This window comes from Sinohyriopsis cumingii, chromosome 19 (genome assembly GCF_028554795.1).
Source record: "Sinohyriopsis cumingii isolate HCF-2022 chromosome 19, ASM2855479v2, whole genome shotgun sequence".
Classification (NCBI taxonomy): Eukaryota; Metazoa; Mollusca; class Bivalvia; order Unionida; family Unionidae; genus Sinohyriopsis; species Sinohyriopsis cumingii.
The window spans coordinates 56020811-56265359 of NC_142979.1; the positions used below are offsets into that span (position 1 = coordinate 56020811).

The window sequence follows — 244549 nt, forward strand, 5'->3', positions numbered from 1 at the left end:
CAGATGTGATAATCAGTGACCTTAACCTTTTACCTTTTAACATAAAAACAACTGGGTTCTTCCTTACCCCAAATGCAAGTCATCCACAAAGTTTGATAACTGTAGATGGTACAGAACTTGAGTTATTGTGCAGAATGAAGTTAGAAATAGAGGGATGGATGGTCACAGAGATATACTGATTTCATCATAATAGTATCATATGCCCAGACTTATGGTAGAAGTACACAATTTACAGACTGAAATAACATATATTAATGATGGACAACACAAATATTTGAACAGTTATTGAAGCAGCAAATGCATTTGGGAATATATTTTACACAACCAAAAATATAAGAGATGTGGTTACCTGACTAGATCAACAAGCTAAAAAATATGCATCCAATAAATGATAAAATTTTAAGTAAAGAAATTTCAGTATGTATAAGCAGTTTGCTGGATTCTGAAAGTCTCACATGGTGTGCAGAAATGCCAAACACAGACCTATTTACCCTGACAAATGTCCATCAGTAGTGGTATGCTGAGATGCCAAACACAGACCAATTTACCCTGACAGATGTCCATCGGTAGTTACCCAAGATCCAATCCATGATTTTAGTCATTCTTCTGCAGCTTGCCATACCAACAGTGACATCTGGTATGACTTTGACAGTTTTACAAAAATTTATAAAAGTATGCATATGGCCACTTCTCGTGGCAATGATATTCTAAATAGCTGACACCCCAACCCTTTTTTATACCAATCTGCATGAATGGACTCTTGCAAGGCCAATATTTTTTGTACATACCTTCATTTCTAATAAGACAATCATGTCTTTGTGCACACCTTCATTTCTATTAAGACAATCATGTATTTGAGAACGCCATCATTTCTATTAGGGCCATCTTGTCTTTGTGCACACCTTGATTTCTATTAAAGCTTCTTTTCACAGATATTACATACTTTTGACAGAGTGATGGCTGAAGTTGCTTGTATTTGCAACTTGTATAATGGGGAGAATGTTGACATACCTCTAAACTAGTTTCAGGTACTGTGGCAGAAATTTTATCACATGTTGTAGTTGTTTTATTCATGCACAATCCTAACACAGAGCTGATTAGGTTGGCTGCTCTAAAGTGCTGGAAAAATCAGTCTGAACTAGTCCAAAGGCTATTAAGTTTAGCAGATATTAAAAAATGCATTTTTCTAGAACAGGCAATACTAGCTTTTGAATGAATTACAAAATATATAAAAAGTAAAAAAAGGTATCGGCTCATTTTTTACAATTTACCTTTGAAATCCAGTAAGTGAAATGACCATGAGGAGCTAGCAGACTTTCAGTCTTTTATAGCCATCTTGTGTTTGTGCAAACCTTCATTTTTAATAAGACCATTGTGTCTTTGCACAAACATTCATTTTTTATTAAGAGTATTGTTTCTTTATTCATGTTTATTTCTATTAAGGCCATCTTGTCTTTGTATATACCTTTATTTCTACTGAGACCATCTTCTCTTTCCGCATATATTCCTTTTTATTAAGACCATCTTGTCACAGTGGGGACCTTCAGCTCCATTAAGACATCATGTCTTGTATTGAGAGTAATAATAAAATCCATTAAGACATCATGTCTTGTATTGAGAGTAATAATAAATCCCATTTTTGCATTTTAACTGTCAACTGTTTAGCATCAAATTTGCAGCATTCATATGTACTGGCCTCACTCATAGCAATAAACTGGTTTCAGGGCAGTATAGCATCAAGCACTGCATTAACAGAGCTGCAGAGCTTAATAAATGAATAGAACTCTGACATGCAAAAGAAACTGCACATAAAATCATTACTTTGAACTGTAGCCCATGCTATTGTGAAATATTGTATAGAAATTAAGGTGAAATCAAAGTAATACACAGATTTACACATATCTCTAAAATCTCTTTGGAAAAAGTCTCATTCATGTGATTCTACAGGTGGTAGGTCAAGAATGCCATTTTATAGCTGAAATCTACCACTGTTTAAAATTATGGGATTTCTTTCACCAAATTAATTATAAAAACGCAAGCACAAGTATTTTTATCTGTTCTATCAACAAATTAGAGAAAGCAGTTTACTGGGGACCAGACATGTTCCACAAGTACAGCAATTGGTATGATGATATGTGGCAAATCATCTGTCCAAAAACACCTGATGCATTCGCAACAAGCTGTTATTTGACTACCTCATTGTTAGAATATAGTGAGTTTAAGGTGGTCATGATGTTTAAGGTGGTCGTGATGTCTTCTGAGCTTTTGATGAAAACTGCCAGAACTGAGATAAGATGGAAGGATGGATCAAATAAACTATTTCAGCAGACACATAAGAGTATGTTTTTTTATTATTTGTACATATGTTTAATTGCTACTGTATTGTTCAAGATGTTTTAAGAGAAATATTTAAGGGTAGTTCTTGCATTATCTGTTCAATTAATGCCAAGGGGGCCCCGAGTGACCAAGTGGTCTAAAGCACTCTCCATTATGCATCACTGCCATCTCACCTCTGTCTGCGTAGGTTAGAGTCTCGGATTCAGCCAATGTGGGTATGTGAGAAGGCTTACCAGTAGCTTCTCAAGGGTTGGAGGTTCTTTCTGGGGATTTCCCGGGTTCTTCCTCCACCATTAATACCGGCCGCCACGCATAGCCTATCGTGTGCTGAAAAATGGTGTTAAACCCTACAACAACAACAACATTAATGCCAAAATGTTGAAAAGTGGTCTTTCTCCCAGTGATAAGAAACCACAGACTAAGAGTTTTAGTGTGTGCAGGTGAGTAGCAACGGTCACGAGTTTGCATCGTTTGTTTTAAAGGTATGCATCTTTAGTATTTCAAATTCATAAATAAAGTTCAATCCCTAAATAAAATATATCAGTTAACAGTATTATGCAAGATAATTAATTTTAAATCAGGAATACATCATAAGTCCAAATCAGGAACTTTCTCCGAGGAGAGAACATTACTAGGAGGACTATTCAAGACCAGTCAGCAACTTCCCAAATCCAATGACAGGAAACTGAAGCTGGAAGTTCTTGGCAGGCTAACCATAGCTGTCCTGTCATTACAACATTCTAATGCTGATACAGAGAAGACATTATCCATTCATGGTGAAATACAATCTGATTCAGGAGAAAATCTTGATCAGAGAACTATTGAGGGCCTTTTAAGTGTAAAGCTTAATAATCACAGAAAATGTCTTCAGTGATCCCCAGACAGAAATCTTGTGAAGGAAACTAAAAATGCTAAAGGATGTTATTAAAAAATCTTTGCAGTGACCTATATTTTTTTCAACTCTTCTTTTTTCATTAATTGACAATATGCTGACTCATGTTAATTATTATTATAACATTAGAATTTAAATTCAATTTATGTTCAAAACTTGCTATTTTATTACCCTATAAAGAGAATATATATTATGGCTAAAAAATGCACTTGTTTTCAATCTCCTTGAAGAATTTATGTTGATAAAAAGATCTACTGGTTTAGTAGCCAATTTACAGATCAAAATTTGAAAATCTACTGGTCTGAGATCCTGGTTCTGTCAGATGTATGAGGTCTGTATCCACACAGTGTGATCTTATACCCATGAAATATATGCCTCATAGTATAAAATATATGTACAATATGTGGTATTATTATTTCTCTATAGTATAAAACTTATGCACACTAAGAAATATTAATGTATTTAGTAGAAATATATGCACAGTATATTTTATCAGTGTTTCTCTATATTAGAAATATATATATATATATATATATATATATATATATATATATATATATATATATATATATATATATATATATATATATATATATATATATATATATACACATATAGTATTTGGTATCAGTATTTCTCTATAATATCTGTACAGTATGTGGTATTATCATTTCTCTATCATACAAAATATATATACAGTACAGTAAAACCTGTTATGAGAGACTGCCCCTTTTGCCAACGAAAACGGTCCCTCAAGACATGTGGTCTCTCAACACAGGTTGGTACAAAATGACCAGTTTTGAAGGTCCAGTGTCAGAACAATTTTAAGAAAAATAACCACAATCACTGTACATATATTCTATTCTTTATTAATTGTTCTTGCTAAAATATTGAATGCATTCATCTGAAAACAAAATTATATAGCAATAAATATATACTTCTATCATTAAATATGAAATCACATTTACATTTGAAGATTGCAGGTTCATGTATTAGCATATGTAATCCTTTTCCTTTAAAACGCCCTAAATTTGTTTTGTTTAAACCGCTATTGTGTGAGTTGTCTGCTCTTTTTCACGTCTTTCTGTTACAATAATTATTTTCTCTAGTGTTAAAATTTGTCTCTTTTTAGTTGGAGGTTTGTCCATTGTTTTTAATGTTCTAGGTGTTAACATTATTAGTGTTCAGTTGTTATATTGACTGTAAAGATAGTTTTGACTGAGCTTTGGGAAAAAATATGAAAAATCTATACATGTGCATTGCATATGAAACAATTAATGATCTTAAAAGAAACAATTATCTTATCAAGAAACAGAATCATTTACACAGAGACAAAAGTAAATGGCTTAATTCAAAGAAGACATACAGGGATTAACTCTATAAACAAAGTATGTAACCTGGTCACACCAACTTGAATAGACAACAGCTTTGTGATTGGGATGTAATCACCATAACATTGGGGGAAAAAACAACAAACATCACAGTCTTTAACATCATCAATCGAATCCCACAAATGATTCTCTCTTGCTGATTTAATAGACAATGACCTTAATGACCCCAGGCAGTATGGATTAACTCTATAGACAAACAATATAAGTGACCACTACAACAATTTCGGCACTACAATGGCAAATCGCGGCATGTTCATCAGCCTTGTTTACGGACTGTAGCATCTATCACTGGTAGCCAGAATCCTTTTTTTTATAAAATTTTTTTTGTTAGTTTTTTATCAGAACATATGTTAGTAATCAAGAGTTCATGGTTACAAATGATTACATATCAGTCAGTGGGGTCTTTGTTCCCATGATATGGATGTTCATAGGGATACTGGGTGTCTATGTTCCCATGATCAGGTTGTTCATAGGGATACTGGGTGTCTATGGTCCCGTGATATGTTCATAGGGATACTGGATGTCCATGTTCCCATGATACGGTTGTTCATAGAGATACTGGGTGTCTATGTTCCCATGATATGGATGTTCAGAGGGATACTGGGTGTCTATGTTCCCGTGATACAGTTGTTCATAGGGATACTGGGTGTCTGTGTTCCCATGATACGGTTGTTCATAGGGATACTGGGTGTCTATGTTCCCATGATATGGTTGTTCATAGGGATACTGGGTGTCTATGTTCCCGTGATATGGATGTTCATAGGGATACTGGGTCCTACTCATAACAGGTTTTACTGTATATGGTACCAATACTTCTCTATTAAAGCAAACAACTTAGCACAGCTGATCTGCTTCCTTTTTAATTTGCCGGTAGTTGGGTTGAATTTTAGCAGAACTTTTCTAAACTTATCCTAGATCCATGATGATCATCATTAAAACATGAAAGTAAAACTGAACATGGGATAAATAAATAAATAAATAAATCAGGCATCATTCTGGCATTCCTTGCATCTGCATCTTTGCAGGTCTGGACCTGTATTGCTCTGGATCATTCAGAAGTATGGAAGTGACACTTCCTGGTCGAGAGGATGTTTCATGCACTGATGGTGCACGTCCCTTGTATTCAACACTAGGAATGGGGCTACTGGCAGGTTTATCTTCATTTGGGTAGTCAAGCACCATTTTTGGAGTTCTTTGAGGTGATGAATGATATTGTACTTGAACTTCCTTAAATATACTTTTAGCATCAGCCGCAGTAGTGTCCCTGAAGTACTGCATCATGCTTTTCATTTCCTCAAGACAAAACATACTCTGAAAGAGATAAAGTGCTAAATACTGTGCATCAAAATAAAAGCATTTTGAAACATAATTATCTTTGTTTCTTATTTTACTGTTTATTATTATTTTTCATTTTTGTGTTAACAGAAATTTCCAAATTATTAGTTAGCCATAATAACTCAGTTTGAAGAGGGTCAGACTCATAATCCGAGGGTCAGCTGCCTCGGTGTGACCTCGGGAAAGGCACTTAAATTCCATTTCCTTGGCCCTGTATTAAAAGTGCCATTAAAACCAAGAGAACAAAACAAATCCAAATGAATGTGTTAAAAGTGTCATTAAAACCAAGAAAACAAAACAAATCCAAATGAATGTGTTAAAAGTGTCATTAAAACCAAGAAAACAAAACAAATCCAAATGAATGTTTAGAAATACCATTAAAACCAACAAAATCAAAAATAAATCCGATGACTGGCTTGTAATCAGTCTTATTAAGGTGACTTTGTGGGATATTTCTCTATTTTCATTTCTAACATTCCATTCTAACATGAACAGTATTTTAGAAAAGTTGAGTGATCTAGTTAATCTGCTCAAATTTGCATGTTAAAATGTTCTTATTTATGATAGCAATATTAAATCCAGTGCTAAGCAAATACATTTATAATCATGACATAAATGATGATTAAATGAGATTATAATAAGATAAAAAATAATGCCATTATGTTTTATGTATCAACTCTATTACATGTAAATGCAATGAATACTATAAAGGAGCATTCTTGTAAACTTCTACTTGATACAATTTCTAACAAGTCATGGCCTATCCTTACTAGACAAACCTCCAGATCGGGAGGGGGCTTTTCATCTTAGAAAAGTGTATTCTGTGGTCCTAAGGGTGTGTGTGTGTGTGTGTGTGTGTGTGTCAGAATACATGATCCTACAATGTGGCATTGTTCAACTGATAATAAGTTATCTCTTAAATAAGCCTGTTAAAAAGGACTGCATATTCAAATTAATAAAATAAAATAATGTTTTTTCCTTTACACATTTAATACCACCCCCATAAATGCTGGTAGACTAAGTATTGTCATATATCATTAAGACACCTTCATGCATACACATAGTAACATATGACTTAACAAATCTAGTGACCTTGACCTATGAGCTTTTAACCACTATTAAACAACTTTACTTTGTCTGATGTAATTTCATCCCATTGGAAAATTTATTATACAAATATTTGATCCCAAAATATTTAACCATGGATCAATCACCTAAACTTAAGTGTTCACTGTGGCCTTGACCTTAGAGCTCCTTGGCTTGCAATATCAAGAGATATTTCTTAAAACTAATTCATTTGTGGGCAAGTTTGCTGATGATGCCCTGCTAAAAATGGGAGAAATCACACTTTAAAAAAGCCTGAACCAAAAGTTATGCCTGACAGATGTGCAGATAGATGGATGGACATTGTGACATTTGTTTTGCCTGTGAGACAAAAATGATCAATACCTCATCCTCAATAGCTAGGAATATCTCTCCAGTGTGCTCATCAACTTCCACAGCTGTTTTGAATTTGTCCTCAATGTAGTCTGGAAATGATCTGGGTCCCATTGTGATTCGTGCCACAACCACGAACATCAGCTTCTGATAAAAAGCTGTCACCATCTCACTAAAGATCTTTGGGTCCACTGGATTCTGTAGTGTTAATTAGAAAAAGAATTCCAAGCATATGAAATATCATTTGTAGCAGGAAGCATAGATGCTACCAAGAATAAATTTCATGACTTTTTATGATGCATGTTTGTGTGAGTTTGTGTTTTGGATTTTTAACACAACTTTAAAATTTGTTTAGTCATATCGCTATGATGTCTGCAGTGTGGCAGTTTATAGTGATGTCTAGCACTGGGGCATCATGCCACAGACATATAGCATTGTGTCCCATCCAGTCACATTATCCTGACACCAAGACAACCAGTCCTAACACTAACCTCTTAATGCTGAGTGTCAAGCAAGAGCAGCTGGTAGTATGATTTTTATAAGCCTTTGGTATGACTTGGCTTGGGTTCAAACCCACGACCTCCTGCATCAAAGGCAGATGCTCTAACCACTTAGGCCACAGGAGCAGTTGCAACATAGCCGAGCTCATGCAGATCTTATTTTTGTGTAGTTGTGCAATGCATATTATCGGCAGCATTTAAACGTGCTGATGTCCAATTATCTCAAGTAATTCGTGTCACAAGATGAAACTGTTGAGGGTATTATCTGCATCTGTACAAGTCATGAACCACGAGTTACGATATAAAATGTTTCTACTTCACAAATGAAATATTTCTTTATGCATGTATTAACTAAAAACATCAATTTTCTTTTTATTATATATTTTTGAATGAAAAAAATGTTTTATTATGAATATTTTTAGGTCATTTCTTCATTACTTATAAAAATTTGCTTATCATCTGTTCATCCTGTTGAAGAGAAGAGAAGAAGGGAGAGAGAAAGGGAAATATTTATTATATATTTAATGAAAAATTGAAACATAAAGGTGGGAATTTTTTTATATTGCTACAGTGGAATTATCACTTGTAACAGCACAGTAGTGATACTTCTTTTATTTTCACTGTGGCAATACCATTTTGTATCGAAACTTGGGCAATATCACTTTGGAATTACTTTTGTCATATATATTTAATTTGATTTGTGTGTTGGCTTTTTTCCATGATTATATATATATATATATATATATATATATATATATATATATATATATATATATATATATATATATATATATATATATATATATATATATATATAGATACATACATACATACATACATACATACATATATATATATATATATTTAAGATCTGTATTGTGTGATTGACCTTTATCCAAAACTGTGGGTAGGAGCTGGGCCTACATGTCTAATATCATGTGGGATAAACATGTTTATTAAGTCTGAATTCTAGATACAGCCTTGATTCTAACCATACAATTTTCTAGAAACAAATCTGGTTCACATTTAGACGGAAATTTCCGTTAAGATGACACAGCAGTGTTGACCTATATAAGATTGTTTATAACTTGGAAATGATCTTTTAACCACCATCCTGGTTCTAAAATTGTGTCTTAGGTTGTAAGTTAAGGTTGATTGGTTTGGAATTACTCATTCCTATCTTAACATTTAAAGTGTTGTTGTGTTCAGATTTTATTTCAGAGTATTTATTTATTTAAATTATATAATATAATCACAAGGTGCTCTTAGAGTTTCTGACTATATCACTAGTTTGGATTATCAAAATTTCATTCAAGGACAATTTTGATTATATCAATATGATTTATCAATGGCATGTTCAACATTGGAATTCATTTGGAACATCAGTGGAATTAATTAGGAATTCACTACACTACTGGACTTGTGATTGAACTTTTAGGACCATTTCAGGCTTATTTCACAATATTCACTGTATCAATTCATGTAAGGATAAATAAAAATAACTATCTCTTTATTTTCATATGAAAACAGTCATTTATTTGTTGACAAAATACACAATCTAATGCAATATTTAAAGGCCTAACTTGTAAAAGTCACTTTTCCAAATAACATTACAATTTTGGAAATTCTTTTTGTTGATATAGTAATGCAGCTATAAATCAAACTGGCAAAGAAAGGGGATAAAAACTGATGGCCTTTGCCTTCAAAAATATATACGGACAAGACAACTGGTATTTTTGGAGGACATATAAGAAAATATTTCTCCATGTTAAGTGGTCACATTTTGTATTGTGATGAATGGTAAATGTTTCCATTTCACTCATGAAACATTTCCTTATATCTACTAAAACAATGTAGATACAGTATCCTTTATAAATAGGTATGACAATCAGACATTATTGCAGTCTACTGCAGTCCCTCTGAAACAAATGAATAATTTTTTCTTTTGTTTCCTTGAGTTCTGCATACCAGTAAAAGAAAATTACTTGAATAAAAAGCAGCTGTAAAGAATAAACAGAAAATACAATATTTTCTGCATTCAGCCTCTTGGCTTATTTGAAGGATGACAAAGTGAACAGCTGAGATTTGATTAGTTCTGGAATGGTAACTTGCACTAAATATTCCTGTCATGTTATAATTCAAGTGCAACTATTGTAAATACATACACATGCACCATAACCAGTCCAATTTTTGTTTACATGATGTGTCAAAATTTGTGCTTCACATGAGGATGATAATCATGGTGCATTTGAACTTATAATTAATGCACTGGATTTCATTATAAATAATTAAAAATGAAGGAAATATAAATGAAATTTAATCAGTTTACTAAAACCTATTAGTCAAGGGATAAAGGGAACCCAAAAGTTACAAAATTATGCCTATATAGAACTTACCGAAGAATTTATGTAAGAATTTATGTAAGTGTTCTTCTCCTTGAAATGTATCACATGAATGAAATTGTCTCTTTTAAAAATCTTGGGAAACAAAAGTTAAATATTTGTAGAAACAAATTCTGGAGTAAAACATTTTCCTTTGCCAATACTCCACCAATTAGGAGTACATCCTCTATCATGCAGATCCAGCCCTTTCGAGATAAAATATAAATTATGCAGATCAAGCCCTTCCAAGCTAAAAAAAGACATCATGCAAATCCAGCTCTTCCAAGATAAAATAATGATGTTGTGCAGATCCAGCCCTTTCAAGCTAAAAAGATACATCACACAGATCCAGCCCTACCAAGCTAGAAAAGATACATCATACAGATCCAGCCCTACCAAGCTAAAAAGATACATTACACAGATTGTGCCCTTCCAAGCTAAAAAGATACATCACACAGTTAGAGTCCTATCAAACTAGAAAAGGCACCATGGAGATTATGCCCTTCCAAGCTAAAAAGATACATTACACAGATCCAGCCCTTCCAATCTAAAAAGATACATCACACAGATCCAGCCCTACCAAGCCAGAAAAGATGCATCACACAGATCCAGCCCTTCCAAGCTAAAAAGAAACATTACACAGATCGTGCCCTTCCAAGCTAAAAAGATACATCACACAGTTAGAGTCCTATCAAGCTAGAAAAGGCACCATGGAGATCGTGCCCTTCCAATCTAAAAAGATACACCAAACAGATCCAGCCCTACCAAGCTAGAAAAGATACATCACACAGATCCAGCCCTTCGTGGCTAAAAAGATATATGACACAGATCCAGCCCTACCAAGCTAAAAAGATACATCACACAGATCCAGCCCTTCCAAGATAAAAAGATACATCACACAGATCCAGCCCTACCAAGCTAGAACAGGCATCATGGAGATCGTGCCCTTCCAAGCTAAAAAGATACATCACACAGATCCAGCCCTTCCAAGCTAAAAAGATACATCACACAGATCCAGCCCTACCAAGCTAAAAAGATACATCACATAGATCCAGCCCTTCCAAGATAAAAAGATACATCACACAGATCCAGCCCTACCAAGCTAGAAAAGGCATCATGATTGTGCCCTTCCAAGCTAAAAAGATACATCACACAGATCCAGCCCAAGCTAAAAAGATACATCACACAGATCCAGCCCTTCCAAGCTAAAAAGATGTATCACAGATCCAGCCCTACCAAGTTAAAAAGATACATCACACAGATCCAGCCCTTCCAAGCTAGAAAAGATACATCACACAGATCCAGCCCTACCAAGCTAGAAAAGATACATCACACAGATCCAGTCCTTCCAAGCTAAACAGATACATCACACAGATCCAGCCCTACCAAGCTAAAAAGATACATCACACAGATCCAGCCCTTCCGAGATAAAAAGATACATCACACAGATCCAGTCCAACCAAGCTAGAAAAGGCATCATGATTGTGCCCTTCCAAGCTAAAAAGATACACCACACAGATCCAGCCCTTCCAAGCTAAAAGATACATCACACAGATCCAGCCCTTCCAAGCTAAAAAGATACATCACACAGATCCAGCCCTTCCAAGCTAAAAAGATACATCACACAAATCCAGCCCTACCAAGCTAGAAAAGATACATCACACAGATCCAGCCCTACCAATCTAAAAAGATACATCACACAGATCCAGGCCTACCAAGCTAAAAAGATACATCACACAGATCCAGCCTTTTCAAGCTAAAAAGATGTATCACACAGATCCAGCCCTACCAAGCTAAAAAGATGTATCACTCAGATCCAGCCCCACCAAGCTAAAAAGATATATCACACAGATCTAGCCCTACCAAGCTAGAAAAGGCATCATCAAGATGATGCCCTTCCAAGCTAAAAAAAAAGACATCAACCACAACTATGGACTTATTTTAGCAGCAAAAATCTAAAAGAAACCCACTTCCTTGCCAATACCAAAGTCAGACAAGACATAAAGCTAAGCAATTCCATACATGGAAGTGGGGACCTGAAAGGGTTTACCCATATTATTTTAAGATGGGGGGGGATATGGGCTAACTTGTGTAAATGTAATAATAAATTTAAAGAAGTCCGGACCTTTTTATTTTGACTATGAAATTCTGATAATATGCTTAATACAAGAAATATGACTAAAACATGAATGTATGTGTTTGATTACATGTAACATACTGCCTAGTTGTGTTAGAAGCATAATTTTTCATTGGCTATTTCACTTGCGCATGAGTAGAAGGGTAAAAGTTGGATTTTTTTTTGCTAAACGGAACCATTATTTTTGTATGGAGACCACTCTTTATGCCAAATGCCCATCTTATCCTACTTTTTGCAAAGGCTCATCTGTCTGTTTGCAGTTCATACTGGTTTGCCTTAGATCTGAGACCAAAAAGTCTAAAATCCAGACACAAAATCGGATTCTGACCACGGGCGAATTTTGGGTTAAAAAAAGTCGGGTCCAAAGAATGATGTTTTTTTATCTGTATTTTTTAGTGCAACTAGATATTCCAGATTATTTGGTATCATTGTAGAACAAAATCTGTCTATCTTTTTATAATCCCACCCACTTTAGTGTATCATGCATGACCAGGATGCTACAGAGCTTGGCAGTAGGCTACTACCTCCTGCCCCGATAAGTTGTCACTAGGGGTTAATGTGTTAAAACACATTACTTGCCTATAATACATCTGGAGATAGGTGAGAAGTGGAGGGAGTTACACCCCCATACTCCAAAGTCAGCCCAATCTTAAATCTCCTAAGCATGTGTGGCAACTTCGTCTATACAGTGAAACCCAATTATAGCACAATGATTGAGGTCCACATAATGAAATCATGTCATGTCATCTATACAGTGAAACCATACCACAGCACAATGATTGAGGTCCACATAATGAAATCATGTCATGTCATCTATACAGTGAAACCCTACTATATAAAGCACAATGATTGAGGTCCACATAATGAAATCATGTCATGTCATCTATACAGTGAAACCCTACCACAGCACAATGATTGAGGTCCACATAATGAAATCATGTTATGTCATCTATACAGTGAAACCCTACCAAAGCACAATGATTGAGGTCCACATAATGAAATCATGCCATGTCATCTATACAGTGAAACCCTACCACAGCACAATGATTGAGGTCCACATAATGAAATCATGTTATGTATGATAATGTACTGTCCGCAAAAAAGTCAGTTTATTGAAGAAAGATACTGGATGTTCATCTTCTTAGCTATAAAAAAACTGCAAGTGGGTGGGGTATGTGTGCAAAACTATGGATTTATTTGGCACAGTTAGTATCAACTTGTTACAAATTAAATAAGAATTACTTAAAACAATTAGTACATATGTAATATGGAGGCGGGGGCAGAAACCATTAACTGGTACATCAATATAAAATATACAGGAATTTTTTTTAAATACTTAGAGTTCATGTATTCACCAGTCACAAGCTAATCTGGTTGTATCCACAATAGTAATTCCATAAAAATATCCTGAGAAAAACGTAATTTCTACAAATTTTCTGCTAGATCCATTTCAGTCCAAATACTTAATTTCTTGCTGATGCACTCACTCTAACTTAGGATATACTGCATTTCCAAAACATTCATATAAGCTGGATGTGTCCAAAAGGTCTGATTTTTGTCTGACATTAAAATGCATCATTCAGACATTGGGAGTTTCGCTAGAAACCTATATTCAGACTTGAAACTACATGCACTAAAAATTCATACAGTAGGTAAAAAGTATGCACTTCCTGATGTACTTAAGATTAACATGTGAAGAGTTGTGTATAATTGACTGGATCTGTTATGGCAGTAAACAAATCGATTTCATGGCTAAAGAGTGACCTCCATAAAAACAGTCCTTCTTAATAGGAAAAAATTTATATAATAAATGTAATAATAATTGAATGTGTTTTTTAAAACATTGTCAATTTATTATTGCAGATGAAAGAGTGGCAGTTGTATGTTTGATTTATGACAGCAGATCCCTCCACCCCTACAACTGAAATGGGATTTACTAGAGATATGCTCAGAATCCAAAATATGCATACTTTTATAATATTCAAGAATACATTTCTAATAAGATATGTATATGTTTGCAAAATGATAAAAAAGCAATATAAACTTTAAGTTACTTTGACATAAATTATTTACATTTTCCTATTTTTAGCACAATTAAATTAATGACATCAATCAGTTGTACTTGATATGACAGGTCTGATAACTGGTGAGTAATAATTTATACACAGAATGAAATTGTCTAGTATGAAAGTACCAGATATATTTGCCAACATTATATTATATTCGTACTTATTCTAATAGATAACCCAGGGCTGATGCTATTTCCAAACGGAGGATGTTGAATACCACACATCACTGTTTGACTGAAAATGTTAATAAATTAAGTTGTTTTGATTTTCTAACAGTCATTGGATTACTCATATACTGTTTTAATTATCTGGACATACCATAATGGATATACATGTATACTGATCTATAACCCTCAATAGGAATTTCCTTTTTGGGGAAAAAAGGAGGGAGATATTTATTAGAAGGGGGCTTCTAATTGAATAACTATGGTATTTGCTTTAATCTTCAAAGATACATGGTCATATATATTTAATTTGTATTGTATCTTTACCTTTGTCTGTAATTGAAGGTGGAGGCTTACCTGACTAATCTCATGTTTATCTTGTTTATAAATAGCCTGTTAACTTTAATTTGAGTTGATTATGTCCTTGATTATGTCCTTAGAAGGTTCCAGAAGTGACGAACTCATTTTGAATTTACAAGAGAAAATGAGCAGTTATTTGATAGGTTGTGGTTCCAACAAGATTATTTATTCCTATCTTAAAATAAATCCATGGTGGAATCATTTTTAAATGCAAGCTGTTATAATTGAGAGGAATTATTTATTTAAATCATGCATTGGAATTACAAAGTGCTAATTGATGTTTTACTAAAACATTATTTTTGGATTATTGTGAATTCATTCATAAACATTCTGGATTATATCATTGTGGTATATTAAGACTGTTAGTATATTAGCACATTAAAGACTATTGGTACATAAGCACATCCAAGATTGGAATTCATTCAGAACAACACTTAAATTCATTCGGAACACACTACACTTTTGGATTTGTGATAAAACTTTTAGGATTATTTGGGATTTAATTAATTAATTAAGTTCTGTGTAAATTTTCACATTTTATTCAAGGTAAATAAATTATTTGTTGAATTTTACTAAACTTCTTGGCTTTGCTTTTTGTGTTTCTAAGTTTGAGATCAAAGAGTCATAGTAATTGATTTTGACAAATTAAAAAATTCCAAACATTTAATTTTTGTTTAAAAGTTTTCCAATTTTGTTTTAATGATATTGTTTATTTTTTACACACTCTGCAAAATTTTTAAAGATAAGCAGGTACCATTCCATAAATATATTTGTCAGTCATTATTGCCCTTAATTAGTTTATTCTATTATGAATAGTCATCCAATGTAACCTTGACAACAAATATTCTGAGGAAATATCAGGTAGTGGATATGATTGGGTAAGTGATCAGAAGAAGAAATGATCATTTGTGGGTTTTTTCCTCATATGATTCTGTAAAATATATAATGTAAGAACTTTTTGATGCCTCAGGCATTATACCCTTCAGTATGTCATTTGTATTGAGATGATATTTTATGAAGTGACAAATACCAATAATAACCAGAACCTAAAGTGGGTCTGAGACTGTATTATGAAATGACACATACCAAATATAACCAGAACCTTATCTGGGCCTGATATTATTATGTGAAAAGACACATACCAAATATAACCTGAACCTTATCTGGGCCTGATATTGTTGTATGAGATGACACATACCAAATATAACTAGAACCTTGTCTGGGCCTGATACTGTTATGTGAAAAGACACATACCAAATATAACCAGAACCTTATCTGGGCCTGATATTGTTGTATGAGATGACACATACCAAATATAACTAGAACCTTGTCTGGGCCTGATATTGTTATGTGAAAAGATACATACTAAATATAAACAAAACCTTATCTGGACCTGATACTGTTAAATGAGATGACACATACCAAATATAACCAGAACCTTATCTGGGCCTGATATTTTTATGTGAAAAGACACATACTAAATATAACCAGAACCTTATCTGGGCCTATATTGTTATATGAAAAGACACATACCAAATATAACCAGAATCATAACTGGGCCTGATACTGTTATATGAGATGACACATACCAAAAAGTAATCAGAACCTTAAGTGGGCCTGATATTGTTATGTGAGATGACACATACCAAAAAGTAATCAGAGCCTTAAGTATGCCCGATATTGTTATCTGATAAGACACATACTAAATATAAACAAAACCTTATCTGGACCTGATACTGTTAAATGAGATGACACATACCAAATATAACCAGAACCTTATCTGGGCCTGATATTTTTATGTGAAAAGACACATACTAAATATAACCAGAACCTTATCTGGGCCTATATTGTTATATGAAAAGACACATACCAAATATAACCAGAATCATAACTGGGCCTGATATTGTTATATAAGATGACACATACCAAAAAGTAATCAGAACCTTAAGTGGGCCTGATATTGTTATGTGAGAAGACACATACCAAAAAGTAATCAGAGCCTTAAGTGGGCCTGATATTGTTATGTGAAAAGACACATACTAAATATAAACAAAACCTTATCTGGACCTGATACTGTTAAATGAGATGACACATACCAAATATAACCAGAACCTTATCTGGGCCTGATATTGTTATGTGAAAAGACACATACTAAATACAAACAAAACCTTATCTGGACCTGATACTGTTAAATGAGATGACACATACCAAATATAACCAGAACCTTATCTGGGCCTGATATTGTTATGTGAAAAGACACATACTAAATATAAACAAAACCTTATCTGGACCTGATACTGTTAAATGAGATGACACATACCAAATATAACCAGAACCTTATCTGGGCCTGATATTGTTATATGAGATGACATGGACCTGATACTGTTATTTGAAATGACATGTACCAAATATAACCAGAACCTTAAGTGGACCTGATATTGCTCACTTGCCTGACATCTGCTTATAAATGCATGAATAATATCTGTTTGGGGAAAATGCTTTCTGTCAAATTTTCAAAATCCAATCTGTTTAATGGTTTTCTATTTGTAATATCTGCAACCACTTGTTTAAATTTTAAAAAAGCTTCAAACCATGCCAATTTATGCCAAATTTGCTTAAATTTTGTTGTATAATTTTTGGGAAAAAACAATTTAATATTTTTTTAAAAAATTGAAACAGCTAATGCCATGTGTGATAGAGATCTGCATCATTTGTAAAATTGAAAATCCTTGATGATAGAATGCTTTTTGCATCATTCCATCAAATTCTGACAAGCTCGTTTTGAGAAAAAATAATTAATACTTTGGGGAAATGGCAAGTAATTAATGTTTTTGGGGAAATGGCAAGTAATTAATGCTTTTGAGGAAATGGCAAGTAATTAATTCTTTTGGGGAAATGGCATTCAGAATGGCTAGCAGATTGTGAATTTTTTAATCAGTTTTTGAAAAGTAATTTTAAGGTTTTATTAAGCTATGATGGCCATATTAAATGGCAGTTTATTTTGTACTAACTGGAAGATTCTTCATACCAAAATGTTTCCATTATGTTGGCGAAATTCTGTTGAACAGTTATGGAGACATTAGTTTTAAAGTTTTTATATTTGTGGAAATGACAACAATATAGAATTGCAGATCTTTATGTTCTGTATAAACCTGAAAGGTCCTTGTACTCTTTACCAGATGTTGCTGAAAAAGGTCAAATGGTTTTTGAGAAGTTGAAAACAGCAAAGTTGATACATAATGAATGACATTTTTGGCCATAACAAGTTAACTTAGCCTTACGGCAGGTGAGCTAATTATAGAAATTGCAACTCTGAGCATCACTTAGATGACATGCTGTGATAAATTTAATTTCTTAGTAACTCTGGTCCAGTTTAATTGTTTAGCCCTAAAACAATTAATTTGGCAGTCTCATACCTTGTATTTTGGTTTTTGCTCCTTTTGACTCTGTTCGTTCTTTGTCTTTTTCTTCTTCTTGTCCACCTTCTGGGATTCTGTTGGATCCTCTTGGTATGGCTTGTACTCCATACAGAGCAGGATCAGGTCCTGTAGTGACTCCATGAGGAAAATGACATATTCAATTTGCCCTGATATGCTGTGAAATATGCGCCATGCATCTAGCACATGGGTCTTGTCCTAAGGAATAAATCAGAAAGAAAATATTTAGATAGAAGAGAACAAATGGGACACTTGTTATGCATATCAAGTAACAAATGGGACACTTGTCACACATCTCGAACAACAAATGGAACACTTGTTGTGTATCTCACATAACAAAGAAACACTTGTTATGATATCACATAACAAATGGGACACTTGTTATACATCTCACATAACAAATAGAACACTTGTTACACATCTCACATACTAAATGGAACACTTGATATGCATATCACATAACAAATGGGACACTTGATATGCATATCACATAACAAATGGGACATGTGTTAAACATATCACAGAATATAAATAAAAGAAATGTTTAAGCAGGAGAAAAGAACTAAAAATATGAGTTTACTCACTCTTCTATTTGAAACACTATTTAATTTCTATTAACCCTTTACTTCACAGAGTGCATGGCCTTTTAGGCAGTTCATATACATGTACCAAAGTTACACAGTGCAGTGCACTATAAACAGAACACCTGTTAACTATCTGACACCATACACATGCCATTTACATTTTTGGTACACATCTATTATGTATAGAATGATTCAAGAGTAAAATCTGATTGTCATAGCTGTATAATTGTTTTTCACAGAAGAATTTTTGTGAGCATTACAATCTTGAGAGAACTCATTTACTGTCAAGCCAGTGAAGCCATGTGACCAGCCATAGATGCCATTTCTCATGCTCAAAATTTACCATCCTTTTTCTACATCTACATAACTAAATCATCTGAATTTGATAAATTATAACAACTCGTTGATGCCTACATCAACATCAGAACCTTTACCCATGTTATTGATGCTTTCATAGTCATGATTCTAATTCTAACTCCAAAAAGTACTGAATGAAATCAGTGGCCTCCATTTTGTGTAGAGTTGAAAATCCAACCCAGTTACTCTAAATAGCTGATTATGACTAGAACTTAAACAGGGACCATGTGATCTGACGTAATGGTCATTCACATCAATGAATGTAGTATTCAACTGGGGATTTTCCCAAAAGGTGGCACTATGAAAACCAGCTCAAAATGGCTGATGTTCACAGCAGGTGTCCAAGGCGCTTCCATGAGAATAGTGTAGAAGTGTCAAAACTCATTTCCATGCGAATTGGGCAGAGGCATCCAAAGGCACTTCCATGTGAATGGGGTAGAGGCATCCGAAGGCGCTTATATGAGGTAAAGGGTTAAAAGAAGGAAAGCCTTACCAATGTAAAGAAAAGCCCTAGATTGACCTCTGTACTATAATTAATGGAAATCTTTGACAGAAGTTGAATGGTTTGCAGGTTCTGATTATATATTGACAAAATCTTCAACATAACTGCACATTACAACAAAGTTTAGCTTCAAGTGAACAAACTAATAGACCTATATATATTTTAAAATTTACAATTTATTTAGATGAATCATATTAGAGACTAATGTCTGGTGAAAAAATATTTTCCTTTAATAATAATTATCATAGTAAAAAGTGAGAATATCTACTACCTTGTAAATCCAGCCTTTCTAAGCTAAAAGATAATATCTTTGGTTTTTGGCTCATTTGAGCAATAATGTCCATAAAAAGTCATTTGAGCAATAATGTCCATAAAAAGTCATTTGAGCAATAATGCCCAGAAAAAGTCATTTGAGCAATAATGTCCATAAAAAGTCATTTGAGCTATAATGCCCAGAAAAAGTCATTTGAGCAATAATGTCCATAAAAAGTCATTTGAGCAATAATGCCCAGAAAAAGTCATTTGCTTGCTCAGACCAATCTGAGTCTCATGTGATGTATTGGCTGAAAGATGTCTGAGAAAAAATGCAGAAGAATGTTGTCTCTGACCTCTTTCACATGGCTTGAATTTTGTCAGCCAGGAATCAATTTGTGACAACTGCCCTAACCTCATGAACATATATGGATAAGAAATTCATCTGGTCATGGATAAGTTCCCATTAAGCTGAATGGAAGACACTGATGATAGGGCCCAAGCAGAAACATTATCCCTTCCTTCTTTGAGTGGTACACACAAACAACCAATTCCTCTACTGATTGGCTCAGCATGTTTCTAGTATTACTGTGGTGCATTAATATTGTCATGATGACTCCATTGGGCAGAACAGTTTAAACATGTGAGCAGTTTCAAGACAAAAGACTTATTTCCCATAAGAAGCATCTAGTTTATAGCCAGGAACTGATATGTCAGGAGGGAAACTGGGACAGACCTGCATATATTTTGGGCTAAGAAGCAGGTCTTGCATGAAAGGTAAGTCAGCAAAGTTCTAGACGATGGTTCAAAGGGTCCCTTGTTTAACCACATCAGAACTCACTGTAGGTTCAATTTTTGACAAAGGGTAAATACCTTTACTCTAGTCAGGGTCAAATTGGATCAGTCATCTCAAATTTCAGTTATCAATGTCCCTATATACCTCATATCAATTTCAGCCATCAATATCCCTATATACTTCATACCAATTTCAGTTGTTAAAATCCACATATACCTCACATCAATTTCAGTCATCAATGTCCACATATACCTCATATCAGTTTCAGTTAGCAATGTCCCTATAAACCTCATATCAATTTCAGTTATCAATGTCCCTATATACCTCATATCAATTTCAGTTAGCAATGTCTCTATATACCTCATATAAATTTCAGTTATCAATGTCCCTATATACCTCATATCAATTTCAGTTAGCAATGTCTCTATATAGCTTTATCAGCCACTTTTGGCTACACATATCAGTACCAGACGCTCTTTACAATCCTAAAGCTCCCCCCAAGTCTGTCTGTGGTATTTGTGTCGACGAATTCAGAGCTTGGCTGGTGCAGAGTATTGTGACAAGATTTACTTTCATTATGCCAGAGATTGTTTTATTTTTCCCTTGCTATCCCAACAAGTGAATAGTTAGGTTTTCTTTTGTCCTTTGTGTTACATGTTTGCTTTGAATTTGTAATGTGTGTCATCACCTAGTAAAGAGCTTAATTAGTTCAGAAATGTTAGAAAAATATTTTGTAATGGAACTGTTTGCAGGTAATATGTGTGTCTATGTTACCTGTTTGATGAGATCTCTAAGCAGGAGATACTGATAAAACTTTAGGCAGTCACATCTGAAATTTGCATCAAACATTCGCCTCTCCAGGTAAATTTGAATGGCTCGTATATTAGGAATGCTCATTGGGTTTCCTCCATTGACAGGACCACCATTCTGGTAGTGGAAAGCAGCCTGAAAAGTATATATAATATAGTAATTATTTATTCATAAGATAAATGAATATTCACATCAACTTATTTGCATCTCCTGTGATATCACTTTTTCTCTACAAAATGTAATATCATAATTAAACAAATCAAGGGCTTATATAAAAATATGTAAAAAAATGGACGGAAATAGAAAAGTTAAAACAATTTGTACGTTTTATAAGGTAATTTTTTAAAATTGTTTACCCGAGAGTTAAGTTGAACATTTGGACTCAAACTCTTGTCCTAGAAGAAAAATTCAGCTATTTTTGATGTTATGTGATGTGATTTGGATTTTTAATGTAGCTTTAAAAAAATTTCAGTCATATCACCAAGATGTCTGCAATGTGGCAGTTTATAGCAATGTCTAGCACTGGGGCATCATGCCACAGACATGTAGCATGATGTCCCACCCAGTCACATTATCCTGACACCAGGCCGACCAGTCCTAACACTAACCCCTTATTGCTGAACGCCCAGCGAGGCAGCTGTTAGCACCATTTTTCTAAGTCTTTGGAATGACTTGGGCAGGGATCAAACCCTTGGCCTCCCGATCCGAGGTGGAAGCTCTAACTACTAGGCCTCCGGAGTGGTCAGCTATTTTGGACATATTTTTAATACGAATAGAACAACTGTAATACTTAGCAACATTGTATAGCTACATCTTTCCTCTTTTCTTTAATATCATATGCTTTTGGTCTTTCCTCTTTTCCCTAATATCACTTGCTTTGTTCTATCATAAACTGTGATGACATCACAAAGCCTGGAACAGGCTTATTAAATTAAAATGGTATAAAGACATCCTGAGAATATTCTGTATTAAATAAATTATCAACCAACCAATCAAACAAGCACTTAATACATGGATTTTTATTTTCAGCCATTGTGAACATTTCTTCAATGTCTTGTAATGCATGAATCTAATGTTTGAACCATTGTGCTTTCACAGCTTATTTCCATGTTATCAACATTAAATGTAATTACTATCATTAAATGTTGTTGTTGTTGTTGTTGTTGTTGTTGTTGTAGGGTTTAACACCATTTTTCAGCTCAAGATAGGCTATACATGGCGGCCAGTATAAATGGTGGAGGAAGAACCCGGGAAAACCCCGGAAACAACCACCAACCCATGCGAACCTACTGGCAAGCTTTCTCACACACCTATCATTGAATGTAATCTGTAAATTTGTATCTTTACATATTGGATTAAACATTTTATTATGTTCAATATCTTCAAATTTAACAAGTTCATCGCCATGAATTTATTTTAAACACAGCTAGATTTCAAACATATTATAATTCCATCAAAACATGCAAAACAAATAGGCATTATCTGCTAAAACTGTTGCCTTCATGTGAAACTGTTGAAAAATATTGAATTCAGGTGCTTTGTGCCTTTATTTATTTATGTAACCAAATATTTAAATTTCTTATTTGTTATTCACTGTGTTAGTATGCTACTAATGTTTTGATGTTTTTTTTATATGTAGTCATCACTGAATGTGAGGTTTTGTAAAGAAATATTATATCATACAAGAGTTAGCTGATGCAAAACATAATGCTGCAACAGTGTACCAAACAGTTTTTATTTTTGTGTTGACATATCCCTAAATGAGTTGAGTCAATCCTATACTGTAACATATTGTCTTAATTAACAAATTAATGCCCTAGTGACAACAAAGTCATAATACTCATGGGGGAGACCACTCTTTTCTCACTTGTATCTCTGCAAATAAAGGATGTTTTAACACTTTTATTGCTGCAGCAAGTCAAAAGATGTTATTAAATTCCTTTTCTTTGTTTGAGAGTGCTGGATTTTGTGAAGTACTGTATTATCCTATATATTATTATCTGGTAATGCATCTTGAAAAAGAAACAAACTCATGTTTTGTTCCCAAAATCGTGTTACCTCCCATGCAATACTCATCACATAATACTCATGATAATGTGATATACTTCACTAAGGTGGCGCTATACAGTTTCGCATTTTGCATAGGGTTAGGATTTTAAAGAAAAAGAATGTCCCCGGCTTTCCTCACTGGTTATACTGGCTATTTAAAAAAGACCTTGTATATCTTAGATATAATGCAAAGAACCTTTAATTCCCTTTATTTTGGTGCATGATTGATGGGTGTACTATGGGTTATAGAGTATACAGCTTGGCCTTACTTCAAATGTGCACCTTTCAAAAAAGTGCTAGCTCTACTTGGTCATTTTCACTTCCTGAACTTCAGAGGTAAATTGTATAAAAAAGAGCCAATAACTTTTTTTACATTTTATATATTTGGTAATTCATTCATTGCACTTACTTAAGCTGGTATTGTCTAGTCTGGCAAAATTCATTTTCCCTATTTTAATAGCTGCTATGTATAGTGTACTTTAGACTAATTCAGACTGATTTTTTAACACAAGGGAGCAGTCATTTTAGTTAGCAGTGTGCTTAAATCATGTAAAATTTCCAAAAGTACAATATCCAAAAGAAATATCATCCACATTACATTAATGTAGCATAGAGGTATGCAAACATTCTCTCCACTGTGCATGTTTTAAATGCTAACTACTTCACCTTACATACGTCACTCTCTCAAAAGTACATATTATCTGGTGAGCGCCACCTAATACATTAGGAATTTGAAATGGTTTTATGAATGGTGATATGAATATCATCAATTATGCTAATTACACTAATTTTATACTAATTTACTGACATTAAATAACAGACAGCTTCATGTCAGGCATTTTAGTAAAATACAAGTAAATAGTTACCTTACCCTTTCTTTTGTGAGAAAAACTGACTGGTAGAAGAGGGATGGGTCATCCTCATAGAAAAGTTCAGGCCTAAAAAGTATACAACAGACTTGAATAAAATATCATTGTCCTTTTCTGTTACTATAAACTAAGTCAAAAGCCTCATTACTACCATATATTCTTGCTTATAACTGCAGACTTCATAGACCCAGGTCTGCCTTCACATAATTTGCTGATTTGCATCTGAGTCTATGCAATTAGTTAGGAATAATCAGTACAATCAATGACACAAAACCTGACAAGTAGGTACATAATGCAATAGCAGACCAAGGTCTATGTTGTACACCATTGGACTCAACTTATGCCATAAACTGTGTCACTTAAAAAAAATACTGGTCAATACAAATACCTTGGCATTACCCAAAGTAATTTCTTTTTATTTACCAATCACAATACCTAAATATACATGTATATGTTGGATTGACTAGTTCCTAATAAATACTGTAATACAATGTCAAACTGCCATACCGCTTTAATGAATTTAAATAATATTATATATTTTAATATGCAAAGAAGACTAACTTCTTAAATATACAAAAGTAACAGAATAAATTTACCTTCATTTAATGTACCTAATTCAACTGCATAATCCCAAGTGTGACTAATTTTCCAGCCCTAATACATTTAATACAAAACAAAACCCAAACTTTAACGACCATCATCATGGCTTAGATTTAATATTTGCATTGATGCAAAATCAGGAACTATGACTCCTCTGATAACTTGCCCTTCTTGTTGTCTTTTTTGCAGGACGGCCAATCATTGATATTTGTCTTGCATATTACCTGACCTTTCTCTAAAAAGAAATGGCTTTCTGTAACATGTTCAATCTGGTATGACTGATTGATAATGACCCTCTCACTGATCTCAAAAATATAAACTTGGACATCTATAACCATGCAGCATAAAAAAGGCTTCAAAGTTTTACCAGGCTAATTATGAAAATGCATTTGTTTTAGATTCATCAGTTATGATAAAGATGGGATAAAAAAAATCCAATTTTTGATGGTTCTAAGAGCAAAAACCCCCACCACATTTGTAAATGTCTAGCAATACTAATATTGTAGGTATATTGGTGGGGATTTCTACCAGTTGTTTTTGATTTGGTCAAATTGTATCGAGGATTTTTGTAATTTTTTTTGTAAACCTTTGTAAAAAAAAATCTGTTTTCCAATCTTTTAAGGGCTTTCCAGACATTCAATATCAAGGTCATATATCCTGGTGTATAACCATAATTAGATTGTAACAAATCTGGCAGATCATTATGGATTATTTCTGAGTTCATCTTCTAATGGAGGCCCCAAATTGTACAAGCATATTCTAAAATGGATCTAACTAAACCAATGAAAATTAATTCTTTCAGATTTTGTGGGCAAATATGACTAGCTGGGTTATATTAAACCTAAAGTATAATTTGTCTTCTTGCATATTTCTTGTATATGACAATTCCATTTCAGATTGTTAGTAATTGTGATGCCTAAAAAATTTGGTTAAGATATTCTTAAGTTGTTCTTTCCAAGGAATAAAACAAACTAATTTTATAAAGTTTAATTTATTGACATTTACAATATCTTGCATTTTTCTGATAGTATCATATACCCCTTTTTTTTGCCCAATAAAATTCAGACTTCATTTATAAACAAAGTAACCAGTTATGATATACATCTGCATTTTTATTTAAAATGATAAAAATTACAACTGAATCTGATAGAAAAGTCCTTCTTACTCCAAAACTCCTGGTTTACACTATGGATTAATAATAATAACTGAAAAAATTGTCAATAAAAACATATATCTGCAAGCTGATATAATCTATCACATGCATTGGTGTGTGATATGGAAATTTCATCTGAAGATCTGAATTTGTTGGCATGAACAAGGTCTTGCCAAGTTCTTTACCACAAGTTCTGAAACCAATGGTGAGATTTCACTTTCTAAACCAACACATATAATGGATTATTTTTTTTCTAAATTTTCTTTTATCAAATAATGCTGTTAAGATCAAAATGCTCAATGTTTTAGTATTTGTTGTTTTATAAATTTGCTGTTAAGATCAAAATGACGAATAAATTACAATGTGTTGTTTTAATAACTTGTATTGTGTTGTTTTAAAACCAGCTGCTTTGGGTAGATGGGACTCGTACACCTTGGATGGTAGCTCATCTAGGAGAAGGAAAACTCCGATTCCAAACCTCTGCTGCCCTGTGGCTATACCCACTCATGGGAAAGGCTAAGGGAGTAAACCCCGACAGAAAATCCGGAGATGGAGTCCCTAAGGCGGTCTGACATTGACTTCAATGTCATTCCGGCAACTCCTGCGACGCCGTTGGTGCCAAGCTGTATCGGCATTCGTCGTTCCCTTGGGCACACCAGCTGCATGGAGAGGGGGGATCTGCTGCATGGACAACAGCTGATTCTCCATACCATCCTGTCCAGGCTTCATAGCTCCACTGGAGAGGACACTCCAGCGTCGTCGCATGGCATCGGCACAACACGAGAAGTAGCAGTTTACCGGTTCTAAGTCAAAGCTCGATTGGCGTAAAGCTTGGCACCAGGGGTTACTTCTGACGGTGGGAGAGATCATCAGGTCTCACTGGACAGCTACCGCCCACCTCAAGCTGGGCAGCCCCCAGTCAGTAAGGTGCTGCCCGCCATGGCCTGCCTGCTTCACTGGGTGTGTGGAGCTTAGAGAACCATCTCGACAAGTGGGCCACAAAACTCCGCACCAGGAAAGACTAAAAGAAGAAATAAGAAGACTCCAACTCTTCGTTTTGCAACCTGGAACATCAGGACTATGTGTCCTGGATTGACCACTGACCTACAGCAGATCGACGATGCATGGAAGACTGCCGTCATTGACAGAGAACTCTCCCGACTGAAAACTGACATTGCCTGCCTCCAGGAGACCCAACTGGCTGACAGCGGCACAATCAGGGAAGCCAATTACATATTCTTTTGGCAGGGGAAGCCCTTGGATGAACCTAGGCAGCATGGTGTAGGCTTTGCCATAAAGAACATGCTAATCACCTTCATTGAACCTCCATCATCAGGTACTGAGAGAATCCTTGCCCTCCGGCTGTCAACATCCTTAGGCCCGGTCAACATCTTTAGCGTGTATGCCCCAACCCTCTGCTCCACCTACGAGGAGAAAGACAAGCTTTATGAGGCTCTGGATCAGGCAATATCCAGTATACCCAACAATGAAAGCCTTTACTTATTAGGAGACTTCAACGCTAGAGTGGGAGCTGGCCATGAGGCCTGGTCCACCTGTCTCGGCTCTTACGGAAGGGGCAAGATCAACGAGAATGGTCAGCGACTGCTGGAGATGTGCTGCTCCCACAGCCTATGTGTAACCAACACTTTCTTCAAATGCAAGGAGATCCACCAGGTGTCGTGGAGACACCCACGTTCATGCCACTGGCACCAGCTAGACCTCGTCATCACCAGTGAGAAATCAGCTATTTCAGTCTGTTAAATGCAATAAACTGACAACGAACAGTACAAAACCAGTTTCTAACTTGCCAAAGCACTTTAAACTCTAAATGAGTCTTTTTCAAAGGCAAATACAAAAGACAGACAGAAAATAAAAAGAGTTGAGGTTACAAACTTTAACATGACTATATCTATAAGAGCTTGAAAGTTTTGATATTTCAACTAGAGTTGGTTAGAATCAAAAGTTCTTTGGTTAGTTATAATCTAGTTTTGCACTGTTTGTTGTCAGTTTATTTCATTTATCTTAAATCAATCCCTGACACATGTGATCCTTTGCTGGATCCAGTGCACTTGAAAGGACTATTATTCATCATATGATTTTCATTCTTTAAATATATATTTAAATATATATTTATATATAAATATATATATATACATGCTTGCTTTGAGTGAAAAATGGATATATTTCATCGCATGGGTGGAAAATTGAAGTATTGTCACCAGCTTGATACAATGTATGTTATTCACTCATTTCAAGCAAATATTCTCTCTATATTCCTCAAGTCTTTTGCTTTTAATTTTTATTAAACTGTGGTCTTACACTTCACCATCCTGTAGGAAATGAAGCTTGAACCTCTTGATGACCATGACATATCGCCACTTGTCCATCAGTACAAATGCCTGAACAGTAAACAAAAAATGTCAACATCATTAGTTAGAATATACTGCAATCTTCCTAAAAAAAATGAGAGCTAAACATAGTTGTCTCCCTTAATTTCTCTGACAAAAAACAGGAAAAAAATACCAAAATGTTTGGATTTTCTGAGAATTGCTATAGCAGTTATAAGCTAAGTATGGTCAGGATCCTATTTCATTATTTAACTGTGATATTAAATATATATAATACCCCCCCTCTCTGTCTGTCTGTCTGTCTGTCTCTCTCTCTCTCTCTATATATATATATATATATTTCATTGTGTAGTACAAAAAACATGATCCTTTAATGTGCGATAAAGCCACAAGTTTAAATATATTGTTTGTGGTACCACAAAATGAAATATTTCCAGTATTTGCATAGGAAAGAAAATCTTCTTGTTATTATATACCAGACTTGCTCCAGAATTGAACCGTAGAAGATTAAACTCGCTCTTCAGCACAATATCCACCACACTTTTCGTAAATTCCTCCTACTTTTATAGACTAATCATATAACTATTTGTGACTTAAGAGACTGGTAGGATAGAGTTGGCCTAATCTGTTTCATTTTTGACATTTTGTAAACCATTTGACCCTTTCTGAAAGCAAGACAAGTCTGATTCAGCATCAAAGCCAGTTTATCATTGTTGACACAGTAAGGGGAAATAACTTTAGAGGGATACGAATGGTGCTGAGTCATATATTTTCAGCAAAAAATAATTTCCATGCCATTAGTGTAATGCAGTTTCTATTTATTTGTTCTAGCTTAAAAAAATGCTCATTTTTATTGCTGCAGGTATAACGTCTGTTCCTAATACATTTCCTTAATTTTTGATGAAATCTAATTCATTTGTTGTAAGTTCAGATATACAAAGACTATCTAACTAATATTAGGCACAAAAAGGTTAAAGGTTAGCATTGGTTATGTTGCATTTTCTAACATCAGTGTCCTTAGAATGAAACAAATGGAAATTTTAGTGTAAGTGACCTTTCCAGAACTGGTTTGAATCACACAAGGGAAGCTCTTATTTTATGTTCATCAGTTCATGTCAAAATGCTGAAACATGCACTTTCTACCAATGCTTGCAAGAGACCCTCGATGAGACTGATGATCTACTATGCAAAAAGAATTCCCAGAAGTTCAAGACAAGACCATTTCTTCCTTTTAACTGATGAGTGTAGAAACAATCTCTAATATACTTCAACAATAACATAATTTTCAAATTAACTGCTATGGTGGATGTATTGGATGTCAGATTGGCACCATTTTTATTAGAACCATTTGGACATCATCAGAAGTCATTTGGTGAAAACCCTATGTTGACATGACCTTAACATGACCTTCCATTCAGGTGGAGTAGTGACAGCAAGATTTTCATGACACGCTGATATGTCCATCCATTCAGAAGAATTAGCAACAACAAAATGTCTGCTGTGGTGGCCATATTGGATGTCTGAGTGTCACAATTTTCATTTAGGACCAACCTGACTATGGGACAAGTGTAATTTTTAATGGCAATTCTCCAAGTAGTTTAGGTAGTGATAACAAACTTGTACAAATGGATGGTTGGCTAATGGACAGCAAACAAAAGACCAGCCCATAAGCAGTGCTTAGAAATCAGAGCTTAATTCAGTGCAGATGTGTAGCAAAGATCATGAGTTTGTATTGTGGGTTTCATGCAATGTGGATTTTAAAACAGGATATGGGGAAAGAACTGATATCACCAATCTCATGGGGAATATATGGACCAGAAAACTACTGACAGCTTGTTAAGTGTTAAACTTAATAATCACAATGAACGTCATCAATTGACAACAGACAGTAAATATGTGAATAAAATCAATAATGCATGTGGATTTTATTTAAAAAATTCTTTGCAGTGAACTAGGAAATATACAAATTTCCTTTTTAATTTAATTAATAACACCCTAACTCATATTAAATAATTATTATTGTAACATTGCTTACAATTTATCTCAAAAACCTCCTATTTTATGATAATAAAAAGAGAATACATATCATGGCAAAATGCAAAATTTATTTTCAATCCTTGAAATGTATGCTGATCAAAAATCTTACTGATATAGAAGCCAATATACTTATCTAAAATTTTAAATCTACTGATTTAATGTCCAGGTTCTGTCACACAAATATGCTCAATATACATTTTAGTTTCTGTTTAGACTCTGATGCTGCTTTCAATTAATGCAAGTAACATTCTTCTTCTAGGATGCTGACTGGCCCAATTAGTGTAATGATACCTATAATGTGTTGGGGGCATTTTCATCACATACTGTACAAAGGTTTACCATAGTAGAACAGAAGTGACCAGATGCTTTAACTTTTCATGAAATATGACCTATATCTCCATCCACTTAACAAGCATGCATTGATATGTCTGCCTGAAATGGATGGCTCGTATTGATCCATATTTGCAATCAACTATCATTGTTTTGTTTATAGAGATTAGAACCTAGTAGTCCTTTTAGAAGAAAAAAAAATCAAACTTCCAAATCATTTTGTTCTTCAATCTACAATTCTGACCCTGAATGATATTGGCTCCTTGCGGACACAGATTGTGCAGAACTCTGTAACAAAGGCATTTTTCTTGGTAAGAAGATCTTCCCATGTCCACCTGCTCCTGGACTCTCCAATATATACCCCCATCACCGGTAGGCCCGACTTCTCAATTAGTTCAATCACATGATTTTGGACTGTGGAATAAGCATGAAGTTAATAAAGCATGAAGTTAATATAGTGAAATGTGCATCTGTAGTTGACACTCTTTACACAAAACAATACAATGGGACTCCTCAATAAATATTCTTCATTCTCATTCAATGATGCTATTCAAAACATCAGCTAAACTCACAAACAAAATAATTCAAATAAGTTGTTAAAACTACCAGCTAAAAACTGAATGTTCTTACAAAGCAATGGTTAATTTTCATTGAGCATGGGGCTATATAAAACCCAATTACTATATAAATTGGCAGGAAATAAAATTATTATTCTATGTTTGAATAGCATTTCGTTTATCCTCCCAATGCATTCACAAAATTTCTGAGTATATCTTGCTTTGTTCCAGTTATGGACCATAACTATGGCATCATAGGGGTTTTCATGTACTAGTGAATACATTCAGTTAATTTGATGACCTTCAAATAACTGTTGAATAAGTCATTAGAAATCCGCCAAGTTATCAATGCTTGAAGTTCGCACATCCATCTTAATATATTAGGTGCTCCTATGTTTCCATGCAATAAATCATCATATCTTCCAATAATAATCTTGTACATCCATATTAGAAAATTCTCTGAACTTCAAACATCAGCTTCTCTTCCACTCATCAAAGTCATGTGATGTCCTGTAAGCATATGTGCCTAATCTTGTGCAACACCCCTAAGATGTTTAAGACAGAGACTTCAAACTGTGGAATAAGACTGCAAGAAGACCGTAAATGTTAAATTTCGATCTACTCTTTAATGGATAGATAGGGAAAAGAAATAGGGTGGCTTAGAAGGATACTGATTACTAACATGATTGCTAGCTGGACCATAGGTTCCAAAGTGGGCAGCTGGATTGCAGCAGTGATATATAAGCCATGCATAACACAAGTGGGCAGCAGGCTTGCTGCAGGTGATATATAAGCCATGCATAACACATGTGGACAGCAGGCTTGCTGCAGGTGATATATAAGCCATGCATAACACATGTGGACAGCAGGCTTGCTGCAGGTGATATATAAGCCATGCATAACACAAGTGGGCAGCAGGCTTGCTGCAGGTGATATATAAGCCATGCATAACACATGTGGACAGCAGGCTTGCTGCAGGTGATATATAAGCCATGCATAACACATGTGGACAGCAGGCTTTGCTGCAGGTGATATATAAGCCATGCATAACACATGTGGGCAGCAGGCTTGCTGCAGGTGATATATAAGCCATGCATAACACATGTGGACAGCAGGCTTGCTGCAGGTGATATATAAACCATGCATAACACATGTGGACAGCAGGCTTGCTGCAAGTGATATATAAGCCATGCATAACACAAGTGGGCAGCAGGCTTGCTGCAGGTGATATATAAGCCATGCATAACACAAGTGGGCAGCAGGCTTGCTGCAGGTGATATATAAGCCATGCATAACACAAGTGGGCACAAAAAGACCACTGAGGTACAGCTTGGTCTAGATGAAAACCATTAATGTTTTTCAAAGTAATACAAGTTTTACTGAAAAGTCAGGAATACCCACCAATTACAGCACAAAGCTGGATTGCCTCCTCTTGACAGCCTGCAGGGCCCTTTATGTAATAATGTTCATCTAGAATGATCTGGTTCATATAGGGCTGCATCTTGCCATACCATACACTGGGTCCTGCTAGGCACATACAGATCCCTACCTGCTCAAATATATAGGCAAAACTGTTATGCACTACTTACAGGTATTATCTTTATCTACATGTAATAATGCTTGTATATACTCCAGTATATATGCATCTAGAATCTGTTGGGATCATACAATAGGCTCTGTGATGCAAATAAAAATTCTTACATCTCAACACACAGTAATTTAATAACGTAATGATTGTATGTATTACCTAAATCTATTGGATTCAGAACATTTGTCTAGTTCTAATATGATCTGCTTCATGTAGTACTGCCTATGAATAAAGGCATAATCTAGCATCCAACATAAGCAAACATGGCATGAGAGGGTATAGCTTCCTATGGATGATTGCCTCCTTCCTTCTGGAATGGGGAAGGGCCCATCAATTTCTTCCCCTCAATTCCCTTCATCATGAGAAAGACAGGCAGAAAAGGTTAATTTCAGTTATGATGGTTGCCCTATTGAAAACATTTGGAAGGGAGAATCAATGACTGGGAGCAGAAGCCAGCCAGAAAAGGCATGCCTGACATTGTAATAATTCTCATCCCAGACAAAACTACAGGAATTTCCAAGGGGCTGGGAAAATGGGGATGTGAAGAAAATCATCCTGGAGGTCAATGGAGACCACCCACTTAATTGGCCTGTTGGCATTCCTGAATGAGCAGCTTCACAATGAACCATTATTTCTGAAGGAATTTGTTCCAAGGAGAAAGACCAATGATGAGTTGACACATTCCCCCTCTTCTTTGGGTTTGGTACAATGGTCAGCAACCATTGTATCTAAGTCTTCGAATCATGGTAGGCCACTGTAGAGATTAACTCTCAATATTAGGCTTTCAGATGGAACTGTTTTTATTCAAAACTAACTAGACATCACAAGAAATCTTTCTGGTGAAAACCCAATGCAAATATGATTTTTCCATTCAGGAGGAGTAATGATAACAAGAGTTTTCAAGCTGGCTGCCATGGCAGCCATATTTGATGGCAATTCAGCACCATTTGTTTTTATGACCAACAGGACATCATAAGAAGTTTCTTAGTGAAAACTCCATGTTGATATGACCATTGATTAAGGAAAAATAGCAGCAACTAGATGGCTGCTCAGGTGACCATATAAGATGTCTGAGCTGCAGAATTTTTATTTAGGACCAACCAGACCATGGAATGAATGTATGCATAAGGTTCATGGTAATTATCCATGTAGTTGAGGAGGAGTAGTGATAACAGATCAATTGATTCTGAACCAATATCAGGGTGATGGATGATGGACAAAAGATCACCCTTTAAGTTTTCCTGGTCCATGACTAATAAAGTTAAAACATATTGGAAAACTTGCCAAAAACATAATTCCTCTTAACACTCTGACATAGAGAGAGTTATGATCTCACAAGAGCATCAACATTTTTGACAGAATATTGCTGTAAACATTGATAATTGGTTAATCAGAAAGTGTACTATTTTGTTCTCAAGCTAGACTTTCATTCTGGTATGTAAAATACTACTGTACCCTGTATGGTCCCTTTTTCTGGATGTAGTTCTTCTGGGTAAACTGGTTAAGGATCTGGGAGATTGACATGTACACTGCAGTGTCTACCAACATCAGGGATGTTAGACTACCTATGTAAGGAAAGAAAAGCCGGGATATTAATGTTACAAGAATGCACTGGAAACATCTTATATCTTATCATTGCAGGGAAACATATATCCTATCAATACACTGGAAACATTCTTATCTTATGAATGCACTGTAAAATACTTACATCCAATCAATGCATTGAAAACATCATGCAACTTATCAATGCAATGGAGAATTCTTATATCCTATTGATGCATTGGAAACATGTCCTATCAATGCACTGGATACATCTTATGTCATATCAATGCATTGCAAACAGCTTATGCCTGATGCTATGTCCTATCAATGTAGTGGGAATATCTAATATCCTGTAAATAAACTGGAAACATCTTATGTCCTATCAATGCATTGGGAACATCTAAAGTCCTATCAATGTAATGGAAACACCTTATGTCCTATCAATGAATTAAAAATGTATTATTTTATATCAGTGCATTGGAAACATCTTATGTCCTATCAATGAATTGGAAACATCTTATTTCCTGTCCATGCATTGGAAAATTTCCATGTTCCATCAATGCATTGGAAACATCTTATGTCCTATCAATAGATTGGAAACACTCTATGTCCTATCAATGCATTGGAAACATCCTATGTCCTATCAATGCATTGTAAACGTCATATGTCCAATCAATGCATTGAAAACATATGTCCTATCTACAGATTAGAAACACATTATGTCCTATCAATGCAATGGAAACATCTTATGTCCTATCAATGCATTGGAAACATATGTCCTATCAGCAGATTGGAAACACCCTATGTCCTATCAATGGATTAGAAACATCTTATGTCCTATCAATGCATTTGTTAATACCATATGTCCTATCAATGCGTTTGTTAATACCATATGTCCTATCAATGCATTGTAAACATTTTGTTCCTAATAAACCATCAATATGACTTTAATACAAAGTAAATACAAAGAACCTTTTCCTTATTTTTGAACTCATGTTTCAAAAATGAAAACAAAATATTATAACATCAGACAGAAATGCCCAAACCAAAAGAATGAACTTGCATAGAAAACACTAATTCTGTTTTTATTGTTAAAAAATGGGACACTAGAAAAATTAGATTTGCAAACAGAAACTTGCATATGTTACTTTAACTGGCTGATTACAAAGATGAACTAGAGATGGAAACCACTGCCAATATTGGCACATTTTATTTCATTGCTAAAATAGGTGGAGCTTTGACCTTGTATCCATAAAACTGCCCTGTGCACTCAACCTCAGAATTGCCTTTGTCATGTTGTGAAATAATTACAAAACAAACTATATATATTTACCAGACATTTGTATCTAAATGTATTATTACTCTAAATCTCAATCAATTTGTTTTGCTATCCGAATTTCAAGTTGAGTTTAATGAATACAGGGCTGGGTGACCAGGTAAGCTCAATGATTGACAGATGTACAAACAGATGGTCAGACATGACATGTCACAATATATCGCCAAAGGTGGATATCATTCACTTGAAATAGTTATTTCTAATTAACTGAGACATCACTGTCTATGATATTGCCAACTAGATATATCCAGACTGACATTTTCTATTCATGATATCTCTATTCATAAGTGACACAAAGTATCACACAGACAGACACAGGCAGATAGAGGGGTATACTGGATAATGATAAGAAAAGTATCAGGTTTTTTTCTATTACAGAATATATTAATGTCTACCAGATTCCATGCAACCCCAATTTAAGATCAAGCATTTATATTTCAGTGTGACAGCTCAACAAATATTAACTTTAGCAATCATTAAGAGTACTGGCATCATAACTATTTTAAGAGTTTGCTGATTCTGACTCACAAATGCAGCCAAATACAAAGATCTGAAACAAGATTTCTGCATGTAAGCCTGTCCCATTTAGGATGTATACACACAAGAGAAGGTTAAGATAATGCATGTAACTGGGTTCTGTATACATATTTCTATTTCATCCATTTTTATTAGCCTAGGACCACAGTTGATATGGTAAAGCTATTGCACCTCCAACATAAACCCTTTAGCAACTGTCATCTGTCAATAACTCTTCAACTCAACTGCTGCTTAAGTGTGCTATCAATAACATACTCCCCAATAATGCATAATCAAAGAGAAGGCAGTTCACACAACATTTTCATGAAAGTTTGTAACACAATATGTTAAATTTAGACACAAAGGAAGGGCTTTTCTGCACTTTAAAGTGATGTGTGTGTGTGATTCACATTTTTAATGCAGCTTTAACAATTTTTCAGTCATATCGCTACGATGTCTGCAAGATGGCAGTTTATAGTGATGTCTAGCACTGGGGCATCATGCCACAGACATCTAGCATGATGTCCCACCCAGTCACATTATCCTGACACCAGGCCAACCAGTCCTAACACTAACCTCTTAATGCTGAGAAAGATGTGTAGATGAGGTAAACAGTGATGGATTCTGAATCTGATATTAGCCAATTTGATGGGTCTGATGCAAGCAATATAAAAAAGTTTGATGGATCAAGCCTTGAGCTTGGCTTGGGTAGTGATGCTAGTCAAGTCTGAACACCGTATATAAGTAATTTTGTAGCAGACAATGAGGAGGCCACAGTCCCACTTGCACAATGGAGTGATGAAATCTCTATGTTTCCGACTGATTGCTTTTGATTCTCATGTTGGTTCAAATGTTCTGCTTGTAACACTAAGCAACTAGAAAGACTTTTTTTTTAACTTTGTTTTCCTGATTGCCTGATGGAAAAACTTGTTAAACAAATGAACATTAATGCCAAGAAAATAGGGGACCAAATGAAATACACAAAATGGTATGATCATGGAAATGTGGGAATTTTTTGGGGTGTAAATGGTGCCAAGCACATCATTTATGCATGGAGAATATTTTGAAAGGGACCTCTCTTAATTATGGGATTAGAGAATGTGAATTTAATTCAAATTTTATATGTAAATATGTAAATATCTGATTTCTTTGGTGGCATTCAAAACAAAGTGCATGACTGGAAAATATCTTGCATGATGGGGCAAAGGAGTATGTGAATGCTGCAATATATTGATAACAAATATTATACAGTTTGACTCTACTTAAAAGTGAGTGTATATGGTACCTACAAAAATGTCATTCATGAAAACCACAAACACTGAAACCCATGAAAATAAATTCTTGGTAAATAACATTGAACTGGCAAGATTTTTCTAACCTTCTACCTTTAATAACATAGATAAACTCCATGTACATGTAATATATCTGATGATGAGTTTTGAACTGAAGCATGAGTTTTATTTTACCATATGCCTCCAGACCAGGTATGTTGTAGACAAAGTTGTCTGGATCTGCCAGCTTCACAGAGGAGTTGAACAATGTTTCCAATGGAAAATCTGACTTCTCATGGCACAAGTCCATCCTGTAAGTTATTAAATATTCCAGAAGTCATACAAAAGTATATGCCACTGCTTAAATGCTCATCAGAGCTGGAAAAATGACACAAAAGAGATATATGACAAATACAAAAATTATGCCCTCATAAGACAGTCCCTTTTTTAAATAAAAATTTACATTTGCTGCATGGTCTGTAAATGCCACAGGCATATTTTTCTTTCATTCTTCAGAGGAGATATGTGCATATGTTAGAACAGTGTTCAATCACTTTTGTGCCAAACTCTGTGACACTGTGACACATAAGGGGACGTCCATTAATTATGTCAACAATTTTTAGGCAATTTTTTACCCCCCCCCCCCCGTCAACAACTGTCAAACTTTCAGTGACCCCTCTAATAAAATGTTACCCCCCCCTACAAATTAACAATATTTTATATGGCTGGCTTTTATGCTAAAAATAGAATTATGGAAATTAAAAGGTCTACAAATAAATTTTAATACATTTTATTTACTTGTTTAACAGATTTCAAATTGACTATAACACTTTGAATTCATGAAAAAATCGAGAGTTTATATTCTAGCTTCTATCATCTTCCCATGGGGAAGCCAAATGTTCCTCAATTGTTATAATGGGCATAGTGGCTGATTCATTAATTTCTTGTGGAACCGATACACCCGACAAGTCAACATCATCTTCATCTAACCATTCTGCGCTTAACGTCTCTCCATAAGCAATAATTGCCATCAGCTCTCTCTGTCTTTTGGCAGCCACTCGTATTGGCCGAATTCTTTGCGGTTGAGGAGCATGTGGTAATTGTGTGCCATACCAATGCACTGACTAATTTCCTATTTTTTGATTTATTAAATTTATTGTAAAAAATAACATTGTTGACATCAATTTATCTTGAACTCCCCCCTCCCCCATGTCAACATCTGTCAAACTTCTTCAAACCCCCTCCCCCCATTTTGTTGACATAATTAATGGACAACCCCTAATACAAAAAAATTCAAAAGATTGAATCACTTTGTGCCAAATTCTAGGACATATAATGACACTAAAATTCAGAATGCTCAACCAGTTTGTGACAAACTCTGTGACACCATTATACATAATGAAACAATGGTCAGGAACTGCACAGGCATCATTTCACCAACAGAACTTTACAATTAAAATATAAATTGTATTAATTCACAAAAGTCTTTAAAGTCTGTGGCAAAGAATAAGACATGAAACTTATGATTTTAAAAGGCCTTGACTAGTAAACTTCTGACCCTCAAGATTCCTTATGCAGTAATAGTATTCTGTACACATAAATGATCATAACCATTAAACTTTAATTCTAAACATTCATTTGTAACACAATACTGCATTCACAAAATGCCTTGACCATGTAACCTCTGAATATCCTTATGCAACACAGAGCTGAGTATTCATAAAGTGCCTTGACCATTAAACCTCAGATCTTCAAGCATCCTTATGCAACACAGAGCTGTATACTCATAAAATGCATTGACCATTAAACCTCTGAACTTCAAGTATCCTTATGCAACACAGAGCTGTATACTCATAAAATGCCTTGACCATTAAACCTCTGAACTTCAAGTATCCTTATGCAACACAGAGCTGTATACTCATAAAATGCCTTGACCATTAAACCCCTGAACTTCAAGTATCCTTATGTAACACACAGCTGTATACTCATAAAATGCCTTGACCATTAAACCCCTGAACTTCAAGTATCCTTATGTAACACACACTGTATACTCATAAAATGCCTTGACCATTAAACCCCTGAACTTCAAGTATCCTTATGTAACACACAGCTGTATACTCATAAAATGCCTTGACCATTAAACCCCTGAACTTAAGTATCCTTATGCAACACAGAGCTGTACACTCATAAAATCCATTGACCATTAAACCTCAGATCTTCAAGTATCCTTATGCAACACAGAGCTGTACACTCATAAAATGCATTGACCATTAAACCTCAGATCTTCAAGTATCCTTATGCAACACAGAGCTGTACACTCATAAAATGCCTTGACCATTCAACCACTGAACTTCAAGTATCCTTATGCAACACACAGCTGTATACTCATAAAATGCCTTGACCATTAAACCTCTGAACTTCAAGTATCCTTATGCAACACAGAGCTGTACACTCATAAAATCCATTGACCATTAAACCTCAGATCTTCAAATATCCTTATGCAACACAGAGCTGTATACTCATAAAATGCCTTGACCATTCAACCACTGAACTTCAAGTATCCTTATGTAACACACAGCTGTATACTCATAAAATGCCTTGACCATTAAACCCCTGAACTTCAAGTATCCTTATGTAACACACAGCTGTATACTCATAAAATGCCTTGACCATTAAACCTCAGATCTTCAAGTATCCTTATGCAACACAGAGCTGTACACTCATAAAATCCATTGACCATTAAACCTCAGATCTTCAAGTATCCTTATGCAACACAGAGCTGTACACTCATAAAATCCATTGACCATTAAACCTCAGATCTTCAAGTATCCTTATGCAACACAGAGCTGTACACTCATAAAATCCATTGACCATTAAACCTCAGATCTTCAAGTATCCTTATGCAACACAGAGCTGTACACTCATAAAATCCATTGACCATTAAACCTCAGATCTTCAAGTATCCTTATGCAACACAGAGCTGTACACTCATAAAATCCATTGACCATTAAACCTCAGATCTTCAAGTATGCTTATGCAACACAGAGCTGTACACTCATAAAATCCATTGACCATTAAACCTCAGATCTTCAAGTATCCTTATGCAACACAGAGCTGTACACTCATAAAATCCATTGACCATTAAACCTCAGATCTTCAAGTATCCTTATGCAACACAGAGCTGTACACTCATAAAATCCATTGACCATTAAACCTCAGAACTTCAAGTATCCTTATGCAACACAGAGCTGTACACTCATAAAATCCATTGACCATTAAACCTCAGATCTTCAAGTATCCTTATGCAACACAGAGCTGTACACTCATAAAATCCATTGACCATTAAACCTCAGATCTTCAAGTATCCTTATGCAACACAGAGCTGTATACTCATAAAATGCATTGACCATTAAACCTCAGATCTTCAAGTATCCTTATGCAACACAGAGCTGTACACTCATAAAATCCATTGACCATTAAACCTCAGATCTTCAAGTATCCTTATGCAACACAGAGCTGTACACTCATAAAATCCATTGACCATTAAACCTCAGATCTTCAAGTATGCTTATGCAACACAGAGCTGTACACTCATAAAATCCATTGACCATTAAACCTCAGATCTTCAAGTATCCTTATGCAACACAGAGCTGTACACTCATAAAATCCATTGACCATTAAACCTCAGATCTTCAAGTATCCTTATGCAACACAGAGCTGTACACTCATAAAATCCATTGACCATTAAACCTCAGAACTTCAAGTATCCTTATGCAACACAGAGCTGTACACTCATAAAATCCATTGACCATTAAACCTCAGATCTTCAAGTATCCTTATGCAACACAGAGCTGTACACTCATAAAATCCATTGACCATTAAACCTCAGATCTTCAAGTATCCTTATGCAACACAGAGCTGTATACTCATAAAATGCATTGACCATTAAACCTCAGATCTTCAAGTATCCTTATGCAACACAGAGCTGTATACTCAACAAATGCCTTGACCATTCAACCACTGAACTTCAAGTATCCTTATGCAACACAGAGCTGTATACTCAACAAATGCCTTGACCATTCAACCACTGAACTTCAAGTACCCTTATGCAACACAGAGTTGTATATTCAACAAATGCCTTGACCATTCAACCTCTGAACTTCAAGTATCCTTATGCAACACAGAGCCATATACTCATAAATTGCCTTGACCATTAAACCTCTGAACTTCAAGTATCCTTATGCAACACAACACCATATACAAATAAAAAGTATCTTTAACAAATTATATCAAGTAAAGATACAGAAAGATACAGACAGATAAAAACACCAGCAGCAATGTCATACTGATGGCATCATCATTCATTACCTAGTGGCACACTGCCTCAGGGTTGTCATAAGTCGAGGGTAAGGGTTAGGTGGAAATACATCTCCGCCTGCTAAGTCTATGAGATAATTGTTCCACATCTCATCTATGTGGCTGTCAATCAGATACTGGAACAAATATGAAAAACAACTCCATTATTTTACTACAGAATTCATACAGATCTTGATAGTCTCTTGCATGTTTGCCAATCTTTTACACAGTGGTGCAATTTTTTCTAGACTTTAAAAGTGGATTTTCTGGTTACTACGGGGGTCAGAACAAGTGACTCTAGTGGGTACAATTGAAAATAAGTTATCCAATCAATTATACAAACCTGTAGAAGATGTAAATTTAAATAAAACTAAATAAAATATATGTTGTCTTTGAATCAATTAGTACACTCAACAAGAGACCCAAGCAGGCCAGAAGTCATTAACATGGACAGTTGACATAAGTTAGCATGTTAATGCACATTCACACATACATCAAACTGAAAAGAAAATCTAGGAGCACATAGCTGCTACACTGTCAATTATAGTTGGTGTGATTTATCTCTGTTCCAGAACCACTAACAGTGAAACCCCACTACATCATGAAGCTTGGGATCCACAGAATGCCAGTGTGCTATACAAGATCCTGAGTGATAGTGCAACCCCTAGGCTCTACAAAGGTGTGGAGGGATATAAATCTAGGTGCCAAGCTCATCTTTCAATGACACAGTTACCATCTTAAATCAATTTATATTAGCAGACCTGCCAACCCTGACGAGTCCGTCTCAGTAAGGCAGTTGATTTTTTTTCTGTAAAATTGACCAGTTTTCAGTAAGGTGTAACAAAATATCAATAACTGCTATTGTAAAGCTGGAAAATGTAATTAAAAGTTCGGTCTTTGAAACAGGCAGTGAAGATAAACATTATGTTCAACTGAAAAGTTTGTAATGTATGCGTAGTCTTTATTTACCACTAGTACAGTTGCTCAAACTCTAGTTCCAAACCCTATGCAACTCAGTGACTTGTTGCTATCCCTCAATTTGACATAACTCTTGCAAATTCTTTTCCATTTCCCATGATGATGGCAATCATATCTCACCACAAAACAAACTCAAATTGGCAAGTGATGTCCAATAAACATAATTGTGTCCTTTCCAGCTTTTATTCACAAGAATCTGAGTACCCCATTTTATTCTCTTATGTTAATTATAACACTTTTCTAGAAACTTATTTTCCCTATCATCTTAAACATGCATCGCTTTCTGGACGCCATTTAAAAAAATTATATAATAAACAGTTTGATCATGCAGATGCTTTACATGAACAAATAGGTGCAGTTTAAAGCATCTGGGGTGCTGCTGTAAAGCTAGTCTGGTTCCCTGACTAGTTTTACTAAGTCTTAGATGAAAACCGGATCGAAATAAAACATGGATGAAACAATTATCCGGATGTTTTGGTAACGATCATTTTTCCATAGTTTTTGCTAGTATGTCGTAAGTCTGTATTTTAAGGGTAATTTTTGTAAAACTTACGGCAAAATCGTAAGAGTTGGCAGGTCTGTATTAAGTCAGAAACAGCGAAAATACAGTGATTGCATATTTGCTATCTAATTTCAAACAGTGTACCATGCAATGGTACATACATGTATAGGATGAATACTATAATTAAAGTATCACTATATGTACTCACCATACACAGTCATTGCATTCATAGCTATAAATCCATAATAATTCCATTAAAAATATGCACAAAAAACATGTTTTAGTACTTTCAGCACAGATCAATTCAATTATTTAAAGAAATTATCTAAAAATAATGTAAGGTAAAAAAGAACTCTTACAGTTCAATGACTACACATATACCATATATACTGGCTTATAAGTCTAGTCCAACTCTAAATTGCATAATGTGCCTGCAGATCTAGGTCTGTTCAGTTTGTTAGGAGTGCAAACAACATATACCCTAGTATGCATGTGCATTATGCTATGTCAGATAAGGATCTTTCTTGTTTGCAGTTTGACTCAACTTATAAGCAAGTATATAAGCTTTACATCTTAACGTTATTATGTGGTGTCTGTACGTGCTAGATTGCACATATTTCTTTCGACTACAGCATGCATAATTGTTAATGAACCAATGGAGTTATTTCTTTTTCTTTTAGGAATGAACAATATTGGTTCACTGGTCTAATAACTGCATGAGGAATGTCTGAAAACATGGCTAAGCCACAAGTGGGGCCAACAAGGGGTGGGGGCAAACAACACTTTTTAATTTTATAAAAGAAAACTTTTGCTTGAACAAGATCTAGTAGAGGCCTGGGTGTTTCTTACCCAAGGGCCCAGGCCCATGATCACATTATATGGTGCTGGCCACATGCATATAGAGGCTGCTTCATCTTTTTATGTTTACATAAAGCAGTGACCTATAATTTCAATAACATGAAGCAGCAAGATTGATATTGATGATTAGCAATTGTTTAATTAGGTAAATTAAATTATTTTATAAATTTGGCAGAGAAAGAATTTTATGACCAATGCATTGTTTTGTGCTTGGTTGTATATGCCAGTTTACTGAGCAAGCATATCCATGCTGGCTATTTTCAAAATTAAGCTAAGATCAAAGTGCAGTGACTGACTATCAACACAACTGAAATTAACTTATATTCATATAAAAGAAAGATGAAGTGATAAGACATTTTTCTACAAGAATACAACATATTCTGCCAAATTAAATCAAAATTCATTTTTTGTTACAAAAAATATGAATTACTTGAATATGTTGGTGAAATTTAAGAAGCCATGCCATGATCATGTTACACCAAATTCATCTTATAATGATGTCTGCTATGGTGAGGTTTCACTATATACAGGATCACTGCATCAGCATCAACAGAACAAGTCATTTATACAGCCACCGTTGCCCACTGGATCTCTCACAGTCACTGGAGGCCTGGCCATAATTTCTTACCTAGCAGCTCTTCATAGCTGCAATCCCATAATTTTTCTAGTTTATGACCAGTAGAGCAAATAACTAGTAAGCAGTCTTGTGTAGTACTGTAGGGATGTGTAAACTACATACCAGCAAATAACTATGCAGTCTTCTGTAGTATTGTAGAGATGTGTAAACTACATCCCAACAAATAACTAAGCAGTCTTGTTTAGTACTGTAGGGATGTGTAAACTACATCCCAGTAAATAACTATGAAGTGTTGTGTAGTACTGTAGTGATGCGTAAACAACATCCCAGCAAATAACTAACCAGTCTTGTGCAGTACTGTAGGGATGTATAAACTACACCCCAGCAAATACCTATGCAGTCATGTGTAGTATTATAAGGATGTGTAAATAACATCCCAGCAAATAACTAACCCATCTTGTTTAGTAATGTAGGGATGTGTAAACTACATACCAGTAAATAACTAACCAGTCTTGTGTAGTACTGTAGGGATGTGTAAACTTCATCCCAGCAAATAATTAACCAGTCTTGTGTAGTACTGTAGGGATGTGTAAGCAACATTCCAGCAAATTACTAACCAGTCTTGTGTAGTACTGTGGGGATGTGTAAAATACACTTAAGTAAATAACTAAGCAGTCTTGTGGAGTACTGTAGGGATGCGTAAACAATATCCCAACCTTTATATGTGCTGATTTTACCCATTTTATTATATCCTGGTAAAAAAAAATATTTGTAAAGATAATGGCATAATTAACATGCAGTCTCTTGCTCATAACTGAAGACATCCAAGATCCTGATGACATCAAACACTTTAAGAATTATTCTAGAAATTGGATGAGAAATAAAGTCTATAAAACTAGAGTGATAACAATTTTGGCAAATCTGATGCAAGACATGACATTAATATTCTCTGATCTCACTTATTACAGCAATGATAATATAATATTAAGGTGTAACAATTTTTATTTTCCAAATGGAGTTCAGTCAATAGAGTGGCAACATGTTCAACCAATCAAACAGCATCTTGATAATATAAGACTATTTAACAAGTTTGATCAAACTCCAACCAGAAATATAGTCGCTAGATTGCTGACAAGCTCAGTCAATTAGATTCAAGTTCACATCATTAAAATGCCTAACCTTTAGTCACAATCAACCAAGATCTTGATGACATCCTGACCCAGAATAGAATACTTACCTTTATCAAAACGGATTCTTTGGTCATTGATTTTATTGCCAGATCCCTCTCCATACACTGAGCTACATTCAGCACTGAAAGAAAAATGTAAGGTACAGTCCTTTATTTAACTTCAGCAAAAACAGTTTAATAAAATAACTGAGTCAAGTTTTCATATTTCACAAATGTTTTCATGTTTGTTTTACTTCAGAGTATAAATTTGTAGATTTACTTTGACTAACTGTGATTGTTGTTTCTGAGACTTGTATGGTCAGATTGCAAATCATGAAACAATCTATGACTACTTTTGGAATAAATTTCTTGAGCAATGAGCTGAAATTCAGCCTCAGTCCATTCTTTATAATTGGGTCCATGAATGAATAGAGTGTCTGTGAAATTGTAAATGTCACAGTAACGTTTTAAGCCTGTTGATTGTTTCATGAATATATAATTTTTAAGATGATTCAATTAAGTATATGATCCATTCTTTGTCAACATCTGAAGCTCAGTTAGACATTCCATTCATGACAGTAACAGAGCTAGAACTGTATTTTGGAGTAAACTAATCTCCATCAGCATTTGTTATATGTTTTACTCCTCAACCCTGCATTCCACATTTACTCCTCAACCCTGCATTCCACATTTACTCCTCAACCCTGCATTCCACATTCACTCCTCAACCCTGCATTCCACATTTACACATCATGAGGATGTACCCTACTTCTGAACTCTGTACCATCAACAACCTTTATGATGCACCAAAATGGCTGCATTACAGAAAAGAAGACAGATGTAGTTTTACAATGATACAATATAATATAGATTTTATCCTCACATAAAATAATACAGCAGGAAAATACACATTATTGAGACCTGACTTTTTTTTGTAGGAATAATCAGTTTTGGAATGGAAACTTGTATAAAGATTTGAGACTTTTTGGCTTAAGATCTAAAACTGACCAATCCAAACTGCACACAGACAGGTAATCCTTAACAAATAGTACAATAAGTTTGAGATTTGGAGTAAAAAGCAGCCAGGACACAAAAATCATAGGCCCAATACACAAAGAGAGAAAAGTCCAATTTAACCCATCTGCACATAAACAAGCAAAACAGTCAATCACAAACAATGTCTTTTATACACTTAAGCATCCAGCAAATGAAAATCTCTTAGAAGCAAATGCATTTGGATGCATTCAGAAGTAACCCCCAAAATGAGTTTCCTACCCATCATTTCAGGCAAAAATGAAAAGTATCTCCATGAGTTGATGAGTTAATGGAAGTAACACAGGTGGTGTCTACATCACTTTTTGAAAACCCTGAAAAATGCTTTCTTCAACTTAGCTGTCATGAATTAAGGTAGAAAATATTGGTAGAATGAGAAACTGTTCTCCGAAATATGACAATACTTAAACTGAAATGAAGGATCCAACTTACTAGGTAGATTCAGTAAAGTTCTAGATTAGCCTATTTTGAATATGTACTTCTCTTTGACTCATTTAAGAATGATGGGTAGATTGTTAGATTCCACTGTAGCTATAGTCCAGTATATAGTGTGTTATTATAATCTGGGAGCAGGGGTACTGGACTGTAGACAAAGAAAATGAATTCTTCCCTTCAAAGCAAAATAATAATCCATAATACTTAATTATAAATTTGATTTTCAGAAGGAAGAAGTATTCTCCTAAAAATGGTATCAACTTCATTGAATGAAAACAAATTTAACTCTTTGAACCTGGAATATTTGGGCAAAGGAGATGATGTGCCCTGCCACAACTAATTTCCATTTAGGAGTAACAAAAACAAGATGGCTGCCATGGTAGCTATTTTGGATGTCATATCTGCACCATTTTCATTTAGGACCAACTACACCGCTCCCTCGATAACTTGCACCCTGATAACTCACTTATAACATGGGGTCAGGCGTGGATCACATTTTTTAAACTAGAAAATACCCCAAAAATTTATCCCTATCTATTGAACCTGAAGAAAATCACGATCAAAATTAGTAACGGAAACTTTGATGTATCAGTTATTTTATCGTCGAAAACAGCAGATAGGACCTGGAAATTTTAATCAACACTATGAAATATCAAATTTAAAAATAGGTCATAAAATGTTTAACATTTTCTTTCCAAACAACATTCCTTGTACACCGCATTTAATATGTAAGGAAATTTTGATCAATGAAAATGTCATTCACGCCGAGTGGAGGCAGTACTTTAATAAATAAATACAAATTCAATTAAAAATATTATCAATTGAAATTTGTGTTCTAGTTCTATCTTTTAGTTCCTTTTAAGTGTAATTGTCATATATGCAATGTGTCCTCTTGTAATTAAATGTAAATGCATCAATCTGCCATAACAGCTATGTCTTCAAGCATTTCTCTGAGAACCTAATTAATACTTCCGGAAGTATTTATTGTATTGGTGCACTGTATTAAAAGCTGGCCTCCTTTGTATTATCAAGTTAATTATGTCTTTTGAATCAAATAAAGGAGGTGGAATAAAAGAAAAGTTAAAATGCACGAAAATCCTACAAACTTAAAATCTAGCAGCTCCAGTCGTATGTCAGGTGAATTCTATTTGATCAATCGAACACTTATAAATGTTATTGTGTATGTAACATAAACTACCTTAAATTAACTGATTCTTTCATAACTGATCAAAGATAACATGGCAGCCAAGCGAAATGAATACTTTGTAAAATAAAGAGCTTGATTTCACAGATACGAACATTGTGGGCAAGCGAGTTTCAGAGAATTCTTGAACTGGCACATAGAGATATCCTCAAGGATGATAAGAAGTTTCATTATTACTTCCAGTGAAATCCCGACATCAATATTGTACTAACTGAACAATACAAAAATTGAGTTTCGATGTAGACGATTGTCTCATGAAATAAATGTCTAGTGTTATTGAAAAAAAGAAATCTTGTTTGATGGTGTATCAACAGGTAGTCTAGTTCCCTGCTTTTGGGACTTCCAATTTGGCAGGATAATATTAAATACCACTGCAGGAACCAGACTCATCAAGAAAACAAAAAGCAGGGATGTAATACACAGACTTTTTTGCATACACGTGATGGTTTTTAAACCAGTTGGAATGATCTTTCATGTTGGACATTTTGAAAATAAATGTTATTTGAACAGAATAACAAACAACTTCATTAGAAAAAGCACGTTATTAAAAATTATTATCGATGTGATTGGAAAATGAGGATTCAGTCAATAAACAGCCCTGTTCCCTAACGCCACCCCACCCTCACGATTTTCTCGATGTCAAGCGATTTTTTTCCATTTTTGGAGGTCTCTCTGTAACGCACGCCTTGCTTATAGTGCAGTCTATGTTTGTGGACCCCATTGTGTGCGAGTTATCGAGGGAGAGGTGTAGATACTTCAGAGAAGTCAGCTGAGGACAGATCAGATCTGCTAAATTTGATCAGATTTTCAACTTCAAATCAGGATGATTTTTTCATCAACCTGATTTTCAGCATGCAAAAGGACAAAAATGACAACTAATGAACAAATTTATTTTTCTATGTAAAGATTATATATGTGGCAATCCTACTGTATATTGGTGATAATGTATTGCTTACTGGATCTGGATTTCCTCTGCAGTCAGCCGGTATCTTCCTCAGAACAGAAAATGTCTTTTCAGTGTCTGTATTGGAATAGTACAACTCTAATGAGTCTATCAAGAAGTTTAAATTGTTCCTGCCTGTGGGTAAATTCAGGCTACTGATTTCCTGTCAGAACTTCTAAAGATTGGTGATATCTGAGTCAAGTTTGGGATTTTCAGTGATACTTCAGTTCCTTAAATTTTGGCTGGGAGGTTCACCTGTATGATGTCATAAGCAATGCTCTGGAGAAAACCAAATATCAATACAACTTTCAAGAAAGCTGCTGTGGTGGTCATGTTCAATGTCAGATTAGCACAATTTTCATTTAAGATGAACTAGACACTACAGGTAGCCTTCAGGTAAAAACACATGTTGATATGATTTTCCATTCAAGGGGAGTACCAATAACAAGATTTTCAAGTGGCATCTGTGGTGACCATACTGGACACCAGAAATGCCCAATTTTCTTTTAGAACCAATCAGACATCATAAGAAGCCATTCAGTGAGACCCACCCACATGCTGATATGACCATCCATTTAGTGATAACAATATTTTTAAGCTGACCACTGGAGCAGTAATAGGGGATGTCTGAGTGGAACCATTTTTATTTAGGACCAACTAGACATCATATAAATCTTCTGGTGAAAACTCCATGTTAATACAACATTCCCCCTAAGCAATAAAGAGTTTGTCAAAAAGGTAGCCATACTGGCTGTCTGGGCAGCACAATTTTCATTTGGTATCAGCAAGAGGTCACATGTCTTCTGGTGAAAATCCAATGCTGATTTGACTTCCCATTTACGAGAAGTAGCAATAATAATATTGTCATCCGATTGATACCATTTTCAATTAGGACCAACTCAACATCACAAGAACTTCATTGGAAACCCCATGTTGACATATCTGATATGGTCAACCCACTGATCCATTCAGGAGGAGTAGCAATAACTGTGGTGACCATATTATATGTCCAAGCAGCAGCATTTTATTTTAGGACTGGATGGACCCTGGGATGATTGTGTGTGTAAAGTTTCATGGCAATTGTCAGTAATAAAAGTAAGAAACTACCAACAGACAAATGGAGGAAAGACAACAGGCCATCCCATAAGCTTGTCTGGTCTATATCATCACAGCTAAGAATGAGATATGTCCATTCAAAAATTTATGATGCATATTTGTGAAGAAAAAGAGATTTGGGATGTTTTCAGACAAAATAACCTTTTTTTATACCAAGATAATAAAAAGTGAACATGAGATCCTCGCCCTTTTTGTCAAGCCTGACTTTTATTCAACTAAAATAGAAAATAAAACAGAAAAAAAACTTGTAAACACTAAGTTTAATCTCAAAATTTTTAACACTAATCTTAATCTAGAGTACATATGGAAATACAGTCAGACTGATGTACAGTGAGATGGACATAAAGTCAGACTGATGTACAGTGAGATGGACATAAAGTCAGACTGATGTACAGTGAGATGGACATACAGACTGATGTACAGTGAGATGGACATATAGACTGATGCACAGTGAAGTGGACATAGACTGATGTACAGTGAGATGGACATACAGTCAGACTGATGAATAGTGAGATGGACATAGTCAGATTTATGTACAGTGAGATGAAAATAAAGTCAGACTGATGTACAGTGAGCTGGACATACAATCAGACTGATGTACAGTGAGATGGACACAGGAATGGACATGCATGCCAAAGTGATCACTGTGCTAAAATTTTGACCAAGGTAGCTTGACAAAAATGAATCTTTGAATGTCATTAAGATACTTGTTATTACCCGAGTTTTGCTAATGAAGAATGAAAAACTGAACATCACTTCTGGTACTTGTATTTACCTGAACTTTCATGTCTAAGAATTTCAAAGTCTTCATATCCATGTCTGTATTCTTTCTGCTCTGTTATTTGCCCTTTTACCTGGACAGAGAGAGGGGCAGAAGGATAAATAAAAATGTGAGAGTATGTGCTAAACAGTGTTTTATGGACACTTCTTAGAAGATATAGTTTTTGGGAATTAAACAAATTTTAATTGTCAGTGAACTAATATGTATGGACATCTAAAGAGTGGATATTTTTCCACAGTCAAACAAAAACAATATATCTCCATCCTCTCTTGATCCATTATTCTTTCAAGTTTTCCTAAATTTGCTCCTTCTTCACTATTATAAGCTAACATAAATTACAGCAAGAGAATTTGACACAAATAAAAAAACAATCTAATACCTTTGTGGCATCTGGCCGAGCTCTAAGTCTGGTCTGAGGTCGCTGAAAATCTTCCGGGAATGTGTCCTTCAGAGTCTTGATGAAGCCCTGAACAAAGAAAACTAAATTAAATGTTGTTGAAATTAATTATAGGTAAATTTGTTTTAAAAACCCTTTTTATTTGGTACAGGTATGCATGAAGGTAGCTCTTTCATGATCTTTTGAAAGACATTTTTTTAAGTTAAGCTGAGAGGTGATGAATTTATCACACTGCATATTATACAAGTTTAGACATTATGACAGTTATTGGAATGGTTCATATATTTTATGGCTACACATCTCTAGAAGGTAGGAACTATCTTCAGCAGTAACCACAGTCACAACTGTTTTCAATGGCATGCACTAGCAACTAAAAAAAGAGACGTAGATGCTTAATTCTGTAATTCAGTTACAGGATGATGAATAATGTTTAAGACAGATCATGTGACCATTCAAGCAGGGTTGAACACAGAAATATATGTGCATGTCTGGTGAGGGTTCCTCCAAATTTAAGCACCATTCCTTCCCAAAACCACTTCTAACCAATATTATGAGTATGTTCTTTGCAGTGTTTTAACAAGAGTCTCTCTCTCAAAGGGACTGATGCTCTGTCTGAAAAGTATTTGCAGGAATTTCAAGACAAAACCATTTCTTCTTTTTAACAGCTGAGTGCCAAAGCTATCTCTGATATTTTTGAGTAATACGATTTTCAAATTAGCATTTAAGGCCGTCATATTGGATGCAAGATTAATGTCATTTTTATTTAGAACAAACAAGACAGAAGAAGAAGACTTTTGGTGAAAATTCCATTTTGATATGACCATCCATTCATGAGAATTTGTGACAAGATTTATAACCTTTCAGTGCTGCAGCCAAATTTTAGTTCCGGTCTGCATAATTTTCAATCAGGACCAACTAGATAGGCTAGCTGCCATAACAGACACACCTGATGTCAGATGGCACCATTTTCATTTAGTAACAACTAGACATCACACAAAGTTTTCTTGTGAAAACCTGATGTTGATATGACTTTTGATCTAGGAAGCACAGCAAGAAAATTTTCAAGATGGCCATTGTGGTGGTTATACTGGATAACAGATCAGAACAATTTTGAAGACCAGATTAACAGGAAAAAAATGTCTTTTAATGAAAAACCCATGTTGATATTGCACCATTCTGGTGGACAAGCAAAATGAGATTTTTAAAATGGCCACTGTGGTAGCCATACTGGATATCCAGGCAGCAACATTTTCATTTAGGACCAAGTAGACATCTTAAAAAGTCTTTTAGTGAAAACCGCATGCTGATATGACCATCCCTTCAGAAGGAGTAGCTATAAGAAGATTTTTAAGATGGTCAATATGGCAGCCATATAGGACATCTGAAGGGAACCAGCCACATGCAGGACCAACAAGATATATGTTGATATGAATTTCCATTCACAAGAAAAAAGTGACAACAAGATTTCATTGATAGCCACTACAGAGGTTATACTTGAAGTCCAAATGGAAAATTTTTCATTTAGGTCCAATTAGACATCATGAAAAAGTCTTCTAGTGAAAGCCTATGTCAATATAACTTTCCATTCAGGAGAAGAAAGAATAACAAGATTTTCAAGATGGCTGCCATGGTGGCCATATTAGGTATCAGATCAACACCCTTTTTATTTAGGCAAAGCTAGAGACCATAAAAAGTCTTATAGCAAAAACGACATGTTAACATGACCATCCATTCAGGAGGTCTAGCAAGAATATAGTCAAGAGAGTTGCTTGGAGGCCATATTGGATATCTCAGCAGCCACATTTTTATTTAAGACTGACTATGGACCAACTAGACCTTAGGGTGAATGTGTATATAAAGCTTTATCTTGGTATTCAGGAGGAGTAGCAATAACAATTCTTTTTTCAAGATGGCCACTGTGGTGGCCATATTGGATTTGCAAACAGCATCATTTTCATTTAGGACCAACTGGACCATGGGATGAATGTGTGTGTGAAGTTTAATGGCAATCCTCTAAGTATTTTAGAAGGAATATTAATAACAAACTTGTGCTAAAAGATAGATAAAAAGCCAAGCCATAAACTCCTATGGTCTATAACTAGTAGTCCTAAACAAGAGAGTCAAGTGTGTATGCAACAACTCATTTGGCTGACATCTGCCAAATAGAAAAGTGCAAGAGCAGATGGCCAAGTATCCCAAGTTAGTACAATCAGTAAGGGGACTTTATCCTCTCCATATTCACTCTGCAATAATGCTCTGCAGTGGTGATATAAATACCTACAAATCACCACCACACCTTGGCAGACACACCAATGGCATCTCCCTGTTCAGGGACTGGTTGACATTACTGACTGAAATTTGAACAGCCAATGAATAAAAGCCACCCATGGAAAGACTGAAATGTCAAGAGTGATTTACAATTGAATATCATTTAAGAGTCAGTCATCTTTATTTGAGTTATATATTTAGACAATAAAAAAAGAATAATTTATAAAGTTTGTATGTTCAGCAGATGTACACATATCTTCAAAAAGTGTACTTGTCAACCAACATGTATCTAGGATGATATTTTGCAACCATTTGTGATAAAAAAAAATTGCTACAATGATAATTAATACAAAATAGTACAGTTCAAATTAAAGATAAAATTTGTTTAATAATGCTTTCTTTTTTCTGTAACAATAATATCTCAAAGATATATGTATGTAATGCCCTGCATATTCACACAGATCTTTTATTAAAGAAAGAATGCATCTTCTTTTCTTCACAAAATATAGACATTCAGTATAAGAATGAATTTGACTTCATCATCATCTTTATATTTCCAGAGCAACACAAGGTCAGTTGGCTTCTAGCAATTATTTTTGGTTTTGTATATTGATGCAACAACTGCTATATATATATATATATATATATATATATATATATATATATATATGCTTTATTAAGTTTTAATTACCTTCAATAAAGCTGTGATTGTATGTCAGAAGAAACCATACATTATGTTAATGAGAATTCATGCATAAGGGTAACTCAATGAACTTGTGCGATTTTAATTCACTTCAGTCAGAAGTGACTGTGATTTTTATTAACAAAGTTTATCGATCTTTTCACTACTTGGAGTACCATATCATTGATATTTTATATGATCATTAAAAAAGGTAGCTGGGCACTCAGAAATAAGACAAGAAAGATAATGACTGCTATTACAGGAGACAAGAAAAGCAAATTGTTCCCACATGACATAACAATGTAGATAATAATGTAGATGAATCAGTGCCTCTCTCTTTCTCTGAACCTCTCAAGAGCATGGTTGCAGGGGTCATAAAAAAATAAACCATGCCCATTTTATTGATACCATGTCCACTCCATGGTGATCATTGGATGTAACTTTGTGAGAAAGTGTTGTGTGCAGAGCTATTCTCTGTGAGAAGCCATAGTAACTCAATCAGGATGAACAGAGATATGGTGGAACATTTTTTTAAATCCTCTCCATTCTCTCTCCACTAGAACAGCTATGCATGGAGAAGTGAGCAGTACTGCAGATTGCTTTCTGTTAATATTTCATAAAAAAATGTGTTAATTGGTCCTAAAAGAGGTTGGTTTTTATTTTAGTTATCTTTAGCCATATTTTGTGGCAAATCAGCGTTATTGAATAAAACTCGAAAAAATGTTTAAATCTGTATGCAATATTCAAATTTGATTTTTGCAAAGTCATATACATGGCACTCATACTGGGGCACTTTTTCTTTTAACAAATTTACCCCAACATAATTACATTTTAGCTGGATGACCATATCCACCCTGCAAAAAGATATACCTGAACTTGCCCACCAATAAGAAAATTGAAACTTGTAACAAACAACACAGAACAAACAAACATAATTTGAGTGCTGCTTTCCTCTTCAGCTGCATTTTTGTCTTCTTTTGCAAGAGCCTTGTACATGACTTGAGATTCACATTTCAAAAGACGGGGTATGCAGTAGGTGGTTTGTTATGGTGCATAACGTGCCAGCAGATCTGGGTCTATGTTGTTTGTTTTACTGATTCCTCCTAAACAAACTGCACAGACCTACATCTGCCAGTACATTATGTATTGACCGAAATGGGTCTGTGCAGCCTGCAGTTGGACTCTACTTATAAGCAAGTACCGTATTTCATGTTATTTTTCGTACACAAAAAAATAATTATTAATTTCAGTGTACAGAAAATTATATGTAAAATAATTATCATTTTGTGGTAATGACCGTGTATGAAAAATAAAGGGATCATACCCGGACAAGGCATGCAGAACACATGACACTTGACAACCTGACGTACAAAACTTATATACAAATCCAGTCTCATTCTGCTCTCAAATCAAGAATCTGGTTGTTGTTATATAAGAGAGAGAGAGAGAGAGAGAGAGAGAGAGAGAGAGAGAGAGAGAGAGAGAGAGAGAGAATAATCTTTATTGTTCAGTTACCTGTCAGTTGTTATTCCTTATGTAAACACTACAAGGGCACTATTATATTCCATTGGCAATTAAAACCTGAATAAATAAATCATTTTGGTTGTAATTATGATCCATTGTCATTGTGCCACATGGCTATGCAGACATGCTAATTAAATATGCTTGACCTTTAGCTTGGTCTTTTCCAGTAAATACTGCATTGAGGACCAGATTCACCTCTACAGATCAAATTAAGGAGGCTCTACATAGGGAAATGAGGCTACCATCGGGTATTGAAAATATATACGACAAGCCCATTAGCTCAAGAACAATATTAATCTACTGAAACTTGTTCTGAAGCCAGTTGAGAAAAAAAATGGCAAATGAATTTAAGAGAGAGCGAGATAGAGAGAATAACAAAGCAATGTGTATAAAAAATATTTTTGTATTTATAAACACAACATGTTATTTTCAAGGATATTATTTGTGATCCAACATTGGATGAATGCACAAAACAATGGCAAAAACATGATGCAATGAAACATTCATAATTTTCAAGAGTTTTACAAGTCTTCCAGCTCAAGACCCTCAAACATTCATTCTTCTCCAATGGAGCTGCATTGTCACTCCTTATGTACTCTCTACCATTTATTACGTTTGAAAGGCCAGTAACTTTGAAGCTACTGATTATCATGTCCTTTTCTTCTTTAATTCTTCAGTCAATCATCTGCTGCTTTGAAGGGACTGGAATTTTTTTGGTTGCCTCCTCACCAGCTTCCCTGGTTGCAATATTCTGGAAGCCTGGTCCTTCATGTACGTTGACCATTCATTCTGCAGCAGTCCTTTGAAAGGCTTATTTAGATATACATCCAGTAGCTGCAGTTTACTTGTGCATTCACCGGACATTACTGCCATTGTTGTTCTGGATTTTTCAATGGAGTTTTTTTTACTCCATCAGTAAAATGGCCATGGAATGAATCCAACACTAGGAGAGAAGGTGCACACTTCGTGTGTACTTTCCAAACTTCAACAATATAATCCAACATTAGGTGTTCATCCATCCATGCTTTTTGTTGACCTTTCACTACAACTCCCTTTGGGATTTTTTGAATTTTTAAGTTTCTTTTTCCCGAAAGATTATCATGGGTGGCAACAAGTCACCAGATGCCAGGCATGTCAATACACAAGTTAAATGGCACTTGTCACTGCCGGTACCTCTAATACGTACCTCTCTTGTTCCGACTTTATCAATTATCTTCCCTGGAACCAAGTCAAAATACACTGGCGTTTCATCCATATTTCCAATTAAATGTTCATCAAATTCCTCATCCTCCCACAGCCTTCTTGTATATCTGGTAAAGCAGTCTATTTTTTCCTCTTGATATCGAGGTAGTTTTTGAGATATTGAAGTTCTACATCTCAGTGCAAGTCCATTTCGCTTGAAAAATCCATCAACCCATCCTAATGAGCCCTGAAACTTTAGGTTTTACTCGTGAATAACTGCAGTAGTATAATTTTGTAACATCTCAGTTGTTACAGGTACGTGATGGTCCTGCATACAGAGTAACCAAGATAAAATTTCCTGCTCCTTCTCTTGCGAATATGTCAAGGGTTGGCTGGCACCTGGGATAGATCCTTTCTTTGTCCTTTGAATATTTTTCGAGAAATCCATTTTTATCCAGCTTGATAAAGTACTTGGTGTAAGGTGGTACTTTGCAGCTATGGGTCTAATTCCACATAGTTTTGCCTCCACAACAATTCTTATTTTATCGTTAATGTCCCATTTCTTATACTGTCCTCTTACTGGTGACTTTGCAGGAAACTGGCTTATATCCCTCATATCTTGGCTGTAGTCCAGCTTGTCTACTGCAAGCTCAGGAAATTTTTCAGCAACAATGGGCACCTTTTCAATAGTATCTTTTGGTATGATGGTATTATCTGCTGCAACAATATCTCATCTGTGCAGTTCAGCATCATCTTTTACATTGGCAATCTTGGTAACTGAAGTAACAGACAGGTGATGTACTTCACCTTTGTCTTTTCTGGGCCATCCAGGTCCAATTTTCTGCCTTTCATTTGGTGGTTCAGTGCATTTAGGTGGTGGTGGGATAAAAGTCTCTCCCTTTGGCAGGGGTTTGAAGAAACCTAATAATGAAGACATGCCCAAGCACGAACAGACCAAGATCTTTGAAGATATTAACTATACATAAATTGAACTCCCGGAGTCAATGACTTTTGCATTCATGATTAAAACTAACTGGGTTTTTATAGTTTTTACTGCATTACAATATTTAAACAATAAGATTAATTGCCCAATGGTCTGTGGTCTTCGTGTCTTCCTGTACTGAGATATTATTTTTACTGGATAAATAAATTCAAATGGCTTTTGAACTCATTTTTAAATGCACGCGTTTCTTAGTTACACTGACTGACGTAATAAAGAGTGCTCATTAATGACATTGTCCAGTTGGCAATGAATAGCAGTATATATTGTAATGACAACAACAGAACAAATATATCAATCATTATATTTTCTCATTGATACAAATGTAGAAGAAGGGAAATAAAATTAATCTGAACAGATTCTCAGTTAACAAAACAGTTGTCCTGTTGGGGTACAAAAAATAACATGAAATACGGTATACACAGTAAGATTTATGGAGACACAACAAGGAATATGCTTTAAAATTAGATTAGTATGGACTAATACAAATTCTAACTATTAAAAAAGTTTACCTTTACTGTAGGACAATGAATCAAACTATCTTCAGCTAATTCCATTGCCAGAGGAACCATATACAGATTCATGTTTTTCAAGGTATGCAGGGTCTAAAAGTAGAAAATGCTGTAACAAGAGCTTGATAATTTAAATAAACAATGATATACAGTCTACAGCACACTTGGTTGCCTGCTGTAACAAGATCTTAGTATAGATACTAAAAGATAGCAAAAAAACGATACAGTCTAGTGTCACTTTGTTGCCTTCTGTAACAAGAGTTTTATATAAATACCATAAATTAGCAAACATAACATGCAGGTTATCAAAGTTTCTTCTTACCATGCCCCTTTCCCCCTCTGGGATATATATGTCCACACTGATTTTTACCTGTATTACCATGTTGTAGTAATATTTTAAAAGACACATTTCCTATTTTATATGCTCCCAGTTTAAAATAGCAAACAAGTCCAATATTGATTATATAAGTTATGTTTAACATTTTAGCTAAAATTTTTGAAGTTAAAGGCAACAGAATAACAAGATCAACATAATAAAATCAGCATCTTCAATTTAATAACTAACTCATTTTTGAAGAGCAGCAATGTTGTTGTGTTTACTAAAATCTTAAACTACCATCGATGAAAATGATTCGTTGTTGTTATCATAATTGGATTCAGAGCTACTGTAAAATGAAAGGAGCCAACACAGACTTTGGTCATTTATACTTTTTTATGAAGAACCTGTGGATTCTATCTTTTTACACACAATATGAAAACTGCAGGTATACATGAGGGCATGTTCTACTTGGATGCATGTTATATTTTCTAATTTATAGTAGTAAACAATGATACACAGTCTACTGTCACTCTGTTGCCTTCTGTAACAAAAACTTTATATAAATAGTAAATAACAATACACAGTCTACTGTCATTGTGTTGCATGTTGTAAAAAGATCTTAATAGATATAGTGAGTAATGAATGATACACAGTCTACTGCCTGCTGTAACAGAAACATTATATAGATAGTAAAAAAATAATACACCGTCCACTGTCCCTCTATTGCCCGCTGTAACAGAAGCATTGTAAAGATAGTGAAAAATTATACACAGTCAACTGTAACTCTGCTGCCTGCTGTAACAGGAGCTATATATAGATAGTAAAAAATTATACACAGTCAACTGTCACTCTGTTGCCTTCTGTAACAGGAGCTTTATATTGAGAGTAAAAAATGATACACAATCTACTGTCACTCTGTTGCCTGCTGTAACAGGAGCTTTATATTGAGAGTAAAAAATGATACACAATCTAATTCACTCTGTTGCCTGCTGTAACAAGAGCTTTAAATAGATAGAAGAAAAAATTACAGTCTGTTGTCACTCTGTTGCCTGCTGTAACATGATTTTTATACAAATAATAAAAAAGATACACAGTCTAATTTAACACTGCTGCCTGTTGTAACAGGAGATTTAAACAAATAGTAAAAATTATACACAGTCTACTGTCACTCTACTGTCTGCTATAACAGAACTTTATATATATATAGCAAAAAAGATGCACAGTCTACTGTCACTCTGCTGTCTGCTGTAACAGAACTTTATATATATATAGCAAAAAAGATGCACAGTCTACTGTCACTCTGCTGTCTGCTATAACAGAACTTTATATATATATATATAGCAAAAAAGATACACAGTCTACTGTCACTCTTCTGCCATTCATCACACCTAACCTTTGTATGCTGCCAGCTATTTGTCAAGAGCAGATTTCTTTTGTCTTTAATTCTTCCTAATATCTGACAGTTCTTCATATTTTCAAAGTTAAGAAAATTATTAATTCTGTAATATTACTTAAATATTTTAAACAGCATATCACTACACCTTGGCTTTTGTATATTTATGGAACAAACACAAACAAACTCAGGCTGAACCTGGATCAAACAAGACAATGGTCCACAGTAGGGACTGGTGCTCTACTGGCTGCAAAGAATTTTCAGGAATTCAAGATAAGAATATTTCTGCTTTTTTAACTGCTTGGTGTTGAAATCACGTCTGACAGTTTGAACAGTAACAAGATTTTCAAATTAGTTGTTATGGCAGCTATAACAGATGTAATATTTTCACCTAGGACCAAACAGAAAACATAAGTCCTCAGGTGAAATCACATGTGAATATGAGCATCCATTCAGGAGAAGTGATAACAAGATCTTAGTATAGATAGTAAAAGATAGTAAAAAAAAAATGATACACAGTCTACTGTCACTCTGTTGCCTTCTGTAACAAGAGCTTTATATAAATACCATAAACTAGTGAATATAACATGCAGATTAACCAAGTTTTTTCCTACCATGCCCCCCTTCCCCCTCTGGGGTATATATGTCCACCCTCATTTTTACATGCATGTATTACCTTGTTGGAGTAATATTTTAAAAGACATATTTCTTGTTTTATATGCTCCAGGTTTAAAAAAGCAAACAAGTCCAATATTGATTATATAAGTTATGTTTTACATTTCAGCTAAATTTTTTGAAGTTAAAGACAATAGAATAACAAGACAAGATCAACATAATAAAATCAGCATCTTCACTTTAATAACTAAAACATTTCTGAAGAGCAGCAATGTTGTTTGTTTTTACTAAAATCTTAAACTACCATTGATGGAAATGATTCATTGTTGTCATCATAACTGGATTCAGAGCTACTGTAAAATGAAAGGAGCCAACACAGACTTTGGTCATTTACATGTTTGTTTTTTATTATGAATAACCTGTGGGTCCCATTTCTTACACACAGTATGAAAACTGCATGTATACATGAGGGCATGTTCTACTTGGATGCATGTTATATTTGCTAATTTATGGTTGCCTTCTGTAACAAATGCTTTATATAAATAGTAAATAATGATACACAGTCTATTGTCAATGTGCTGCCCATTGTAAAAAGATCTTAATAGATATAGTGAGTAAGGAATGATACACAGTCTACTATCACTCTACTGCCTGCTGTAAGAGAATCATTGTAAAGATAGTAAAAAATGATGCACAGTCTATTGTAACTCTGTTGTCTGCTGTACAGGAGCTTTATATAGATAGCAAAAATTACAGAAAGTCTACTGTCACTCTGCTGCCTGCTGTAACAGTCATCACTCGGCCAAGGATCAAAACCCATGACCTCCTGCATCTGAGGCAAATGCTCTAACCACTAGTCCACCTGAGTGGTCTGTTCAGAAGAAGTAGTGATAGCAAAATTTTCAAAATGGTTGGTGTGGTGCCCATATGAGGGTGTCAGATCAGCACCATCTTAACATCATACCAAATCTTTCAATCAAAACCGCATGGCAATATTGCTTTACAATCAGGAGAAGCAGTGATAACAAGATTTTAAAATGGCTAAAACAATGACAAGATTTTAAAATGGCTATCTTGGCAACTATATTTGATGTAAGATCACTACTATTTTCAAGCAGGACCAGCTAGACAGGATAAGAAGTCTTCTATTTAAAGCTAATATCAATATGACTTCCCATCAAGTAGGATTAGTAATAACAAAGATTTTCAAGCTGACCACAGCAACACCCATACTTGTTGTCTGAGCAGCACCATTTTCATTTAGGATCATATAGACAGTGGGATGAATGTTTGTGTAAAGGTTCGTGTCAATCCTTCAAGAGGTTTAGATGGAGTAGTGACAACAAACTAGTGCTAATGCATAGACAGACACAGGGTAATAAAAGATAGATGATAGATGGTGGACAATGGGCCATCCCATAAGCTCTAATGGTCTATGACCAGTAGAGCTATAAAAAGTAAAGGCCTCCTACTGTCTGTATGAAAAACAGGGAACCAAATGACATCTGGTCTGTGTTTAAGCTATCGCTGATTTTGGCTATCATGGTCTTCCCAGCAGTTCTGTAAACATGGCTCCTCTCGGACCTAAAATAACAACATACATAACCTGCATTTATTTACCAAGGAAAATTAGAGAATTGGTAAGCAATTTTCTCACGTAATATACCACCACCCCTCCTGCATTCCACACCTACCCCCATGGAAATGAAAGAAAACTCTAGGCCATGCATGGACAGCTTCCCAAAGGGGGTGGGCCAGATAAGTGATTTTTAAAGCCACACCCTAAAATGCAAATGAATGGATAAAATCTGGTCATAGGCAGGATCTGGCGCATGGGTCATGATTTGCCCACCTCTAGTCTAGAGTCAAAAAGGTCATGAGTCTTATGAAAATTGCGAGTCTAATGATTGGTCAACTCAAGTATCTTATGAAGATGACCATAATATAAATATCCATAAAAACTGCAAGTCAAATTGTATTAGCATAATTCTGTTATACACTACATTCAGCTGCAAAAAGGCAATAACTCTATTGAAAATTGCAGGAAGGCAGTAATTTGTTAATATGCACATGTTCATATGATGACCATAACATGCAATTTCTCATGGCAATCCATTAAAAACATGAGACAAGTTGTATTCATGAGATTATACACAGCATACGGTTGCAAGTATAAAAGGCAGGAACCAAAAACAAGAATCCCAGTGACGTATCATTTAGACAACTTTAGATAATGACCAACATTTCTCAAGTTTAGTGATGAAATCTGTTTGACTACTTGCATTCAAAAGTTTATCATGCACTGTTGCAAGTAAAAATGAGAAGTAAGTCTAACAAAAAAGGTCAATAACTCTAACAAAAAAGGTCAATAACTCTAACAAAAAAGGTCAATAACTCTAACAAAAAAGGTCAATAACTCTGACAAAAAAGGTCAATAACTCTAACAAAAAAGGTCAATAACTCTAACAAAAAAGGTCAATAACTCTAACAAAAAAGGTCAATAACTCTAACAAAAAAGGTCAATAACTCTAACAAAAATCACCACAGCACAGTGCTTGGAACATCTTCAGATCATGACCATAACATGTACATTCAAACAAGTTTCAACATGAAAAACTTACAGACTTGTCACATTCATAAGATTTGGTCATACACTTCCTCCAGCTGAAAGACACTTGGGCATTAACTCTAACAAAATTTTGTGTGAGCCAACTGATTTCTCAAAATGCACAGCTTCAGGTAATGATCATAACATTCTCCAAGTTTCATGGTGATCCAGTGAACATTGAGATTAGTTCCATTGAAAAGGGCAATAACTCTTCTAAAAAGAAGGAAGCAAAATGATCTGTTCATATTCACTTCTTCAGGTGATGATCATCACATTTACCAAGTCTCATGACATCAAAAACTGACGGCCAAGTTGTGTTCACAAGATTGTGTGATGGATGGAAGGATGGACTGCCATATGGACATGAGGATTCCTGTGTAACCTTGACTCTAATGAGGAAAGATTATAAAAATCCCACTCTCTCTCCATATAACATAGATATCAGAAGAATGACTTATCCCCTGACTAAACATGGGTAATACAAATGTAAAATTAACATTAATGTCCAGCAACAGTCTCTAACTGATTGATCACAGACTCCATAGGGACCTGCCTTTCCTCAAGTGTAATGAAGACATGAAGTTGATATAAAAATGAGTGCCAGATATCTGAGGAAAGTAGACTTGTCATATGGAACCAAAAGTGGTAATTTTAACTCCAGTTACTTTCACCTCTGACCAATTTGCTCAAGAATTAACAGAGAGTTACCTGTGCCCAACTGCAGACTATAGTCTGACTATACATACCCGTTTGTTTGTACCCCCCTACCGATTTCAATAACGAAAACGTTTAATGTGATAAAAAGTGCACAGAATTAAGTCAATTGAATCATTGATTTATAATTTCTAACCTAACTGTGACCAGAATGGCACTAATGCTGGCATCCCTTGCACCCTTTCATGCTTAACGGACTTTCCATACTAACACGGCACCATATTGCATACACTATAGGCAAGTTTATTTCCTTCAGACAAAATAATGACGTAGTTCATCCTGTTTGGCTACTGCCGGATAATTTCGTAAATTACCATTACATTGAGAGTTTGGAATTATATCCCTTTGCACACATGAACATAGAAATTAAACCGCTTGTTAAATCCACGTGAAAAGCAAATTTGTTGTTGTCATTATTTTCCTTTACTTGATTCAACATTGTAAATATCGGAAGCAGATGACTTATGTATGTACATCTGTAATCGTGATACACCACTTTTGTTGAAAATGGACTTGTCCAGGAACTGGAAATGGATCCGAGCATGTCCGTCTATTACATTGAAAACATATGTTAAGCATGAAATGCGCAGAAGATCATGGTGTTAGGGCCACTCCACTCACAGGCAGGTTAGAAACTATAAATCAATGTATGAATTGACTAAGTTCCTTGCACTTTTTATCACATTAAAGGTTTCCATTATTTAAATCGGTAGGGGGTACAAACAAACGAGTTTGTATTGTCAGACTATACCTATATAGCCTGATAAAAATTAGATCCAGGCAAAAATTTAAAATTCAATAGCATACTGCCCTAGCCAAAATGTCTACCAATGAATTTTGATGAAAATTAGGAAACTGAAACTAGACTCATCATGCAGATAGTCTTGGACACCACATTTGACATGAAGAAAAATTTATTGTTACAAAATTATCATGTGGTAAAAAGATGAACATATTTCTCATACTAAATGTGTGCATTTTATATGAAATTTATTAAATGAATTGGATATTATTTTATGTCATGAGCTATTTGCAACAAGTGGCATATTATATTATTCAATGAACACAAATTTGAGAGTCATATGTCACATAACGTTAAGAATTTTCCACTGCTTTCTCTCATCACTATGTGATGTTGCAAAATATCATGCTACAGTGTTGCAAATGATTTTTAATGTATGTCATCAGGACAACACTAAATGCATGTGTTGTGTGATCAGGAGGTGTTATGGTGTAGGCTCAGACTAGACCTATGAACTTGGTGATAATGGTTTGTAAAAGGGTCAAATCAATGAACTATTTATCTGTTAAATGTGCACAGTTATTGCTAAAATACCTGACCAGCATATATTAGAATATTGAACCCATCTAACAGTGAAAATTACTTCCATTAATTTAGAACTTACAGATCATCTTCAAACAGATTGTTGATAGAATTTCTGTAGCCAAATAATAATTCCCTGATACCACCATAGGCTTCGGTCTGCAAAGAAAAAGAAGATAAAAACAATCTTAAAACATTCTGTAACACTTGACTCAATTAAAGGTTTCACACTGCTAAAAATACATATTTAATAATTTCTTCTTTAATTAGTTACGAATCTTAAATAAGTATTTCCAATATTCTATATACATAGATTGAATAAAGAAAACTGATTTTAACATGTAAAATAACTAAAATAAATACTCCCTCAAAGGTTGAGTCAAACTGCAAACTATAATGATCCTGATCTGCTGTTGCATAATATGTCAGCAGATCTGGGTCTGTAGAGTTTGCCAGGAGTAATCAGTAGCACAAGCAACATAGACCTGATCTGCCAGCACATTATGCCATGATATATCAGGGTTTATGCTGCTTAATTTAAAAGCAAGTAAATATGGTACAGCCATGGTCAAATGTCTAAATTATCTACAGATAAATCCATGATAAACTGTCAGAAATATTAATAATTGTGATGTTATGGTTTTTAGTGTGAGAGAGTACAAAAAAGAAATAAATCTGCAATAGCTTCATGACAACAGTTTCTATAATGTATTAGAATCAGGGAAAGCTTTATATTGGATGAATTATACTGGATATTTAATAATGAATAAAATAAGATTACTATCCCAAAGTACAAGACCATAAATGGAACATCAGCATATATATATATATATATATATATATATATATATATATATATATATATATATATATATATATATATATATAGCATTTCCACATATTTTTAAGTAACAAAAACTATCAAAAAAACTAATAAATGTAGGGCACAAACATAATTTTAAGTGTATGTTTAAATTCAGTATTGGATATTATTTATGATATAATATTATTAATATCATGCACTCAAATTTAAATAATTGTCATTATCAAGGAGCTATTTTTATATCAATGGAAAAAAATGCAATAACTCCAACAAAGAAACAACGATCTTTTAGAAAAGGGAACAAATAATATACAGTAGATGATATTATTATTTCTTCTTTGATTAATATTATTATAAGATGTACTAATATTTGGCCATGGTTGGGCTTCCACCGTTTTGAGTAGTATGGTTATAAGATATACTAGTACTTGGACATAGTTGGGCTTCCACCTCTGTGAGTAGTATGATTATAAGACATACTAATACTTGGCCATGGTTGGGCTTCCACCATTTTGAGTAGTATGGTTATAAGATATACTAGTACTTGGCCATGGATGGGCTTCTGCCTCTTTGAGTAGTATGGTTATAAGATATACTAGTACTTGGACATAGTTGGGCTTCCACCTCTGTGAGTAGTATGATTATAAGACATACTAATACTTGGCCATGGTTGGGCTTCCACCTCTTTGAGGAGTAATGTTATAAGATATACTAGTACTTAGACATGGTTGGGCTTCCACTTCTTTGTTTGGCATGGTCATAAGATATACTAGCACTTGGCCATGGATAGGCTTCCACCTCTTTGTTAGGCATGGTGATAAGATATACTAGTACTTGGCCATGGATGGGCTTCCACCTCTTTGAGTAGTATGGTTATAAGACATACTAGTACTTGGACATGGTTGGGCTTCCACCTCTTTGAGTAGTATGGTTATAAGATATATTAGTACTTGGCCATGGATGGGCTTCCACTTCTTTAAGTAGTATGTTATAAGATATACTAGTACTTGGCCATGATTGGACTTCCACTTCTTTGTTTGGCATGGTTATAAGATATACTAGTACTTGGCCATGGATGGGATTCCACCTCTTTGAGTAGTATGATTATAAGATATTCTAGTACTTGGCCATGGATGGGCTTCCACTTCTTTAAGTAGTATGTTATAAGATATACTAGTACTTGGCCATGATTGGACTTCCACTTCTTTCTTTGGCATGGTGATAAGATATACTAATACCTGGCCATGGTTGGGGTTCCACTTCTTTGTTTGGCATGGTTATAAGATATTCTAGTACTTGGGCATGGATGGGCTTCCACCTCTTTGTTTGGCATGGTGATAAGATATACTAGTACTTGGCCATGGTTGGACCTCCACCACTTTGACTATTATGGTTATAAGATATACTAGTATTTGGCCATGGATAGGCTTCCACCTCTTTGAGTAGTATGGTTATATACTAATATTTGGCCATGGTTGGGCTTCCACCTCTTTGAGTAGTATGGTTATAAGATATATTAATACTTGGCCATGTTTGGGCTTCCACCTCTTTGAGGAGTATGGTTATAAGATATACTAGTACTTGGACGTGGTTGGGCTTCCATTTCTTTGTTTGGCATGGTTATAAGATATACTAGTACTTGGCCATGGATAGGCTTCCACCTCTTTGAGTAGCATGGTTATAAGATATACTAGTGCTAGGACATGGTTGGACTTCCACCTCTTTTAGTAGTATGGTTACAAGATATACTAGTACTTAGACATGGTTGGGCTTCCACCTCTTTGAGTAGTATGGTTATAAGATATATTAGTACTTGGCCATGGATGGGCTTCCACTTCTTTGAGTAGTATGGTTATAAGATATACTAGTACTTGGCCATAGATGGGCTTAGACTTCTTTCTTTGGCATGGTGATGGGATATATTAATACATGGCCATGGTTGGGCTTCCACTTCTTTGTTTGGCATGGTTATAAGATATATTAATACTTGGCCATGGTTGGGCTTCCACTTCTTTGTTTGGCATGGTTATAAGATATATTAATACTTGGCCATGGTTGGGCTTCCACTTCTTTCTTTGGCATGGTGATAAGATATATTAATACTTGGCCATGGTTGGGCTTCCACTTCTTTGTTTGGCATGGTTATAAGATATACTAGTACATGGCCATGGATGGGCTTCCACCTCTTTGTTTGGCATGGTGATAAGATATACTAGTACTTGGCCATGGTTGGACCTCCACATCTTTGAGTAGTATGGTTATAAGATATACCAGTATCTGGCCGTGGATGGGCTTCCATCTCTTTGAGTAGTATGGTTATATACTAATATTTGGCCATGGTTGGGATTCCACCTCTTTGTGTAGTATGGTTTATAAGATATACTAGTACTTGGCCATGGATGGGCTTCCAAATCTTTGTTTGGCATGGTGATAAGATATACTAGTACTTGGCCATGGTTGGACCTCCACCTCTTTGAGTAGTTTGGTTATAAGATATACTAGTAATTGGCCATGGATGGGCTTCCACCTCTTTGAGTAGTATGGTTATAAGATATACTAGTATCTGGCCATGGATGGGCTTCCACCTCTTTGAGTAGAATGGTTATATACTAATATTTGGCCATGGTTGGGATTCCACCTCTTTGTGTAGTATGGTTATAAGATATACTAGTACTTGGCCATGGATGGGCTTACACTCCTTTCTTTGGCATGGTGATAAGATATACTAGTATTTGGCAAGGGTTGGGCTTCCACTTCTTTGTTTGGCATGGTGATAAGATATACTAATACTTGGCCATGGATGGGCTTCCACCTCTTTGAGTAGTATGGCTATAAAATAAAGGTGCTGCAGCTTTTGAGGCCAACAGGACAGCTGCTCCATGACCTTGACCTTCGAGCTCTTTGACATTTAATTGTGTGTTATATTCTTTCCACACTGGTTTTAAAGGTAAAATCTGATGAAATACTGACATTTAAATAAATGATCATCCAAAAGCTGATGCCAGATGGCTAGATGGATGGAAGGACATTATGACTGCTACATCTTGCCTTATGTGACAAGCATTTAAATATCACTCTGTATTTTTAAGACAAACAGCTAAGAAATTATAATTTACAAAATAGTTTATGACTGATCAGTTATAAACATAGTCTAAGGGATTTTTAACTGAGAGAACTCATCTGAGGCCAGGTAAACATATAATTAAGAAAAAAGAAATTTTCAGCTGCCAAACATAAACAAAAATAAAAGGTTTTCAATGGAGAACTGCCAAACAGAACATGTGTAACATAAAAAGAAAAGAAAAACATATAGATAACAAATTGTTGTAAAGTAAATTACATCAAACTACTTACCCAGAAATGCATGTAGAATAGCAGGGAATGAATCTAATACATGTAGAACAGCAGGGAATTAAACTAATACATGTAGAACAGCAGGGAATGAATCTAATACATGTAGAACAGCAGGGAATGAATCTAATGCATGTAGAACAGCAGGGAATTAAACTACATATCCCAAGAAACCATGAAGAATAGCAGGGAATGAATCTAATACATGTAGAACAGTAGAACAGCAGGGAATGAATCTAATACATGTAGAACAGCAGGGAATTAAGATGATACATGCTACAAAAAAACATGAAAAACAGCAGGGAATGAAGTTAATACATGTTACAGGAAACCGTACAAAACAGCAAAGAATGAAGTTAAAATACACTTCATGAAACCAAGTCAAACAGCAGAGAATGAAGCTTTTACATACTACATAATCGACCAGGAATGTGAAGTATCCTATCCAGTTTTTGAGGTGCTAAATCATGATCTAAGCCAGTACAATGTGAAATGTATCTCACAATGACCTCCTTTTATGGTAAGGGTGTAGTATTAATACTAATATAGATGGATACAGCCATTAGGTTTCAACTGGGCTTGATTTAAAACACAAAATTGTACACACTGATACCAAGGGTAGAATAAAAGTACCCTCTACTTTGCAGAAATGAGCTGAAAATGGTCAGATCATTATGGCAGAATTACTGAAGTCAATGTATTCAAGACAGTTTGTCAATAACTGAAGGAGTGGTTGTACTTAAAAAATGCAGATATGTGTTGTGATGTGATTTGAATTTTTAATGTAGCTTTTAATATTTTTTCAGTCATATCACTACGATGTCTGCAATGTGGCAGTTTTTAGTGATGTCTAGCACTGGAGCATCATGCTGCAGACATGTAGCATGATGTCCCACCCAGTCACATTATCCTGACACCAGGCCGACCAGTCCTAACACTAACCTCTTAATGCTGAGTGCCAAGTGAGGCAGCTGTTAGTACCATTTTTGTAAGTATTTGGTATGACTCGTCCTGGCATCGAACCCACAACCTCCAGCATTCGAGGAGGATGCTCTAACCACTTGGCCACCGGAGCAGTGAAAATGCAGAGGATGGGCAGGTAAAAAGATAAACAAGTAGAGGGACAGGTGAACATGACTTATGATTTATATCCCAGTCCTATTCATGGTATGAGCCAAAGAAACAAAATGCCACAAACCATGGAAAGTTTACATTTTGGCTAAGTTACAGAGTATAGATGACTCATATGGAATCAGAGTTTGAAGCAAAGAGTTATAAAATGTTCTGCCCTCACAGGAATATTTATGGGAATGTAAGGAGGGCAACAATACCAAATAGTGGGGTAAGAGAGGAGTCAACATGCCAAAGATTACTGACATCAGTCCTCTTGTATCCCACAAGTCTCAACTACAACAGTCCCTCTCCCAAAGACCTCCCAAAAAGCCCAGCCCACTGTGGACCCTAGCACCATCTGTACCTGAGGCAGGGTACCCAGTTGCCCCATATTATGGAGGAACAAAAAGTGCAGGTGAGCCATTAGGTTTGGCTCAAACCCTGCACTGGCCTGCAATCTCATATTTCAATTAGCATTCCACATGATGGTGGATATATTTAATCCTTTGAATTCGGTGGTAGCTCCAAATTGAAAGCCATAGGCTTTTGTTATGAGGAGGTGGTTGTCAACAAAATCCATGAAGTCATAACTTAATGGATCCTGCACTTTTTTAGCAGCAGTTCATCTGCATACATTTTTAAAAACATTCCCATTATATATCTTTGAATAGTGTCAGTGCTTGGAGTGGAATAGCAATTCAAATGTTGCTTTGCATATAATCCATTATGACTTATGGGAGTACATTATTATATAGTCTCTTGTTTACTTAGCATGTTATGTTGTACTATATGCTCATTTAAAGATTCTGCAGTCAATCAAGCAAACATGCTAAATGTGCTCTGATAAAAACACTTGCATTTGGATAAAGTGAGGAAACATTGCATAAAAATTGTCTTAGCAAATTCTGTAAAATTCACCTTCTGCACTAGGTGGGTGTTAAAGCGATCTATGTATTGCATGTTCCTTGTGTCATGCATGACTGAACTGCAATCTTGTCTTATGAGACAAAAGACAGGCATGGGTACACCAACAGCTGCTGGACCAATTTGTAAGATTATGCACAACGCATAATATAAATCTATATATGCAATACTTTTTTTGAGTAGATGTTCTAGCCTATGCAGTCAATTAAATGGCAGCCACCTGACCTTTAATGCAAAACTGTCTGAATCATGTGCTCCAGTTATTCTTGCTGCCCATTCTACAAAGAAAAGAGTACCTGCTCAGGATACATTTCATGAGTGAGAGAGAGTGGGTGGTAGAGGACAAACCTGACTCTGTATGGGATGAAAGAGACCAGGTTTTAGCTGCTTTAAAAACAACCCATCATGGAGTCCTCATCCCTGACCAGCCCAATTATCAAAATGCTTACCAAAATACAATTTTGATGTATTGTTTTTAGACTATCTGAGACACTGACCCAAACTTCTTGGCCCCACCTGTCAGCAGGTGACCTTAACTGTGTGATCCAGCATGGGATTGATGTGGTAGCCTTTAGGAATGAATCATAGGTTGCAATGTCCATGCTCAACACATCCACAACATAATTAGCATGCGTGACTAGATTAAAAAATCCTTGGCTGAGCATGGATATGACAGACTATGAAACACTTCTAAAGGTTACCACACTAGCAACATAATAAGCACCAATATGAAGTGATGCTACCCACCTACCCAGCTTCCTTCTAGTGCTAAAGTGAGTGCATACCATAATTTGAGTGTTTGGGAAACCCTAATAGCTAAATGACATGGATGGCCATCAGCATAGCCATGCCTTTTAATGACTTTATAGTCTTTGTATAAATTAAGAGATGGGAGTTTGCAAAAACATGTCACACTGTAATCCTCATGTAGTTTGGCAAGCACTTTCAGGGCAGAGCTGGTCTTTATTTTGTTGAAGTACATGGAAGAGGTTTAAATCCTGATTATTCACAAGCCTGAATAGGAACCAAGGATAGGAACCAAGGGTGCTCAATCAATGGCAAATTTACTTAGGTTCAAACGCCAATGGCAAATGCCTGACCTGCTTTCTGGTAACTCCCCCCCACCCATGAAATTGACTTTCTGGTGCATGGCTGCTTCAGAAAGTGTGATGTTTGTTGATGCACTTGCATTATGATCACTAGGCAACATCTTGACGTAATACTATGGCAGTCAGCCACAATACATGCATCTATGGGAGAACATGCTGGTCTTGACCCACATAAATCTTCTTACCATGTTGAAGTGTTCTGGAGCTAGTCATTGATGCCCAATAGCAAGGATATTGCAATCCTTATGCTTCATATAACTGTTATGAAGAGAAATGGCTTCCCACTGTAGTGGCCCCACCCAAGTGATTCAACAAGGTTGAGCAGCTCCTCACTGAAGACAGTGTGCATGAGAACCCAGTCATGCATAGGACATTGGAAATTCTTTGTGACTTTCCTGCATTTGTTTTGGACTTCACCAACATAGGGTACCTGAAGGACCCAGCCTCTGGTGGAGTGGACACTATGGGTCATGTTAAGCTATAATTTGTTTATTTTATGGGTGAGGGCACAAATCAGGAGTTACTAATGTTGGTATGTCTCCCCTTCAATCTGGTATAGTTACCCTATTTGCCACTAGGGGACCTCAGGAACCAAAATAGGCCCAATTACCAATCTAAATGTTCTCCAACCAAAGATAAATATTTTCAATTTCTTTTCTCCCAATTAATCCCCCATGCAAAAGAATAATGGTCCTAAACCCAAAACTCCTGATCCCCTGAGGAAAATCAGAATTTTTTTATATACTTGAATCAAATTATCATAGAGATCATTTAGACTGGTAACTGGGCCTATTTTGGTTCCTGAGGTCCCCTAGTCTATGAAAAATAACATGAAATACGGTAAGAGCTAGAGTACAAGTAACTTTTCATAACTAGAAATGGTACTGACATGAAGGAAAGCAAAATTAAAACAAGTCATGATAGTCATTCTGCACTGGGTTATAATTTCAAGTAACAAATGGAAAGAAAGTGTTTAATTAATCATAAACAGTTTTGTGTTCATCTATAACTGACACAAAAAATTTTTTCAAGCACTTTAAGCATAGATTATTCAATTCCATGTACAGAATTACATTATATAGAACTCTTCCATGTATTAATACTGCCATGTACAGAATTACATTAAACAGAACTATTCCATGTATTAATACTGCCATGTACAGAATTACATTATATAGAACTCTTCCATGTATTAATACTGCCATGTACAGAATTACATTAAACAGAACTATTCCATGTATTAATACTGCCATGTACAGAATTATGTTATATAGAATTCTTCCATGTATTAATACTGCCATGTACAGAATTACATTATATAGAACTCTTCCATGTATTAATACTGCCATGTACAGAATTACATTAAACAGAACTATTCCATGTATTAATACTGCCATGTACAGAATTATGTTATACAGAACTCTTCCATGTATTAATACTGCCATGTACAGAATTACATTATATAGAATCCTTCCATGTATTAATGCTGCCATGTACAGAATTACATTATATAGAATCCTTCCATGTATTAATACTGCCATGTACAGAATTACATTATATAGAACTCTTCCATGTATTAATACTGCCAAGTACAGAATTACATTATATAGAACTCATCTATATATAAATAGTGCCAATAACATGGGTACTTTTGGCAATTCACTTCTTATTCTGCATTAAGTTTCATTTATGAACAAAACCCTCTGCAACAAAGAAAATCAGTCTAGATATCCCACTGTACAATCATGATATCCATAAACACAACCCATTCAAATCAAATATGAATCATTAATATTCCCCACTAAATAAATGTAAAGGACGTCTGAATTTTTGTGCTGTCTCTTAATCATATAACGATTCTTCAAAAGGAAAACTAATAATTAATTACAAAATTATTTTCATGGTCAAATGCAATGATAAGAGAAAATGCAAACAGGAGAAAAGGGATATTGAGAGGAAATTATGTGTCACCTTTCCTGATCCAGGTTGTAACTGAAATTCACATACACATGACATATGATCCTATCTGAAGAGACATATTCCATAAAAACATTCAATATTATTTTAGGATTTAAAATGAAAATTTTCATGCAATGTATTAAACTAAAAATTTGAAATCAATGTAGAACCTATCAGTATATAAGAGCAAATGTTTTACTCTAGGAATATTTCTTGTTTGACTTTTAATATCCATTTCATCTGATTACAGATGGCACCATATATACTTGTTTATAAGTTGAGTGCAACCACAAACTGCACAAACCCAGATCTGCCATCACATAAAGTGTCAGAGAAGTTTGATAAGAGTAACCAGTAGAATAAGACCCTGATCTGCAGTCATATTATGTTAATGCAGATCAAGATCTTTGTTGTTTGCAGTTTGACTCGACTTACAAACACACACACACACACACACACACACACACACACACACACATTTATATATGCAATTTGTCAGTTTATAGTGCTGTCTATCACTATGGCATCATGCCACAGACATGCAGCATGATGTTCCACCCAGTCACATTATCCTGACACCAGGCCAACTAGGTCTAACACTAACCTATTAATACTGAGCACCAGGTGAGGCAGCAGCTAGTACCATTTTTATGTCTTTGGAATGACCTCCTTCATCCAAGGTGGATGTTCGAACCATTTAGACCACTGCTGTGATCCATGTCAATATGACTCTCATTTCAAAAGAAGTAACAATAACAACAATATTTTCAAGATGGCTACCAGGGCAGCCATATTAGACATCAGACTGGACACAATTTTATTTATGACCCACTAGATCATTTAGTGGAGACTCGAAGTTGACCATCCATTCATAATAAATGGTAATGATAAAAAAATTCAAGATGGCTGCTGTGGTGGCTATACTGGATGTGCAAGCTGTACCATTTGTATTTATTACCAACTAGATATTTGGATGAATGTGTGTAAAGTTGCATGGCAATCCTCCAAGTAGTTTAGGATAAGTTGGGATTAACAAATGTGTGCTAATGGATGGACTGATGACAGATATTACACCTCAGACAATGGATGATGGACAACAGGCCATCCCATAAGCTCTTTAGGTTTTTAACTAGCAGAGCTAAGCCAACTACTGCCCTTTGATGGCAACCACTGGGGCTTGCATTTGCTAGAAATTAGGAACAAATTTCAAACAACCATGCAGCAAAGTGAGTGTGAAACCATTGCGTCCTACTGACTCATGAACAGTGAGTTAATGGTATCATTATAAAAATCATATTTGATATAAATGGGAGCAACATTAGCTACATTGGTTAAGCTACAGATTAATTCAAGGGTCACATGTTTGTTACCTGCACAGTCTAACAGGAGTTGGCTCCCTTGGTGTGTCTTTGGAAAAGGAACTTAGCTCCCTTTCCCACAGCATGCAATGTGTTACACTGCCATTAGTACCAACAAACCAAGTCAAACATTATTTGATACAAAGTTATTCCAAGAAAAATTCTGTCCAATCCATATAATCCAACCTGGCTATTTCCATTTATCTTTCATTGCTTTGCTGATGCTGCCTTAATATATGTTATTTCAGAATATTCACATTTCATAATTTATCCTGATCAAAGGTTAAGGAATCTTTACAGAAGCAACAAGAGCACCATGTGGGCCTGACACTGCTCTCCTGGCTTACATAACTTAAAGCTGACCATTTCACTAAGCTGGCTAACTTAGTATTGGAGGAACACAACCTTAAGTAAACCATGACCAAACCTCAATATCATGTTTATTTTACTTATTTTACTAGTCTGATAAGGCATAATCATAATGCATAGTTTCATGCTCATAAATGAATTCATCCAAGATCTAGATGGAATATATCTAATCACACCTCTCTCTCAATATCTGGCATAACATGGTCCAACAAAGTGAGGGAATAAGTTATTTAGGGACCTCCAAAAATTAAGAAGGGGTTGCCTTCCTGGCTGGAAATTGACGGTGAAGAGGGGGGTGGGCAGTTTAATTGTTTAATAGTCATTTTATAATTGTCAATAAAAAGCTTTGAAGTCTTTATGGAGCAAATAGTAAATGAACCCACCAGAGTAACATCTACCTCTAAAACACTTATAGCTCATATTTATACCAATACAAAAGAAAATGTTTTGGAAGTAATGGTTCCAAAGATTGGTATAAGTGACCACTTTGCAATTTTTCTAACACATAAAGTCAATGGCAAATCAACAAAAAATAATATCCATAAATCCATTACTTATAGATCCTTTCAAAATTTTGATCCTGTTAAATTCCTAGAAGATCTGAAACAGATTCCATGGAATACAGTCCAAATCTTTGAAGATATTGATGATGTTTTAGATACTTGGACAGATCTGTTCATCAGTATAGTGAACAAGCATGCAACTTTAAAAACACACAGGATAAAGAAAGCCCACCAGCCAGGCTGGATCTCCCCAGATATTTTAGAAGTAATAAAGCAAAGAGACCAACTAAAATCAGTAGGAAATCAAACTGAATATAGAGTTTGGAGGAATAAAGTTAATAAAATGATACATCAAGCCAAACAAGCACACTATAAAAAAGTGCTTGATGAAAACCAAAATAATCCCAAAGCTATTTGGAAAGTGTTTACAGGGTTTGGTGCAGGCAAATGTAAGAGTAAAGCTGAAATTTTATCCCTCAATCATGAGGGCATTTACACTGATAATCCAGCTGACATCTCAAATATTTTTAACAACATTTTTGTTCAAATTGCTGAAAAACTTAAAGAACCCAGAACTTCATCTGATCATACGGAACTCAAACATTTTTATGCTAAAAAACTGCCAACAATATAAAGTTTGAAATTCCTGAAATGAGTCCTGAATTTGTGTTGAAATACATAACAAAAATGGATGATTGTAAAGCTACAGGACTTGATATGATTGGACCAAGGCTACTAAAGGTAGCTGCACCTGCAATTGTAGAGAGTATAACTTTCATTTGCAATGAAAGTATTAGGTCTAATAAATTTCCACAAACATGGAAAACTGCCAAGGTTATACCATTGCATAAAGCAGGAACAAAAGATGATGTAAATAACTACAGACCCATCTCTATCCTTCCTTGTCTCTCCAAATTACTAGAAAAACATGTACATGATTCTTTTCTCAACTATTTAAACACTTACAATGTTATTCATGATAATCAGTCTGGCTTTCGCCAGAATCGCTCCTGTGAAACTGCACTTGTATCTTTGATTGATAATGGCTGAAAGCATTAGATCAAGGAGAAATGGTAGGCACTATTATGGTTGATTTTCGTAAAGCTTTTGATCTTGTAGACCATGAAATTTTGCTTGAAAAACTAAAAATCTATCAATGCAATGAAAACTCCCTAAACTGGTTTACTTCTTACTTAACCGATAGAGTGCAAAAAGTATCTTTAAATGGTCAACTTTCTGTAAGTAAAAATATTAATTGTGGAGTACCACAAGGCTCTATCCTTGGGCCTCTCTTATTCATACTATTTATCAATGATTTACCTCTTAAGATTGGAACTTCAATTTCTTCCACTGACCTTTATGCAGATGATATTACACTGTCTGAGATTGGTAAAACCAAAACAGTACTTGAAAATAACTTATAAGATGCTCTCAACAGACTTCAAGTATGGTACAAGGAAAACAGTATGATCATAAATAAAGAAAAAATGAAAACCCTACTAGTTACAACACAACAAAAACGAGCAAGGCTAGATAGCGACAAACTCCAGGTTCTAATCGACAATGTGAGCCTCAATATGACCTCTCAAGATAAAATTCTTGGTGTATTCATGGATAACAATCTTACTTGGTCTATTCACATTAAACATATTTCAAGAAAGGTTAACTCTTATCTTTGGCTACTGAGGAAAATCAAAACAAACATTCCTCTTCAGTATAGGGTCATCTTTTATAAAAGTTTTATTCAGCCATATCTGGACTACTGTAATGCAATTTGGGGTAATACCTCTAATTCAAACATAACAACACTTTTAAGACTCCAAAAGAGGGCTTGCCATTTAATTCTAGATCAAAGTATAGACAATTTTCAGGATGCAATGAATAATATAAAGATTTTAACAATACATGAAAGAATATTTCTTAGAAAGGCCAAATTGATGTATAAAGTATCCAGAAAAGACATTCCTGTCTATCTAAGCAATATCTTTCACCAAAGAGATGCTGATGGCACTCCAAATTTAAGGTCCATAAGAAGAAAAAATTACATTATACCAAGGCCAAAGAAGGAATTGTTTAAGAAAAGTTTTCAATATACTGGTCCACTGGTATGGAACAACATTCCCAGTGACATAAGGCAGGCTCCTAGCATTTCATCTTTTCACAATCAATGTCTTAAATGGATGAAATCTTTAGAAAATTGAACAGTTCTAGTACAAAAAATACCGCCTGCTTTTCTGTAATTTTACATCATTTTCATAGCTGAATATTTCAATGTAGGATTATATTTTATGTTTTATATATATGTTTATGTTTTCACTGATGCCTGTGAATGTGTTCCAGGCTTGATACTTTGAATTTTAAAATTACTTAATTATTTAGTGTCACGCCAGACTCTTCACATCATGTTGTATATACTGCATATATTGTACATAACAGATAGAAGGCCTCAAGGTAGATTAGTTCTGTAACTAATTGAGTTACCTTCTCTAAATAAAGTCTTTATTATTATTATTATTATTATTATTATTATTATTATTATTATTATCATTATTATTATTATTATTTACATTTCTGTCTATATTACCTTTATTTTCAAAATCACCAGCCTGTGAAAGATCATTAAAAATATTACTCCAAGACATTTCAAAACTCACACCACCATGTGCACCTGCAAAAATATTGTGTACTATGTAATTGCTTTTTGCATGTGAATGTGGAAATATAAACATTGTGTACTATGTAATTGCTTTTTGCATGTGAATGTGGATATATTTGACTGTTATCTCCTGATTCACAATAAAACAAGATTTCCTTTTATACAAAAAAACTAGAGACATTTATATTGTGAAGCAATAACCATCAACAATAAAACTCAGTTTGTTTTATTTATTTGTTTGTTCTGTTAATAAAATATTGAAGTTACAATTTCACTGAAAGTAATAGTAAAATTCCTGCTCATTCTTGAGCAAACCTGAGTGCCAATTCAGGAATAAAAAAAGTTTATTACGAAGTTTGGAACTTGCTTCTCCATAATAAAACAAAGCTTTTCATTTACTGAGCACTCCTTTTGCTGTCCTGGATCACATTTTGTGAATTAGTGTCATAAACCAATGATTAATGTTAGATACTTTGTTAATTAAACAATAATAATATTTAAAACAGTGTTTTAATGGTCAATTAAAATTAGCTGACCTGACACTCTAACATCATCACTAGATCATATGTGGGTAGGATTTTCATGAACTTTTTTTCATCTGCTGCCTTTATTTGATTTGAAACAAAAGACAAAATTAATACAAAGCAGGTATACTTTTAATTCATTGTAACAATACAACAAAGATTTCTGCCAATCAGAGAATAAGCAATTAATTAGGTTCTCAGAGAAATGATTGCAGACACAGCTATAACAGTAGATGGATACTTTCTACTTTTGAATATAAGAAGACATAGCAAATTAGTTGAAAAGAGCTCAACCAATCAGATGTAATCACCCCATTAACTGCTTTACTAAAGCACAGTAGATGCAGAGTCATACCATAAGCTCACATTACCTCACAGCCACATAAGCTCAACAAAATACAAGTGTATCCCTACTCAATTTGACTGAATGACTTTGATGCCAGTAGAAAGGACTAATATCTCTTGCAGAATATCAGCACATATGATGCCAAAGGAACACTTAAAACATATAAAAAAGAAAAGCGGCATAATTCTGAAAAATTGTTGGAGTGTGACAACAGAGCATGTTAATTTGATGTCCTTATTATTTGTCCAGATTCAGGACACTTAGTTGTAAATGTAAGTATATACAGTCAATGCCAAAAGACTGCATACCTCTAGAAAAAAAACCATTAGAGTGTGATGACAGAACCACATAGATTCCACCTAGTGTCAATAATCTTGACCAAATTTCAGGTCACTTTATCAATAGCTATGTGACTAGTTGCATACACAAGATTTATCATATATAATACATACATTTATCACCAAAATGGGAAACAATTCTGGAAAAATGCACCAGAGGGTGATGACAGAACCATCTGCACATGTGGACCCAATGTCAATAACATGTTAACTTTCAATATACTCCACATACAGCTGAAGGAGTGGTTTCACAGACAAGAATATCATGAGATAATGTACATACATATGTACATTACTTACCTACAGGATGGACAGATAAGCCCAAAATGACATGCATCTGCTACATTTATGGTATACCATGCTAACTGTCATCCAGGAATACTTGCACCTACCTGATTTGATGAACATACCTTACAGCAGTGCTGTCCAACCCACGGCCTGCAGGCTGATTTTAAATGGCCCACCAGAGCTCGAGCAGCTTCATAGTCATTGCTTTTCAGTTTTCTGCTGCGGCCCTCAGCTTCAAGAAAAACATTTTTCAGTGGCCCATGGTGTCAAAAAGGTTGGACAGCACTGCCTTATAGGAAACATCTGAGAAGTAACAGGAATTTAACCAGACTTTTATGATATGTCTCAATTTCCAAATTTACTCCATACAAGGACATTTTCTATTTCAGATTTTACTATTATTGTAAATACCTCTGCCACAGCCTGGATGATAGCTCTTAGACCTTTGTTCTGTTCTGTTAGGTGGTGAACTCTGCCTGCAGTGCTATGAAGCAATCTGTACAACTCCACAAACAGCTTCTTGTCAAAGGCATGCCTGAAGAACAAAAGAAAAACAAACCATAGAAGTTAATTGTAGGAGGGGGGCAAGATAAATGGCCAAATGTTTCAGACATGGTTGTTTTGATTTTTATTTTAGTGTTTTTCAAAACATTTGATGGAACAGCCTACTGGAGAAGGCCCTTCAACCTCCTTCCTACCAAATCCCCTTAAGATTTTAAGAAGTACTTTAATGATTTTTTTAAAAAATCTTAATCACACAATCTTAATCTTTTTTTCAGTAAATGCAGTCATATTCTATGGCAAAATGGCATCAGTAGTATAAACTTGTAAAGACCTTTATTCCCAGGATGCTTTTTCTTAAATACACTAAAGTTCTGCTGAGTGTTTTTGAGAAGATGTCATTTTCTATTTTTAGTTGTAGCAGCCATATTTAATGTTGGGTCAGCATTATTGTACAGAATGCTTTCTGTCAATTTTAAAAAAATTAAATTGGGTTTATTGTTTTATAAGAAGATTTCATTTGAAAGTTTTACATTTTTAGTAATGATAGCCATATCTGATAACAGATCAATATCATCTGTACAAATTAATAAGGCCTTTATGCAGTTGATTTATGTAATTATATTTTCTTTCCCAGAAAGATTCTGATGATGATACATAAAAATAACAATGTAAGACTATCATATTAACTCAATGTGTTCAACACATTTTGAGAATTTGGACAATTTCAGAATCACTCTGCACAATTTGCAAAATGCTTGGTACTGTGAGAATTCTGAAACAGCACAGAGAAATTCCTGAATTGTCCTTGCACAGTATGAGAAATGGGGGAATTTCAGAATTCTCAAATTAACAAATTCTGGACATGTATCTGACAGCCTGGTATATTATAACTGTTTTTAATGCTACCTGAAAAATCTAAAACACATTTTATTTAAAATCCAAAAATATTATTTTGATACCAATACAAGTGGTCACTTTGGTATACTATAAATGAAATGTATTTTAACATGTTTTAACAAATCTAGTAGGGCATGATTAACTTGGAGATTAATTGAACAATGGGTCTCAATGATTTTGACTTTGGCCAAGGTATGCAGTCTTGAACTAAACTTACTGTGCAGAAACAACTGTTTTCTTACTATACTTGCCATCTTTCCATGACCTTGACCTCTCACCTTGAGGCCCCAAATGTATAGGTTCCTTTATTAATCTAAGCCATTCACAACTTTAGTCCAAGAATTTACTCCATAAATAAAGTTATTCAGCAAAAAATTCACATTATGTGTCACAGTGACCATGATTTTTACCTTATGACCCCAAATGAATATCCATTCTCCAAACCTTTCATGCAATGATTTTAGGGAGCTGCAGTAGCTCAGCTGGTAGATTGTAAGTTTGATGCCCACCCCAACCAACCCAGGTCAGCTGAATTTGCGTGATCTTGGTCCATAATAAAGCCAACAGATAAAATACATCAGGGCATCCCACATGTTCTTCTGCTCTATGACCAGTAGAGATCAGAATATGCCTACATATGAATGTCCACAAGGTGGAGAACCAGCAAAAGCTACCGTAATCAACCATCTTGCAATGGGTTGAAAAAATCAAAGTCATGTATATGCACAGTCAGAATCTATGCAGAAGTTGAAAGTCCTGATAAAAGTATCAGAAAATTGAAAAAGAAAATGTTGGTTGTATTTATTATATCATATATTCGATAATATTTTCCCTTCTTTTTCTTACTTTTTTTCCTCTTCAAATAGCATGTGACGTATGTAAAACTAAATAGCTGTATGCCACTTAGCTTGAAGATCTCCAATGACAGAGGAGGTAAATGATAACAATGATAACAAGGTCAATAAAATATGTATGTTTAATTTTTTGGGTCAAAATACAATTAAAAAACCTAATACTACACTACCATTTTCAATGAAAAGAAGGGAAATAATTTCGGTAAAGCATATGATGTTTGTATGATGCTTTTTATTTCAGAAATGCACAGATAATTTAATTTCATATTTCAAAGGTTATCATAAACAACTCTATTTACATCACTGTTTGCTATACCATATCCACAAGGAATATATATGAGAGACTGTTACCATTAAAGAGTTCTAATTTTCCAAAAGTCTTGGTTGGAGCCTTTAAACAAAGCATGATTTCTGTAAATGTATGAGATAACATCGCTTGGGACATACTGTATTACTGTGGCCCATCAATAACAAGACAATGTCAGATTGACCCAATGATGGTGGACACCTTATTAAAGCTAGATGGGTAATCTGTGTTTGAAAACTTCTGAAGACTGACCTGTCTAGGAGAGCCAGGGTGATCATACACTGGACTATATCAAACAGTTCTACCTCTGTCCTGTAACTTGCTATTTTCCTCTGTAGGTTGGACCTGATGATTACAATTAAAAACCAATACATACAATCAAAAAGCAATGTCTACTCTTGGATGTAAGTATCAAATTTACACTAATTTCACAAAAATCAATAAAAAAAATAAAGCAAATTCACAACAAATCACACATCATATTTGCAAATGCCACACTTTTTTTTGCTAGAAAAAAACAACACATCATGATAATGCATCTATTAAAACCTTCCCAAAATTATTAAGCATACTTTAAGGCTGCATCCTCTACCAAAATTTTGAACATGTAAATGGTATACAACAAATGAAATTATGTCATTTAATTGAACTAATTCAAACCTCAACCTATCCCCTGATTGGCACATTTGCCTTATATCTGATTTCTAGTTATCTTTAAATCTTTGACAATCTGCAACAGGTGCCTCATTCAGCTTACAATTGTTAGATTAACTGTATATCTTTTACCTCTTTTTAGGATTTATCTACTATGACCTACGATGACTAAGAAACTGCAGTCATTTGTAAGCTTGAAACCCTGTTTCTTTGAAATAAAGACCCAGAAGCAGGAGGTTGTGGGTTCGATCCCCAGCCGAGTCATATCAAAGACTTATTAAAAAGGATACTAACATATGATTCCTTAGGTGCTAAGCATTGAGAGGTTTGTGATAGGACTGGTCGGCCTGGTGTCAGGATAATGTGACTGGGTGGGACATCATGCTATATGTCTGTGACATGATGCCCCAGTGCTAGACATCACTATAAACTGCCTCACTGCAGACATTGTAGTAATATGAATGACAAATTGTTAAAGCTACGTTAAAAATCCTTTTCATACATACACTCTTTGAAATAAAATGTTACTCATCAAAGGTTCTGCTAACAGACACTTTTTTAAGAAAGTAAATAATGTAGCTAAACAATGTTTTCTAAGCATTATAAGTAACAGTAAATCAACCTGAATTGTGCTATTGTATTATGTGTGATACAACCAGTTATCATCAACCTAAATTTTTAATGGCAATCCCCAATTTGATCTAAAAATCTTCCTCACTTTAACCATAACAGTAATAACCATAAAAATTCTTGAAGACAGTCATTTTAAACTGATATGTGGAAACTACACTGAATTAGTATAGCTTGTTCATGCCTCATTGAGTGACATGTGAATGTTGTTTACATGGCTATTGATTTTGTAATATTTACTATTAGTGAACTAAACAAAGATATTTTACACAGGGGATAAAATTTCACGGTAATCATCACAGTAACTTAAGACAAGTAGTGATGACAAACTATTGGTAATGGATGGGCATACAGATACTGACCAGCCAGCCAGAGATGGACATACAGATGCTGGCCAGCCAGCCAGGGATGGGCAAACAGATGCTGGCCAGCCAGCCAGGGATGGGCAAACAGATGCTGGCCAGCCAGCCAGGGATGGGCATACAGATGCTGGCCAGCCAGCCAGGGATGGGCAAACAGATGCTGGCCAGCCAGCCAGGGATGGGCATACAGATACTGGCCAGCCAGCCAGGGATGGGCATACAGATGCTGGCCAGCCAGCCAGAGATGGACATACAGATGCTGGCCAGCCAGCCAGGGATGGGCATACAGATACTGGCCAGCCAGCCAGGAATGGGCATACAGATGCTGGCCAGCCAGCCAGAGATGGACATACAGATGCTGGCCAGCCAGCCAGGGATGGGCATACAGATGCTGGCCAGCCAGCCAGGAATGGGCAAACAGATGCTGGCCAGCCAGCCAGGGATGGGCATACAGATGCTGGCCAGCCCACCAGGGATGGGCATACAGATACTGGCCAGCCAGCCAGGAATGGGCAAACAGATGCTGGCCAGCCAGCCAGGGATGGGCATACAGATGCTGGCCAGCCCACCAGGGATGGGCATACAGATACTGGCCAGCCAGCCAGGAATCGGCATATAGATGCTGGCCAGCCCACCAGTCAACATATGACAGGCAATTGCATAAGATCATCAGGTCATTCATATTTGTTTGAGTTACCATGCTCACAATAAATCTCAGATAAAAATCCAGAGTCTACACATTTAACTGTTAAATCAACATGAGACTGCTGAAAATCAACTGATTATAAAAAGCAACAAAATACAAAGTCATCAGAATTCATTTGTATCTGTACATGTCACAGTTTTCACAAGCTCAATGAAATACAAAGTCATCAAAACTCATTTGCATATGTACAAGTCATTGTGTTCACATGTTTAGTAAAATACAAGAGGACCATGCATGGAACATTATATACCTGCCCGATGTTTAATAGTCCCCTATGAAGAAAATTAAATTTTAGCGCAGAAACCACTTTTGCGTGACCTTGATGTTTGGATCCCAAAATCAATAGGTTTCTTCTAAAACCCAACTGTAAGCCATGCATGAAGTTTGATCTAGGTATGTGATGCAGAAACCATTTTTCTTCTTTCAGACAGTGACCTTGAAATTTGAGCTTTTGACCCCAAAATTAATAGGGTTCTTCCTTACCCCAAGTGCAAGCCATCCACAGAGATGATGAAGAACTCATGCTTTTGTGAGGAAACAACATTGAGAACTGATAGATGGATGGGCAACATTTTCATTCAGGACCAGTTAAAGGTTGAATGAGATTTTCGAGTCAAAAACTCAAGTAAATACCAACTATTCTTTCAAGCAAAGTAGTAATAAGATTTTTGAGATGGCCACTATGGTTGCCATATTGCAGGTCAGACAGGCATCATTGTATATCAGGCCCTACTACATCTTGTTATTGTGTTTAAGTGAAAAGCACATGCTGATACCACAATTTCTTCAAAAGAAGTAGTTGTATGAAGATTTTCAACATGACCACTAAGGCAACTATTTTGCCAGTAACTAAATCAGCATCCTACGACCAATTTGCAAAAAGTTTTTATCTGTGTAAATACCATATTCATATATCCACCTGGAGTAGTTATAACAAGATTTTCATGATAACTGCTGTGGTGGCCATATTGGGAGGTAAAATCTGCACCATTTTCATTCAGGACCAGCGAGACATCATAGGAAATTACTTAGTTAATATGACATTCCATCAAGAAGAAGCAGTAATGAAGACATTTTTCTAGGTGGCTGCCATGGTGATCAATCAGTATCATTTTAATTTCTGATTTTTGACCATCTTTATGTCATAAGTTGCTGTTGTTTTGGAGTTTAATGCCATTTCTATCCATGATGGCCAGCATAATTGGTGGAAGAAGAACCTGGAGAAACCCCTGTAAGAACCACCAGCTCACAGGAAGTTTCTGGCAAGCTTTCTTACATACTCACAATGGATAAGCCTGAGAGCTGAACCCATGTGGACAAAGGTGAGATGGCAGTGACAGGTAAAGGTGAGCATTTTTGACCACTCAGCTACCAGGGGCCCCTACATGTCATAAGTAAAACTCCACATAAATATGACCATTTTTGACCACTCAGCTACCAGGGGCCCCTACATGTCATAAATAAAACTCCACATAAATATGACCATCCATGCAGCAAGAGTTTTAAAGTGGCCACTTCCATAGCTATGTTGGATGTCCAATCAGCAGCATTTTCAATTTACAAGTTATAAATAGTCTTTTTGTATAAGCCCGATGTCTTCATGGCTATTTATTAGATATATCATAATAACATACTGAAATATATCAGTGGGAGAAAGAAGCTATTGCCACAGTGGTGATACCATTTCTGTGGCCATTGGAAATATCACTTCTGGAAATACTTTTTTTCCATTTAGGAAAGCTATCTGCCCACGTGTATGTTATTCAGATTTTTATTTCTGTAACTAGACCTATTTATTGCTTTTCATCTTCTTTTCCTTCTCTCTTACCCTCCCAGCCTATCTATCCCCATACAAATGAACAAATCTTAAAACTTAAAATCTGTTTGACACTATGTAATCAATGAGAAGACACTACCAAACATGCCTAAAAATGAACCCAAAACAAGAAAAAGCTGGCTTCAAGTATTGTCTTTTCATAATTAATTTCCACATAAATTATGCAAATTGTCAATTACTACCTGTAAATTTACATGACCTGTTGCTATTTGATATTCTGTTTCACTCACTAATTTTCATCTACCAACTCCATGAAAATGGTACATATTTTGTTAAGAAACACTCTTGATTAAATACAGTAATAAAATTGGTTAAGAAGCAATTTTAACACCTATCACAATCAGAACCATGTCTGAAAATGAAGGAAAAATCAGGCATTTATGAGAATTGATTGCACCAGAAATTAAGGTTCAATTGAAATTTGGGTAGAGCATCTGTTAGTGAAACAGACTGCAAGGTTGCCAGCATACAAAATTCAGGTTTAAATGCAGAATTAAACAAAAATAGAAACCAAATCCTAAGGGCTGTTTCATTTAAACATGCACGGTACCCAGGGAAGGCACTGTTTTTTTACAAAAATATATGCCAGGATACCTGATTATCCAGAGTTCATATAGAAATGATACAAAATTCTAAATTGCATCTATGAGTGACTACTCCACATAAAAAGCGCCATCCCTGGATCCCATGTATATTTTGCAAGTAAGCTCACAATCTTCTGAAATATGTTGGGCCATTCTGTCATGTAACTATAGTATTCTACCACCAACCCTAGCAATGTTTTACTGTATCAATCCATGCAACAGATGTGTTAATGAAAATAAGTCTGTTCATTTGTCATGAAAACAGTCATTCATTTGACAAAATACAAAATACAAAATAGTATTTACACAATTTGAAGCATTATATGTACCATCTAAATTTGTAAAAAGTCAGTGTCCTAGAATTAGTGTAAAATTTCAGAAATTCTTGTTATCAACATAGTAATGCAGCCATTTATTGCACTGACTCAGAATAGAGAAACAAACCATACAAATCTAAGATTTTTGCCTTAAATAATATATAATGAAAAGAAAATCTAGATATCCTGATATGTGGATATATTCCACTTGTAAGATGGAAACAGTAGTGATTTTCAGTATGAACTGTAGATGTTTCTAAAATGAAAATAGTGCCGATCTGACATCCAACAAAAAGTTGGCTTCCTGTATTAACATTTCATCATTAATTTTTAAAATGAATCATGGAAATTATGCTTCCTCACTTGTAACAATATGTTCTCACTTCAGCAATGAAATATTTTCTTATCTCTACTCAAAAAATAAAGATATTCTCTATTTATTCAGGACAAAGATGCTGGACTTATGACCAGTAGGATAAGAGTTCAACTCCACCATTGAATTACCCCAGATCAGCCATTGTGGTGCATTCTTGGGCAAGCCACTTTACTTGCCTTGGCACAATATAACCATGAAAGTGCTGCTGTGTCACAACATAACTATAAAAAATAACATTCAGGAGGCATAGCAATAAGATTTCCATGATGGTGGCCAAGTTAGATGGAAGCAATAGCAATAGCAAGATGTTCATGATGGTGGCCAAGTTAGATGGAAGGAATAGCAATAGCAAGATTTTCATGATGGTGGCCAAGTTAGATGGAAGGAATAGGAATAGCAAGATTTTCATGATGGTGGCCAAGTTAGATGGAAGGAATAGCAATAGCAAGATGTTAATGATGGTGGACAAGTTAGATGGAAGGAATAGCAATAGCAAGATGTTCATTATGGTGGACATGTTAGATGGAAGGAATAGCAAAAGCAAGATGTTCATGATTGTGGCCAAGTTAGATGGAAGGAATAGCAATAGCAAGATGTTCATGATGGTGGACAAGTTAGATGGAAGGAATAGCAATAGCAAGATGTTAATGATGGTGGACAAGTTAGATGGAAGGAATAGCAATAGCAAGATGTTCATTATGGTGGACATGTTAGATGGAAGGAATAGCAAAAGCAAGATGTTCATGATTGTGGCAAGTTAGATGGAAGGAATAGCAATAGCAAGATGTTCATGATGGTGGCCAAGTTAGATGGAAGCAATAGCAATAGCAAGATGTTCATGACTGTGGCCAAGTTAGATGGAAGGTGTAGCAATAAGAAGATTTGAAGATGTCCAACATGGATTGTCATACCAAATGTCAAAGGGGCATGGGGACTGTCATACCAAATGTCAAAGGGGCATGTCCAACATGGACTGTCATATCAAATGTCAAAGGGGCATGTCCAATATGGACTGTCATACCAAATGTCAAAGGGGCACCATTTTCATGTAAGGCCTGACTAGACCATATCATGAAACTGTGTGAAAGGTTTCATAACTTTCTTTGGAGTAATTTAGAAGAAGTAGTGATAACAAACATCTGCTAACAGATGCTGAATGAAGGATGCAGGATCATAACATTTGCTATTCTGACCTTATACAGATATTAATATGGTGAGAAAAGCAAGATCCCAATTTTAGATTCAACACAATATAGAGTATAGGAAAGAAACAAAAACTGGTAAAGCAAGTTTGATGCTGAATACTAAATGACCATAAAAGTAAAGGACTACTGTAATAATTATCACATAAAAAAGGACTTAATGTTAGTCTGTGCAGAAAACCCCTTCTCATAATTTTCAGTTTGGTGAGGTATAAGCACAGTAAGCATTTCTACCTTGCATTCAACTTTGACATCTTATATTTGTACTCACATTTTTTTCTTATTCTTTGGTGGGGTTAATAACATGCAGCCTGATTTCTAGCTGATGTAAATCCATTGAAACTTCAATGGTTTTCATTCAATCAGATGTTTCTGGACATGTGTTTGATGTCTTCAAAGTCTTCAAGTTAACAATTACAGGATCAGTATATGGATCCAGGTGACAAATTCTGGCAGAGGGAACTTAAAAGCAATCCCTTATCACCTTAATACTAGCCATTGTCTTGAGCACACACGAATAACCTTGAGCACACCAGAAGCACTTCTGGGCATGCACAGTTAGGCAGTATGAAAGATGTATGGAAAAGGCTGCTAGACACATAAAAAAGCATTTTGGTGCTTAAGACTAAAGCAGGCTACTTTACAGAGAGCACTCAGTCAGGCTTCATAAATTATTTGTGCTTCAAAAATTATTATGTCTGGTAGTTCATGTTTCATTGCATGAGTTCTTGTGTGTAGCTAATTTCAAGTCATGTGACAGACAGTACTTTCTGCATGATTAGTGTGCTCATGCAGTCTGGCAGCATCAATGAATGAGTGATGGACATAAGTGGATGGGACAGATGGAAGTGGATGGAACAGATGTATGATTAACACCATATGCAATCCCCATCTTCACAGATATGACATAGGTATAGAATGCAAGCTCACTTTATTGGTGAAGTAATCTGCCATGCATAGGGTTCACTGTGTTCATCATCCCCAAATCGGAAGCCATCTATGCGGACTTTACGAGGCTTGATTTTTTCCAGATGACTATGAACATGTCTTTGAAGACTGCTAAGTTCCTCCTCCTGCAGATCTGTCAGTGGCTGATTCCTACTCCTATTACCCTGAGTACGACTCAGTCCTGTTGCCAAGCGACTAGGAATTGCAGATCTCTTACTGGCTGCTGTTCCTGGAACTGTAAGATATAGATGTTATGTATGATATCAATATGTCCAAAGGTACGATAATGTACCTGTAGACAATGTTCCATATTCTCAAGCCCGAAGTCAGATATGACAATTTGATTTGATTCAAAATACAGGAATGTGTAAACATAGCCATATTTGATGGTATTATCAGCATCATTGATAAAAATATTAATGGTCTTCATGTCATGCCATTTTATCTGAAGATTTGTCAAATTATTTTGAACAGATGGGTTAACCTAGTGATTTTAACAATATTTGATGGCAGGATGGCATCATCTGTATAAATTTGAAAGGACTTCATACCAACATGCCATTTGTTATATATGATCAAATTCTGTTCTGCAGTTTCGTAGAAAGTTATTTAAATGTTTTTCTAGTTAGTAACAGTGGCCATTTTGGAAGGCAGATCTGCAACTGTAATACAAAACTAAAACTCATAGGATGCTTTCATTCAAAATCAGTCAAATTGTGTTGAACAGCTTTCCAGAAGATGTTTTGAGTTTATTTATTTTTAGTTGATATCTTTTGTACAAGTCTGAAAGATCTTCATGCCAGAATGGCTTCTTTAGGTTTCATTAAATTTTATTCCAAAGTTTTGGAGAAGAAATTGTTTAACGACTGTTTCTATGTTTAGTGATGATGGCTATAACTGATGGTGAATTGGTGTCATCTGTATACATTGGAATGGCCTTCATGCCAGAAGAATCCTTTCTGTAAAGTTTGTTGAAATTCCATTCAGCTAAAATTTTCATTTCTTTCATTTGACAAATATACCAATATAAAACTGCATGAATTCTAAGTGTATACTGATTATTTCATAAACAATGATTGCCAAACAGTCGTGTTATTCCCTTTTGAATTTGTATACATCAAATTGTGCCAGCCAACTAGATGATGGACTTCAGATAAAAATATCTATCAAACTTACCATTGTGCTCATGATAACATAATGCCTACTACCTTTCTAGAGATGGTTCTGGTTAGTGACCAACAAGCAACAGCACGTTTTACCCAGAATCATATTCAGCAATAGGCTAATTAAATAAAAAGAAACCACGTGGCATAAAAACACCTAATAAAAAACATCTGTGATTGGCCTTATGTAAGCTAGACATGTAATTATGACTTTTGCCCATTACATAATCCTCCACTGCCTTGCACAGTTGTTTTATGTAATGCAATGCCAGCCAGATCAATAGAATTAATGTAAGACAATTACAACTGACATTAACTGTTTCATTCCAACTGGCACGGTAATTCAATTCCTGTATAAAATAGCCACACATGCTCATGGTTGTCTGTAGGGTAATAACTAAGGTACAGTATTCTAAAAAGAACTTTTATTTCTTCATTTGAATCAACAGTGTGAACAGGTTCAACAATTATGCATTAACTACAGTTTGACACGCTATGAAGGAAAGAAAGAAATACAGAATTTTGTATAGCCTTTATAAAAAGGCTGCCTTAAAAATTTCTTCTGAGGATGCATGGATTGCATCAGTTTTTCACCAGTATTATAAATGTATTTTTAAAATGGAATGTCTTTGTTTCTAATTGTATATTATAAAATAAACATGAAACACACGCATTCTTTAATTTCAAAACATGCATAGTTTGTTATAGATTATGCAAAAATATTTCTTTCTGTTGTCCACAGTAAAAAATATATTTACATTTCAATTAAATAAATAAATATTGTGAATAAAAACAGTATTACTTTTCTCTTACTTTTAGCTCAAGCTCTCTCACTTCTCCCCTTTATATCTGGAAAGAGAACTCACTTCTAGCTATTTTCTGACCCTGATTTAAATTTTGATAGGGTTTTCATTGTGCATCAAATCAGTCATGGCTATATATAGCCAAATAAGTTTATGTATTTCCCAAAAGGCACATCAAACATAGATAAAGGCAATAAAAGGAATATCCTTAAAATACAAAGTCAAATTCTTGATATTAATTGCACTTTTCTAAAAAATCCATGACCTCCTTAGCAAGAACACCATCACAGGATACATCTGAGGGTAAAATGCTCCCTCCATTAGTCCCCTCTCATGACACGCAGGTGGATACATTGGGTCTATTTTAGATCCCTGAGTCTGCAGGGAGGGTGGTGAAGCTGATTCAGGTTTGATATGAAGAAGATTGATGAAGATGGAGTTTCAATATATCAAACTGCAGGGCTTGATACAAGTTCTAATGGTTCATGATGCCAGAACTTATTCTTACTTCATTATATTCGACAAATAAGAGTACATTAACTGCTAGGATGACATGGGACAAATGGGAGTATATGAACCTCCAGGATGGCATGGACAACTGGGAGCACATTAACCTCCAGGATGGCATGGGACAACTAAGAATAAATTAACCTCCACGATGGCATGGAACAAATGGGAGCACATTTATCTCCAGGATGGCATGGGACAACTGAGAGTATATTACTCTCCACGATGGCATGGGACAACTGGGAGTGCATTTATCTCCAGGATGGCATGGACAACTGGGAGCACATTTATCTCCAGGATGGCATGGGACAACTCGAAGCACGTTAATCTCATGGATGGCATGGGACAACTGGGAGCACATTAATCTCCACGATGGCATAGGACAACTGGGAGCATATTAATCTCCAGGATGGCATGGGACAACTGGGAGTATAATAATCTCCAGGATGGCATGGTACAACTGGGAGCACATTAATCTCCAGGATTACTTGGGACAAATGAGAGTATATTATTCTCCAGGATGGCATGGGACAACTGGGAGCACATTTATCTCCAGGATGGCATGGGACAACTGGGAGCACATTTATCTCCAGGATGGCATGGGACAACTGGGAGTATATTAATCTCCAGGATGGCATGGGAAAACTGGGAGCACATTTATCTCCAGGAAGGCATGGGACAACTGGAATCATATTAATCACCAGGATGCCATGGAACAACTGGAAGCACTTTAATGTCATGGATGGCATTGGACAACTGGGAGTATATTAATCTCCAGGATGGCATGGGACAACTGGGAGCACATTTATCTCCAGGATGGCATGGGACAACTGGGAGTATATTAATCTCCAGGATGGCATGGGACAACTGGGAACACATCTATCTCCAGGATGGCATGGGACAACTGAGAGTATATTATTCTCCAGGATGGCATGGGACAAATGGGAGCATATTAATCTCCAGGATGGCATGGGACAACTGCCTGCCAATTTCACTAGCATGTCATTACAGCAATGGTTTGTTACACCATCTCGTAATTATTGCTGTCATGTGTCAATTGATTTACCCAATTCTATCCAAGTTTACTGATCTATTCATAATGTTTAGAAAATATTTTAATAACAAAAATTCTGGATGAAAAAGTTAGTTTTTCCACCAATTTATTGACTTTCTTCTTCGTAGATATTTGATGCATTTTCAAGTTGTGAATACTGGAAACATTACTGCCATCATGTACTTTCTATCAGTTATCTTTGCATTTCTGTCCACATTTTAATGTTTTTCCAACATCTGACATAGTATTACAAAAAGGCTGAACCATGTGAATGTCCTAAATGAAGTACTGACTATTATGTTGGCACCTTAATTTTTCTGGATTAAAATGATAAGCTTAAATACTGAACATTAATTTACAACTAAAAGATTGTTGTGACTATAGTTCCCAAGAAGGTTGTTCATACAAAATGCATGTGATCCTGCCATTGTAACTTTACCTTATGCTGACTGGAAACCTAATTCTAACATGTCACTTACTGTCAGTAGTTCAGTTGCCATGAGGTTGTCTGGTCTCTAAGCATGAGGAAACTGAAGATCCTGATGGATGCTAACCTAACCTTGCTTAAACTGGGGCTTAAACCTAGGACTGTAGTTGTGCAAAATGTTCTTCTACTCACCTGACCCTGGGGGCTGGGCATCTGAAGTGCTGAAGACATCAATCTGTGGCTGGAAGATAGAGATGTAGACCTCTGCTTGAGATCTGTTCAGGAAGACACCTTCATGGAGGGATGCCATCGGAAACTCACAGAAACTGGACATCCTGTAGAACATAAGGAAATATGATTAAACCAGATACAGGAAGTTTTTTTTTTATACCTGTTTTGGAAATTATAAATTTCATCAAACATCTCTCCCAAAGGCAAACTGCTTTGGCCATGTATTTATTACATGGGAAGTGTAAGGATTTATTTGATCACATCAGTATGATTCATTGCAACAGCAGATATTTTATTCCTGGGTACAAATGGTTAAAAGAGTCTATAGAAACAGAAACTCCTTTATTTGCAATTCAAATGCCTAAAATTCAAAGTATAGTTAAGATAATAAGCAATAAGGAATTTGTTATCTCTGTTTATCTCTTTCTATGTTCTTTAACATTAGTCCTGTTGTTGTTGTTGCTGTAGGGTTTAACGCTATTTTTCAGCACAAGATAGGCTATACATGGCGGCCAGTATTAATGGTGGAGGAAGAACCCGGGATAACCCTGGAAACAACCACCAACCCACGAGAAGCTACTGTCAAGCTTTCTCACATACCAACATAGGCCGACATTAGTCCTGTAAAAGTGCATTCTGACTCACTCTTTCAAGAATATGACAGTGACATATATCCAAGTTACCATGTACTTTTTATATTAGGATACATACTTCATATGGCTAGTGGTGTGTTCCATGCTGATTGGTTAATGGCCTTGTAAATCAATAGCTTGCCAAAGGGTCAGCTGATGAAAAAGATGTGGATCCACACTTCACATGGCTAGTAATTTGTTCCATGCTGATTGGTTGGTGGCCTTGTCAATCACTTGCTTGACAAAGGGTCAGTTGATGAAAGAGATGTGAATTCACACTTCACATGGCTAGTAATGTGTTCCATGCTGATTGGTTGGTGGCCTTGTCAGTCACTAGCTTGACAAAAGGTCAATTGATGACACAGAAGATGATGCACACTTTCTGAATTGTTCCAGGTGATCAAATTTCAAAGATGGCACATTAGTGCCCAAGGTATGTAAGTTTTTGGATAAGACATTTTAGAAACTTTTCTTATGTGATTCCATCAGACAGTAAAAAATCAAACTATTTACACAGTCATAATGAGCATAAGTGTACATGAGGTTGTCTGGTTGTTTGTGGAATAAGAAACATATGAAACATTTTTTACAAAAAAAACCTGCTATCTCATCTGCTTTTGGAGAAAGTAATCTAAGAACCAAATATACAACATGACAAATAAAAAGAAACCAATATTCTTAATTCCGTACTAACAATAGGTGACAGTGTCTGAGTGTAAATACAGGTCGTAGTTATCCTTAAGTTGCAACTACACATAAAGTTTGAAAAATGTTGGTCTGAATGTCTCAAAGACATAGCTGATTGGCTGGTTAGTTGGATGGCTGATTTTTAACAGCATTTAAGCACATAATTGGTTACTTCATGTTGAGGAAATGGGAATTTACTGCCTTTCTCAAGTATTCACCAAGACAACAGACCCAGGCTGGTCAAAGATAGCTGATTTATTGCTACAAAAAACTTATAAATGAGCTTATGCATATGTATATAAAGGCTTAAATGTTTGAAGATACCATGGGTCAAATATATCAATATTCAAAACACTATATCCCGTCTCAAATGATAAACAAAAGTCCCAATAAGGGATATTTTACCACCCACATAAAATTGAGATGAACTTTTTAACTGCTGAGTTTTGAAATCATCTCTGATATTTTTGAGCAATAAGATTTTAAAATTACCCACTTCTACAGCCATACTGGATGTGAAATTGGCACCATTTTCATTCAGGACAAATTAAATATCATTAGATGATTTTTGGTGAAAACCCGATGCCAATATAATATCCAGTCAGGAGATTAAATGACAAGATTTTCAGCATGTTCATTGTGGCAGCCATAATGGATGTCTGTGGAGCACCATTATCATTTAAGACAAACTAGATATCATAAGAAGGATTTTGGTGATATGATTTTCAGTTCTGGAGGAGTAGTGACAAGATTTGTAAGATGGCTATCATTGTGTCCATAATGGATACAAGACTGACTGTAATCATTTTCATTCAGTACCAACCGGATATCATAAAAAGTCTTCTGGTGAAACCCTCATGTCAATATGACTTTCCATTTAGGATGAGTAGTGACAACAAGACTTTTAAGATGGTGCCAACTGTAGTCATATATCCAACCAAATTATGGCCGTTTCCTTTATAACCAACTAGACATCATAGAAAGACTTTTAGAGAAAACCCCATGTTGATATGACCAACTGTTCAAGAGAAATAGTAATAACAAGATTTCCATATTGGATTTCTAAGCAGAATAATTTTTATTTGGGATAAACTAAACAGCAAATGAAATCTTCAGGTGAAAACCCATGTCAACATGACTTTCCATTCTGAAGTAGCAATAACAAGATTTTCAAGATGGCTGCTATGGCAGCCATATCAGATGTCAAACTGACAGTTTTATTTAGGACCAACTCAACAGCAAGAAGTCTTTCAGTGAAAACCCCAATGTTGATTTGACCATCTATTGAGGACATGCATCACTAACAAGATTTCCAAGATGGCTGCTGTGGCAGCAATATTGGATGTCTGAGCAGTACCATTTTCATTTAGGACCACCTAGACCGTGGGATGAATGTTTATGTCAAGTTTTCTTAGTAGACTAAGAGGAGAAAGAACCTAATGGCCAGACAAACCAATAGTTATATGTTTGTGATGACTGTTTATACTGTATATAGTTTCACACAGTTGTCTTGGTAGACTAGAAGGAGTAAGAACCTTATGACAATAGACAGACAAACCAATAGTTATAAATTTGGGCACTAGTAGGATGGATCTTCATGACTGTGACACCATATTCAATGGATTCCTTTCTAGCCTAAACAGCAAACCATATGTGAATTTCACTGAAGAAAAAAAAAGCAGAGTAAAAAGAAATCTATATTTGGCTCATTATAACCCTGACCTTCCCACTGTGTAACCAAAATCATGCAATTCTTTTCCTCCACATATCAATTAACCCTCCTCAATCTTCAGTGCCATCATGTGTAATTGAAGTTACTCTCAAGAAACCATTTTATTAGTTTTGTGTCAGTGGCCATGTCCATGGACCTTTTGATCCAAAAGTCAGCATTATCCTTTTTGCTCCATGTGCAAACCAGAAACAAAATTTGGTCAATGTATGTGATTTTGAATGAAGCTTAATATGAAGAAACTATTGTCTTCTTAACAAACTTACCGTAACTTTGAATTGTAATCTACCTACAAAGTTTGGACAAAGAAACTTACTCTAGAACAGAAGTTATCGTGCAGAATCTGTTTTTTATTGAGTCACATTAAACTTGACCTTTGACCATTTAACCTAACAAAGAATTGGCTTATTTCTTACCCAAAGTGCAAGCCTTCAAAATTTAGTCAAGATATGTGGTCAAAAGCTAAAGTTACCACGTGAAAAACACTTGTCTTCTTTCTCTCATAGTGCCCATAACCTTTTATTATTGGACAGGAAATCAGCAGGCATCTTTCCAAAGTGTAAGACATCCACAAACTGTGGTGAACATATATGGTGGAGAACTAAAGTTTTTCTGTAAAAACTAGTTTTCATCATTCAGCCTGTGACCAATTCCTTTATCCCAAAATCAACAAGCTTCTTTCTTACCCAAGTGTCAGCCATCAAAAGAGTATGTTCCAGGTCAGTAATGTAGACCTAATGTCATTAAGCTGACAAACATTTTTCTTTTTCCAATAACAATGACCTTAAGCCTTGATCCCAATATCTACAGGCTTCTTTCACAGCCGAAGTGCACGCCACCTCAAAATTTGGTAGCGGCAAAGGTAATAACTAAACTTATTGTGTGGAAATGAAGAAAGGTAACAGATGGATAAATATGCAAATATGCAGATGTACAAAAAGACTTCTGGAAGTCAAATATACAAGCAGCCTTTCTTAAGTTATATAAACAATATAAATATGCAGAAACTTACGCCTCTTCCTTTATGTCTGAAACCACTTGAACAAAATTCAGTCCATACTGCTTTTCTCCCCGTACAAAGGAAGGAGTTTCAGGGTCCAGTTGGAAAATACACTGAAAAAGGAATTATGTCTCATTTCCATAAATCAGCTAGTAACTTTTTAATTTCTTTAATCATCTCATTAAGGTTTAATGTAGATATTTTTATTATGTCTTCAGTATTGGTCAAAGCATATTTGTCCCGTGTTTAAATGTGAAATCTGCATCAATCTGATCAAACTTCCAATCTGCCACGCGTGCAACGACTGTGATTCAAAAAGTTGTGTTTAACTAGTTTTTAAATCACTGGCTCAAAAACATGATTATGTTACAGAAAGTAATTTAGTGAAAAAGAGGTATTTAAGATAAATTATTCTTCTATGCACAAAAGTTAGAACACTTCTACTGGAAACATTTAATAATAATTAGATATTATTAATACATTGTGGAATCTTCCAGGTTCTAAAATGTGTGTTTGGTGATGATGCTATTTCTTGTATGTAGAAGATTTGTCCCAGGATTACTTGTTCTTGGGGACACAACTATTGAAGTAGCTACAGTAACTATTGTTACTTTAGCTGTAGTGCACATAATATTTATTACTTTCAAAATTAACATTACAATTAATTATCCATTTGTTAATAAAAGCATAAATTGGACATTATCTGTCAATTAAAGAAATACTGTTGATGAATGTCCTATTTTTGGACTAAAATTCTGACTCACCTCAACATATATGTACTTGTTTCCAATCACAGCATCACTCATTTTCTGCAGGAAATTGCCCTATAACAGAAAATTACTGTTACTTCTTGATTTGGAATGTATGTAATGCTTATCCTTTGGTCATCTTGAGAGAGTATAAAAAACTGCAATTTTTTAAATTTATTATTGCCATTTGAAGCACTTTCATAAAACAAAATAATAAAAATACCAGCACTATACTAAGTGATCTGAGTCATTAATTACAGATTATTAACTATAATAATTAGCTGTACAAATAATAATTAATTGCATTTATCATTGATAACTGATAAATAAGCATCACAGATGACACAAATAAAATCACAAAAGCCATTATGTTCAATCTAGACCATGAGACTCCAAAACCCAAACAAATTTCTAAAATGACAATAAATTTACTAAAACTGCAAAGCATTTGTTAAACAAGAGCACCTTTAAAGGAATTTGTAGGCCTGTGACCAAAACAAATTTCCAGGAGAATTACATTCTTCTTAAATCCTGAGTATTACAACCATCTCTGATATTCTTGTGAAATGTGAATATACCAAAGTTGCTAAAACAAAAATATTTTCTTACATGTCTATGTAAAAATTTTCACAAGATACCTGTAAGTGCAATACAAAGATTACTATAATGGCCTTTGATCTTGAACCTGATATCATGGACAAAAAATCACTGTGATATCATGGACAGAAAATCACTGTGATATCATGAACAGAAAATCACTGTGATATTATGAACAGAAAATCACTGTGATATCATGGACAGACATTCAATGAACTGCATTGTTCAAGGTATTCTTCTAATATATCCATCTACAGAGTTTGATAAAAATCCATTCATACTTGTCTGTGTTATCATGCTCACAATTACGTACAGATAAATATCTGGATCAAGACTTATGACCTTAAAATCAGTGTGAGAATTCTGGCTATAACACTGTTCAATGGAATATAGATGTTAATATCAGTGTGAGATATTGGGCTATGACACTGTTCAGTGAAATGTAGATGATAAAATCAGTGTGAGATGTTGGGCTATGACATTGTTCAGTGGAATATAGATGTTAAAATTTGTGTGAGAGTTGGGCTATGACACCGTTCAATGGAATGTAGATGTTAAATTCAGTGTGATAATTGGGCTATGACACTGTTCAGTGGAATGTTACTAAATACAAACATTACTCAAAATTAATTTGTATATGAACAAGTCACTGTGTGTATTAGCTCAATGAAGTAAAAAAAATGCCAGCAGTGACCTTTGGCTTCTCCCCATTGTCAATATAGGTCTGGTTTTCAAAACTCCTTCACAAAAAAGTGGATATGATAGTTGTCAGATTAGTACCAATTTCACTAAGAACCAATTAAATATTGGAAGAAGTGTTTTAGTGAAAACCCATGTCAATGCCACCATTTGTGCATGATTTCTTGATTCAGTTTAAAATATTTTCACCACTTTTCCCTTGGGACAGATGCAAAATTTAGTCATATCACAGCCGTACTATCTGATTTTTTTAAACTTATAATGACAGTGACCTGAAACCTGTAGACCCACAAATCCTCTAATTTCTCTATTACTTGAAATGCATTGTATCCACAATGTTTGCAAGTTCAATACCTTCCCAGGCTAACACAGGTCAGCTGCCTCAGCGTGTCCTTGGGAAAGGCACTTAGCGCACATTTTCTCAGCAATAATGTTAACATGTGCAAAAGACATTTATATTTAAACCATGACCTCTGACCTTGTGCTCACCCAACCAATAGGTCCCTAACATGTCTTAAGAATGTACCCAACACAACTTTGGCCAAGACACAAAAAATTGTAGCTAACAAAAAATGTCTTCTTTCAGTCAACAAAATCTTAGCCATTTAATTTTTTACCCTAAAATCAACTGAATATTTTTAAACATATATGTAAGAAATCTACAAACTGTGGTCTAGTTCTGTGATGTAGAACTAAAGTTATTTTATACAAATTAATTTTCTTCTTTTGGTCACAGTGGCCTTAACTTTGATATAAAAATCAATAGGCTTTTTTTGTATCTTAAGTACAAGCTATCTATACAATTTGGTCCAGGTATGTGCTGTAGAACTAATGTTATTGTGAAAACAACAGTGGTCTTCTTTCAGTCAGAGTGACCTTGACCTTTCACTGTTTAACCCCCAAACTGATATGCTGCTTCCTTACCCCAAGTGTGTGACATCTATAAAGAAGTTATAACTGCAGTTACTGGACCACATGAGCTATTTTGTTAAAACCATTTTACATTTTGCAAAGTATCCATTATCTTTTGACCCCCAAATATATAGGTTCTTCCCTATATCAAGTATAAGTCAACCATCAAGACTGGTTAATGTAGAGTGTAGAAGAGCTTAAGCTTTGATACAGAAACTATACTTTTCAATCAGTGACTCTGGCCATTGGACCCAGAAATTGATTGATGGTGAACAAGTCAAGTTACTGAGTGGAAACGAAAGTTGTAACAGATAGCTAGACTGATGGATGGACAGTATCAAAACATAACACAGTTTGCCTTATGACAAGCATATCAGAATTAGACCTCAAATTCATTTATTTTTTGTAGATATCAATTTCTGAAGTTTTTTTTTTAAAGAAAAAGTTTTTTATCAGTAGTGAAATTTATGGATTGGGTAAGAGGTTCCATTGTATTCATACAAGAATCATCATTCACTGGGTCTTTAAACTTGTACATGACAAATAGATGTGAATGAACAGTAATTGTGCATTGAAAGATGGGCATCCAAATAATGTTTTTTTTCTTCTGAAAATGGCAAGAAAAAATATTATACGGTCATGATTTTAAAAAAACTATAACAAAACTGTGCAAGAATTTCTATCAGATAGGTTAAAGTTGATTTTAAAAAATGTAAGTAATTTGCCCAAAAATGTCACATGTTAAAACACAAGGACATACATTGATCTAGATATACAGAATGCTATGTTCAATGGTGACACTAATGATGGGTAACTGAGAATCTTATGTATGTAATTTCAATTGTATGTAAGTTTGAAGTATGACTGTGTTATATCTGTTGCACTTACATACAATTCTGCCAGTAATATACTGTGCATTCATTTTTATTAAATGGAGTAGGGTATCAACTGTCATAAATTTTCAGATTTCTACAAAGCCACAAATTTCAAGACATACCTTAAGACCCAAGTAACAATGAAGGTAGGGGCCCTGAGTGGCAGAGTAGTCTAAAGCGCTCTCTGTTACGGATCACTGCCATCTCACCTGTCTGCGTGAGTTCGAGTCTTGGATTCAGGTAATGTGGGTATGTGAGAAAGCTTGCCAGTAGCTTCTCGTGGGTCAGTGGTTCTTTCCGGGGTTTTCCCGGGTTCTTCCTCCACCATTAATACTGGCCGCCTTGTATGGCCAATCGTGTGCTGAAAAATGGCATTAAACCCTACAACAACAACAAATACAACAACAACAATGAAGATAACTGGACCAGATACAGATCTTTAAATATAAGTACTTATGGAAAATTGCATTTATGGCAAAACAAGAAAAAATGATTCTCTGAAAGTCAAATTCACACACTGCTGACAACTATTTATGTGTAAGCCACTAGCAATGTCTTTGCCATCCCTCCATCAACATGCTATTGTTTTATTTAATGCCATACCTCCCTCAGCATGCAAAATTGGTATTTGCTGTCTGCCTTTTGTGAGCACTTTAAGTTTTTAAGCTGTGTCTTTGTTCAATATATGTAAAATGTTTGCTGAAACATCCTTAACGATCACAAGGATATTGTTTTGTACTACTACATATATGTACATGATTGAAAAACCAATAATGCAATCAGTTGTTCTGCCATGATTTGTACATATGATGCTTTTGTAGGATCTACAATGACTAAGAAACTGTGCAGTGGGTTACAAGCTTAAAAACATAGTTTCTTTAAAATAAAATATTACTCATCACATGTTCTGTTAATGAATGTCTATTTTAAAAGTAAATATTGTAGTTTAAGAAATATTTTGTCAGCAAATCTACCTGATATGTAATTTTGTTTCATGTACAATACAATTGATTCTCTTTCAACTTTGATTCTTGCTAGTGATGCCATATTCAAGCCGTAAATCATCCATACTATGATGGATTGGTAGGAGATGGCTTACATACAAAAATTTACAAGACCTGCCCTGTCCAAGTGCTGCATCAATATTTACTAATGCTGGAAGGGTTGTCCATAACTAAGCTGGAGTTCAACCAAGCTCTTGCTATGTGGGTTTAATCCTCAATTATTCAAGTCTCACAGTTTTAGGATTGGGGCAACAATGGAGGGTGCTAGGCAGGGTCTATTAGACAGTCTTATTCAGGTCTTAGGTAGGTGGCTGTCAGATGTCTTTAAGAAATATATCCACCTGAGCAGTAGAATTTCGAGTTTTTAATTCAGTGCTGATTTCGGTATTTCTACATATTTTCATAGTACTTTTTACTCTTTGGTTCTGCTTTCCAAATTGTTCTGCTTTCAGGTTTCATGGGTGCACAGACTGATACAGCCATCCACATCATATGGGCACTGCACTTCATATGGATTCCTTGGAGAGCACTTCACTTCATATGGGTTCATTGAAGACATGACCATCTTACAACAATTCTTCCACTGGTGTTCTGTGACATGGAATACAAGCATTTCTGGATATTGTGTGCACATTTCAGCAGTCTCTTTGGGTGCATAGACTGATAGAGCCATCCATATCATATGGCACTGCACTTCTTATGAGTTCATTGAAGATGTGGCTATCTTGCAACACTTCGATCTCTCACTGGCATTCTGTGACATGGAATACAAATGTTTCTGGATATTGTGTGCACATTTTGGCAGTCTCTTTGTGTGCACAGACCAATAGAGCCATCCACATCATACAGCACTGCTCTGCACATGAGTTCATTGAAGAGCACTTCATATGCGTTCATTGAAGATGCGACTATCTTACAACACTTCAGTCTCACAATGGCATTTTGTGACGTGGAATACAAATGTTTCTGGGTATTGTGTGCCCCCTGACTTCAGAATTCATGCAATTTTGACACAACATGTGCAGGAGTTTGTGTTTTTTCTGTGTCTGATAATACTAGATCAGTGTACAGAATTGGCTTCAAGTGTCTGTTGAATTTTTGGCAATGTCAGGCTCATTCATGCTCTTTACATGAACTCTAAAATGTTTTGATTTATTTCATCACATGTTGTCACACCCTGCTGCAGCTGCAGTACTCCACAATTAAGCTTTACCTTGCAAGAATTAGATTCCATTACCTACAGGCTGGTCATAGTAACCCTTTTCAGGAGTCCGACAGGTTACAGTGTCATGGGATAAAAAGGAACACCATTTCATAGTAAGCCTTGTATGTCTTTTCCATATGAAGAGGAAATTCCATTGTATTTAGATATTAGCTGGAGCTCGCCTTTGTGATCCATTGTTCCTCATGGACAATGGATGTGCCTTAAGTAGAACTACTATCCTTATAGCTACCATTGAGGCTGTTTTGCTCAGGTTAGGTTATGATTCACATCTCTATAATGGACCCACCTTCCACATTTGGGCAGCTACTAGTGCTGCTAAGGCTGGAATTCCAGACCATATGATCCAACCTTGGGTCCTCTAATGTATATTGTAGATATATTCAGGTGCACACTGCTAGAGTTAGCTTTGTGTAGAGGCAGATGTCACGGCATGTGCCTCACTTGTCGGTTCACACTTGTGTCGATCAATGCACTATTCCACTTTTTTACTTAGTGATACCATCATACAAATTGGAACACTTCATAGACGTTGTATAGCTATGCCAGTCATTCATTTTCACATCCTTTGCTACACTGTCATTTCAGCTGTATCTTCTATTAGTGGACATTTGAATTCCTAACTGGTTATCTAATACATATATCTAATATTGATACCTTTAAGCACACTAGGATTATCATGTGGTTCAAAACCTAGTTGATGTATTTTCCATGTTATTGCATTCTCAATCATTATTATCTTTATCTATCCTTACATTCCTTAAATTGGGGATCTTCATTACAGTCGCATTTTTCCATAATCACATGGCTCCCTTTACTTCGTCTGGGCCATTGCCAAGTTTCATGCATTCACAACTTTGCTTTTGAACCCCAATTTGTGTCAGTACTTAAATGTACTCAACTATTATGCCCATATACTTTATACCCACTTCCGATGGTACAAGTATGGAGTATAGGCTGGTGTTTGTTATCATAGCAATCCTCAGGATCAGACTTATCAAGTTTCGGTTATCAGTGTCCCTAATACCTCATATCAGCCACTTGCAGCTCCACATACAGGTATTGGACACTCTTCACAACCCTACAAACTCCCCCAAGTCTCTCTTCCTGAGGTATTCCTATAGAACAAATTCAGAGCTCGGCTGGTGCAGTGTGCTGTGAAAGGATTTGCCCCCATTATGCAAATGATTATTTATATTTACAATAAAGTTTATACTGAACCTATGTATTGCATGTTTTTTAAATTACAATTTAATTGATAAAAAGTAGTTTAAGTTATACACAGTGCATCCTTCTCAGGCCCTTTGCTGGGCCCCTCTTTTACTACTATGGATTCTCTGCCCAGACATGATGTCATTGCAGCCAATATGTTAAAAAGCTTGTAACTAAATTTAGATATTTTGTCATGTTGAACCAGTTAGATGACTGAGTTGGAGCATGTGATCAAACATTGTGTCAGTTAGGGTGTTGTTCATATAGCAAATGATACACCTGTAGAGATGCATTCCTTTCAGTGCCGATGCTGCATTTAATCTTGAACATTATTTGCAGAAAGAACCGCCTGCCTCCCCTTCTTCCACCATGTTGTTTATTTGAGACATTTCTTGCATAGCGTTCCAGCTGTCCTGGGGGCCCTCTGTCAAATCGACTAATGTTTATTAACATGGCAATCCTCAGGATCAGACTTATCAAGCTTCGGTTATCAGTGTCCCTATATACCTCGTATCAGCCCCTTGCAGCTCCACATAAAGGCGTCGGACACTCTTCACAATCCTACAAACTCCACAAGTCTCTCTTCCTGAGGTATTCCTATAGAACAAATTCAGAGCTCAACTGGTGCAGTGTGCTGTGACAGGATTTGCCCCCATTATGCCAAAGATTATTTATATTTACAATAAAGTTTATACTGAATCTATGTATTGTGTGTTATTTAAAATAATAAGTTTAAAGAAATGCTTAAATAAAGCACCTTTTTCTAATGTTGTTGTTGTAGGGTTTAACACCATTTTTCAGCACATAATAGGCTATACATGGCAGCCAGTATAAATGGTGGAGGAAGAACATGGAAAAACACCAGAAAGAACCACTGACCTACGAGAAGCTACAGCCAAGCTTTCTCACATACCCACTCTAGCCAAACTCGAGACTCAAACCCACACAGACATAGGTGAGATGGCAGTGATCCATAATGGTGAATGCTTTAGACCATTCAGCCCCTCAGGGCCCCTCCTTTTATATGTAAATAATAGTATCTATGGATGCTATTGCTGTTGACAGTGATATGCCAACCTTTGAATTTCACTCCTATTTATACTCTTTGGAAAATAGTTATGTGATATACTTTTGACAAATCAATGCTTGTTCAGGATGCCAAATAGGCTGGACTGTGCCAAACTGTGATGTAATTTTGACCAATCACTGCTTGTCCAGTATGCCAAACAGGCTGGACTGTACCAAACTGTGATGTAAGTTTGACCAATCACTGCTTGTCCAGTATGCCAAACAGGCTGGACTGTGCCAAACAGACACCCTACAAAATGTGACAGAACTGAGGGTTATCACAGAACCGAATTAGCACCCCTTGTCCATTTAAAGTCAATCAGTAACAAATATATAAACATTTTGTAATATGTCCTGTCCATCAAATATCAATGCTGTTTAAGTCATAATCAAGTCCACCAGGTATGGGTGAAGAGTAAACAAGTACCGATGAACACTGACAACATTGAAAATACACTGACTAGCATAAAAAATGAAGTACACAATGTTAAAAGTTCCAAACATACCGATACTTGTATAAAAGAAGGCCAGAATTTATGAACAGCACAGTGAAATTTAATGAAAATGTTAAATTTGACAAATGTAGTGTGTGGAACTGGTTATGTGATCAAGTGTAAGCCATCTTGGCTGCAGATGTATTTTGTAGTGTCATCTGATGAAGTCATCAAGCTTAATGCTATTTGAATGCTGATTGGATGGGAATTTAGGTGTGATAAACATGTTTCTGGGTATGATACATTCATGTGAACTAATGAAACATTTTTATGACTGATGCTGAGTGCAGTAGATTTAAGAAGCATCCCAATTGAGCCTGATATTATCAATTTGGATCATTTTATGCATATGTCTCCACATTAACTAATCTTGTTCATACAAGCTGACCTATTCAGCTGGATAAAAAAAAACTTATCTGCAGATGTCACCAGTAATTAGATTACCTCATCAACTATGTACAGATGTCACTTATAATCAAACTCACTCTAAAGACCAAATTACCAAATTAATTTACAGTGGACATGAATCTAAAACATACAGAGACTTTGTTCCTAGTGTAATAACTTGCATACGGACACTTTGTTCCTAGTGTAATAACTTGCAGGATTAACTATTCAATATCTTTATCTTCTCTTACAAGAGAATTCTTTTGCAAACTTCATAAGGTTGTGCTTTGGAATGTGTTTGTATGTGAGTAATGCATATGGCCTCTATATACGTGTACCTTGTTTTGCTGGATCATGGGAGCTTCCCAGAACACCTTTTCCCAAACCTCAGGATTTTCTGACTTAAGTGTTGGCATATTCACACCTGTAATATTAAAAAGGGGGCATAGAAACCTGAACTAAATGTTGGAACATTCACACCTGCAATATTAAAAAGGGTCAAAGTCCTTGAATTCATTTCAACAGCTGGCAATGTTCACCAATATTCAACAGCACCTGACCCATCAATACATTTTAATTAAGCTGATGCTGGTTCCCCAAAACTTTATGTGTATGGATTCATGTTTTCCCAGTCCATCATCTATTAAGTATTTGTTGTTCCCCTTTATGGTATCTCCACAGTCATGCTATGGTGAAATTTAGAACTTGTTGCAGATCAAATAAAATTGTTTCAAATCTATGTTGTCATTATTTGATTTGAATGAATCGTCATCAGACAGAGGTATTTTACATCTCACATCAGTTATCACATCATGAAGTAAATGTGAAACATGTATATTGATTTTGCTAATTCTGGTCAATTTTTTCTATATAATGCCCTTATGAAATACTCCAAATGAATGTTGCCATCCTAATTGCTAATTTAGTTGATTATGCCAAAATATCATGTTACACTGTGGTCTGTATCTTTTAATTGATTGATCACTGTCAAAGTTTACAGTGTAGTTTTCAAAAATGTTAAATGCTCATCATGTAAATAATTGAGGTTTGGTATATTAAATTTTTATCCTCTTTAATATCTTGAAAATATCATGGATCACTGGTAAGTTTAGCTGAGTTACTGGACATGAGTAATGTACTGTACTGGTCAATTTCTTGAAACATAAGTTCATTTATCAAGGATAGAGTGCTTAGCATTGCCATTTGTGTATGGAACTGCCTTCTCCTGTGTTAAAAAAAAAATCTATCTCAATTAATTGTTTCTCCACAGCTGCATGTAATTCAGAGTTGATTTCAATCTCCAACCTATTCATTTCCTACAGCAGAACACTATATCAATATAAACTGTTTTACGCAATCTCTGCAACCCATGGAAAATTGTATTTCATTTTGCTATTTCCTCCACCAGTTTTTCCCAACAATTTTAACATATTACAGTTGGAAAATCGAACTGTTCCATTTATTTAAGTGGCTCAGTTTAAATTTTTATTGCATATCTGTGACAGTTAGATTTTCAAAATCAGCACATTCATACATTATTACAGGTGTACTAGTTTCCACTTAATGCTAAATAAAAATTCTTCCCATATCAACCTAATTTGGTTAAATTTGTTGTAAGTCTTTACAGGAATTTACTTTTAAAATACACCAAAATGGATACCTCTAACATGAAGTTATCATGAAATATGCCACTGAATAAAACTGAGATCACAAGAATTTGTAAAATTTGTGTGCTGGAGATGTTGACCACTTTGTTGCAAATATATGTAAACTTGTTTGGTTCACTTGAAATGGGAAAACAAATATATTACCTGCATACTTTACATTTTATATCACACAATTTAATCAACTATAACAGTGAGAATAGAACTGAACTATATGACTGATTTGTCTCCCTATGTACACTCTCCAGCAGTAAAAATAAAACAAGCCTCCATGTCAGTATGATGCAATACTGATGACCATTGATTTTACAGTTATCAAAGTGATTTATTGATTAATTCTGACATTGTCTTAAGATAAAAGGTTGCTTCTCCTACATTACTTTGAAGAAGATTGGGACTTACTTTGTTAAGGGAACTATTTGATCTGGAGTAGTGGGTTATGTCAGCCGCTTTTATTGCTGCCTATTGATAACACCTTCATTTACTCCATGTGAAAATAAGGGTAATCTATGCAGTTTCAGGGCACAATGGTTGACTATTCAATCACCAGTTCTTCAGTACATGTTAAACATTTTTTGGCTTTATGTTCAACTTGAATTTATTCAATTTTATCACTGGATAAAAAACTTGCTTTGGTGTCTAGTAGTTTTTGTGTAATTTAAAATTATTAAAAAATTTCAAAATGTGGTGTCCAGAAAATGATATGTCTGATTTTTAATTTTAATTATGGTACTTTACAAACTAATTCACCAAGAGCCATTTTGGATCTAACTTTCTTTAACAAATTCTATCCCTGTTTTGATAAATTACTGACTTAATAAAGTTGATCAGATATTCAAGTTGTGCCATCAGTTAACTAAATAAACATTTGTGTATTATCCACATCAAATACACAATTTGATCCATCTACACACTCACTGTTTTGATCATCCTGCTATCTTTGTTGATGTTGCTTATCTCTGTTTTCAGCACTCAATACAATTAGCAAATAAGTATCTTTCCTGGACTATTGCAGTAAATCTTTTTTAATGCTTCAAAAACGGCAAATCAACATCTGAATTCCACAAAAAGATATGATGGAGAGGCCTGGACAGTATGAACTGAGTACTAATAGATAGCATTAATGGATTTCAGGAATCCCACAAGAAAATATGATGGAGAGGCCTGGACAGTACCAACTGAGTACCAATAGATAGGATGTATGTATTTCAGGAATCCCAGAAGAAGATATGATGGAGAGGCCTGGACAGTACGAACTGAGTACCAATAGACAGTATCTATGGATTTCAGGAATCAAACAAGATATGATGGAGAGGTCTGGACAGTATAAACTGAGTACCAATAGATATTATTTATGGATTTCAGGAATCCCACAAGAAAATATGATGGAGAGGCCTGGATAGTACCAACTGAGTACCAATAGATAGGATGTATTTCAGGAATCCCACAAGAAGATATGATGGAGAGCCCTGGACAGTACTGAGTACCAATGGATAGGATGTATGGATTTCAGGAATCACACAAGAAGATATTATGGAGAGGCCTGGACAGTACCAAATGAGTACCAATAGATAGGATGCATGGATTTCAGGAATCACACAAGAAGATATGATGGAGAGGCCTGGACAGTACCAACCAAGTACCAATAGATAGTATCTATGGATTTCAGGAATCCCACAAGAAGATACGATGGAGAGGTCTAGACAGTACTGAGTACCAATGGATAGAATGCATGGATTTCAGGAATCAAACAAGAAGATATGATGGGCAGGCCAGAAAAGTAAATAGTACCAAGGGATAGGATGCATGGATTTCAGACTTAACACAACTTTTTTTTCTTACCATATTCAACAAGAAAGCAGTAACAATATCAGCATATGATGTATACTTTAAGAATCATTTTTTTATACACATGATGTTCTGTCACTACTCACCAATTATCATGTGATAGGCACTGTCGTACATCTTGTCTATTTCAGCCATTACACTCTTCACAAACAGATCAATAGCCTGCACAAAAAAGACTATGGTTAAATATATACTACCAACCTCACCTATAATAAACTTAATAATAACAAATATTCAAATAAAACTTTTAAAATATGCCAAAATCATCTTTACAAATTTAACTTTATTTGGAAATAATGAGAAATTATAAATTATGAAACCAAAATTATTTTTCACAAACAAGCTACTTAACCAAGAGCAGTTATCAGCTGAACCAGATTATGTTATACTCATTAGGAATGAGTGACTCTATGACCTAGAATGAGTGACTCTATGACCTAGAATGAGTGAGTCTATGACCTAGAATGAGTGAGTCTATGAGAAAGTATAGTGTGCAGAGCTATTCTCTGTGAGGTGCAGTGGCAACTCCTTCAAGACATATGTGCAAATGGTGTAGATTTTTTTCTCCAGATCCTCTCCACTCTCTCTAAGCCCCCACAATGTGAGGAATCAAAAAATTGTGGTAGCTGTACTGTAGTTGACTGATTAAGACTTCTGACTGGGCAAGCAAATTTATAATACCTGTCAGACTTGACAAGTGGAAATTTAGATACTTTTTACTCCTGCAACCTGAATATTTTAGTGGTCATTTCAAATATTTGCTTGTCAAGCCCTAATAATTTGATTGCCATAGAAACTGAGAACTAAAATCAACTGAGTCAGGACTTAATGGAAATGGATTACAGTGATGTTTTTAGTCATGGCAAATCAAACATTCAACATAAAAATACACACCGGTAAGGTTATTTTCAATAATGCACAGAAAGTATTGTCATTTTCGAGTTGCCACATTATAATTCATATTGTTGCCAGATGGCAACAACTGAACATTTTTCACTTGCAACTGAGACCATTTTACTTGGAAACAGGAGAATGGAAAGAGGAATCCATCATTGTGATAAGTATGATTTGGACAATCAAGGTACATGTACTATTTATAAATATATTTAAGATTTAACTCTAAATTTCAAAATCATTTCAACTTCCTTTATTGTACATAGTTTCTACAAGCAAAAATAATGCAAGCTATCTTTAGGTAGTTACTGAGATTGAGAAAACCATCCATCTTGGACAAGCAGCAATTTTAACCTTTCATGTGCTAGAAACTGGGAACAAACACAGGCCTAAAAAGGTGCTAAAACAACAAATTAGCACTCTAATTTCCATGCCCTAAGCATCCCCAAACTGACAAAGTATATGATATAAAAACACAAATATAAACACTCATTGATTAGAATAAAGGAGGTTTTACAATGGTACAGCTTTGACAGTTTCAATGCATCATTTAAGAAAATAGTACAAATTTGTCAATGTAATTTAAAGGGATATGTTTAAATTTGTAAATGTAATTGAAAGGGATATGTTTTCATTTTTACCTTTTCCACCTCTGCTCCTGTGACTAGAAACTCTATTCTGACCTGAACAATGTGGACTTCTGGATACAGGGATCCCTCAAATACACAGGGGCCAATCAGAGCCACCATGGCTTGGTTCTGTTGTGGTACAAAAGAGAAAAAAAATCTGTAAGGGAGATTATTGGCCTCATTATGAAAATTAAATATCATAGAACATAATAAATATTGCTGAGAAAATTGTGACATTCTCATATTATTTATATTTGTTCAAGTCTTCTGATGCTGGGAACACTAGACCAGTTTCCATGCTGTGAACAATGAGCCATAAGTCATCTGTTCAACTGACTGCTTCTAACAAATTGCAGAGATCTGGGTCTGTGCAATTTACAACTGGATTCAACTTATAAGCAAGTATATACAGAATGGTCTCCTGTGCTGTACATCCTGGCTTATTCTTCTATTTCCCTTATCAATTTTTGATGCATTGCCTTTTTCCTCCATTCTGATGTTCCATCTATGCACTTCATCCACTGGCAATGCTTCATTTCTATTCTATTTGAGATCTTCATTATCATCATCATCATCATTATTTTATTATTATTAGTAGTAGTAGTTGTAGTAATATGAAGCAATGGAAGAACAGTCAAATCTGCTTGAAGAGCACATCTATTCAGCAATCACATGTCTTGAGCTGCTGCTGCTGCTGCTGCTGCTGCATTTGCAAGTCCCTCAATGAAACTGCTGAAAGACTTAATCAATAGATGAAGTAAAGAGGAATTTTTTTCTCTCCCCCTACCCACTTCCCTTAAGGTAGCTGTTAAAAGAAGTTTAAATATGGCCAGTGTTTTTAATCTAAAACTGAAGACATTTGACTTTGTGTCTTTCTATGATCTAGTTTGCAAACTCTGTAGACCATAACAGAGCTTTGTATGAACTAGCTAAACATCTAATGTAGACCATAGCAGACTTTGTATAAACTAGCTAACCACCTAATGTAGACTGTAACAGAGCTTTGTATAAACTAGCTAACTAGCTAATGAAGACCACAAGAGAGCTTTGTATAAACTAGCTAACCACTTAATTTAGACTGTAACAGCTTTGTCTAAACTAGCTAACCACTTAATGAGACTATAACAGAGCTTTGTATAAACTAGCTAACCACCTAATGTAGACTGTAACAGAGCTTTGTATAAACTAGCTAACCACCTAATGTAGGCCATAAGAGAGCTTTGTATAAACTAGCTAAACATCTAATGTAAACCATAACAGAGCTTTGTATAAACTAGCTAAACATCTAATATGAACCATAACAGAGCTTTGTATAAACTAGCTAACCACCTAATGTAGACAATAAGAGAGCTTTGTATAAACTAGCTAACCACCTAATGTAGACCAAAGCAGAGCTTTGTATAAACTAGCTAATTTCCTAATGTAAACAACAGCAGAATTTGTATGAACTAGCTAATCACCTAATGTAGACCATAACAGACTTTGTATAAACTAGCTAACCACCTAATGTAGACCATAACAGACTTTGTATAAACTAGCTAACCACCTAATGTAGACCGTAACAGAGCTTTGTATTAACTAGCTAACCACCTAATGCAGACCGTAGCAGACTTTGTATAAACTAGCTAAACATCTACTGTAGACCATAGCAGAATCAAGGCTCTGGAATTTATTTTATATGAATTTGTGCAATGAGATCTGAAAATAGTATCATTCTTGATATAATTTTAAAAATCTCTTTTATATCAAAATCAGAACTGAAACTAACTGAATAGTTCTCCATCGCATAGATTTCATCCCAGTCTGGCGTGATGTCCTCTATCAGCCATCGGTACTTGCTCAGGACATTAGGGTTCACAACCTGAAGGATGGTGGACAGACCCCACACCCACTCATTGTTACGTAGTGTGTGCAGGTTTGGCAGGTAGGTGTCTTTTAATGGATTACCTTCAACAAAATAAAGGAATAAATTAAATAAAATGTCAATGTTGGGTGCACAGCTTCTTTTATATAAAATTCCTAAAAGTTTTCTTGAGAATTTTATTAAGGACACCTCTACAAAATGACCATCTTATTCAATGCTGAATATCCTCAAAAATGACCAACGATGGCACATTACAACTTAAGGTACCTGGTACCTTAAAATTTGATTTATGGTTCACATAAAAGCAATATTTTAAATATTTTCTCCATTCATAACACAAGAGGCCCAAGTGTGCCTGATACTGCTTATCTGGCTTACATCACTAACCAGTTTTCCATTTCACTAAGCAGGCTTGCATAGTATTGAAGAATACAATCTATCCAACTATCTCCCAAACATTATCAATTTCACTATAATCTGATAATAATAGCTTCTCAATTCAATCTGAAATTAATGGAAGAAAAGCATATTTGTTTTTTTTCTTATATATTATCATTAAAAGCTAAAGACATACAATACAGTTTCAAATAACAGCACTGAGTATATGAAATACATGTGATAACTGTAATATTACATGTTAATAATTGTAATAACATATAAAGGACAAATGCTTCTGGTACTTTAAGATGACAGTACTAACAACAGTAAGACTTCATGTCACCAAACTTGCTTCCAAATAATAGTAAAACATACAATTACATACAAGTTATTATCCTTAATTACAACACTGCATATAGTTTATGCTTGCCTGCAATTGTACCATGTCTCTAATATCAATGTATCTGATCAAATGTTTCCTTAGTTTTCATCTTCCATTTGCCACTCACAATGGTTAGATGCACATATACTGCCTAATTTGATTGGGCAAGATGACATCATTAATATCCTTGAATATCACCAAACATTTCCAAGATTTTAATGATATGGCCATGTATTCCAAGTTATTACAAGAAATAGAACAATAACATACTCAGCCAATCAGATGCAAGATCACCTAATTAGTATGTGTGTCTCCCACTCATTATAAAACTCACCCATGATCTTAATGGCATAGATTCCATGTTTGATCAAAATCAGATATGAAAATAAGGCTTCTAGAATGGTCACATGAATAGCCAAATAGCTGGAAGATTACCTCATTAATATGCTTGGATCTCATTAATTACTGAACTCATCCAAAATCTTGATGATGTAAGCTCATACTCCAAGTCTGATCAAAATGGGATCAGAAATAAGGTTGCAGAGTCATAACAAGCTCAGCCAATAAGATGCAACTTCACATCATTAATATCTATGTATCTCGCTGATTTGTCTGAGATCTTAATGATATAGGGCTATATTACTAGTTGGATAAAAATCAGATCAAAACTATGACTTCCAGAGTGGTATCCAGCTTATGCAATATCACCTCATTAATATGTGAAAATCTCACTGATTTATTTTTCTTCCACCTTGATGAGATATCAATATATTTCAAGTCTGATGAAAGTCAGGGCAAAGTTCATCCAATCAGATGCAAGATCACCTCATTAACAACCAATAATCTAACTCTTTTTTGAAATAATAAAAGATATTGATCATTCCATGTTCATTCAAAATCTGTTATTAAATATGGACTGCAGGGTTGTAACAAGCAAATGTTGAAAGGCCGCAAACGGATGACACATGGCAGGGTCATACCACAAGCTCATACAAAATGGCCAGGTGGGATAAAGGAGAGCAAGCCAAGTGTTAGACAGGCTGTTTCCAATATCACATTTCTTTACTTCCCTTGGTCAAACATTTATGATGCCATTATAAGTGTATTTTTTAATGTTCAACTCTATATATTATGAAAAGAAGTATCTGAATTTCTTCCTTTTAAATGCATTATTTGAACAGATAGTTTCAAGTGGAATTTTTAAAGCCATGCAAGCTGAATCCGCAGAGCAATTATCAATAATGTCCAGGACACCCCATCTATGGCTATACTTATACATGCACCTAATAATGTAACAAATTATCAGTTTCTATTTTTTGGAAATGCACAATCTAAACTGCATGATTAGTTACTAAAACTGAGTCATCTAAACTGTACAATTACTTATTAAAACTGAGTCATCTAAACTGTACAATTACTTACTAAAACTGAGTCATTTAAACTGTTCAATTACTTACTAAGGCTGAGTCATTTAAACTGTACAATCACTTACTAAAACTGAGTCATTTAAACTGTACAATTACTTACTAAAACCGAGTCATTTAAACTGTACTATCACTTACTAAAATTGTGTGATCTAAACTGCATGATGACTGAATGATCTAAACTGCCGGATCAATTATTAAAACTGAGTGATCCAAACTACACTATGACTTACAAAAACTGAGCTTAATCATATTTTCCAATGCCTGATCAGCACCAAGTTTCATGATTTCATTATCTTTATACATACATACATACATACATACATACATACATACATACATACAGGTAAATCAATGATTTTCCAACACTCTTGGTTCCAAAGCCTTGCCAGATTAACAGTTTTGCTGGACCAAGTGAGGTTACATAATAATAATTCAACAATGCAGGTATAAATGAAACAGGTTTATTAATTGCTGTACTTGCAAAAGAATATTGCTGTACTACCACTCCCAAAGTGTCAAATTTTAGAATTTTACTGGAACTGTAGAGTTAATCACAAAGGTCTGGCAGTTAAGGGCTGTCAGAATTACTGTCTGTTACATAGTTGATTGTTTCATCATTGATTTCTGATGCTGCAGGTGGGACATCCAGGGTACCTGAAGTTGAAGTCACAGGATTTTCAGATGTACTGCTCTGATACACATTCTTCTTGGCTATCTTTTTAAACACTTCATCTAAGCAAAGTTGTTTCATGTGTTTTAATCTTTCCCTGTGTAACTTTGCATGAATCAAATAAAAATTCATTAGCTCTTGTTCCGTCACGAAGGTACATTGCTCTAACATTTTGATTAATTCACCCGACAACTCAAATAACTTGTCAATATTAAGTCTTTTAGCTACATCTGTTTCATATTCATCACTGTTATCTTTGTCATTTTCATTGTTTTTATCTGGATTCAGAATAATATATACGATTTCAGAATCAGTATAGTGATAAACAACAGGTATTTCTACGTCGACATTCATCAACTTGGCCAGATTTTCTTCATTAAGCTTACTTGCTATATCCTTGGCAACAGGTCCTGTAACAATTTCTGCATATTCAAGCAACTCATGAGCAAATTCTTTCTCCATTGGTACATTAAATTCAGTGAAATCATTGTCAACATTTTCATCAGGTGAATTTTCAAACATCAAGGCAGGCCACAACTTATGCCAACCGTTCTTTTGTGCTGACACTTGTATGTTCTCCCAGCCACAAGCAATATGCCATAGCATGTCTTTCATGCTGAATTCTTTAATAAATGTCTGTACAGACTTGCCAGCATTAACCACATCTAACATACCTTGCATAAAAAGAAAGCGATACTTAGCCTTCAGAAAGCACAGTATTCCTTGGCTTTGGGGTTGGATAAGTGATGTACAGTTTGGTGGTAAATTCACTGTATAAACATTTTTCTTACACAGTTCAGCTTTGGGGTGAGCTGAACAGTTGTCCAGAATAAATATAATTTTGCAGTCTTCTGACAGGCCTACAGATGTGCAGTGTGCTCTGGCTTCAGGCACACAAAAAAAGTGTTCAAATCATTCTAACATAATCACGGTGGTAATCCAGCCATTTGTATTAGCATGGTATGTTATTGGGTATATTTTAACACCTTTCAAGGCCCTAGGGCACATACTTTTTCCTATCACCTCTGGCTTACATCCATGTGTGCCTGCTGTATTTGAGCATACTAAGATGGTAACTCTATCCTAATACTGTTTGAATCCAGCAAAGTTCTTCATCCACTATTAGTGTTCTTCTAGGTGTGCATCACCATTTAAAATTCCTGGCTATTTCTTCCAGAAATCACCATTTATTTTTCCTGGCTATTTCTTCCAGAAATCACTATTTATTTTTCCTGCCTGTTTCTTCCAGAAATCAACATTTATTTTTCCTGGCTATTTCTTCCAGAAATCACTATTTATTTTTCCTGGCTATTTCTTCCAGAAATCACCATTTATTTTTCCTGGCTATTTCTTCATTTTTTTTTCAACATTTCTACTTTTAATCTTGTATCAATATTGACAGGTGTTTACACTTGACACCACCAGTGACACCTGCATATTTCTTAGGAGCCATAGCTATGGTTAAATGTAAGTAAAATAAGCTAAGAACCACACAAAATACAAGTATCACCACCAACAACTACAATTTAACAATCCAAGTGAGTGTGTGCCCATTAAACTAATTTGGCAGTGTTGGGAATTTCAAGTGCCCTCTCATAATTTTGTCTGGAGATTAAAAGAGGTTTTGGACCATAATTTGCTGGAAAATCACAGGTTTATATATATATATATATATATATATATATATATATCAAAGCCTAATCCCATATATTGCTATGGAATATCAAACCTGGAGCATAAACTATAAAATGAGCTGGGAATAACAGAAGCTTATTTCATTGTACTGGGAATAAAAAAAAAGACAAAGAGACAGATAACTGCATATCAGATACTTACTGAGATATGTCAGTATTTTATACGAAGGATACAACTCCATGTGAAATCTGGAATAAATTAAAAGCAGAGGATATTCACCCTTTCACACAGATGTCCCAAATATAGAAAATATTCCAAACTTGTACATGTAATGGTGTAATGGCTAGGATAGGATAGGATATCTCTGATTAAGTATAAAGCCTTGAATAAATCATGTTCTATGTTGGGAAACAAACATCTCATATAACATTATAAGGAAATGACTGAGTAATTATTACTGAAACTTCATATTTCATATCACACTGTAAGGAAATGACTGAGTAATTATTACTGAAACTTCATATTTCATATCACATTGCAAGGAAATGACTGAGTTATTATTACTCAATCTTCCTATTTCATATCACACTGGAAGGAAATGACTGAATAATATTACTGAAACTTCATGCCTTTAACAAATAAATAACTTGACACAACAGGAGTCATGTATAACTTGTTAAGTCTCCTGTGAAAATACATACAGTGAACATTGTTTACAATAGCAAGAATTCTGCAGAATGCAATTTGTACATTCACATTATGATGTCTGTTTTAACACATTGCAACTTAACATTATGATGTATCCATTAACATTATGATGTATCCATTAACATTATGATATATACATTTACACATTTCATCTTAACATGATGTATACATTAACATTATGATATATGCAATCACACATTTCAACTTAACATTAGGGGCCCCGAGTGGCCGAGTGGTCTAAAGCGTTCTTCATTACGGATCACTGCCATCTCACCGCTGTCTGCGTGGGTTCGAGTCTCGGATTCGGCTAATGTGGGTATGTGAGAAAGCTTGCCAGTAGCTTCTCGTGGGTCGGTGGTTCTTTCCCAGGTTTTCCCGGGTTCTTCCTCCACCATTAATACTGGCCGCCATGTATAGCCAATCGCGTGCTGAAAAATGGCGTTAAACCCAACAACAACAACAACAACATCAACTTAACATTATGATGTATCCATTAACATTATGATATATGCAACCATACATTTCAACTTAACATTATGATGTATCCATTAACATTATGATATATGCAACCACACATTTCAACTTAACATTATGATATATGCAACCATACATTTCAACTTAACATTATGATGTATCCATTAACATTATGATATATACATTTACACATTTCATCTTAACATGATGTATACATTAACATTATGATATATGCAACCATACATTTCAACTTAACATTATGATATATGCAACCATACATTTCAACTTAACATTATGATGTATCCATTAACATTATGATATATGCAACCATACATTTCAACTTAACATTATGATATATGCAACCATACATTTCAACTTAACATTATGATGTATCCATTAACATTATGATATATGCAACCATACATTTCAACTTAACATTATGATGTATCCATTAACATTATGATATATGCAACCACACATTTCAACTTAACATTATGATATATGTAACCATACATTTCAACTTAACATTATGATGTATCCATTAACATTATGATATATACATTTACACATTTCATCTTAACATGATGTATACATTAACATTATGATATATGCAACCATACATTTCAACTTAACATTATGATATATGCAACCATACATTTCAACTTAACATCATGATGTATCCATTAACATTATGATATATGCAACCACACATTTCAACTTAACATTATGATGTATCCATTAACATTATGATATATGCAACCACACATTCAACTTAACATTATGATATATCCATTAACATTATGATGTATCCATTAACATTATGATATATACATTTACACATTTCATCTTAACATGATGTATACATTAACATTATGATATATGCAACCACACATTTCATCTTAACATGATGTATCCATTAACATTATGATATATGCAACCACACATTTCAACTTAACATTATGATATATGCAACCACACATTTCATCTTAACATGATGTATCCATTAACATTATGATATATGCAACCATACATTTCAACTTAACATTATGATGTATCCATTAACATTATGATATATGCAACCACACATTTCAACTTAACATTATGATGTATCCATTAACATTATGATATATGCAACCACACATTTCAACTTAACATTATGATATATGTAACCATACATTTCAACTTAACATTATGATGTATCCATTAACATTATGATATATACATTTACACATTTCATCTTAACATGATGTATACATTAACATTATGATATATGCAACCATACATTTCAACTTAACATTATGATATATGCAACCATACATTTCAACTTAACATTATGATATATGCAACCATACATTTCAACTTAACATTATGATGTATCCATTAACATTATGATATATGCAACCATACATTTCAACTTAACATTATGATATATGCAACCATACATTTCAACTTAACATCATGATGTATCCATTAACATTATGATATATGCAACCACACATTTCAACTTAACATTATGATGTATCCATTAACATTATGATATATGCAACCACACATTCAACTTAACATTATGATATATCCATTAACATTATGATGTATCCATTAACATTATGATATATACATTTACACATTTCATCTTAACATGATGTATACATTAACATTATGATATATGCAACCACACATTTCATCTTAACATGATGTATCCATTAACATTATGATATATGCAACCACACATTTCAACTTAACATTATGATATATGCAACCACACATTTCATCTTAACATGATGTATCCATTAACATTATGATATATGCAACCATACATTTCAACTTAACATTATGATGTATCCATTAACATTATGATATATGCAACCACACATTTCAACTTAACATTATGATGTATCCATTAACATTATGATATATGCAACCACACATTTCAACTTAACATTATGATATATCCATTAACATTATGATTTATCCATTAACATTATGATATATATATTTACACATTTCATCTTAACATGATGTATACATTAACATTATGATATATACATTTACACATTTCATCTTAACATGATGTATACATTAACATTATGATATATGCAACCATACATTTCAACTTAACATTATGATATATGCAACCATACATTTCAACTTAACATTATGATGTATCCATTAACATTATGATATATGCAACCATACATTTCAACTTAACATTATGATGTATCCATTAACATTATGATATATGCAACCATACATTTCAACTTAACATTATGATATATGCAACCATACATTTCAACTTAACATTATGATGTATCCATTAACATTATGATATATACATTTACACATTTCATCTTAACATGATGTATACATTAACATTATGATATATGCAACCATACATTTCAACTTAACATTATGATATATGCAACCATACATTTCAACTTAACATTATGATGTATCCATTAACATTATGATATATGCAACCATACATTTCAACTTAACATTATGATATATGCAACCATACATTTCAACTTAACATTATGATGTATCCATTAACATTATGATATATGCAACCATACATTTCAACTTAACATTATGATGTATCCATTAACATTATGATATATGCAACCACACATTTCAACTTAACATTATGATATATGTAACCATACATTTCAACTTAACATTATGATGTATCCATTAACATTATGATATATACATTTACACATTTCATCTTAACATGATGTATACATTAACATTATGATATATGCAACCATACATTTCAACTTAACATTATGATATATGCAACCATACATTTCAACTTAACATCATGATGTATCCATTAACATTATGATATATGCAACCACACATTTCAACTTAACATTATGATGTATCCATTAACATTATGATATATGCAACCACACATTCAACTTAACATTATGATATATCCATTAACATTATGATGTATCCATTAACATTATGATATATACATTTACACATTTCATCTTAACATGATGTATACATTAACATTATGATATATGCAACCACACATTTCATCTTAACATGATGTATCCATTAACATTATGATATATGCAACCACACATTTCAACTTAACATTATGATATATGCAACCACACATTTCATCTTAACATGATGTATCCATTAACATTATGATATATGCAACCATACATTTCAACTTAACATTATGATGTATCCATTAACATTATGATATATGCAACCACACATTTCAACTTAACATTATGATGTATCCATTAACATTATGATATATGCAACCACACATTTCAACTTAACATTATGATATATGTAACCATACATTTCAACTTAACATTATGATGTATCCATTAACATTATGATATATACATTTACACATTTCATCTTAACATGATGTATACATTAACATTATGATATATGCAACCATACATTTCAACTTAACATTATGATATATGCAACCATACATTTCAACTTAACATTATGATATATGCAACCATACATTTCAACTTAACATTATGATGTATCCATTAACATTATGATATATGCAACCATACATTTCAACTTAACATTATGATATATGCAACCATACATTTCAACTTAACATCATGATGTATCCATTAACATTATGATATATGCAACCACACATTTCAACTTAACATTATGATGTATCCATTAACATTATGATATATGCAACCACACATTCAACTTAACATTATGATATATCCATTAACATTATGATGTATCCATTAACATTATGATATATACATTTACACATTTCATCTTAACATGATGTATACATTAACATTATGATATATGCAACCACACATTTCATCTTAACATGATGTATCCATTAACATTATGATATATGCAACCACACATTTCAACTTAACATTATGATATATGCAACCACACATTTCATCTTAACATGATGTATCCATTAACATTATGATATATGCAACCATACATTTCAACTTAACATTATGATGTATCCATTAACATTATGATATATGCAACCACACATTTCAACTTAACATTATGATGTATCCATTAACATTATGATATATGCAACCACACATTTCAACTTAACATTATGATATATCCATTAACATTATGATTTATCCATTAACATTATGATATATATATTTACACATTTCATCTTAACATGATGTATACATTAACATTATGATATATACATTTACACATTTCATCTTAACATGATGTATACATTAACATTATGATATATGCAACCATACATTTCAACTTAACATTATGATATATGCAACCATACATTTCAACTTAACATTATGATGTATCCATTAACATTATGATATATGCAACCATACATTTCAACTTAACATTATGATGTATCCATTAACATTATGATATATGCAACCATACATTTCAACTTAACATTATGATATATGCAACCATACATTTCAACTTAACATTATGATGTATCCATTAACATTATGATATATGCAACCATACATTTCAACTTAACATTATGATATATGCAACCATACATTTCAACTTAACATTATGATGTATCCATTAACATTATGATATATGCAACCACACATTTCAACTTAACATTATGATATATGCAACCATACATTTCAACTTAACATTATGATGTATCCATTAACATTATGATATATGCAACCACACATTTCAACTTAACATTATGATGTATCCATTAACATTATGATATATGCAACCACACATTTCAACTTAACATTATGATGTATCCATTAACATTATGATATATGCAACCACACATTTCAACTTAACATTATGATATATCCATTAATATTATGATGTATCCATTAACATTATGATATATACATTTACACATTTCATCTTAACATGATGTATCCATTAACATTATGATATATGCAACCACACATTTCAACTTAACATTATGATATATCCATTAATATTATGATGTATCCATTAACATTATGATATATACATTTACACATTTCATCTTAACATGATGTATACATTAACATTATGATATATGCAACCACACATTTCATCTTAACATGATGTATCCATTAACATTATGATATATGCAACCACACATTTCAACTTAACATTATGATATATGCAACCACACATTTCATCTTAATATGATGTATCCATTAACATTATGATATATGCAACCATACATTTCAACTTAACATTATGATGTATCCATTAACATTATGATATATGCAACCACACATTTCAACTTAACATTATGATGTATCCATTAACATTATGATATATGCAACCACATATTTCAACTTAACATTATGATATATCCATTAACATTATGATGTATCCATTAACATTATGATATATATATTTACACATTTCATGTTAACATGATGTATACATTAACATTATGATATATACATTTACACATTTCATCTTAACATGATGTATACATTAACATTATGATCTATACATTTACACATTTCATCTTAACATGATGTATACATTAACATTATGATATATACATTTACACATTTCATCTTAACATGATGTATCCATGAACATTATGATATATACATTTATACATTTCATCTTAACATGATGTATCCATTAACATTATGACATATGCAACCACACATTTCAACTTAACATGATGTATGCATTAATACATTTGAAATGAATTCAGCATAAAGCTAATACAGAAAACATAAACTTATCTTATCATAACTGAATTTTAACTCTTTCTCGTTTAATACCTGATGTTCTCACAGTCAAAACAAAGAAACATTACCTCACATCATAAGGCCTCAGTCTGGTCACAAGACCTGGGTAGGGGTTGTATGGCAACTCCTCCCTATTCATTAGTATTTTTAAAAGGTTTTTGAAAGCCACCTCTACTTCCGTCTTTCGCAGGTATTCCTGGAACCTCTGCAGTATTGGTGGATTGTAGTTCTTGGGACCCTGGTATGCATTCCTAGGAACAACTCCAGACTGTTGTCAATTTAAAAGAACAGTATTACATATTGAATAGGCACATGTGTTACCATCTGTACACATATAGCAACATATAACAGTATTACATATTAAATAGGAACATGTACTACCTTCTGCAATTTGCATAAAAGAATATGGGCAGTCAAGAGCATAAGATGTAATTTTTTAAAAGTCAATTTGGTACCCAGACTAACTTTAATTTCTATTGACATCTTGAAATTTTTATTAAAACTCAATCTTGTAAGAACAATGACTACTTAAAAGCCTCAAAATACAAAGGTGTTGGTCAGTGTTACAAAAGCAAAAGCTTTCTATAATTTAATTAATCAAGCATGTTTTATTTGCTTAAAATACAAATGTAGTTGGTATATCAAGGAGTTTTCTAAACAATACTTTTTTAACTTTTAAAATGCTAATCATTTGTCTTCAGAAGTTGTAAGTTTAATTTTTCATTTCTGATTCTGGGCCCATAAACCAGAATGGTCAATTACTTTGAAACTGTAAACTTCAGACAAGTAAAATCCCTCTTAAACCAGAATGCTGCATGACTTTGAAACCATATTCTGCAGACCAGTAAAGTCTCAAAGACATGGATTATCAGTACTACGTCAAAGAACTTCACTACCTCTGGGATAGAAGTTGACCCCTCCTGTGGCTCCTGTGTAGCAGGATGACTTTCACCCTGGGATCCATTTTCCTTTGTCCCTGTTGCATCTTCGTTTTTCTTCCCAGCTGTGCTAGTCGGTTGGGAATTCTGCATACAAGTTATCAAAAGATGAATCAACAGATCAAATCAGTTTCTTTAGCTAATAGTTTCAGGTGGTCTTTGATGTGGAACAATAAATAAAAATGGGACAAATATATAAAGAGTTTAACAGCACAATCCTTCCTATATAATGCCAAGTAAAGGTTCAGTTCCAAAACTGTAAAGATATGTAAGACTCCCTCGAAGGGACTGACGATCTACTGTATGAAAAGATTTTCCAGCAGTCCCAGATAAGTTTAATTCTTCATTTCAACTGTTGAATAATTAACAAGGTTAAGAAACTCCAACACAGCAAATATGATTTAAAAAATACTATTTTCTTATGTCTGAATTAAAATTTTCACAAAATATCAGTCTCACTGGCACCATCTTTATTTGAACCAACTTGATCTCATAATTCTTTAAGTGAAAAGCACATGTCACTATGACAATCCATTCTGAAGAAGCAACTATAACATGATGCGGGCCCCGAGTGGCCAAGTGGTCTAAAGTGCTCACCATTCAGGAACACTGCCATCTCACCTTTGTCTGCGTGGGTTTGAGTCCAAGGCTCAGCTAGAGTGGGTACATGGGAAAGCCTGCCAGTAGCTTCTCGTGGGTCAGTGGTTTTTCCCTGGGTTTTCCAGGGTTCTTCCTTCACCAGTTATACTGGCTGCCATGAATAGCCTATCTTGTGCTGAAAAATGGCATTAAGCCCTAGAACAACAACAACAACAACATAACATGATGCTCAAGATGACCTCCGGTGGTCATACAGGATGTCTGATCAGCACCCTTTCCAATTAGGACCAAATAGATTGATAAAAAGTTTTTCAGTGAAAACCCTGAAATGTCCATCTCATCAGAATAGCAATAACAAGCTGGATATCACATCAGTATCATGTTTATTTAGGACCAACTTCATATAAAGTCTCTGTGTGGAAACACCATGTCAATATTTTCAAGCTGGATATCACCATGTCAATATGACCCTCCATTCAGGATGAGTTGAGATCAAATTTTCAAGATGTCAAATGTCCAACCCATACTGTATGTCTGACAGCATGTTTAATGGGCACTATTTTCATTTAGGGCCAACTAGGCATCCTATTAAGTCTTTTGGTGTAACCTCATGCTGATATGACCATCTGTTCAGGACAAGTAATGATAAAATCACTCAAGATGGATGCCATGGTGGCCATACTGGATGTCAGATTAGCAATATTGTCAACTAAGACCAACTAGACATCATAAGAAATCTTTAACTGAAACCCCATATCAATATGACCATCTGTTTCAGAGGAGTAACCAGAACACGTTTTTTTAAGATGGCTACCATATTGGTCACACTGTATATCAGATTGGGATGGTTTTCATTTAGGACCAATAAGACATGATAAGAAATATTTTGATGAAAATCTCATGTAGCCATTGCCATCATTAGGAAGAAGAAATCATAGTGAGATTTTGCAGCCATGCTGGAATTCAGATCAGCAGCGTTTTCGCTTATTACCATATATCATAAGTCATTAAACGAAGGTCCCATGTGTAATATGATCATTTTAGAGGAGTGGCAATAACAAGTGTTTCAACATGGTTACAAAGGTGACCATAATGGATGTTCAAAAATAGTTTCTTACTAGTTGAGTTAACATGCCCATTAAGTGCTGCACAAATACTTTGTCATGGCCTTTGACCTGATCAATAAACATAGTTATTTCAAATCAAGATATACCCACATGATTTTATTTGGGGCAGGGGAAAAACACAAGAAGTTACTGAACTAGCATCATTTAAATATTCTTCAGATATATTCACAAACTGGACTGGATAAAAATCCATTCATATTTGTTCTATGTTATCGTACTCACAAGTATCAGAGCCAAGACCACTGACTTTAAAATCAATATCAGAGTGCTGGTTATCACAGGCATATATTGGAAACAATGTGATTTTATGTTTTTAAAGCTTATGTCAATGTTATTCAAAACCACCTTGTCAATAAAATCAGGGTGCAAACATCTGTGGCAGAATTTGGTCAGTGTTTTCGACTTAAAAAAAGGGAGGGTGTCTTCCCTTTTTTTTAAATCAAAAAGTGACCAAACTTTTCAAATTTTCCATCTAGCCTAAGCTGCTTTCTCTCTCTTCTATCATATGTATGGATAAGCACTATTTGCATTCAGAACCAGTTATACATTTTCAGTGTTTGTGTAAACCCTAATTCAATATTATGATCTTCAAAATCATGACAGCATATCCAATTACATTATATCCTATGGAATTTAACTGTAATATTTTGAGACCTACAAGGAAAACTGGCCTATTGCCTAATACATCAACTCATCATTTAATATAATAATGATGTAAATAAATCAATTAAACAAATGAAAATAAATAAGAGACAAGATTCTTATGGTTTAAAACCAATATTTTTCAGTTTGTTGACTTAGCTAGCTTGATGGACTCAAACATTTTAAAAATTAGTTTCTGCTGTAATCTTTTATCTTTACATTACAAAATTCACAAAAACTAGACAAGCAATTAAAGTAAAGCTTTTTCCTCCAAATTGGTATATTACAGTGTATTCAACTGTACAGACCCAACATTATGAAACTTTCCTTCAATAAAACAAAAGTAAATCTAACAATGATCAGCACTGTTTTTGATTAAATGATTTGGTCAAGCTTCAGTCATTATGATTTCTGTAAATGGTCAACATTCAATTCTGCACCATTCCAGCTGTTCTGCACTTCGGGCAATAAGTAAAAAGCCTCCATTCCGACAAAACACCATGTTTGGGCAATACAGTAAAAAGTCCCCATTTTGGAAAAACACCATGTTTGGGCAATATCGTAAAAAGCCCCCATTTTGGCAAAACACCATGTTTGGGCAATATGACAAAAAGGCCCCTGTTTTGGCCAAACATCATATTTAGTCAATATGAGAAAAAAGTCCCAATTTTTTCAAAACATGCTTGGGCAATAAGTAAAAAGCCTCCATTTTGGCAAAACATCATATTGATAAATTAAGCAAATATTAAACAATCATCAAACAATTTGAAAAAACTGACAATCAACCATGAAAATCTGATTCCTAACAACGGTCAAGACAAACATTTTTGTTTGCAGATGAAGAAAAATATATTTAAGTATTCAGATATGGCATTTCTGCAGGAATTAAAAAATACATCAAACTACAAATAAAGCTTAATTTAATAGTCCTCTACAGAAATCACAGAATTTTTCAAAAAAACATGTTTCTTCTTTCAGATACAGTGACGCTGACCTCTGAAAAAAATCAGTAGGTTATTCCTTACTCAATGCATTAACCATTCACATAGTTTGAACCAGATCTGGTACTTAAAACTCCTGATATTGTGCAGAAACCATTTTTCTTATTTCACTCACAGTTACCTTGACATTTGACCTTTTGACCTCAAAATCAATAGTCTAAAAAAAGAAAAGAGTTCAGCCTTCAATAAGTGCATCCAAAAAGATTTTTCTAGGTAAGTCCTGTTTCATTGGGGATCTTAACAGCATTTTTATCACACTGTTTGATATGCTGAAGAAATGGGAGGTAAGTGTCTTTGCCAGGGACACAGAGTAGCAGCCAACCCTGGCTGGCCTTGGTAGGTGATGAACTGGCAACCCTTGAGCTATGAGTCTGATGCACTACCAACCAAGTTACCCCAGCTTCCAGGAATGTGATGTAGAACTAATGTAATTGTGCAGAAACCACTTTTAATGTTTCAGTCACAGTGATCTTGACCTTTTATATTTTGATCCCAAAATCAATATAAGTTCTTTCTTACACCAAGTGCAAGCAATCTGCAAAGTTTGGTAAATTCAGATGACTGAAAAGTCAAGTTTTTGTGTTGGTCCCCAAAACTGAAATGTTCTTCCTTACCAAAAGAGCAAGGCATCCAAACATTTTGTCAAGATTAGAAACTATTTTTCTTTTTCACAATTAGTGGCATTGACCTCTTAACTTTTGAACCTGAACTCTATAGAGTCCATATTTGCCCATGTACAAAACATGAGCAACTACAGACAGTGGAGAACATGAGTTACCGAGCAGAACTAAAAGTGGTACCAGACAGATGGACAACATAATATATTACACTCTGCCTCATGTCATCATGCAAAAATGGCCAAAAGAATAATTTACAAGTAAGACAACCATGCCTTACACGAGTGTTCTTTTTTCTTCTAGGCTGTGTGGACATGATATCTTTTGAGGCAACACGCTAGACTTTCCTCGACCTGAAAATATAAATTACACATTCATCTGCTTGTTTTGATTAAATGTATAAGAAATTATAAGATAAAATGAGGGCTCATCCTTAAAATAAAAGACATAACTACAATATTAAAAATAACAGCAAAGACGAAGCATCCAACTGGTAAGTAGAGCACAAACTGAAAATATTGTTTTAAAGCCAACCAAAATCATACAAGAGTACCTTGAACTGCACATTGTAAGCCCATCCCATATTTTAAAGGGTTTCTTCCTTTCTCAAAAATACGGCATTAAAAGAGTGTGGTCCAAGTTTGTGTTTTAAAAGTAATGTTCCTGTGCAGAAACCATTTTTCTTCTTTAAGTCACTGTGACCTTGGCCTTTGACCTTTTGAGACCCAAATCAATTGGGTTCTCCATCACTCCAAGTACAAGCAATCCACAAAGTTTGGTCCAGGTAATGCCACTGTACTAAAACTATTTTTCTTGAATGTAGCCACTGTAATCTACCTCGTTAATAATCTATGGGTGGTAACTGTATCAGCTGGTGTCATCTGCAGTTTCTCATGGACAAACCCATGTTGAGATCCTGTTACAAGGTAATGAATAACTTGGGAGTTGCTGCAACAGGTCTACCTTGTTAATAATCTGTGGCTGGTAACTGTATCGGCTGGTGCCACCTGCAATTCCTCATGGACAAACCCATGTAAAGGTCCTGTTACAAGGAAAATGAATCACTGGGATGTTGCTACAACAGGTCATGTGCAAAAGTATACATGTGGTCAAATTTGAAATGAAATAAGTGGCTCTTCCAGCACATTTGAGTTCCCTTAGCACATACAAATATCTTGTAAAAGCATTGTATGCCAATATGGGTTCATGCAATCCAATCATATTACCTACTAAACCATGTAGAGGTATTACTAATATTTTTGTTGCTTTGGCAGGTTTCATCGTAATCATGCAATCAACTTTATTGTTCAACACAGCTATGACATCTAAAAGTCTTGACTATCTATTCACATGATAACCTCATACGTGGCATTAATAGTTCCTGCAAGGTTGGATGCCCAAATTATCATTCCAAAAGCACATGATTAAAGTCCTCAGCTTCATTGTGATTAATGTCAGTATGTCCATACCAAATTTTTACTTTGTGGTGTTCCATCAGCATTGAAACTGATCCAAGAAATACTCTGTTGAGATCCACCTGGAGAAGGTTTGGGCATTTTAGTGGTCCATGCATGTAGATACACACAAATGGTTCAGTTTCTTTGCATTAGCTAGTGGTACCTACTATGATCAACATGTACCTGCATTGTGCGGCAAAAGCAAACTATTAGCTTGATGAACTTCGTTGGAGGTTCTAATGTTAAACCATAATCATGGGATTTTATTTTGGTGTCAGCCATAATGCTTGTTACATCACTCACTAGCAAATTCTTTATTGACAGGAGCCACATCAACTATCTACTGATTGCTGTGCCTTTCCAATAACTCTGTAGACTGTAACACACTGATTCTATTTTTATCTCATAATAATATTGATAACAATTGCCCACCAACCCTGATTTACCCTATACAGTGGTGTCAGTAACCAGTATCATGATCCATTCACATATGTTGGGATCCATAATTGCACCTAATGCATGTACAAATTTTACATCAGTGACATGTTGGCCAAGAAGTGACTTAGAATATTTATAAGCAAGATTGTATCTGTAACAAACAGGATCTAATTTACTGGCTGCAACGCCATGTCACCACCACAGGTCACTAGTGACCTGGTAATCTTTTTGAAATTGTTTCTGCTAAAACAGACACATATTCCTGTTTGTTCATCCACTTGACCTCTGGTATTTCATCATGTGTCTTCATGTAGATTTTGCACTAATGTGAACTCATGGTTGTTTTCTCTCAAGTATGTCTCCCAATATAACTGATTTTTGTGCATGTACTGGCCTTAAACCAAAGAAGCACCATGCCACATTTCCCATTTTGACAAGGGCAATTACTTTGGATCCATATGGATCAGGAAAAACACAACTGTTTCTGAATCTCACATGGGACATATTATACCTGATAGTACCATCTGCGGATAATCAATGGTGTTACAATAATTTAAAAGATTTCCATGAGGTCTGTGATGAAATCAATGAAATACAACCTGTTGAATTCATCACCGACATAAGTTAAATATCATTCATTAATGACACTAATGGGTTCAAGAACAACCATGCTTTGTACGATGCCAGATAAAGAAACCAATCCCTGACATATATTCTCATGTGGATGTCATAAACATACTGTCATTTACGTCACTCGATCATATGTAGAGATCCTGAAAGTGATCTGTGACAAAGCCAATACATTAATAGTGTTCAATGTAACAGATGTACACAAACTTACAACTATTTACCAGATAAGGTGCTAGATTGATATGGTTCATAACCATTTCAAAACCTTTTTCTTGATTCTGCTGAGATTTGTCACCATACATTTATATGATCTACACACATGTTACAGAATCAGTCTTGAGATCTTTTAGTGACCTGCAGATTTTACATACACCTCAGTAATATATTATGTACTATATTTAAATTGCTTTGTGTGATTGACCTTGGTCCATAACTGAAGGTAGGAGTTTGGACCTACATGTCTAATGTCATGGTTTTCAGTTATAGATACAACCTTGATTCTGGCCCAAGTAGATTCCAGAAATGAATTTTGTTTACAGTTTGATGGAAATTTCTACTAAGATAACACTCATCCTGGTTGTGTTATTATGTCTTAGTTTTTTTTAATACAGTATTAGGATTGTTTACTTTAGAATTAATTATTCCTATCTTAACATCAGTCTTTAGATGAATCAGTTTTAGTTGTGTTCAGTTAATATTTGAGAGAATTTATTTAAATTATTCCTTGTAATTACAAAGTGTTCTTTGTCTTTTTACTCTAAATCACTATTTTGAGATTATTGTGCATTCATTCAAGGACATTTTGGATTTTATCATTGTGATACATCAAGACTGTTAGCTTATCAACAGTGTTCCAGGCGATTGGCACATCAGCACATTCAAAATTGGAATTCATTTGGCACACTACCGGAATTCATTCAGAATATTCTAAACTTCTGGTCTTCTGATAGAACTATTAGGACTATTAAGGATTTAGTTTGCAATACTGTAATTTTTTAAAATAAATTTTCACTTTGTATTCTAGGGATTTAATTATTTGTTGAATTTGACAAAACTTGTTATCTTTTGCTCTTTCCTGTTTCTCAGTTCAAGAACATAGAGCCATAAAAGTATACACAATGGTACCAGCACGAACAAGTAAAACTAAACTATGACTCACAGCAATGCAAAAATTCATGCCTGCACACTTGAACATTACAGAAATGTAATGGGAGTGCCAAGCCACATGTAAATATCTCATTGTGGGTGTCAAACATGTTTGCCATGTTGATCAATCCCTCAAAAGCCATTATGACTGCAATCAGTATAACCTAACCAACACAAGACTACATGGAGACGTCAAAGCAATCTAGGTCCATTACTATTTATTTTATTTATTAAAGACCTACCACTTTTACTAAGAGACTCAATATCATCTCTATGCAGATGACACAACGTTGTCAGACATCCATAACACAAAGCATGAACTCAAAATTTCTTTACAGAATGCCCTAAACAAACTGGAAAACTGGTGCACATGCAATGGCATGGTGGTAAATACTGGTAAAACTAAAATATTACATATCTCAACACGGCAAAAAAGGAAAAAGTGATGAACTATGTCTGACATGGAAGGATCAAAATTTGCAAATGGTCTGTCATGATAGACTACTTGGTGTTCTGGTAGATAATAACCTGTCATGGACTGAACATATCAAACATATCAGTAAAAAAGTCAATTCAAGTTTATGGCTTCTCAGTAGGATAAGACATTTTCTCCCTGAAAGGCACAGAAAACTGTTTTATAACAGTTATATACAACCCTATTTAGACTACTGTAATACAGGGTAATTCAAATGATAAAAACATAGCAAAGCTGGGACATCTTCAAAAAAGAGCATTAGGGCTAATATCAATCCAAAAAGAAAGCAAGGAAAGTTTAGCTGGTAGGTTAAAAATATTACCTATTAAAGACCAAATCTGTTTGAGAAAAGCCAAATTAATGTACAGGATATCCCATAATAGTGCTCCTGAATATTTACAATCACTATTCCAGTATAGGCTACCTGGTAATACCTGCAATCCATGTCTACCAAACAGTATAAAATTCCCAAACCAAATAAGGAGTTATTTTTAAAAAAAAGTTTCCAATACTCTAGAAGTCTGCTCTGGAATAGTATTCCAGTTGAGATTAGAAATGCCCACTCTATTTCCTTCTTCCAAACCCAATACATCCAGTGGCTTCAGAGATGCAGCTAAACTAAATAATTTCCTTTGTATGAGGGCCTCAAGGTAGATTGGTTCTGAGCTAATTGTGTTACTCTCTTTAAATAAGGTCATTATTATTTATTTACTTGAAAATTTCATATTAATCACTCAAACAACTACTTTTTGCATCACTCTTATACTTTACTTATCTTTTAAAGGAATAAAATGATACCATTTAACAATCATACATGCAAGAATATAATCCAAGTCTTGTTGCACAGTATATTTAGCATTGTTCTGGACGATAACACGTATCAAATTTAACATATAGATTCAGTTCTTGACTTTACATGGAAATACCAGGCAAATATTGTTATTTAAGTGTCATTTGGTGACTAGTTTTGTAGAAGTCGGCAATTGTGTTCGAACTTACCCACTGCTCACAAGAATTAAATGTTTGCACTGGTATGATTCATTTCATATGAACCAAAGTAAACACAAAGGATAATTGAGATGTTAATCACATATATTAAATCACATGCATATTTATACACCAGTGTTGGAACTAAATAATTTTGTTCAGTGGACAATACTCCTCTGACCTCAAATGCTAGAGCTGTGACTAGGGGCCTTATTTGCATATCAAAAGGTAGCCAGGCTTAGAGTCAGAAAGGGCTTACATGATAAGGTCAGATGCTGAAAAATGAATGAGTAATTTATTTATTTACTGGAAAATTTCAAATTAATCACTCAAACAACTACTTTTTGCATCACTCTTATACTTTACTTATCTTTTCAAGAATAAAATGATACCATTTAACAATCATACATGCAAGAATATAATAGCTAAAATCAAAGTCTTGATCTTTCCTAAACACAGACAGCAGATTCAAAATGATCAATTAGGGAAACTGAAACAGGATAGGTCATGTGCACAGTATATTTAGCATTGTTATGGATGATAATACGTATCAAATTTATCATACAGATTCAGTTCTTGACTTTACATGGAAATACCAGGCAAATATTGTTATTTAAGTGTCATTTGGTGACTAGTTTTGTAGAAGTCGGCAATGGTGTTCGAACTTACCCACTACTCACAAGAATTAAACGTTTGCACTGGTATGATTCATTTCATATGAACCAAAGCATATACAAAGGATAATTGAGATGTTAATCACATATATTAAATCACATGCATATTTATACACCAGTGTTGGAACTAAATAATTTTGTTCAGTGGACAATACTCCTCTGACCTCAAATGCTAGAGCTGTGACTAGGGGCCTTATTTGCAGGCTTACATTCAGGAAGACCTTACATGCCAATCCAATGTTTCAGGAAATAATAATGCTTCTCTTTTATCACTTAGGAAATAGGTTCACCTGTATCATTGACAATGGAAAATACATCCTGTTTCAATCCACTCTGTCATCTACTCATCTATACTTGCATCTAGAAAGCCATAAATACAATAAGAAAATTATACTATATGTCACACATCATCCAAACAATCACTGCACTGTTTATGTTGGACAATAAACAACAATTTGGATTTTTGAAATTGCATGCAACAACTTGGACTTCCAAACTGTAGTACTCTTTTGAAAAGAAAATGAATCGTGTGGTTCTCGTGTTTCAAAATTAAATATTATCAGAAAGCTTCTTTGGAAATTTTCTTAATAATCTTGTAATTTAATACTAGATGCATGACAAGGCTAACCTTGTGCCTTTTTTTCAAGCATTGTTAGGTTAAGTACACGGCAATTTTTTTTTGTCCAATGGAAGGCAAAATCTGGCCTCTTATACAATGTCAACACACATGTCTTTCACATTTCTAAAATATGCTGGATATATTATATTAGGTTTATATTAAGGGCAAAGAAGATTTTCAAAATATATTCTTTATTTAGTAGCCATCTAAATACAGTCATGTTCTTAGAAATTGTCTATAAGAAACAACATGAATAGCCAAACCAGAACCATGTAGCCATCATGGAAATAACCAAATAAATAGAAAATATTTTTTTCCCCTACATTAATGACAGATATATCACCAAGAGTCCTGACATTGTTTCCATCCTTAATTCATGAACCATTCACTTTGACCTCATGTACTTGTTTTGAAGTTATGTTATAATAAACAGGATCACTAGTGTTCATTTAACAGTGAGAGCGCTGTTGATTAACAAATATTCTATGAATAGAGATTTAAACATATAAATTTCAAATCAAAGAAAACACAATGAAAATTTAACTAATGACAAATCTGCCACAAAGTCTGTGGCCACTGAGTGAGTGTTAGCTATTCAAACCAGGGACTGTTCATGTGTTAGCTTTATTTACCTTTTGTTTAGTAGGAATCCCATGAGTGAGATTTCTCAGAGGTAAATGGAATAGAAATAATTGGTTACTGTAATATGTGCCTGATTTATAATGTATGAAAAGTAAATTCAATGAAAAACTATACACAGAAAATAATGTTCTTTTCCAACATTAATACTGGAAATGTTTCATAATGTAATAAAATAATGGTCATATTTTAACTTGCAGCAAACCCACCAATTTTGAACCACAAGATAAAATACATTTGATATGGATTCAAGAAAAAAAAGTATGTTTATTATATATTTGTTGTTGTTGTTGTTGTGGGGTTTAACGCCATTTTTCAGCACATGATAGGCTATACATGGCGGCCAGTATTAATGGTGGAGGAAGAACCCGGTAAACCCCGGAAAGAACCACCGACCCACGAGAAGCTACTGGCAAGCTTTCTCACATGCCCACATTGGCTGAATCTTAGACTCGAACCGCCGCAGACAGAGGTGAGATGGCAGTGATCCGTAACGAAGAGCGCTTTAGACCACTCGGCCACTCGGGGCCACCATTATATATTTAACTTGCTTCAGAATCAAAGAATCGATGATTAAATCTGGGTTTCAGCACACCACCCTCACCATCCTTTTGATAAGTTCACATCAATTCCAATCACATATATTTGCTGACCATACAAAAATTTCAGTGATTTAAGAGAATAGTAGATGAGATATACCCCCAATATGCTGCAATCAATGAATTTTTTCACATCCTGTAAACTATTTTACTCTACCTGACTGGAAAAGCAAGTTCACCAGTCATGTGTGAAAATATTGGAACATGAAGAATATTTCACCTACAGTTTTCTGTATTTCACATTTAATTATATAATAAACAGAGGGTGTTTGCTTGCAATTAGTGAATATGGCTATATTTCATAGAGTGGTTGAAAAGTTCAGTAGCCTTACAAAGGGCAAAGCCATAAGTGAATATATCAGAGTTTTTCACCTACTACTATACAAGCAAGTACATCTCTGATTTGTTTCCCCTGACATTTCCTCTATAAGAAATGTCAGAAAAAAATGGTGGAGATCTATTTATTGGTTTATTCATCCACTAGATGAAATATATGAACTTTTATTCACTTGAAACAAGAAAACGCTTTTTATGCTCAAACATATTGTCTAGCAATATGTATGAGAATCAGATGAAGCAGCTGTAAACCTTCTATGTTCTGCTGTGTGATGTGCATATTTGAATGGAAAATATCAGTAGTAATACAATTCTCTTTCCTAATTCAAGGCAAAAAACTAATTTAATAAAAGGAGGAAAACTTATAATCATTTGAACCTGGTACTCTTGCATGAGAGGTGGCCATTCTTACCATAAGACAAAGATAGTAATAGGCCATTCTTTATGATCATACTGTTATTAATCTCTAAAAAGTGCTGTGGAAAAATATATTTCACATTCACTGTTTATTGGAAAATCTACTAATTCACTGGCTAGCATAAAATATTATTAACTAAAATAGTTTAAACATAAAGAAAAATCTTTTTTGTGAAACAGCCTAAATGTCCTAAAATTTGCATCTTTAAATTTGAGAATTTTATCCTAACTTCTTGAAAAAAAAAGGAAAAAAATGTGTCATATATTTTTCATATTGACATAGTGTCATTAACATATGTGTTTTATGGTCATCAATATGCATTTAAGAGCAATGAAATATATTACAGATGCAAATACTAATAATACAGGTACACTATTAGTCCTACATGTAAGACCTTGATGCTGATATTTATGTTGTGTGCATCACTAAAACAGAAATAACAGGTGCTATGTCTTACATTGTAGGACTAGTACACTATATGTGACTTCTACATACTGGCTTCATTATTATGTTCCAGTTTTATGTTATGTGGGCTTTATTTCCGGTGTACAAACCATGGACAAACTTTGTCACACTCAGAAAAAAGTGTGACTTGCAAATGATTTGGAGATTTTATAAATATTTTTCACCAATTAATAAAATAAATAGATACTAAAGATGCCAACGGGTATCCGGGTACTCGTCCATTTATAATAACAGGGTTAATAAAACTAGCCATAGGGTACCTGTTTATTGTATAGTGCTTGTAAAGGCAGCACTCACGTTGTTTTCAGGTTGACAATCTGTTTGAATCAGACGAAAATACATGTAATTTTTCAGTGCCAAACAGAAATCTGCCTTTTCCAGTAGACCTTAATTCGAAAGCTTGTTTTCACACGTGACCATTCTGTCTGAGCTGCGAGCGCAGTACAGTAGCAAGTAGCAAGAGTAAACATACACAGGACACTAAAACATACATTGCAAGCTCAGTACCCCAACAACCTAGACCAGCAAGTTGTCACAAATTCGCCTCAATTCCATTCACATTTGTTCGCTGATCTCATACAAAATATTAATGATTTAAAAGAATGGTTGGTGTGTAAAAGCTTAGTATATTGCAATCAAATAAGATCTGTTTTAACCTTATCTTACCGCAAAAGCAAGTCCACATGAGCGATGCTGCGACCGGATTTACATTGTTGTCAAGGTTGTTCAAGGGACATAACTTAGTATTCGGAAAACGGTGTTGAGTGAAATACCTCCAGCAAAAAATAATTTCCATGCCTGAATTGTAATGAAATTTGTATTTATCGCTCAACCTCAAAAAATACTCGTCTTTGTTGATGCAAGTATAACTTCTATTGGCAAACACAATCAAGCTTCATTTAACTTGTTTGGGAAATCTTGTATTTTTACATGTGAAAATAAAAGTATATATTTGTACATGTAAAATATAAAAATTAAAACCATCCGATAACTATTTCACCAATAATGTTATATTTTCCATGAACCTATTTTACACTTGATAAAACATATATATATATATATATATATATATATATATATATATATATATATATATATATATATAGTTATCGGATGTCTATATATATATATATATATATATATATATATATATATATATATATATATATATATATATAAGAATAGAAATCGTATGGCAAATAACAATCATTTCAAGTGCACTGGATCCAGCGAGGAATGTCTTGTGTCAGAGATTGATTAAGACAAATGCAGTAAACTGACAATGAACAGTGCAAAACTAGTAACTTACTAGCCTGAGCGCTTTCGAATCTTTAATGAGTCTTTTTCAAAACTTTTTGAAACATTACATTGCTGTTTCTACAGGAATTAAACCCTTTAACTTTATTATGTTTCAACTAGTTTATTTCACTACACCAATGTGTGTTATTGGGTCTTGAATATTTTATGTAAATTTATGTAAGCGCAAATTATATCCCGGATATTTCATTGTTATAGTAGTCATAGAGATAAAATAACAGATATCGTTATGGCTCATCAATTTCTAGGTCAATACAAATATTTTCCAGTATCAGCAGCAAGCTGAAATAAACTAGTTGAAAGTTAAAAGGTTTAATTCCTGTAGCACCAGCCATGTAAAGTTTTGCAAACATAACCGTTTTTCTGTTTCATTTGTTTGTCCTGTCTATCTTTTGTATTTGCCTTTGATGAAAAAGACTCATTAAATAGTCGAAAGTGATCTGGCAAGCTGGATACTTGTTTCGCACTGTTCGTTGTCAGTTTATTGCATGCATATATATATATATATATATATATATATATATATATATATATATATATATATATATATATATATATATAATTTACAATAATTAGGTAAGTTTGATAATAATTGTAATTTTATCAAAAGTATAATTTCAACAAAATGTTAAGTATATTCCAAAATCCATTATATTTCTCCAATGGTAGATTAAAAAGTCAAAGGGTGTTCCGATTGGGCCTAGAATATGTTGACTGGTTTGTGCAATCATTCGCTTTAATATCGGTTACACTGAACCTAAAACTAAATTGAAAGATGGCGGCCTCCTCACAGCAAGATAAGCCTCCCAAAGTAATCAAAAGTGTAAAAAGGGATTTAAAAGAAAAGCGTCTAATCGTAGTATTGGAAAAAGCGTCTCTGGAAACCGTAAAAGTATTCAGCTTTTAAAAGTGTTTATATTAAATAACATTTGAATCATGTTTTTCCTGAGTTTGGAGGTTTGTTATCGGATGAAATGTGTTCTCGAGGCATACGCATTAAAGAGCTTCCATTTGTTTATTGTTATGCATCTCGATTTAACAAATTCAACGAAGTACCTTTTAGTTATGTTTTTTATATCTGTCCAAAATATTTTCAGTAGATTTCGATTTAGGACCGTATATATCACTTTGTGCCTCTGTATATGATGGGTAGTAACAAGTACGTTGGATAACTCTTTTTTATCAATCTTTTGGGCATGTATAATTTTACCACTTGTAACAGTAAAATATGTTTAAGCAAACAAGTGATGTACAGTATCAAATATGTATGAGGTTATTTCAGTAATTTAGCTACTCAAGTCATTATAGAAAAGGACATTGGTTTCAAAGATGTTGATTTTTTTTTAAATTAGGATTTGGAATGGGTACAATTTTCAGCACCAAAACATGCCAATAAAAATCCCTGGGGCTTTCCTTTTGTTACGTTTTCTTGATCCACATAAAGTCAACGTTTTCATAGAAAAAATAGGTTCGTCTCAGCCTAGCTCTTGACCAAAAGAAAACTAAGTCAGGATAAGTAAAATATAGTAGATTTATTTTATGCAAACATTTTAATCACACGGTACACAGTACAGACAAATCATATTATATATGTGTATATATATATGGTTTATCCATCTTTTAATATTGACATGTACCCAATACTGGAGAAAGATACAAGTTTACAAGTCTTTACATTACACCACAATTTATACAATACAAAACATCTCATATTTGGGGCTTGTAAGGATAATTTCCTTAATTTACTTCATTGCACAAACATATATTATTACCAGAGGTCTCAGAAACACTAAATCACACGTATTTGGATGCCAGTTTTGTATCTGGGATGCAGAAAAACACTTAGGCGGGAGTCCTCAGTACACATGTAATTAATGAGCAGCACAATTCAAAGACTTGCCAGTCCTGCTTCAGCTACGTGCTTAGTGGGAAAATGTGTTGATCAGTTAGCTGTGCTGATATTTACAATGACATACTTTAGTGGCTGAAAGACATACTGATGTACATGTTGCCATTATAAAAGTACATCAAAAGAACATGATGCAATTACTGGGCAGCAAATTCAAAAATTTGGACTGGTGGCTGGGTGGGAAAATATGCTGTGCTGATATTTACAATGACAGAATTCAGTGGCTGAAAGACACCCTTATGTACATTTTACCATTATTAGAGAACATCAAAAGAACCTGATGCAATAACTGGGCAGCAAGATCAAAGGCTTTGACTGGTGACTGGGTGGGAAAATGTACTGATATTTACAGTGCTTGAATTCAGAGGCAAAAAGACCCAGAGATGTACATGCAGTCATTTGCAAGAGTATATCAAATAAACAACCTCAGCTTTCATTATTGCATTCATTTCCAATTGTAGCAGAATAAGCAGTGTGCGTTACCTTGGAATCAAGACGTTTAGACTTAGAGACAAAATGCCATTTGCAAATTTGGATAAGTATGTTAGAGTTAAATGGTTGCTAGAATTGATACTTTGGATGGGACAGTAGCCAATTGAAAGAAAGTGTGTGATGCATAGCTTAGTGCTTGGAATAAGACATTCCTTGGATTGGCAGAATACAGTCTCTAATGGACAAACAAGAGATGTCAGTGTTATCCAGAATGTAGAAATTAAACTCAATGGCAACCAATAGTTCTTCTAATTAGCATAGTTTTCTGGGGAGGGACTGCAACTTTTGCTGGTGGGACTCCTAATTTTACCAAAATGGGAGTTCTGGACTCCTAGTTTTAAAATCCTACCAAGACCTTTGATTACACATTTTATTTTTTCTTTGGGACTTTTACCCAGGCTTGGAGAGAAGAATTTAGAATTATGTCTCCATAGATGGAGAAATATGGTAATTTGGAATGTATTTCCAAACAGGATAATATTATAGTTCATCTAATATTTTTATGGGTCTTTTTAATCTAACTTCAATGATACCTGAAGCATTTGCCATATCCATGGTTTAGCATACATGCCAACCACTATGCTTTTGGCGTAATCATTACGTTTTTCTCTCACTAAATTATGCCTTGCACGTATATGTATTTGGATTACACATTTTTGGTATATCCCTCTCCACAAAAAATTAATAATTTATTTTTTCATTCTCAGAGTCAGCGATAAATACATGAATTAATCCCACAGATCATATTCTAGAAAAGATGGTTTCTATATAACTACAACATAAGAGTACGCTTGTCCATAGACTTGCATGCACTTTCCTAACAGTATTATGTTATATTTATAGCAGCTGCCTTATTTCCAAGAAACATGCTGGTTCTACTTTCAAACTTTTGACCTCGGTTTCTATTCATAGTAGCTGTATGGCTTAGTTAGGAGAGAACAGACTGGTTTTCTAACCTGTAATCTTTGCTCACAGATTCTTTGTTCAAATTCATATCTGGTACAGAACCAATCTGTAGGTATTTCGCACTAAAAGTCAAGTCAGATTTATTCTAGTCAATGCGTGTGTTAGAGCAAAAATGTATTTCAAATAATTTTACAGATGGATTAGGAAAAGATGAAAAATTGATTCAGAGACAATACAGCGTTCCATTCTAAGGCAGCTTCACACCCCTTGCAGGCTGTGTGGAAAGGATTTTAATATTGTTCATGGTGGTAAAACAAAGAAACTTTGAATTAGCTCGTTTTACTAATTCCAATACTATGGTAACTTATTTTTGTTTACAGCAGAACTAAATTGTGGACATGAATTTTATCAAAGTATTTTGAAATGCAATATGAGAGTCTGTTGCTTTTTAAAGCTCAAAGTGTTGTATACAAAAACTTGAAGCAGTAATTGATGTTAAAAGTCCAGAGGGATAAATAAATCATTTTGTACATATGCTCGTTGAATTTTTATCATGTTATATGTGAATTACTCTTTTTCTGCTCAGATTACTCTTTTTTGTCCACTTGGATTACACTTTTACTTCATCAGGAGTTGGCATGTATGGTTTTGTGTTTTATTTCTGTCATTTCTTTTATTACAACTGCTTAAGTCGGTGTTTCATTGTGTGAAAACGGCCCTAATCTGTCGATGCAGACATTTATATACAAATATGGTAGCTAATGGAAACTCAGTCAACAAATGAAAATGCGTAACGCATTCCGCCTCTTGATGTAATTTCACTACCTCCACACTGGAGGGTGTGGTACTGAAATGACATTGTGAGTCAGAATGCAGCTGAGTTTACAAGAATTAAGCATGTTAATCAAAGAATCACGAAAGAGATACAATAATATTTAATAAAGTATGCATCAAGGTAACTAAATATAGTAATATCAAGACATGGCATCTTTAATGTATTTCAAAACATGCCTCAAGTGTGGCAAGCTTCCATAAAATGACAGTCTTCAGTTACGTGAGGAAATTTCTGTTCTTCTCCATCACGACACCTTGTGAGGGAAGGATGTATTTGCATAACTTTATTAGGAAATGAGGCCATATGACTAAAAATTCATTACACTTTAATTACTTTGACTTTAATGTGACAGTTAAGATGCATGGGTTTGTAAAGTAATGAAAAATCTGTTATTTGAATTAAAAGATTAGCATGAAAACATCATATAATTACGGGAAAAAAGAACGTATACTTTCTTTAACATTTCATTGACTTGTTTAACTTTTATGATGACGGTGCACATTTTTGAAAACATTTTGTAATGGTACTTCATGCTTAGTCTGAAAGCTCTAAAAAATTCATGGGAAGATCCCAGTATTGGGAATTGCTACAATGTTTCTTATGCTTGCCTTGGTAAAATCTAGTAGCCATCCATATAATTGATCTAGGCCATTTTGAAAATCATTATCATTATCGTTTGTGTCAGTAACTCTTAAAATTGTAATGTCATCAGCTAACAAAAGTATATAAGATTTTACACATATTGGGAGATCGTTTTAAAGAGGAATGTTCTCAAAGGCCTTATGAAATTCATGTCAGTGGCATTTATGATACCACCTTTATCAAGAATCTCTGTAAATTGGTTGTGAAACCTGCTGGTCCAAATTGCTTTTAAATGTGTCATTGCTGTCTATGTGCTTTGTTACTCTAGTTCAAAACAACTTCTCCATTAATTTACTTAAAATATTGAAATGGCTTTACATCCAGAGTGATTCAGATTTGTTAAAAAATGTCTTGAATAACACACTAATAAGTGAGGTTTTCTAGCCCGCAGGCACTATTTCAGATTTAAAATAACTATTATATATCATACATAGTGTTATATTTATAGCCACTGATAACTTTTAAGTATTTTTGTGTGTCTACTTTGTGTTAAATGAAAATGGTGCCAAGATGAGATCCAATATGTGTACTGCAGCAGCAATTTTGAAAGTCTTATTATTGCTAAAGAATATTAGAGATTGCTTCAACACTTGACTGTGAAAATTAAGAAATGGTATAATCTTGATTCCTGGAATTCTTTTGCCTAGTAGAGCATCAGTCCCTTCTTGTGTAAAAATACCATTTGGTGAAAAAGTTTCTTAATTTCTCTGACAGTACAGTTACAGGAAACTCTCTTGCTATATGAACAGAATCAGTGGCTATCATCTTTTGAACTAACTGGATTAAAATAAAATATAATTATCTCTGATTCAGTAACTTCATCATGCAAACATTATACTGGAGGTTTAGGCACTAATTTACAAGCTTCTGCTTGGCTTAATTTTTAAACAATCGCAGAGTTACCACTCAATGTATTTAACCATTACCAAGTCATCCTGAACAAATAATAATTTACCAGTATCTTTAAAAAACTTAAAAATGTAGTTGCCAATTTTGTAAGCATGCTCAAGTTTTCTTACAGGCAATTTAGACAAAACACTTTTTTGGGGTAGCCTGACAGGCAACTCAATTAGAATATGGGATTGACCTGAGCTGAATGTATAGGAACACTGGGCCGTCTGATGTTGTTTTAGCTTGGTACAAAGCAGTGCTGGAGATTGAGCAGAAACATTAAAATAAAAGTCATAAAGATTTAACTTTTTTACCATTTTCATGCCATGTTATTTTGTAAAATGCATTTAGTAACATTTGCCAAAGGTTTGTTTAAGCTTTAATACCAATAATGATTATTGTATGGTTATATTTATTGTATAATCATAGTCTGTATTAACTTGTGCAATACAAATGGGAGGCTTTAAAATATAGATACATATTACCATGAAGTTATTCGTGGGTCGGTGGTTCTTTCCGGGGTTTTCCAGGTTCTTCCTCCACCATTAATACTGGCCGCCATGTATAGCCTATCATGCTGAAAAATGGCGTTAAACCCCACAACAACAACAACAACAACTATGAGGTTACCATACACAAGGATGCAGTCCAAATTTTTAACTAAGGAATAATCTCATTGACTTGTAAGATATACATGTTGACACAAAAATTTTCTTTTGTTTTTAGGTTGGTAAACAGTTTGAACTCCTAAATTGTGATAAGCACAAAGGACTGGCTAAAAAATACAAACGAGATGCATCACAATGTAGACCAGACATTATACATCAGGTAAATATTTATTTCATATATGATTGTGACAAAATATAAAAGCATCAATATTAACACAGTATTGTGGTACCAGGACACTCACTAATTCCTCCTTTCCAGAACCTCTAATTTCAGGTACTGGATTCTTATTAGTAGTTTATAAAGTAAAGTCTACATTTTCTGTATCATGAACTAATCATTTTGTAAACTTGGGGTGCAGGCACATCCCCATTTAAAATACTATCTACCTACGTATGTACCTACCTACCCACCCACCTACCTACCGTTTTTCATGTACCAATAAGAATTTTTTTTTTTAAATAAGCTGGATTGATATAACTAGATTCTAGACCTTGCTTCTCTTGTATGGTGTAACTATTGCTCCAGTGGCCTAAATGGTTAGAGCCTTTTAATGCTGGATTTTGGGAGATCGAACCATGGCCAAGTCATACTGAAGACATAGAAATAGTTCTAGCAGCTGCCTCACTTGGCTCTCAGTTGTTGTTGTTGTAGGGTTTAATGTCATTTTTCAGCACAAACTAGGCTATACATGGCGGCCAGTATTAATGGTGGAGGAAGAACCCAGGAAAACCCCGAAAGGAACCAACGACCCACGAGAAGGTACTGACAAGCTTTCTCACATACCCACATTGGCCAATTCTGAGACTCGAACCCACGCCAATAGAGGCAGTGATCTGTAACGGTGAGCGCTTTAGACCACTTGGCCACTTGGGGCCCCCTTGGCGCTCAGCATTAAGAGGTTAGTGTTAGGACTGGTAAACCTGGTGTCAAGACAACATGACTAGGTGTGATATAATGCTAAATGTCTGCAGCATGATTTCCCAGTGCTAGCCATAACTATAAGCTGCCACACTACAGACATCATAGCTATAACTAAAATTTTGAAGTTACACTAAAAATCCCCAATACACAAACACACATGCACACTGTAACTTATATCCGGACTTTACTTTTCTTCCGCACGATGACTTATATCCTGATCTTGTTTATCAGCATAATTAGTTTCTCCGAATAACATTATACATGTATGTGTATGTCATACATAAGCAAATGTTTGACCTGGAACTCGTACAACTTCTGTGCTTAATTTTGAGCTTGAGCTGTGCTGATATTTACAATGACAGAATTCAGTGGCTGAAAGACACCCTTATGTACATTTTACCATTACATTGAACATTACTTTTGTTATGATGCTTTTGATTGACTCAAAATTAAAAGGCAACATCAAAATCAAGTGTTGTATGATCTCTAATCTTGGTATAACCATAACTAGTTCATTAAAGCCCTGTTTAGCAGAAGATTTTTTGTGTTTCTTAGGTTTTCAGTTATATAAAGTCTTGTACAAGCAAGGGAAATGCCTGTATTTTCAACACATTTGAATAATAATGTGTTTAGATTTAGGGGGAAGGTGTATTTAATGACAGCCAAATGACTCTTAGATTGCTGCAGTTTATGCATATAGATCCTCTTGCTCATGTTTGATAATATGTCTACACTTCAGTGTTTGCTTATGTTGATGGACAGTCCATTGAACAGAGCAGGACTGTTACAGGTCTATGTTCACACCGAGAGAAATGTCTTGATAGAAGTCAACCCTCAGACCAGAATTCCACGCACATTTGACAGATTCTGTGGATTAATGGGTAAGTTAACCCACTGAAAACTTTAACATATATTCATGCATTCTTGGCCTTTCCATGTTCTGCTGACTAGGATAAATCCCTGCTTACTTTCAGATTATACATTTGTACATTGCACAGAACATTTTTTATATATTATATTATACTGTAGTCTGGCTGCTTCCTTGACAACATAAAAGTCAGTATACATTCCATGGAAGGGGAATATGAACAAGTAATGCTACAACCTGTCTTATAGGAAGAGTCCAGCAAAGTAGAAACTATTTATGTTTTTGAGCTTGTAAAAAGTACTAAATGTTAACACATGTCATTAATTACATTTACTGCCTTGCGTCAATCATTGTCAAGGGTTTAGTGGTTATGGATAATATCTAGTAACACCTCACATTCTTGTCTTAGGTCAAACTAAGCATGGAAATGTGTTTCTGTAATACTGCAGTGTGCTACCTTAATGCAGAAATTACAGGCACTAATTCATTTAGAGGAACAGAAGCATATTTTGATAAAAGATAAGGGTTCAAATCAGATTTAAGCCCTACTGGTCATTGATTAAAAGAGCTTATAGGATGGTGTATTCTATAATGGGTCATCCATCCATACATTAGCACATATTTGTTATCACTACTTCCCTTGGAGGATTTCTATGAAACTTAATCCATACACTCATTCTAAGGTCTAGTTGGTTCTAAATGAAAATAGAGCTAATAAGGAATCAAGCACTTGGCCACCACAGCAGCCAGCTTTCAAAGCTTGCTACCATTATTCCTTTAGACATGGGGGTTTGACTGAAAGACTTAATGATATCTAATTGCTCCAATAGAAAGTGATGCTGATCTGACATCAAATATGGCCACCATGACAGCCAGCTTAAAAATCTTGCTACCATTATTCCTCTAGACATGGGGTTTGACTGAAAGACTTTATGATATCTAATTGCTCGAATAGAAAGTGATGCTGATCTGACATCAGATATGGCCACAATGGCAGCCAGCTTAACAGTCTTGTCATTGCTACTTTTCATGAACATAGAGTCATATCAGTGAAGTTTTTTTTTTATGTCTACTTGATTTGATATGAAAATGGTTTCGCTTGGGCTTCCAGTATGGCCATCACATTGGTCATCTTTAAAATCTTGTTATCACTATTACTTCTGATTGGATGGTCTTATCAAGGTGAGATTTTCTTCCAAAGAATACTCAACCGAATCATAATACCTTAGGAGAACTACTACTACCTCACAAATGCAGCTCTCCCAGGCTAAAACATTTAGCTAAACTGCCAACAGTGCTGACCTAAATGGTGATCTCCCCTTGAAACTTGGATTGGCATCATATTCCCTGAATTAGTCAGTTACTACTTCTGCTTGTGCTAAGCAGCATCCTTGCACCAAGCTTCACTGAATTTACTTATACAGCCTGTCATCCAGTCTTCCCACAGGAACTATTATGAACTGATGCTTCATTGGGTCATCTGCTAGCACTAATTCATAGTCGTATATGTGAGGCTTGACTGATTTTACTTGTATAAGAACATCATGTCTTACTGGAAAAATTGTCTCGTATTGGATATTGGAGTTCCTACTATGTAAATATTGATATTGATGCTTCAGTTCCTTTTTGTGTGAAGATTTTTGCATGGAATGCAGAAAACTCATTTATATCACCATGAAGCTTCATCTGTGGCTGAATAAGTACAGGTAAGTTTTCTATACATTGTGTTATACATGTTACCATATCTGATGATTCTACCTGTATAGGCGGTCAAATTTACCTTCCTACAAGTTATTTGTGACTAGAATTGATTATCTAATATTAATAATGATGCTCACATGGATCAGTCTAACCTGCATATTGCTGCTAGGCACTTCCTGTGGAAGATGTACAGATGGTGTCCCTAGAACACATGTCACTTGGAAACAGTCCTGCTGAATTTACAACTGTCGAAAAACGCATTTGTCTCGAACTAATTGGAAGAGTCAAAAGGAGGTTGGCCATGAAACCTTCCCTATCTCAAATGACAATATACAGACTCTGCCCACCTTATCACAGATCCTAGTAAGGAGATGGCTCCAATCTTTTGTTGCTGAATGGGGAAGTTTTACCATGACAACATGGGGTCCTGACAATAGTTTCCTAGGGTCTCCATATCACAATAAGTGCACCTACTAAGCCTTAGGCCAGATTACAATGCAGTATTATCACTTGGTCATCAACTTAAGTGCATCCATTCAACTCTATTATGCTTGTGGGTTCACAATGGAATGCAACAATGGGTTCAAATGCCATCCATTGTGGTGGTTATGCACTCAGTATGGACTTGCAAGAGGCATGATTTTTCATGTCCCCATTCAAATGGCTTCCAGATGCTCTGTGATTTGTCTGCAACAGGCTACAAAGTAGCAGAGTAGTTATATTTTGGAGCAAGGCGTGATTTCATTTGTCACCTGCCATTCATTCTCAGTCTCCTTGTCAGCAAGGAAATATCTGACCTCCTACCTTTCAGGATTCAGTCCGCTAGGTCTGGAGTCAGTGTTTAAGCAAAAAGAATGTTTCCTTCAAGATTGAAAATTGAATTCATAAAATGATATATTCCATTCCTGTATGGAGCAATACATCTACTAGAGAATTCCTTTGCCTGCGAGTTTAGCTCTGTGTGGCAACGGATGCCTTATTGGGTTCCCATAACAATAATTACGTCGTACAAATGGAGACTAAACTTTTTACATTTGGACCAACTCTCAAATCTTCAACAGTGCGAGGTTGCATCTTGAAGGCAGTGAAACCACTTTGGATTCATGTCAAGAATACCTCTGCAAGCACAACCACCAGCAATCATGATCACTACAGATACAAAAGCAGAGGACTGGGGGAGCATTTCTCCTACCATTTTGGAATGCCATAGGAGCGTGATTATTTATAAAACTAGTTCCAGTAGATGGAAACAGTTTTGAGCGATTTCATTGGTCGCTTGTGAACCTACATGGAAATGGAATTCGCATTTTGTCTAATAAATTCACAGTCGTGACTTATTTCAAACAGCAAAGCAGAACAAATACTTGGGTCTAGGTATTTTTGTTTGGGATTTTGTAAAATGGTGTCCTCGTTGACAATCCAGGTTTAAGTTTGACATATCCTAGGCTGGCTAATGTATTGGCTGACTCACTGATTTGCAAGAAGGAACTAATACAAATAGAATGGTCTCTTTATACCTTAGTTTTCACTTATTGGGATCAACCTGTGGTGGACCTATTGGTGACAAGTTGGAATGCCCAAAACCAAAACCTATGTTTAACCAGTCCTGGACCCAAAGGATAATCGATGCTCTTTTTATAGATTGTCCAAATGTGTACACTTCTCCAAAACCTAAGATTTGAATGTGATACACGAATCAAAAGAATCTTCTCCTCGTCTTGCTTAATGAGGGAAATATTGGATGAACCACATCATTTGCACAACAGAAAAGCTAGGAATTGAAGTATCCCACCATCTGCATTAAGCAACCATGAATGGCAGGTGTTGCACCCCAACCAAGAATTACTGAACCTGCACATCTGGATCTTATTAAAATAAACCCTTAAAGGAGACCAGAAACAAATGGAAATATAGAATAATAATAAAAGTACTGTAGAAGTAAACCTTATTTTGAAGTATCTTCAGCGAATTCAGTTACTTTCGGAATGGGACATTATAGTAGCGACTCCAGCATCCCAAGTGGGAGTTGCCAGAGTAAAAGACAGTGCCGTTTTGTGTTGGTTACAGGTGTATAGCACATTAAGAAAAATCTGTGGACAACTTTTTCTTTTCTTTTCCAAAAGATAAAGGCACATAGAAAGTATGGATATATTATTACAAGCGAGTCGATTTCAAAGCAACACCATACAGCACTGGTGAAATTTTTCAAGATGTTGACATACATGCCTTAACACGACACAATCTAAATCAAATCACCACTGTCCTAGGTGAAATTGAGATCTGATTTTAATCAAATGGAAGCGTTGCTTAAAAAAAATTCTAAACCTGTCGTGTTTTGAGAAAACACAACTTTCAGTAATCTTAAATAATAAAATTTTTTTAAAAAATTCAGTCCATGCCTGTTTTATGTAATATGTATAAATGGTAATCTGTAACGATTGGAAATGTAAAACTATCCCTATGGCAGTTTAAATAGCAGCGATTAAAAGAAAAGAGGTCAGAATTTCACATTATCTGACTGACAATAGAAATCAGGGTGCGGAGAATATTGACCCCACCCCTTTGCCCCAGTGTACGAGTGCCCATGGGATGTACCATTTCTCTCTATGATATGCCTTATTATTCCCCCAGGACAAGCCCCTTTTTTATATTCTGCTCAGCTCTGGCTAAACTGCAAAATAGCTAAAGTTTTGACTTAAGTATGCAAACAATAAAGCCATTATGACTAATGAACAGTTAATCCTTATCCTTACATTTATCTTGTGAAGAAAACTGCCCTTCGGACGTACTTCAAAGAAACCATGTTCAACAGTGTGTGTATGTAAGCACCAGCAATTGATTACACCGCTCCCTGGATAACTCGCGATCCTGCTTATAACACGGTGTCTGTCTTGGCTCCCGATTTTTTTCCAGAGAAAATGTATTTAAAATATCTTTAAAATATGCTGAACATGAAAAAATTACGATAAGAATTGATAAATTAAACCTTGATAATTGCTCGTTTTATCATCGAAAATGGTGATTAATGCCCATAAAAATATAATCCATATTTTGAAATTTGCAAGTTCTAAAGAAGAATTAATTTCAGAGGTCTCGAAAACGCTTAATTACGCGTATTTGGACGCCAATTTTTGATCTGGGACGCAGAAAGTCACTGAGGCAGGAGTCCTCCGTACGCATGTAATAGGTGCGCGGGAAAATTCAAAGATTTGCCGGTCCTGTTTCAGCCACCTGCTTTGTGGGAAAATGTGTTGATCAGTTAACTGTGTTGATATTTACAATGACAGAATTCAGTGACTGAAAGACTGTTTGATGTACTGTTGCCATTTTATAAGAGTACATTAAAAAAAAAAAATAGAACATGATGCAACAGCAAGGCGGTTAGTTCAAAGGCTTTGACTAGCGGCCGAGTGAGAAAATGTACTGATATTTAGTGATTGAATTCAGAGGCAGAAAGACCCAGTTTTAAAATCCTAGCGAGACCTCTGTTTAAAGATATATATTATGTAAGTTTTTATGATAAATGGTTGTCAGTATACTGTAAATAAACAGTCTGGTGAAATAGCGATCAATGAAAACTTCTGGTAAATGCTAACAGGTGGCAACAGAGAATGAAATAAACACCAATTAAATGTCTTCCTGTGTGAAAGTCACGTTCTAATCCTTTAATTCCATTTCAGTGTAAACATTATAATCACAACATATTCTGTTCATTGAAAACATGAAAAGAGTCAATTGACCGTCACATCGAAACCCGTGAGTACTTCTGTGAGAACCTAATTACATGTACGTGCCGGCTTTGTTTTGATCAACAACTTGGGGAAGTGTTTGTTGCATTAAAAAAAAATTGATTACAAGAGACCTCGGGTGCTGGATTAAGGGTCTTGGAACTGCCTTTGACGTAAAGCAAAACAGTAACAGAGACAACGTTGATGATAGTGACTTCGAATGTTTCAGTGAAACTGATGTCATTAATGCTGAGGCTGTTTGGGAGAAATTCGTACAGACTCATGGTCCTGAGATGGGCGTTTCTCTTGATGATATGGAGGAGTGGATTTGTGCTGACAATGATTGCCCCACAGCCGAATACATGTCAGATGAAACTATAATTATTTCTGTAGCGAACAAATTTGCAGCAGAAGACGATTCTAACTGGGGTAACACAAGTGTTGAAAGTGATACAAACGCAGATGTTGCACCCCCCACCCCTCCGCACAGGAAGCAATCAAATATTTTGATATTGCCATAAGGTGGCTGGAGACCCAAAATGTTGACTACGTAAAGCTCGTGCAGTTGACAAATCTGAGGGATTTTGCTCGGCGGCAGAGAAACCAAGGAGTAACACACACACACACACACACAAAATAACTGATTTTTTAAAAAAGTGAATTGATATTTGTTAAGCGTGGCACAAACGGCAAGTATTAACATGTTCAAATTTACGTTGTTTTAAATTTGTAGACCAAATAAATATGTTAGTACTGATTAACCCTTGTTTTTTTTTTTCCATTTTACTTCTATGACATTCAAATCTATTTATCTATCTATTGTTCGATCAACACTGTTTCTCGAAAAGAGTCGATCTTTAGAATATAAAAAAATGTCTAATTTGGATCAAACAATAAAACTAGAATGTATCCAATTCATCATAAAAATTAGTGACGTAGAGCACAATGTGTTAAGCGAACGGAAACCACATGGAATAATGTTTTCAATGATCGCCTCAATATACTGTAATTTATCCTGAAATTAATGTTGTCCTATGAGGAAATAATAAAGTATACAATTATGAAGAGATATTTATTAACAGTTAATCTCAGAACGATTATAAAGTGAGTATTCAACAGTATAATCTGCCTACCCCCCCCCCCGCCTTATTTCTCCGTTATGTCGTCAATCACTTTATTGGTTTTGGGCTTATTTTATAGGTCCCTCGATAACTCGCGCCTCACTTATAGTGCGGTCGATGTTTCTGGACCCCGATGTGCGCGAGTTATCGAGGGAGTGGTGTACCAAATAAACGATGCCTTTTTTGTTGTAACTTACAATGCATATGACTTCATTTTAATAGCTCAAATCTGCAGTCACAAGTTACCGTACACATGGCAACTGTTTTCCCCATGTTTTATGCTCCACCTAATTTCCTTAGGTTTAAGTCGTAATGCATGTAACACTGTTTACTGAATCAAAGATCATTCCAACGATATAGCTGCCACTACTGCTAATTTGAAAATCATATTGCTTAAGAATGTTAGAGATGATGTCAGTGCTCAGAAGTTAAAAAGAAGAAATGGTCTTATCTAGAATTATTTCTTAATGATAAACTCTTGTTCCATAAGGCAACAGTTAAAGCCCCAATTTCAATGTTTTTCAAGAGGTTAGGTTAAAATGATGTTCATTTATTCCATTTTGAATAGAGATGCCACCGCTTAATTCAGTTGGTTAAGTTGCCCATAATTCCGTTCTTTTTCAGGAGTGCTCCAAAGGTAATGATGTAATACATTCAACAAATTCTGCCAGTGACAAATCTAATAAAACAACATTGACACTTGCAGACAGATTGATTTGAGAGGGAGGGAAGATATGTGTGCCTGTTTGTTTTAGTGAATCTGAGAATAAACAATGTGCCTGACCTTTTTCTCACAATTCGTATACAATTTATTTAAATTTGGATCAAAATAATCTATAATAACATAACATACTATATCCAGCATAGCATGGTATTGTTTTTTCTGTTTATAATTTTGACATCAAATCTTGTGATCCAATTTCACCTGACCTCAGTTGACCCACTGATGTTGCTGATCAACATTGAATTAAAATTCATACACGTGTGAGAAATGGTAAAATTTATATTTATGGGGGAAAATTATGTAGCACATAATGTGATGAAACATCAGGCTTTTTTTTCTAGTTTTAAAGGCACCTAACAATGTTTATGCAGATTTTGACACAAAGAAAACCTGCTATGGCTGTGAATTTTCTACAAAACTGTAAATGTCTGCCGTATTTTAATTTTTCAGTCCAACTTCTTCACAAACTTAGCATTCATGCAGCAGACGGTCCACAGAAACTTCTCAAGGTAACCTAGTGCCTTTTGATTTTACTCTAATTTAATATATTTGCAGGATAAATTGGAATAAATAATATCTCAGTATTTATATCTTCATTATTTATAGGAAATGAGTAAATAATATTTGTACAGTTTTTTATTGTTCATAATTATCTGGTGGGCTTAATACAGTAAGTTTGCTTTATTATTTTTATAATTTAGAAATTAGAGTGATTAGGAAAGGGCCCCTCTCACTATACATGTTATTTAATCCACCAGGCCTTACATATATATTGAGGGACTTGTGGTGGGAAAAGAGTGTTAATGGAATGTGCATTTAGTAGTCATAACTTCCACTCAGTGACAAGGAAAGTTGAAAATTCAGGTAATTTAAGGTCTCAGCAGTGTAAAATGGCATGATAAATTTGGATGAAATTCCAGTCATTCAAGGTCTCAACAGTGTTAAATGGCTTGTTAAATTTGGATGAAATTCGGGTCATTCAAGGTCTTGGCAGTGGAAAATGGCATGATAAATTTGGATGAAATTCCAGTCATTCAAGGTCTCAACAGTGTAAAAGGGCATGATAAATTTGGATGAAATTCAGGTCATTCAAGGTCTTGGCAGTGTGAAATTGCATGATAAATTTGGTTGAAATTCAAGTCATTTAAGGTCTTGGCAGTGTAAAAGGGCATGATAAATTTGGATGAAATTCCAGTCATTCAAAGTCTCAACAGTGTTGAATGGCTTTATAAATTTGGATGAAATTCAGGTCATTCAAGGTCTTGGCAGTGGAAAATGGCATGATAAATTTGGATGAAATTCCAGTCATTCAAGGTCTCAACAGTGTAAAAGGGTATGATAAATTTGGATGAAATTTAGGTCATTCAAGGTCTTGGCAGTGTAAAATTGCATGATAAATTTGGTTGAAATTCAAGTCATTTAAGGTCTTGGCAGTGTAAAAGGGCATAATAAATTTGGATGAAATTCTAGTCATTCAAGGTCTCAGCAGTGTAAAATGGCATAATACATTTGGATGAAATTCCAGTCATTTAAGGTCTCAGCAGTGTAAAATGGTATAATAAATTTGGTTGAAATTCCAGTCATTCAAGGTCTCAACAGTGTTAAAAAGCATGATAAATTTGGTTGAAATTCAAGTCATTTAAGGTCTCAGCAGTGTAAAATGGCATAATAAATTTGGATGAAATTCAGGTCATTCAAGGTCTCAAAAATGTAAAAGGGCATGATAAATTTGGTTGAAATTCCAGTCATTCAAGGTCTTGGCAGTGTAAAATGGCATGATAAATTTGGTTGAAATTCCAGTCATTCAAGGTCTTGGCAGTGTAAAATGGCATAATAAATTTGGATGAAATTCCAGTCATTCAAGGTCTTGGCAGTGTAAAAGGGCATAATAAATTTGGATGAAATTCAGGTCATTTAAGGTCTCAACAGTGTAAAAAAGCATGATAAATTTGGTTGAAATTCCAGTCATTTAAGGTCTCAACAGTGTAAAGCATGATAAATTTGGTTGAAATTCCAGTCATTTAAGGTCTCAACAGTGTAAAAAAAAGCATGATAAATTTGGTTGAAATTCCAGTCATTCAAGGTCTTGGCAGTGTAAAATGGCATGATAAATTTGGATGAAATTCCAGTCATTCAAGGTCTCAGCAGTGTAAAATGGCATGATAAATTTGGATGAAATTTCAGTCATTCAAGGTCTTGGCAGTGTAAAATGGCATAATAAATTTGGATGAAATTCAGGTCATTCAAGGTCTCAACAGTGTAAAAGGGCATGATAAATTTGGTTGAAATTACAGTCATTCAAGGTCTTGGCATTGTAAAAGGGCATGATAAATTTGGTTGAAATTCAAGTCATTTAAGGTCTCAACAGTGTAAAAAAGCATGATAAATTTGGTTGAAATTCCAGTCATTCAAGGTCTTGGCAGTCATTCAAGGTCTTGGCAGTGTAAAAGGGCATGATAAATTTGGTTGAAATTCAAGTCATTTAAGGTCTCAACAGTGTAAAAAAGCATGATAAATTTGGTTGAAATTCCAGTCATTCAAGGTCTTAGCAGTGTAAAAGGGCATGATACATTTGGATGAAATCCCAGTCATTCAAGATCTCAACAGTGTAAAAGGGCATGATAAATTTGAATGAAACTCTAGTCATTCAAGGTCTCAACAGTATAAAAGGGCATGATAAATTTGGTTGAAATTCCAGTCATTCAAGGTCTCAACAGTGTAAAAGGGCATGATAAATCTGGATGAAATTCCAGTCATTCAAGGTCTCAACAGTGTAAAAGGGCATGATAAATTTGGTTGAAATTCCAGTCTTTCAAGGTCTTGGCAGTGTAAAAGGGCATGATAAATTGAATGAAATTCCAGTCATTCAAGATCTTGGCAGTGTAAAAGGGCATGATAAATTTGGTTGAAATTCTAGTCATTCAAGGTCTCAGCAGTGTAAAAAAGCATGATAAATTTGTTTAAAATTCCATTCATTCAAGGTCTCAACAGTGTAAAAAAGCATTATAAATTTTGATGAAATTCAAGTCATTTAAGGTCTTGGCAGTGTAAAATGGGCATGATAAATTTGGATGAAATTATAGTCATTCAAGGTCTCAACAGTGTAAAAGGGCATGATAAATTTGGATGAAATTCCAGTCAGTCAAGGTCTCAACAGTGTAAAAGTACTTGATACATTTGGATGAAATTCCAATCATTCAAGGTCTCAGCAGTGTAAAAGAGCATGATAAATTTGGATGAAATTCAGTCAGTCAAGGTCTCATCAATACAAAACTGCATACCAAATTTGGCTAAAATCCAACTGTTACAAATCAAGTTTTGTTGCAAAAGCAAATCGTTAATTGGATTTGTGCGATTATTATAGGACTCTGTTAGTTTTGTCAGGTGGGACCCTGTTATTTCATATCATTTATTTAGCCATTAAATATTACTTCTAAACTTTGTAACAATTCATAATAATCAGTGAGATCCCAAATGAACGAGTGGTCTAAAGCACTCACTGCTACGGGTCAGTGCCATCTCACCTCTGTCTGCGTGGGTTCGAGTCTTGGGCTTGGCCAAAGTGGGTATGTAAGAAAGCTTGCCAGTAGCTTCACAAGAGTCGGTGGGTCTTTCCAGTATTTCCCGGGTTCTTTCTCCGCCATTTATTCTGGCCGACATGTATAGCTTATCTTGTGCTGAAAATAGCATTAAACCCTATAACAGTAACAACAACAATAATAACAACATAATAATCAGTTTTGTCACCATAGCTAATAATATACTGTTTTATGTATTCTCTATGGTTATTATTTATTGTTAGTTTTTCCTTTATATAAAGTAATCTTATACTTTTCAGGTCATAAAAAATCCAATCACAGACCACCTTCCCATTGGTTGTAAGAAGATTTCAACCTCTTTTCATGCAGATAAGTTGGTTGAACCCAGAGAACTGGTTCCTACAGATGAACCTATTGTTATTGTTGTAGGGGCAATGGCTCATGGAAGTGTAAGTAATATATGAGTATGTAAAATATGATTCAGTTGAGTTACAGCAAGTGGGAAGCAATAAAGTGCTTTTATTTTTGTTCTTTTAAACCTGTCTGTAAGGGGCAGGTGACAAAATCCCTTTATAAGGACTTGTCCATTTTTTGTATTGATATTTCTGTTACATCAACATAAGGAACAGTCAAGTCAGTATTTACTCGTCTTCGTGCCAGTATATCCAGTGTTAGGAGTTTATTTTGTATCTTTATCTTGAATAAATTTATTTAATTACAGTTCCAGAATACATTATTTCTGATAAACAGGGTATTATGAGTATCATATTAAAAAAGCACTGGAAGAAAGTTTAGTTATCACGTTTGTTTCATGGAGGGTAAGCGGACTTGAAAATTTAACTTGGGAGATTTGAGCTTGTCCCATAATATGACAGGATAATATCATAACTAAATTTAAAACAGGTAAAATAAAATAAGGGATGATTTAAGAAAATTGCATTACATTTTTTTCTACTTGAAAAAGATATTTGTATATTAGAACCACTTGCTGATACTTTAAGTTATCAAAACTTTATGTGTAAATTATACATGATGATAGATACATAGATAAGAAGAAAAAAAGGGTTAGAATGCATCTAGTGAAAACAGAGAAGCAGACATGAACATACATAGACAGACAAATAAAGAGATAGAGGTTTCGAATGTTACGCACAGTTAGAGAGAGAGATGTTGAAGTATAAAAAAAACTCAACTGAAAAATTGAACAACTATTTTTCTTTGAAGCAGGTTCATTAGAATTGTTTCGATAAACTTTGTCACATTTACTTGTCTTTACCTAGAAATGCTACCAGACTCATCTCTTAATTCACATGAAAAATAAACAAAGCTAGACTTTTTATAATGATTTATTTATACTTGCAAGTGAATGATTTAGAATCACTTTTTTTATCCATTTGCTTAACAGTTATCACCTAGTCATCTTGAAATTGGCAACATGCTTAAAGCAATCTTTGACTAACTGGCTTTTGACAACGCTTTGAAAGTACTTTTTTTTATCCATTTAATTGTTTCCCCAATGCTAATCAGTCTTCAGTAAATATAACATAAGCAATCAACAATAGATTTGAAGATATCCAAGAGTCTAATCATTCTTGAGAAGTGCTGTATTTTCCAAACAAAATAAAAAAGTCATGAGAGTTATACTCTTATCAATTATTGTCTACTGGTAATCACCTTAAATACGGTGTCATAGATTAAACCAGTCAATGGGAAGATGATTGTTTTTAATCAGGAAGCTCAGTGCATATTGGTACTCACATGGCTAGGTTAGGGCTTGAAAGTCAATGAATTCTGTATACAGATATTTCAATTAAAATGTGACTGATAAGTTATAATACAAGTATTTATTCCCTAAAACTTTCTTCAAATAGTAAATATTCACATTATTGTATCAGCAAAATGCAAAACTTTACTGCAATAGGAAAATGATAGACTTTAACGGTATAGTTTATCATTGAAAATGATGGATCAATAGGTGAAGGAAACTGGACAATTATGTAAATGAAGAATTCTGCAAATATAAACCGAGAATAAAATACTGATATATGTACATGGCAGGATCGCTGAGTATAAAACATCTTGAAGGTAAAGCAACATGAACTAAAAATGACCTATTGCTGCCTGCAGGCATGTACCTTACAAACTGCAGATTTCCTGAGTAGATTTTGAGCTTTCCCATGCATCGAGCAAGTGGAACATGGATTGACTTCATCTACATGCAGTTGGGAATTGACTTTGGATAATATGACACCTTGTGTTGTCATGCAAAAAAAAGTAGGTGAGTTTCTTTGGGGTCTTTGGTGAATACATGTTCTTGATAGAGATCCTGCTTACAACAAATTTTTCTGTATCCTGTCTGAAATCTAATGCTCTGCCTCTGTGCAGTTTTGTTACTCAGACTCTAATATCATCAAAACCTCAGATAATCATTGCCAATCATCTGTTTACTTTGTCACCTGGTAATAACATATGACAGTTTTTGTCACAGAAGTTCTTCCTGTCTTCAAGTTAAGAAGAGTTACTTTGAAAAATTACAGTGGTTCCTCTCAGTGAAGAATCTTACCATCACGAATTCACAGTTGTCACACACACACACACGAGACTGTAAAGAACATGTCCACAGGGCTTGAAGAACTATACCTATCAGACAGCAGCTTAAAATAAGCAATAATTAATTGTCATAGGTGTTAACAATTTCATGGAAGTAAATGCCAGTTATATCCAGGTCAGCTGCTCTGTATATTGGCAGACATCCAAAGAGTAGATGTAGTATCATTTGGTCTGTAACCATCCTAAAGTTTTGCATCATTTGGTCTGTAACCATCCTAAAGTTTTGCATCATTTGGTCTGTAACCGTCCTAAAGATTTGCGTCATTTGGTCTGTAACCATCCTAAAGATTTGCGTCATTTGGTCTGTAACCATCCTAACGTTTTGCATCATTTGGTCTGTAACCATTCTATTTCTTTGCATCATTTGGTCGGTAACCATGCTAACGTTTTGCATCATTTGGTCGGTAACCAGCCTCACGTTTTGCATAATTTGGTCTGTAACCATCCTAATGTTTTGCATCATTTGGTCTGTAACCATACTAAAGTTTTGCATCATTTGGTCTGTAACCAACCTAACGTTTTGCATCATTTGGTCTGTAACCATACTAAAGTTTTGCATCATTTGGTCTGTAACCATCCTAACGTTTTGCATTATTTGGTCTGCAGCCATCCTAAAGTTTTGCATAAAAATCATTTTGGCTTCATACTTGTTGCAAGTTCTACACAGAGCAGACAGTGTCTATAAGCATTTACCCTTTCTTGTTTCAGGTGGACACACTACACAGAACAGACTATCTATAAACATTTACCTTTTCTTGTTGCAGGTGGACACACTACACGGACAGACTGTCTGTAAACATTTACCTTTTCTTGTTGCAGGTGGACACACTACACAGAACAGACTCTTATAAACATTTGCCTTTTCTTGTTGCGTATGGACACACTACACAGAACAGACTGTCTATAAAACATTTACCTTTTCTTGTTGCAGGTGGACACAGACTACACAGAGCAGGCTGTGTCTATAAGCAATTACCCTTTGTCAGCAGCTCTCACTTGTGCCAAGATCTGTACAGCATTTGAGGAAAAATGGGGCATCATTTGAAAATAAATTATGTATTGACTGAGCTGGCATTGTTATATTTGTTCCCTATCATTTACTAAATAATCCAACAATTGACATGGCATAAAAAGAGAATTTTACCAAATTTTATTCAAAGCATCATGGCATGTAGGTCTTTCAGTTTTGTACAAAGTGTAATGTTTGGTCGTCAGTTATAACTTCCACTTATAAAATTAGGAAAACCTGAAGATTACTGCTATCCATTACCCTCTTAAAACGTTTCAGAAAATTGAATAAAGCACGCAAGCTTAAAATCCACTCAGATTCGTACAAATAATGCTAACCACTTCTTAATATGACCACTTTTACTATATATAGAACACAAAACATTAGTGACTCTTATACAGAACCACTCAGCAACAAAAACTGGACATAATATGATGGCATTATACTCACCCAGGCTACTATTTTAACTGCTGGGGCAATTTCTTTAGATCAGTGATCTAAGACTGACTTGAGCCCATTCCTACAGATGTAGTGAACTTTCATAACACAAAAACAAACCTCAAACATCAGTCACCCTCAAGAACTCCAACATAACATTGCTTGTAAAACTCTCAAGAACTCCAACATAACATTGCTTCAAGAACCCTAAAACCAGTATAACAGTGCTTGTAGAGCCTTCAAGAACAACAACATAACATTGCTTCTAGAACCCTCAAGAACTCCAGCATAACATTGCTTGTAAAACCATTTAAGAACTCCAACATAATGCTGCTTCTAGAAGCCCTCAAGAACTCCAACATAACATTGCTTGTAGAGCCCTTAAGAACTCCAGTGTAATGCTGCTTCTAGAAACCCTCAAGAACTCCACCATAATGTTGCTTCTAGAACCCTCAAGAACTCCAGCATAACATTGCTTGCGGAATCCTCAAGAACTCCAACATAACATTGCTTGTAGAAGTTCTGTTTATGATTTTAGCAGCTGCAGTGTAATTTTCCTCAAAGCAGAGAGAATAGACTTGAGGACACAAATAAATATCTTCTGTCCACATTTAACAGCTCTCCTTTGTCTAAAAGATCAGTTACATATGATTTTCACTGGCAATCCTGGAAGTCTTCTTTATTATTGAACAGTCACATTGTGACACTTTCTTTTCTCTCACTTTCAGGCAGGCTTTCACTTTAAAGGGACAGAAGCAGTTATAATATCTCTGCTACAGGTTGGAAAGTTGTTCGCCATTCATACAATACTGATGAATTTACACATGTAACTAGACATTCAGCAAATGTAATTACCTCTGATATTTCACAGTGAAGAATTATTTCAGTCTCAATGATTCAGTTCAGTTTCTCACAGAATAATGCATTTAAATTGAATATATTGACTTGTGATGCAGAAAGTTTGAACCAAAGTCCATACCTTGCATTGTGTTTATAATAATTTGTAGATGTAGAGATCATATGTCAATAGCAATCATATTAGTCTTTATTATACATTTTATTAAAATAAGACAAACATAAATGCAAGTCTGATCTCACTAAATGTATACAAATCTAGTGGAATATTTTGTAAGATCTCACAAACGAGTAACTCGGAATGCATTTAAATACAAGCTAAAGAGCAAAAGTGATGCACAAATTCCATGAGGATTCGCAAGTCACACTGTGAAAATCATTTTTCTATTTTCATCTTTTATGCTGATATTTAGTGCATCTATTGAATTAGCATTAAATATCGGCCTAAAAGATGGAAAAGCAAAAATGAAAATTTATTATTTTCCATTTTCATTTTATTTGCTGACATTTAGTTTATTAATTGAATTAACACTAAATGTCAGCATAAAAAATGAAAATGGAAAAACCATAAGGACTTAAAAGAAATATTAGAAAATAGCAAAAACCAGCAAGTTTTATTACAATTGGGCAAACAAAGTGAAACCTCTCAAAACCGAAAACCTTTGGGATCCAATATTTTTGTTTAGTTTAGAGACAATTTCAGTTTACTGAAGTATTTTTAGATTTGAAAAGGATGACTTTCTGAGCGCTTAAGTGACGAGAGAGAGAGAGGTTATGTGAACATCTGTCTTTGTGTGTGTAAAAGTGCCCAAAATTAAGAAAGGTATTTTTATAATTATTTTAAATACACGCACTTGATGAAGAATTAGCTGAAAAATATACGTTCCTTCCGAAAACTGTATCCTAATATATGTTCCTACCAAAAATCGTATCCTGTCACATGAATAAATAGTTGCTCCACATGGAGATATTGTCCTCATCACATGGAACATCTGAGAAATGAGATACAGAACTTTTGTAACTTGACTATAAGTCTTTTGGAATTATGAATGATACTCTGTATAAGACATAATGTTCACAGTTCAAGAACCTAGCTTGAAGAAGGCATGGAGCCTTGTCTTTTGTTTATTAGATCTTTCTTTAATAAATATTGCATGTGCTATTCACTTCACTCCATTTCTTGTGCCGTAGTCAAATAATGGTCATCCTTAGCAATCGCAAACATTATTAATCTCTTTTATAAGTTCTAAAATTTCTGGGTATGTCATATCACTGCCAGGTGGCTCAGACCATACATTCTCATCATGATCTCCATCATCATATTCATCGCTTTCATCATCAGCCTATTTGCTTTCGTGAAACCGCGATACAAATTCAAAATCACATGACTCGGATGTAGATCGGATCTGTATGGTGTAGCATTGTCGAAGAACATGATGATTTGTCTCTCCTGCCGACTTATCTGTTTGTACACATTATACATTATTTATCCATTTAATGAATATCTGTGTAGTCATACGTCATTTCCTGTTATCTACGTCTGCTGCTGGCAAGGTGATAACTGAAAATGAAATTAAATTGGCTGATGTTAATGGTATACCATCTGATTACAAAAAAGGTTGCATCTCTAAACATGATCTAGAATACACTGAAAATTTAAAGGATGCACAAAATTCAATCAATTAGCTCCAGAAACATTACAAGTAAAACAAAATAATGGATTCCTGATTGTCAATATAAATTAATAGAAGATTTAAAATTTTATTTTATAAATTGTGACAAATTGGTTCCTAATTTAGTGATTAAAACAAATGATATCCTCCTCCGTCGCAACGTACAAAATATATTTAGAAGTAGGTTTGGCATTTATTTTAATTGGATTATAAGAGTTAGATGGCACCATATATACAACTAATGATGTATCTTAGAGCTCAATTATGTAAGAAAAATGTTAATGGCATCACACATCTGATTATCCAGGAGAACACTATTTATAAACTACCAACAATAAAAAAGTTTTTGGGGAAATTTAATGATGCTTGTGAAATGATAATGAAGATATTGGTTTAAAACCAAAACTTAATTACATTTTGATTGAAAATACTAAAATTAACAAAACGAAGTGTGATGATGTGTGTGTTACCATTAGAGGTAAACCATTAACTTTATATAAAAAGATTCATTATTTGATACAGGAAGGAGTTAACACATGATATGTATAAGAGTAAATATATATATGCATGTGTGTGTGCAAGACTCACACCATTACATTCAAAGAGATATATTTAAATGATTGAGTAAATACATCAGCAAATAGCCATGATGACAAATTAAACTAAGAGTACAAATATATAGTTACAAGTTAAAGCCATTTTACTTACAGATCATTTTTACAGTTATTATGTGCATCAGTCTAACTTTATGTTTAACATTTAATTACCCCTTAAACCTCCAATATTAATTATAATCCTTATTACACCCCCCCCCCATGACAATAAAAAAATAATAGGAAGAGCACCCACCAATAGAAAGTTTTCATTAACTGGACCGTCCAAAACCCAAATTTTATTTCATTTGCATGAGAATTCCCATATAACTAAAATTCATTTTAAAATTTCCATTAATTTAACAAAATATAGTTTTAAAAAATGTATTATATATATTGTTTGCAAAAAGCTGAATGCCAAAAAATATCTTTTAAAAATAACCTTGAAAAGATGACATACATTTTTTTTTAAATACTCAGAAATGTCAAAAATTATTACTTTAGAAATTAACTTTAACATTTCCACAAAAGTATAAAAAATTGAAAAACAAAATTATTCAAAAGAAAACAAAGAATGACAATTCAAAAAAAAATTGCTTAACTTTTTTTTAACTGTACCAGAAGGACAGCAGCAGAGAGGGTAAACAGACCAATTGCTTTAAAGTCCATTTACGAAAAAGAAAATTTCATACAAATTTTTTTTAACAATATAAGCTTAACCGAAGCCTCTAACCAAAACCGAGAGTTTCTCTAATTTGGTTAGCTTTATTTGTTACCTCATTTTTGTCGTTCGTGTTTTTCTAAATTTTATTGCGTTTTTGTTTACTCGTCGGACACTCATTTGCGGTCGCACCTTCTCTGCTGCTGTAGTGTGTGAGTAATTAAATCATTATTCTATCAATCTCTCGACCAAAGATTTTCTCAAGACCTACACGCTATCGCGACAGAGGATCTTGTAAATTCATTGTTATAAATCCATGTGGGGTAGATTGTGCTTTTGAAAAGAAGTTTTTGCACTTAATCATGTCCATGTCCCCACTACACCAAGTCTGATGAATGTTTCGTATGTGTATCGACTCCATTAAACACAACTAAAATATTACAATTATCTCGGATCACTTTAGGTATTTGTGTTTATCGCTGAGTAACATAAATCACATCGGTGTTTTTATGTCTGCCTCGAGAAAATATCAGAGCTAGATTTGATTGTTTGTCCAGCATTACATCATCATATACTACGAGATTATTAATAAATTCATCGAGGTCATTAATATTGGTGATAAAATCAATAATATCACGATCCTCGTCCAGCAATTTTGCATTTTCATTTCAATCTTTAAGCACATCGTAGCAACTCTGATCATCTATGGATGGTCCCACTAAATATAACTTATCCAACGTAAGTCATCTCATTATTAAATTAAGCAGTAATTGTGTTTTACCCGATCCGGATGGATCTATTATTATCATTCTGATGGAATTCGGTAATGCTGATCTTATGTTACGCATTTAGGTTCGAATAAACAGTAACACAAGAAAGAGTGAAAAAACAAGCTTTGAAAAATTTAATAAATAATTTATTTCCCTGGAAAAATACTGTAACTATGAAAAAGAAAACTTACTGTTTTAAGAATCAAATCCTAAAATAATCCAAGAATAATCCATGAATAAAATTTTAGAAGTCCTAATAATAAAATATCCGAGCTGGATTTGATTGTTCGTCCAACATTACATTATCGTATACTTCGAGATTATTAATAAATCCATCGAGGTCATCTTCAGATGGGGCTTCATCAATATCGGTGACAAAATCAATAATATCATTACCATCCTCGACAAACAACTTTGCATTTTCATTAAAATCTTTAAGCACATCATAGCATCTCTGATCATCTATGGATGGTCCCACTAAATATAACTTATCCACCTTAAGCCATCTCATTATTAAATTAAGCAGCAAGTGTGTTTTACATGATCAGGATGGACCTATTATTATCATTCTGATGGAATTTGGTAATGTTGATCTTATGTGACGTGTTTAGGCTCGAATAAACAGCAACACAAGAAAGAGTGAAAACAACAAGCTTTGAAAAATTTAACAAATAATTTATTTCCCTGAATCAAATCCTAAAATAATCCAAGAATTATCTACGAATAACATTTTAGAAGTCCTAATAATGTTCTAATGATTTCAAGTTCGAGTCCCGACGAGGAATCCAAGATGGAAGGCGATGACGTATGCTGTATCCTGTATTGTGTTGAAGTTTACAGTTCCTTTGTATAAACACAAGAAATAATCCGGTGTTTGAATTAATGAAATTTCTTTGTTCCAGAATTCTGCATGAGCACTCAAAATATTTCCAGAGAAACGAATTAATCTTTTAGAATCCAAATAGTTCGAATAAAAATTATAACTCCAACTAAAACAATAGACACTTTCCAGTGTAAAAGCCCAGCTGAGATTATTTCACTAAAACAATGGTTATACAGTAATTTTGATGCGCAGAATGGGTGCCCGTATGAGTGTCACATGATCATGTTTACATCATGTACTCAAAACATGGCCCTGACGAAAACCAATCAATTTACTCCAAGAATAAAATATAAAATAAGTTGTTTGCTTCACAAAAGCTATTTACAAGCCTATGGTCACGTATCCAATATAGCCTCGATTTCACGATTATAACCACACATTAAAAATGAATAATAAAAAAAGAAGTTGTTTACTTGATCCCCAATCAAGGCCAAGAACTAAGTCAAAATCAGAAACAGTGTTTCTAATATTAGGTATTGATGAAAAGATTCAGGTCAAACTGAATTTTCTGGAAAATATCAAATTCCTAGTAAACAAAACGACATTATTTTGACATATAATGAAATTAAAAAATAAAAAGATTGTAAAACTTACAAACAAATAAATCAGATATAAATTAAATTAAATATACATAACACTGAAATGTTTTACTCGCTCTTGCTTTCGTGTCGCTGAGAAATGAATGACATCAGTGTTGTACAAATATAATAAAAAAATATGGATTTATATTGCGTTCGATGCAGAGCATTCACCCCCACCAATGGATTAACAACAATAATAACAGAAAATAAAAAGCGTGCACTTAGGTAAATGTGTAAAATGTGGTATAAAAATATATATTTATTTCGTCTCGTACGAAAACAGGTGGTGATATTACTGATTCATAAGGAAAATTACCAGGAGCTCCATGGGTTAAGTATCCAGGAGAAAAACATCTTCCCGGATAAAACTAATGTGGTCCTGGAACTCATCTTGATATCCGACTTGACGGGTGAGATCAGCCAAGACCTGGAGAGTATCAAATAAATGCAATTGATAAAGCATGTCACGTTCATGATATAGAGTATAAAAATCAAAATCTACAACAACGTCATATGGCAGATGTGAAATTGATTCACTCGTTAAATTCCATAAAAAAAAATAAAACTCTCAGAAAATCATTAGCTAATTGGTTGGTAAGATCTGCGATGAAAGGCAAACTAGTACTTGGGGCCGGTAATTAATCAACCGATTATTATTATTATTATTATTATAATGGAATCGATTTATTATAGCCGTAGAGGATATTGGAGGGGTAGAGCAACAATTAGTAAACTTGCTGATCAGCAAATGTTACACGTTATGTTGCTGCAAAATGGTCAGCACGACAGGCAATATGGCAAATTTATTTACCACCACCTAAACAAATTCAGTACGCACATTTTGATGTCAGCACTCCTAATAAAGTTCATCAAGGAGATATTTTGTTTTTACGACTCGATACTAATAAAATACAAATGCGCGTTAACTGTCGTTGACGTTCCAAGTAGATATAAAGAAGCAGAACCACTATAAACTAAAACAGCAGCTGAAGTTGTATCTACTTTTGAACGAATTTATCAACGAGGACCTTTGCAATGGCCCTAGTTACTACAGGTTGATCCTGGCAAGGAATTTCTTGGTGCAGTATCATCTCTGATGAAAAAATATAATGTCAAAATTAGACAATCAGGCAATTCTTGAACGATTTAATCGAACACTTGCTGAGTGGTTATTTGGATATCAATATGGGAAGGAAATAATTCAGAAAGCTATGAGATCTCGCGAATGGGTTGCAAGATTACTAATTGTGATAGCTGCGTTAAAAAATGAAATTACTATTGCAATTTCTATGAAATCCATTGATGCAATTAGGAAAAAAAACATATACCAATACAACGATATGACTCCTTTTCAAAACAACCAGTGCTAGGTAATGTGACTGTCAGGTATCTATGTGAACCCGGTGAACTTGAAGGTGGTAAAAAAAGAGACTAATCATATTTGGAGTATTACGACACATACAATGTCTAGCGTGGTAAGATCTACGGGTAGACCTACAATCTACAAACTATATTCAACTGCTCCTCAACGTGGATTTGTACGTGAACAATTACAAGTAATTCCTGAAGACACAATTGCCGCCGCGTTCACTATTGTAAACTAGCATCTCGACGCCGATTAGATTTAAGAGAGGTGAGCATCACATTTTCGCATGAATGACCAAAAGTAATATTAATTCTATCTACGGTAAATTTCTTGGATTATTATTTGTATACTGCCACAACATTACCGTGTTACAGCTTGCACGATGATTATTTTGCTGTTGTTTCAGCGTCATGATAAATTCAACATCGAGATTAAGGTCGCGCTTATTTTTTGTTATCACACTATTTATAACTAACCAATTTTTTTTACTACATCATCGCTGATTTCCTGAGTTTGATTATTATTTTCTGTCTAGTGTACGATAACCCTCCGCAGCTGAAATATTCTTCTGACTCGGGACACTGCGAGATGAACTAAATTTAAACATTCGATACTATCATCAACAATCCATATATTAGTGTCAGAAATAGTTAATCCTTGCGACGAGTGAATAGTTATAGCATATTCTAGAGTCCGCGGACTTTTGTCCCTGACTCCACCAGGCGTTAACACGCTCTCAACAACACTGACAGGAACTAAAACAATATCATTTAACACAAGATTTTGTTTCTTTGACGATCCTGTATATCAACTTGAATATTTTGTCGTCGCGTATCTGCTGGTCGATAACACAATGGTACAGGTGGATTTGAAAATGCTTCTTTATGTAACAAAAATAATTGTTGTTGAAGTGTATCACGAACTTCCTTTCTACTTGCAACTATCAAATCATCTGGTCTCCATAAATTACAAAAATTAATAGGAATTTCTGAAATTATCTCATGCATTATTTCACACTGAATTTCATTTGGTTTTAGTCTGATTAAGTTTTTTATTTCTTAATCTGGATCAAGTACTGTATGATCATCATTTATTTCCTTATAATAATCAACAAAAATCTTTAACCATTCGTGTGGACATTATCCAACAAATAGTGGTGGTTGACCATGATTACTGCATATTATTACAACAGTATTTTTTGTCAACAACCAATCAAGAAATATTTTTAGTGTTTCTAGCGGCACTGTACATATTTCATCCAAAATAATAATCCTTGGAATATATATTTCACCAATTCGTTCAGAAGTCCATGCATCTCCCTTCCATCGAAAGAAGCTGTGATAAGGATGAGATTTAACTCATCGTGTCGTTCATTTCTCTGGCGAGTCTATGTGTAGGTGTTAACACAATTATATCAACAGAGTTTGAAGAACTCTGAAGAAATAATTCAATCGCACAGGTTGTTTAACCAGATAAACTGTTTTATGTCTAGTTGCAGGATCAGATACCGATATTTTTTTCGTAATAAATAATTTTGATTTCAACGTCGACAGATTCAGAATAACTAAAAGTATATTTTCTTGTTTTATTCTCCATTCGCCCCATGATGCATAAGCGCCCATATGCAATTGTTCTAACATAATATATAAACTGAATCCGTAGCGACTCGAACCGCGTTATCAATAAATCTGTTTATCATCGATACTAAATTTATCGAAACATACGCGAGCATTGAAGATCTTAAATGAGTAAACTGCGGTGACTCACCATCAATATAACTCATAATTGTACGTAATTTAGTTCCATTTGGCAAGAAAACTGTTTCTCTACTTATAAATATGTTTCTCTTCGTTGTATCAGAAAGATTAAAATCTAGTTCAGCTTCATCTGTAATTAATCCTGTTCGATAAATCTCACCATTAGGTCTTGCAAACTGATCAAACTTATTTTCTTTGATGCAGATGCTTCCATTAGGTTTTATTAATTCGTTGTGATTTTCTTCGGAACTCTGAAATAACCATACTGATAAAGGATCATTCTTATTTATTTCGTTAATAAAATTAGATATATCACCGTTATAAAATTTAACAGTTCGATTTCGGGAAATATTGCCACCGCAGATGTCCACGCATGCTCATTATGATCAATACTATTTATTGGAGCTCCTTTCGATTGATATTTCGATTCGTACAAAATCTCTCCTGATATTGTTTTTACTATTATTGGGAATTTAAATTTATTTCCTAATTCATCATCATCATTTACTGTAGCTCTTTTATCCTTGACTGATTCAGTCAGTTTATTTTTTTACGTCTTCGATCCGTTAAACCATTTCCACGTATCGCATTTGGAATCTGTTCCATTACTTGTTCGGCTACACAATTTATTTTCGAAAATTTCATTGGTTTTAGATCGTGAATGCTGGGTTTTATCATTTAGCGGATATATTGCATAACAAAAATGCAGTCGCAGGATACGAATTTTCATAATACGGTTAGTCAATACCAGTCAACATTCCTTGTTTGCAATTTTAATTTAATTTTACAGTATCTCCAACGCCGTGGTGTAGTCGAACAGGGTCACGTTTGTCACTAATAATGCAAGTATCATCTACTTCCTTAATAAATTTTACTCTGAAAAAATATCTTTGATTGTTGAGATAATTCATAATCGTATACGCTCGCTGGTCGTTCATTGTAGCATCGATGACTTTGTTATTGGGCATGATTCTAAATGTTACCCACACATGAGTTGCGCCATCTATGCGAAACTCTTCCCTAGCATCATGAATAATTTTAATTAAATTATTATTTGCTGGGCTAGCTAAAGCTCGTCTTCGACAGTCAGGGGTTCTTCTATCAAGATCTAATCTAGATTTAGAAGGTTTAATTGCGGATAATCTTTCAAACTCCATATTATAATTAAGACGCATTTATATATATATATATATATATATATATATATATATATATATATATATATATATATATATATATATATATATATATATATATATATATATATATTAAAACAAAGAATAAGTGCAGTTGTCTAATGATAGGTTCTACAACTCCCTGTAACTAAGCCTGCGTAAACAAATTATGTGGACTTCATCTACAAAGTGTTCGAAGAGATAGTTTAGGACAAATACCGTGTCTGAAATGTGGTGTTGGGGTTAGAGGAAAAACGAAGTTGTGCGTGCCGTCATTAGAATTAAGTTAATCTTGTACCGTCCTTAGAACTAAGATTATATATGTATCCTCTGATCCTGCTAGAATGTCGTGTGGCAATCTAGAAGTTGACATGAGAGTTGTGCGGTTCTTTGAACTAAGATTGTATATAATATAATGCTGTAAATAGCTTGATATTTGCCGTGCCTTCCTTAGAACTAAGATTGTAATAATATGCTGTAAGTATGCTACTATAGTTAAGTTGTAATGTAATAATAATATTTAGTAATATAATATGTAACAATTTTTTATTTTAAATATATATTTATAATATAATGAACTACGAAAATTTTAATGGTATTATTTCGGCAATTAAAAAATTAAAACATGACAAAATAAAAATATCTAATGAACTGAATAAAGACAAAAATATTTGTGATTTTGAATCATTATAACAGCGAAAATTTGAAGATAGATATACACTACCAGCAGAGTATAGGCTCATTAAGCTCATTCAACAAGCTATTAAAAAGATACAGAAGTTGAACAATTCGTCTCACTTTCATGCACATTTGAAAAAATTAGATCAGAATTAGCTAACGAATACGAAACAAAAAATTAACAAACGTGTGAAGCAGTTGAGAAAGTTTATGTCTGATGGTAAAAATGAAAGCAGTGTCAGTAATTGTGAAATTAAAAGTTATGGCAGCGAGCGTTTCAACTTTGTGTGGTGTAACTCATTGTGAAAGGACCTTAAGATTTATTTCTGATAATAATCTTTATTCTCATTCAGCCTGATTATTATTATTTTAAGTACCATATACCCCATCAAATTATAAAATCAGTCCTATAATTATTACTTTAGGTATTCTTTATCCCATGAAATTATAAAACCAGTCCTATAATTATTACTTTGGCTATCCTTTATCCCATGAAATTATAAAACCAGTCCTATAATTATTACTTTGGCTATCCTTTATCCCATGAAATTATAAAATCAGTTCTATAATTATTACCTTAGGTACCATTTATCCCATCAAATTATAAAATCTGACTGATTTTCGTGATTTTAATTACCATTCACCCTATCAAATTTGAGAATAAGTGAAGAACAATATTATATTTATTCTGATAATAATATTTATTCTGATAATATTTTTATGTAATTTTCTGTTTTCGATGAGATTTTTTATTATTTTAAGTATCATTCACCTCATTAAATTATAAAATCTGACTGATTTTCATGATTTTTAGTAACATATACCCCAACAAATTATAAAATCTAACTAATTTTCGTTCTTTACAGTACCATTCATCCCATCAAATAATAAAATCTGACCAATTTTCATGATTTGAAGAATCATTTACCTAAAATCTGGACGAGAATCAGTATAAAAAAAATTCTGTTATATTTCTTTACATGTTTCTTTAGAAATTCAAGGATGAAATTATTATTATTATGCAATTTATTTTATTTTTTTCTCTTTTCGATGAGATTATTTATTAGTTTTGAGTTTTTATTTAGCCCATAAATTTGATGAAATCGTTTAATAATCTGATTTAATTTGGGTAATATATACTCATCAATTTGATGAAAATGTTCGATAATCTAAAACAATATTAATAACGATAAAATCAATAATAAAATTATTGAACATAATTTTGTTAATGAAATTGACTAATAATCTGAAAAATTATGGGTAATATATCCATCAATGTGATAAAATTGTTTCATCTGATTTGACTGGGTAATATACTCATCAAATTATAAAATGTAACTAGTTTTCGCTATTTTGAGTAATACTCTACCCCACAAATTATAAAATCTGACTGATTTTCGTTATTTTGAATATTATATACCTAACTCTTAGCGAGAATCAGTATTAAAAAAAATTGTTATATATATTTTATTTCCCCTGATTATGAACCAGGGTTTAAAATCAATCACTAAAGTGAAGATCTATTATCTTACATACAGATTTATATTCCGAGTTTTATTTTGTACATCAGGTAAAAGTCCAGATTGGTCAGTAAGTTTGAAATGTATCCTTGATGATAGCGGATTATGACATCGCAGATAGACCGGAATAATAGGTTCTTGTACAATCAAATATACAGGAGTTACCGGAGGTGTAAATGTATATAAAATATATCATTGTTGTGCCTGATTGGATTTTTCAAGATCGATTTGATAGCTGCCATCATTTGCATCACATACAAGATTGACTGCGATTATTGATGTTATATTAACAATTCCCGGTGAAATATGGCAGCGTCCACCATATGTTATGTTTGAGAATATTTGATGGTGGGGCTATTTTTTGTTCCATGTGGTTAATATTTCTGGAAAGTTTTTATTGATGACGTCTTTGATTGAATTTTTTAATTCGTCGGTATTAAATCCTGATACTGTGAAATTTGGTAATTATTCTTCTGTGATCGCGTAGTGTCTTAGAAAAAACTGTTTAAATGGTTTTACTTTTGGGTATGGAGTAATTTGATACGTTACATTATCACCCCAGTCACAAATACAACGATCTGTTTATTGACAAACTCGAGGTCTGATGCAACCTGCTTTAGATGTTGTATTAACTCAATGATCTGTTGCTTTATATCATCGTTGTAAAATTGTGCGACACTGGAAAATAAATTTTGTAATTTATTACTTACTTGTTCATGTTCAGACTTCATGACGTCGGAATTTTTTTTTTTTTCGTCGATGAAACATTTAATCTCCTCGTCTGCGTTAGATATATCGTCATGATATAATAACCTAGGATGTCTTGTGCCATCAAACCTAGTAATATAATAAGATATATCTGCTATGTTCTATGGATGAGTTTTTCGATACTCTGAAGTTTTACAAATATTTTCTTATCCTTGGGTTCTGGTGGTCCTTGATAAACAGGTGGTATATCAAGCCATCCTAACACGCTTCGGATTGATGATTGATGTACACTGTATATCTACAGCATACTTCATGATTTGTTCTATTTGATAACTGCCCGTGGAAATTCCAACAATTGGCCAATAGGGACTTCCATCGAGTTTATTTTTATGCAAAAATACCAAAGAATTATTTGCTGGTTATCCACCGAATGAATTAGATAATATTTGGCCAACTATGACATACTCGTAATTGTGCTAGTGCTATTTCTTTCGCTGGAATTGCAGTTGTAAAGTTGACGCTAAATTCAGGATTGGTTCAGCTTACTGATATCATCGTAGTTTTAACGGAGTCATATTAATGACAATCTGCATTAGTAACTCGTTCGGCGTTGACATTATTATTATTATTATTATTATTATTATTATTTAAATCGGGCGTGATTTCTATCACAGTCATTACTTCTTTGTAAATCTTAATCATCTCCGTGAACTCAGTATCTGATATTATTCTCTGATATTATTCCATCGCTAAGGCCTGATGATATCAACGATGATAATTTGGAGTATGCTAGCGTCGCTGTATGCAACTTTATTATATACTCATGTAGTTTTGTATTTGCAAACGTAGATATTTTTTGCGATGATATTAATAACTTCAGCAATTGTTGTTGCAGCCGAAACACAAATTGTTATAACTGCTGGAGATGTCATTGTTATTGTTGATAGCAATACGCCTGTTTCAGCGATAACAGCGGACGCCGAATACAAAATTATGTCAACGGCAACTACACGTCTTCGATATTTTTTACTACTGCTGTATTCTCGTCGACGATATTTTTCAGTTTTGTTTGCCACTCACATACTTGGCTGTATCTATAATGTTAAACGTTGATTGGGGAGCTCATACTATTTTAAGCAGGTGCTAGTTTAGCAACTAATTAAAGACACCAATAATACAACACGGCGTTGCATTTTTCTTCGGGTTCCACTACGAATGTTCCCTCGTTGTTTTGATCCAATATAACTAACGTATATCCATTATACTCGTTAATTGGATAACGCCGTGGTATTGTGGTGGATATCGTGAATGTCGCAGCACCAAGTACTGAGAATCTATATAACGCGGTAACCTCAGCGCGATGTTTACTTGATTTATTAAATGGTGACCATAATGTTGATCCAGATGCTACCGTATATACTACAGTCGGTAATTCTTTTTGTGCCAGACAGCTTAATATCAATAACCGCTGGACTTCCCAAAAAATCGTTAATGGCTCTATTTATGTTTCTACGAAAATTTAAAAAACGTTTGTACATGATTAGAATATTCAAATCTAAATGCGGTCATTACATCATCGATTGTAATTAACGAGTTCATCATCGTTATGTTTCTATCATCGACATATTTCTTCGTTGCAGCGTCATCACTTGATTATGGTTCTCCAGGACCAGTAATTTTATTATTAGTCATATTGAGAGAACATGTCATTGTATCACCTGCGGTTAATAAACGATCATTGATCTCAGTTCTGACCATGTTGTTGCTGCTGTCTGCATATGTTTTGGTTACCATATCATCTACTTTTGGTTCTCTCACATTAATAATTGTATTTTTACTCATATTGAGATCGCCATACATAATATCTCCAATTCTTCTGATACGTCCAGCAATTTCTCCGACGATTGATAGAACTGAGTCCTCCGAGTTTTTAATTTTACTGTTTTTAGTAAGCACCTCTAAGTTATCTTCTGCTGCATCTGGATCCCGCAGAATAATATCTGTTAAAAGGGGTATTACTCTTCTTTAATCGTCATTGTTTATCTTGAAAAAGAACTTCAGATTGGTCCACATTAGCAAACTTAAATGATTAGCGAATTCATCCTTGACCACGTCAAGAGTTGCATATTTAGATAAGTCGCCTTGACGTTTGCCCCGAGTCTTACTCAGAGAAGATCTTCCGTAAATATCTATCATTATACTTTAAGATCATTTTAAAACGACGGTGTACGGTTATACTGTCTGCTTGTATACTCGTGCACGACTTTATGAGGTGCTATTGTTGATTGTGACACAGCGTCGAGTACAGCAATTACTTCATGCCCGCATATTAACGGATCTGTTATTGTCTCTGTTGGTAAGGTTGAATACCAGACTGTAGTTTTTATTGTTTTTACGTAATTTAAAAATTCTTTTGGTGGAGCCAACTCATAAGAATCAAAATAAACAATCCCACGTACGTCAACTGCGCATGACACCCAATGAGTACCTGGACCGGACATTTATTGAGATTAATAATGTCTGTTTCAATATTATTGGTTGCTTTGGTAATTGATCACTCATTAAAACACGTATCAAGTTTTTATATTTAATTCTTTTATATCAGCATCGAGTAAATCAAAATTTGACATAGAAAGAATCAGCGAAGTGTTCCTGGAAGTCTCAGACATTTTCCGTACCAATGAGGGGTTTCTGGCAACCTTAGGCCCTTTCCCCTTTTTTTTAGAAATCTTTATTCCCTTTTCTGTTGCTTTCTTTAATGCTATTCTTACAGCAGTTCCAAGAGCACCAAGTGCAGCTAAGTTTTGCAACAGCTGGAGCAACAGCGGCTATTATTACTAGTATAGCTGCAAGAAGTGGAAATATACCACCTGTTTTAATCACGTCTTTAATGGCATCCGCAGAAAGATCAGATTTAACACAGGTATTTCATCGTTTGGCGTTATTGAAGTGCTTGAGTTGACGTTCAGTCAGTGACAGTTTATTTTGACCACCTCTGATCTGATCTTTTTTAGTGTTATTTTTGTTCAAGAATTCTTTTTTTTATACTGATTGTAGTTTTTTAATCTGACCTGGAGTCTACTGGGGCATCAATAACTCTCATTCGTTCACCAACATCTTCAAGCAACATTGTTTTTTTCTGAGAGTTTAACAGCCATTGCTCTGTAATTAGCTATAGCTCCTCTTGCCACACAAGCTCGAAAGTGTATATCAACGACAGATTGTCTAAATAAATCCAGATGTTCCAGCAAAAAGAAATAAATCGGATATAACGTTGTAAAATCTAGTTGGAATATTTGTAGACAGTAATCAACATTTTGATCACGTCCCATGAATGTCATCAAACGAAGATATGCACGTGCTACATGAATTTGATCAAAAGTCAATAATATATCTTCGGAGGGTTCTTGATGTCCATTTATTCTCAGTGTAACTTCATTAATATCAAGTTTGTCAAATATCATTACACTGTGTGTTTGTGAGTTTACTCGTGCAGCATCTTGGAAAGCAACAAATATATTTCGCGGTGCAGAAACACCTTGTTGTGATGCTATCTGCCATGTGAATAAACCATTAATGTTACTTTGAGCACTATTTGTTGTCACCGTCAACCATGATAATGTTGATTTACCACCTGAGTTCATAAAGGAGAACAACCGCTGTTCTTTAGTGACTGATTGTATCACTGTTGGCATCCAAAACGAACATTTTGTCAGCATTACTATACCAGCATCACCGATAGGTCGCCAGATTGCATCTTCGTCAGTAGCCTTTCTTACAAGCATAACTGTACGCTCGGCTCCAAAAATAACTTTCCTAACATTTCTGCAAAATCCAAAGATATGTGACAGTGGGATTGCTCATGTATATCTTATACTTCCATCTTTCAGCATTGATCGACGCATTGCAGATCCTAAGTTTAATTCTGGATTAACACCATAAACCACCGGCCACACATCAGCGTCAGCGGCTTTTCTTGGTCGTCTTATAATACGTTATTAGTGTGGTCAGAAATGTCTTTGGCAAACATCATTGACCGACCAGCTGATCTTGAATAATTGTCGGAATATCTTCCTTGATCCAATATCATTGTGTCAACATCGGCATTGTTTTTACATATTTAAATGTTTTTCCCCGTCAATGATGTATGTAGCACTGTTAAATAACGCCATAATACCATTATTAACGAAACCAACTCTAACATCAGCTCCAGATTCAGTATTATCTGTCTTCAGAATTTCACCTTCTACTTCAATAAATGCTTCAGCGGATAAGAAATATCTACTTGTATCCTGAACTTGCAGCTCAATTCGACCACGCTGATTTGGCTCTCGTACGTCATAAGAATAATACTGATAATCACGAACCGATTCATCCTTGAAAACTGACGCATCCATGTCGAATGCGGGATCAGATACACGTTTGAACATTTTATTATAATTGTTATCATCTAACATGAATATCACTTCCTGCTATTAAACTTGCAGTTATATTTTTTCTTCTTTTTCTGATATGGGTGCACCAGCCAACTCTGATAGTTTTTTTCTTTGCAGCTTGATTCACTATTTTGCTGACATTTACATGCATAACTTCTGTACAGGGTAATTTTAGTGGCTGTGGTTTTTGTCGTATTAACAGTGCTAGTCTTTCCTTGATTACGGAGAATGCTTTACTTGCAACATCACCAATCCTTTATCACAAACAACGTCAATAGCTTTCATTTTAAGTTGCTTTGCAATCGGTATTGTTTTTGGGGCTATCCTTCTAAACAGACCCTGAACAACCGAGTCGATCACCGTAAAATGCTTCGTATGTTGGTTAACGCAAATTTATCACCCTGACAAATCTAAATCTAAGTTGAGAATTATGTACGATCATCTTATTTTAATCATTGTATTTAATTACATACCCTCAATCACTGATAATCATCAACGATTTCATCAATAAGAGACCGATAAACATTAATATCCATGATACCGCCTGTAAATAATCGTTGTCAAATATCAGCTGCTTCATTAGCAATTTCTGGAGAATTATTACCAGCTCGTTTTTCGCCAATCAGAATTTCTAATCGTTCAACATCAGCAAGGACGTTATTGGGGCATGAATTAATATGGCCACTCCCCCGGTACCTGAACCAATACCACTTCCAGTTTCTTCTTCTCCCTCACTTGTTGTTTTGTCTGCTTTTTTCTTACTTGTTGCTGAGCATAATATCGTTTTTGTTTAGTTTCTTTAAGATGCAACTTCATTTCTTCTTCTCTTTGTCTCCTTTTTGTCTTACTTGTTCATTATACGCATTTACTGACTGTTTAAAAATAGTAAAATTATTAATATCTTCCATAGATAGACCTGATCTGCGGAGTATTAGTGGCGATACAATATACATCCTTGACCCAATCGGCAGCTTTTAAAGTTTTAACATATTCGGGTTTTTCATACTTGTCTCTATCCAAATGTGGCAATATTAATTAATTGATCTGGGTCAAGGATATCGGCAATACCTTCCGGCATAAATTTATCCATAATGTTAGTTTTAACTTTTGAAGGAGGTTGAACTTCAGGTTGTGGTTGAGGAGGATGCTAGGGTGGTGGAAGACGGCCAGCAATATCAACAGGCAATGTTCTCAAGTGCTTTTTGAGAAGCCTCAGTGGCTGTAACGATTTTCTTGGTTGGTTCGATAACTGGTTTGAATAACTGTTCTGTACCATTTGCAATTTCCACCTGAGACTCCTGACGTGCTTGTAGTTGTTGCTTGACAGCATCACAAACAGGGATATATTTCTTAATAGACTCTAGTCGCTCTCGATCTAATCTAGCTGTGCAAGATTCCTATACTGATATAATAATGATTTAATTACGCACACACTACAGCACTAGGGAGGGTGCGACCAAAAATGAGTGTCTGAAAGGTAAACAAAAGACACGCATTAAAATTTAGAAAAACACGAACGACAAAGATGAAGTAACAAAATGAGCTAACCCAATTAAACTCTCGGTTTTAATTACAGGCTTCGGTTTTGTAATATTGACTTTATATTTTCATTTTTTTCGAATGAAGTTTTATTTTCATAAATGGACTATGAAGCAAGTGTTCTGCTTACCCTCCCTGCTGCTAGGACGAAAGGACTGTACAGTTCTACCCACATCAAATAAAGCCGACGATATGGCAATGACCATAGCAGACTCAAGTCCTAGGTCACGTGATACTTGTTGCTATAAACTTTATAAACGCCCAAAGTAAAACAGATTGTATTTGGCTGGGTTTTTCCTAGGAAAGGTTTACTGTTGAGTTCTTAATTCAAAGCATGTTTTGTCAACTTAAAAAAAAAAACACCTACAGTTTTCAAAACGTGTTCAAAAGTTTCAAATATATTGTATACTATACTGCATTACTTCATTGTTTTGAAATAATATTGTGCTTTAATCTTCTCTGACAGCTATAAAATTTGAAGCTGTCGGTTTACAAAACAGGTGGCTGCACCATTATTATACCTCTTTGTCCACAACAGTCCTGATATTCTGGCAGTTCCGTAGAACAATATGCAGATCTCCGCTATTTTTTTTTTTAATTTATCTTCTGACATTACTGATGGCACTACCAGTTATGTTAGAAGAAAATGGAAAGCGGACGTGCACTCGTTGGGGTCAGCAGTTAGCAGGTGCTGTGTGTCGTCACTTCATACGTAACGAAAACGGATAGCTTCCCCGCCTTGTCATTCGGACCTCCTCGGCCATTTCTTCAAGACAAACATTATTCGTATGAATGACCTCGAAAATATGTATGCTACCTTTGTGTCCCTAATTCATTGAAGTTTTAACATCTGTTATGTTCTTTTCTTTCATCTGTTAAGGCTTTTATCAAAATATTTTGAGGTTAGTTTATGTCACATGTTTCCCAAAATGTTAGCAAGAGCTTGATGATTAATGCCTATATTCGATTAGGCGTTTAATTTTTATCAATATCGCTTAAAATTGTTAACACTGAAAACGCGTAAAGCTATTATTAGATTTGACCTAGTTACATGAAACGGAGGTTGCAATATGACGTCAGGGTACCTGAACACGTGACTATGCAGTATCAAAGCTATTTGATCCAAAATGGACGCCGAAGCGAAACGGCCGCATCAAGATTTAGTACGAGGGCAAATTTTCGAGGTTGGTCCTCGCTACTCCAACTTAAACTACATAGGAGAGGGAGCATATGGAATGGTTGTGTAAGTATTATGCTATTCACTTTCATTTCCGTTAAATACTTATGCACAGCACTGCATAATGTCAATACAGTACCTGTGTGAAAAGCATGACCTGTGACCAATAGACGAAAGAATCTCGCCCTGCATGCTGTTCATTTTTTTTCGCAAAAAAAAAAAGAACACAGGATACTCTTCCTTGGGAAAAAAATATTGATACGGTGCTGTCAGCGATAATTGTTGGGGTAGGTTTATCACAGTAAACTCTTTAACGCATTCTTGTTATCGTATCAGTCCACTTGATTGTATGTGACAGCAAAACTTGGAATGGAAGTGTCATATTTATGATCTGGTCATGTTCCGATCACTGAGGCCATGGACATAAGAATGACAAATAAGGTACTGAAGCTGTTTAATACAAGGTTATGAAATTTACATTGCATAAGGTATTTTGAAAAATGCATTGTCCATAAATATCCCACATGTTAGGATTTATTATTCGTTAATCTTTCCCCCCAATAAACCCCAATATATTACCTTAGGAGCATATCTAAAAATAGCACGGATTCAAGATTTCGTTAGGTTCGCTATAGATTTGTAGTTGTCTCGTAAGCAAAAGGGAAAATTTGTGTTGACCAAACTTAAATCATTTTTTATTATACCTTAATTAAATAAATGATGTGTTATTCATGCATTTGTAGAAGTGAATTTTTAAAAAATATGACAAAACATTTATCCCCATTGTATTCTGATGTGCAGTAATATGGGATAAATACACCCTGGTTGTACATTCAAATCCATCCCACTTTTAATTATTCAGAAAATTCATAATCCATCAAAAGCAAACAATGTAAATTTGTTTTTCTATTAATTTTCACAATTTCACATGTCCTTGTACCTGAAAACACAATAGTAGATTAAAAGTTAAGAAAATACTTAGCACCACATTCCCAAGATGGCAAAATGGTTTGAAATTCTGTTGGTTGGTGCTAGCAATTGCCAAAGAAGCACCTCAGAAGATTAAGCTGGCTATATATGTATCGTCATTAAAATGACATAGTTATATTGTGTACCAATTTGGGTCCAAAAGTTGACATACTTTTGCAGTGTAACATATTCTTAAAGAATTAGTAGACTTACTTTGATGATATTAATTTATACTGTCACCAGTTAATTAATTAGTTACAGAATAACTTAAATAATGAAAGTATAAACTAATATCATAAAAATAAGTTTACTAATTCTGTAAAAATGAAAGGGCATTTTAAAAATAATTCTCACTATATTATGATTAATTATTTATAAAATACTTGATTATAAGAATTATGCACACCATAATTTTTATTATATGAATTATTGAACATCCGTCAATAATATATCAAGATATACATGTAATATATATTTTTTTAATCTTTCTTTTGGTGTAATAATGTGCATTATACATAAGAAAAATATTAATAGAACTTTATCTCTATTCATAAATTTGTGTGTGTGTGTATATATATATATATATATGTGTGTGTGTGTGTGTGTGTGTTTCTCATATTTTAAATTTATGCCCTCTATTTCTCAGTATGCATTTAACAATAGTTTTAAGCAATACTTTATTTTCAAGTTGAAAAATATGTTTAATACATTTATCCGCACATTTTGTACATATATAAAAATTATTATACTCATATCCATGCACATAGGAGCAAATGCACAAGTTATAACCATTCTGTTTGTCATAATTTTATTGTTGCCAAAACATTACTGTAACTTTTCATAGAAAACATGCGAATTCATGAATTTTAAGTCAGCTACAAACCAGTTAGAAACAAAACTTACATTTTTCACCAGTTAGTTGATTTGCTTGGTTGACTTGCTGTTTTTGATCAGATTTTGAATGAGTAGGCTTATTTAAGGTAGTTTAGTTGTATTACTAATATTTACAATATTGTTCAATTGATAAATTGAAATGAGTTGACCTAACACATGGTTGAGACTGCTAGCTCATACGGCAAAAGGATTTGCATTCATTTTAACTTTCTTTTATTACATCCGGTTTGTTTGAATTGAAACAAAAGACATACATAATGTGGTAATAAAAAACATGTGTTTTTGATTCAGTGCCACAATACAACAAATACTTCTGCAAGTTAGATATCACAGTTGGCACCTAATTAGGATCTCACTGAAATGCCCTCATACATAGCTGTGACTGTAGATTTTACATTATTCACATTTTTGAATACAAGATTGCACATTGCATTTATGATGACTACACTTTTAACCAAACTAAAGGATAGGCTGAAACCTGAATTTTGTTTAACAAAGCTTTTTTAATTAGTATTTATTTAATAAAGTGCTGCCACTAGTAGATTCATTGATTGAAATTTCATTGAATATTGTTATTTATTATGTACTAAGAATGTCATTTACAAAGAAAATTTTAACAAGCTTCTTTTTAAAGGTTGAGAATTTCATGGTGTTGATTCAAATTTCCACCTTACCCAGCATTAAAAGCGGCTTTGCAAGTTATCAAAGCATGAGTTATGTAGAGGGAGTGCTATACCTGCTCTGTGTCCTGCATATATGATCATGTTCTTTTCCTCCAGTGTCAGCTCTTCCCTTTTGACCCATGATGCTTATATTTAATATTAAGACTGGTAGCATACAACAGTTCAAGATCACTTTACATGCATTTGACATTAAAAATTCATGTTGGTATGTGTATTCAGTAAGAGAGGTAACTCTTACATAAAAGAACTGTCTTACTAAGAGGAATGCATTTAGCATAGCACAGTGTCGTAATATCATCACCTAACCCTTTTTTTTGGCCATATGAATATAGCTTTAAGAGTATCCCAGGACAATTATGTTTGACAAAGTGCATACATGTAAAAGGATCACTTACTGCAGGTCAGTGATAGCTTTATCTGTGTATCTGTCCCTTAGACATGTGGACAAAAAGTTGCAGATTGTTAGAGAATGTGCTTGACAATTATTTGGCTTTTTTGCTTCCTTTTCCTTCAGTAAAGTTGAGATTTGGCAAAGCTGTCATTAAAATTATAAAAGGCAAGAATGTATGCACATGCAGAATGCTAAAGAGTGATTCTTTCCAGTATTAGTCACATATAGAACCCCATGAAATTCATTTTGAATTCACATTGAATAAAACACAACCTTCGTTTGCATTTCAATCAAAGCTCATAATTAGCCTAATTTGAAGGTTCTTTTATTTTTAACAATCTGAAAATGAAAAATTGTTTGGCATTATGATGGACAATATCTTGTGCTGGAAAATGCAAGTTGGTAATGTCATTAAAAAAGTTAACTTGCTGTTTTATCTCTTGAACATAATCTGTTTTCCCTCAAGAACAGAGCAAGATGTTCTACAATGCATTTATCATGCCATACTTAGAATATGGTTGTTCTGTCTAATATAATTTCTGAAATTTCAAAAAAGAGCAGCTAGAGTTATTCTTGGTCCTGATTTGGATACACCATCAACAGATCTTTGTAAAAGACTAAAGTGGTTTCCATTTCAGCAGAGAACTCAGTTTCAAAAGGGTTTACTTGGATTAGTTCCTGTGTATCTTAAAAATAGAACTTTATGTTTGTTGAAAATATACATTTGTATTAGCTAAGATCCATTTCGAACAACAATTTATATTTACCTAAACCAATTTCAGAATTTTATTAAAAGAGTTTTGCTCTTGCAGTCAAACTGATGAATTCCATCTTTAAAAAGCTTCTTTGTCAGCATCTGCAGAAACAGTCATTTGCATGATTTGTTTAATTCAGTACTATTACTCTTTAAATCACTGTTATATCGTCTACTCACCTGTTTTATACGTTCCCAATGGCACTTTATTTTGAATCTTGTATGTACTTGGTAAAGCCTTGTTCATATTTTATTGTAGCAGTAGATTAATTATCTAGTTTTTGATAGCACTTGTTGCCTAAAGGACTCACGGTACTAATTCAGTTCCCATAGTAAACCTATGCAAACACCATGATATTAAAAATTCAAAAATATTTGAGTGCTCATGATCAAACCGATACTTATCAGTATAGATGAAACCTGGATGTCAGCTTCTGTGTAGAGGAAAGGATATGAGCCACTGCATTTTCTGGACCTGCATGTGTTTGAAACATTTGCTTTTAATTCCACACCTAAGAGTCAGGTGCTAATTTTAGTAACGAGTGTTCCAAAGTCAAGACTGTTAAAGGACTGAAATTCCATCAATAAAACAATGTCTCTGTTGTTTTTTCACTTACAACTAGGATAAGCTCTCAAAAAATTCTTTTTCCTACAACATAACTTACATTATTAACCAATCCTGGTTCACATTTTTCCATACCATTAGTACCGTGTGACCTATAGATACATCTTGAAAATAATGTGCATTTTATATATATATATATATATATATATATATACACACACACACACACACGGGTACTTGCAGAAGGCCTCGTGATGGAAGATTGGCCCTTGACCAAAATGAGCATTAAGTAAAGTCAGATAATAAAGATTATTATTATTATTGACATGGGTCATGGGTTCTGTAATTAATAATCCATTAAGCCTCTCGTTCTTCATTACTTTTTTCTTTTCATCTTGTTTTCACTCACATATCTGTTACTTCTGCCTCATCAGTTTATATTTCAAATTTGCTATCAATTTCAGCTGATGAAAATTCAGAACATTCTCCATTATGTTAAGTCTGGAAATGTCTTATCTGAGCAACAGATATTCCCTGTTATCCATCATTTTATTTGTTAAATAACTCCATTATATTTGGTAATGGGTGAATGATTTTTTCTTTTTATTGTTGTTCAGTGTTTTTTTTTTTCTTCTATATATATTCTAAAATTTGATTGGCTGAAATTGTGTGCATTAATAATGTATGCTGGATAGTCCTGTTTTAACTCAAAATGGTTATGATTACACCTCCAACTTGTCCGAGTTTCCTTTGACCCTTGTTATGCCATTTTGGATATCTGGACATTTATGTTGGGGTGTAGGGTCATAGTCCACATATAAGAAAACATATTACAAATTTAATTAGACAGTATTAGAAATCCGAGTGAGCATCAAATTTCAGAGCGATAAACGACAAGATCTTTGCACACAGGAGTTGAACCATGGAATGAAACTTGTTTCATTATCAAAGGAAAAGCACAGTTTTGAGTATGATTTGATTGGGTATTTCGGATCACCCTGATCTTGTTGTTGTAGGGTTTAACGCCATTTTTCAGCACACGATAGGCTATACATTGCAGCGAGTATTAATGTTGGAGGAAGAACCCGGGAAAACCCTGGAAAGAACCACAGACCCACGAGAAGCTACTGGCAAGCTTTCTCACATAGACACATTAGCCGAATCCGAGACTCGAACTCGCGCAGACAGAGGTGAGATGACAGTGATCCGTAGCGGAGAGTGCTTTAAACCACTCATGGCCCCTCACCCTGATCTTATTGAATTCTCGTTCAAAAAAATATTTATTTCCAGAGTCCCAGATGCACACAAAAAATATGGGGGGGGGATAATATTTAAAAATAAATATGTCTGAAAAACATGTTGTTGTTGTTGTAGTGTTTAACGCCATTTTTCAGCACACGATAGGCTATACATGGCGGCCAGTATTAATGGTGGAGGAAGAACCCTGAAAAACCCAGGGAAGAACCACCGACCCACGAGAAGCTACTGGCAGGCTTTCCCACGTACCCACGCTAGCCGAGCCTTGGACTCGAACCCACGCAGACAGAGGTGAGATGGCAGTTATCCGAAACGGAGAGCGCTTTAGACCACTCGGCCACTCGGGGCCCCCTGAAAAACATGTACAAAACAGTTGTATGGCCGTACACTGACAAAAATTGAAAAATCCGTTACAGATTATGGGTAAGCCATGCAAGTTGACACCTGTGCTGAATTATAGATATGTAATTCAGTATTTAAAAGCTGTGTGATTCATATTGGTAAGAGCTTGCACTAATCCACTTTGTTGGCTACCGAGTATCAGATCAAGTAATCACAGTCCATACTACAAGCCTCACAGGGTGAACCTTTAAAGAAACAAGACTTGAAAATGTTCTTTTGTAAACACACTAACCCATGAAAGTGCTATCTTTCATCTTGGACACTGAGTGCCTGTGATCTAGATTATGCCCTGGTCTGATGGTAGAAATGGTCTCTAGAGTATCTAACTGTTCTTTCAGATGTTTAGCTGAAGGGATGTGGCATATAATGATATATATATATATATATATATATATATATATATATATATATATATATATATATATATATATATATATATATATATATAGTTCAAATTTTAATACAGTAGTCCCCCTCTTATAAGGCCACCCCTAATGCAGCAGGGAAGTGGCCTTATAATGCGGGTGGCCTTTCTAGAGGGGGATGACAAATGCGAATAGTAAACACATGAAAAAAGTCACAAGTACATTTAATTTTAAATATTTAATATTTTAATTAAAAAATCACATGCATGATGTGAAATAAATGTAAAACAAACTTTGTCATCATTTGCAAAAGAATGCATGAATAACCAATGATACAGTTTTAAAACTGTCTTTATAATTACGTTACAGTTCACATCACGTCACTTTGTTGGTAATAGTCTATAAAACATACCAGTCTCATCACATTAAAAATATCGTTGCTGTCATATCCTCTGCATATATCGTTTAGTCTTTTGTCCCAATCTTCGACAACTTCATTATTAACATCGGCTGATTCGCCGCTAATGACAGGACACTTGATATTGTCTCATTTTGAAATATATTTGCTTTTTCTTGTCTTTCAAATCAGGATACAAACGTCTCCTGGCTCAAACAATCTTCCTTTCTCCGTCCATTTCACCTTTCCACTTCTGCAGAATTGTTTCATTATCTTTCACGATATTGTTTATCTGAGTCTTCCCAATGTTAGTTTTCTGCAAGGATCCTCGATGACACACCCCCCCCCCGTCAGTTGAATTACTTTCACGTTCTCCTCTAAACTGAGAATTTGTATTTTCCTCCATGACATGTTGATCTTTTTGCAGTAAGTTATTCATGTTGCCAACTACAATACTGATAAAACAATTTTGTATGCATCTAAACAAATTGCCGTGTGTTTTTAAAGGAAGTGATCTTGTCACGTGATTCGTTAGTTGCAGTCTGGTACCCTATTGTTTTTATACATTTCTTGAAACTAGGTGAGAAGCCAAAACGGCTTCGATATGTACCATTAACATCACGCAGATCTGACCTCGCGGCCGCTAGGATTCATAATTTTGACAATTATTGTCAGGTGTAATAGCCGCTGATTACCAAAGTGAACAAGCTCAACATCTTACTAAGGGAAGCCATAAAGGCTATTAAACCATTTTCCTGCTGACTTTGGTATTGTACATCGATACTGCCACTTCTCAGCTGTTACTACTGTATTCTTAACAATTATCAGAGTGACTAAACCGGATATCTTATGATAACACAGCAATAAGGCTAATTGGATTACATGTACATACCCTTTTGTATGGATTAAAATTTGAGTCTTTCTCGGTTTTTATGGAATAAATTTGGCTTCTCGTGAGGCGTAAATGATATAATATTAACCTTAGTGGTAAATGTACTTTACTCAACACTTCTTTCAGTAACGAAAACCTGACATCAGGAAACAGAAATCGGATTACTTAACACCCGTTATGAATACAATACTGGTTCTGGATACATATTCAAATAAAATGCGGCCGCTTGTGAGGGGTAAATTTTATGATTTTGCACTAATATGCTGGCCGCTGGTCGCGTTAGGCGGGTGGCCTTTCGCAAGGGGTACTTTTGAACACAAACTCGTTGGTGCCAACGGATTCTGACCGTAAGGAGCGGGTGGCCGCTGGTCAGGGGGGCCGTTCAAGAGGGGGACTACTGTATGTCTTTTTATCATTGCATACTAAATCTTCAGTTCTGGTGGTTCGTGTATATGGAGGTTCCTCAAATCTAATGCTCACATCATTCAATGTTGGTTCCTCAAATTGGATGCTATTTTCAGTGATGTTTCCTATAATCAATCATCTCGCTTAATAGACAATGATGGGCATCCCACCACCACCCTTCTGTAATATCAACTCTACCCTCAGTGCCCTTCTGTGCTCTCCAAGAGCTCTCCCATGTGCCTCTCACTGGATTGCTAAAAGACTTCGTAATCTGTGCTGTTTTCTGTTTATTTCACGTGTCTGTTTAACACAGGAGAAGCTTGTTCATTTGCTTTTGTCATTTTCTGCTTTCTTCAAGAAAAATTCACCTTTTGATAGACAGGCCCTTATTCCCCTGCTCTATGATAGAAATTTATTGATGAACATTTATTATAAGCTAACTTTGTGATGCTGGTTCCATAAATAAAATGCTAACTTAAATGATTCAGGTTTCTCTAACTTCAATACATTGATGTTGCTGTAGCCCAAGTACCATGCAGTGAGGGAAATGTACATCATTATTATATTACAAACAGCAAAAGTGAACACTTTTGGGCTGAATATAATGCTGTCATGTATTATTGTTTGTTTATTTATATGACTGTATGTTGGTCTAAATTAAATACAATTTTTATATGTCCTGTATAATATGGAATGTTGTATGTCTTTTGGTCTAGATGTCTGTCTGACTTGCTGGTTTTGTTTCTGCAGATTAACTCTAATTCCTCGCTATTCACAATTACCAGTCTTTGTGGATAGTTTGCACTTGGAATAAGGAAAGACATTATTGATGTTATGGTCAGAATAGCAAATGTGATAGTCGCTGTTTCTGAAGAAGCAAGATAGTTTCTGCCCAGATATGTCAGTTATCTTTGCAGAGGACTGTTATACACTGGGTAAGAGTATATGTGCTGTTCATGGTACTCTTGTTTAAAAAAGGAAAAATTCTTTCTCTTTCAGTTCGGCGTATGACACTGTCACACAGAAGAGAGTGGCCATCAAAAAGATTTCACCTTTTGAGCACCAGACTTACTGTCAAAGGACATTAAGGGAAATAAAGATATTAAGTCGTTTTAAGCATGAAAATGTAAGTACTTTTAGCTTCATAGTAAGCTCTTACTCACAAGTAAACATCATTACTGCATTTTTCTTACTTGCTTGTTTTTATACACCTGCCAATGAATTATGTTATTCTGTTGTTGTTTGGCCATCTATCATTTGTTTACCAATTTCATTTTTGCACATTAACTAGATTTTTCAACTATCAACATTTACAAAGCTTTTTGGATATCTTGCATTTCGGTGAGGAAGAACCCTATAAACATGGGCGTCGGGAGATCAAAGTCACTGTGACAGAAAAAAAGAAAAATATGGTGTCTGCATTTTGACCATCTTTGGTAGCCAAGGTTCTGATGTGTTAACCCTATCTATACCTTGGCGGATCAATCAGAAAATTAAGTGCTTTAGATCTGTGAATTTCATTGTATGTGGTGGCACCACTCCAATCAGAATCAAGTTGACTGATAAATAAGCAATTTTCCACTGCTGGTCCATGTCTGTAAAAAGAATACCCTGAAATTCACATGTAATTTCTTCTTTCTGGCTCATAGTCATACTTTTCATTTTAAACTTACAAAGTATCCATTTAAAGTCAGTTGCCTCCACCAGTTTCAGCCGATGTACAAAGTAACAGTGTAATGTATTACATGCTATTGGTTAGTTTTTATGAGAGACAACTCATGAAATCCAAAAGATGTCGCTTTGACAAAGCTCTTTAAAATCAGATTTATACGCCAAGTTGTTAGTAGTGTTAATACATTGGAATCATGGCTAGCAACGAGTTCTGCACCGTGAACAGTTGCCAAATTCTGGATGATTTACACTTGGAGAAAAGAATTACTTTCTCATTGGTTCATGCAGCCTTGAAAAATGCTCGAAATTGGGGGATTACCTAGAAAACTTTCAGAAATGGTGCATTAATTTACAGAAAGCTCATACAGTTTGTTCACTGAAAGTTTCTCCACCGAAAAAGAAACTGCAGTCTATTCAGACTGCTTTGGCTATGTCTGTGATTGGAATAATTATAGGATTTACCACAAAGTTATGGATAAAAAAACAAAAAAGAAGTTTGTTGCATTTACGTCTTGGTTAATCCTTGTTTTGTAAATAGCAGAGGTGGTCTGGATGCAGTTATCGGTATACATATGAATTATGATCCACAAGATTTGCCTTGAAGTAGCAAATGAAGTTGTTATCAGATGTTGTGGTGTCCCTTTCCTGTAGTGGTGCTAGTTATTTATTTATTTTCTTCAACTTTTTGTATGTATTTATGCAGTGATATGCAAAGTAATGTGTGGAGAAAGTTCAGTTTCCATAAAAAAAATATTCCTTCATTGTTAATTATAGGATCCCAAGGACAGGAGACTGTGTCCCCTCTATCCTTTAAAATTTGATGGCCATGCAACATTTTTAAGTGACCAATAAAAATAGTTGGTAGTACTTAATGCACTAAATATGTGATAATCTTGTTTACTTTGACAGTTTTGCAACCTTAACTTTGTCCAATGCACCATAGAAACATAAATTTTGTAATGTTCTATCATGTAACTAGTAACAACTTTGACATGTGTGAATATCTGGTTCACCTGCTAAGAACTGTACCATGGAGTTCATTCCAGTTTGGATCATGCTGTCATTCAGCTTTAGTATTCACTTGTTATCTTCCAGTATTTATTATAATAATCTGTCTTGTTTTTTCTAAGTTGCTATTTTCCTTGAGTCTAATAATGAATTAACTATTTACCTAAGTAGCATCAGTTGCTGTGTAGACTATTGATATACATTTGCCAAACTGTCAAGTTCAGTGTGATATAACTTGAACCTTTTATCTTAATTATTCTTTGTGAATGGGCCTGTCTGTATAATTTAGAGCAGTGTAGAATATGTTAACCATTTTACCTTTTTTGTATATCATTATCTACAGATACTTTTTAGAGGAAAATATGATCTTTATGGCTGTATTATTATTGTTCATATTGTAAATTTTTTTTGGTTTTAAAATCCCAAGATAATTCATTCACTGTGAAGCAATGTGAACAACTATAGCTGACCTTTCTCATACTCAGAATCGACTAGTTTATTGTCCATGTCTGTATCACTAGCTCACTCAGATTTGATAAATTATCAAAATCAGTGTTGTCTGCATGAACATGATATCAGAAGCTACATCAGACTTGATGCAGGATTTTTTAAAAAAACTCTTAACTGTTGCATACAACAAAAACATTGTTGATTAAAAAAAACATATGTTGATTTATAAGGCAGTGATGTTTGATAAACCAATGCCCAAGTGCTTTTCTCTTTCTCTTACTGTTACAATGAAAATCTTTAGCTCAGGCCTACTGAGGTCATTAACAATAAATCACACCCATTTTTTAGACCCTGCCTCAACTTCACATTGATCAGTGAGAAAGAATGATATGTAGAGCTTTTTCAAGTGGCAGCTCCATTAGAGTATTGTGAAAGGACCTTTCCCTAATTATCTATGTGCTTTCTATCCCCACTGTAGTGTGTGGAAAAATGAGAATTGCATGAGCTGTGCTGTATGTTGTTCCAGTCCATATTTCATGTACCACAATGCTGTGTTTGCAGATGTTAAGCAGATAAATGTTTTATTATCAGTTAGGCAATCCAAAAGATGTGTTGTTCTGGTAACCTGTCCTACTTTATTTTTTATGGCCCAGACCCTGTAACTTTATATCATGTATGCATATAAAACATTGGTCCCATCTAAACCCAATTTTTTAACCTCTGTACTGAATTTTAAATTGGAAACTGTGACATAAAACAACACAAGCTTGAAAAAAGGTGAAAAAACAGGGCTCTACAAATTTTTTAAAAGTCAACTTGCTTCAAAATATGACAACAAAATGTCACATTTGAACTAATTAATTAAGTTAAAGTTGTTTTAAGGAAAGTGTATTATGCGGTGAAGCCAGTAAAACCAAAATCCTTTGGACCGCAGATTTTGTTTTGGTTTTAAGAAATTTTCAGTTTATTGAGATTTTTGCAATTGTGAAAAAATCTCTTTCTGAGCATTTACTTGAGAGAGAGAGAGACAGATAATGCAGTTATGAGAGTATTGTTATATGTGTGTGTAAAAGTGCTCAAAATTAGAAAAGCTGTTATTTTTTAATTTTTATGTTAAATATATGCATTTGATGAAAATTAGCTGAACAATATATGTTCCTACCAAAACTCATGTCCTCATCGCAAGAAACATTTGAGGAATGAGATATGATACTTTTATAGCTTTACTAATAGTCTTTCTATAACCTTACTACAAGTCCATTATAATTATGAATGATACTCAACAGTGTACTCTATATATAATTCATATTGTTTACAGTTTAGGAGCCTCACTTGAAGGAGGTTTGGAGCATTGTCTGTTCTTTCTTATATCAGTTCTTAACTAATATGGCATATGTTAATGACTCGGTTTCTTGTGCCATAGCCAAATAATAGTCATCCTTAGCAATTGCAATGATTTTTAAATCTCTTTTATAAGCTCTAAAATTTCAGGGTATGTCGTATCACTGCCAGATACATTCTCATCGTTTTATTCATTGCCTTCATCATTGTCTGATTGCTTTCATGATGCAAGTTTAGAGAATCCATGACTCGGACTTGGATCAGGGCTGTGTGATGTATCAGTGTCAAAGAATATAATGATTTGTTTCCTGCCAAAGTATCTGTTTGTTTACATTATTTATTGATTTAATGAATATCTTTGTAGTCATCCATGATTTCCTGTTCACTTTGTATCACTGGTCAATTTGTAACATTAATGTCATTAAAATAGCAGGGTTTCTGAGTAAAGCTGTACCGATGAATCGGCCATACTCATAATTGGGTAGATTAATAGAACAGTCGGTATATTCAGTGCCGATGTGCGCAACTTTCCAAAATATAAATTCAGTCATAACATTCATCTTGATATGGCTTGAATTTTAAATCAGAATTAAATAGTGGAAATTCAGGAATAAACATTTGTTTTGGGGGTTAATTGAAAGACAATATATTCTTAGAAGTATATACTTTTTAACACACTTGCTGTAAACTACCACTGATTGTCTGCACACAAGTTATCAATACCATTCATGCCCTCATTCCAATCACAGCAGCCAATGAGGTTTCTTTTTACTGTTGAACTTCCAGCATACACATTAGCAGATAGCTAGGCAGATTACATAGCTAGCAAAATTTCCAACTACTACGAAACTATGACTCAGTATAGTTAATCTTTTCTTTAGCCAGTCCTGCAATGCTGCTAATCAATGAATAGCGGTTGCACACTGAAGCAGCTGAATGCTTGACATTCTGATATGCAGCATTGATATTGGCATGCCAGTACCAGCGATGTTACCCCTAGATACCCCAGCTGCTACGCTGCTTCAGTGCACGACTCACAGCATGGTGGGTGCATCCATCCAGCCACATGGACAACTTAGTAGTAACTTACTTGATTTAAAACATTGTTTCAAGAACGCGAATTGTTGGATTATCAATATTGACTCGCGATTGTACACTATTAAATATACTACAAAGCCTATGTGTATTGCCTAACTCGAAACACTCATGTTTAGTCTGGAATTACTTCTGAGTAAATGCAATCGATGAGTCCAAGGCAAATTGCACACTTTGCTAAGCATTGCATTTCCAGATATGGAAAGGATTCTAAAAACTATACGACATCAAATCTTGTCCAGCACTTGCGCTGCAAGCACATCATCGAACATGGCTTGTTTCTGGCAGATAAAAAAGAAAAGGATGCTGTGCAGTTTACCTCAGCAGCTGCAGCAACTCTTTGTTCTCTGACTATTGACGCCATGCCGAACCGGAAGCAGCCATTTGCATTTGACGACCCGAGAGCTATTGGTTGATACAAAGCTATTGCAGAGTTCATGGCAGTAGATGTGCAACAACTTTCTGTTGTTGAAGACATTGCAATTTGATGTCTGTTGGCCAAGGCAGAATCGCGCTAAAAATTCCAAGTTGGAAGTACTTTTCCACATCTTTGATACCTGACATGCATAAAGCGATGCAAAGCAAGGTGCATGATTTAGTTTCTGCCCAACTTTAGTTTGATATCTGATAAGTGGTCAGACCCGTCCATCGGCATAGCCTTGTTGAGTCTTAAGGCAAACTGGCTGACAGCAGACTTTCAGCGGAAACGTGGTTTTAGCAGTGCCGCCTCTCAGTGAATCACACAGGAGAATATTTGGTGAGCTAAACTGGACAAATTATGTGTGGAATACAATATTCCCAAATTCCCAAAACTCTTATCCATGTTCTTCTGTGTGACGGAGGTGCAAACATTGTTAAAGCAATGCGTCTGGTTGAAATCGACAGCATTAGCTGTTTTGCGAACATGCTGAAGCTCGTTGCCAGTGATGGCATTCTGTCGCAGTAAGCTGTCTTAGATGTTTTGGCAATCTCGTGATCCATAGTCAGCAAGTTCTGGCACTCTATTCTGGCACAACAGCAGGTTGAAGAGCAGGACAAATTTGGGGTTGCCCATAAGAAACTCGTCCAGGATGTCCATACACACTGCTATTCTACATACAATATGTTGGTTTGATTCTATAAAAAAGAAGTCTTGGGTTCTTACGCTACTCTCTGACCTGCCTAGCCTAACAACCCAAAAGTGGGTCTAGATTAACAATATTGTTGACACGTTAGGACCATTCACGGACATTACCAGGGAAGTAAGTGATAGCCAAACATCAGTATCCATCATTCTTCCTATGCTGAAAATGCTCCGAATGTTGCTGGCTCAAGAGCATGAAGTGAGTGGTATTCACACAATGCGCCGTGATATGTTGACATCACTGAACACATGCTTTGCTGATGTTGCCAGCAAAAAGAAGCCTGTCTTGGCCACCATCTTGGATCCATGATTCAAACATCGCCTTTAAAGCGAAGAATTACTTGTGACCAGATCCAGAGAATGGCTTAGAGCAGAATGCATCATAGTTGCATCAGCTGACAAGCAAGAGGAACCCCTGACCAAAAAAAGAAAAACTGAAGCAAATGCCACTTGACCATCAACGTTGCGTGTCTATGATTCATTTTCTGTGGTTTGATATGAACCTGTCCGTATCGTCAACGAAACAACTCACATGGATGATGCGATCATTGAATTGTATCTGGCCAGCCCAGTGACGCAATCCAGATTTTTCAGATCATCGTGGATTGTTACTTGGCGAGAAGGAAGAAATGTTACTGTTGCTTAAATACAACCTACCTCAACTAGACTTTCAGTATTAGCTGCAGCCAGCGTATTATGACCTCTAACTTAAGTCTTAAAGCATGTGTATTATTACTTTTAATTATTATTGGGCTATCGTTATTAACATTTTTTAGTCATTTATTGAAATCTAGTAATGGCAACCTGCATCACTGAACGTAAGTTAAAAGACTACCTTAATACATTTTCATTCATTTATATCTTTCATTGGCAAACCATAAGTTTTATCATTGTTAGTTTTTTTTAAAAATCAAGTTTTATGTTTGTGTGATCGCTGTTTTCTATAAATAGCAATGTACTTCTTATCCGGTTTCTGGTTTTTTTTATGTAGAAGTTCAAATTCACTTGCCACGTAAACAACCTTGTCATAACTCACACAGCAAAATACCTGCTTGCATTATACTAATAGGTCTATGTTTCTTAACCAGTCATTGTTATAAAATAATGAAATAATCAGTATCGGCAATTTTAATAATCAGCTATATGTTGTATCGGCATAATCGGCAAAACGTGACATCAATACAGCTTTATTTCTGAGCTTTGTAAATTACAAGTGGTTTCAATTTCTCAACCGTAGCACAGCATGCAAAAAGTTGTTGAATACAAGACAGTCATGGCTACTTAAATACATGCATCTTTAGATTTTTCTCTTGTAAAATCATGTGAGTGGATCTTTTAGAATAGACTTTCTGTCTCCATTGGCAAAGCATTTAGAAGTGAGACCACATGCCTGGTTAATAAAGCCCTGTTATTTAACTAATTTGGCCCCGATCCCATCTGTAGGTGTGATTCGGTTTCTGCATTCATTGGCCAATCCCGCCTGTAGTTGTGAATTGTTTACTGCATTCAATGGCCAATCCCGTCTCCAGCCGTGATGAATGTGTGTTAGATACAACATCTCTGATTGGTTAGAAATTGTTTATTCCAAGAACTAAACAACTATTAAACCAATCAGAAATGATTTTACTTTCTTTTGTGGAAATTTGAATTGTTCAGAAGCCAAGGGTTACTGTTTGAGAGCAGTTTAACTACACATGTTCTGTTCATGAAAAATCGTAAATGATGGCAGACGTAAGAGTGATTTTTTTATGAGAGCAAAAATGAGGAGTTTCTTGGGTTTGAGCTTGAAAATATTGAGCAAGCTGAGAAAATGTTCGGCAGTTGGATATTTTCCGAGATTGAATCGTCAGAAGATGAGGATACTGACAGTGATGATGATAGAACTCTTGCGGATAAATGTTGCACATGATTTTTAAATACTGTATAAATAGGTTGTGAAAGACTTGGACAAATAGGAAGAAAAATTACATCACTGTGTAATCAAATTCATTTGGAAAAAATGGTGAAAATTTCGTGGATTTTAAATGGATATAAGAAAAGAAATTAAGGTAAGAGTGAATGCATGTGCACAATGTTTTCAAAAATTTTTAAACAGGTAAAAACTCTAGGGCACATGCAGCTAGACACAGCTTAGTGCTTCTGAGGCATAGCAGCAGAGCTACTGATAACAGTGCTGGGGCCGAATGAGTTAAGTTAAAAACAAGCAAACAATGTTATGTTTATAAATGAATAACGTCAGTCACAATTAGATAATCAGCAGATAAACATAGTCTTTCTTAAATGGCATACCTTCAAGTATTAGTTACTAGTACATGTATTTAGCCTTCAGATTAACTTATTGTTAGCTCTAATCCCTGTTAGTGTGTGTGTCAAGTGTTGTTTTGCCCATATGTACCCTTGGAACATTTTCTGGGTCCTTATTTTACAGATCTGACAGCTAAAGTACCTGTTATCTGTAATTAATCTGTTCCAGCATGTATCTGGAATTTAATAGCTAAATATGTCTCCAAGTTTCAACTGAGTTTCAGTTTTATTGGATATTTTTAAGTGCAAAATCGATATTTGGAATCAAAATTTGTTTCAGTACTCAAGAGCTTCAGTTTATACTGGGGGGAAATGGTCATATTAAAGAAGAAAAAATTTGGAACTTAAAATTATTTAGGTCTTGAGGGAATTTAGTTAACTGAGGTTTTGGCTTTGAATAGTTTCACTGAAATAATTTTCCCAATATATAACAGTTTAATTTTTTAAAATTTTGTATAAAAAAAATTGTTTGCCTATGCCACTAAACAATAGGTACATAATTATATCTAAGTATGTGGTGGCTGGTTTGATTTGTATTACCCTTGAATTGTTGGTTATCAGTGTCTAAGGGATGATCAACCTCAGTGTTACAGCTCAGACTGAGTGAATGTGATAAGTATGAAATTGATGGATGGAATGAGCAGATATATAGATTAGAACTACATGAGCTTCCATTATATGGAATAGAACAATTTAATAAATTAGATAAACAAAATAAAATTGTACAAGACCAGTTGTAAGATACATCTCTTCAAAAAATGAATGAATTCTCTGCTAGAAAATGAATGAATTCAGTGTTCTAAAATGCAATTAACTGTTCTATTTACTTAGATGTGACAAATTTTCATCACAAATTGAGTGAGCATTTCGAACTTAGTTGTCCTGCAAGTCTGCATAACCTGAACTGGCTGCTGGCAACCCCTCAGAATCAACATAGCTTATCCAATGGAGTCAACTTGTACTGCAATACTTCCTTCCATTTGGTCTTTGTTCAGGCATGGATTCTTTTATCAACCAGGGATCCTTATTATTCAATGTGTAATCTTTTGACCTGATGTTCTGACATGAATGCTATTTTCGTGATAAATAAAATAAATGCAGCCTGACATTGTGCTCTGCATAACCTGGAATGAACTAACATTCTGTCACTCATCCCTTTCAGAGTTTAGTCATATTGCATTACAGACAGACTAATTGCTAACATGGTTTTGAGTTATTACTTTGCATACCATAGTGTAAATTTGTTTATATAGCACCTTTTCAAGAGATATTATATAGTATAGGAACTTAATATTTCCTCCAATGCATCTAGCCACTGTTACTAATTGATCCATAGCTACCTGCTCTGGCCTGTTAACAAAAATGCCCCTGCAGTGTGAACTATTAATTACTATCTTGACTAATGCCTATCTTGTGCTGAAAAATGTCATTAAACCCTACAACAACAACTACAAAGACAACTAATGTTTGATACATGTACATGTATGGTCAAGAGTAAATAGCCATTTAATTCCCATTGTTGCCCCAAGGCTAATGCAGTGATTTAAATAGAATTCGTGTCTTAGTTATACAAACTAATTGAACAAATTCAGTTCTTTGTCTTAACTACATTATTTGCCAGCTGATAATTCATTGGCATAAATATCCCACAAATCCAATAATCAATTCCTAGCATACATTTTTCATATGACATATAAAGAAATAAATTCAAACGATCATCTTAAGACTAGACAAAGAAAATAATGTAGGAAATTAAGACGCTGTACTTTGCTCTCATTTCCCCTTTTACAGAATCATCGCTTTACACCTTTGATTATGTGTCTCTCAGTACTTCCACGAAATGTCCTTTGGACAGTTTTATGAGAGAATACATGCTACACAAAACTTCACCCAGAAACACACCTAGCTGTAAACTTTTCCAGTATGTTTTGTACACTTACAGTGACCACTCAGGTAGCCTAAATGGTTAGAGCATCCACCTCGGATGTGGGAGGTCACGGATTTGAACCCAGGCAGAGTCATACCAAAGACTTATAAAAATGGTACCAGCAGCAGCCTCACTTTGTGCTCACCATTAAGAGGTTAGTGTTGGTACTGATCATCCTGGTATCAGGATAATGTGGCAGGGTGAGACATGATGCTACTTGTCTGCTGCATGATGCCCAAGCACTAGACATCACTATAATCTGCCCAACTGCAGAGATCATAGCAATATGACTGAAAAATTGTTAAAGCTATGTTAAAAATCCGATTCATACACACACACATTGTACACTTATGTTATATATATCTGATTTAATTCATATTTTTTTTATTTTATTGTTTGTCGGCTTAAAATTTTTATTTTTATTGTACATGCTATTAAATAATCTTGTTTACGTGATTTGGAAAAAGTTTCAGATCTGTTTGACCTAACTTTAATTGTAAACACCTAAGGCCGGCCTGGTTCCCAGCCATAATTCAAAATTAATAACAGTCTTGTGAACAAGTTCTTTCTTTAAATTTATTTTTATTGTGGGAATAATAAGAGTGAGATCGAGGCTGTGTTGGATACATGACCCTCGACTTGTAAATAGCTTTTAGTGAAGCAAACAACTTTTTAAATTTTATTCTCAGAGTAAAATGATTGGTTTTTATCAAGGTCTTACTGGGACTATGTGATTTTTTTAAAAATATGTAAATGTGATCGTGTAACCCTCTGGTTTGCAATTCAGGCATTTTCGAAATTGCACATTGCTTAGTTTTAATAGTGATGCTTAGAGAGAGAGATCTCAGTCTGGGCTTAAAACACTTGATGTCAGGGTGTTCTTTTGTGTTAATCTTTTAGAAACCAAATATTTTGAATAAATATTAAAATATAACTCCAAACTGGTCACAAACACTTTTCTAATGTCCAAGGTAAAGCCCAAACTGAGAAATATCTCTCTAAACATCCCTATTAAATCTAAATATTGTGCAGTTTAAAAAAAAAATGGAATTGCAAAATAGAGGCTGTTTACATTTAAAATCACGTACTCCAAGTATGACCTTGATAAAAGCCAATCATTTTACACTGAGAATAAAATAAAAATAGAAAGTTGTTTACTTGTCTCCATGATATCTGAATCAAGGTCAGAAACTAAGTCAAAAATAGGAACAGTGTTCAGTTATTATGTTTTTATGAAAAGAGTCAGGTCAAAATTAAACATAAAAAAGATTTTAAAACTTACAATTAAATTAAACCATATATAAATTAAATCAAATATTTGTAACACCTCCTCCAATAAAGAAAAAGAAAGATTTATATGATAAAGCTTTCTTTTTACCATAGATTAATTATGCGTGAGGTTAAAAAGAACTCCTTTAAATTACACAGTATACATGAAATAATACATTGTTTTACTTGGGAATGTGCATCTGCTTTTAAATTATCATTTCCCTTGATGTGCCTGATGTCAGTATCATGTTCCTTTGAGAACAAACTCGACCTTAATAGTCTTTGATTTTTATTTTTTATATCTTGCCAATGAAATTAAGGATTTTGTGGTCACTAAACACAATAATTGAAGGAGCTGAACTAATGTAAACGTCAAAATGTTGTAATGCCAATATCAAAGCCAAACATTCCTTCTTGATTGTTGAATAATTTCTATGGTGCTTATTTAATTTCTTAGAAAAATAGCACACTGGATGATCAATACCATTTTCATCTTCTTGAATCAAAACTGCTCCAACCTCAGCATCACTTGCATCAACAGACAGTTTAAATGAATTGCTGTAAGAACTGGCACGCTTCTAAGTATGGCTTTTAACTTGTAAAAAGCCTCCTGACATTTTTCAGTCCAAAGGAACTTGTTTTTCTTACTCAATAAATTTGTCTGGTTCAGCAATTATAGAAAAATTGGAGAGAAAAAATTCTGATAGTATCCAGCCATACCTAAAAATTGCATCAGTTGGTTTTTATTAACAGGCACAGGGAATTCAGAGATAGCCTTGACTTTAGCATCTATAGGTTTAACTTGTCCATGTTCCACGATATGTCCTAGAAAAGTTATGCTAGCATGGCAGAACTTACTTTTGGATAAATTAATTATCAAACTTGCATTTGTGAGTCTGTCAAAGAATTTCCGAATTGTTGCTAAATGTTCTTTCCAGGTGTCGTAGACGATGACATCATCGATGTAAGCATCACAGTTGTCTAGACCAGAAATAATCATATTCATGAGAAGCTGAAATGTACCTGGCGACCGTTTCATCCCAACTGGCATTAATTTATAATGCTAAAGTCCATCTGGAGTCACGACTGCTGAAATTTCCTTTGCTCTTTCAGTTAGTGGAATTTGCCAAAATCCTTTCAGAAGGTCAAATTTGGTGACATGCTTTGCATTTCCAATCTTATCAATATAGTCATCGATTCTTGGTAATAGAAATGAATGTTTTTTTCACACTATTCACCTTCCTATAATCAGTGCACATACGGAAAGTTTTATCTGGTTTTGGAACGAGTATGCATGGTGAACTCAAGTCACTTTTACTGGGCTCTATGAAATCATTCTCCAGCAAATACTGAATTTCTTTTTTCAAGTATTCCTGTTTGAGAGGGTTCATCTTATATGGGTGTTGTTTCACAGGTTTGGAATTTACAGTTTCATTCTCATGGAAAATTTTGTTCTTGCAGGAACATCTGGAAATAAGTGCTCATTTTCAAATAAAAACTGTTCATGTTCATTTCTTTCTTGTTGTTGAAAATGTGAAAGTTTATGGTCAAGATCTTTCATAATTTCTGTATTCCAAAGATTTGCCACCCAAATACATGTATCAGTAGAATCCGATAATTTTCCTTCACTTAGATCTTCACTGAGTGGGACAGGTACAACTAAATTAATTGCATGTTTAACCTGGCTATCTCTTTCAATATACTCTTTTAGCCTGTTTATGTGGAAAATTTGTTTTTTTTTTCTCTGCCTCACAGGAGTATTTATGATGTAATTTAAATCATTTACTTTCTGTCAACTGTGTAGGGACCAAAATACTTGGCTTGAAAAGGATTTTGTGGTATGGGCAAGAGAGCCAGTACTCTATGGCCAGGTTTTTGAGTGAGCAGAGTGCAGATTTGCTCTTGCAAACTCACAAGCCATTGACAACTTATACTTAAAATTGGAAACATAATCAAGGAGATTAATTTCAGTATCTTCATTAGAAAGAAGTTTCTCTATCCACAACTTCAGTGGTACACACACATTATGTCCAAAAACCAGTTCAAAGGGACTGAAGCCTAGAGATTCTTGAACTGGTTCCTTAACAGCAAACAATAGTAAATGAATGCCTTCAAACTATGCCTTTACCCATATCAAAACAATATGATAGAATAATATTTTTCAAGTTTGATGAAATCTTTCTAAAGCCCATTGGCTTTCAGGGTGATACAGAAGATTTGAACAGTTGGATACCTAATTCATACATAACTTGCTGGAAATTCCAGACAGAAATTTGAGCCTTAATCAGACTGGACATATTTGGGAAAGCCAAATTAAGTAAAAAAAATCTTTTTCAAATCTTTTACTATTGTTTTACATTTAATATTCCTCAAAGGATTTTTCTCTGGGAACCTTGTTGATGCTCACATCATGGTCAACAGGTATTGGTTGCCTGGTTTGCTCTTAGGTAAGGGACCAACGCAATCTATCATAATTCTGCTAAATGGTTTGTCAGAGGCAGGAATAGATTGTAGATGAGCCTTAGGTATCTTCTAATTTGGTTTTACTACCATTTGACAAGTATGACAAGATCTACAGTATTTACCAAGATCACTTTTGATTTTTGGCCAATAGAAGTGAGTCCAGATCTTGTGATAAGTCTTTTTAATCCCTAAATGACCAGCCAAAGGAGTTTCATGGGCCTGGCTAAGTATTTCCTGTCTGTAAGGCTTTGGAACTACACTTTGATAGTTCACTGACCACTCTTCACCAGCAGGTACCACGGGAGGTCTCCATTTTCTCGTAAGAATTCCATTTTTAATGAAATAGACAGGAACTTCAGTAGCTTCAGTTTCACTAATGACCCTTTGAAACAAATAGGAGATCTCAGGATGTTTTCCTGTTCGATGACAAGTGATTGTCATTTGTCACCCTGATTAGAATAAAGAGAATGAGTAGTTAAAAGAGGATCACTGTGATCAATACCTTCTGGTTGATCCAAACAAGGAGTGAAAGTGACCACATCAAAAGCCTGACCAGTACATGTGTCAGCTAAAGGAATACTTTCCTTATCAACATCATTCTCAACAGCTTTTTTGCCATAGCTCGTAACTGCACAGCTGGGAATAAATCAGGGAATTCTTTTTCAATTGGATCGACTTTCTGATCCAAGCAAGGGTTGCCAGTTACAAGTGGATTAACCACAACTTTATCTCCAGCTAGGTCGTTGCCTAGTAATAAATGAATGCCTTCAACAGGTAAATTAGACATTGTTCTGACTCTCACAGGTCCTGAGACTAAGTCTGATGACAAATTTACACATTGGAGAGGAACATTAACAAAGCCGCACTTTACTGCCTGATTAAGAACACTCATTAGAAGAAGTCTTCTCAGAAAAAAGCAAAGTACCTGACAATAAAAGACTCAGAAGCTCCTGTATCCCTTAAAATTTTAATAGGGCCAGGATTGACCAAATCACCCAAGAGTGATATAGAACCCTTAGATATGAATGGTTCATAATTCTCCATAATAAAATCAGATTGGGGTTTATTAGACCCAACAAATATAGGGGGCGCTCACCAGCTAATATGTACTTTTGAGAGAGTGATGTATGTAAGGTGAAGTGGTTCGCATTTAAAACATGCACAATGGAGAGAATGTTGGCATACCTCTATGCTACATTAATGTAATGTGGATGATATTTCTTTGGATATTGTACTTTTGGAAATTTTACATGATTTAAGCACACTGCTAACTAATATGACTGCTCCCTTGTGTTAAAAAATCAGCCTGAATTAGTCTAAAGTACACTAGACATAGCAGCCATTAAAATAGGGAAAATGAATTTTACCATACTAGACAATATCAGCTTATGAAAGTGCATTGAATGAATTACCAAATATATAAAATGTAAAAAAACTTCTGGGCTCTTATTTTATACAATTTACCTCTGAAGTTCAGGAAGTGAAAATGACCAAGTAGAGCTAGCACTTTTTTGAAAGGTGCACATCTGAAGTAAGGCCAAGCTGTATACTCTATAACCCATAGTACACCCATTAATCATACACCAAAATAAAGGGAATTAAAGATTCTTTGAATTATACCTAAGATATACAAGGTCTTTTTTAAATAACCAGTGAGGAAAGCTGGGGAAATTCTTTTTCTTTAAAATCCTAACCCTATGCAAAATACGAAACTGTAGCGCGCCACCAAAGTGCCTTTAGTACATGACCATGACCTTGACCTCTTAGAAATAAGAGCATTTGAAATAGGTCTGTCTTGATTCTGATGCCTATTTTTCAAAATCTAGCAATCAGAAATAGCGTGTCCTTTCTTCTTGCAATAGGTACATGTAGGAAGAGACAAGGATCTTGGATCAAGCTTATTGGAAGCTTGATTTTTAGAAGATGTGCCAGTTTGAGTTTTACAAGGGCTTGTATTAGGCTGAAATACTTTTCATAATTCTTCCTTCTGTAATAACATTTGTTCTTTCTCTTTCTCCGATTTCATTTGTTCTTTCTCCAGTTGCAGCTGCATTGGTTTTTCTTGATCTTTTCAAAGGTCCAGCTTCCTCAACTTCAATTCCATCTTGTATTTTAATTCTAATTCCTTTACTTTTATGTCAGAGACTGATGCAGACGTACTGGTCGAAACCAAAGCACTTTTATCCAAAACATTCTTTTCTAATAAGTACTGGACCAAACTATTGTTTATTTTTTGCTTTGTTAAGGAAGCCTTTACCTCAGAAAGATCATATTTTCTGGCAAGTTGAATTAATTCATCTTTTTGAAATGGTCTAATTGGTCCTGTGTAGGACTTGAGAGAAAGATTTCCACTTCTGATGACTTTTAAAAGAATACTTTGGATTTTTAAAAGATTTTTTAAAAAAATGGCTTCAAATTAAAAAAAAAGTTTTCTGAAATATTTTAGGCAAGATTAAAAAATCTTGGATATGCCCCAATCCTTATGTTACATGGTTAGGCTCTAATATTGTAGTTCTGTTTACTAGGAATTCCTACTTTTTCCAAAAGACAGTTTGACTGTTCATTTCTGTAAACACAAGGCTGACCTGGTTCCTGACCATAATTTTCAAATCTAGTAACAGTTAAATCAACAAGTTTTTTAAAAGTTAAATTGTTTTGTGGGAATAATAAGGTTGAGATCGAGGCTGTGTTTGATACGTGAGTTTTGACTTGTAAATACTTTTTAGTGAAGCAAACAACTTTTATTCTTGGAGTAAAATGATTGGTTCTTATCAAGGACATACAGAGGCTTCATGATTTTTTTAATATGTAAACATGATCACGTGATCCTTTATTTTGCAATTAGGCATTTCCGAAATTGCACATTACTAAGTTTTAATAGTGATGCTTTGAGAGAGATCTCGCAGTCTGGGCTTAAAAAAGTTTGATAAGTCGTTTCCTTCTTTTATAGCCAGATTTTGAGTTATATGTTAATTTTTCTTCAGATTATTTGGATTCTGAAAGATTAATTCGTTTCTCTGGTAATATTTTTGTGCTTATACAGAATTCTTAAGAAAGACATTTCTTAAAATTTTTATTTGAATTTCCAAAACGAGAGGATTATTTATTGTGTTTCTACAAGGAACTGCAGATAGCAACATTGAACATGATACAGCATACATCATTGCCTTCCATCTTGCATTCTTCGTTACGACTTGAAATCATTAAAACATTTCAGTATTAGGACTTCTAAAATTTGTTTCATTTTAACTATTTTTCCAGGGAAATAAATTATATTTTTCAAAGCTTGTTGTTTTCACTCTTGTGTTACTGTTTATTTAAGCCTAAATATGTAACATAAGATGAGTAAGAGCGAAAACAACAAGCTTTGGAACATTTTACAAATAATTTATTTCCATGCAAAAACACTGTAAAAATGAAAAAAATAAGAACTTATTGTTTTAAGAATCAAATCCAAAAATGATCCACAAATTAAATTTTAGAAGTCCTAATGAATTAAGTTTGAGTCCCGATGAAAAATCCAAAATGGAAGACAATGACATATACTGTAGTCACTATTGCATTGTAGTGTCTACAGTTCTTTGTTATTGCACAGACAATAATATTCTAGTATTTGAATTTCCAAATAAAATTTAAAGAAATTTCCTTGTCAAAGAATTTTGTATGAGCACTCAAATATTTCCAGGAAAATAATTAATCATTTAGAATCCAAAAAATTTGAATAAATATTACAATATAACTCCAAACTGGTCACAAACAAACACTTTTACAATGTCCAAGTTAAAAGTTAAAACAGAAATATCTCTCTAAACATCACTATTAAATCTAAATCCTGCGCAATTTAGGAATACCCAGATATGGAAAATAGAGGCTGTTTACATCTAAAATCATGTACTCCCAGTATAACCTTGATAAAAGCCAATCATTTTATTCTGAGAAAAAAGTATAACTAGAATGTTGTTTACTTGTCTCAATGATGTCAGAAATCAAGTCAAAAATAGAAACAGTGTTTCTATTATTAGGTGTTTATGAAAAGAGTCAGGTCAAACTGAATTTTCTGGAAAATATCAGATTCCTAGTAAACAAAATTACAATACTTTGACATGTAATGAAATTAAAAATAAACAGATTTTAAAATTTACAAAGAATGAAATTAAACCAAATATAAATTAAATATACGTAACAATTTGTGACTGAAATGATTGAGTGTCAGAGATTACTTGTTTCCCCTTGAAAATGAAATAGTTGTGCCCTAGTCAACTGTGTTGTCAATAGATACATGTTAAACAATACATATTTTGGAACTGCACATGTGTATTTTGCTAAATTTACAAACTTTAAGGAGTTTTGCTTGTTATTTTCTGTATCTTGGAAAAGTTAGCACTTGCAAAACTATGCAGGAGCTTAGATTTCTACTAAAATTATCCAGTCAGCTTGCATTTTGCAGTCATGAGAATAACTCTTCCATACCATACAAGCAATATGCATGTATACTGTAACAATTATGTATGTACTAACATTGGGAGATCTAGGTCTTGTTTGGATTAATCACCAAAACAAACAGCATAGACTCTGATCTACTGGTACACTACGCAATGGCAGATCAGGGTCTATGTTCCTAGCATTTGGACATGACTTGTGAGAGAGTATATGTTGTACAGATTTCGTGAATAGATCTAAGGCATCGTGTATATTCCACGGAAAGTGAGAGTTAATTTTTATTACCTCACTTCTGTGAATAACTGGCTGTGTTTGCATCTGCATCCACACACATATAATCATATATATGTGCAGCCTTATTGAATTTCAGCCATTCTTCCTTCCTGTGTCCTTGGCAACAGCTGATAGCGGGTTTCATAGCACATACCCCATGGGGAGGTGGCGATGAGGGCAAACTTTTTACACGCAGATACATTCTTAAGTTTTTGCATTAGCTAAATGTATTTGTACACTGTATACTGTTGTGCATAGATTCATTGATAATAATAATAATGACTTTATTTAAAGAGGATAACACAATTAGCTAAGAACTAATCTACCTTAAGGACCTCATACAAAGGAATTTATTTATTTTAGCTGCATCTCTGAAGCCACTGGATATATTGGGTTTGGGAGAAGGAAATAGAGTGGGCATTTCTAATCTCAACTGGAATACTATTCCAGAGCAAAGTTCCAGAGTATTGGAAACTTTTTTTAAAATAATTCCTTATTTGGTTTGGGAATTTTATACTGTTTGGTAGACATGGATCACAGGTAGCAAGTATTGCCAGATAGTCTAAACTGGAATAGTGATTGTATATATATTCAGGAGCACTATTATTGGATATCATGTACATTAATTTGGCTTTTCTCAAACAGATTTGATCTTTAAATAATAGGTAATATTTTTTAACTTACCAGCTAAATTTTCCTTGCTTTCATTCAGGATCGATATTAGCCCAAATGTTCATTTTTGAAGATGTGCCAGCTTTGCTATGTTTTTATCATTTGATTTACCCCATACTGTAATTACAGTAGTCTAAATAGGGTTTTATGTAACTGTTATAAAATAGTTTTCTGTGCCTTTACTTTACCCTCATCACAAACGTTGATCACCATGACCCATATCTCATGCTTCACCGACTTTGGTTAAATTGTTTGCTTTAGGTTTATTTTTTGACCTCTGTACTATAATTGTCAGACCAGAGTGTTGTATGCATCTCTGTTACAGTATGGTGATGTGGGGGATTTAGCATGTGACACAACTCTGTAGTTTTTAATTCCAAACATGCAAATATGGATTGTAAAACTATATATAAATATGAAGGATTGAGATTTCAAAACCCATTGCTTTTCAGTGAGTATCACAAGACTGCAGCCATCAGATCTCTATATGTTTTGGAGGAGTTTCTTATAAAGAATTCACTTCTTCAGAGTACTTCAAGTTGAGTCATTTACACATTGATTCAGGTGCTATAGAAGCCTTGATTGATAGATATGTTGTAATTCCCATGTAATTTATATTTTGTCATTGAAGCATTTCAAGAGTTATTTTCAAGGCAGCACATTATACAAGAGCAAGATATGAGTTGTTAATCAGCTCCCAAATGCCATAAAATTGTCATTTTTCTGGAGTAGCAAGTAATAAAAAAATGACTTATTCAGCCATGGTTCTTATTTCATACTTACTGGCTGTGATAATTACCCTTCTATTAGTCTTATTTCTAATGCATTTTTTATCAGATTTATAATACGGATGTATATCTTATACTCTGGATGAATTTGATCAATGCATATTAATGAGATAATCTTGCATCTGTTAAGCTTTACTTGATTATACCCTGATCCTGTTTTGATAAAACTTTGAATATATGCTTATCTCATCAAGATCTTAGGTTGAGTAATCAGTTAGATCAACACATCAATGAGGTGGACTTTTCCCTCATTGCATTCATATTTTTAACATGTTACTGAATCAGAACCATAATTATACCATTTTCCTTACTGGAAATCATCTTGATTATACAAAACTTTGTCATTGCTTTATAAGCTCATTTAGGAATAATAGCTATTTATATTTATTCTTTCCAAAATTAGGACATTTTTTTTAACTAGCTGTTTGGATAGTTGACAATCCATACTGGTAATACAACCAGATAATCAACCAATATTCACACTTGTGGATGACTTGAATTGAACAAAGGGCCCAAGGTATGCTTGGAATTGCATGCTCTAGCATTAAATGCTTATTACTTTTTGACAGATTCTAATGAACCAAGTCATTTTTATACTTTTTAATTGTGTCGGTAGTTTGTTGACTTAAGGCTGCTTTGAACTGGAGTTTGATTTGATATGAAGCTAAGGTACCATAATATTCTAGTAACTAAAGGTACCATAGGATTATTGCTCACTTTTATTGAAGTAGGGAAAGGTGCCATAGGATTATAGCTTGTTTCTATCTCAGTAACTTAAGGTACCAAATGAGCATCTTAATCCAGTAGCTAATGGTACCATATGATTATGTCCTATTCTAGTAAAATAAGGTATCACATGATTTGGATCTTTAACACATTAACCCCTGAGCCAAACAGCTGGGCAGTCCCCTATAGCATACTTGCAGAGATCACCTAGAACAGTTAGCCTTTCCAGTGCCTGTATCCCTGACAGCAATTGGCTTGCAGATTTTTATAGAGGGGGCTACTTGCAATAAAATTATTATTTTATTTGTATTCATTTAATTCAGCTGAAATTTGGCATGGCAGTTCTCAATAAACTTACATACATAATGGTATAAATTTCATGCTACATGCAGAAATAAAACTAATGCATGATGGTGAAAACAAATGATGTACTTGCCAATTTGCTTCTCTTGCCGTGAATAATCCATAAAATCCATTATGAATTCACAGAATTATTAACACCATCAACACATGAAATAATTATATTTTATGTACACAGAAATTCCACTTGTCGTCTCTTGTAAACTGAGCATCCTGTGAATACTGTACACAAATGGGGATATTTTACTTGCTCTTTACTTACCTTTCTTCCTTAGAACTCTCACTGAAATTTTTAAAACTAATAAAACACTTAACAAACCTTGAACTATGAACACTCATGTTAACAACATATATTTCCCAAACATTTATTTAACGATTATTCAAAAGAAAATAAAGCTCCATGAAATCAAATTCATTTGCATCAATGTCTAAATCCATTGCTGGTCCTTTGTATAGCCTCTTGTCAATGTGTGTTTTATCATTTACGATCATCGATCAGCTCTACTTTCATTTTCTTCTTCTTCTTCAACATTCTCATTCTCGTCACTACCGCTGTTATTTCCAGTAGCTTTTTCGATGTCACTATCAATCTCATCTGATTAAAATCCAGAAAATTCTCCGTCAGAATCTGTCTAGTAAAAGTCTGCTCCCAGTTGCTGATTCTCATCAATTTGCATCATTTTCAGATGGATATGTTTTCACTATTTCTGCTGCCATCGAAGTCAAATTTTTTTCCCTCCATTCAGCAATGTTCACTCTATCTATGTAAGCTACAATTTTATTGGTTAAACTGCTTGTATAATTAGGAAATGGCTTCAAATCAACCAATGGTTTGCGCCGATTTAACTCGTGCGGGATACAGGCATAGACAAATACTGCCTCGCAAACTCGGCGCTCGGGATACAAGCTATGTAAACTCAGCCACATTAACGAGGCACGCGGGAGATCAGGGAGGAAAAGTACGACGACTATTCTCATCGCCAGGGGTTAATGTGTTAACTTGGCTTTAACAATTTTGCAGTCATATTGCTACGATGACTGCAGTGTGGCAGTTTATAGTGATGTCTAGGACTGGGGCATCATGCCTCAGACATGTAGCATGATGTCCCACCCAGTCACATTATCCTGACATCAGGCCGACCAGTCCTAACACTAACCTCTTAATGCTGAGCACCAAGCAAGGCAGCTGTTAGTACCATTTTTGTAAGTCTTTGGTATGACTCGGCCGGGGATCGAACCCACGACCTCCCGCTTCCTAGGCGGATTCTCTAACCACTAGACCACCGGAGCAGTACATCACATGATTATAGGTCTTATTCTGGTATCATTAGGTACCACATGATTATAGCTTCTCTTCTAGTAACATAATGTACAATATGATTATCAATACTATTCTAGTAACAAAAGGTATTTTTATTTATAGCTCACTTTCAATTTTAGTAACTAAAAGTACCATATAATTATAGGTCCTATTCTGGTAACTAAAGGCACCATATAATTAAAGGTTCTATTCTAGTCATGACAGGTACCTTATGATTATTGTAGGTCCTTTTCTAGTACATGTGTATTTAAATGTACCATATGATTATTGCTCACTTTTATTTATGTAACGCCTTACTAGCACAGAAGTCTGAAAATGAAGTCCCATATTTTATGTTTGATGAACAAAAAGATAAATTTGGTTGTTGCAGAGCATGAATCTCATATTAAGGCTTTGTTCTGAAAATTTTGTTTTATTTACACCAAAAGACACAACAACATATACTACGAATACAAAGATAGCTTCTGCCAAAGAAAAACAAAATGATAAAATCCATGTAAATTTTTAGTTTCCTTTATTAATTTTCGCTTACATCATTCACAAACCCTTTTATTATTTTATCAAACTGCTATAAAGGGGCATATTAAATAATTCTTCAAAAATCATATGTGTGACAGATCCATGACTTATATCAGTCAGATTCAAACTTTTAATGAAAATATTGTCTTCTGAATCATTTTAATGGGTTTCCGATTTTTAATGTGAATCAGATTCTGATGTTAATGTGTGAATAAAGAGTAATTTGAATCGAGGTATTGTCATTCAGAAGGAAAAGGAAGTGTTTTACAAGTATATCTCATAGTCCACTGCAATGATTTTTATAAAATCCATGTACATTTTTAGTTTCCTTTATTAAGTTCCAGATTTATTAACAGGCCATCATTAATTTTCTGATCCAGATTTCCTGGATGCAATGGCATCTGCATATATCAGGTGATATTTCTTCTCCCGTATGGCATCTTAAAATACATTTTGCATGAAATGCTCAATGCAAACTCGGAACCTTTACATCTCTCCTGCACTGACTTAAACTCTAATTTCAAAGCACTGCAAAACTTTTAATTTTTTTTAGGAGATGGTTTTGAAACATTAGGAGAAAGTGCACATTCCAGCATTTTGGCATGAATTGACCACAAAAAAAAAAATATGAGCTTCCCTTAAATTCCTGTTGAACATCTTGAAAAACACAGTCACATTTAAACAAGAAAAAATACCAAAACGCTTGTACAGTTGTTTCTGTTGAAATAATAATTTGACTTGACTTTTAATTTTTACCCCTCCTCTGCCAAAGGTTGATCACTTTATTTCTTGTAACACTTTGATAAATATCACATCTTTCATCTTGAAGGATCCAAATTGAAATACAAAGGTAATTAATTTACAGCTTGATGTGTGTATGTGTCAGCTGTTAAATTAACAATTCTTAATCAGATACTCAGCACACACCATTGTAGTGGTTATTTAACTTGGGATCCTCTGCAAATTGATTTCTGTAATATATAGATAGAATGTGTGAAAGTACTAATTTATTTGTCACATTAAAAAATATCTTTTATTTTCAGAAGTAGATTTCAGCTAGAAAATGTTGTTTCTGTCCTATTGATACCATATTTACCGCATATGTTGGGACACCGTATTTGTTGGGACACCATAAATTAATTTTAGAAGTAATTTTTTGTGCACTGTATGTTCTGGGACACATCGTTTTTTCGAGTCATAAGTTGTGGGACACCTTTTATATCATTCGAAAATTACATGTTGGAAATTGCGATCCAACTGAAATTTTATTTTTTAAATATAAAACTGCACTTGAGATAAAACTTCTTAAAACACTGCAGCAGCATCCCATCAACACAACCCTTCTCCTACACACGTACGGTCTATTATTTTGGTACATGAATACTTTTTTAACTTTCTCATACCGTGAAAAATTGTTGGAGGCAACACACCACCTGAAGTGGAAACTGCAAGAACAAAAGGAAGATTTTTTTCAAATCTGCACTAGTCTTGCTAATTCTCACACTTTTGATGCCCATCTTATCGTCAGTCCATCCAGGAATGCGATCAAAGTACACTAGAGTTTCATCCATGTTAATGATCATATTGTTGGCGAAATGATCTGTTTCTCTTCTGGCCTTCATGAATTCATCACATGATTTTATTTTCTCCAAATCTTCTGGATGATGCTGGGTCATCGATGTTCATGCACGAAGCACTATACTGTGCAACTTTAAAAACTGTTCCATTGTTTTACTTTATTGTCAAACGTTTTGTGAATACTGTTGAAAAGGAACCAAAGTTAGCTTCCATATCTTGGTTGTCTTTGTATATTCAAAGCTAAAAAAATAAATCAGCACACTTAAAAGAATCCAGTAGTCGGCATCTGAGGTCAGCTTGCTTTGCAATAAAATAACCATTGTATTGATATCCTTTACAACAAATCGGCTTCCGAGTCCAAAGTCGGCTTCCAACATCTGCTTGCTTTGTAATAAAAATAAGCTTTGTCTTTGATGTCCTGTTGGCAAGTTCAAAGAAGTTTACTGCTGGCTGTCTGTTGTGTTTATTTACCACCAGGGCTTATATGTGCTTGGCATATAATAATTAATACAAAGGTGCACTGATGTCTGCGGGTAAATATTAATGATACTTATGTAACCCACGCTGGCGAAAAGATTGTCATTTGCACTCAAGTGAAAGTGTTTTAAAATAATGATTTTTATTTACAAGATACTAGCATACAGTATAGTTCTCTTCTGGCCTTAACGAATTCATCACATGATTTTATTTTCTCCAAATATTCTGGGTGATGCTGGGTCATTGACATCTGTGCACAAAGCACTATATTGTGTCACTTTGAAATTTGTTCCATTGTTTCAATTTATTTTCAAAATTCCCGTGAATACAGTTGAAAAGGAGCCCAAGTATGCTTCCATATCTCGGCCGTCTTTGTATATTCACCAAAAAAAAAAAAATTGGCTCACTTCACAGAACCCATAGTCAACTTCCGATGTCGGCTTGCTTTGCAATAAAAAAACCTTTGTATTGATATCCTTTACAAAATAAAGTAATCGGGGTTGGCTTCTGAGATTGCCGCTTTGTAATAAAAATAACCTTTTGTCTTTGATGTCCTGTGAGTAGGTTCAAAGAAGGAGTTAACTGCTGGCTAGCAGTCGTGTTTATTCACCACCAGGGCTTATTTGTGCTTGTTATAGTAAGGATAATTATGTAACCCTAGCTGGTTAAAAGACTGTCACTTGTACTCAATTGAATGTGTTTTCAAATGATTTTTTTGCGAGATATTGTCATACAGTAGACCTGGATATAATTCAATCTTGATTATTTTGCACCCAACACCGTGTCATGCATGAATGGCGTCTTCAAGATATCAGTTGACTATTTCCCTCTTGTATGCGATTTTGTTGGCTCCAGTTTTCAGTCGGATAACGTGTTCAAACCTTTGAGCACAACCACACACAATTGTTGCTCATTGTTCATGTCAATGAACAACATGGTGTGTGGTATCGGACATAATTGATACACGCTACAGTATGGAAGCCTATGCTACTTATACGGATTTCGTGGAAATGTTTTATTCTTTAATTCTCATGTTGAAAAAAAGGAATAAATGATAACAACACAAGGTTAGTTTCTTTCTTTTTATAATCAATTAAGCGTTTTATTTATCTATTTTATTGTGACGTGCAGTTCGGGGGGGAGCACAAATGCAATATCAATTTATTTCGTACTTAAGTCTTGGGACATATGACCAAAGTGAAAAAATGTTTCACCATAAGTTCTGGGACAGGAAAAATAATTATTTTATCGTGTCCCAACATATGCTGTAAATACGGTAGTATAATCAAATATATTAAAAAATCGTAATAGTAATGAAGTATAGGAACTTAAAAACACCAGATGAGTTAAAAATTCAGAAAAGTGCTTGTTTTGGAATATAAAAAAATCCAATACTAAACTTGGACAACCATGATTCTCACTTGATTCTCAAACATTTATGCTTTATTATATAGATTTAAATGTGAAAAGAGAACACAGTTTCAAGTGATATTTTTCCAAATTTCTTGTTAGGGACAAAAATAAAAATGTCCTAAAATGTGATGATCTTATGACATTATATTTGTTTGGTTATAAAAGTAGTTCTTCATCTTTACATTGATATTGAATAATAATTTTCTCTTCAAACATACTAATCTCCATGGAAAGTGTATATAAAAAAAATTAAAAAAATGTACAAAGCTTAAGAAATGAGGATTTTGCAAAGTGGATATTCTGCCAAGATCCTCAATACACAAAAGTACCGTGTCCCATCATAAACCCATGGCAGCTGTTCTGTTTTACCATGCCCTTATAACAACAGAAGATCACCATCCACCAGTCATTTTGTACTGGTTGCATTTAAATTGGTCATGACTTGGAGGCTTCGTAGTATAGGGATAGGGATGGAACGAATATTCTCCCTTTTCCCACTCTGCCATCATACACTGTACAGGATTGGGAGTTAGCCAAGTGGGTCCAGACTAGTGAAGGGGATCAGATTGCTATCCTCCACATTCCCCATTATCCCTGTGAATCCCTATGGGATATGGGGTCCTCCACCTCAGGGTAATTGGTACCTTGGGCTGCTGGAGAGGTGATGCCACAGCCAATGTCCTACCATCACCTGCTCACCAGGAAGGCTGGAGGTATGGCATTACACAGGAAGGACGTGGATTCATCTTCATCTAGGAACTGATAGAATGCACAGATCCCCTACTCACCATGATGAACAGTTATGAGAAATGGTGCTCCTGTGTGTCTTCCTCCGAAGGTTATAGTTATGCCCAGTCATTGTACTGCACTCCTTGAAGGTCTTACTAAACCGTAGTAAAGACTTTCAAGGGCTGGTCAGTTCAAAACCAAGACTCTCATCAGAGGAGTCCTATCCACTGTGGCTTCTCAATATTTGAAGGACATGGATATTTTACAACCACTCCTGGTCCATCACAATCAACCAAAAAGCATACTAGTGCAAACAGCCTCCAGGGGCCATGCATTAAATTCTATAAAAAAAAGGTCATCATCGACCTGCAAGATGCCTATTTGCACATCCTGATTTTTCCTCCACATAAAAAATACCTCCAGTTTTGCTTGGCCGAGGAAGATTTTAACAGTTCCAGGCTTTTTAATTTAGATTCGCCTCCACACTCAGTCTTCCATAGTAGTAGTAGTGTCCTCCCTCCAGTTACTAGTAACCCCCGATTCTGCAGTATTTCATTGACTCGCTGATCCACAATGTTCAGGATTGTTCTCTCCACTATAATCTGCCCCATTGTTGGTCCATAGTAACTTGGTTGGGTCTTTGATCCTACCTCAAGAAGTCAGAGCTTGTTCCATCTCAGGATTTATTTATTTTTACATTGGGATGAGCTTCCTCAAGAGCCATACCTTAGTTTGGGTTCCACTGGATTTGATAAGTGTTATGTTTATTTGATTTAATTATATCTGATCTAATATATATTTATTTCAGTTTAATTGTTTGTAAGTTTTAATTTTTTTATATTTTTCATTACATGCAATTGTAATGTAAATTTATTCACTGGAGATGATACTTTTTCCAGAAAATAGTTTGACTTTGACTTTTAGTAAACACCAGGTGTTGATCTAGACCCTGACCTTGAGTCAAAATTAGTAGAAACCACGTAAATAAGTTCTATTTTTTAAAAAAATGATTGGTTGTTGTCGAGGTCATGATGGGACTACGTGATCTTTAACAAGTACATAATTTTGACGAGGTTCTGGAACATGATCATGTGACCCCCTTTTTGCATTTTGGAATATGATATAACCTTTGTTTTGGAGAGATATTCTCATTAGTGGTAGAAGCTGGGCTTTTTCTTACACTAGAAGTTGTATGATGTGCTGTTTGGAGTTATTTCAAATTACTTGGAGTTATTTCAAATTACTTTGATTAAAAAAGGATTAATTCGTTTTTCCTGGAAAATATGTGTGCCTGTGTGAAATTGTTGAATAAGGACAGCTTTTATCAAAATTTCTTAAGCATTCCAAAACCGGACTGATAATTCTTGTTTCTACAAGGAACTGTAGACTTCAACACGACAGGTTACAGCATACGCCATCATCTTCCATTTTGGATTCTTTGTTGGGATTTAAACTTGAAATCAATAGAACATTTTGTTATTAGGATTTTATTCGTGGATTATTTTTGGATTTGATTCTTAAAACCATAAGTTCATATTTTTTCCATTTTTACAGAATTGTTCCAGGAATTTTTTTAAAAATTCTTTCTTCAGAGCTTGTTGTTTTCACTTTTGTTTTACTGTTTATTCGAGCCTAAACACGTAACATAAGAATAGATTGAATCCTGGCACTGCTAGAGATTGTATGAGTAAAACAAATAGTCTACTTGCCTTTACCAATCCTAATTGGGGCCCGAGTGGTCTAAAGCGCTCTCCCTTACGGATCACTGCCATCTCACCTGTTTGTGTGGGTTCAAGTCTCGGATTCAGCCAATGTGGGTATGTGAGAATGCTTGCCAGTAGCTTCACATGGGTCGGTGGTTCTTTCGGGGGTTTTCCCGGGTTCTTTCTCCACCATTAATACTGGCCGCCATGTATAGCCTATCGTGTGCTGAAAAATGGCATTAAACCCTACAACAACAACAACAACCAATCCTAATTAGGAACCTTGAATGTTGCTGTGGATATAGTTCCATTAGAATTTTCCCATATGTACCCTTTGTAGTTTCTCAAAATGCAGAAACCGGATAGACATTCTCTTTCAGCTCTGATTACTCTAGCACAAAACTTTAATCACCATTTGTGCTGGTTTATGAAGTGGGGGGGGGGGCATAATTCTCCATTGTCATTGGAATTGTCTCCACATCAGCCTTAAAATGAAATCAGTATTTCTAGAATTGCAAGAGTGCATTAACAGAGCAAGGGGTCAGTGTGTCTTCACTGACAACACATTTGTCATAGCATATCTCCAACATCAAGTAGGCTCCTTTTCTTTGCAAGGAGGGGCCTACTTTTTGTCACAAGTATGTCACATTCTGAGGAAGATGAACATTTTAGCTTACAGTCTGACCAGGTCAGTCAAAACAGTCCTAATAGAATGGACTATTTACTACTCTACAAAAGAGTGTCTTGAGTGGATTTGTTGGCAAGCAGGCTTAACAATAGACTTCCCTTTTATGTCTTTCCAGTTTCAGACTAGAGAGCTAGGGTAGTAGATGCACTAGGCTTCTAGTGGGATTTTGTTTGCATATGCCTTCCCACCATTCTGACTTCTACCTCAAGTTGTACAAAAATTCAGAATGTCCACCACTCACATCTTTCTTATAGCTCCACTGTAGCACCAATTATTGTGGTTCATTGATCTTTTAGACCTGTGGATAGATCAACCAAGGTCACGAATGAGGGATTTTATGTCACAACACAGGGGCACCTTACTACACAACAACCCAAACATTCCCCACCTTCACATTGGGCTCCTCTCAAGCAATCTATTTGCCAGAACAAGTTTTGGACAATTTGCCAGTTGCCTCGTTCAGACCCAAAACACTTGGACATCCAAGGTCTGTGATGCCAGATGGAGACTCTTTTGTGATTGGCGCAGTAGGAATCACTTTGATCTTAGATGTCTACCTTTAATTGCTGATTTTCTTTTGTTTCTTTCTGAGAACAAAAGATGTTCAGTATCGACGATCAAAGGCTGTAGAGCTGCCATTTCCAACAAACTTAAATTTTCTCAGGGCTCAACAGTTGGTTTGGATTCAGACCTTGCTTATCTCGTGAAACTTTTTGAGCTGCAGAGACATTTTTCCCACTCAAATTTTTCCCACTGTCTTATTCCCTGATGAAATTTAGCATGTGTTTTATGGTCCTTAACCAAAACTTCTTATGAACCATTGAGTAGGGCATCCTTTCAGAATTTCACACTCCAGACTGTGTTGTTTCTTGCATTGGCATCTAAAGGGAAGATGCAAGATTTGTGCATTGTCTGTTGACACTGGCTGTCTACAGTTTATTGGTGATTAGGATTCCTTTCTGTCCTTGTTAGTCAGTTATTTTTTGGCCGAGAATCCATTTCCTTCATTAGCTCCATCACCAACAGAGATTCCAAATTTTAGTTGAATCTGTGCTGCATATGATCAAGATGGCTACCTTCTTCCACTTCCACTCATTAGCATAGAAAAGTAAAATGGATCTCTCCCTCAGATTGTAAGTACACTCCGTCCTTCTCAATTTTTGGTCAGTTCAACACAACATCCTACCCACCTAACATAAAAATCCAGTTACACGATAAAGACTGGCTAGTTATTGCTGCAATTAAAATGTAATATTTTTTTTGGGGGGGGTTGTAGAACTTGTTTTAGTTATATAATACTTACCTGTTGCTATTGCCTAATGCCTTCTCCCACTCCACACTGATGCCTGTCCCAATGTCATCTATGAAAAATGTGATTGTTCTGTGCATGGTCATGCAAGGTGCATAAGTGGATTGTCTTACTGGCATTTTCCCAGTCTGGTGGAGGAGTACTATTCACATTGAATAGATGAGATTTTTCTAAATGAAGTAAAAGCCGCACAATAGCAATGGGTAAGTATTTGATTTTTTTTTAATTAGTATCCCCCCCCAAAAAAAAAAAAACGTTAATCTCTGCATGTCTACTGTGGATTGTGCATGTGAATGATTATAGAAGTAGATGAGTAGATTGCATGCTGTATTGTTTCATGCAAGGCCTCATCTGTCATGGCTAATCAGGATAATTATTAATGCATGAATGATGCATTTATTAGTGGCTTTCACTCCAAGATTACTCAAAGCCTATGACTTTCACTCATCAGAATACAGTTTCTAGTTGAGGATAATGGTTATACTTCTTAAACAGATTTTAAGAACAGTGAGTAAAATAAAGTAGTTCAAAAACAAAATCGCAGGTTTTTGTCAACTTTTCATAATATCTCTGATTTTGTTGTCACAGGAAAGAGTGTTCTTCATGCTTTTTGTGCCTTTTGTACATAGGTGTGTGTTTGGTTCATGTGTAGATAATTTAACAGTACATATCAGCACAATACTGGCTTCATAGTGCACACTGAAAGTTACAATTTTAAATTTAAAAAAAAGATTAATAAAATAAAAAGAGCATAAGCTGCACCAAAAAGCTTTACTTATGGAAGAGTCAAGATATCACTTTAGTTTGAACATGTTTTCTGAATTATATGTAATGTTTATTGTGGCTATTAAAGGCTACAAGAAGCTTGATAGAGGTCACTTATGTAATCATGATTACACGGGGTGTTGAAGTTAATGTGTTCCCCAGCCACAGGCACAGTGTATTTTGCAAAAGTTTTTTTTCTTTTGAAAACTTGGTCTACATCTTCATTTGCTGACATTTCTCCATACTGCAGTCCTGTTAATACTTTGTATTTTTGCCTGGTTTATGTTTTATCCTTCACCCTGTCAGTAAATGAGAACTGTTAATTTATTTGTCTACTTTCAGATTATTAACATTCAAGACATAATACGGGCACCAACACTGGAAGACATGAAAGATGTGTATCCTTTTATAGTGCAGTTATTATCCCCACACTTTTTTAAGAAAAGGTGGGTATTATCTTGTATGTCCAAGCAATAGACAATGAAATAACGAAAATAAATGTAACCATGTTTTTATTGTCAGTTTATGCAGTAGAAGTGAACTGATTCATAGATAAATCAATGCATCAATACTTTTGCTCAACTTTTGCTGTGATGATACAGATATGAATACAAGGGACGGAGAATGTATACAAAATCATACCTACCATATGCATTTTATTTTAGCCTTCAGTAGTAATGAATTATTATTAGTTTGGCTTGTTATTCTTTAAATTTAGGATCATCAGAAACAGTATTTGCAGTCACAGGCACTCATTTTTGTTAGTAAAATCAAAAAGACGAGAATATTCGCTCTCTTTCTACAAATTAAAACAAAGTGACATGGTTCATGATCTGCTTCCCCACTTGCTAACTGTTTTAACCCAGCATGTTCAGTATAAAGTATTCAGTCTTGATATGTTCCGCATGTATGATGAAGTACATTTCTCATCATTTAATAACCACTTTTACATGAAATTTCTACATTGAATTGTATCTTGTCTACTTAGGTCGATTTGAAAACCACACTACCGATGTCATAGTGAAATATGTTACGTTTAACTCTCATTGGTGGTTATTGCTTGTTCTGGTCCAAATTAAACAACCACCAATTAGAAATTAGTGTAGCTTATTCTCTGCATAGCAAACAGGAAGTATTGGCAAAGCAACAGAAACTTCATGCAATAGTCATTAATTGATATATAAAGTACATAAACAGAAATGCTGTCAGGGTGCGCATTTGCATGAATCATGCAAAATTTGTACAAATTCGCACATTTGGAGAACATTGATGTGTGAGAACTCCCGTAAATTAGTTGAAAGTTCCACATATGAAAATGTGCTCAGCAAAGTTTACAGTTTTATTTAACCGTTTTTGTTGCAAATCTGTTTTTTAGGTAGGCAACTGTTTACACATTTGGGCTCATCAGATGTTGCATGAATGGTAAACTAAATTCAATTGGCACATTGTACACTGGAATAAGCATTATTGCATAGTTTGAACCTTCCATCAAAGAAGTTTTACAACTGCATTTTTAAAATACAGGCTACCTTGAAAACCAAAACTTTCTGATTCCCAACATTGTTCATCTTGAGATCACGATTTTTTTTGGCATATACTGGCTGATGATAGTGATGATGACAATAATTTTAAAGTTATGAAGTACTGGGTATATCAGATTATTGGAGCTGGGAAAGTTAATGGAGATACCAGTGAGTGATTTTGAGGCCAAAGTAGTGTTGAATATGAGTTGGCTATTCGGATATACATGTTGGATGGATAAAAATAGACGACCATTCTTTCTTTCAATGGTATTTCGAAATTAAATTCTTCTTGAAAAGCACCCTGCTCACATTTCCTTGGCATGATATAACCATTAACATGTTTAAAAAAGCAGAATAGTTGGCCAGTGGCACAAAAAGCAATATGAAGCACTGCAGTATCCTCTGCATTAGATGCAGCTCATCTTGATTAGCATATTTAGTACTTTGTGCGAGTGTGCCAGCTTTGTAATCTTGATGTCATCGACTACAGATAAATTTTGGAAGCATTTTGTTGCAGACAGTGCATTATTGAAGATATCAGAAATTTGCCCAGTTTAGATCCATCATGTCATATTATCATTCCAGTTTCACTTTCGCAGTTGCAGCTGATACAGATTTCCATTAATGATGTTTATCTTTGCTCAAAATAGATTGGCAATTCCACTTGTAGTCAACAAGTGAGCTGTTAATTTAATCTTTCATTGGAATAAAAGCAGTTATGTAAGCAGCGTATTTTTTTTTTGAGAAATGGCTAGGATGAAAACTTAAAGGTTGTGAATGTGTTCTGAAACAAAAGGGTTTGTATAGCAGAGGTTTTTTTATATAATGAAAATCAAGTATGTGCCAGTGCATGGAAGATTAATTTCAAACAGCTTTAAGAAAACCAGCAACAAAATTTTATTTTATAGTGTTCCTGTTCTGCAATTTGGCTGTGTAGGAGAACCTTGATATTTATTTTCTTTATGGCATAATCTTATATATGGATTACATCCTTAGGTTTGCATAGCAGGTGTCAGGATGATGTGGCTGTGTGTGACATGATGCTGCATGTCTGCGGCATGATGCCCCAGTGCTAGACATCACTATAAACTGACATGCTGCAGACATTGCAGCAATATCACTAATTTTTTTAACAGCTGTGTTAAAAATCCAAATCACAAAACACACACACACACACATAATTATAACCAAATTTAGCAGGGAGATATTCAGCTATCCAAAATATGGCTACAGTTACTAAAAATAAATAAACCTGATAAAAGAAAGCAGAATTGGTCAAATAAATCAGGAGAAATCCTGGCATGAAGACCTTTACAATTTTTAGCTTTATGTGGCTATAACTAATCAGTCTGGCTGTTTCTGATAATAAGAGTTAAATCCTCATTACTTTATCTGGCATCAAATTTAGCTATAATTGCTGAAAACAGAGGAACATTTAAGTAATTTCTCAAATATCACTAAACTGAATTGGATCAAATTTTTTTGAGGGCATCCTGGAATATAGGTTGCTCAGATTTGTACAAATGGTGTCTACCATTAAAAGTTAAAAAGCATTTACACAACTTTTTCTTAAAAAAGACAAAAAAGAAACATCTGTTGAATTATTTTCAAAATTTCCTAAGCGCCTCCCCCTCCGAAAATTAAATGGTGGCTCCCATAAATCATTGTTTCTCAAACTTACAACATTTGTGTACTCCTTTTGGAACATCGTTATTAATGGCTTACACCTTCTCCAAGTACCATAATGGTTTTTTTAAGTGCAAATTTTAGTCATTTATTTTCTTCTGCATACTACCTGAAACTTTCGCATACCATGGGTGGTATGAGTACCACACTTAGGGAAACACTGCCTTAAATAAATAACTGTTACTCCCACATTTTAAAGAATATGCATGCAAGAAAAGACTGCTTAAATTTACAGTGTTATTTATTGATGGATTTACCAGCTGATTCATCTGTGGTTGGTCATGGTGATATCCCCCAACTCAAATTTGGGGGGCATATAACATTAAACTTCTTCATTCATCTCACAGTTTGTCATTCCATGGGTATGTTTATGTTTTACTTTATGCACTTTGGCTGCAGATCATATATCTTTGGGTGGACATAATTTTTTAAGTACAGTACTTCTCCATCCCATCACAAATCAGTCAGCATGAAATATTTTTTATGCTGCGGTAACTTAGGTCAAGTTTTGCATTTAAGTAAGTTTTCTGTGCATTATTTACTGTAGGGTCACCCTGTTTATTGTGTACAGTACTGATTTGTTGCAAAACAAGGAGTGGCAAGCATTTGTGTTTTATCATTGCATTTAAAATCTTTCATCTTGTTTTCTATGAAATTTGAGCATGCTTTTTCCTAAAGCTTTGGAACAGATTTTGAGATTCAATGTAGGTGTGTTTTATTACTTAGTGCTGCATGATTTCTGATAGCAGTTCCTATTCACATTCCAGGAGTACACTCAAGAGAATAAACTTGTACACAGATAAATGATTTTGGCAGAGAAAATGCAAACTTATCAGGGTATTGTGTCAGACAAGTGATAGTATAATGGAATGCACTGTATGCATGCATTTGAAGTGCCAGTGTATTCATTTCTATCCATACACTGTAGCTTGGGTATCAGTAACACTAAGCTTCAAAAGCTTTGTTAGCATCTTTAAAGGGAAGTAATTCCTTGTATAAAAATTAGCAATTCTGTGAATATTTTTGTCACCTGCATTTTTGAAGGCAGGTGGGGTGCATAATATCCATGCATCCATACATCTATCACTTTCCCTTCTGCTCTGTAGCTTCCGAACTGTTTGAGATTATCAGGTGAAATTTGGTGTACATGTTCAACATTAGGATATGTGCCATATACCACATTGGGGCTCATGTTTCCATTCAGTGTGTAGATGAATTGATCATTCCAGTTTTTTATTCACTGGCTACCATTGTCACCTAATTGTGAAACAAACTCAGTGGAACATGTATGAATTTGGGAAATAAACTGTCCAGATTAGATTTTTAACATATTTTTTTTTATGTTTGTAATCTAATAGAAATGTGCCTACATGGACCTGACAACAAACTTTCAGAAAAGTCATACTTTAATGGAATTTGATCTTGGGGTTCAAACTACTAGGGCTTAAGGTGACTAAGGATACTTTGAGGCATACGAGTTGCCTTTTCTATGCATACTATCAGTTATTAATTGACATCTCATTAGGTTGTCATCCTCCCACCAGCCTGGTAAATTCAAGAGTATAATAATAGCAGATAATGTATTGCAGTTAATTTTAGGACTGTATTACCTGCTATTATTGTCCAATTCCCTCATGCCATCTCATTCTAGTATCATTTCAGACTTTGTCCAAGTCAAAGAAAGATGATACATTCCAATTGGAAGTTAACTGGAATTGTGTTGCTGTTAGTTCTACTGGTCAGGTCACCCCAAAAATGTGTTTCCAATCAGCAGGACAGTAGGCCCTGTTTTTCAGTGCTGACCCTTGCACTTTTCCCCCAGGGTAAAAAAAATGTATTTAAAAAAAGAAAACAAAAAGATTGATTAGTGCATAGAATTGAATTAGTTTGGCTCAGTACTCGAAACGCTTACCCTAATTTAAAATTAGTGTGCAGTAGGAAACGCACATTTGTTTGCCTCATAAACCCAAAGAGTTTATGGGATGTGTGTCATCTGTTATCACATGTTTGTTATCACTACTTCACATCAACTACTTCGAGGATTGTCGTGAAACTTTACACATGCATTAATCCGAATGTCTATTTGTTATTTTAAAAAATGGTGCAACCAGCTTGAAAATCTTAATGATGTTCTTAGTAAATGGAAGGCCATATCGACACTGGGTTTTCACTTATAGACTTCTTATGATATCTTGCTGAATCTAATGAAAATGGCACTGATATTACATCCAGTTATGGCCACTTTGGTATTCATCTGGAAAAACTTGTTAATGGGAAAATCACATGAACATGGGTTTTCACCAGGAGACGTGTTATGATGTCTGGTTGCTTGAAAATGGAAACGGTACTGATCTGATGATGTCCTGTATGACCATCATGGCAGCCATGTTGTGATATCTATATGGGTGAAAGTTCTCTGTCATATATTGGAACTTCCATCTTCTGAATCTCCCCACAGGTTGATCTTAAAAATTATGCAGTACAGTTTTGAGGGTGTGTGTGGTGGTGGTGGTGGGGGGTAAAGTGATTGGAATGTTTTCAGTAGGGAAAAAAGTCAGTGCTTAGGGATACTAAATTTTAAACATGATTTATTGTTGAGCTAGCTAATGGACGTTCTCAGACAATATTCAGTTCACTCGAGACTTCTCGTGTTCTATTGAATCACAAAGTTAATACTTACTCTATAATTAAGTGTACTGCTCTGATGGCCTAGTGGTTAAAACATCCACCTTGGATGCGGGAGGTTGTGGGTTCGATCCCTGGTTGAGTCATACCAAAGACTTATAAAAAATGGTACTAACTGTTGCCTTGCATGGCGTTCAGCATTAAAAGGTTAGTGTTGGGAGTGGTCGGTCTGGTGTCAGGATAATGCGACTGGGTGTGACATCATGCTTCATGTCTGCGGCATTATGCTCCATAGCTAGACATCACTATAAACTGCCACATTGCAGGAATTGTAGCGATATGACTGATTTTTTTAAAACACTACGTTAAAAATCCAAATCATATCACAACACACACTTAATTCAGTGCTCTCTCAAATAATTCAGTTATATTCAATTTGATTCCTACATTTTATGTTGAACATTTTACTGTTGCTACTCCTCCATAGTGAAAACTTATATAGACTTGGGATTTCCTCCAGAAGACTCGTTATAATATCTAGTTGGTTCTAATGCAAAATATTGCAGATCTTTTCTTGAATGTGGCTGATATGGTGGCCATTTTCAAAATCTTGCTGTTGCTATTCCTTCTAGAGGATGGTCATATCAACATGTGGTTTTCACCAAAATACTTGTGTACTTGCTCATAAATGAAAATGATCCTGATCTGACTTCCAATATGGCCCCTGTGGAAGCCATCTTGAAAATGTTGTTAATACTACACCTTCTGGTCACATTCACATGGGGCTCTTACCTAAAGACTTCCAGTGATGTCTAGTTTTGCAAATGGTGCCAAAGCAATTTGAGAATCTTGCTATTGCTAAAACATATGAGAATGTTTCAAATTTATTTAAAAAGAAGAAATAGTCTTATCTTGAATTCCTAAACAGGTGGTCATATCAACAGGGAGTTTTCACCAAAAAGATGAATTATGATGTCTTGTGGGTCTGAAATAAAAATGGTGGTGATCTCATGTCCACTATGTTGCCATCATGGCAGGTATCATTTAAATTTTGTTATTGCTGCATTTAAATGGAAAGTCACATTGATGTAGAGCTTTCACCAGAAGACAGTGTATAGTATCTAGTTGGTCCAAAATGAAACAAAAAGTTGCCAGTTCAGTACTCAGCATGGCCAGTATATTGACCATCTTACAATGTTATTGCTGCTACTGAAGAGATGGTCCTATTGACAGGGTTTTCACCATCAGACTTCTTACGATATATTGTTGGTTACAAAAATGGCAATAACATTGATCTTGTACATAATATTCCCAACACATTAGTCATCTTGCAAATCTTGTTATCACTATTCCTCATGAATAAATGGTTATAATTACATGGGATTTTCACCAGACTTCTTACGATGTTGGTCCTTAATGTAATGATGCTAATCTTAAATCCAATATGGCCAGCAGATGATTTTAGCATTCAACAATTAAAGAAAGAAATGGTCTAATCTTGGATTCCTGTAAATAACATTTGGATGTTCATGTTTTAGTCACTTTGAGGGACTGTTGTTTACTAATGAGGCCATTCCATTTGTAAAATAGAAAAACCCTTTAACAAATTCTCAGAAACCACTGAACTGAATTTAGCCAAATATGACCTTTCAGCTTTGTGTAAAAGATGCCAATGTGCTTTCAGTTGATACTGCTTTTAAGAAAAATATTTGCTCATGTTGATGAAAATAACACAAAATAACTTGAAAATGACTACCTCTGAAAAAATAACTTCACAGAATTTGACCCAATGTGACTGAAAGCAGTGATATGAAGATAAATAAATTGTGTGCAAATAATGCTACTCCACTATTCAATTTGGCTCTTGTTACTATAAACAGAAAACTTTAAATGACTCTAAATATGGCCACAAAAAGCATTCATGCACAAGATATTTTAAAGTGAACAAATTCTCCTAGTCTTCTGCAAAACATGGATGCCATTGCTAAAAATATCCTAATTTTGCAGTGTCAGAAAGCATCATACAAATCCATACTTCTTGGCCAACTGCCTTTAATTTGGCTTTTAGGTAGATGCCATCCAGCTGAGTAATGTTTGGCCCACTGCTGCCTCTTTGATTTTTTTAGTCCCCAAGCACTGTTCAAAATCGGAAGGTACGGTAAATAACATGAAAATATTTAGAACCTTTTGGGTGGAAATTTTGTTTTATCGTGATGTATTTTGGTTATAGACAGTGCTTATTATTTGTGTGGAAAAAAATTCTAATGTTGATGTATTTTGGTCATAGACATTGCATATTATTTATGGGGCAATGTTTAAAAATATTCCAGGTTAAAGTTTTAATATACATTGTACATGTATATAATGTGCTTAATAGTATCTTTCGATGACTAATATTTCTGCCACTTGTTACAGCATTTTTGGTCTACTTGTATAATGTCGGGTACACAGCTGTTTCCTTTGGACACTATGCGATACATTTACATTCATGTGTAGACTAGATTATTAAACATCTTATTTTCAGTTTAATTAATATTGTCAGATTAATGAATGTGAAATGCATTTATATTTCTAGCATTTCATTGTTAATTATAACAAAGGTTACATGAATTCAAGGACACTTATAGTGCCCATTAGTTGTATGACAGAATTTATATTAAGGCATTTAACCATGATATTGTACTAGCATATAGAGCATTGCTGGAGGGATTTGTAGATGTTAATACAGCCTCTAGTGATAGCTGCATTTTCCTTGACCATACTGCACAGATATATTGTACAGTGCTTGATGGAGACAGATATGTATAAACTTCTAAAGACTCAGCAGCTAAGCAACGACCATGTCTGTTATTTCCTGTACCAGATCCTGCGAGGGCTTAAGTATATCCACTCAGCCAACGTCTTGCACCGTGACCTCAAGCCAAGTAATCTGCTCCTCAATACAAATTGTGATCTGAAGGTATATAATTTTTTTTATTTTCATGGGGGGGGGGTACCTACCATCATTTGGTGTGTATAACATGCTTCCTGATTTACGACCCAGAATGAAGGGAAAAAACTTAGTTATGCCATATAATGCACATGTGATATAATACAGTGTAAAATCTTGATAATTTCACTCAGTTTTCCTTGTCATGGCTTGTATTTTGTAAAATGCAGGAGACCTGCAAACAGCTCTCCTGGTAGTTTTGAGGAGCGTTACTACTCTTTTCAAATATTTATGACATCATTGTTTATAGTGGGGCCCCGAGTGGTCTAAAGTGCTCTCCGTTACGGATCACTGTCATCTCACCTCAGTCTGCATGGGTTTGAGTATCGGATTCAGCCAGTTTGGGTATGTGAGAAAGCTTGCCAGTAGCTTCTCGTGGGTCGGTGGTTCTTTCCGGGGTTTTCCCGGGTTCTTCCTCCACCATTAATACTGGCTGCCATGTATAGCCTATCGTATGCTGAAAAATGATGATAAATCCTAGTACAACAACAACATTGTTTATAGCACATGACATCAAGTATAAAAAAAGATGGAACATATAAGCATATCAGTATTTGTGAAAGAGAAATGTGCACTCATAAAACATCTGGAAATCTTTCTTTAAACAATATGATTGGGGAGAGCAGTGGATCGCTGTCCTGGAAGAATTAAAGAAGCACAATGGTGCGAGAGAGCAATCACATTCTTCAAAACACAAGCCCTGCCTAGTTTGACAAAAGTCGGCCATTTTGAATATTTGATGAAAAATTTGGCAGCATTGAAAGTATATCTTTCTGATTTTATGGATGGCTCTTCTATGGGCTGTTTTGACATTCACCTTATTGATGGCATTGTCTGTAGCATCAATCCCTTAAATTCCTCTTCATCTTCTTTGCTCTTGAGAAGTTGCTGTGAGTCCTTGTCTTATTCTTGGCATTGCTGCATAATAGCTGTTATCTTGTCTTCATCCTCACTTTCTAATACATAGGTGGGATCTTGTGCATTTTAACTCTGCAAGAGAAGGTAGGTCAACAGGACCTAATTTGCATGTGTGTAATGACTAAAATGTGTTCAGCTATTCTTTTATTACACTCACAATATCTTGGAGTCTCACTTAAATAGATACAAATTGGTATGTGTATGCATCTGAAGGGGAGTAACTCGACCTTACCAAAAGTAGGTCACATTGACTTTTTATGCTTGATTGACATCTGTAGTTATTTGTCCAGTACACCCTGTATATCTTAAATTTAATTATACCGGCGCTCATGGAAATTGATGTTTGGATGCATCTCAAGAAAAATAAGTCAGCTATACATAGCAAAGTCATTGTGACTTAATTTTCAGTTGAGGAGTGTTTGTATTATTTTGTTTGTTTGTTACATTCTCTGTATCTTTAATCCTATTTCATCTAATTAACCTAACTTTGTTTTGTTCCTACACTGATAAAACTTGGCTGTTGGCATGTTGATGCATCTTGGAATAACTCAAATATATGAAAAGTTGACCTGTGTGACCTAAATTCCATGCCTGGGTGACTTTCATTTATAGCTATCTATTTCATACAACCTCATTATCTAGGACCCTGTTGTATCTACACTTGTAAAAATTGTTATGTGGCTGTATCGCAAGATATTAACTCAGTGATACCAAAAGTTATTTGCTGTGATGCAGTTTCAGTGCACAACGGATGTGTATATTTTCAGCTATTCATCTGTTGGCATGGTGATTTATGTTTACAAGTAAATACCTTGTAGATTTTTTTCTTGTGTACAAAATGATTATATTATTTAATCAATTTTTCTGATGCACTTAAAATTTATACAGTTTTAATAATAAAGTCCTCTGTATAAATATGGGATGCCACAAATATTGAATGTTTCTTGATTGATGGTATATGAAAAATTGGAGAAAATACAGTAAATTGTCAGGTAAATGCTCCTGCCATCTATTTCATTGTCTTATTAAGGTAATGTTTTTCAGTGTCCATGAAGCACTTTTTTATCTTCCAAAATAATGTATCACAGTTGCCGACTGAAACATCATATTTATTCTAAATTTTGTTTCCAGATCTGTGACTTTGGGCTTGCCAGGGTAGCAGATCCAGACCATGACCACACGGGGTTCTTGACAGAATATGTAGCCACAAGGTGGTATCGTGCTCCTGAGATTATGCTAAATTCCAAAGGCTATACAAAATCAAGTATCCTTCATAAGATGAAAGTGAAAGTGTGTGTTATTTGGATTTTTAACGTAGTTTTAACAATTTTAAAGTAATATCGCTACAATGTCTGCAGTGCTGCAGTTTATAGTGATGTCTAGCACTGGGGCATCATGCTGCAGACATGTAGCATAATGTCTCATCTAGTTAAATTATCCTGACTCAGGCCAACCAGTCCTAACACTAACTCTTAATTCTGAATGCCAAGCGAGGCATCTGCTAGTAACATTTTTATATGTCCTTGGTATGATGCAGCTGGGTTTCAAACCCAGGACCTTTTGCATTCAAGACTGATTGATGCTCTAACCACTTTGGCCACCAGAGTGGTCTAAGATGAAAGTGATTTAGTAGTTGGGTAACATAACATGGATGCAGTGGGATTAATATCAGTAAAGTGGAATATTTTAGTGTACTATTAGTAGGTCTTAGTAGTTTGGCCACATAATATTTATATAGATTATTTACTGTAAAACAGAAAAAGTCAAAAACAAAGTGAAAATGTCCTGATTGATTTTTTTTCCTATATCTGTTTAGGAGGACTGTTTTGTTATATTTTTCTGTTGTTTCTTAAAGTATGTATGAAGGATATTCAAATCAAATGTGGCATAGCTAGGGAAGAAAAAACACTGAAGTTCGCAAGAATTAGGCATACCTCACATTACAAAACACATCAAGTGACAACATTTTCTTTTAAATGCATTTTTTACCACTGAATAAAAACAGGAAGAACATTTCATTTCCAGTAAACACAATTCCAAGTTTGTAATCTAATGCAGTTTCCTAGTAATCATGATCTAGCAGAAGCAATGTACCTGGTTATATGCTGATTGTGAACAACTGAAATGTGATCTGTGAGAAAAATAATTTCATTTTTAAATGAACTGTTGTCTAAAGAAAAGTGCTGCGTGATACCAGTGATGGAAAGTAGACCCCCATGAGACATGGCAATGAATGAATCTTAACAATTATTCCAATGAAACATAATCTGTTGCTAAGTTATTTAACAGTAAACTACTGGTTAGAACTGATGTGGCAACTGGCACCAATACTAGTATTGTTTGATTACATTGAATATGTGGAGTAAGCTAACACAAATGGAAGACCTTTTTTCCCTGATATTTAGACTGTCATGTATGTACTTGTTTACTTCAGAATATTTCACTTTTTGCAAGTTACGTCTCCAAATATGATAGCTTGTAAACTTTACTACTTGTGCTTCCAAAATTGAAATGTGCTGAAAAGGAAATCTGACATAGAATCTGTAAAGTTGTTATAGTTGTTGTAGGGTTTAACGCCATTTTTGAGCACAAGATAGGCTATACATGGCGGCCAGTATTAATGGTGGAGGAAGAACCTGGGAAAACCCCAGAAAGAACCACCGACCCACGAGAAGCTACTGGCAAGCTTTCTCATACCCACATTGGCCGAATCCAAGACTCGAACCCACGCAGACAGAGGTGAGATGGCAATGATCCGCAACGGAGAGCGCTTTAGACCACTCGGCCACTCGGGGCCCCAATCTGTAAAGTAATAGTCACCAACTTATTTAATGTTCACAGATAGAAGAGACATAATTTTAAATATATAATGTCTTCCAGTGTTTACCCAAGTTTGTTACATTTTATGGATAGAGGCAGGGGTTGAAAAATCACTCACCCAGCATGAAATGACAAGTGAAAATTTCTGCTGGTTAAGTGAATTTTTCAATCACAAGCCTGATAGGGTTAGTGCTGTTTAAGGGTTAACCTGTGTTTCTTTTTAATAAAAAAGATGTTCTGTGAGTTTATTGGAAAGATTGTTCATTGGAAATCCATACTTCCAACAGGAAGTTTGTTTTCCGTTTGTTTGGATGAAGCTCATAAGAGCTGTTAGTTCTCATATACTGATAAACACATAGCAGCAGGAGGGCAGACTGTTCTCAATTTGTAATTACTTAAGAACTGTTTTAGTAGGTTACAGAATAAGTTCAAATGTGGGTCATTAGCATCATGATCATTTATAGTTCTATAATGGCTGGTGAGTAAGAGTTTATTCTGGACAAGTTCAATTTTTTTTGCAATAGACCAGAAGCGTTATGGCAATATCTGTTTTTTTTTTCTGTTGTTGTTTTCCTGAAATTAAACATTTATCCATTGGCACAAATTTGTTATTGTTACTCCTAAATTAATTTGAGGATTGCCTTGCAACATTGCACACTTTCATCCCAGTGTCGGCTTGGTTCCAAATGAAAAAGGGCCCATGGTGGCCGAGTAATCTTAGGCACTCACCTCTATCCATGAGTTCAATTGGTCTATGTTGTTTGCAGTTGGATCTGACTTGTAGGCAAGTATATACAGTAGGTAAAAAAAGGTGTAGGGATTTATGATGGCAAGCCATGGAGGTAGCTCTGTTTTAACTATTGCAGAATGACTAGACACAACAAAGAAATAAAAATCATGTAAAAACATATCTTAAATTATACCCTCATTTTAGTCATATAAATCAATGTTTTGTCTTTAAATTGATGTATGTTACATGCATCATGGATTATGGATTGCCAACTAAATACAGTGAATGTGGACATTTCATGTCCACTAAGCCTAGTGAGCAGGCATTCAATCTAGTGTAACTCTAGTGGATGTTTTGGCACCCTTTGCTAATTTATTGCATTTTCCACACAAATCGATATATTTTACAAGTAGATCAGAGAAGCCTCGATGCCCTAAAGCCAATCAAGACAGATGTTAATTTCACACCGTTACCCATGCAAATTAGTGACAATTTTTGTGGTATTTGTCAGTAGCCTAGGGATACAAATTTCTGAATGTGCGCAACCAGAGAAGAACTGGTTTTAAATTTTGTAGGTATCCTTCCACCCCTGTCGATGATTGAGCATGCATCAGAAAATTGTCTTGCTACAAAAAAGTAAGTCCCAGTTGAATGACTGCATGTACATAAACCTATTAGCATATACAAAAAAATCCCAGAAATATACATACTGTTCTGTGACCAGTGGTAACTTTTATGTTCTTGCTCATATTTCATAAAACTGATTGTTGCACTGGTTACCTCTACTGGTCATAGACCAGAAGAGCTTATGGGATGGTCTGTACTCCAGTGACCATTATCTGTCTGTCTGTTAGCACAAATTTGTTATCACTACTAGTCCTGAACTACCTGAAGGATTGCTATGAAACTTTACATTCATCACATGGTCTTGTTAGTCCAAAATGAAAATGGTGCTGCATGGACATTCAGAATGGTCACCACAGTGGCCATCTTGAAAATCATGTTATTGCTGTTCCTTCTGAATAAATGGTTATATCAGTATGGGGTTTTAACTAAAAGACTTCCAATGGCATCTAGTTGATCATAAAGGCAAATGGAACTGATGTGAAATCCAGTATCGCCACCATGGCAGCCATCTTGAAATCTTGTTATTGCCACTCGTACTACATGGATAGTCATATCATCATGGGGTTTTCACTAAAAGACTTTTTATGATGTATAGTTGATTTGAAATGAAAATGGTGCCAATCTGGTATCCTATATGGCCACTGTGATATTGACAATCTTTTGTTATTATTACTGCTACTCCTGGATGGGAAAGTCATCTTGAAAATATTGTTATTTCTACTTTTCCCAAGTTAATGGCTATATCAACATGGGGTTTTCAATAGGAAATTTCTTATGATACCTAGTTGGTCCTAAATTAAATTGGTGCCAGTTGTAAATGATGCCATAATGACTGTCTTAAAAATCTTGTTGTCAGTACTCCCCCTGAGTGCATGATCATTGTGACATGGGATTTTGACCAAAATGCTTCTAATAATTTCTCCTTTGTTCCAATTGAAAATTCTGCTAAGCTGATTTATACTATGTGCACCACAACAGCTAATTCAAAATCTTGTTATCATTGATGAATTTCCAGGATGGTTTCAACACTCATTAGTTGAGAAGAAGAAACAAACTAATCTATAATTCTTGAAAATCCTTTTTGCCCAGTAGTGTCAAACCCATCATGGGACTCTTGTTAACTTATTGCTTCCTGGAAATTCTTTCCATTTTCACCTGAAATTTTGGTAGCAGACACATTTTTGGGTGACTTTTGAAGGGATCCATACATATCTATTTTTTGAGAGAATTTCTTATGACTGGATGCTTAGGTGAATCAGTGCATATACAGAAGGGTAAATATTAGGTTCTTCTTTTCATTCATTTTTTTTCTCCAAATCTAAAGGTATTCTACTTTTTTCAAAAGTTCATCTCCATGTACATTTCTTCATCTTTACCCTTATTGGTAATACCACATTTAGTGTATCATAAGTGATGTCGGCATTACCAAGGTCAGAAGTAGACTTCTGCTTCATGGCATGTTGAGTTAATGTGTTAAGTGTGCAGAATTCATCTACAGTGTATTGAAGACTGTGTTCTGTTAGTTGCAGTTTATGTCTTCAACAAAGTGATGTGGGCCCTGAGTAGCTGAGTGGTCTGAAGTGCTGTCCATTACGAATCACTGCCATCTCACCTCTGTCTGCATGGGTTTGAGTCTTAGATTTGGCCAATGTGGATATGTGAGAAAGCCTGCCAGTATCTTCTCGTGGGTCGGTGGTTCTTTCTGGGGTTTTCCCGTGTTCTTCCTCCACCATTAATACTGGCCGCCATTTATAGCCTATCATGTGCTGAAAGATGGCATTAAACCCTACAACAACAACAAAGTGATCATTATGAAAAGGTTACTTTGTGTCTTTATATTTTTCATTAATGTATTGTCAAGCACTGTCTGTGGAGTGACATTGTTACTTTGAAATCAGCTGTAATGCTTGTAAAAATTGATCATTCAGGAAGGTGTTGAGCTTTGATGTTAGTTTAAGCACTGAATGTTTCAGATGAAGCATTCACTTATGAATAAAAATGTTTCTTGTTGTCATAAAAACAAATACTTTAAAACTAGTAAGATATTAGTTTGTGACTCCTTGGGTCTTGTAATATGGACTGTGAAACACAGTGTGGTTAAGTTGTAACATTTTCATGTAGAATTAGCTTGTATTCACTTTTTAAGGCTTGTAATATTGACTGAGAAACAGTGTGGCTAACACATTAACCCCTGGAGCTTAATGCCAGTTTTGTCTGAAAATCGAATAGGAAACACATTTTGAAAGCTATTTCTGAATAGACTCGAAAACACCAAAGCCCTGGTCATCTTTCAATAACATACTGCCTAGTGGTGTTAGAAACATAGATTTTCATTGGTTACTTGACTCACGCATGAGCAGAAGGGTAAAAGTTGGACTTCTTTATTTATTTTTATTATTTTTTTTTTTTGTTTTTTTTTTGCTAAACGGAGCCATTATTTTTGTAATTCCAAATGCTCATCTTATCCTACTTTTTGCAATGGCTCATCTGTCTGTCTGCAGTTCATACCGGTTTGCTTTAGATCTGAGACCAAAACGTCTAAAATCTGGACACAAAATGGGATTCCGACCACAGGCGAATTTTGTGTAAAAAAAAGTCAGGTTTAAAAAATGAGGTTTTTCTATCTGTATTTTGTAGTGCAACTAGATATTCCAAATTATTTGGTATCATTGTAGAGCTACATCTGTCTACCTTTCTGTAATACCACCCACTTTAGTGTATCATGCATGACAATGACGCTACAGAGCTCGGCAGTAGGCTACTACCTCCTGCCCTGTAAAGTCGTCGCTAGGGGTTAATGTGCTAAGTTGTGATATTTTCATGTAAAAGTAGTTTGTAGAAAATCATAACAATTGTTATTTTCACCATTAATCTCTAGCCATGACCTGTTTAATGAAAGGTCTACTACACTGCAGGCTTTCTTTTTCAAAATGCATCTTTAAAATAAAATGGTTTAATGCATGCAAAAGAGAGATGCGGGAGAGAGGGCTTTGTAGGGTTCCATACCTGCACAGACCTGCCCTAGTTAGCTGTGTTTTTTGGAAAGGCACTAAGCTCTCATTGGGGGTGGGGGTGAGTCATACCATAGCCAATGAGGCATTAAAAGTTCCATTGAAACCTACCTTCCAGTAAAAATCTACATTTATAAGACTTGGTAATAGCATGTGTTTGGGGCATGGAAAAAACCTGTCAGTTTTGGGCAAGGGTCATGGTCAAAGGACTACGAGAAGAAAAACTGTTTCTACACTTAACTTCACTTGCATACCAGGTACGTTTGCCAAACTTTTTAAATGGCCAGCATTTGGGATGAGATAGACATATATTGAATTAGAGGTCAAAGGTCAGGGTTGGTTTCTTTTAGTAAGAAAAAATGGTTTCTGTGGAATATATTGAGTTCTTTGTCGCCTACTCAGGAGTCACAGTAGCTCAGTTGGTAGAACATTTCACATTTGTAATGCAGGGATTGCAGGTTGTATACCTACCCAGGCCAGCCAGGATGGATTGCCTCAGTGTGGACTTGGTAAAGGCATTTAGCTCCTTGTCATGATATGTTCAGTAATATAAATGAAGTACCATCAAACCCCCCAAAAATTATTTGTTATCACATCCCCAGCCCAGACTGTGTAGATTGATTGCATTTGAGTTAAAGAAGATGCCAGTTCTCTGGGGGGGGGGAGCAAAAACTTGAGGTCAGGGTCACAGGTACTAAAGAAAAAACTATTTCCACAAA

At 34.7% G+C, this 244549-nt stretch overlaps 3 protein-coding genes across 5 annotated transcripts in view; 2 read left to right on the plus strand and 1 right to left on the minus strand.

Moving 5' to 3' along the window:
- Window positions 1-4082: 4082 nt before the first annotated feature.
- On the minus strand, window positions 4083-142555 carry LOC149775741 (uncharacterized). 2 transcript variants are annotated; one of them, XM_089943308.1, is made up of 33 exons: window positions 142490-142555; window positions 133221-133293; window positions 128912-129040; window positions 128084-128283; window positions 121330-121376; window positions 116541-116719; window positions 114785-114901; window positions 113336-113411; window positions 110076-110161; window positions 101283-101342; window positions 100531-100631; window positions 96432-96574; window positions 92268-92520; window positions 84922-85014; window positions 82519-82642; window positions 75738-75758; window positions 66529-66605; window positions 63273-63384; window positions 59474-59566; window positions 52288-52374; window positions 51903-51981; window positions 46446-46519; window positions 42306-42430; window positions 38133-38248; window positions 34728-34837; window positions 33086-33233; window positions 31372-31541; window positions 28732-28811; window positions 24662-24728; window positions 21706-21876; window positions 18420-18638; window positions 7405-7590; window positions 4083-5931 (listed from the first exon to the last, which is right to left on the minus strand). In XM_089943308.1, exons 2-33 carry the CDS (start codon window positions 133254-133256, stop codon window positions 5611-5613), a joined length of 3900 nt encoding a protein of 1299 aa, XP_089799434.1. In that variant the 5' UTR covers window positions 133257-133293; window positions 142490-142555; the 3' UTR covers window positions 4083-5610. The 2 variants fall into 2 exon arrangements, with proteins under 2 accessions (XP_089799434.1, XP_089799435.1); XM_089943309.1 differs by lacking the exon at window positions 75738-75758.
- A 1325-nt stretch (window positions 142556-143880) lies between these two features.
- Window positions 143881-165763, plus strand: LOC149775742 (ribosomal RNA small subunit methyltransferase NEP1-like). 2 transcript variants are annotated; one of them, XM_089943194.1, is made up of 6 exons: window positions 143881-144032; window positions 149542-149643; window positions 151145-151286; window positions 158998-159056; window positions 162386-162535; window positions 165628-165763. In XM_089943194.1, the coding sequence occupies exons 1-6, from the start codon at window positions 143916-143918 to the stop codon at window positions 165739-165741; spliced, it is 684 nt and encodes a 227-aa protein (XP_089799320.1). In that variant the 5' UTR covers window positions 143881-143915; the 3' UTR covers window positions 165742-165763. The 2 variants fall into 2 exon arrangements, with proteins under 2 accessions (XP_089799320.1, XP_089799322.1); XM_089943196.1 differs by lacking the exon at window positions 149542-149643 and having other exon boundaries at window positions 143882-144032.
- A 20667-nt stretch (window positions 165764-186430) lies between these two features.
- LOC149775743 (mitogen-activated protein kinase 1-like) overlaps window positions 186431-244549 on the plus strand; it is a 118399-nt gene continuing 60280 nt past the window's right edge. Inside the window, exons 1-5 of the mRNA XM_089943724.1 lie at window positions 186431-186581; window positions 195489-195615; window positions 227244-227299; window positions 235505-235694; window positions 237774-237906. Of these exons, the coding sequence (XP_089799850.1) occupies window positions 186466-186581; window positions 195489-195615; window positions 227244-227299; window positions 235505-235694; window positions 237774-237906 (622 nt within the window). The 5' untranslated portion in view covers window positions 186431-186465. The remainder of the gene's footprint in view (window positions 186582-195488; window positions 195616-227243; window positions 227300-235504; window positions 235695-237773; window positions 237907-244549) is intronic.

Coding starts and splice junctions, on each gene's coding strand:
- LOC149775741 (XM_089943308.1), bottom strand. CDS start 133,256: ATGTCCACACAGCCTAGAAGAAAAAAGAACACTCGT. Junction 46,520..51,902: donor TCTTAGACATGAAAGTTCAG/GTAAATACAAGT, acceptor TTTTTCTTTCAG/TGCTGAATGTAGCTCAGTGT. Junction 24,729..28,731: donor TTCCTACAGGATGGTGAAGT/GTAAGACCACAG, acceptor TATACTTTTTAG/GCCTGAACTTTTCTATGAGG.
- LOC149775742 (XM_089943194.1), top strand. CDS start 143,916: ATGGCGGCCTCCTCACAGCAAGATAAGCCTCCCAAAGTAATCAAAAGT. Junction 144,033..149,541: donor CGTCTCTGGAAACCGTAAAA/GTATTCAGCTTT, acceptor TTTTGTTTTTAG/GTTGGTAAACAGTTTGAACT. Junction 151,287..158,997: donor CAGATTCTGTGGATTAATGG/GTAAGTTAACCC, acceptor TTAATTTTTCAG/TCCAACTTCTTCACAAACTT.